Below are 266,448 nucleotides of genomic sequence, written 5' to 3'. Positions count from 1 at the left end.
TTTTGATGTTTATGATCCTGTATTTTATGACTCTGTGTGCTGTGTTTGAAAGTCTTGTCTGAGCTTTCTTCTGATGTGCCTCGTGGCAGTCCTCTTCTTCACTGGCAGTACAACTAGAACAACCATGTTCTAGTCTATATTTGCCTATGGCAAATATAATATCTTGAATGCATTTATAAAAATAACCGGTCTACTTATTTACCCCTATATTGTATTGTATTGTGTTTCAAACAGTTCATTTTGCTTTGTTTTGACCTTTCTCCACCTTTTTAACTTCATTTCTCTACCGAAACCTTCAATAAAGTATCAGTATTAAAGGGGGGTCATAAAAGAAAAAGTGCCACCCAAAAGTACATCAAAGGAAACCGTTGTGGCTGCATAAAGAGCTTACAGATGAGCTGAGAGTTAAGAAGGGCATGTATAAGAAATGGAAGAAAGGTGGGCAAAAAAGCGGGACCCCTGCCCCCCTCCCTCAGCAGACCCAAGACCGGTTCTCCTCCCTCCAAGAGAATAAACATAAGCCAGGCAGCCACTACATGGGCAAAACTCGTCCCTTTTGCCTGGGCACCTGGCTCCTGCAGCCCCAGAGAACAGCATGTACCCAGCCCCCTTCCGTACCTCCTTGGGGGGCTCCCTGAAAGAGCCCCCCCCCAGTGCTCATAATAGTTGGGAAACCCTCTTCCACCAGCCCTCTCCACCCATGCTACAATTCAGTACCCAGCAACCCTTTTCACAGGTGCTAATTGCTGGCATCCTGGCCCCAGAGTGCCAGGCAAGAGGCCACCTCAAAGACACAAGTTATGTCACAATCTGGGAGGGTTTTCCAGCAGTTTGCCCCATCCCTCCCCTGACCTCCACCTCACACCCATTAAGTAAAAACAAAAGGAAATATATACATGATCCCGTTTCTCAACCAAGTTGACCACAGTAGTACCTTGGTTTAAGAACAGCTTAGTTTATGAACAACTTGGAATAAGAACACTGCAAACCTGGAAGTAGGTGTTTTGGTTTATTTACACTCTCTGGATTTTGAGTACACTATTGATTTTATCAATAACCCATCACCTCCTGGCAAATAGAAGGGGAAGAAATGGAGGTAGTGAGAGATTTTACTTTCTAGGGCTCCATGATCCCTGCAGATGGTGACAGCAGCCACGAAATTAAAAGACGCCTGCTTCTTGGGAGAAGGGCAATGACAGGCCTAGACAGCATCTTGAGAAGTAGAGACACCACCTTGCCAACAAAGGTTCGTATAGTTAAAGCTATGGTTTTCCCAGTAGTGATGTATGGAAGTGAGAGCTGGACCATAAAGAAGGCTGATCGCCGAAGAATTGATGCTTTTGAATTATGGTGCTGGAGGAGACTCTTGAGAGTCCCATGGACTGCAAGAAGATCAAACCTCTCCATACTGAAGGAAATCAACCCTGAGGGCTCACTGGAAGGACAGATTGTGAAGCTGAGGCTCCAGTACTTTGGCCACCTCATGAGAAGAGAAGACTCCCTGGAGAAGACCCTGATGTTGGGAAAGATGGAGGGCACAAGGAGAAGGGGATGACAGAGGACGAGATGGTTGGATAGTGTTTTCGAGGCTACCAGCATGAGTTTGACCAAACTGCGGGAGGCAGTGGAGGACAGAGGTGCCTGGCGTTCTCTGGTCCATGGGGTCACGAAGAGTCGGACACGACTAAACGACTAAACAACAACAAATTGATTTTATATGACTTTCTAAAGTTTTCCCATTGAGCCAGCACATAGATACAGTGAATTGTTACATTTGGTAATGTGCAGCGGCGGCCCTTTTGAATAGCCATAGGAAAAAACTGTGTGATGAAGTGTTTTGTGGGGACATTTGCAGGAGTGATTGTAGTCAGGGGGTGTATGATGTCTGCTGGAGGGGCAACCCCCCCCCCACCTTTCTATAAATTCCAGTAATGCTACCAATTAAAAAACATGAAGTATTGGTCTATCAATGAATGTGGGGTGGGGGGCGTTTTTCCAAAATAAAGATATTGTCTTTAAATTTAAACTTGGATCAACTCAACTGAGCCATGTGCTGATGGGGCTGAGCATGTTTCCTGGAGGCTCTGCTTTGTCCTCCACGCGATGCTCTAGTGTGGGTGCACTTGGTTAGGCCAAAATCTCAAGGGGGAGAAAGCCTCTGCAAATTCCAACAGGCTCCGTGTGTATCCCGAGGCTTAACCCCCCCCACACACGTTTTACACTTTACGTGACTTGTTCTGATTGTTAAGTCTTTTTACTATGATTTTGCCAACAAAGGTCCGTATAGTTCAAGCTCTGGTTTTCCCAGTAGTGATGTATGGAAGTGAGAGCTGGACCATCAAGAAGGCTGATCACCGAAGAATGGATGCTTTTGAATTCTGGTGCTGGAGGAGACTCTTGAGAGTCCCATGGACTGCAAGAAGATCAAACCTCTCCATTCTGAAGGAAATCAGCCCTGAGTGCTCACTGGAAGGACAGATCCTGAAGCTGAGGCTCCAAGACTTTGGCCACCTCAGGAGAAGAGAAGACTCCCTGGAAAAGACCCTGATGTTGGGAAAGATGGAGGGCACAAGGAGAAGGGGACGACAGAGGATGAGATGGTGGGACAGTGTTCTCGAAGCTACTAGCATGAGGGAGGCAGTGGAAGACAGGAGGGCCTGGCGTGCTCTGGTCCAGGGGGTCACGAAGAGGCGGACACGACTCAACCCCCCTCCATCTCCCCGCGCAGCTCCGGACCCGCCATGCTTTCTTCTTTCTCGAAAGAGGAGGCAGCGGACTCCCGCGCGCACCTCTACCCGTTGTCTATGACACGCCCCCCACGTGATCCTTCGGCGCCTCCCTCCCTGCCAATAGGCGTGCGCGGTTTCGGAGGCGCCTGCCACGTCATCTCCGGGCGCCGGAAGTCCCTTTGGCGGCACGTGGAGTCGCTTTCGGCTCCGGTTCTCCGCGGGCGCTCGTGTCCCCTCGCCGCGCCGGAGGCGGCATGGCGGCCCTGTGGAGAGGCTACCAGAGACTGATGGCCCGGCACCCGTGGAAGGTGCAGATCGGCACCGCCGGTAAGAGGGAGGCCGCGCCCCTGCTCCGGATTCATCCCGGCGTGGCTGCGCCGGCGCTCCTTGGCTCTCCCTGGCCGGGGCGGGGAGGGCTCCGGGGCAGGAATCTCATTTCCAGGAAAGGGGAAGCAGGTGCCTTGGGATTTCAAGCGTCCTCTCCTCGTTGCATTTGTTCCCGCCTCAAAGAAGCCTGTGCATGTCTTCTTGTTGTTGTTTAGTCTATTCGTGCCCGCCTCTTCATTGACCCCCTGGACCAGAGCACGCCAGGCCCTCCTGTCTTCCACTGCCTCCCCCAGTTTGGTCAAACTCATGCTGGTAGCTTCCAGAGCACTGTCCCACCATCTCGTCCTCTGCCGTCCCCTTCTCCTTGTGCCCTCCATCTTTCCCAACATCAGGGTCTTTTCCAGGGAGTCTTCTCTTCTCATGAGGTGGCCAAAGTACTAGAGCCTCAGCTTCAGGATCTGTCCTTCCAGTGAGCACTCAGGGCTGATTTCCTCCAGAATGGAGAGGTTGGATCTTCTTGCAGGCCATGGGACTCTCAAGAGTCTCCTCCAGCACCAGAATTCAAAAGCATCAATTCTTCGGCGATCAGCCTTCTTAATGGTCCAGCTCTCACTTCCATACATCACTACTGGGAAAACCAGAGCTTTAACTATACGGACCTTTTACAGATAACTAAACCAGAGCTTTAACTATACGGACCTTTGTTGGCAAGATGATGTCTCTGCTTTTGAAGATGCTGTCTAGGTTTGTCATTGCTTTTCTCCCAAGAAGCAGGGGTCTTTTAATTTTGTGACTGCTGTCACCATCTGCAGTGATCATGGAGCCCAAGAAGGTAAAATCTCTCACTGCCTCCATTTCTTCCCCTTCTATTTGCCAGGAGGTGATGGGCCCAGTGGCCACGATCTTCGTTTTTCTTTTTTTCTTTTTTTTGATGTTGAGCTTCAGACCATATTTTGCACTCTCCTCTTTCACCCTCATTAAAAGGTTCTTTAATTCTTCCTCACTCTCTGCCATCAAGGTTGTGTCATCTGCATATCTGAGGTTATTGATATTTCTTCCGGCAATCTTAATTCCGGTTAGGGATTCATCCAGCCCAGTCTCCATCTTCACCACAACCCTGTGAGGTAGACTAGTCCCCCAGTGGCTGAGTGGGGGTCACAAGCCCGCTGTTTGACCCCCAGCTGGACTGCCTCCTGGAGAATGGGTGGTGCAGGGAGCTGTGCTGAAATGTTGGGGGGCCGCAGATGGCTCTGACTAGCCGGCCCCCTGCCTGAAGGACGTTGGGCTGCCCAACTCTTCCCAGGTGGGAGGACCCCACCCCCAGTCAGGAGCTAAAGAAGTGGGGTCCTTCAGTCCACCATCACAGGGGTCAGCAGCCAGAGACCAAGCCCAGATGGGAGCATCCTTGGGTCCTGCCCTGGGGTGCCTCACAGTCGGCTTATATCCTTCAAGTTCATCCGCAAGCAAATGCCTTTTGCACGCAGGCTCCGTGAAATAGGAATTCTGTTTCTCTTGAAATCAGACGGGTACCCACAGTGCCGACGTTTGGCCGCCTGATGAAAATGTTTTTGCTTTGCCAAGTGCTTTTAGATAATTCATTTGATTCCCTCTTGGTCATTGCTCTGCATTTTTATGGTTTTCAAAAATGATTTTAGTGTAGACTGCTAGATTTTATGAGTTTGCGGCTTATAAGTGCCCTTAAAAATCAAAAAGCGCTGTCCAAAAGCCAACGCCACCTGCAGGTCTTCATACCTGCCCCACAGCAAAGGTGGTGGAACGTTGTATGTGACTGTAAGTGTGACAAGCCTGCCTAGCTGTAGCTAGGGTGGGGGGAGGAACTTTGCCTTTACCTGAAGACCCAAGGAAGACCCGCCTGGCACCTTAGCAGGGCTGAGTCCCCTTGTGCAGCCAGGATAGCACCCTCTGCCTGGACTGGGGCCGGACCCTCCCTGCAGCAGCTGCCGCTCTGGATTCTGTGTCCCAAACAAGTTCTGAAGCAGCAGTCCTCCCCACCCCGGACTCCCCAGCTCCTGGCCACCAACCTGGATGGCTTTAAAAGAGGATGAGACAAATTCATGGGGGGTGGGGCTATGGAAGGATATTAGCCATGATGGCAGCAATGCTTCTGAATATCTGAATATTGCTGGGAACCGCAAGAAGGGAGAGTTGCTCTTGTGCTCAGATCCTGCTTGCAGGGTTCCCACAGGCATCTGACTCACCTCTGTGAGAACAGGATGCTGGGCTAGAGGGGCCACTGGCCTGATCCAGTTGCTGCTTATCGGGTTTTTCTTGTTGTTATTTAGTTGTTTAGTGGTGTCCGCCTCTTCGTGGCCCCCTGGACCAGAGCACACCAGGCACTCCTGTCTTCCACTGCCTCCCCCAGTATGGTCAGACTCATGTTTGTAGCTTCGAGAACACTGTCCAACCATGTCATCCTGTCGACCCCTTCTCCTTGTGCCCTCCATCTTTCCCAACATCAGGGTCTTTTCCAGGGAGTCTTCTCTTCTCTTGAGGTGGCCAAAGTCTTGGAGCCTCAGCTTCAGGATCTGTCCTTCCAGGGAGCACTCAGGGCTGATTTCCTTCAGAATGGAGAGGTTTGATCTTCTTGCAGTCCATGGGACTCTCCAGAGTCTCCTCCAGCACCAGAATTCAAAAGCATCCATTCTTTGGCAATTAGCCTTCTAGATGGTCCAGCTCTCACTTCCATACATCACTACTGGGAAAACCAGAGCTTTAACATAGCTTTTAATTGGGTTCTTAAGTTCTAACATTTTTGATATGGGTTGCCAGGCCTTGCAGGTGGGGAGAGTTGCTGCTCTCTTGCTTCTGCCCTTTTGGGGGGCTTCCCATTGGGGCACCTGGCTGGCGGCTGCAGGGTGGGGGGAACAGGATGCTGGACCAGGTGGAGCCTTGGCCTAGAAGAAGTCCCAGCAAAAGACGAGTGGATACAAAAGCTTATGGAATATGCAGACATGGCAAAACGTACTTGAAAAATAAGAAATCAAGATAGAAAACTTTTTGTAAAAGAATGGAAATGGTTTAGGGAATATTTACAAACTGTAAACAGATAGGAACATTTACAGGTTTATTGTAATAACCTGCAGTTTTATAAGAGTATATATTTAAAATACGTGAATAAATGAGCAAGTTAAGTTAATTTGGATGTGCGGAAGATGTTAAAAATAAATTTAAGGAGCCACAGAAAGAGGGGGAAGGAAGTCAAGTTTTGAAATGTTAAAATGATTGTAAAATTATTGAAATATATAAAAAAGAAAGTCTGAAATATAAAATGAAAGGGTGGGCCTTGGCCTAGATCCAGCAGGGCTTCTCTTAGCTCCTCCCCCTGCTTCACTTCTCCTGGGGGGGGGCCGTCCATCCTTCCACCAGGTGCCATGGAACTGCCCGCCTGCTGTGTGTGGTGGGGGCGGGGAGTGGCCACTGAGTGGCGCTGGCAGCCTCCCAAGGCTCCTTGCGGGTGAAGTCATCGCCCGGGGAGTCGTCAATCTCTGTGGTGCGGCTGGCAAAGAGCGACTCTCATCCCATTACACTTGGCCCGGCTGCCAGCTGCGTCATACAGGTGCCACCTCTCTCCTTCCCGCCAATCTGGGTGAGTGAATGAATGAATGAATGAATGGAGCTGGGAGGGAGCCTTTGGTGACAGAAGCTGTGAGTTTGTCAATGAGCAAGTGGAGAAGCGGAGCCAACACCACACTGTTTCTGACACGGCATCACAGACACAGGGGGGGGGGTCCCTGTCTCTCGGGGGCTGAATATCCCCCCCAAGGAAAGTCTGCACAGGCAAGGGCAGGGAGGGGGGAGGCATTAGATAGCAGGCATTGGGACTAGTTTGGGAAGGGGCCCTTGCATGAGAAGAGCCAAATGTCCTGTTCTCACAGTGACCAGCCAGGTGCCCCCAAATGAATGACAGCCCCCCCTTGCCCAGAGCATGACCTGAGCCCAACTCAGTTCTGTGTGCTGCTTCCTTTCAAACCTTCAGATTCACAGAAACTCGCCTCTTCTTCCTCCTCCTCCGCTGCAGATCTGGAACATCCCTGTTTCCTGGGGACTCTGGTGTTCTTCAGGAAGGGGGCGTTCTGTGACCCTCTGTGGGGGGCGTCTTCCAGTCATGGGGCTGGCGCATACTTTTGCAGGGCCCCAATTTCATGCTCAAGGCCGGAGTGAAATCTTGATGTTCATTCCGCTTTGCCATCTCGTTGGATTTCCCTTTCCCAACTCCTTTTCTTTTGCCTTCCTGCCAGGGGCTGTTAAATAGCTGGGGGGCAGAGCAGTCACTGAGACAGGGGGCACATTTGGCATTTCTGGCAGATTCTTAGAATGGTAGAATTGGAAGGGACCCCCAAAGCCCATCCAGTCTAACCCCCTTCAGTGCAGGAATCGCAGAGTCTGTGTAAAAACCTCCCAGGAAGGGGAGCCCCACCCTCCTTGGGACCTGGAGGTCAGAGCATGCAGAGGAAAGGGAGGCAGCTGTGCTGCTCTGGAGACCCTGGCTTGCAGGCTGTGGCTGAGCCCCCTCCCTCGCTTGGCCATGGCCCCCTTCCGTCTCCCCTCTCTGGGGGAAGAGAGGCAGCTTCTCTTCTTCTGGGCACAGGGCTGTGTCTTCTCCCTTTGCCAGCTCCCTGGATCCACTCCAAGGAGGGAGGCTTGACGTCAACAGATAGCTGGCAGGGACTTTTGGGGAGGCAGTGGCTCAGAGGCTCTGCCCCCTTGGCCAGAGACCAGAAAACGCCAGGCCTGGGCTGGGGAAGATGTGGCTTGGCAGAAATGGAGGCAGCCCTGCACCCCCTTTCCTTCTCCTTCCAACCCAGCAGTCTATAGTTTGCTTCTATTTTTGTTGTTTAGTCATTTAGTCGTGTCCAACTCTTTGTGACCCCCTGGACCAGAGCACGCCAGGCACTTCTGTCTTCTACTGCCTCCCGCAGGTTGTTCAAACTCATGCTAGTAGCTTCGAGAACACTGTCCCACCATCTCGTCCTCTGCCGTCCCCTTCTCCTTGTGCCCTCCATCTTTCCCAACATTAGGGTCTTTTCCAGGGAGTCTTCTCTTCTCCTGAGGTGGCCAAAGTCTTGGAGCCTCAGCTTCAGGATCTGTCCTTCCAGTGAGCACTCAGGGCTGATTTCCTTCAGAATGGAGAGGTTTGATCTTCTTGCAGTCCATGGGACTCTCCAGAGTCTCCTCCAGCACCAGAATTCAAAGGCATCCGTTCTTCGGCGATCAGCCTTCTTGATGGTCCAGCTCCCACTTCCATACGTCACTACTGGTTGCTTCTCTAGGCAGCATCATAAATTGTGGAGTTGGAAGGGACCCTGAGAGTCATCTAGTCCAACCCTCTGCAACACAGTGATCACAACTAAAACATCCCTGACTGATGACCACCCAAATTTTTATCTTTTTGTAAACCACTTTGAGGGACCCTCCCCCATCAAGCGGTGTATGAATTTTAGGAAAGAAATACATTGTTTTGTGTGTACATGAGGTTTTCCACGTGAGGAGCGTCCGCACAGCTGAGCCTGAAGAGTTTCCATCTGGCGAGAACTGCAGCCCCTGAGCCACGAGATCCCGTGCGGCTGGCTCAGCCGTAACGCCAAACATGGTTCGGCTCGGGGGGGGGGGTCATGCACGGCCCTCCCTCCTTTTCTGCCTGGAGCAAACGAGCTCAGAGCCGCCTTCAGGCTGGCAAACTGGGGTCTGAGCTGGCCTTGCCAACCAGGATCAAAACACTCAGGTTTAATTCCAGTTTTCAATCCGGATCTTCAAGGCAACCAGGAGCCAACTGTGCTTTGGCTCAAGCCAGGAGTGAGTCATTTGACTTGTCCTCTGGGGCTGGGCAGACATTGCACCCCACCCACGAGATGATGTTGCTTTTGCACAGGGACCCTGGTGGGCGTGGGAGATGTGATTTCCCAGCAGGCAGTGGAGAGGAGGGGGCTGGCTGGACACAGCAGCCGGCGGACCCTGAAGATGATGGCCATCGGTTTCTGCTTTGTGGTGAGCCTGGGCAAAGTGGGTGTGTGGGGGGGTGAGAACTGGGGGCACAGGAGCACCAAGCCAGAAGGGCCTCCGGGCTGGGAGACGTTCCTCTTGGCTCCTGGGGAGACTGCTTCCCCAAGGGGGCTGGGCCGGGGGGGCGCCTTGACCTGGCAGGCCTGGGTCTCCCTGGTCCTCTGTGGCTGTAGGGGGAGGCTCTGCCTCAGTTGCTGTGCTGTGACCCCGGACTGCCCCTCTCCCCTGCAGGGCCCGGTCATTGGAGGCTGGTACCACGTCCTTGACCGTCTGGTGCCCGGCACCACCAGGGTGGCTGCGTTCCAGAAGATGCTGCTGGATCAGGTCAGGGGCCTTTCTCCGTGGGGTCCCCAAGCCAACCGGCCGGCCAGGACTTTGCGGGCTCCTCTTCCACAGCTAAGGAATCCCTGGCAGGCGGGCATCCGACCTCAATTCAGAAACCTCCCCGGAAGGAGAGTCCACCACCTCACAGGGGTCTCTGTTCCACCGTCAAACAGCAAAGCTTTCCCTAGTGGTTCATCTCCTTTCTTGCATTTAAATCCGTTGCTTTGGGTCCTCCCCTCTGGAGGAGCAGCAGAAAGCAAGCTGGCGGCTTCTTTGGGCGTTCGAAGACAGCTGCCATATCTCCTCTCCCTGCTCCAGCCCCCAGGACGACTTGTTCTGATGCTTGGTTTGGCCCCTCTCTCCGTCAGCTGCACAGGGGCGGGTGGGGAGGGGGCCTCCTGGGGGGCCAGGGAGCTCTTCCTCCTTCCCAGCTCCTTGGTTGAGGTCTCCACCTTCTCCCCAGGGATCCCCTCACCTTCCTCCTCTCCCACAGGCCGGCTTTGCCCCCTGCTTCCTGGGCTCTTTCCTGGCTGTGGCAGGAGCGCTCAACGGCCTGTCCCTGGAGGAGAACTGGGACAAGATCAAGCGGGTGAGTTGGCCGCAGGGCAGCTGGCAGGGAAGGGGGGTGGCCATCTCTGGAGCGGCAGAGTTGCAAGGGACCCGCCGGTCATCTAACATGCCCTCCCCCACTGCAATGAAGAATCCATGATTTCCCCCCTTGATGCTGCCAGTATTGGGGCGTCCCTCTGCCTCTGTGCTTGTAGACAATTGCTCTGCCAGAGAGTTCTTCCTCGGAGGTTTCCATTCCGCCTTCGGAGAGGCGTTTTGGGACGTCTTCCATGGCTGGATCCAGGTCTGACAAAAGGAAGGACTTCTTGGCCCAAGAACACTTAGTTAAGCAGCGGAACTCCCTTCCACAAGGGGCAGCGATGGCCACCCATTTGGATGGCTCTTAGATAAGGGAAACTCCTCCAGGATAAAGCTGCTAGTCCTCATGGCCAAAGGAGAGGGAAGCTGACGCCCTGCTGTGCCCTTCCCCTGCTGGATGAGGCCAGTGGCCCTTCTGGGGCAGCCTCCTTTTCTCACAGTCGCCGGCCAGGTGCCCCCAAGGGAAGCCGCCAAGCAGGATCTGAGTGCGAGAGCCCTCGCCTGGTGGGGGGAGAGGGGCCACTGGACAAGGGGGCCGTCCCCTTTGCTCTGGCCCTGCTCCCCCTCCGATGTCCTGGCCTGCCACAGAGGCCCCTGCCCATCCCTCCAGCCCCTCTGCCCTTTGAGCTGCAGCATCTGCCCCCCCGGCTGCCATTCTGCCGCCTCCCGTCCTGCGAGGGCCCTGCGTGACCCCTGCCAATGTCTCTCGCGTCACCTGGACAGCCTGGTGCAGGGATCTGGCCCGCCTGACACACGCACAGCCCCCTCCCCGCCTCTTTCAAGAGCCTTTTCTTCCCATCTCATCTTACTGTGGACTGAAAGACTCGGCTGCTTTACTCACCAGAGATGAGTCACAGGAGGATAAATGTCACAGTGACCCCCCCCCTCCTGAGGAGCTGGATGTGCCACCAAGAGGGAGAGGGAGGGGGTGGAGAGAGCCAAGCAGGATCCTTGGGGGAGGGGGGCTAACGCACCAGCACCCCTCTGCCTTTTCCTGACCCCCACTTAGGAGTAGAAAATTGGGGGTCCCATGGGCCAGAAGTATAGAGGGGGGGCCATGGTGGGCTTCCCTGGACCAGAAGGGTTTCTGCTCCCCCAACCCCACCAGGACTTTTCCAGGACCGAGCCCCAGCTGGCTTCAGGCGCCCCAAGGGCAGGGGTGGGAGTGGCTGAGCCTTTGCAAAGGGGGACCCCCCCCCCGTGTCCCTCAGGGAGGTGGGCCGGTTGGAAGCGCCCTGAGACCTCCGAGTATAGGGCGGTTTATAAATTCAATTAATAATAATAATAAATGACCCCTCCATGGAGTGCTGTGAAGGTGACTTGGGAGGAGGGAAGTCTTGGAAGGAATGGGGGTTGTTTTCTAAGAGGGGGGGTGAGGTGAAGTATATGAAAGGAAGACCAACAACATTGTTATTGTTATTCTTTGTTAGATTTATATTCCACCCTTGATCACAAGATCTCAGGGCAGTTCACAGGATAAACTCAAAGGCCAAAGCGCAAGGAGGGCAGCCTGTTTCTGTCTGAGAGAGAGGAGTCTGGGATAAACTTCTGGAGACGCTCCCTGGCTCTGGGCCTCCCCAGAAGTCTCCCGGAGGTGCCTGGCATGGAGAAGTCCCTCTCGGCAGGGGTGGGGTTGACTGAGCCATGGCGGGGGGGCCTGCAAACCAGCCAGCACTCAACCCCCTCCTCTCTGTGTTGCAGGACTACACGGATGCCCTGATCACCAACTATTACGTGAGTCCTCCGGCTGCCCCCTGGCAGGACCTGCCTCCCTGTGCCGCCTGCCATCCGCCTCCCCCCCCCCAGCCCTGCCTGGCAAAGGGGGCTCCTTGGCTGCCCTTCCAGAGGCTCCACAGGATCGCCTGGTCAATCGGTCAGCAGCATCTCCCTGGCAGCTCCAAGCTCAGCACATCACAGAATTGTAGAGTTGGATGGGCCCCCAATTGTCACGCAGGAATCACAGCTCCCCTTCCCCTGGTGGCACTGAGAGGCTTGGGCCTGGGGGTTTGGGGAGGGGTCTTCCTGGGGCCCTGCGCTTGGCGGCCACGCTGCTTCCCCAGTGGCGCATCTCTCGCTCCCTCTCCCTTTCAGATCTGGCCGGCTGTGCAAGTGGCCAACTTCTACTTCGTCCCCCTGAACTACAGGTAAGACCTCCTTTTCCTGCTTGCAGGATCCGCCCCCCTTGGCAGAGTCGCTGCCCCTCAGCTCTTTCTCTGCCCCCCAGGCTGGCCGTGGTCCAGTGTGTTGCCATTGTCTGGAACGCCTATCTCTCCTGGAAGGCCAACCAGCTGTGACCGGTGGAGGAGACTCATCCTGACTCCAGCCCCTCTGCACCCGACTCTTGTCATCCACTATGGCCTGTCTGGCAATCTGGGCCCTGTGCACCCGCCTGCCCCACAACCAGGAGGCCAGGCTGCTCCATGCACCTCCTCCCCAATACTGCCCCCCCCAATGGCAGAGAGAAGCCCTGAGATATGGTTGGGCTCCAGGCCCCAGTTGCTCCCAGCGGCTGCCTGGCCCAGTTGTCAGGGTTGGTGGGAGCCACAGGTTCACCCCCAGTGGGCCGTATTGCCTGGAGCTCCTTACTGTGTCTGTTTTGGATGGTCTCTGGCAAGGGAAGCCCCCTCTGCCTCAGCACCCGGCTCCCAGACTGGCGAAAGCAGCCCCAGCCCCACATGAGGGTCGAGGCGTCATTCTGTGTCATTGGGAGGCCCCAGGGGTGCTGTGACCCCTGCGCCCCACTGGAAGCTCCTCACTTGCCTCCTTTGTTAGAGCACAGTGGGGAGAAACAGGCAGACTCTAGCCCTGGGGTCAGCAAACTTTCCGCAGGGGGCCGGTCCACTGTCCCTCAGACCTTGTGGGAGGCCGGAATGTACTTTGGGGGGGGGGAAACGAATTCCTATGCCCCACAAATAACCTAGAGATGCATTTTAAATAAAAGCACACATTCTACTCATGTAAAAACACCAGGCAGGCCCCACAAATCACCCAGAGATGCATTTTAAATAAAAGGACACATTCTACTCATGTAAAAACACACTGATTCCCAGACCGTCCGTGGGCCAGATTGAGAAGGCAATTGGGCTGGATCCGGCCCCCGGACCTTAGTTTGCCTACCCATGATCTTCTAGCCCATCTCTTGGCTCTTTCCCCTGGCAGAATGCATGGCAGCCACTTGTGTCAAGTGAGGGGACAGCCTGGGAGTGACCAGGCTTTTATCTGCACTCATCACTTTACATGACTTCCAAAAAGTATTCAGCAACTGTATGAAGGAGAAAGTTCTATTGGGGGCCATTTTGGGATGGCTGCATGGAGCTTCCATGTGCAGGGACAGTCTACCTCAATCCTGGTTGTTAGGGAAGGGAAGCAAGGGAGGGCATCTGGCTGACCACTGTGACAGACTGCAAGGGCCCCCTTTGTGGCTTTCCCTGACCTTCCTGTGAAGGAGGCTATTGAGCCGAATAAATCCATTGTGAAAAACAGCGTCTTCTGTCTTTGATGTGGGCACACGGACTCAGCTTGAGTCTCGGGGTGAAGGTCTCTCAAGCCCAGGAGGTGCGACTCAGCCTCTGGATGAAAAGGTGGACAAAGTGCGGGGCAGGATCTACAGGGAGGGTGTTTGTGTGGCCCCCAGAGGAAGTGAGGAGCAGGCAAAGGTGGCTTTGAAAGGGGAATAGGCAAAGGGGCGGAAATGTCTATCCGTGGCTAAATGGAGGGGTCTACCTTCGGGTGCGAGGGGGTGCTGGACATGACAGGTGCCCCTGCGCTAGTGCGCTTGCAAGCGCCTAAACCACTGCTGCCTTTCGGGGAAGGTGGAATGGGGCATCTGCAAAAGGACTCAAGGAGTCCGGCCCGGCGAAGGTGTCAGGGCGGCTCCGAGGGCCGAGCCTGCGCCGCCCGCTCCCTCGGCTCCTGCCTGCGATGGCGGGACGCGGCCTCCTCCCTCCGGGCCGGTCTTTCTCGCTCGCCTCCTGCCCGGCGCGTGTTTGCCGAGAGGCCAGGCAATTGCCGGCGGCTGTTTGCTTTGTCTCCCGGCGGCCGAGCGCGCCAGCTGAGCCCCGCGCCGTCTTCCCTCGCGAGCGAGGCAGCCTCAGCTCCAGGCGACGCAGAGGCCGGACCCCTTCCCCGGCCAGCGGGGCTTCAGGCGCAGGGCCGGCTCTCCACTCGGCTGGGCCATAAGGTGGGCGCGGGGGCGGGCAGTGCCATGGCCGAAAATAGACCTGTCGGTCAGCCCGAGCCTCCAGGCGCTCTCTGGCCCAGCAAGGCAGACGTAGTTGGGGAGGGACACCCCAAGAAGGACTGCAGCACCCCCTTCCAGCTCCGAGTCCCGCTGCGGCCCAAGCCTGCGCTGGCCCCATCCTTCCTTGGCCATGAGACCCCCAGACCCAGTTCTCTGAAGCGCAAGTGAGCTCCCCTCGGGCCTTTCCTCCCTGGAGAGCCACGCAGAGTCCCGCTTCCCATCGTGGCTCACGATTTGCAAAGGACCTGTCCTATAGGGGCACCCCCGCCTCAAAAGTCTGCCTTCCCCCATTCCAGAAGCGGGAGCCCTAATAATACTCAATTAAAAGGCACTTGGATGAGGTCAGGGGGGGCGGGGGGGTCCGGCTGCGAGGCGAGGAAGAGGCTGCCGCACTAAGAGGCTGGGGGAAGAAAGGCGCTCGCAGGCCTCGCGGTGAGCTTAGCCGGGCCGAGCCTTCCGTGGCAGCCTAGCGAGCCCTTCCCGAAACCCCGGACCCGGAAACCCCACGGGGAGGCAAAGGGCATTTCGGAGCGACCCCTCTGTCCCCAGACAGTCCGCTTCCACCGGCAGAGGCTCTCCAGGGTCTCCAAAGTCTTTGCCAGCCTCACCTGAGGACGCAAAGATTGAACCTGGGCCCTTCTGCACTCCGAGCATCTGCTTCTCCCCCCCCCCCCAGCCAAGGCCTTTCCCGGCCACTATGCGCACTCCTTCCGCTGTGGAGGTCGGGAAGCAGGACCCCTGCCTGACCCCCTCGCTTAACCCAGCCCCTGGCCTCGAGGGAGACCTCAATGGCTATAGGAATGATGGTTGGGGAGCCCGAGCGCACTGGGCGGAAGGGCTCGCGGGCGCCAGTTTGGGCAACATCCCCGCAAAGAGGAGTCGGGATAGCAGAGGACAACCGCTCGGGGCTGCGCTCTGGGGGAGCGAGGCGCGTCTCCAGACCCGGAGGCTGGATGGACAGAGGCAGGGAGAGCGGTCACGGTCGCGCCTGTTCAGCACCGCGGACAGCGGCTGCTCCCGGCCGAATTCGGCGGCTTAGAATTTTCGAATTGTAGAGTTGCCGGGACCTCAAAGGGTCATCTAGCCCAACCAGCTGAAGCCCCTGTTCCTGAGCCTGTGGCCATGTCTCTCCCCGGCGGACATGGAAGGCAGTCTGTGCCCTGTGAGGCGATTTCGCCTGAGGGGGGAGACGGAAGTTCTCCCAAACCACAGCTTCCTCCGCAGCAAGCGCTCATCTTGCCCCCTCCACCGTGACAGCGGCGGAAGGCCAGTGTCTTGGGTCCGCTCGGCTGCCGGCCTCTGCTTCCTGGCTCTGCCCTGCGGGGATTTGTCCGTCTAGCCTTGACCCCAGTTTTGACAGCCTCTCTTTGGGGTTTCCCGCAGCCCAGGTCTGGATCTCCTCTTGGTCTCTGAGTGCTTGAGCCTGAAGCAACAGTTCAGAATCTCACCCTCCTAAGGGCACCTAGTGAGGGAACGCGGAGATGCGACGAAATGGTCCTCCTCTTCAGCTATGTTGTTTTCTTTTAAAATTAATAACTAAAGTAAATTAGATATTGCATCGAGGGCAGAAACCCCCTCCAAGTGGCCAGCTGGGAATAAATCCCCCGGAACCCTCCCTTGAAGGCGCTGACTGCTAGGTGCTACTCCCCCTCCATCCTCGCGCGTGCCCCACCACCCTGCCCGAGGACCAGGTTCCTTAGGGAAAGGGCCTACGACTTCTGTGGCGTCTGAAGGTTCAGTGTGCCGCCTGCAGTTTCAGCTTTCTTACCCTTGTGTTCGGGGAGGCGCGGTGGACTAGAAACAAACCCCGCGGCCTTGATTCTGCTCCCCAGATGCTCCAGCCCGAACTCCATCCAGTCATCACCTTCCTGCATTCGACGGGGTTGGGCTAGATGACCCTCGGGGTCCCCTGCAACTATTCAGTTCTACGATTCTCCGAGTCACTTGTCAGTGATTCTTTAACTGATTCCTGCATAGCAGGGGGTAATAATAATAATAATAATAATAATAATAATAATAATAATAATAATAATAATTTATTATTTGTACCCCGCCCATCTGGCTGGGTTTCCCCAGCCACTCTGGGCGGCTTCCAACAAAGATGAAAGCTACACTAAAATGTCACATATTAAAAACTTCCCTGAACAGGGCTGCCAGGGTTGGACTAGATGACCCTCGGGGTCCCTTCCAACTCCAGAATTCATTCATTCTGTGGTTTTACTGGGGCGGGGGGAGTCTCGCTGTCCCGCACCCACAGCCCCTCCTCTCCAGTCTATCGCTCTCAGTCGGCGCAGCCCCTCCGACAGAGTCATGCAGCCCGGATAACCGGGGGGCGCGAGGCGGCCAAGCGGGGAGCGGGGGGGGCGAGTGCCGTGGAGTTCAGGACAGACGTCCAGAGGCGCAGCCTTGGGACTCAGCTGCAGAAGCGGCGAGAATCGCGGCGGGGGCGAGGGCGCCGCGCAGGGGGAGCCACGACTCCTTCTCCTCCGCCCGGTCCCAGGAGGGTCCTTCGGGGGCCGCCGCCGCCCGCTCCATCGGCAATCAGTCCATGTCCCGAGCTGACGTCAATGGATCTCCCGGCCTGCTCTATATAAAGATTCCTCCCGCGGCTCCGCGCACCCTTCTTCCCGGCTTGGCAAGGACACCGTGGGGAGAGAGTCCCCGGCGTCGCAGGGCGGAAAGAAGGAGAAAGAAAGAGAGAAGAAGAAGAGGAGGAGAGGAAGATCTCCTCACGCCAAGGCGGAGAAAAGCCTCTTTCCTGCGGAGGGAGCCTGGTCCGGGGCTGCCCCGTGTCGCCCCCTCTTGGCATCGGACACCCGGAGCGGCTGAGAGATGGCAGGTGAGGGACGTGGGTGGGGGCGCAGTCTTCTCTGCCCTAGAGTTTGCCCGGGGGACATGAGGGGGGAAGAGCTGGAGGAGGGACGGGGCGGCGGGGGCTGAAGAGCTGCTCTACAGGTGGGCGTCGGGGCTGCTTCAGCCTCTGCCTCGCGCGCTGCGACTGAGCCCTGCTGCTCTCCGGCCAGTCACTGCGAGAAGCGGCTGCGAGCCCCGACGGGCCTCCTTGGGCCTGATCCGGCGGCTCCGGGGCTCTCCTGATGTTCTGTTCCTCTCCCCCTCTAGGCCTGGACCGCCCCAGCATGAGGCGGGCACCGCTGCCCATCCTCGTGGCCTCGCTCCTGCTGGTGTCACACGCGGCTCTCGGAGTCAGGCCAGCGCCGGCCCTCGACGGCAGCGCCGAGCGCGGCTTGAGCCTGCGGCTGCGGCTGCTGCTCCTGCTCCGGGGGGAGGACCCTGCCGCCGCCTGGCCCTTTCCGCCCCCGCTGCCGGCTCCGGGGCCCGACGGGGTGGCCCTGCTGGTGCGCTCGCTGCCGCGCTGGGGCCCCGACGGGGAGCCGCTGCGCCGCCGCCTGGCCGAGCGCCTGAAGCGCCGCGACCCGCCGCTCTCCATCGACCTGACTTTCCACCTCCTCCGTCAGATGATGGAGATCTCCCGGGCGCAGAGCCAGCAAGCCCAGGCCGAGCAGAACCGCCTCCTCTTCGACTCGGTGGGCAAGTGAGACCCGGACAGGCCGGCCGGCCCCGGACCGTCTTCGGTCTCCTCCGCCCGGCCCGCCCGCAGAAGGAGGCCGCCCAGACCAGCCGCCCCGGGAGGAGAAGGCGCAGATGGGGCGCACTTGGTGCCATGAAGGGGGAGACGGAGCTTTTTATTCGGCGTGCTAGGGGAGGAGGAGAACGGGAGTGGAGGACGGAGGCTGGAGGGGGGATCCCTCCTCTGTGGACCGGGGGAGGGGAGGCTGCCCGGCGGGAGAAGCGCAGAAGTCCAGGAGACGCGCTGGGTGGAAGCGCAACCACTCGCCCCAAGGATCAGCCACTGAACTGCCCGGCGGGACACGCTCCCTTTATGCTCTTGCGGGGGGCGCTGGGAAGGGAGGGATTTTTTTTGCTGGGGGGAGAGAATCTCAGTGGGATGGAGGGGGAAGAGGCAGTTCTCTCCTCCCTTGAAGTTACACACACACACACACACCCCAACCACGCTAAGCAGCTCCAACCAAGAGAGGCTGGCGAACTTGAAGCGCTCTCATCCTGCTCCTTCTGTGTCTTCGGAAGCCAGTCCCACGGTCATCCCGCGGGACTTCCTTCCAAAGAAGCGTGTCACGGGGTGGGCAAGCGCAGCGGGAGGTGACGATAGAAGTTGCGGCTCTCCTCTCCTGAAATCCTGCTCCCCCCCCTAGCCCAACTCAAGGGGGGTTGTGTGGAGGAAGAGACGTTTTCCAACCTCTCAGGGATGTCCGTGCAGACGCGGCTCCCCCATCCTGGTCCTGGGACGGTGCAGGATTATCCCACCCAAATTGCGCCCTCTCCAAATGAAGACTTTGGCCGCGATCATCAGCACCGTGGACAGCGCCCCCCCCCCCCCCCGCCGCAAGAGCTGCATTGAGAGTCGGCAGGGAGCGTAAATGGAGAGGAGGAAATGGAGACACATCCCTTCTCGCCGCCACTTTGGTTATTACGCGGCAGTCATCACTCTTAAAATATATGGATTTATTATTTTCCACTATTTATTACTACTGTTGTTCTTGTTGTTGTTGACGGTATTAATATTAGTAGCTCCGAAGGGATCTCTTCGAACTGAGTGAACGGGCAATAAAATGGCAAACGCAATTCAATGCTAACAAGTGTCAAGATATGCAAGATTTGGGGGCGGGAATTCTTAATTTCACATACACTCTTGTGGGGTCTGAACTGGAGCTGAGGGGCGAGGAGCGACATGATCCGGGATCCGAGGAGGGGGAGGCTGAGTGAGGAGGGGACCACGCGCGGCAGGTGCGGGAAAGGCAGATTTCACGCGAGGGATCCTTAGGAAAGGTGTTGGAAATAAAACTGCCACTATCGTGATTATCTGGGACACAGGCGGCGCTGTGGGTTAAAGCCTCAGCGCCTAGGACTTGCTGATCGAAAGGTCGGCGGTTCGAATCCCTGCTGCGTGGTGCGCTCCCGCTGCTCGGTCCCAGCGCCTGCCAACCTAGCAGTTCGAAAGCACCTCCGGGTGCAAGTAGATAAATAGGGACCGCTTACCAGCGGGAAGGTAAACGGCGTTTCCGTGTGCGGCTCTGGCTCGCCAGAGCAGCGATGTCACGCTGGCCACGTGACCCGGAAGTGTCTCCGGACAGCGCTGGCCCCTGGCCTCTTGAGTGAGATGGGCGCACAACCCCAGAGTCTGGCAAGACTGGCCCGTACGGGCAGGGGTACCTTTACCTTTACCTTATCGTGATTATAGAAATGCAAATCGATGGTGCGACGACATTTAACTGTGTGCATTTCTGGCCGCCTCACCTCGAAAGAGATATTGCAGAGTTCAGAAAAGCGCAACCAAAACGGTCGGGGGCGGGGAGTGGCTGCTCCCCTGCGCAGAAAGCAGCATTTGGGACCTTTTAGTTTAGGGAAAAGGGAGGAAGAGGCGACGCAGTCCGTGCTTATTAAATGATGCATGGCGTGGGGAAGTTTTTCTCCTCTCAGAGCAAAAATGATTTTGTGGAGCTGGAAAAGGTTCGGGAAAAGTCCATCGAGGGGTTGGAGCGATTCGCTTATTTGGAAAAGTTTTCGGATCTTTTCAGCTTGGGGGGAAAGGGGGGGGTTCTGCCCTTGTTCCAGCCCCTCGCCCCTCCCCCCGGGGTCTCCGGGTGGTCCACGCTGTGGGCTCCTCTCCGCCTCCTCGGCAGCCCGGCTGGGGCGCTGGAGAAACGGGAGCGCCTGTCTCCGGATTCCCCGCTGCCCTCGCCCAGCCTCTTCCACTCGCCCCGTCTCAGTCCTCCTCTTCGCTCCTCGCGGCCAGAGACCCTGGGGACGGACTCTGCCGGAGGGCAGTTTTAAAGGGGCTCTTTAGCGGCGATTCCTGCATGGCAGCGGGGTTGGACTAGATGACCCCTGGGGCTACCTTCCAAGACTACAGTCCCAGGTGATCCTTGGACTCCCTCGCCCCCCCCATGCCACTTCCACTTTCTTCCGAAGGGGCTTCGCTGCCTCAGGCCGAGAAAGCGCCCCTTCCCACAAAAAGGAAAACGGGATCTGGAACCAGCGGCTTTAGCAAACGTGGCACAACTTTATTCTCTCGGCAGATTAAAAACTCGGCAAAGTGCAGGCGAAAGCGAGGAAGTCCTTTGGCGGGGGCGGCGGGGGGGGGGAGCGCTGCTGCTTGACTCCTCAGTGCTGACCTGCTTGAGGGGGAAAGAGTCACACTCAGCATTGGGGGAGGGGGTGCCTGGGAAGACAGAGGGCAGCCCCCCCCCGAATTTCTCTTTCACGTCCAGCTCGGAGCAGAAAAGCAAGGAGGCGTGGAGCCCTGTGCATTTGGGAGTCCTCAGGTTTTCTTTAAAAACCTCCGATTTTTAAACTTCTGGAGGCGGGGAGATGCCTTGGGGGGAAGCCAGACTGTGCCCCACTCAGTGTGGAGCCAATGGACTGCAGATGCTCAACGGAGCTCATGGCCAGGCTGATCCCCAAGGGGGGGGAGGAGCTGGAGCCACATCCATATTCCTGACTCCCCCCCCCCCCAGCCTCATTTGGGCTGAGGCAGGTGTGCTGGGGAAGTTTACTTACATTCAGTTCACAGTATGCTCCTGAAGGCAGAGAGTGTGGGTTCATCCCTTGTGGGAGCTGAGCCCACGTGCTGCTGGCTGAGGGCCAGCAGACAGCAAAACACACCAGGGTGGAATAAGGCGGAAAAGGGAAGATGTCTGCGTGACCAGCCCTTTTATGGGGTCTCCCAGGGTCAGATCCAGGACGCACTTACCATGAGAGGCACTCGCTGGCTTTGGCCTCAGCCGGGGCAGGTTCTCTCCATCTAGGCAGAGAAAAGAGAGACCCAAGAGCCCTGAAGCCCATGACGTTGCCAGGGGTGGACTAGATGACTCCGTGGATCCCATTCAATTCTACAACAACTCTCTGGTTCACACGTCAGGCTCTGCCAGTGGGGAGGGCCCGTGTCTGAGCCCAAGCTCAGAGAAAGAGAGGAAGCAGCTGCCTGGCGCAGAGTGAGGCCCTTGCTTGGTCCATTGAGCTTAGGGGACAGCGGCCCCCCAAGGTCTCTGAAGCCCCTGGGGCAGATGGGGGAGCATACCTGCAAGCAGGGCAGGTGCTCCACCACCAAGTATAATGGCCCTTCCCTCTATTATGGGATGTGACCTCTGGCCTATGCTGCTGCCTGCCTGGACCCTGCTGGAGTGAGAATGCTTCCGGCCAAAGCCGGCTGAGCAGTCCTGGCCTCCTCTTCTTTGTCTTCTTCACCTGCAGTGTGTGCATTTCAGGGGGTTGGCAGTGGTCAATTTGGGGTCTCCAATTTCAGCAGTGCCCGGTGTGGTGCTAAAATTTGGTGCCCCCCCCCCGCACTCTGTTCTACACTCTGCAAGCAAACCGGTCATGACACCCTAAAGCCACCTCTGGGGTTGGTCTAGATGGCCCTTGGGGTCCCTCCCAGCTCTACCATTCTATGATTCTACACAGAAGCTTCTACAACAGCAAAGGCAGTCAGTTTCACAGAGACCCATCACTGGAAGAGGGGCAGGAAGAGCTCTCCCACCACCACCGCCAGATTTGCATTCAGAACGGAAGAGAAACCGACCGGGTCAGGCAGCCATTGGCCCTTCCAGCCCAGCCTCCTCTCTCACGGGGGCCACCTGGGTGCAGAGGCCGTTCCACAGCTGCCTGAGCAGCGCAGTCATACTGGGTGCCGCACAGCAGGGGGCACCACAGCAATGCTGTAGAATGGAGAACAAGGAGGGGGCAATTCTAGGCTGCTGCTGACATTTGAGAGCCCAAAGTCTGCCAGTGCTGGATGCTCCATAAAGAAACCAGGAAGCAGGATCTGATCCCAAGAGCCCCCTTCCCTCCTGTGGCTTCCCTTGATAGCCCTCTCCTCCTCCTCCTCCTCCATGAATTTGATATTCTCCTGAGGAGGGGAGTTCCACAGTTTGACTCTTCACTGCGGGAAGAAGTTCTTTCTCTTATCCGTCATGCATCTTCCCACAGACCCATTCCTGGCTTCCTGAGTAAATTGCGGGTGTGAGATTGATGGACTCTTCCGGAACCCAGGTCTCGTTGACCCACCCAGAACTCACGGTGCCTGATGGCTGTGCCAACCCCCAGCCCCACCGCCAAGCAGCCCCACCACCAAGCATCCCCCTTGCCCCCTCTCCCTTCCAGTCCCAGCTCACCTTCCGTCCCCTCAGGGGCATCTGTCCCCTCCAGATGTTCTCCCTCTTCTGCCTCCAAGCCCCCCTCTGGGCCAAGCCCCTCCTGCTCCGCGTCCTCTCCAGCAGCATCTAAAAGCGGGGAGGAGAGAGAGGGACACTTTGTGAAGAAAGCCCTTCCTTCAGCTGGAAATGTTGTGGATAGTAGGAGAGGATATATGAACTGAATATTATCCTTCCGCGCTCATGCTAGTGAGCTGGTAGCAGAGCACATTCCCCTCTATATCGCAGGAAACTAGTTGGTAGATTCGTTAGAATCTCTTGAGTTAAGCAATCCAGTCTGACTTGTGCAGGTTGGGTTGTTCCTGGCAAATTCCCCTTTGTTCCCTCTTAAAAAGAATAAAGACACTTCTTTATAAGAAGTTTACTTACATTCAGTTCACAGTATAATCCTGAAGGCAGGCTTTAGCTTGCAGTTAGAGAAGAGTGTGTGGGTTCATCCCCATATGGGGGATGAGCCCACGTGCTGCTGGCTGAGGGCCAGCAGACAGCAAAAGGCATCAGGATGGAATAAGGCGGAAAAGGGAAGATGGCTGCGCGACCAGCCCTTTTATGGGGTCGCCCAGGGTCACACCCATCTACCTGGTCACATGCAGGGGGAGGATGCTCCAGACCAGGTGTGACAGGAAGCCCTCTTGGCTAGAGCAACATCCCCCTGTGGGTCCACTCTGGCCAAACAGGAAATGCTGTACTTGACTGCTTTCTGTGATGTCACATCCCACACTGTTGCCCACCCACCACCTCAGGAAAAGTTGCAGGATCTCATGGAGATGGGGAAGGGACATTTTCTCTCTTTGCATCAATCGTGCATAACTTTTTGTCAAAGGTTTTCTGGAAGCCCAAGTGTCTGCTGTGCTGGCAGGTGCAAGCAGGGTTCTAGGTGTCTTCTGTGCAGACACAGACACAATCGTACCTGCAACACGGGGGCTGGACTAGATGACCCTTGGAGTCTCTTCCGACTTTACAGTTCTAGGATTCTGTGAACGCTCTTCGGACTAAAACTGCCAGCTTTTCATCGCTGTCTGCCAGGATATTGGGGTTGGAGGAGCAGACAGGCTCAGTGGGGCTCCCTCTTCCTTGTGTCCCAGGTGATACCAGCTCCTTCCCTGACTGCGGCTCAGCCCAGCAGGCCAGCAGCGATCCTGAGCTCTGCCCAGGGAAGGAGATGGCCAGCCGGCGGCAGCCTCCCCTTCTTCCCATCCCCTTCTGGTCCAGGTGTGAGTCTCACCTGTCTGGAATTCAATTGTCCTCAGCATTTCCGCCACATGGTCGATGTTGACCGTGAAGTGGTCCATGCTTTCATAGCCAGGCTCAGGGTGGCTGCTCATAGAGACTTTGGACATGTCTGTGATTCTGTGGGGGAAAGGAGGAGAGAGGTGGGACAGAGCCCATTCACCAGGCAGACAGGCAGGCAGGCAGGCCAACTTTACACCTGTGTTGCAGCACAAAGTGTGTGAAGAAACGCGATATCCTTTCCCTTCCATAGCGTGGGAGATTAGCAGCCAAATTTAACAAAAGCATATTCTTGGGACTAACAACACTGGGCTGTCTTGCTGGTAGGTGGATACTCAGACCATAGAGATACGATTGGTAGAGAGGGCTCTGTGTGAGGTCATTTCCCCTGCATTCCTGGAGGACACTTCCTGTCCCTGCCCCTCTTCCTTTGACCGGCTTTGGATGCAGGTTATCCTGGACATGGAAGTATTTTGCCTGCAAAGCTTTGACTGCTGCCATTGTTGTGATCCAACGCATGAATATAAACTAAGTAAATATTATGTTTAAACTTACTTCCCTAGCTGTTGCCAGACTATTTGTGAAGGAGAGCCAGCTTATTCCATAGCTGGACTTGCATTAAGGCTGCCTCTGAACCCAGAGAGAGACCCAGCTGGTCGGGGGGGGGTGTGGAGTCGGGGGGGGGGGGGCCTCCCAGTTTGGAACCTCAAGGTCAAGAGGATCCAGGAGAGCCAATATGGGGCTGAGTCAGGGGGTGAAACTCTGGCGCCTGGGTGAGGGCTGCCCCCGACTGTTGGCTGGGCCCACCGTTGTGCCCCTGGTCTGTGGGGTGGTGCTGAGCCCCTCCCCCCCCTGGGAAAGATGCGAGAGGCTCTGCTCCTTGCTCCCCATCTCATGCTACTCACTTTTTGATCAGCTCCTTTGCCTGCTGTAGGAAAAGAAAGAGAGCGTTTCAGCACCAGCCCTGGCAGGTAGAACAACCCCCTTCACAAACCAAAAGGGGTCCATTGTTTCCCCCAGGGTTTGCACAGCCCCCCCACTATTTTCTTTGGGTCCCTGCCCCCCACCCACCCTGCCCACCCACCTCAAGCATCCTGCCCTGCCCAGTCCCCCCTCCCGCTCCTTCCACCCCACCTGATTGTACCTGGAGGTAGACAGCCATTTGGGGCTCCTCCATGGACTGGATGGCCGACTCCACCAGCTTGGAGGAGACCTCAAGGTGGTCCCCATACTGGCGGATCAGGCCCCGCACCCGCTGGAGCTTGTCGTCCTGCTCCCGTCCAATCTCCAGCAGAAGCTCCTTCTTGCGCTCTTCCAGGATGCTGTACAAGGAGTCAAAGCGCAGGCAGAGGTGCTGCTTCTGCCGCCGGGCGTTGTCCTGCCAGGGGAGGCGGGCAGCAGGTTAGCACGGTGTGATAGGGATTTTGAGGTCTTAGATATCTTAAATGCTCATAAGTGCACCAACCAAGCATGTACATAGATCAGCACAGGAAGACCGACCTGGAACCATTTTGATTCCCAAACTGAGCAAATGTTTTATCTGCGAGGTCAAAGTAAAATGGAAAAGCCTCCCCATTATATTTTCCTTAACAAATCCTGTCTTAAGGGTATGTCTGTGTATGAACAGGGTGAGCCTGTGACCTGGCTCAGGAACTAAGTATTTAACATTACAAAAGACTGGCCAGGCTCCTCAGGCAATCCAATCAAGTGACCATTCAACAGGTAACCTGGCTGGCAGGAGGTAAACAAACCACTCAGATTTCTGCTGTAAACCGCCTTTTCTGTGATGTAGGTATGATGTATCTGGGGTGGTGGTCTTGGGTTACACCCCTTTTGTGATGTATGTATGATGCATGGAGAGGTGGTCTTGAGCTCCAGGGCAGGGAATTTAAAATGTCTATATAAGGGCAGGCACACCCTGGTTCTGGGTTCCTCCTCCCTCCTGCATGTGGTGAGTGAGGACCCTGTTGCAACAGATCAGTAAAGATCAGGCTTACTAGCTGCTTGGCTTCTCAATATTCTCTGGTTGGCCTATGTTATTTTCACCTACCAATAGGGAACCTATGTAAGGACTCTATATGGGCTCTTGGATACCCCATGAGGAGAAAAGGGCAAATTTTGTTTACAACAACGGTGGGCTCCCAAACCTTTCTGGGCTTCTGCCCCTTTGGCTCCATAAACGCATGAACCCAGAGGCCCCCACCCCACCCTATAGAAAGGATCGTTCAACAGCAGCACAATAAAATTCAAAACAATGAATTGCACATTTATTCAAAATGCAATTTAAACTATTAAGCTTGATTAATATGCCAAATTGGATGAACGTGATCCAGTGACCCTGAAGCCAGAGATTAATCTGAACTTCCAGCACCCCACTGCATCTTAGCCCCCCCCCCCCGGTAGTCCCACTGCCCCCCCAGGCAACACTACCACCCACTTTAGAAACCACCAGCCTGCCAGGTTTTGAAAAGGCCTCTTTTCACCATCTGGGGAGGGCTCAGTTGGCCCCTTGGCAGGACTCACCCGGTTCCTTTATTTGTGAGTCACCTTTTGGCCCCAGAGGGGGGTCCAAAGGCAATTGCAACTTTGAAGGTTTAAGGCTATATAATGGCAGGTTTTTAAATCAGCTCAGAAATCTCCTGGGGCTTCAGAATTCCCTGCAAATTCTAGAGGGGGCCTCTTCTCCCCAGATTTCACTTGGGCAGGGGATCCACCAGAAGAGACGAGCCCCAACCGGGCGCCCACGGAGGCTCCTCCCCACTCACCTCAATGGTTTTGCAGATCTCCTCCATCTGGGTGATGATGGCCTGGATCCGGTCGTTCCCAGCCACCAGCATGGCGATGCCATCGCTCAGCTCCCCCTGCCCAGTCGGAAAGAGGGAGGAAGACTGTGGGATGTAATCCCCTGGGAGCAGTCAAATACAACATTCCTTGTTTTCCTAGAGTGGACATGCAAGGGGATGTTTGGTCCAGCCCATGGGTAGGCAAACTAAGGCCCAGGGGCCGGATCCAGCCCAATTGCCTTATAAATCCGGCCCATGGACGGTCCAGGAATCAGCGTGTTTTTACATGAGTAGAATGTGTCCCTTTATTTAAAATGCATCTCTGGGTTATTTGTGGGGCATAGGAATTCATTCATTATTTTTTTTCAAAATATAGTCCGGCCCCCCACAAGGTCTGAGGGACAGTGGACCGGCCCCCTGCTGAAAACGTTTGCTGACCCTTGGTCCAGCCAGTCAAAACTTCCTGTTCCTCCTGGGCTGGAGTATTCTTCCTTTGCATGTGACTAGAAGTGGGCGTGACCTTACCTGTCCAGGTAACAAAAGGACGAATCACACAGGACTCTCTCTCTCTTTCACTTCTTCATTCCAGTGCTTCTGCCATCCAGCAGAAGCACTGGGATTATTCCCCCATGTGGGGTAGATCCACATGTACATATTTGTAACTAAGTCTCCCTTCAGTAATCCAGCTGACAATAAGATTGTCATGTCTTTATTCTTTTAAGAGAACTTACCAGGACTTTACAATTCAATCTGAGACAGACTGAATTGTATACCAGTGAGAGGCGCACACGAGCCTGCAGCCAGCTATCTGCTGTGCATGTAAGAAAAGGGAATGTAACTCTGCTACATAAAGAAACTTGCTAGCAAAAGTTTGGAAGGATATAAATAAACAATATATCCTCTCCTGCCACCCTGAACATTCCCACAAAGACAACCTCAGCTGACCACTTCAGTGTCCTCGTCATGTTGCAAGATCCGTGAGGGGGCCCTCCAGGCTAATGGGGGGGCCTCTCCTGCACCCCCTCCCTTAGATGCCAGTGTGAAGTGGGTGAGCTGAGCAGAGTGGGGAGAAGGCTGGAAGTTGGAGACACAGAGACTCGCTTGTTCTGTGCTGAATCCAAAGCTGCGGCTAATGAGGAAGCAAGACCTGTCAGGGTGCTGATGCGGGGAGCCCCTCCATCCTGTGCTCATCCTTTGTAAAGGTAAAGGGGCCCCTGACCATTAGGTCCAGTCGTGGCTGACTCGGGTTGCGGCGCTCATCTCGCTTTACTGGCCGAAGGAGCTGGCGTACAGCAGGACTAAGCCGCTTCTGGCGAACCAGAGCAGCGCATGGAAATGCCGTTTACCTTCCCGCCGGAGCAGTACCTATTTATCTACTTGCACTTTGATGTGCTTTCGAACTGCTAGGTTGGCAGGAGCAGGGACCGAGCAACCGGAGCTCACCCCGTCGCAGGGATTTGAATCGCCAACCTTCTGATCAGCAAGTCCTAGGCTCTGTGGTTTAACCCACAGCGCCCCCCGCATCCCATCCTTTGTATATATGGGTAAATGAAACCCTAAAGGCACCACAGTCTCCGCTGACCTTCATTCCAAGGAAACAGAACCTGCGTCAGCAACTGGAGCCCCTGGAGTCTCTCGGAGGTGGTGGGGGACCACCGTGTCCAGGGCTCCAAAGCCAAAGGCAGCTCCTGCCCCCACCCCTGCCTGCCCAGGCCAGAGAGTGCCAGTGGGGCTGCAGGGAGAGGGCAGCCCCCCCCCCCCGCGCTGCCTCTGCTGCTTGGTACCTTCTGGCGCTTGTAGATGTTGGTCAGAGGGGCCACTTCGCAGTCCTTGTGGGCCCCAAAGACTTTGCACATGGAGCAGGTGGGGACCTCGCAGGTGAGGCAGTAGATGTTGATCTTCTCCTCCTCATGCTCCTCACACATCAGCTGCTGCTCCGCCTTGGCATGGAGGGGTCTGGGGGGGCACAGCAGGGAGAAGGAAAGGCTGGGTGAACCCCCCCGACATTGCCCCTCCTCCTCAACCCACCCCTCAGACGAATGTTCATGATTTGGCCAGGAAATGACCTTTTGTCATGGTCACCTCAAACCAGTGTAGAACTGGGACACCGCCTTCACCCGGGATGCAGCAGGCCAAAGTGCCTGACCCTCAGAGGCATTGTGGCACAGTGGTCAGAGTGTCAGACTGGGACCTGGGAAACCACGGTTTAAACATCTCCACTGGGCATGGCCTTCAGCCAGTCACTGCCTCTCTCCGCCTAACCCGCCTCACAGGGGCGTTGTGGGGGTTAAACGAGGAGAGGGAGATCCATGTTGCAGCACCTGGAGCTCCCTTGAGATAATAATAATAATAAAATTTTATTTATATCTCGCCCTCCCCAGCTGAAGCCGGGCTCAGAGTGGCTAACAACAGTAAAATAATACAGCATTCTAAAATCAATTCATTCTAAAATCAGTTCAAGTCAAATTGATGGCACCCATTGGGCTAGAGTTCTGTGAGGATTACCAAAGGAGGGAGTCAGGCTGTGCCCTGGCCAAGGTCTGGTGGAACAGCTCTGTCTTGCAGGCCCTGCGGAAAGACGTCAAGTTCCGCAAGGCACTAATCTCTTGGGACAGAGCGTTCCACCAGATCGGGGCCAAGGTCGAAAAGGCCCTGGCTCTAGTTGAGGCCAGCCTGACCTCCCTGTGGCCCGGGACCTCCAAGATGTTTTTGTCTGAAGACCGTAAGGTCCCATAGGTAAAGGTGAGGTAGAAATGCAGCCAACCAACTAATAAATAGAGGATTACATGGTTCAGTTTCTAGGCCGACCCAGGAAGAGGGAGCAGAAACACAGCAGAGCAGGCAGCCAACAAAAGCAGCTCAGGTTCTGCAGACCTGGCAAGGTTTGGGAATAGCAGAAAAGCTCTGGCTTGTGTGTATTTTGATAAGGGCTAATTCAAAAAGTGTCCTGCAGGTTGAAAGCTCATTTGCCCCTTTGCAGGAGGAGGGGAAGATGTGCTGGTTATTGGACCATAGATTGTATAGTATGAAGGGACCCCAAGGGTCCTCTAGTCCACCCCTGCGATGCAGGAATCCCAGAATCTGAGAGCTGCTCCCTCATCTGGCCGGAAGGGAAGCTTCAGGGTGGACATGCCTGTGAGCAGAGGTGGGGGCCCCTCGAAGGTCTGAGCGCCTCTCCCTGCCCGCTGCTTACCGAGAGGATTCCTGCTTGTAGATGTCAATGATGTTTTCCACGAGGAGGTTGCGCTGCAGCCCATAAACGCCATGCCGGTCCAGCACCACTTCATGCCGGCAGGATGGGCACCGGAACCGACCTCCTGAGGACACCGACGTGGAGCCGCGCGACTGCCAGAGAGGGTTGGAGGCCTGGGGGGGGAGGAAGGAGGGGTCACTGTGGGGGGCGGGAAATAGATCTGACCCACATGTGGGTAATGAAAAAAATAGTTGACAGGGTGCCTAGATTCAAAACGTGGGGCTTTGCACCCTCTCCAACAGGAGAGAGCCCTCAGCAAAGTTTAAAACAGTCCCAAAATTAAGCAGCAGTATAACGTGGGAATGTACCGTAGATTGGAAAACCCTTTTGAATATCCTGTTGTCAGGACTGCCTCCAGGTCCCAGCTCACAGAGGACCAACGCCCAGTTGATTTAATGTACAAAAGTCTTTATTGAAGCTTAGTTTCCATTTCAAACCCCAGAGCGTGCAATCCTACGTCTTCACTTCAGACCGGCGAAGTCCCCTCTGACTCACTACCCCTTCCGCACCAGTTTAAGATCCTAGCCCGGCTCCACCTCCTGCGCTGTTCCTTTCTTCGCTGGGTCCTTCTGCCCCCTGGGGTTTCCTCCTTCCTGGACTCTTCTGACGCTGACCCTCCTGAGTCTTGCCCTTCCTTCCGGCGGGCTTTAGGACCTGGCTCCTCATCCGGGCTACCTGCTGTGCCGCTCGCCTGTACATTTGAACTTGGCGCGCGCGCCCAGCCGGTAACCTTCCTCCTGACCGTTCCCCCGCTCTCCGATGTGGGCGTGGTCAACCCTGACTCATCTCCTCTCGCTGGTGGCGAGAACACTGTTCCCGATTCCTGGGATTCCTCCCCCCTACTGTGCTCTGGTGGGGAAGCTGGTCCTGATTTCCAGCTGCTGCTCAAGGAGTCCCCGCTGGCCCCTTGTTTCTGGGGCTTCCCCTTTGGCACCCCCCTCGCCCTGGCCACGGGCGCTCCCTTCTGCGAGTCTTCCGATTCGCTGGTGAGACTCGAGGAATCTCTCTGACCACTGTCACTGCCTACTCCCCCCTCGGATTCCTCCTCCTCGCTCTCCATTTGCTCCCCCTCCTGTGTCTCTGCTCCTGAACCCCTGACATCCATCCCCCCCTCGAAGCCCCCCCTTCCCCCTTCCCCTCTTCAGGTGCAGGTTCCGGTGGCTCCAGTGTTGTGGGGGTGAGTGCAGGATACAGTTCGTCCCCCGTGGCGTGCAGCCATCGGGATAAGTCCGGGAAGTCCTGTACGGGCTCATCGACGGCGATCTCCTCGGCTTCCATCTCCTGGGCGGCATGTTCGAACCCGGGATCTTCCCCCAACTCGCCCATGACCCCCTCATCCCCCGTCTCCTGGGGTGATGCTGCGTGCAGTGGCCCTCTCGGCATCCCTCTGCGCCACCCCACCTCAGGTTGATCCTCCCACCAATAGGAGCCCCCTGTGCCGAACCCTGAGAGTGATCCCTCTGGGGAGCTAGTCTCTGGCGCTTTGTCCTCAGCTGAAGAGAACCCCTGAAACGTGCTGGCTGAGAGTGTGGGAGTGAAAAGGTATTCGTCGAAATAATCTGCCGGCATGGGCCTGTGTGGGAAAAGTGCGTGGAACTCGTCCTTGAGGAAGTGCTCCTCCACTGCAAAGTACGGTACCCAGCTGTTGGCGCTGGCCGGGGTACCTTCCCTGGCGAGGAGATATTCAACCCCCTCTACCCCCCATCTGGAGTCCAAAATCTCTGTGACCTCGTTGAGCGGCTCCGCCCTCGGCGACCCCCCTACTGTGGGCGCTTCCCTGAGCGGGCTCGGAGCCATCCCTGGCGCCTGGAACCTGTGAGGCGCCTTGTAGGGCGTTAGCACTGATCTATGAAAGACCGGGTGCATTCTGGATCCCTCCGGGAGTGTCAACCGGAAGGCCACTGGGTTGATCTGTGCCTCGACTTGGTAAGGCCCTAGCTGCTTATGTCCGAGCTTCTTCTTGGCTAACGATCTGGCCGGGACTGCCTGGGCTGCCAACCAGACCCAGTCCCCCACCCGGATGTCCTCCCCAACTCTCCTGTGTCTGTCTGCCTGCACTTTGTAAGCTTGTTTTGCTAGCTCTAACTGCCTCCTGAGCTGCTCGTGGACCTCCTGTAACTCCGCTGCCACAGCGTCTGCTCCCTGCGGCTCCCCCTCCCTCACTTTCTCTAAACCCGGGAAGGTTCTGGGATGCCGCCCATTGTTGGCGAAAAACGGTGTCACCCCCGTGGACACGTGCTTCGTGTTGTTGTAGGCAAACTCGGCCAGCGGTAGATAGTCCACCCAGGTCGAGGGCTGCTGGTTCGCGTAGCATCTCAGGTACTGCTGCATGACGACGTTGACCCTCCCCGCTTGTCCGTTGGTCTGTGGGTATCTCGCCGACGACAGGTTGACTTTGACGTTCAGGATGCCCATCAGCTTCTGCCAGAAACTCGAAATGAACTGGCGCCCCCGGTCAGACAGGATGGACCGTGGCAGGCCGTGCACCTTGAACACGTGGTCTATGAACAGTTTGGCCGTCTGTTCTGCCGTGGCCACCTTCGCGCAAGGAATGAAGTGGGCCATCTTGGTGAACAGATCTACTACCACGAGTACTGCTGTCTTTCCCCTCGAACTGGGCAGATCAGTGACAAAGTCCAGAGCCACCCTCTCCCACGGTTCAAACGGTGTCTGCAGTGGTTCCAACAGTCCCGCCGGTGGCCTGTGTACCGGCTTGGCCCTTTGGCAGGTGTGGCACCTATTGACATAATCCGCGACCTCCCCTCTCATCTTGGGCCACCAAAAGTCTCTGGCTACTAATTCCACCGTCTTCTCTTTGCCGAAGTGCCCAGCGCTGGGTGCGTCGTGCAACTGTTGCAGTACTCTCGCTCGTAGGTCGTCCCCCGGCGCGTAGAGGGCCCCTTTGCGTATGAGCAGTCCGTCACGTACTTGGAACTCGTCGCCCCCCGCCGTGCTGCTGCGCACCTCCTCCATTTTGGCTTGAGCGAAGGGGTCCGTCTGCAGCGCGCGACGTACCGCTTCCAGGTCCACCGTGGCTGAGGCGCACGCCCATGCTTCTGGTGCGAAAATGTGCTTGGCCGCCGCCGGTGCCTCTTCCTCTAGATACTGCGGTTTCCTGGACAGTGCATCCGCCATGGTGTTGCTGTCTCCCGGGATGTATTCTATCCTGAAGTCGAAATCCGCAAAGAACTCCGCCCAGCGTATGTGCCTCTGGTTCAGGAACCTCACCGTGCGCCAGTACTCCAAGTTCTTGTGGTCCGTGCGGACCTGCACCGTGTGTTTGGCTCCGATGAGGAAATGCCGCCACGCCTTGAAGGCTGCATGAATGGCCAGCAACTCCCTGTCCCAGATGGTGTAGTTCTGTTCCGACTTGCTGAGCTTCCTGGAGTAGAAAGCGCACGGCCTCCAGTCCCCCTGGTGGTCTTGCTGCAACAGGACAGCCCCCACGGCTCTGTCTGAGGCGTCCGTCTCCACCCTCATGGGCCTGCTGGGGTTCACATGCAGTAGTTGTTCTTCAGACGCGAAGAGACGCTTGAGTTTCTGAAAGGACTGCTCTGCCTGCTCCGTCCAGATGAACTTCTTCTTCTTGGAGCTGAGGGTGTCGGTGATGGCCGCCGTCTGCATAGCGAAACCTTTGATGAACTTGCGATAAAAGTTGGCAAAGCCGACAAACCTCTGGACTTCCTTCCGATTGCGCGGGCTTTTCCAGTCCAGCACCGAATGGACCTTGGCGCTGTCCATGGCGAGTCCCTTGTCGGACAGCTTGTACCCCAGGAAATCCACCTCCGTCCTGTCGAACTGGCACTTCTCCAGTTTGGCGTAAAGCCTGTGGTCCCTCAGCCGCTGCAGGACTTCCTTGACATCGCCCTCGTGAGCCTCCTTCGACTCCGAGAAGATCAGGATGTCGTCCAGGAAGCAGACGCACTTCTTGTAGAGGAGACCCGCTAAGACGTGGTGCATGAAGGCTTGAAAACAGTGGGAGCCATTTTGTAATCCAAAAGGCATAACTCTATATTCATAGGTGCCCAGGGGCGTAAACATGGCCGTTTTCCACTCGTCGCCCTCCCTCACGCGTATGAGATTGTACGCTCCGCGTAGATCCAACTTGGTAAAGATGCGACCCTTCCTCACCGTCGCCAGCAGGTCGTCTATCTTGGGCATGGGAAAGGCTGAGGGCTTGGTTTTCGAGTTTAAGATTCTGAAATCAACTACCAACCTCTTCTGGGGCGTGTCCCGCTTCTTCACAAAAAACACGGGACTGCCCCCTACCGCTTTGGATTCTCGGATGAATCCCCGCTTCAAATTGTGATCTATGAACTCCCTGAGTTCCTGCAGTTCATCCTCAGACATGGAATATAGTTTCCCCATCGGCAGCGTCGCTCCCGGCAGGAGGTCAATTTTGCAGTCGTAGGGCCTGTGGGGAGGCAGCTTGTCCGCTTCCTTCTCGCAGAAAACCTCCAAAAACTCTTTGTACTTGTTGGGTACTGCTTGCAACATGCCTAAGTTCAGCTGTGGTCCATCCTCTTGTCCCTCCTCTTCCTGGTTAGCGAGGATGCAGTGCCGAGGGCCTTCTGGCGGTTCCGTCATTGCGAGAAGTGAGGCTACAGGGAACCAGACAGAGGGCCTTCTCGGTAGTGGCGCCCGCCCTGTGGAACGCCCTCCCATCAGATGTCAAAGAGATAAAGAATTACCTGACATTCAGAAAACATCTTAAGGCAGCCCTGTTCAGGGAAGTTTTTAATATGTAATGCTGTACTGTTTTTAACACTGATTGGGAGCCGCCCAGAGTGGCTGGGGAAACTCAGCCAGATGGGCGGGGTATAAATAATAAATTATTATTATTATTATTATTATTCTGCACAGTAAGAGGAGCTGAAGGTCAGTTGGCGCTGGTACCAAGCTAATGCCGGGCTGTGCCTGTCCAGCCAACTCATGCCCAACACTATGGGCGTGTCTGACAGGTGGGTGACATTGAAGCTGATGACTTCGCGGTGATTCCCAATTCGCATCACCATCGGAGGTGTCTGCTGCAGCACTTGCCCCCCCAGGAGCTCTCTGCTGTCCACCGTGACTACATTCAGGGGTGTCATGGCCGGTAGGAGCGCCACGTTGTGTTGCTTGAGAAATTCCAGTCCTATAAAGTCCGCGTTGCTCCCAGAGTCAATGGTAATCGGGACTTCCATGGTGAGCCCATGGGGAAGCTGGAGAGATGCGGTGAGTTGCACCACTGGTTTGGGTGGGAGGGGGTCTGTGGGCTGTAAGATCCCTGGGGACTGCTTCATTGACTTCTCTGGCTGGGCCCCAGTGCCTCCGATTCCAGCCAGACCATTCCGTTTCCCTGCTGCGTTGCATTCTGCTGAACAGATTCTGTTACTGTTGCTGAAGCTGCAGTGTGCTTGTGAATCCTCTAGGGACACTCTTTCGCCATGTGCTGAGCACTGTCGCAGATGTAACATTTCCTGTTCCCTCTAGGAGGCTTCGTTTTGACTGCTCCCGGTGGTAGGGCTCCGGCTGCTGACCGAGCCTTAGCACCACCTATCTCCATCGGCTCTTCTCCCCCTCCCAGCGGAGGCGTGGAATGAGCGCGCACCGTTTCCCTGGGAAAGGAAGGCGGTGCTCTTGCTGGCGTGCGTCCCCAATGCTCCAAGGGCGTCCTTCCAGGCGTACCCCAATCGTTAGCGCCCTCCGCACTACATCTTGGGTGGTTTGGGGCCTCTCCCCCCTTGCAATTTCGTCTTTCACAGCTCCGTTCAGCCCCTCCCAAAACAGGTCCCTGACGGCAGCTGACTCTTTCTCCCACCCTAATGCATTGACCAATGCAAAAAAACGGGAGTGATATTGCCTCACAGTGGCTTTGCCTTGTTTCAGCCCATGAATCTCTTCCCTGGCGATATCTACATCAATCTCTGACAAAAAACAAGCATCCCTTGACTGCTCCACAAAAGAGGTCCACTCTTCTCTGCCTACATAATGGACAAATAAACCTCACCTTAAATAGGAAACCTACTGCCTGCTCTGCCTGCTGACCTGCTTTTGGCTCCCACCCAAAGCACATCACAAAATCCATTGTCCACAGCCAAGCCCTCCCAGGGAACGGCATCTGTTCAGACTCATCAGAAGCTCACAATGAAAAAATGTATGCCAGGCATTCCTCAGACTGGAATACCCACCCGACAAAGTGGAGGGAACTCCAGAACGGGGGGTCCCAGGAAGGAAGAATCAGCTGCACCAAAGGAGAATGACAGGTCGCCACTTGCTCCCACTTCAAGAATCATAGAGTAGGAAGGGACCTCAAGGGTCATCCAGCCCAACCCCTGAGATGCAGGAATCTCAGCTGAAGCATCCATGACAGATGGCCCTCCAACCTCTGCTTAAAAACCGCCAAGGAAGGAGAGTCCACCACCTTCCAAGGGAGACCGTTCTACTGTTGGACAGCTCTTTCCATCAAGACGTTCTTCCAAATGTTTAGGTGGAATCTCCCTTCTTGTCATTTGAATCTATTGGCCTGGGTCCTCCTCTCTGGAGCAGCAGAAAAGAAGGTTGCTCCATGGGACTTCCAAAGGTCCCATTTAAAACCATCCTGGACGACAACAGACGCTCTCTTCTGACAGGCCTTGGGCTGCAGGACTCCACTTACATACAGACAATTCCTGCTAACAACAGGCCACACAACAGAGACCCAGACTCAGAGACCCCCTTTGTCCTCATCCTGGCAGGATTAGGTCCCATACTAGTATCTCCAGAGTAGAGACACTGTACAGGGCCTAATCCTGCCACCCACAGCATCTGGGATTCATGCTTTGCAATGCCTGCCTTCGCCTGCCAACAAGGCCCCTTCTGCACATTGCAAACCCAAAAGTATAAATGGATACAAATCCGTCATCAGAAATGGCAATATTAAAAGAACAGCAAGGGAACATTTTGACGGCCCAGGAGACTGGAGCTGACCTTACATGACCAGATCCTGGAACAAAAGAACTTCAGAAGGGAGGCTGCAACAGGAAACCACAGAATTGCAATTTATCAAGAGGCTAAAAGCCTCATGCATCGGATCGGGACACTGAAATTTATAAAATGATGCCTGGCCTGGAGAAGGAGGATGAAGAACAGTTTCCCTCCATCTCTCATCACACTAGGAGATGTGGACATCAAAGGAAGCCGAATATTGGAAGATTCAGAATGGATTAAAAAAGGGGTTTCTTCACTCCGCGTGTAGTTAAACTACGGAACTCCCTCCCACAAGAGACAGCCATGGACACCAACTTGAACTGGGCAGATTCATGGGGGAGGAGAGGCTCTCAATGGCTCCTGGCCAGGATGGGCTCTGCTTCCACAGAAATCCTAGTTGCTGGACACCACAAGTGGGGAGGGGGCTCCTGGGCTCAGATCCTGCCTGGTGGTTTCCCATTTGGGCATCTGTGAAAACAGGATGCTGAGCTACGTGGGCCTGATCCAGCAGCCAGGCTTTGAATAATGTCTGTGCTATTGATGACTTGTTCTTAGTTAACTTAATCTGCCCTGCATTTCATTTTCTTCTGACCTCATTACTTGCAGGAAGCAACGATGTCGATGTGTGAATGCCTGAACACACACATCAGAGCAGCTGAAGATGGAGGAAGCCGAATGCAGGTCGCATATATAGAATCATAGAACTGTAGAGTTGGGAGGGACCCCCAAGGGTCATCTAGTCCAGCCCCCCCAACGCAGGAATCACAGCTCAAGAATATCTGCTGGAGAGCCATCGGCCTTCCACACCTGGCTGCTCCTCCCCATCACCTCCATTTCCCCCTCCCTTCCTCATTAGGGGGCCAGGGATGGACCACGATGGAGACAGGAAGGAGTCACATCGTGCCTGAGGATCACCTGAGGGAAAAGGGAAGGTGGCTTGCTATGTAATTATTGCCATTTTATCCCACCTTTTTCTCCCAGGACCTCGAGGGGCTGTACATCGTTCTCCTTCCCATTTAATCTGCCCAACACCCTTTCCAGGTAGGTTAGGCCACGACTGACCACCCATTGAGCTTCATGGCCAGGGGGAGATTCGAACCTGAGTCTCTCCCAGGTCCGAGTCCGGCACTCTGACCACTGCACCGCCCTGCTTCTGTGCTGCTCTCCTGGTCACGTCTCCCTTCCCAGAGCTGTGTCCAGTACCTGAGCCCCCCACCCTCCTTAGCCCACTCATCCTCCTGCCCCCCCTGCTCTCTCCCCACACCTCAAAGTCTTCTTTGGGGCAGGCGGCTCCACTTTTGCTTGGCTCAAGTTGTTCTGAAATCCCTCAGGCAGATTCACAGCAAAGAGCAAAGGAGGAGAGTCTCTGGCCATGACGCCCTCCCTGCTGGATAACTCGGGGGTCCTCCAAGCCCACCCACTTCCACCCCAGAGCTGAGAGCTGAGAGCTGGCCGGGCAGGTGCGGAGACGCCGCTGGCCCTCACCTGGAAGATGTCATTGGCGCACTTGCGGCAGAGGTTGTGCTGGCAGGGCAGGATGACCACCGGCTTGGTGAACATCTCCAGGCAGATGGGGCAGATGAGCTGCTTCTCCAGGTTGTCCATGCTCTGCGAAGTCCCCAAGAGCGGCTTGAAGCCCACGGCAAAGTTCATCCCCGCAGCACTCCAAGGGGCTCGGTGGGCAACTGTGGACAGACACCCCGGGCCTCCCTCTTCCCTCGTCCTCTCCCTGCCCCCTATCTGCCCCTCGGCCTTGGACCCTTCCTCCCTTGGCCCCTGCCTGGCTCCCTCTCGCCTGGCCTGGCTGCCCTCGCTCCTGGAAGTCCTCTCTGCCTCCTTCTGGAGCTGCTTCTGGCCACCCGCCCCTGTCCTGGGCCTACCAGGCTATTTTTAGGGGGTCACGTGATCCCAATGGCATCCCAGCTGCCATTTTTGTCCCAGCAATTGGGTGGGGGTCAGAGAGGGGAGAAGCAACAGCAGCTGTCAGTGGCATCAGGTGACACTTAGTCACTCTTCCTCAACAGGGCAATGACATCTTTGGCCTGGGAAGGGGGGGGTGGCTAGAGGGGGTCTCCTCTGATAGGGGCCATGTTTTCCATCTCAGGGTTCAGCCCTGGAACCGCCCCTCCTTCCCTTTTCCACATTGTGTTGTAGCGAGAAAAGCAGGGGTTGCCTTCAGGAGACTGAAAGAGTGACATTTAGTGGAGTCCTTGTTTGTGTATCGGGCAAGATCCAAACTCTACTCTGCCTGCTTCTCTCAAGCAGAGCCAGATGATGAGCTTTTGTCATAAACTGCACAGGGTAACACACACACACACACACACACACACACACAAACTTCAATCCGCCACCCCAAAATCCCTTTGGATTTCAGCTCAGATTCTTTTGCACAAAACCTTTGAAAGCACCCAAGCAGCAAACGTCGGCAGAGAGTTTGTGGTGGAACTCGACCACTCAGGAATTCTGTGGGTATTCCATTCACATTTAAAAATGTTAGGAAGTCTGGAATGAACATATATATAGCCAGAATATAGTTTGTGGAGGAAGTCTGTGTAGTACCACTGAATCAGTTCTTGGTATGAGCTTTCGTGTGCATGCACACTTCTTCAGATACACTGAAACAGAAGTTTCCAGAAGTTTCCTTCTATATAGTGAGAAGGTGGGGAGGGGTATTACTCAGAAGGATCTGCCCATCACCCATTCCCACCACCCTTCTGAGTAATACCCCTCCCCACCTTCTCACTATATAGAAGGGTCTGGAAACCTCTGTTTCAGTGTATCTGAAGAAGTGTGCATGCACACGAAAGCTCATACCAAGAACTAACTTAGTTGGTCTTTAAGGTGCTACTGGAAGGAATTTTTTTTGTTTTGACTATGGCAGACCAACACGGCTACCTATCTGTAACTAGTACCACTGAGTTATTTTAAAAGTCTGAGGGCAGAGACATGGAGCCAGATTCCAGCAAGCTCTTTTGGAAGGAATTGGAAAGGGGCCAGCGTGGAGAAGTCCCTGTTCTTGTGCCTTGTGAGAGGAAGTGCGCAACTGGAAAGTCCAGCAAGATCTTCTCCTCCTCCGTTTTGAACTGGGGCCTGAATGCAGTGGGGGCTGGATATGGGCGAGTAAACTGAATTTCTGTAAAGTGGAGACTGTGTGGGTGAGGGGCTCCCAGGTCTGGTGTTGGAGAGTTTACCAGTTCTAAAAAGGGTTGCGCCCCCTCAGAGGGAACAGGAAGTAGTTTAGGGGTGTCCCTGGTTCCTTTTGTCCCTGGGTGCCCAGGGAACATCCCCAGTGAGAAGGGCTGAGGAGCAACAGGTTGGTATCCCCGGTATGTCCTTTCCTGTCTAGGAAATGCCATGATTCACAGCTGGACTACTACAATGCATGCAGTGTGGGGCTTCCCTTGGGGTTGGTTTGGAAGCTGCATCAGATGCAGAATGTGGCAGTCAGGTTATCATTATTATTAATAATTAAATTCATATGCCCTCCCTTCATCTGAAGATCACAGAGCTGCTCACAACAGGTTGCTGAGTGGAGCACCTGGGCTTGCAGGTATCCCTGAGGGATATCCCTGCTGAGGGAAGCGACACTGGCTGCCCATCAGCTACATGCTGCCAACATATAGATCAAGTACTGAACTTTCTGACAGTCAGAGCTGTTCAATAGTGGACCAGTCTCCCTCGGGAAGTTGTGGACTCTCCTTCCTTGGAGGTTTTCAAGCAGAGGCTGGCTGTTCACCTGCTTTAGCCGAGATTCCTGCATTGCCGGGGGTACGACTGGATGACCCCTGGGGTTCTTTCCAACTCTACAATTATATGATTCTATGAACTTGGGACCATCTGGGGAAATGTCACTCCTGGCATGGCTGGACTGTGACCTGAAAATGGGCATTTCCCACAATTGATCCTGCATTACGGAACACCCTTTCCCCTGCTGTAGGTGAAGCACCCTTTGCCAGTCACTTTGGGCATCTTGTGGAGGCAGGGATTCCCCCCCCCCAGCTTCCCCTGACCCATAAGATTGGACCCCTGTTATTAAGAGGTGGTTGGTTCTTCTCTTTTTTATCATATTTTTTCCTGATTTCATATATGCATATTGGGACAGCGCTCAAGACACCTTTTAATATTGAGTTTAGAAATACTTTAAAGCAAAGACGCACCAGAGGTGTGGGGCAAGGGGTGCCCCGTCAAGATCTTGTGGCTCTGATCAAAGGAAGATCAACGTTTTGCCCTGTGATCCTTCCCTGTCATGAACCCTCTCGCTTCCCTTCAGTGCCCCCCTCTTTCTGCTTCCACCCATAATGCTCAACAAGCCCCCCCCCCCATGACAGGGTTTTTGCAGCAGGCCCAGAGAGGGATGGACAGACAGACGCCTCTTAAAGCCGCTTCCACAAATTTAACAATGTGCTCAGCATTGTGTTGTGTGTGTATCCTCTCCAACTGGATTCTTGCCTCTCCATAAATAACACCATGAAAGTCATGCTGCCATCCTGCAAATATGTTTGGTCTCTTCACTGACCTGGGGGGGATTGGGGCTGTTTCTCCTCCAAGACAAGCCCCATCGTGGGTGAGCGGAGGGTCCTTCTCTTCCAGGCATCAGGACACCAGCTCAACTGCTATGCCGCCTCGGTTTAAGTTGGGAAGTGCTGCGCTTTTATTCCTCTCCCTGCCCCCCCCCCAACTTGCCTTTTCTCTCCCTCTTTGTCTTGCGCTCCTTAAGGCTGACTTGAAACTGGACCCCTGGAAGCCAGCCCCCCTCACTCCCCCAACTGCTCAGCTACACCATAATAGTCTCAAGGTGGGGGGAGGCAAAGGCGGGGGCATCACCTCTCCACAGCCACCAGCGTCAGCAAGGAATAAAGCATTTCCCAAGTTCTGCAATTGGGTATGATGAATTCGACGCGCAATTGAGAGATGGGCGACACCTGCCTTGGCAGCAGAACTTGTGAGGAGGAGCCCAAGGTCTCCAAGCGACCACAGGCTAAGCATGAGTCAGTGCTGGGATGCGGCAGCTCACTCAGCGGCTGGGATTGCAGGCTGCCTCAAGAGCACGCTGGGCTCAGGCGAGGCTCATCTGAAGGGGCAGCTCAGTGGGCCCGGATCCAGAATGAATGATCCAAAGGCGGGAAGGATAAAAACAACACCACATAGAGGTGGAGAATGAAGATCACCCCACACTTTGCAAAAGCTAACGGTTGCGTTCCATGTGATTCCTGCATTGCAGGGGGTTGGACTAGATGACCCTGGGGTCCCCTTCCAGCTCTGCAGTTCCCGGAGTCGCTGCCATGCAACTGACTGTCCTGTGAGCTGCAGCCAAGGAGTGTCACCGCCCACCGCCCTGAACCGCAGGGGAGAATCATCTCAATATGTAAGAAATAACTAAGCCTGCCTTTGCCATCCTGGCACCCTCCAGATTTTTTGAATTAAAACTCCCAGAAGCCCCTGCATCTCCCTGGGGTTGATGGGGGCTGTGATCCAAAACATCTGGAAGGAAAAGCCATTGCAGACCCGGCAGGAGGCGCCTCGCACAGACTCAGGCCACCGACTCTCCCGGGTGCTGGGTAGAAGGGGGTCTTTTCCCAGCTCGGCTGCCCGAGACCCTTTGATCCAGGAGGTCGTCTGCATGGGAAGCCTCACCCTGGAGCAATGGGATTCCTCCCATGTCTGGATCCCAACACTGAGATTTATCACCAGCTAAACATAGTGATACATTGATATATGACAATGTCTGAAGGATGAAGAAGAGGAGGAGGAGGAGGAGGAGGAGGAGTTTGGATTTGATATCCCGCTTTATCACTACCCGAAGGAGTCTCAAAGCGGCTCACATTCTCCTTTCCCTTCCTGCCCCACAACAAACACTGTGAGGTGAGTGGGGCTGAGAGACTTCAGAGAAGTGTGACTGGCCCAAGGTCACCCAGCAGCTGCAGGTGGAGGAGCGGAGACGCGAACCCGGTTCCCCAGATTAGACTACCGCTCTTCACCACTACACCACGCTGCAGCCATAGAGAGGTATTAGCTGCCTTCCGTTTTCCCGGCATCGTGACTTCTGCCAGTGCCTGCTCTTTGGGACTTGCTTGCTGCATCAGGCGGGAAGAGCTAACAGGGGCTGCAGAAATTGAGAGCAGCTCTGGCTGCCTTCAGTTTCTCCCACAGTGATTTTTGCATAGCACAGACACCATGATTTGCGATATATTACCAGGTCTGAAAGTATGAAACTGGTATCATGACAGGAGCTTCAAACTGGTTTGGGATGATACTGTATATCAATATATCATCTAGTCCTAATAAGAGTGCAAGAGGAGTCCTGGTGGACCAGGACACCGGAGGCCACTCTAGTCCAGCCTCCTGTACTCACAGTGGCTGACCAGAAGCCTTGAAGGAGAAACCCGCAAGCAGAATCCATGCAGAAGAGCAACTCTCCCCTCCTGAGGTTTCCAGCCACTGTGGCAGGGAGTTCCACAGGTTAACTGCATGTAGAAGGACTTTCTTTAATCCTTCCGCAACTCGGCTTCATTGGGTGCCCACGAGTTCCTACTGTTAGGATAATTTTTCTCTTGCCATTTTCTCCACGCTGCACAGAATGTTATAAACTGCGACTGAGTCACCTCTTCCTTACCTTTTCTCTAAGGTAAAAAGTCCAAAACACTGCAAACTTTCTACACAAGATATCCAGTGGCAAAACACAAAGGATCCCAGTCAGTGTAGAGCAAGAAACATGGAGGAGGGCTGGGATTCTGCGTATGTGTGAATGAGTGAAAGGCAGCCCCAAGGCTAGACTGCAGGCAGCGGCTTGCTCTGTATTGGTCGGTCCCAGGAGAAGCAGCTCCTGGCTCCCAAGGGGGCTAGGACACCTCCCCACCTGCTCCCTCTATATTTAGGCCATGAGGCCAGCCTTGGGCATCTGCTGGAGGGGCAGGCAGGGTCAAGTGAAAATGACAATGCAAGGCCCCCCCCATGCAGCTCACTTTGCTATTCCTCTGGGGGTTCCCTGCACTTTCTGGACCCTCAGGAAAGGCCGCTCCCCCCCACCCCACAAGAGGAGGGCTTGTGGCCAGCAAGGGGGGGGCTCCTTGCGATTCCCCCAACTGACGGCGGGGGGGGGGGCTCTTGTCCGCCTGGACAGCAGCTGGAGAACCTCTCCCCACAACCAGGCCAGAGACACTGGAGATTAAATACTGTGCATTTATGTGTTATTGATTTTAATAAAAAAGTATGGCTGCAGGGAAGGGTGGCCAGGGGCAAGAGGCCTCTCTGTGGTCCAGGGAAAGGCCTGCAGGCCGCTGTCACCACCAGCGACACCCTGCCACCCCTGCCGAGGATTCGAGGGCCATCCTCGCTTCTCCTTAAATCAAGGCTCCAAAAATACTTAACGGGTCGAATGCTCAGCCTTGGCAAGGACAGGGCTGCCAAGCCTCCCCCCTGACCTCCCCATGTCCCTGCCCCACAGGCGCCTCCCCTCTCCACCCCACTCCCACCCTTGCCACCCAGGTCCTCCTTGGATGGATGGGGGGGGAAACAGCTGGGTTTGGCAGGCTGGGGGAGAGAGGCGCCCCCAGGTGGGCAGTTGCTGCCCTGCGACCCCGCCTGTCCCCCAACCTCCTGCGGAAGTGAGCTCCATTGTTTAACTCTGTGGAGAAGGAGTTCCTTCTCTCTCTCCTGGATTTTCCGACTTCCTGGGCTTCTCGAGGAGCACTGCGCTCTGAGGGAGGACTTCCTGACGGCCACAGCTCCCTCAGGAGGCGGCAGGCTGTCCTTCCTGGGAGGTTTTCAAGCAGAGATCCGTCGGCGATGCTTCAGCTGGGATTCCTGCGTTGCGGGGGGAGAGGCTCGGTGACCCTGGGGGGGGCCCTTCAGTGAGACGCCCCAGAGGCGGACTGACAGCATAGAAACAGAAGCTTCTTCCTTCAGAAACATTTAATTGTGTCCGTAAACCCTAGAGAAGTTCCTTGTCACAGTGTGGAGAGAGGGGCCCTGCCCAAGAGGGGGCTGCCCCACAGCAGGGCCAGGGAGGGAGCTGGGGGGGGACCAGGCTCCCTCCGCACAGTGATTGAATCCACCCAGAGCATCTGCAGCTCAGGGCAGAGGGGGAGGGAGCCCCCCAACCCACCAGCCAGGGAGGGGGGCAGGGACTCGCTTGCATTGGCCCCACAAATGCACTTTGGCACCGATGCACAGGGCAGAAGGGGGGCAGGGCCGGCGAGCCCCACAACCCCCCCAGCCGTGCCCCCAGGGGCTGCCTGGCCTTGGGAAGCAGGAGCCTTTGGCCAAGGAGAGAGCCGGGGTCAGGAAGCGTCCGGAAAAAGCGGGTGGGCTGGCAGCGGGCAACATCTTCCGCCAGCCCTAAACCGGAAGGGGGCCACCTCTCTGGTCCCTGCCAGCTTCCTGCAAGGCTGGAAGTTGCTCTCCTCCTGCTCCTCCTCCTCCGCTGTGCCCTCAGCCGGTTCCCTGAGAAGACTCCCAATGACGGTGGGGCGGTCGGCCAGGCGTGTGGCCCCCCTGCATTTGGCAAGGACCCCCGGGGTGGGGACTGGGGGTCTCTCTGCCCCAGTGCAGCGGCAGGCCTGACTCAGCCATGTGGGCCTGAGGGTGGTCTCTGGAATGGCTGCAGAACAGGGGGGGCTGTGCTCTGACCGTCAGCTGAACTCTGCAGAGAAGAGAGAAGGGGGGGGGTGAGGGCCCCTGGCAGAATGACTGGAGGAGCAGCTTGGATCTCAGAACCTGCGGGGAGCCTGGAGGCTGGATCAGGCCAAAAGGGCCCCCTGAGTCCCCTGTTCTCACAGGGGCCCCATTGGGAAGCCCTAAAGCAGTATCCGGGCGCAAGAGAGACTCTCCTCTCCTGCAGTTTCCGGTAACTGGTGGCACAAGCATCGCTTCCTCCGTCTGAGGAGGCCGAACCAGAGAAGAGCCATCCTGGCCAGGAGCCCCCAAAGCCAGGCGTCGCCCCGAGTCCTCTCCTCTGCAAGCAAAGGGGGGGGAGCAGGAGAGAGAGAGGCCGGGGTGCCCTCTGATGCCCGCAGCCAGGGCTGGCATACCCCAGAGAGCCTGCCAACCCCCAAGAGCTCCCTCAGGACCTGAGCGGGGCCTTGTCTGGCACAGCAGCCCCTGCCAAGCAGCGGGCGAGAGACCACCCCTCCTGGTGGGGCAGGAAGGGGCTGCAAGCTCGGGATTCTTTAGCTGAGATTCCTGCATTGCATGACTTTGGGGGTCCCTATGAAGCTATGGAGCCCCTGCTGCAGATTCCCACCTGACCCACCCAGTTTGGCTGCGTCATTCGCCTGGATCTGTGCCAGGCATGCCAACCACGTGAGCTGGGCATTAAATGGCCAACTGAGACCCACCGACCCGCCTCGTCTCCCCATCCCACCCCTCTCAAAGCTGCTTCAAAGGCTTCACCCTCGGAGCCAGGCAAAGACAGGCCTCTTTCTGTGTGGGGCGTTTCTGCCCACAAGTCCTGGGAAGTAGCAGCTTCCGCAGGGATTGCAGGAAAAGCCACCTTCGGCCGTGGTTGCCGCCATTGCTGGGGGCTGGAATGGATGACCCTTGGGGTCCCTTTCCAACGTGACCCACCTCCCCTCCCAGGAAGTGCCTCCCCCTGCAGCTGCCCCCCCCCGGCAAGGGCGCCCGCTCTGCTTACGGGTCAGGGCTTGTGCGGCCGCTGTGTCTCGTCTGTGGTGTGCAAGGAGGCGCTTGCTGTGGGCTGCATGCGGATGGCCTCTCCGCCGCCTGCCGGGAAGGAAACAAGCACAGCTGCTGTCAAGAGACCCCCAAAGGCTGGCCCCGGAGCAGGCAATTCCCCCTCCCGGCCCTTGGCAGAGATGCAGACCCCACAGACTCCGCTCCATAAAATAAAACCACTCTGGGCGGTTCCCAACAGAACACCAAGAACAATTTTTAAAAAGCAGTAATATCAAACATTAAAAGCTTCCCTAAACAGGGCTGCCTTCAGATGTCTTCTAAAAGTCAGATAGTTGTTTTTCTCTTTGACATCTGATGAGAGGGTTTTCTACAGGGCAGGTGCCACCACCGAGAAGGCCCTCTGCCTGGTTCCCTGTAACTTGGCTTCTCGCAGGAAGGGAACTGCCAGAAGGCCCTTGGGAGATGGACTGTGGTGGAGACCCTGGGCTGAAAGATGGGGGTGGAGACGCTCCTTCAGGTGTACTGGGCTGAGGCCGTTTAGGGCTTTCAAGGTGAGCACCAACACTCACCTCAGAAACGTCCTGGGAGCCAATGTAGGTCCTTCAGGACCGGTGTTATATGGCCTCGGCAGCTGCTCCCAGTCACCAGTCTAGCTGCCGCATTCAGGATTAGTTGTAGTTTCAAAGGGTCCGCACCCAAAGCCAGCGAAAAAGAAAGCCCGCCCACTCCTTCAAAGTCATACCTTCGTTCTCGGCACGGATCTGGGCCTCCAGGTCTTCGGGGTTGACGTACTTGTAGGGCTCCTCCTCCTCTGGGGGGCGGCACTTCCCACAGCAGAAGCAACAGCAGCAGCAGCAGCAGCAACAGGTGATCAAACTGCAGCAGACCATCAGGGGCTGTGGAGAGGGGCAGAGCGGCCGGTCAGGAGCGCAGGGCAACCAGAACTTGCCCCGTGGCTTATTACTAAACAGCATGGCATCGATACAGTTGGCTCAACCATAATACAGCAGTACCTCGGGTTAAGAACTTAATTAGTTCTGGAGGCCCGTTCTTAACCTGAAACTATTCTCAACCTGAGGTACTACTTTAGCTAATGGGGCCTCCCGCTGCCGCCGCACAATTTCTGTACTCATCTAAAGCAAAATTCTTAACGTGAGGTAATATTTCTGGGTTAGCGGAGTCTGTAACCTGAAGCGTCTGTAACCCGAGGTACCACTGTATATAATCTATACCCCCCAGTGAACTTTCTGAACCCTGGCACAGACCCTTATCGTGAAAGTGTTCCAGACGGCTCCCACTCCCCAATTCCCTAACCTCAGAAGGTGGTGGATTCTCTTTCCATATTAGGAAAGAAACGACAAAGCAAAGGGAAACTGAGGATGAGATTGTGAGGGCAACGATGATTCACTGGGCATCAGATTTCAGGTACAATATAGAAATTTCAGCATGGGAAAAACTGGAAAAACGTGATAATTTTTTTGGCATGTTACACAATTAGGGAAAACATTCAAAAAATGATGCACATGACACCCATTAAAATGATATCTGATACCCAAAAAACTCACCAAAATGTATAAAAGAGGATCAAACTTGTGTTGGATATGATCAGATACAGAGAGCTGTTTAATTCACATGTGGCGGCAATGCAAATTCGCAAAAAAAAAAGGGGAAATGGTACAGTCAAACCTCGGTTTTCAAACATCTCGGCTGCTGAACATTTCGGAAGCCGAACACCGAAAACCCGGAAGTGAATGCTTCAGTTTTCGAACGGACCTTGGAAGTCGAACGGCTTCCGAGGCGCATTTCTCCATTTTTTCAATGGATTTTGTTGCCATCCCTTTGATCCTTGGTTTTCAAATGTTTCGGAACTTGAATGGACTTCCAGAACGGATTACAGTGGTACCTCGGGTTACATACGCTTTAGGTTACAGACTCCGCCAACCAAGAAATGGTACCTCGGGTTAAGAACTTTGCTTCAGGATGAGAACAGAAATCCTGCTCCGGCAGCACAATGGCAGCAGGAGGCACCATTAGTTAAAGGTTTAGCTTCAGGTTAGCTTCAGGTTAAGAACAGACCTCCAGAACGAATTAAGTTAACCCGCGGTACCACTGTACGTTCTAACACTGAGGTTCCACTGTATCTGACAAATTTTAAAAGATGCTTAAGTACACACACCCCCAACCCCAGAAGCATTCCTGTTAGCAATAGTAGGTCAGGAAATATCAGACAAAGTTCAAAACCTATTTCTATACTTGCGTATAGAAGCCACAAAAATACTGTATGCAAAAATGTGGGAAGAGAAAGCCTTCCTGACAAAGGACCAACGGCTGTTTAAGCTAATAGAATACGTTCAACTAGCAGGTATGATGCCCAAAATATGAAATACAGATTGAAAGATAGTAACAAGCAAGTGGGAACAATAGCAAGGGCGTTTAAAATGAAGTGGCATTAAGATTAATCCTACAAGCAGAGATGAATCTGTGATTAGGAGCAGGCTTAATAAAGGATCTAGTGATGGATGGAAGTGAGAGCTGGACCATCAAGAAGGCTGATGGCCGAAGAATGGATGCTTTTGAATTCTGGTGCTGGAGGAGACTCTGGAGAGTCCCATGGACTGCAAGAAGATCCAACCTCTCCATTCTGAAGGAAATCAGCCCTGAGTGCTCACTGGAAGGACAGATCCTGAAGCTGAGGCTCCAAGACTTTGGCCACCTCATGAGAAGAGAAGACTCCCTGGAAAAGACCCTGATGTGGGGAAAGATGGAGGGCGCAAGGAGAAGGGGACGGCGAAGAACGAGATGGTGGGACAGTGTTCTCGAAGCTACCAGCATGAGTTTGACCAAACTGGGGGAGGCAGTGGAAGACAGGTCAAGGGGGTCACGAAGAGGCGGACATGACTAAGCGACTAAACAACAACAACAAATAAAGGATCACGCAGGCCAGTGGGCATAAGGCCAACGGCAAGCACAAATTCATAATAAACGCACGTGCTAACTCCAGCAAAAGGTCCTAAACCTCTGGCTGGTGTGTGGGGGAATATATATGGGGGACACACACCCATACGGGTGCTCTTTCTCTCTCTCACACACACACACACACATTTGGCTGCATCTCCCAGGGGTGGGGGCATTTGGTCCCCCTCCCCAGACGACAGCCACCCACCTTGAACCACCATTTGGACATGAGGAAGTAGTACTTGACGCTCTCCTCCCCGAACTGCTCCGAGACGTAGAGCCCCATGGAGCCGTACTCGTCGTAGATCCGCCGCTTGTTCTCGTCACTGAGGGTGGTGTTGGCGTTGTTGATCTCCTTGAACTTCTCCGCGGCTTCGGGATTCTCCGGGTTCTTGTCCGGGTGGTACTTCAAAGCCAGTTTCCTGAAAGGGGAAGGCGGCAGGGTTGGGGGCAAGCAGAGCCCGAGGGGAAATCAAAAGCATTAACGGATGCAAATCCGTTCAAGAACGGGAATTCCGACTCCACACCAGGAAGAACCCAGATGTGGTTGGGGGCAGGAGGAGAGCAGAGTGGGAGCAGCCCCTGAAAGCCCACCTTCGGGCAGAGGAGAGAAGCCCACCTGTACGCCTTCTTGATGTCCTCAGAGGAAGCCCCTTTCTCCAGGCCCAGGATGCAGTACAAACTCTCTCCGGCCCGGGACATCTTCCGCTGCGGCCGCCCGGCGTCCGCCATCTTGCTCTAGATTGAGTAGCACACAAGAACTGGGTCAGGGATTGTGAGGGGCTGGACTAGATGGCCCTCGGGGGTCCCTTCTGACTCTACAAGCGAGGGGCTGGGCTTGGCCCCAGGTCTCAGGAGACCCCTGGCCAAGGCCAAACAAGCTCCAGAGATCACATTGGAGTGGGAGGCAGTGGAGCCCAAGTGACCTCCACAAACAGCATCACCTCGCTCTGGGTGGGGTGTGAGGAAGAGACCCTAACCCCCCCTCCCAGGATGCATGCCCAGCCAGGTCCCCCTCCAACTCTCAAGAGCGGGGGGAGGGTTCCTGCCCACTCCCCCCAAAAGAGCAGACCTCAGGCCCAGTCTGGGGTGAGGCATGAGGACAGACAGACAGAAAGCTGGCAAATGCCCTCTGCCTGGCACAGCCTTGGCTGCTCTGGAAAGGGACCCTGGCATGGAAAAGGGGCTGGGCAGGGTCGGGGGGGCACCCAGCCAGCAGATCAAACACTCTTCCGTTACAGGAGGATAAAAAAGGGAGTGTGGTGGTGTAAGATGATAAGCTTAAGATGATAAAATCAAGAACAGCTCAGTTGGCAGAACATCGGACTCTTGATCTAAAGGTCATGGGTTCGAGCCCCACATGGGGTGAAAAAACACCTGTGCTGGGGGGCGGGGTGGGCTAGATGACCCTTGGGATCCCTTCCAGCTCTATGCATCTATGGAAAAAAAACTAAGAAACCATTCTGTGTTTACATGTGCCTTTGTAATAATATGCAACTTCCAACCCCTGTTGGAGTATTTTCTGGCGGTGTAGTGGTTAGAGAGTTGGGCTGGGGAGGAGTGACTAGGGCCCAGGGCCCAACTCAGCCACAAAGCTCCCTGGGGGGCCAGTCTCCTTCTCTCTCCCAGTCTTGCCCACCTCACAGGGCTGTCGTGAAGACTGACCACGCCCCCCACCTTGAGCTCCTTGGAGAAAAAGGCGAAGAGAAGTGCCACAAACACAGACGACACATGCGGAAAACCTTCTTTCAGAAGAGGTTTAAAGTGTGGGTGGAGGGGGAGGAGAAGGGCAGCTCCCCCCATGCCAAGCCCCACAAGATGCTGATGGGCCCCTGCAGGGGGGGGAGAGGCAAAGGCTGAGCCGCCCAGATGGACACCAGCTGCCCCAGCCTGGCAACTGCCTGTTTCAGGAATTCTAAGGTCTTATATATATAAATTAAATGTTCAGAAATGTACAAGGCAAACACATACACATAAACCATGTGCCTGAAATAGTACAGGAGAGCAATTCTGGAGTCATTTTGACTCTCCCAAATTGACCGCAAGTATTTCTCTGCAAGGAGGAAGGAAATGGGGAAAGCTTTCTGATTGTCTCTGGGCTTTGGGCGTGCGCCTCTCTGCAGATACAGTCCGGCAAGCATCTGTGAAGCTGAGCACACTCTCCATATAGTTTCAGGAACTAAGTATTGCCGTCTCCAAGGAATGGCCAGGCGACCCAGAAAAGGCAACCAAGGAGGGCATTAGCAGGTATCCCGGCAGACCGGAGAGAAGCCACACACTCCAATTTCCATAGCTATCACCTTTTCCCTTTTCTTGCCAGGAATCCTATTCGGAATAAGGAAATTCCCCTTTAAAAAAGGGAAACGTTGACAGCTCTGCCAATTTCTGCCGGCGACCACCTCTTTCTGTGATGCCTGGGTGCTGTTTCGGGGGGGGGGGTCTCTGGCTCCAGGGTGGGCAATTCCCAATGTCTCTCTAAGGCCTGGCACGCCAATGTTCGGGGTTCCTCCTCCCTCCTGCTGCGTGGGGTGAGCTGGGGACCCTCTTGCAACAGATCAAGAAAGATCCGGCTTCCCAGCTGCTTTGCTTCTCAATCTTCTCCGCTTGGCCTCTGTTCTTGTTCTCCTCCCGACAGGGAAGCCCCATAAGGGCTCCATAGGGGCTTCCGGGTCTCCCCCCCCCCCGCCTCCTTCCCCTTCTCCCCGCCAGGCTAAGCCCGCCTGATCTGGCTTTGCGAGGCCGAAGGGCTGAGCCCGATTAGCCCGGAAGGAGGCCACGGGGAGGGGGGAGCGGGGAGGGGAGAGGGGACCCCCCAGCCCCCCGCCAGGCCAGGCCGCCCTCCAAGCGGGGAGGGAGAGACCCCGCCCGCCCGCTGCCCCTCCCCCGCCCGGGGGGGGAAATGTCTCGCCCCCCCGGGAAGCCTCCGCGTGACGCAATGCCCGGGGCGTGACGTCACGAGGAAGGCGCGCGAGGCGAGGCCCGGGGTCCCCCCCCCCGCCGCCCCCCCCCGGGCTCACCAGGCGGGTCTCCGGCGGCCTCTTCTTCCTCCCCCTCTTCCTCCGCTTCCCGGTCAGCGCCCGAGCGAGCAGGACCAGGCGCCCGCACTGCGCATGCACGGAAGCAGCCCGGGCCGCGAGCATGCGCCCTAAGAGGGAGGAGGCCGCCTGCCGCGCTTCCGGGTTCCTTGCAAGGGGCGGGGCCGGAGGGAGAGCGAGGCGCCCGAGGAAAGGGGAGGAGGAGGGAGGAGGAAGAGGAGGAGGAAGAAGAGCTCGCTCGGCTTAGGGAGGGGAGGGGGGAGGGGCGGGTCTCCTTTCCCCAGAAAACTCTTGATTCATGAAATTTATACACCGATTTTGTATTTTGGTTTACTCAAGTTTTTGGTAAGCCAAGAAATTCACAACCGCGCATCACTAACTCGAAGATTTGGCTGAGAAAACATACAAAAGTTGAAATACTAAAAGGGATTAAAGTACCTCATCTTCCTAAACACCTGGGTGGGCGGAGCCAAGCCAAAATGTTTTTAGCAGGTGCCGAAGAGAGGGCCGTGCAGGTGCTTGCTTGATCTCAGTAGGCAGAGAGTTCTTACAAATGCAGTATTCCGGGGCAGCTGCAGCAGTGCCAACTCCAAAGGGGAAATCCAGGAAAGCCAAAGACTGAGAGATTCAGGGCAAAAACAAGGAACTATGGAACTCCCTCCCACAAGCAGCAGTGATAACCAGCAACCTCAGAGAGTGGTGAGCTTCATTGGAAATGTTTAAGCAAGAGTTTGGAAGGACACCTGCCTGAGATTCTTTAGCTGTGATTCTTGCATTGCAAGGGGTTGGCGCAGATGACCCTAAGGCAGACAATTGTTACACTATTTGTTCTAATGGTTTTTGCTATACGTCAGTAGAACAGAAATAGAACATAGACTCCCCACTACTTAAAAATAGGGTTCAATTAAGTTTGTGGAGACGATATATTTTACAAGATTAGGATAAAGTATTTTCTGTATTTTATATTGTGATTTTGTGTTGTTAACCACCCTAAGATCTATGGGTATAGGAAGTCAAACAGCCTAGTTCTCAAACGTTTTTGCTCCTAAACGCCACAATCCTGGAAGTGTGTTCTGATTTGCGTTCTTTTGGAAGCCTAACATCCGACAGGGCTTCCAGTTGGCTGCGGGAGCTTCTTGCAGCCAATCGGAAGCTGCACTTTGGTTTCTGAATGTTTTGGACGTCAAACGGACTTCTGGGACAAGATTCCGTTCGACTTTGAAAATACGACTGTATAATAAAGCAATTTCTCAATGCCTTCGATTGTGAGTATAAAAATCCCAGGAATTAATGTTGGGTCTTTCCTTCCCCTCCAATCTATTATAGTTTTCCTTTTGTATCGGTATGATTGATGTTTTTTGCATTATGTCTTTTTAAAATCTGAGCACCTTGAACTGGGCCTTGAAATGAAACAGGTCCTGAGAGCTCTGCAGGGAACCCCAGGCAGGAATCTTCCGAGTTGTCTTCAAGGGCAGCCCCAACACACTGAAGTAGTCGCCTGGAGGTTTCCCTCCACCATTGCTGGACGTTCACTTCCACCCATTTGCCCAATCCTCCTTTAATGCAGGGGGGGGGCGGGGTGGAGCCTGAGGTTACTGGACTCCCATCAGACCGCCTGCTCAGTCCTCAGGGGCAGTGGGAGTCTAGCACCACCAGGGGGGTTTCCTGACTTCAATGGGGCACTGCATCATCCAAGTCCTTCACCAGAAAAGCTCTTCTCTTCCGTCAGGCTGGAGGCTGAGCTTCCTTATAATAAAAGGTATTTTCCCATTGCAGATTTTGGTACACAGGTGTCTGCCCACTTGTGTGCAGCTGCATCTATGAACATACCAGTGTACTGGAAGAAGCAAAGATCACGAGTGTCAAAGCAACGTTTCTTCAACATCAACTTTGTTGGACTGGTCACGTTGTGCGGATGCCTAATTATCGTCTTCCAAAGCAACAACTCTATTCTGAACTTAAAAATGGAAAGCGTAATGCTGGTGGTCAACAAAAGAGGTTTAAAGACTCTCTCAAGGGAAATCTTTAAAAAATGTAGTATAAACACCAACAATTGGGAAACAGTGGCCTGCGAGCGCTCCAGTTGGAGAACAGCCTTGACCAAAGGGGTCATGGGATTTGAAGATGCTCGAACTCAGGATGCAAGGGAGAAACGTGCTAAGAGGAAGGCACGCTTGGCAATCCCTCACCGTGACCAACTCCCGTCCGGAAACCAATGTCCCCACTGTGGAAGGATGTGTGGATCCAGAATTGGCCTCCACAGTCACTTACCGACTCATTGTTAAAATCATGTTTATGGAAGCCAATCTTACTCGACTACGAGGGATCGCCAAAGAAGAAGATATGCACAGCATTGGGAAATCACTAAATAATATAATCCATACCCAGAAATGGAGGGAGAGAGCTAGAAAGTCCTCTTGGCTCTTGAGGAGACCTTCCCCAGAGTCTGAAGGGGATTTCAGTGAGGGCAGAGAAGAGTCCCGCCAGCCCCAGAGCCTCAGTTTGAGTTATGGATAATTTTGGTACTGTATATCCTTGGAGACAGCGGCAGAGAGAGCATTTAAAGGGTGCTCCCCCCTTGTGCGATTTTTACACTTGTATTATTATATGGTATCGCATAATACTATACAGGAGTCGCCTGTTTTGTTACATGGGCTTCTAAATGGGAAGTCTGTCATTCAAGCTGAGAGTGGCACCTTGAACACGCTGTGCTGAAGGAAGTGACCCCCTCGCTATCTACCCAGCCGGGGCAAATCTGAACAAGCCAGAGCCCTCCACCCCCCCAGTGTGTCCCCCTCTACAGACCCCCCTTCCCCCAAGTGAAAAAGGGGAGGAGGAGCCACTCTTGGTCTTTATTATCACGTACAAAAGCAAAGGCGGCAGATTCGTACAGTACTTGGAGAAAGAGGTCCAGGAAGGCAGGCAGGCTGGCCTTAGGCGAAGGACGGGGGGAGAGGAGGACCCCCCCAGGCCTCTGGAGTGCAGGTCCACCTGCCTGCGGAGGCATGAGAAAGGGAGGGGGTGGCTGGCACCACGGCCCGCTGGCTCCGAGGGCAAGAGGCGGCCAGGGACGTTTCCTGCACAGCCCGGCTGGCCCTGAGCCCCAGCAGCACAGGGGGAGTCGCGGGGGGGGGTCCCAAGGACAGGACGTAGCAGGGGGGTCCCTTCGAGCTGGGAGCGTCCCTGCCAAGGAGCGCAGCAGACCTCACTGCAGCCACTTTAGCCCCGGGTGGGCCAGCAGCCAGAGCACTGGCGAGGAAGAAAGGACCCCAATAAATATGGAGATGGAGGGCAGTGGCGGCGGCAGCACTCTCCCCTCCCCGGGAGAAAGGCATGCAGTCACAGCAGCGCCCCCAAGGTCTGTCGAAAAGCGAGGCCAGCTCAGCAGTCCATGCAGTCTCCCTCGTACCAGGAGGGCTGGGCGCTGTCGGTGCCAAAGTATCTGTCGCCGAAGTTCCCTGAGGAAAGGCAAGCCGCAGGGGTCACAGAGGCAGGCGAGGGAGGAGAACGTCAGCAGAGGCTGCTGGATCAGGCCCAAGGGGGGCACCGAGTCCAGCCTCTTGTTCTCACCAAACACCCCCAAAGAACCCAGGAATCTAGATGTGGAGGTTCCATGAGAACGTAAGAAAAGTCTGCTGGGATCAGGCCAGTCCAACATCCTGTTCTTACAGCAGCCGACCAGACACCCGTTATGGGTGCAAACCAGCCAGCAAGATCCAAGCACAAGAGTTCTGTCCCCTCCCAGCCCACAAGGGATCTGGCAACGCCGCCCATCAGGGAACCGTAGAACTCCCTCCGGGAGCAGCGGCTCCTTTCTCCGACAGGGAACAGAGCCCCCCACCTTGAGCTGGTTCGGCCCCTCCACGGGAAGTGGGGGCCGCTCAGGAGCAGGCGATGCCCCTGCCCACCCCCAGCAGAGCTCTTGCTCACCAATGCCTGGAATGATGTGGAACTCCTCGCTGACCCTCTTGTCCACGGCTGTGGTGATGATGCGCACCCGGGGGAAGGCGTAGGCGACCGAGTGGACCCCCATCTCGGCCATCAGCAGGGAGAGCAGGAAGATCCGGTCCTCCTGGACGTCGTGGTCCTGAGGCAGAGAGACACCGAGATGAAAGGGAGCCCAGGGGTCCTCTAGACCTGCTGCCTCCAGTGCACAGATGGCTGACATCACTTGGAGGGCGGTGCCAGCAGCCAAGCGGGCCCCAGACTGCGTCTGGCACACACTGCTTTCCACAGGCACACCTCCAAACTCCCTCCTGCATGGCAGGGGGCTGGACTAGATGACTCAAGGGGGCCCCTGCCAACTCTGATTCTCTGCTGGCAATCATAACCCTCTTCCGGTCGCCTGCCTGCCCTCCCCCAACAACACAGGCAAACACCAAGGCCTGCTTGTTCCTGGGCCCTGAGCAGCCCCATGCAGGGGTCCCGACCCCACAAGCTCCCCCCTGCCCCCCACTCCCCTTCGCCAGGGTCTCCCCACACACCAGCAGCACTCGGATGGCCATCATGGCTGCTGCCCCCGTGGAGACCGTGCTGTCCATCAGGATGACGTAGTCCTCGCTGATCTCCTTGGGGAGCCGGAGGTAGTGCAGCTGAAAGAGAAGGGGGGTGGGGCGCAGGTCAGTCTTAGCCGTGGGGAGAGGCGGCCCCTGCCCTCCCGCCAGCCCCCTCCCCTTCGCTACCTCTGGCTCCCCCGTGTTGTGGTTGGTCTGGATGAGGATCTTGCCCAGACGAATGTCCTTGCAGACGGCCGTCAGAGCCTGCTCCATCGTCTCTCCCGCCCGCAGGATGGAGACGCCTGTGATCTGGGAGAGGAGGAAGCAGAGGGACTCGTCTCTGGCGGCCCTCAGGATTGCCCCTGCCCTACGTCCAATGGGGAGGAGCCCACAGCTCGGCAGCGCAAGAGCTCAGGCCAAAGACCCAGCAGCAGCAGCAGCAGCTCCTGCAGCTGGGCCCTGTGCATTGGCTGCCGGCCAGAGTCATCTCCCACCCAGCAGAGCCTGAGACCCTTCCGTGCGCGGAGCATGACTCACCCGCTGCCGATGGAACCGCTTCCCCTCGTAGACCGTCCCCTGTGGCGTCTCGACCGTCACCGGCTGCAAAAGGCCACGGAAGACAAGGGTGGGCGGGAGGCAGGAGAGCCCGGCAGGCTCTTGGGCTTTGCCTGCGAGGGGGAGCTGCCAGCCAGCCAGCCAGCCATCGCGCCCACCCTGGGAGTGGCTGTGCCGCCTCCAGGGGCTCCTGTGGCATGCTGAATCCCAGAACTGGAAGTGGACGGGTCCCCCAAGGGCCATGTAGTCCACCCCTGCCATGCAAGAATGGGAGCAGGAGGCGCACGCACCTTGAGGGGCAGGAAGGAGAGGGCATGCTCAATCAGCAGGCGCATGAGGCGCTTGGAGTAGAAGATGAACTCGTCCCGGGAGGTCTCCTTGTTCCTGAGGGGGAAAGCAGAGGTAGGGGCAGTGGGGGGAGAAGGCAGGATTGGCACAGCGTCAGAATCGGAGAAGTGTAAGCTTCCCTAAAAAGTGCCCGTCTTACGGGAGGATCTGCAGCCAAATCGCAAGTTGCGTGACAGCTAGATAGTCCCAGACAGGGGTCTCTATGGGGGCATCTCCTCTCAGCCTTTCTGGCAGGAAGGGGAACCATAAAAACAATCTCCACTTCTTCCTGTCACTACACACCCTTTTTCCTACCTGGGATGGAGAAAGACGTTTCTTTGCTCTCCTCCAGAAGGCAATCTCCAGTTGGATCTGGATATTTGTGGCGTCTAAGGATTATTGCCTGCCTGATTTTCGTCACTCTAATGTTGAACGCTGGCAAGACTATGACGTGAGTAAACCTTGTATTTTCTTACTTAGTCTGAGTGACTCCTTTTTGGGAGAAGATAACCCAAGTCTGCCTAAAACATCCTTGGATATCATAGTTGTTCTAAAAAGTTATGCAAGCGTGTCCTAATAGTTTTCAGAGGCGGATAGATAGCGCTTTTCAATTCTACTCTAATAGGTATTTGTGTTCTCACAAGTGAAAGGGTCATTACTTGATAAAAGATCCTCTTCTACTCATACACCCCACACATCCAACCTCTGCTTCAAAAACCCCATCAAAGGAGGAAGCGCCGATTCCCCCGCCCCCCAACCCAGCCCTCTCAGACCTTGCCACCCCCCAGTACCTGATGATGGTGTGCATCCCGCGGACCTGGGGTGTGCTGTCCAGGACACTGAGGGTCTTTGGCAAGGGCTGTCCCTGGTGGGCCGAGGCCAAGGCTGCTCTGTGCGGGAGGAGGAGGAGGTTGAGAGCTCACCAGCAAGGGGTCGGCTGGCCAGCTACAGGACAGGGGCAGCTGCTCCCCATGCAGTTCAGCCTCGCCTGGCTCACATCCCTCAATGCCCTGACCCGGGGGGAAAGTGGGGCCACCCCAAGGCGCCTCAAAGAACCCCCCCTTACTGGTCCCACGCTAGAGAATTATTGGATAATCCCCCTGCCACTGGAAGTCCAAGTTCCCAGCCCCTCCCCCCCATGCCAGCGCTAGAATTTCTCCAGGCGCATCTTGCACCTGGCTATTGGCTGCTTGCAACCGAGTGAAGATGCCCAGGATGCCGCCTGACATCACCACTGCCTGGAGGTGCCTGCCGGGGGAATCTTGGGTCTGCACTGTTTTCACACTCTAGCAGCACATCCTGCAGAATTCTACCAGCTATATTTTATCTGCACAATGAGAATGAATTTCAGGAACCAAAGACATATTGAAAAAGACAACTTTCAAGCCGCCTGGTCCCCAAATGGCAACTAGACATTCAGTTTTGGCAACCGCAACTTTAGTTTACGGAGCCTTTTGGCGCCAAGCAGGCAAAGGGGGCTGCCCTCGTCTCCCTGCAGGGAGGGGGCTCCTTGCCACACTGCACTACTCTGCTCCCGCTTGCCCCCCATCCCTGGGGTCCTCGCCCAGAAGAGTCAGGCGCACTTTGTCCTGCTTCCTCTCCACCAGCTCCGCTCTGCCCTGCCCCTCCTCTCCCCACACCCCGCCCCACTCAAAACCGAGCACAAGACACAGGGGAGGGGCAGGCGGCGCAGCGGGGAAGAGCCAAAGGAGACCAAGTGTCCTCACATATGCCAGCGCAGCTTCCTCTGGTGAAGACGCCCAGGCCCAGCAGGGAGGGAAGGAAGAAAGACAGACAGACAGACAGACAGACAGACAGGGTGTTAGGGAGGAGGGCAACGAGGGCAGCGGCTTCCTGCCAGGTGCAGGGGGTGGCAGGAGGGGGAGAGGAGGAGGAGTGCCCCACTGGACCCAGGCGGGCGAGGGGGCAGCCGACATCTCCCCCTGCCCCCCACTGCAGTAAGGCCCAGAGCAGCTCCTCCCCCTCTCTCCCCCCTCCAGCAGCCAGGAAGGACAAGGCAAGGCAGGGGAGAACGTTGTTCAGGCGGCTGCAGGTCGCTTTGGGCGAGATAAAGCGACTAACAAATTTAGCCAACAAACAGGTAATCGTACGTAGAATCTAGTCCAGTCCCCTGCAATGCAGGGTCCACACAGATGCTGCCACCAGGCAAGCAGGGAGGGGGTTGGCGAAGCAGAAGCGCCCCAAAGAGGGCTGGAGCTCCCCCAGTAATGCAGAGGGGAAGCCCATCAGCAGCCCCACCAAAGACAAGCAGGGGGAGAGGACTTGCCAGAGGTGGCAGCCCAACCCAGCATGCTCCCGAGGGAACCACCCAGAAAGGCCTGGCAGCACAACGCTGCCCCAGTAAGTGGTGGGTCTAGCCCCCTCCCCAGACAACCTGCACCCCCTCCTTGCCTTCTCCCCCCCCCCTGGCTGCAGGACCCAGCCCTCCCCCCTGCTCCCTCGCTGGCTGGCTTGCTGAGTGGCTGGGAAAGCACCAGGAAGGGTTTTTTGGGGGGGAGGCGGGGGTCCAAGCTCTGCTCCTTCAGGGCCGCCGTCATACCTGACCGTGATTTCGCGCTGAGCGGTGGCAGGAGTGGCCCACGGCGGGAGGCAGCAGAGTCATTACGGGGGGGGGGCGGGGGGAGGTGGAGAGAAACACAGAACAGCCGTCACTGCACACCCCCAGCTCTGCCCCCCCAGGCTTCCCACCTCCCAGGCCCAGTCACTGGGGGGCAGCCCAGTGCGGGACTGAGCCTTATTCAGGGGGCACCTGCCCAGGGTCCGGGGCCAGGCCGAGACCAGAGGGTCACCCAGTGAGGAGAGCAGGACAGACCAAGGTGCCAAGAAGCGGGTGATGAGCAGAAGGAAGAGTGACTGCACGGGGCTGTGGACCACCCTGCAGCAGTGGGGACAGGTCCCCATGCCCACCCATCCTGCCCCAAAGCCCCCCCCCCGACCTCCTCACCTTCTCCAGCTGGCTGTGCACATGCTGGACTATCAGATCCAGAGCCACAAAGTTCTCCCCACCTGGAGAAACAGCAAAGGGGAGGAGAGGAGCCTGTCAGAAAGACTTTGGCACACTTGCTCCAACAGGGCAGGGAGGGCAGAGTTGGTGCTCTGGCACTTCCTCCTCTGAGAAGCCGAACGCCAGGAGAGCCAAGGCAGATAAAAGAAAACGACTCCTTCCCACAGGGCAGAGTTAGGCTATGGAACTCCCTTCCACAGGAGGCAGCGATGGCCACCAAGCTAGACAGCTTTAAAAGAGGAGAGGCCCTGGGCACCAGCTTAGACCATGCTTCCAAGTGGTGTGAAGCAATGGAGAAATGGCTACAGGTTCATCTCTTGAGGGGAGAGAGGTCGGCTCCTTTGCCCACGTGGCATCTTGGCCCGGCCCCTTCTCCTTCCGGGATACCAGGACATCATGAGTTCCTGCTTCCACAATCCCAAGATGCTTTGCAGACGGGCTCCTAAATATTCTGAAATGCCTACAGTGACCTTCTGGCCCCTGCTGGCCGCACCAGAAGGTCCTGCCCAGTACACAAACCTGTTTGGTTCAGAGATTAGATCAATCCTTGACGAAGCTCCCAGAGATTTTTCAGGTCTCCTATGATTGGGGGCGGGGGGGGGGAATGGTTTTGTAAAGTATTGCGGTGCCCAACTGGCAGATACTTTATATAATGCAGTTGAGAGCTCTCTCCTTTACAGCATAGTTATCTCCCCACTGCAGGTACAGAGAGTGGCCCAGGGGCTCATCCCGCCCGGCATTTGTTCTCCCAGGGGCCAGACATGGGCCTTTGAGATGCCCACACGCAGGAGATGGGAGTGACCGCCCCCTCAACAGGATCTCCAGCCAAGGTGTATTCAGGGGCAGGGGGTCTCTGTTCCACAGCCAACTCATCTAGGTGCCACGGAGAGCCTGCCCTGCCCCCCATGCCTTTGCCTGATCCTCATTTAGAGCCACCCCAGTTGGAGGCCTCCCTCAACACGCCTTGCAGAAACCTAGCAGAGGCTTAATTCTGAATGCCACCTTCAAGGTCTGAGCGGTAGCAGCTGCAAACTGGGATTGGTGACTCCCGTGCAAAGAACCAAGAGTGGGAAGGAGTGCAGCAGCCAGCCTGAGCACAGAGGGAGGGGGTCCAGGGGAGAAAGATCCTGCCCACCCAGCACCTCCCCCCTTTCCAGAGGAATCTCCCAGCGTCCCCCAACACCCTCCCGGGACACAGGGAACAAAGCCGCCTCCTGCGCAGACCCCGTGGGCCTCCCCTCCTCACCTCGCGGCACCACAATGTCCGCCGCCTGCATGGTGGGCTCAATGTACTGCTCAAAGGCTGGCTTCACAAACTTGCTGTACTGCTTGATGACGCCGGCCACTTCTCGCCCGCGCTCCATGATGTCCCTCTTCAGGCGCCGCACCAGCCGAATGTCCGAGTCGGTGTCCACAAACACCTTCATGTCCAGGAGCTGCAGGAGTCATGAGGAAGAGGGCGGGAGGCTCAGGCCTCTGTGGGGAGGCCTCCCCCTCTGACCAGCCCAAATGTGGGTCCTGGGGAGGCAGCCTCCTGCATGGGGCTCCCACAAACGAGACTCGTTTGGGATACAGGGCCTGTAAGGTAGCCCCTGCCTGGAACACCCCCTCTTTCCATACCTGTAGGAGCTCCTTATTGGCAAAGGCCAGGATCCCTTCAAACACAATCACATTGGCCCCATAGATGGTTTTCTGCAGAGGGAGGAGGAAGGATGCATCAGACCAACCGGGGAGCACCCAGCACCCATAAGAACCTCAGAAGAGCCTGCTGGATCAGACCAAATGGGGGCCCATCAAGCAGCCCATGGCCCTCCCCTCTGTGAATTTGTCCCACCCTCTTTTTCAAGCCACCCAGAAGATGGTCAGCTAGCTTCTTGCAGGCTAGAAGGCAACCTCTCCCGCCCAAGAGAGCCCAGACTCAGTCCCACCAGCCTGCCTCCTGGGCCGAGCCGTCCCACATACATCTGGGTCCCAGAGGTGCAAAGAGCCCCCACAGGGAAAGTCGCACATGGGAGTGTGCACATTCCCTCACCCCTACAGACACAAAAAGAGTTGCCGCACCATCCTTGGGGAGATATTCATTGAAAGGGGTGGGCAGCCTCTGCTACTGATTTCAAAACAAAAGCGGCTCCGCATCCTTGACAGATCCGTCCTCTGATCTCAAACCCCCATCGCTCACCCACCCCCAGAAGATATCCCTACAACACCAACAGACAAGGCCTGTTCTGTGTTCTCTTCAGGGATCTCAGGGTGCTGAGCATTTACCCTCCCGCTGAGAACTCAAGAATATGCTGTCCATCCAACAAAAAAAAGCAACATTCTGCCCACCGGAATCTCCTCTTCTACCAGTTTAACACACACCCCTCCAGCTCCAGCCAGGATCTACGGACACCCACACTCTTTGGAAAGGACTACAATGAACTATAATTCACCCACAGCCACTTTGATTTTATCATTGTATTTTGACTTTAGTCATGTGCCACCTTGGAAGGATTTGTATCCTCAAAGACAGGAAATAAATAAATTACCATAGATCAGTGAAAGAAGAGAGGGGCAATGCCAGGATGACACTCACACATAGAGGAGTCTTCCCGGAGGCTGTAGCCCAGAAGAAGAGCTCCCTTCCTCACCCTGAGTGGGCTTCAGAAGCAACACAAAGTCTGGGAATTCAGAGCAGCGTTTTGTAGCTGGGCCCAAGCAGGGCTGCAGCAGTGGCCTGTTGTCTCTTTCACAGGCTGACAGAGGCAACAGCACACAGACACAGATGGGGGACATAGCTGTAAGGAATCAGAGCACCTTGGCGGCGCCCCAGGGACACCACCCACCTGCAGAGCTGTCTTTTGGTTCAAAACAGCCCTGACTGCAGAAACGCTGCTTCTGCTCCCTGCTTCCCCTTGCAAATTGACTTCAGATTCAGGTAAACGCAAGCAAACTGCGCCACTCCTTGCAGCTGTGGAATACAGCGCATCCCTTTGTGGCTCCCGCCCAGCCTCACGGACAGCTCCTTGGGCTTTGAGGGAATGACGCAGCAAAGACTGAGGGAGGGGGTCTCAGTTCCCTCTTCCCAGTCTCGCCCCACCTACCCACTCCTTGCTCCGGCTGTGCGTGGTGAAGTCATAGACGGGCACTTTGACACTCTTGCCCTCCTTGAGCTTCCGTAAGACGCTGATCAGCAGGTCAAAGTCAAAGGCATCGGGGTGGTCAAAGTTGTACTCGTTGCAGGCAGCCAGCTGCTGGTGGTCCTTGTTCAGCACCTGGGAGAGCGCAGGGGGAGGGAGGGCGGATCAGAGAGGCAGAGGGGACCCCCCCATCAGATCTGGGCAGGAGACCCCACCCACCTTGTAGAAGCTGTCCATGGAGAGCAGCACCACCCAAGGCACATCCAGGGCTTCGATGATCTTGTTGGCCACCGTGGTCTTGCCCGAGGCACTTCCACCACACAAGCCTGAGAGAGAGAGGGAGGACCGTGAGATACCTGGACCCTTCAGTCGAGGGGCCCAGCTGCAGAGGGCAAGCCAAGAGGCTGCGGTGGGAAGCAAGGTCCAGGCCGGCCTTGCAGGGAGGGGAGGGAAAATGATCCAAGGCCAGCTCTTCTGCGGCACAAGAGCCACATCTCAGCCCAAGGCAAGAGGGAGAGAGCTGCACCCACAGAATCACAGAACTGTAGTGCTAGAAGGACCCCCAAGGGTCATCTAGCCCAACCCTCTGCAATGCAGGAGGCACCTTTCCCACCCAAGGAAAGGGCGCTCTGAAGTCGCCTGTGCCACTGTCAGGACGCAATCGGGTGACTCAGCAGGGAGGGGGGACCCCGGAAAAGAGCTCCCCCCACCTTGTAGGCAAATGCAGGAAGCGCTGGGTGGGGTCCCCCATCCCTCCAGCCTCTCCCCCGCCTGCCCCGGGCTGCAGCCCCCCTCCTTGTCCTCAGGCGGCCCCAAGCCCCCCTCCCCCTGCGGAAGGCGCCCCCGCAACAGACGGCGCCCCCAAGCCCAGCAGGTGCTGCAATTGCGAGGGCGGCCCGAAGAGCAGACGGCCCGCTCGGGCTTGGCAGCCCCTCCCGCCGCCTCCGTGGGCGCCGGGCGCCTGGGTCCCTCCCCCGCTCACCGATGACGAAGGCCTCCTTGAAGGGGGTGCCGGTCTCGTTGTACCAGGGCGGGCGGCCGGCCGTGTAGATGGTGCGCTTGCTGGTCCGCAGCAGCGGCGGCTCCGTCTTGGACTGGCTCGTGGTCCGTTTCCGCGGCGAGAGCGACGGCGTCAGCGGCGGGCGGCACCCCAGGCTGTCCAGGGCGGGGGCTCCGCTGCGCCGGGAAGGAGAAGAAGGGCGCCTCTGAGCACGGGCAGCGCGCCCTGGGCCCGCCGCCCCCCGCCCGCCCGTCCCCGCCCTGGGCCCGCCGCCCCCCCCGTCCCCGCCCCGCCCCGGGCCCCGCCGCCCTCCGCCCGCCCCGGGCCCCTCGCCCGCCTCACCTGCTGCCTCGCCGCCCGCCCGCCCGAGCCGCCTCCTCAGCCGCCATCTTGGCCGCCTGGCGCCGCTCTGCCAGCGCCGGCAGCCGCAAAGCCTGCCGGGAGGCGCGCAGGGCGACGTAGCGAACGTCATCGGCGGCGCCCGCTCTTCCTCCCTCCGCGAAACTACCATTCCCGTCAGGCACCGGGAGAGAACAGAGGCGAGAAAAGGGAGAGCGGCCCTCGCGCGGGCGAATGGGGCAATTCCGGGCTCCCGTCGGAGTGTCGGGCTGGAGAGGGGAGTGTGGCCTAATGGTTAGACTGCCGGTATTGGGTCTGGGGGAGATCAGGGTTCGAAGCCCCGCTCACTGAGAGAGAGATCTGGCCATTGAAACTGGGCAAGCGGATTATTACTTTTGTTGGTTATCATGGAATGCGTGCTATACCGCCAGGGCGGCATAGAAAATTAATAATAATAATAATAATAATAATAATAATAATAATAATAATAATAATAATAATAATAACAACAACAACAACAACAACAACAATAATTCTTCACAGGGACGTTGTAGGGATTAATCGAGGAGAGGGGGAACCGTGTGACCACCTCCAGCTCCAAGGACATAAAAGGAATGAATGAATGAATGAAGCTGCCGAGAGAGGAGACCCTCCCGGCGATTCCCAACCCAGGGCAGGAAAACCGGTCTCCTGCTTACACACCCCCCCCCGCCCCAAAAAAGTGCTCGGCGCTGGGCGAGGCTCCTTCTTCAAGGCGCGTCCAGGAAGCCTGCCTTGCATTTGACTTCTTTGTTCCTTGTAGGGCGACGCTGCTTCCCGCCGTGGAAGGAAGGCTGTCTCCGCTTCGCAGCAAGGCCTTCTTGGCGGTGGCCCCTCTCCGCTGCTCGCTCACTTCCTTGTATCTCCCGCACGACCTTCTCGTTCTGCCGGGCGCTGACGCAGAGCGATCCCGTGCTCCAAGGCTGGGAGGGGGGGCGCATCTGGCGGCCCTCTCGGGTGTGCTATGCCAGAGGGCCCGCCACACCCAGGGATCTCCTTAAACCCTCATTTGTGATCCTTATAATATAGCATATATCTCTCATGTATAGTTGCTGTTGTTGTTATTATTATTATTATTTAGATGTCTTCTTGGCATTACTTGTGGAAATGAGCGACTCGCAGATACCACAGAAAGACTAAAACCAATTAAAACAAAACCGCATCTAGATAAATAAAAGGAGGTATCGTCATGTATCCACGTATATTGATGCATTTGGTATGTATCATGTAGCATAACTTCATTCTACGATCATTTCTTTTCGGTCTGTTTCGGTTTTTCTCTCTGGAAGCGTGCAGCATATTTAATTAAATTTCTTATCATAATGTTTCACCTTTGATCAGATGGTTTGTAATTGGATACTTTTTGGTGGGGGAAGAAGCTGCCTTTTGCACCAGACATCCCCCCTGGACGGGGGCAGAGACCCCCCTTTCTCTTTTTGGCCCTTCCTCTCTCTCCCTTCCTCTTTCGCGAGGGGGCGCGTTCTTCGTGGCTGAAGGAGGCCTTAGCCTCACCTACCTCGCAAGGTTGTTGGGAAGGAAAAATATACATACAGGTAAGTATATAATGAAATGATTACTAGTGCCCTTTTCTTGGTCTGCATTTTGGTTTTACCCGTTGGCGCAGCGGAGGAGGGACATTACAGGCTGGGAAAAATGACAGGTTGAGGGTATGAGGCTGGGAAATCTTGTCCCAGGACAGCCCTGTAAGGTAGTCCGCTGACAGGATTGCAGTTCGGCGGTGGCTTTAGACTCTCGCGTCACGAAGAAAGCCGCCCGAAACACGGCTCCCTTTGCAGCGCACGGGCGTCTCCTTAAAGTGCCCCCCCCGGCAAGCTCAGGGGAGAGCTCCTCCTCGCGCGGGCCAGGAATGGGTTAAGTCGCAGGAACAAGCGAGCAGAAATAAATGGAGAATGCGACGGAGAAAGGGCAACGCTGTAGGAACCTGCGCATTTTAACGTTGCTGAAACCACCAGATTGTTCAGGGTCCTGAAATAAAGAGCTCCGAAAAGACCTTTCCAAACTGAGCGAACGGGCGTTAAAAAGTCCAAAGCAATTCAGTATAAACAAGTGTAAAGTGATGCATGTCGGAGTAAAAAAAAAAGTATTAATTAAATGTAATATGCTTAATTTCACCTCTACAGAGTCTGACCTGGCCGTGGGTGGAGAGGAAAGACACTTGCTTAGCAGCTGTGAAAAAGGCCCGCGCGGAAAGGAACTGGAAATCAGATATTGTGCTAACAATGCCCTTTATACCAGTCTGCGATGTGGACACGCTGGGGTGCTGTGGGCGGTTCTGGTCGCCTCACTTCAAAGAGGATATCGGAGACCAGGAAGACTCAGAAAAGAGCGATCAAAATGTTCGAGGGGATCATGGAGAGATTCGCCGCGTTTGGGACTTTTTAGCTTAGGGAAAAGGGGAGTCAGAGGCGACCTGATAGGAGCTTATCAGATCCTGCAGTGTGAGAAAGCGCGTAGCCAGGATTTTTCTTAGGGGGAGCAGAACCGGCTTGATTGGTCAGTTAGTTAAGTATTTCTATTGTTTTACTTGATTGGGGGGCAGATGCCCCCATGTCGGTGGGTTTGGATCTTCGAGAGCGGGCGTCCGGCCAGGGACTCAAAGACCGGAGACTCGCGACTGGGACGACAGAATCACTCGATAGAGATATCTAGATATAATCGAATTTTATTGTTTTTCGGCATCAATGAAAAACTCCACAGACACATTGGATCCCTGGATTTTTTTTAACAGACGACGCTTCAGCCAAATCGTAATGGTTACTTCCCATATGGAAATATTCATACTAAACTCCGAAGAAAAAGGCGGAGCAGCAGCCAGGGAACTTCGGGAAGAATCTGGGCAGCCGGAGAGTCCCCTCGCTTTCGGGGTTCCTGCGCCAGATGCAGGCGGGTCCTCTTCCTCGGCCCACCGAGAAGCATTTCTCCCCGTCTCCTCGCATTTTGAAATCACTCTTATTTATTTCCTAAGATTTATATACCGCTTGACTGTTTAAAGAGCAGGCCGCAGAGCCTTTTGCAAAAACTATGCGCATTGACCCCGTTGCCTACAGAGTAGCGAAAGGGCTTGAAGGTGAGGAGGTTTTTGTGAGATAAAGGGGGGGGGTAGATTCTGAAGGGCACCAGGGACCAGCTTCCCATCCGTTGCGCCAAATTCCTCACCTTCGCAGGTGAACCTCAAGCGTCTTATCCGAGAGTCCACAATCGAGACGGGGGAGAGTGTAACTGGGAGCAGCGCCAAGCAAGCTCCACACGGCCGCTCGGAGTCTCGCTCCACGGGTGTGGCACTGGCACCTCCACAAAAAATAATATTGAACACCAACTGGTGTTTTCATTTGCGACAAGGACAGCTTCTGGTGGCAGAGCGGGCTCTTGTTTTTAAAACATTACGGCTTCAGAAGACAAAGGCAAGGGCCGCCCTCCGCCTCTCTCTGCCCACCGGCGGCGACCCGTCCTTCCTGCCCTGCTCCTCCTCCGGAATGCAGGAGTGCCAGGTCTCCCCGACGGAGGGGCGGAGAGAGAGACCCCCGCCAGGGCCTTGGCACCGGTTCGCAGCCCCCCCTCTTTCCTTTGCGTCCTGCGGGGCGCCGCAGCGACTTTCCCCGCACCGAACTGGAAAGGAGGCTCGGAGTCCGCGGCGCCGTCTAGCAGCGCCGGGAACCCGCCTCTCGGAGCTTTTCCCCGCGGCCTTTCTTCTCCAGGAAGGCGTCCAGCCGGCCAACGGCGCCGGTAAAAACGTCCCGCGGCGCATAGGCCTCCTTTGGGGTCGCCACTTTGGAGCAAAACGCACACGGGCCCCATAAAGGAAGGCCGGGAAGGGGGCGCCTCGTTCGCCCCTCCTTGGGCCAAACCCCAGCGCCGGTTCCAAGAAAAAATCCAGCCGCCCTCTTAGAAAAGTCCGTCTCCTCGCCCGGTGCCCCGAGCCCCACGGAAAGAGGTCGAGAGGCGTCCTCATTTCTGCGGAGCCGCAAGATGGACGGGTTGATTTGGGGGGCAGCCGCAGTGCCCCCCCCCGCCCGGGCTCTAGACTGCAGGTTTCTTTAGCCCCCTCCCGGTGAGGGGCGTCAGGTGTGCAGGCATCCAAAGGACGCGCCTCCCCTGCGGTCTCCCGTCCCTTCCGCCCTCCGGCTTCCCTGACGCCTCACAGAGAAAAACAAAGAAACGAAATCGGGCCGCGCAGAGGGTTTGGCCCGGGAGAAATGGAATCGGACGGGCGATCGCATTTTTCTAACCTCGGAGCCGCCTCGGGAGGAGCGGGGCGAGGCTGGAAGAGGGCAGAGCAAGCTCCGTTTCCTGGGCGGGAAGAAGCGCGCCGGGGATCGAGCGACAACGAGCCAAGCAGTGCCTGGATCGAGGCAGCCGCCGCCTCCTTGTAGGGTAAGACAGGAAGAAAGTGGGGGAGCCTGATGGGCACCGCCGCTCCACGGGCTGAGACTTTCTGTTGGGGGGTCATTGTGCGGGGGGGGGGCTGCCGGGCCCCGGATTGGGGGACCGAGTTAGGCCCAAATCCGGCTGCCTCTCCCCCCTGCGCTGGAGGGAGCAATCCCGCCTGCCACACAATGGATCTGCTCTCCTGAGATCCCTTCTCCGGCAGAAGATCTCCAATGGTCCCTGCCTGTCCCCTTGGAAGGAGAGACCCTTTTCTTTGGCCCCCCATCATCACCTCCATCACTGTTTCATTGGATAGCCATCAATATCGATCCTGCGAGGCGAAGAAAGCGCTCCGACTCAGCCCCGCGGCGCCTCCCGCGCGCCCGTCCAGGCGGAACCGGCTCGCTCCCTGCGCGGCGTCTCTCGCCGGTCTCTTCGCGCAGCTCCGCCCCGCCGACGGACGGGGGCTGCGGTCCGGCCCCGTTCTTCTTGGCTGGGCCGGGGAGACATCGCCAGCGAAGCGCCTTTCCTGGCCTCCCAGCCCGGAGCCGAGCTGCGGGCCACCCCCTCGGCCTGGGGAGCTCTCCCCGGGTTTGACGCCCAGCCCCAACGGAGCGCCGAGCCAGAGGACCGCCAAGGCGCCTTCCCACCTCCGGGGGTCCAGGCGAAGCAGCAGGGAGCAGCATCTCCTGCGCTCGGCGCTGCGCCTGCCTCCTTCCCGGGCGCCACGACGGCGCGGCAGTGAAGAGGCAAGGCAGGGGCGTCTGAAGGCGCATCTTCCGCGGCCCGCAGGGGGCGGGGCCTGTGGCTAGGGGCGGGGCCTTCCTCCGCCCGCCCGCCCGCCCACCGGGGGTTGCCTCTGCCTGGACCTCTCGACGGCGCCGGCAGCGGCGGCTGCAGCAACAGGACGCGGAGTCTCCTGAGAGCACATGGAGAGTGCCCGGCGCGCCTCTGCCTGAGGCCGAGGCCCAGAGCGCGGCAGCCAGGGGGTTTCCCCTTTTCTGGACGCGATGGAGCCCCCCTCGGGTGAGGGCAGGGACCCCTCGGAGAGCGCTCGCCTGGTGGGCAGCCGCAGTAGCAGCAGCTCCAGCAGCGTCCGCCTCAAGAGGTAAGGGGGTCCCCACGCGCAGAAGCCCCTTCCTCTCCTCCACCGGGATCCTCCGGAGACTCCACCAGGCGCTCCCCTGACCCAATTGAAGACCCCTCTGAGATGGCCCCCGGCTGCCTTTTTCCGCACAAGCGGCCTGAGGTTTTTAATCTTACACGCTCCTGCCCAGCGAAGTGGCGTTTGGTCGCCCGCACTCCCCAGACAGCCAGGGACGCCCGCCGCCTCTTCCCCCTCCCTGCCCGGTCCCCGGGCCCCCACCCGGCAGGTTCCCCGCCTTGCCTCCCCCCAGCACACCTCCCCCGCTCGGGAATCCCCGCATTTTCTGGGGAACTTCGTGTGTTCGTTGCGAGGGGGTCGGCTAGAGGGGGTCCCCTTGTGCCGCTCCTCCATCTCCTCCTTCCAGGGCATCCTTGGATTCCTGCCCCCCCCCCGACGGCTCATGGGGAATTCCACGGCAGTGGGACGTGAGCGGCGGGAGGGGGAGGCGCAAAAGTGGCGGGGGGAGCGGGAATCGTGGAGGTGGGGGCGTCTCCTTCCCAGTTCCTTGCGGGGCATCTTTCGCTTATGCCTTAGCTCTGCTGCCGGTGTCGAGCGTTTCAGTTGTTACTGGGGGGGGGAGAGGTGGGGGTCCCTCTCGCCGGAGGTGGGGGCTCCTTGCTCCCGGAGAGCCCACAGGAGCCTTTCCTTGCGGCGTCTGCATTGACACCCCTCCCTCACTCGTCACGTCTGGGCTGCTGCACCAAAGGCAGGGAGTCTCTCAATAGAGTTAGCAGCCGGAGAACCCCTCTCTGCCCCCCCCCCAAGACCCACGTCGGGGTCGCCTTGCCTGCGCAGCATGCTGGAAACCTCGCAGCTCCAGGGCCCGCTCGGGGGGCAACCTGTCAGCCAAACCTCACTGCCCCAGGGGGAGAAACAGATTCTCCAAGCCTCGGTGAGGAGGCCCGTCGGCCTTTCGCCTGTCCGAGAGGGCGCCTCATGGACGGGCCGGCGGTCAGCCGCTAGTGATGGCGTTGCATCTTGGGGGGAGCAGGACAGCTGGGGCTGGAAAGAGCCCCCGAGGGGGGTGGGGGATGCCTGGCCCTCGCTGCCAACCCACGAGGCGCTTCCTGTGCCGTCGAGCCTGCCTCCTTGGCACGTGCCAGCTTGTTTTCTGTGCCCCATCTGCCTCCAGAAGGCTCTGCCGGGTGCCAGGGAGGGACAGCTGAGCGGTGGGCTGGCGAAATCTGCGCTGGGGGAGCGTGGCTGCCTCGTTTTCCGGGACTTGCATTTGAGGGGCTGGGGGGCGCACACATGGAGGACAGGCTCCCCATCCCTGTGCAGACAGCCCCTAACCCAGCTCCCCCCCCCGTCCTCCAGAGCAGCCTGGCCAAGGAAAGGCGCCTTGAAGGTCACTGAGGTCAACGGCAAGGACAGGTGCCTGGAGGCTGAGATGCTGCCTGGGGGCGGGGGGGGCCGCCGGCCCTGGAATCCAGCCCAGCCTGTCTGGAGCCCTGGAAGCGTTGCGGCAACGGGGGAGCAACCCCTGACGAATGCCTGCCTGTCACGGTTTCAGCCAACACGCTCGGAGCTGCTATTTTGTGTGGGAATGCTGACATTCTGCTCTGCGAGGTTGGCTGCCTGGGGAAGGGCTGGGGCGCAGGACTCACCTTGCACTGGGGGCTGCCGTGGGTCTGCATGGGGAAGAACAGTTCGAGAGGGGACCTGCCCTGCTTCCAAGACTGCCCTTTAACTTGTGCTGACCTCCCATCAGGAGCTAGACCGATACTCCTCAGGTCTCCGGCCTCGTGTTCTCCTTCTCCATCCTGGGAGGAGACCTCTAGGGTGGACCTCTCAGCCTCTGAGATGCAAGTGGGAGCCGGGCTCATTGCTACTCCTTAGTTAAAATGAGAGTTTTTCCTGTCAAGTTAGTATTTCCCACCATCAATCGAGAGTTCTTGTGTCCCTAAACTCATTTCCTCAGTGTGAGTAAATCCAGGGGAAAGTGTGAAGTATCCTCCAACAGGGAAACTGAGTAAGAGGAGGGGGTGGGGTGGGGTGACATAGCTGAACAGGACGGAGGCAAGTAAAACCTTTCCACCTTCTCTCCTCTCCCTCCCTGATCTCTCTGGGTATCCCGAGCCTTTCTCTCTTTTGTGGGCGGCTGGGGCCAATGCTTGGAGCGCGCAGGGGATGGATTCTGTTCTTAAAGATGAAATAACCACACAAACAGAAGAACAAGCAGCAGGGCTTCCGCCGGATCTCACCAAGCTATTGGTTGAAAGTGACAAGAAGCTGATAGAGGTGATCCAGTTGACAAAGCGCACGTGGGATCTCAACACTAGACCTCGCCCATGACTCCTGAGTAAGCTCAGCAGTCAGGGAGTAAGAGGATATTTCTCGTGTAGATCAGGATTCAGAAGCAGGAAGCAGAGAGGAGGAACAATGGAGGGATGGGGAAAGTGGAGTCGTCCCGGATCCTCTTGGGACCTGGGCATGTTCCCTTCGCTGAGGATACCAAATTTCTCCGGATCCTGAAAACCAAAAGAGATTGTGAAGAGCTCTAACAGGATTTCTCCCAACAAAGCGAGTGGGCGTTAAAATGCCAAATGCATTTCAGTGGAAACAAGTGTTAAATGATGTACGTCAAGACAAATACAGTAAATGATGATGGTTTCACGCTCACACACACATTTGGGGGTCCTCGGAGAGCTCAGTGGAGCTGTCAGCCCCAGGTGCTGAAAAAGGCAAGTGGGAAGACTGGGGTCCTGCTCTGGCTGCCTCCCCTCGAAAAGGATATTGCAGAGTTGGAAAAGGCCCAGAAGAGGGGCAGCCCCAATTGTCCAGGGTCTGGAGCGAGGAGAAGTTGCGGGTTGGACTTGGAGGCGACGATGCTTCTGAACACCCGCTGCTGCTTCACCAGGACGCGAGAGCGCTGCTTTTGGGCCCGGGTGATACTTGCGGGTTTCCCATCCTCCCCTTCTTACCTGGGGGGCACTGTGAGAAGAGGGTACTGGGGTTCATGGGCCGTTGGTCTGATCCAGGCTCTTTTTATGCCCCCCCCCCAATTTCTGGCCTTCGGAGGGCGCGCTTCCGTGCCCTAGGCTTCCTTTCGTCGCCTGCGCCTCCTTCGCTTTTCCTGGCTGGGGCAACCCCAACTTCGAGTGGGATGGGGGGCACCGCTCTCTCGCTCCCCATCGCTGTTTCCTCTCCAGGCCTCGACGGGATCCCCGCCCGTTCTCCCTTCCTGTTCCTCCCACAGCCTCGAGGGTTTCGCCACGGACTTCTTGCGCCTCCCGGCCGAGGGAGAGAACCCCACCCCCGCCACCGGGCGCGGCGAGGCTTCCTCCCTCCCAGACCGGCTGCGATGTCCTGGGGGTTGCCCCGGGAGAGCAGCGGGGCGGCCCCGCCAATGGCTCCAGCCCCGGCTCTGGAGCTCCTGTCTCAGCCCAGGGTCGCCGTCGAGTCGGTCTGAATTCAGCAAGGGGGCCTCTGAGCCGCAGAAAGGAAAACACGCGCGTTCACACAAACTCGAAACACGGACACGCATGTTCTTGACGGGGGTCTCTTGCTCCAGCTTGTGCGTATAGACGAGAAGGAAAAGCCCCCCTCCAATGTCTGGACTGCATGAGCTACGCTCCCTGGATCGGGGCCCTGCTCAGACGAGGCACAGCGCCCCTCGACGGCTCCTTTCTCTCTCTCCACCGCCTGCGGGAGCCAGTCTTTGCGGGGGGAGGCGGGAGAAGCAGAAAGGATTTTGCGGGGGCAAGTGATGGAGAGAAGAGCAGCAGCAGCCGTCCGTGGGTGGGAGGGGGCGGAGGGGACCACGTGATACTGCTCTGCAGGGGGGGGGGGGGAGCCGCTTGGGAGGCTCCCAGGCGTGAGATAATAGAGGAGAGAAAGGCCTGCAAACGGGGGGGAGGCGGGGGCGGGACGGACAAGAATGGAGGATAAGGATAATTCTTCCTGAGTTTTTCACGGCAGCCATTCCATACCCATAACATTTATCCGATGAAAATAGGGACACCTATTATTAATAATAATAATAATAATACCCTGCCCATCTGACTGGGTTGCCCCAGCCATTCTGGGTGGATTCCAACATATGTAAAAACATAATAAAGCATTAAACATTTTAAAAGAAAACTTTATAGTTCCTTCTCTCCTTGGCTTTGGGGCAGCAGAACTCCATATCCTCCACATTTCTGTGATGGAAATAGGGATGTCGTAAGGAAAAGTAAGACATTACAGAATCAAATCAGAAACCGGGACAGCTTGTGTAAATCTAGGACTGTTCCTGGGAAACAGGGACGAGCAAAGGGAACTCCCTTGATGCAGCAGACAGAAAGTCATCAGGTGCAGTGGGAGAAATGGACGCTGTACCAGTCACGTTTGTGTCTGGCGTGCGCGCACCCACTGAACTGAACGCCCCCGGCCTGAACCCCACTGGGGGGCCCTTGAGGTATTTCAAAGGACGACTCAAGTGCAGGTTTCTATGCCATCCAGAAAAGGGGGAGATTCTCCGCCAGCCATGGCTTCTCTACACTGAGACCTGTTGCTAACAGATCAGCATTTCTGACCTTCCTCTTTTTAGTCTCCTTATTTGAAGAAAAGCAGGTTTTCATAAGGATATGGCCCAGCCGATTCTCTCCCATTCCAGGATTCTGCCCTCTGGCTTTCTGGGCTGCCTCCTTCCTGCCAGCCCGGCTCCTGGGCCCAGCTGCCTCCCCAAATGGGTCCTTCTGGCAGCAAGGCAGCCACCGTGGCCAAACCTGTCCAGGGGCATCACAGTTCTCCAGTTCCTGCCAGGCGGAAGATGATTAAATCTCCCCGCAGCCCCAGGAGACGAGCCACAGTCACGGAGCCAGCTTGGCTATTAATTCCCTCCCCAGCGAGGCTCTTGGGAGCACTTGACACGCATCTATCTGATCAGGCCAGGCACTGACAAAAGACCTCGCCTTGCTCCAAAGGGGTGTGAGGGGCAGGGCAGGGGAGCCCAAACCCACAAGAGGAGCATTCTTCTGCAAGAAAGCGCCCTTCATTCAGGGCTTGGTATTGACCTGTGTGGCTTCCCGGTGCAGCCTGGAATGCGCCCCCTGCCCAGGATCCCCTGGGTGGATTACAACAGAGACCTTGACAGATCAAGAGGCATTTGCTCCCTTAGGAAAGTCAGGAGACCAGCACTGGCATTTGAGTGTCTCTTTTACACCCCTTTCCTAGTGACTCTGCATTGCAATGCAGGAATTACAGCTAGAGAGTCTCAGGCAGATGCCCCTTCAAGGAAGGAGAGTCCTCCACTTTCTGATATCATTGTTGTTGTTGTTTAGTCTTTTAGTTGGGTCCGACTCTTCGTGACCCCCTGGACCAGAGCACGCCACGCCCTCCTGTCTTCCACTGCCTCCTGCAGTTTAGTCAAATTCATGCAGGTAGCTTCGAGAACACTGTCCTACCATCTCATCCTCTGTCATCCCCTTCTCCTTGTGTCCTCCATCTTCCCCAACATCAGGGTCTTTTCCAGGGAGTCTTCTCTTCTCATGAGGTGGCCAAAGTCTTGGAGCCTCAGCTTCAGGATTTGTCCTTCCAGTGAGCACTCAGGGCTGATTTCCTTCAGAATGGAGAGTTTGGATCTTCTTGCAGTTCATGGGACTCTGAAGAGTCTCCTCCAGCACCAGAATTCAAAAGCATCCATTCTTCGGTGATCAGCCTTCTTGATGGTCCAGCTCTCACTTCCATACATCACTACTGGGAAAACCAGAGCTTTATCATAGGATATTATAGGAATAGAATTGTATAGTTTGACAGGTCATCTAGTCCAATCAGTTGCAATGCAAGAATCGCAGCAAAAGACTCCCTGACTGGCAGCCAAGAAGGGAGAGTCCACCGCCTTCCAAGCCCTGGTCAAACAGCTCTGACTATTAGAAATTCCTTCCTACTGTTGGAAATGGCTCTCTTGAAACTGGAATCCCTTGATATGGGTTGTCCCTTCCAGAGCAGGAGAAAACCAGCTTGCTCCATCTTCAGATATCTCAGCCTCCTCTTTCCCCAGCTAAAACTACACTGCTATTCATTTTTATCCTGAATCTGCAAAATTACTTCTAACTCCTTCGCTTTAGTTTGTGGGTAGACACCCAGTCTGTGATTTGTTCTGGTTCGTGTCGGGTGTTTGTTCCCGTTTGTTTCATATTTTATTGGGTTGTATGCTTTACATAAAAATGAAATATGTTAAATGGGGGGGGTGACTCTACAAGGCAGCTGTGGGTGGCATGAGGAAGGAGGCGGCTAATTCTCTGCGTGTGTATTCTGTGGGGGTTGAGCAGGACTGAGGGGCTGCCCCTCCCTCATGTTCCGGCCTTCTCTCAGTCTGTTTGCAGGCACCCAGGATGCCTTCCCCAGCCTCCCCCTGGAGAACGGGCATGCGGAAGTGCCCGGGGGCCTGGAGATGGAGCGCCGCCTGGCCCCCCACTGCCACCTGGGGCCCTGCTCCCCCAGCCAGAGCCAGCTGAAGCTCCAGGCTCAGAGGAAGCTCAGCATCGCCTGCGGGGTCTGCTTCCTCTTCATGATTGGAGAGGTCATAGGTCAGTGGGGCTGGGGAGTGGTTCTGAGAGGGAGGTTCATGGACCACCAAGCCAGTGGAGGCACCTCCATTGACCCGGGAGAGATTCAGAGCCGCAGAAAAGCTCTCTGGGATGCCCTGGGGGTTCTCTTCCTTCTTCAAGGAACAAGGACGACACGCCTGTTGGGTGGGAGTGCAGGTGGCCACCTGCTTTTCTCCTTCCAGGTGGATGGGGTCACCTGACACCCAGGGAGCCTCCTCTGGGATATTATTGCAGTCAAGCCAACAAGTCATGTTTTGCCAGACGGGCACGTGAAGGGGCTGAGGCTCACAGAGCTTTCCCCCTAAAATTTGCTAGCGAGAGCTCTGTGAGATCACTTCCTTTGTCTGTCTTGGCCTACTTCTTTCCTGCCTGGGAAGCCCTCTCTTTCTTCAAGCTGACCACCCACGCACCATTTTTGAATTTACTTTTATACTTTTGTAACTTAGATAGTAGTTATAAACCTGCCTTCATTTTGCTACTGTAATGGCTGCCTCAAGACTTAGATTATGTAAGTAAATACTACTTTTACTTCTTCACAAAACAATGTTGGTGTGCTTGTTGTTTTGCAGGGGGTAAGACCAGGAAAATCCAGCCTGTCTTAAAGCATCCTGGATTATTGTTTCTAGAAGGTTAAATCAAACATGCCTTAGCTTTCATGTTTAAAGCTGCAAAGGGTGGTACTCTGCTGATCTCACTCATGTGAGCAAAGAAGAAAAATAACTAACTACCCTCTCCTAGTGCCTGAATCCATTCCTACACTTTGTGGCTGAGAGAGGATGTTTCAATTTTCATTTGATTCACATTTATTTTATCTGTTTTGCAGTTCTTTGCTGACTTTCCGAGGTCTCTTTCAAGGTGTTCATTAAGATAATGAACAGGAATCAGTTGACAGCAAAGCGATTGACACAGCAAAAAACCCCTCAAAGGGCAGAGGAGATAAATCAGGGCAGCAGCACTAGACTCAGCTCCTCCTTACAAAGACCCAGGAAGTCTGCCTGAGAGGGGCTGAGAGGGTATCCTGGTTAGAGCCAGGGCCTCCCCCCCCCCAGTCCTTCACCCCTCCCTCCACAACACAGCTCTGCTTGCCTTTCAGGTGGGTACTTGGCTCACAGCCTGGCCATCATGACAGACGCAGCCCACCTGCTGACAGACATGGGCAGCATGGGCGTCAGCCTCTTCTCCCTCTGGGTCTCCACGCGCCCGGCCACCAAGATCATGAGCTTCGGCTGGCACCGCTCAGGTACCTTCAGATCCTCTCACGGGGTCCCTACCTCATCAGTCCTGCAAGGCCATGAGGGGGCTCTCCCAAGGGGCAGCCGGGGGTCACTGCTGCTGCTTCTGCCTCACCCGCTTCACCCATTGCCCCTTCGCCAAGAGGCCAGCTGGTGGCTCTCAGCAACTGCACTGCGTCCCCCAAAAAGCAGGAAAGCCTTCATCAGGCAGAGCGGAAAGGAAGCCTTTGAAGGGCCTGCCAAGCCGACTGGCCTCTGGGTGCCCCATTTGGGGTGTGGCAGCAGCAGCAGCAGCAGCGGCAGCAGCAGCAGCAGCAGCGAGATGCTTCTCCCATTACAGTACAAAGGCTGCTGGTGGGGGGAGGGGTGACTGCCTCCCTCCTTCCCTTCTTGCTTCCCTCTGAAGTGGTGGCAGAATAGAGCCAGGCAGCCAAGGAGCCAGAGAGGCTCACAAATTGTTCCCTGAAAAAGGCAGAAGGCAAATGGGTGGGGGGAAGACTGAAGGAGGATGAAAGAGAAGAAGAAATGGATTCAAATGGCCTCTTCAGCACTTGAAAGAGATCAAAAGGCTTTTTTGATGGCTTTTGACTGTTGTATTCTTTTATTGTTGTTAGCCACCCTGAGCCTGACTTCGGCTGGGGAGGGCGGGATATAAATAACATTTATTATTATTTATTATTCCCCACAAAGTGAAAGACCCCCAGACTCTCCCAGGGGCCTTCCTTGTTGCCAGGGCTTGACTTGGCTGCCCCATAGCCTTTCTGCGCCTCTGATCCTGCTTGGGGGGGGTCCATTTCCCCTCCTGCCCCCCCCATCTTCTTCCTCCCTGCTGCTCATTTGGGGGGAGCCGAAAGAACTCCCTGCAGGAGTCAATCCTGTCCTATTGCAGCTGCAGGGAACCCTCCAGGCGTTCTCACACTACGAATCCCACCCACCTCTGGCTACCAGCCCTGCTTGCTGGGGCTGATGGGAGTTGTAGTTCAGGACCACTTGTTGGGCCAAACGTCCCCCACCCTGCTCTTTATTCGACAGACCTTGGAGGAGTGTTTCAGCTTCCCGCCAACCTTGTGAGGTAGGCTAGGGTGAGAATGGGAGGGGGGCTAAGTCATGAACCTGAGCGGAGATTTGGCAGCAGCAGGTCTCCCTGGCCCAAGGCCAGCCTTCTAGTCTTCTCAGGACAGGGCAAAGGACTCCTCTGCGAACTGGCCTTGGGGACAAGCAGGCACGTCCAAGAGACTCAGGAACATCTCCCAACCTTCTGATCCGGGTTCAGGTTCCAGGCAGCCTCAGGGAAAAGGCCCAGAGCTGGCCTTGGTGCTCCCCAACTTGGAGGGAGGGCACAGGGCTACTTTGGCTAGGCGCCCCTGACCGGTATCTCCCTCTCTCCCCCCCAACTTGCCCCCCAGAGACGCTGGGCGCCTTGGCCTCGGTCCTCTCCATCTGGATCGTCACGGGAGTGCTGGTCTACCTGGCCTCAGCCCGCATCATCAGCAATGACTACGAGATCGAAGCCTCCGCCATGCTGGGCACCTCGGCCTGCGCTGTGGGCGTGAACATCATGTGAGGCCTGGCGCGGGGCATTGAGGGAGGCGGAGGACGGATTCTCAGGCACAACACACTCCCATTATCAGGGGCTGCCTCTGGTCAGTTCATTGAATTCTAGCCCAAGCCCACACCATGCAGGAATCACAGCCAAGGAATCCCTGCCAGGTAGCCAGCCAACCGCTGCCCAAAAATGGTAGAGTTGGAAGGAACCCCAGGGTCATCTAGTCCAACCCCCTGCAATGCAGGAATCTCTGCTAAAGCATCCATGACAGATGGCCTCCAACCTCTGCTTCAAAACCTCCAAGGAAGGAGAGTCCCCCATCTCCTGAGGGAGACTGATCCACTGTGGAACAGCTCTTACTATTAGAAAGTTCTTCCTGATGTTGAGTCGGAATCTCCATCCTTGTCACTTGAAGCCATGGGTTCGAGTCCTCCCCTCCGGAGCAGGGGGAAACACGCTTGCTCCGTCGTCCACATGGCAGCCCTTAAGATCTTTGTAGAAGGCAGGATTCTGGCCACAAGCAGGGCCCAAGAGCTGTGGTGGGCAAGAGGCTTCTGAGGTGGGTGGCAGACCCTCCAACATTTCTCTGATAAAAATAGGGACGTCCCATTCCATAATAATCATTTTAGTATTTGTACGCCACACATCTTACAGTCAGACCTCGGGTTGAAGTAGCTTCAGGTTGAGCGTTTTTGGGTTGCGCTCCGTGGCGACCCAGGAGTAACAGAGTGCATTACTTCTGGGTTTCGCCGCTCACGCATGTGCAGATGCTCAAAATGACATCACTCGCATGTGCGGAAGCAGTGAATCGCGACCCGTGCACGTGCGGACGCGGGTTGTGTTCGCTTCAGGATGCGCATGGGGCTCCAGAACAGATACCGTTCACACCCAGAGGTACCACTGTAGAACATTAACGATTAAAAATACCCTTCTTTATACAGGATTGCCTTCAGACGGCTTGGGGGTCGGATAACTCCAGAACCCCCAGCATTTCTCCAATGGAAATAGGGAAAAGTGAGACATTCCAGGATCAAATCAGAAACCAGGACGGCTTCTCTAAATCTGGGATGTCCCTGGAAAACACTTGGAGGGTCTGGGGTGGTACCCCAATGGTTGCCTTGCCCTGGGAGGGGAAGGGTGTGTCCCCACCCCCAAAGCCCTGGCTCATAGCTCTTGCCACCCCTCTCTCCAGCATGGCCTACCTTCTGCACCAGTCGGGCTCCCCCCACAGCCACGGGGTGAGCACGGGGGGCTACGAGCGGATTGGGGAGAGCCCCTGCGGTGCGCCTGCGGTGCACACCCACAGCAACACCAGCGTCCGAGCCGCCTTTGTGCACGTGGTGGGGGACCTGCTCCAGAGCATCGGGGTCTTCGTGGCTGCAACCGTCATCTACTTCAAGGTAGGGGGACCAGGCATCCTGCTCTGGATAGGAACCCAGAACCTCCCTCCCTGAAGCACTGCCTGTTTCCATGGAACCATAGAATGGTACAGTTGGAAGGGACCCCCAACAGTCATCTAGGAGTCACAGCTAAAGAGATTTCCCTTTTTTTACATTGACCAGCACCCACTGCAATTAAGAGGGACAGTGCATCAAATACAAACGATGCAGTAGATCAGTTTAAATTGCCAAATTAAAAAAGCAGCACCAATTAAGAATCAGAGCACCATGGGGGTTCTTATTTAAATATTTCCTGGTCCTGGCAAACGGTGGTGGAGCCAGCCCTTCACGTGCACCCTGTCAACTCCCCAGGAGGCCTGTCTGCAGCCCAAGAGGTCCTCTTCCCCCAGAATGTCCAGGCAAACTGGCTTCCCTGCAGCTTCCATTCTCTGGGTCCAGTTCCCCCTGCTGGAACCACAGAGAGCGAGGCAGCTGCATCTCTGACACCAGAGATCTTGGAAGGCTACTCCCCCTCCCCTTATTAGACTTAATTAATTAACAAAATTTACATACCAAAGCAACAATTGGGTTGGATCCAAAGTAGCGCTGAGGAGTGTGTCACATCCATGCAAGGATTTCTGCCTGGGGAATGGGGCTGCCCCCTAAATCTGTCCTAGGGGTCCTCTGTCCTCTGTGTCAGTGCAGGGATCTTGTCTGTGTCTATCCCTGCCTCTCCTCTGCTTTGCAGCCCCAGTACAAGATTGCAGACCCCATCAGCACTTTCCTCTTCTCGGTCTTTGTGGTGGGCTCCACTGTGACCATCCTCCGCGACGTCTTCCGGGTGCTCATGGAAGGTGAGTTCCAACCCAGACCCTCTTGGGTCAAATGAGGCCACCTTGTTAACTAGAATCATAGAATCCTAGAGTTGGAAGAGACCACAAGGGCCATGGAGTCCAACCCCCTGCCAAGCAGGAAACACCATCAGAGCACTCCTGACATATGGTTGTCAAGCCTCTGCTTAAAGACCTCCAAAGAAGGAGACTCCACCACACTCCTTGGCAGCAAATTCCACTGTCAAACAGCTCTTACTGTCAGGAAGTTCTTCGAATGTTTAGGTGGAATCTTCTTTCTTGTAGTTTGGATCCAATGCTCCGTGTCCGCTTCTCTGGAGCAGCAGAAAACAACCTTTCTCCCTCCTCTATGTGACATCCTTTTATATATTTGAACATGGCTATCATATCACCCCTTAACCTCCTCTTCTCCAGGCTAAACATGCCCAGCTCCCTTAGCCGTTCCTCATAAGGCATCGTTTCCAGGCCTTTGACCATTTGGGTTGCCCTCCTCTGGACACGTTCCAGTTTGTCAGTGTACTTCTTGAACTGTGGTGCCCAGAACTGGACACAGTACTCCAGGTGAGGTCTGACCAGAGCAGAATACAGTGGCACTATTACTTCCCTTGATCTAGATGCTATACTCCTATTGATGCAGCCCAGAATTGCATTGGCTTTTTTAGCTGCCGCGTCACACTGTTGGCTCATGTCAAGTTTGTGGTCAACCAAGACTCCTAGATCCTTTTCACATGTAGTGCTCTCAAGCCAGGTGTCACCCATATTGTATTTGTGCCTCTCATTTTTTTTGCCCAAGTGCAATACTTTACATTTCTCCCTGTTAAAATTCATCTTGTTTGTTTTGGCCCAGTTCTCTAATCTGTCAAGGTCGTTTTGAAGTGTGATCCTGTCCTCTGGGGTGTTAGCCACCCCTCCCAGTTTGGTGTCATCTGCAAATTTGATCAGGATGCCCTTGAGTCCATCATCCAAGTCGTTGATAAAGATGTTGAATAAGACCGGGCCCAAGACAGAACCCTGTGGCACCCCACTAGTCACTCTTCTCCAGGATGAAGAGGAACCATTGATGAGCACCCTTTGGGTTCGGTCAGTCAGCCAGTTACAAATCCACTGAGTGGTAGCATAGTCAAGTCCACATTTTACCAGCTTCTTTACAAGAATATCATGGGGCACCTTGTCAAATGCCTTGCTGAAATCAAGGTAGGCTACATCCACTGCGTTCCCTTCATCTACCAGGCTTGTAATTCTGTCAAAAAACGAGATCAGGTTAGTCTGACATGACTTATTTTTCAGAAATCCATGCTGACTATTGGTGATTCACAGTATTCCTTTCTAGGTGCTCACAGACTGTTTGCTTAATGATCTGCTCCAGAATCTTCCCTGGTATTGATGTCAGACTGACTGGGCGGTAATTATTTGGGTCCTCTCTTTTCCCCTTTTTGAAAATAGGGACAACATTTGCCCTCCTCCAGTCTGCCGGGACTTCGCCTGTTCTCCAGGAATTCTCAAAGATGACTGCCAGTGGTTCTGAGATCACATCTGCCAGTTCTTTTAATACTCTTGGATGCAGTTCATCTGGCCCTGGAGACTTGAATACATCTAAACTAGCCAAGTATTCTTGTACTATCTCCTTAGTTATTCTGGGCTGTGTTTCCTCTGCTGAATCATTTGCTCCAAATTCTTCAGGTCGGGCATTGTTTTCTTTATCGGAGAAGACTGAGGCAAATAAGGCATTGAGGAATTCAGCCCTTTCTGTGTCCCCTGTTTGCATTTCACCATCTTCTCCTCTGAGTGACCCCACGGTTTCTTTGTTCTTCCTTTTGCTACGAACATACCCATAAAAGCCTTTTTTGTTGCTTTTAACCTCTCTAGCAAGCCTGAGTTCATTCTGTGCTTTAGCTTTTCTGCCTTTCTGTCTACACGTGCTGGCTATTTGTTTGAATTCCTCTTTGGTGGTTTCCCCCCTTTTCCATTTTTTGTACACATCCTTTTTTAATCTTAACTCAGTTAAAAGTTCTTTAGATAGCCACCCTGGCTTCTTTAGGCACCTTCCATGTTTCCGTCTCATTGGTATTGCCTGAAGTTGTGCTTTTACTATCTCCCTCTTAACAAACTCCCAGCCATCATGAACTCCCTTTCTTTTTAGTATTACTGCCCATGGGATCTCACCCAGCACTTCCCTAAGTTTTATGAAGTCAGCTTTCTTAAAGTCAAGAAATTGAGTCCTAGTATGCTTGGCTGCTCCTTTCCGCTGTATAGTAAACTTCAGAAGAGCATGATCACTCGTGCCTAATGATCCTTCCACTTCTACCCCACTGACCAGGTCATTAACATTGGTTAGGACCAGATCTAAAATGGCTGTTCCCCTTGTTGCTTCTCCCACTTTCTGGACAATGAAGTTGTCTGCAAGGCCAGTGAGGAATCTGTTTGACCTTATGCTCTTGGCTGAGTTTGACATCCAACAAATATCCGGGTAATTGAAGTCCCCCATTACTACTATCTCCCTTCCTTTTGCATGCTTGGCCATCTGTTTCAGGAAGGCATCATCTATGCCCTCCGTTTGGGGATCTATAATAAACTCCCACAATGAGGTAACTGTTATTCTTCTCTCCCTTATTTTTGACCCAAATGCTATCACTTTGGCTTTGAGGTTCTAAATCTTGGATCTCTTCACAGGTATACACATCCCTGACATATAACGCCACTCCTCCTCCTTTCTTGTCTGGTCTGTTTCTCTGATTGTATCCCTCCATTATTACATTCCAATCGTGGGACTTATCCCACCAGGTTTCAGTGATGCCTATTATGTCATATTTAGTTTGCTGTACCAAGAGCTCAAGCTCATCTTGTTTATTTCCCATGCTTTGCACATTAGTGTACAGACATTGAAGTCCATTAATCATTCCCCCGTGTCTCTTATTTAAGGATTTTTTCCTCCCACCACTAGGTCTGCGTGCTGTTTGCTCCATTTGGTCTATGACATTTGGATGATCATCTTCATCAATTGATAGACTCCTACCTTCAGGAGCACTGTCTCCCTCCCCCACCTTAGTCAGTATAAAGCCCTCCTGATGAGGTTTCTGAGATTTTTGGCAAAAACATTCCTCCCAACCGTTGTGAGGTGCAGCCCATCGCTTGCCAGAAGTCCATCTTCAAGAAACTGCAGTCCGTGATCTAAGAATCCAAACCGTTCCTGTTTACACCATTTGCGAAGCCAGCTGTTCACTTCCACTATTTTTCCCTCTCTCCCTGGGCCACGTTGTTCAACTGGGAGGACAGATGAGATGACAATTTGTGCATTTAATTGCTTCAATTTCCTGCCCAGAGTCTCGTAGTCTCTTTTGATCTTCTGGAGGCTATTGCTTGCAGTGTCATTGGTTCCCACATGAACCAAGAGGAAGGGGTATTTGTCAGTGGGTTTTATGATTCCTTGCAGTCGTTCAGTTACATCTTGGATCTTAGATGTAAGGCTAAGGGAAGTCTGAGGCGTAGAGAAAGCAAATGGCAGAGGTGCAGAGGCTTGTGGGATTCGATCAGAAATTATTGTCAATGAATGAAACCCAGTCAACGCAATGCTTTCATTGCAGACACAATGGCGTGCTCCGTATTTCATAATTCCTCATAGCAATCCCACCTGACCCCCACACTCTGGATATTTGCACCCCTACACCTGCCTTGTCTGCCAGTGTCCGCATGGCATAGCATGGGTTGCCAGAGCCCAGGGTCTTGCGTTGCCTGGAGAGCTCACTTTCTGGTTCGCATGGAGAAGCCGTTTTCATCAGAGTCCACTTGTGGAAGCACATGGCTGTTTGAAGGCTATACCGCTTGTTGAAATTTTGCACACCCTAACAATTTTTTGCCCGGGGCAACTGCCCCTGTGACCCCACACCCCGCTACACTACTGAGCAACCATCTCCAGCAGGAGGTGCCCCTCCCTTGCTCTGCTCCAGGGAGACGGCACCGCCATCTGCTCCTCCAAGGGTGGGAGCTGGGGGTTTGGAGGGACCCCAGCCAAGTCTGATACCACCCTGCCTCCCTCTCTTCCAGGGTCTCCGCGGGGTGTGGAGTTCAAAGCCGTGAAGGAAGTGCTGCTGTCCATCAAGGGCGTGAAGGGGGCTCACAACCTCCACCTCTGGGCCTTGACCCTCAGCCATCACGTGGTGGCTGTGCACCTGGCAATTGGTGAGCAACCCCCACCCCACCCTGGCTCTGAGTGCCTGGGACCCCCTGAGGAAATCCAGCAGCCCCTGAGAGGGCCAAAGCCCCAGGCGATGGGGGGGGGGACCACATTTCGGGACGCTACCCTGAGTTTAAAATGCCTCAAAAGCAAAACACATCTATCCAGGACAAAAATCAATTTGTATCTCTGGGGGGAAATGCCTGTTTTCAGGTCACCCCCCCCCTATGATATTCTGTAGTTTCCCTTGATGGGCATCTGGTTGGCCACTGTGAGAACAGGAGGTTGGGCCACCGGCCTGATCCAGCAAGCTCTTCTTTCGTTCTCATGGAGCCTCCATGTGCAGAGGCAGTCTATCTTGATTCCCAGGATCATAGAGGCATTTGGCCGCTGTGAGAACAGGATGCTGGGCTAGATGATCCTGCAAACACCAAGCCTCTCCTTGGGTGTGCAGGGCAGGCAGAGGCTGGTGCCGCCTTTGCCCAGCTGACCCCTTTCTGGGTCTCTTCCCTTGCAGACTCTGGTGCCGACACAGAGGCGGTGCTGCAAGAGGCCACAGCCGCCCTGCAGAGCAAGTTTGGCTTCGTCTCCTGCACCATCCAGGTGGAGCGCTACCTGGATGACATGGCCAGCTGCCGCCAGTGCCAGGACCCACAGGACTGAGCCCAGCGCTGCCCCCTTGGTGCCCTCCAACTGCCAACCTCAGCCGGGAGGCGCTGGGAACCCCAGGGTGTGTGTGTCTCCTCTGCCCACCTCCACCGCCAGGGCCACCTCAGCTGCCCGGCCAGAGAGGAGAGGAGGCTGAGCCCCTGCGCATCCTGTTCTTCTTCGTGTCACATTCCAGGCAGGCACGGGGGCCCCTCTGCTACTGCCCACCCCATTGCCTGCCGCAGTGTCTTTGGTGTGCAATGCAACCCAGCCCCCCCCCCCGGCGAGGCCTGCCATTAGTCGGTGTTTGCACGAGTGTGTTCCCTTTCCGGCAAGCTCCCTGCCGTGGAGTCGAGTCTGCAAGACATCCTATGAGTTTAAACAGCTGTACAGAATTGGGAGGGTTCCCCCCCCCCCGGGTCATCCAGTCCAGCCCCCTGCAGTGCAGGAATCCCAACTGAAGCAGCCATGACAGACGAGGGCAAATCCTTCCCCCGCTTGGCCAGGCCGAAAGCAAAGTGGTCCTGCCAGGAGGTCAAAAAGGACGCCATGGCACCAGTGGGGACCAAGCCATGGAGGGGGGAGCCCTGGGGGGCGGAAACCAGTTCCCCAGCCCTCCTGATCAGGAATGCCTCCACTGCCTGCCAGACGCTTTGGGCGAGGGGCCCACGTGGAGAGGCCAGCCCCTCAGCCGGGCGACAACTAGGAAGCGCTGCTGCTGGGAGATCTCGCCCATGGAGGGGGCCAGCCCCGCCCTCCCCACACGCACGTGTCCTTGTGCCTGTGACCTTGTGGAGTTCACGTCTGTGTGTGTGTGTTTCGACCGTGTCGAGTGTCCAAGTGTTGTCTTAACTGAGTGCCCAGAGATTCCAATAAAGTCAGCTGCCTCAGCCCAAGCTGCCAGTCTGTCTGCCAGTCCTTGGGGCAGAGGAGGAAGGAGGTGGGGTGGGGAGCTGTGTCTGTGCCCCCTACATCCAGGTGGAAGGGATCCCCAAGGGTCCTCTAGTCCAGCCCCCTGCAACACAGGAATGCCAGCTCAGGAACCCCTGGAGGGGGGTTCGCCACCTTCTCCCCCAGCTCGGCACTGACCAGCGCAGATGCCAAGCCAGATTCCTGGCAGGAGAAGCAGCAGCTGCCGTGGGATTTGGAGAGGGGAGTCCTCAGAAGAAAGAGCCGGCCTTTGAAACAAAACAAGTCACTTTAATAAGAACAACAGTTAAAGACAAGGAATGAGCTCAATGTGAGCAAGGCTGCTGTGCCCCCCCCCCAAGAGGCTGGCGGGAGCAAAATGCTCAAAATGCATCTAGCAGGGAGCTGGTCTGGGCCCCACGTGCCAAGCCAACCCCAGCCAGCCCATGTTGGGGGGGGGCAAAGGGTTGTTCCACTGGGCCAGCCAAAGGGAGGCAGAAACCCCCTCCCCGCCCTGGAGCTGTGGGTCACACATAGGGCAGGCTGGGAGAGACCCCTCACCCACCCCAGAGGCAAAAGCACACAGTCATGGAGAGATGTCCAGTTTGGGGGCAGGGGCTGCTTCTCGCTCCCAGCCCCACTCAAGGGGAAAGGAGATACCCACAAGCCCCCTGGGGGTCTGGCCCCTCCTTGGGCTCCTCTGTAGCCGTGACCGTCCTCACAATGCAGCCAGGATCCAGCCAGTCCGTCAGTGCCCTGCAAGATGCCCTCTTGGCTCTGGGCGCCTCGAACGAGATCCCCGCCTCTTCCTCCTCCTCCACCTCGATTTCTGCCGGTGCTGGGGGGGGGGTTGCTCAGCTGACGGCGGGATGTGCCCCCGGGGGCTCTGCTGCAGGGCTGCCCGCCTGCTCCTCCGTGTCGAACATGGCGCTGAACTGGGCCTGGCACTCGTGGAGGAGCTTGCGGCTGGGGGGGGAGGCCAGGGCCTGGAGGCAGTGCAGGCGCACCAGGCCGGACTGGCCCCCCGACAGCAGCCAGGTGTGGCAGGCCAGGTTGGGGCTGAAGCGCACCTGCGGGAGAGGAAGGGCGTCAGACGGGGAAGCGCGAGGGGGGACGGACCCTGCCCCCCCCTTCAGGAGGGAGAGACTCACTCCCTGGCTGATCCAGGGGGCTGAGAGACCAAGAGCCTGAGCGGCCAGGCCATGAGCTCTGGGAGGACTGAGGAAAGCAGCCAAGGGAAAACTCTCCTCTCTCTCCCCCCACGCGAGAACTTGCAGGTGCGCCATCACAATAATTTTATTATTATTTACACCCGGCCCACCTGGCTGGGTTTCCCCATGAAGAAAGTTGGAGAATACAAAACAGGTAAAAGAAAGAACTTCTTCACACAGTGCAGTTAAACTGCGGAACTCCCTGCCACAGGAGGCAGCAACGGCCGCCATTCATGGAGGAGGGGGCTCTGGGGGGCTCCTGGCCAGGATGGCTCTGCTCTGCCTCTAGGGCTGGAGGCAGCAAGACTCCCCAATCCCCGTGGCTGGAACCCCCAAGACAGGAGAGCGCTCTCTTGCCTGGACCCTGCCTTTGGGCTTCCCCCAGGCCTTGGGCTGGGCTGGGAGGACAGGATACTGTGCTAGCTGGGCCCCCCCGGTGGCCGGTTCTTCTGATGCTGCTATGGGACCCCGCAAGCCAGAGACAGTACAGTGGTGCCCCGCAAGACAAATGCCTCGCAAGACGGAAAACCCGCTAGACGAAAGGGTTTTCCGTTTTGGAGGTGCTTCGCAAAACGAATTTCCTATGGGCTTGCTTCGCAAGACGAAAATGTATTGCGAGTTCCTGCGGGGTTTTTTCCCTCCCCCCCTTTTCCCCAAGCCGCTAAGCCGCTTAACAGCTGATCCGCTAAGCCTGCTAAGCCGCTAATAGCGCTAATCCGCTAATGGGCTTACTTCGCAAGACGAAAAAAACCGCAAGACGATTCTTTTCGTCTTGTGAGGCACCACTGTGCATGACACTTCCAAATGTCTGTTGTTGGAAACAAGCCAGAGTTGCTCTTGTGCCAGATTCTGCTTGCGGGTTTCCCTTGGGGGCACGGTGAGAACAGGAAGCTGGATTCACAGGGCGCCCAACGGCCTGATCCCACTACAGTGGTACCTTGGGTTATGTACTTAATTCATTCCGGAGGTCCGTTCTTAACCTGAAACTGTTCTTAACCTGAAGCACCACTTTAGCTAATGCCGCCTCCTGCTGCCGCCACGCCGCCGGAGCATGATTTCTGTTCTTATCCTGAAGCAAAGTTCTTAACCCGAGGTACTATTTCTGGGTTAGCAGAGTCTGTAACCTGAAGCCTCTGTAACCCGAGGTACCACTGTAATCCACTCTGGAGTTCACAGGGGGAGAGCCCACCCCCCGCTCACCTTGTGCACGGCCTCCAGCTGCAGGCGCCCCAGTCCGTCCCCCTCCTTCTCCTCTTCCACCGGGAGGGGCTTCTTTCTCCCTTTCCGCCTGAAGATGTTCTTGAAGCTCCTCTGGAGAGGGAAGGGGGGGCTGAGAGAGTTGGGGGGGCCAGGCCAAGGAGGGGGGGGGGGCTGCAGCTACATCCCATGGGGGCCTCCTGCTGACAGCCGGCGATTGATGGGCTTGGGAAGGAGCCTTATCAGCCAGGAACAGACCACAGAACAGCAGCGCACTGGGGAGCAGTGATAGGAATTCTGGACACTTGGGGGGGGGCAGGGGGAGGGGACACCCAGCGACCCCCCAGCACACCCAGGTTGCCCCTCCAGGAAGACATGAGGGGTTCAAGCAGCCCCCTGCCTCCCCTTCCTTGCCCCCCGTTTCCTCCCAGGCCTCACCAGGTCTGTGTCTCGAAAGAGGATGTAGTTCTGGGCCACGGACTCCTGGTAGGTCCTCCCCTCCGCGGGGGCCATGAGCCTTCCGCCGGGGGCTCCTGTCGACGCCTCCGGGTTGTGGAGGCCGCAGGGGAGCAGGCTGGCCTTGTAGACGGGCTGCGGAAGATGAGGGGGAGGAGAGGGCATGGGGCACTGCCAGGCTCCAGAATCTGCCCCCCACCCCAAAGGAGCCCCCTTTCCTGAAGAGGCTGAAGGAGAAAGAAGACCACTCTGCTGTCTGGAGGGGACGGAGCAAAGTGCTTCATGAAATCACCACTGGAAGGGACCTCAAGGGCCATCTAGCCTAGCGCCCTGCAATGCTGGAAGCTTTTGCTCCATGTGGGGCTTGGACCCACGGCCAAGACTGAGAGTCTCCTGGTCTAGCAACTGAGGAGCCCTGCCCCAAACCCGTCTGAGGGGAAAGGGACGCCATGAAGGCTTGGAGCCCCTTTGGACCTCAGCCCTTCTCTCAGAGGGCACAGAAGTCCACCACTGCCATCAAGAGGGAGACCCTGTGACGCACAGAGAGGAGACTTTTCAGAGCTCAAGAGGGGGGCATTGGGGCTGAAAGCACCCACCTGCCCAGAGGGACTCCAGCCCCTGGATGCAGCCTGGACTATTCTGTGGCTACATCCATGAGGCTGCAGCTTCCTCCATCCCCAGGGACCTCCACCCCAGATCTAGAGGATGGACGGGTGGGACAGGCCTGCCGGACCAAAGGCTAAGCTTATGAGTCCCTTGCCGACCCCCCTCCCTCCCGCTCAGCGGCAGAGACACCTACAAATCGGCGCTCCGACGGACGCTTGACGTTGTGCGGGTTGACGGACAGGTCAGGCATCATGGCCGCCACCAGCTCCCCTGTGACGTCTCCGGCAGCCACTGTGTTGAGCCAGTCGGATCCAGAGATGCTCTGGAAGAGGGAGGGAGGGACGTCACCTGGGCCCACCCCCTTCTTCATTCCCCCCTCCCAAGAAATAAGAGGGCCCCCAGCGCCCCGAGGCTGCCCCATTGTTGCTCTCCAACGCACGAGGCAGAGGCTCCGCTTACCCACACGGTGCCCTTCCGAGGGGCCACAAAGTAGGCCCGGAAGCCCAGGTAGCCGGCGTCCAGGTAGTGGATCCCACACAGGCCGTACCTGCAATGCAAGGGGGGCGGGTGAAGAGCGAGGCAGCGCCCGCGAGCAGGAGCAGTGGCCGGGAAGCAGACCATTCCCTGCCAAACAGGCCTCATTGTCAGAAAGGTCTTCTTAATTCCTGCCCCCTCCCCGCCGCCAGCCTGACGCCTGCTGGGGTTGGGCTGTCCTGGGGGAGCAGGTCACAGAAAGGCACAGCGGCCAAGAAGATTCTCTGGATTTGAGCTGCCACAGCCCTCTCCCCCCCCTTGAGGATTGGGGAAGCCGTCCTGGCCAACAGCCCTCCCCTCTCCGCCCCCAACTCACGAGGCATAGCAGTTGTCCTGGGCCACCGTGATGCCGCTGTAGGGCAGCAGCCAGGCGATCTCCGTGCTCAGAAAGCGCTTGATGCTCTGGAGCGGCTCGTACAGCCGCCGCAAGTCCCAGTACTTGATCTTGCGGTCGTTCCCGGCCGTCACCATGAAGTTGCTGGAGCAAGCAAAGGGGAGGCGGCTCAGCGATGGAGGTCCTGGCAAGGCCCAACCGCTGGGCTTGGTCCCTTTGGGGGTCTCCCCCCAGGCAGCCAGGGGAAGGAGGCTGGGGGAAGTCCCCCCCCCCCGCTAAGCCCGGCCCCCACCTGTTGGCTTTGCACCACTGGATGTTGCGCACGGCGTGGTCGTGGGCCAGGAAGCAGTGGAAGGGGTAGAGCTTGAGGGAGCCGTCCGGCTGACGCACTCGCTGGAGCAGGGAGCGGCTGGCCAGGTTCCAGAGGGCCACTGTGCCTGGAAGAAGGGGAGGGGGCAAGCAGAGGAGAGGAGGCTGAAAGCAAGAAGCAGAACTCCAGCATCCCCGACAGGCAGCCAGAGGAGGCGGAGGGTGCATCACCTTCCGAAGAGGAGGCTGGGATTGGGAGCCTGTGCCGGTGGGGGGGGGGGACACATGCATCCCCCCTCAGAGCCTCCTTGGCACTTGGGAGTTTCAGCTGCAGAGCTGTCTCCTCTCACCATCATAGAATCCAGCCGCCAGGCGTTGGTGAGGCTTCGCTGGCATCCAGGCCAAGCTGAGGCACTGTCCGCATTGGGAGGGGCTCCCGGCCTGGATGGCCCCCACCTGCAGGGAGGCCACGCACTGGACCTGCAGGGATGGAGGAGGAGGAGCAGTTGGGGGGCAGGCCAGAGAAGGAGCCCCGCAGAAACTCAGGGGTCGGGGGCCACCTTGGCATGCTCAAGATTCCAGGACTGACCCCCCGACCCCAATCCAAAGGGGGCTTCAGCCTTTCCACAGCTGCAGCTGGACCAATGAGCAAGCTCAGGGAGCCCCCCTTTGTCCCTGCCCCTCAGAACATGGGCAGCTTGGAGGGCTCAGGATGCGGCTCCAAGAGATCCTCCGTGGGGCTGGCAGGACGTACCTTGCAGATGGTGTGCCGGGGGGAGGACCCACCTAGGAGGAGGAAGGAGAGATGCTGTGAGGCCAGGAGCAGCCTCCGTGGGGTGAGAGAAAGCACACACCCCCACCTCAGCCAAGCCAGGTTGCCCCCTCCTACCTGACGCAAGCCCCCCCCCAGCAGGAACAAACGGTGCTCTAGACCCATCTGCAGGCAGCACCCTCATTCCGCGACTCAGGCTGGCTGTAGCCCCTGCCTTGTAAAAGAGACCTTTTCTAAAAGGCACCTGCAGAGAAACTGCCCCCTAGCTTTTAGGGTGGCAGCGGAGCAGTTGCTTCCGAAGGATTGCCTCCGTGTCAGAGGGATCTCCGAGACGCAGGCCAGGGGGAAGAGGGCTCTGGGGCTGGGGCAGCAGCCGCCTTCGCCAAGGTCCTCCTTGGATCAGGAGATGGAGATGAAGGGGGGGGGCGCGCGAAGCTGGCTGGCTGCACCTCCGCCAGGGAGCCAGCTGTCAGGCAGAGATGCCCTGGAAGGCACTGCCAGGCAGAGGCCTGAGCAGTGGAGTCTCATGGAGGGCGTGTCTGGAGAGGGAGGTGGGACTCAGCCTCCTTTATCCCCACCAAGGAGGCAGGGCTGAGCACCCCCAAGGCCGCCCGCCTGCAGCCTCGTCCATCACTCCTGCAGACAGATATCATTACAAGGCTCATTAGCTGATACGGCTGGCTGAGCACTCAGGCCGCTGCTCGCCCCCCCCCAGCCCCACCAGGGAGGGGCCAGCTGCCTCTGCCAGAAGGTTTTGGGTGAGCGACTCTCTTCCACCACCCAGAAAACAGCCCTGAGCTGGCAAAACCCCAGGCGAGGCAGAGAAAGAAAGAGAGAGAGATGCTCCTTTCCAGCCCCCAAGGGAACCACACTGGCACAGCCCTGGCGCCCAGCCCTCCCCGTGACCCAGGGGAGGAGGGGTCCCTTCACGGCTCCTCCTACCTGTTACCTGGGCTCTCCGGGAGCCACGCAGGTCCTCTGCGTGAGGCAGGCTGTACAGCAGCACCTTGCCGTCAGAGAAGGCCACGGCCAGCAGCCCCAGGCGGCTCATCTGGGAGGGCGACTGTGGGGGACAGGAGAGAGAGCTGGGAAACGCCACGCTGTGGGGCCCAGCAAGCGACTGGCTCTGCCAGCCTCCCCCCCCCCCGGCAGCCTCTGTGCTCTCTCTCAAGTGCATTGGGAAGCGGGTGTACCTTGTGGTGGGTGGCGGGGGGCTCCCAGGCACCGCTGGGGCAGAACTTCATATCCCAGATGCAGCCGTGGTCGGTGGCAATGCCATAGGCCAGTCCTGGCTTGGTGGCTGACCTGGGAAGGGGAGAGAAGGCGGAGGAGGCGGTCATAGCACAGGTGCAGCCTGGCCATTCAGATCCCAGCACAGCAGCGTGGCCACATCTTGGAGAGGGATCGCAGAAGGGACCCCAGGGGTCATCTGGCCCAACCCCCTGCAGCGAAGGAGGGACAGCTAAAGCGTCTCTGGCAGGCGGCCATCCAACCTCTGCTGAGCAAGAGGGAGCCCAGTCCACTGCTGAACAGCTCAGACTGGCAGGAAGGCCTTCCTGAGGTTTCCTCGGAATCTCCTTCCTTGGAACTTGAATCCTCCCCTCCAGAGCAGCAGCAAACACGTTGGCCCTGTCTTCCTTGTGGCAGCTCCTCCCCCCCCCCACTTGTGGCCTCTTTCATGCCAGGGGCCCAGAGAGGCCCAGCTCACAGGTGCCAGCCTCTCTGGTCCGGCGGCAGAGAAAGCCCCTCCTAGCCTGCCCTCCCGCCTTGCCCAGGGGTCCCTGGAGATCAGGACATGTCCCTGCTGAGCTCCACTGGGTGGCCACCAGGGGAAGGCAGGGCCAAGGAGCGCTGAGGGGGCCTGGGAGCTCCCCACTCACCCTGCCTCCTGCTGGAGGGGCCCCAGCTCCCAGAGCTGGAGCAGCGCTGGCCCCGTGTGGGTCCCTGCCAAGCTGTGCCGGTCGTCCATGCCGGGATTGCAGTAGATGGCTGCGTACTGGGAGGCCAGGGCGCCTTCTGGGGTGGGGCACCACTCCATGGCCCAGATGGGACCCCCCACAAAGAAGGTGACGTCCAGGCGCTCCTCATGGGGCTGCAAGGCGTTGAACCTGCCGGAGGGGAAAGAGGAGGGGCGTCTTGCCAAGGGGCTCCTTCAAACAGGGCAGATGAAACTCCGTCCTGAAGGAGGGCAGGGCTGGCCACCAAGAGGATTAGGCAAACTCACGGAGGAGGAGAGGGCTCTCAGTGCTACTTCTCTGCCTCCAGAGTCAGGCTTTGGAAGCCCCAGGACGGGTGATTTGCTCCTGTGCTCAGAACCTGCTGGCTGTTTCCCACAGGCAACTGAGAGCAGGGAGCTGGACTCCTGGGGCCTTGGCCCGAGCCCACAGGTGGTTCGTGGGCTCTTCCAAGTACTGCAAGATGGCTGAAAGGCGGGAGGGACGTTTACATGAAGTGACCGGCACCTGTTGATCCGGTAGAGGACGCTGCTTTCTTCGTGGAGGCCTTCGCGCTTGATGCAGAAGAGCGGGGACTTGGTCTCGCTGGGGAGGTATTCCTCAGCTTCGCTTTGGAAGAGGAAGGAGGAAAGAGGGGAAACTCACTCCAAGGATCTCCTTGACACACACACACACACACACACACTCTGACCCCTTTGGGCTCTCACAAGAGGCTGGGCTGCACAGGCAAAGTACCCTCTTTCCTGGTGGAGATTTGGGGCTCCTCCTGCTGGTGGTGGCAGTGGCAAAGGGCCCCGAGGGCATGGCACGCGGGGCACCCTCTCCCTGCTCTCTCCCCAGCATGCACTCCCTCCCCCCATTATTGCAACCGCCAACCTGGGTCCAGATGTTCTTCAGGGTTACTGGCAACTGCCCCCCCCCTTTGTCAGGAGGCCACTCACCTCTCAGAGAGGAAGACCCACTTCCGGGCAGAGGGCACCCACTCTGGAAACTCCCAGTGGGAGTAGAGCTGCTCACGCCTGCAATCAAACACAGCCACATGGTGTCAGAGAGAACTGCAGCAGGAACGGGACCGGCCCAGAGGGCGACAGCATCACCAGGGCATCCCTGCAACCTCAGCAGGAACAAACCCAGGCAGTCCTCTGTAGTGATCAGGTGGGATTGCTACGAGGAATTATAAAAAATATGGAGCAAGCCATTTGTGTCAGCAATGAAAGCACTGCGTTGACTGGGTTTGAGCCATTTTGATATCATTTCTGATCAATCCACGCCTCTGCGTCTCTGTCCAATTTCTCTGCCTCAGAGACACGTATCAGCATTCTAAACACAGGCCAGTTGCTTCACCAGGCATCCTGGGCCATAAAGATAGTAGGTAACTTCTTTGATGTACTTTTCATTGGTTTTGTTAATCTTAGGTCCAGGAAATTGAGTTTCATCCAGGGGGTGATAAAGATACCTATCTTTCCTTGCCATCCTTCCCCTCATGTTTACTGCTTGTTTAGACCTCTGGGGTTGCTGAATGCATTCCTCTAATCCTCTTTTATTTACCCCAGAATGTATGGATGCTCAAATTAGCTCTTCGTAGTTTTAACTTTAACTTTGTCCCCACGTGGGTTTTTTTTTGAAATGCTCAGAGGAAATCTGATTGGTTCTTATGGACACTATGTAAAAAGTTCTTTTGTGAATAAAACGACCTGGGCCGGAGGGTGGACGGATTATTATTATTGGCACCCCTCCCATAGTCTTGCTGGTCAAGCCTCATGTGTATTTTATTAATCAGAGTACAATCCTTCCTTGCTTTTGGGACACAACAGTCCTCGCTCTCCGAGGCCCCAGCTGGAGTCCCTGGAACCCGCACCAGCCTGAATGTTTAGCTCTGTCCCGGCGGCAGCAGCAGCAGCAGCACAACTGCAAGGCAGGGACCCTCCCCTTTCCTCCCCCTCCTCATTCCTGTGCTTCAGTTCCCCCACCAGCAAGGCAAAGTGGGGCAGCCAGCCCCAGACTTACACGCGGTGGGTGACGGAGAGCGCCTTCCAGATGGGGGCCATGATGGAGTTGTGTAGGCCGTTGGACGCAAACCCTCGGCAGTGGCTCTTGGGCCTCTGGGGAGAAGGAGGCGGGGGTCAGAGACAGAGGCCCACGGAGCCCACCCTCCCAAGCCGACAGCCCCAGAGAAGGGCTGGGCTTGCTCTTCATTCAGAGGCCTCTGAGCAGACCACCAAGATAGTCACCGCTCCTCCACGCAGGCCGGGCTCCAGGTCAGAGTCGGAGACCTCGCTGAGCCGCAGGTCGCTGTCCTCCTCCTCCTCTTCCTCCTCCTCCTGCAAGAGCCCGTCCTCCGAGGGGTTGAAATCCGCATCCTCCTCGCTCTCCCGTTTCTGGCTCTGGGGCTTCCGGCCTCGACGCTTCCGGCTGGGCTCCTCCGGCCGCGGGGCGTTCTCCAAGGGCTCGCTGCAAGCGGGCGGCTGGTACACAGAGGTCAACTCTTCGGCCAGCTCCTGCAGGTAGAGAAGGGCTCTGCGGGCCGAAGGGGAGGGAGCAGGGACAAATGGTCACAAGACCCCCCAGATCTTCAGGGCAAGAGCCAGAACTGAAGAAGGGGGGGGAACGGGGGGGGAGCTGCGGCAGGCGCCAAACACAGCCCGCCTGGGTCCAGCCCCTCCCCGTCCTCTGGGCCAAATGGCTGCTTGCAGAAGTCCTGCAGCTGCAAGTTCCACACAAATTCTGGAAGCTCCCATGAGAGGCAGTGAGGACTAGCGACTTGGAAGGTTTTAAAAGAGGATTAGACAAATTCACAGAGAATAAGTGGCTCCCAGCCAGGATGGCTGTGCTTCTGACTCCCAGCTGCCTGAAACTGCAGCCACCTTGCACTGGGGTCCTGCTTGCTTGCATCCCATAATGGGCATCTGCTTGGCCACTGTCAGAAGGGGATGCTGGGCCAGGAAGGCCATTGGCCTGATCCACCATGGCTCTTCCCACGTTCTTATATTCTTAAGTGTCTTTGTCCAGTTATTGTGACACAGACTCTGCAGAGCGCCAGCACCAGCACCAGCTCCCTCCTCTCTCTGCATCTTTCTGCACAACTTTGCCTTGCATGCAGATATCTGCAGTCAGTCAATTTGTTGACTAGGATTTCTTTAATCTTTTCCCAGTTGGTTTTTGCTTTAGGAACTTGATTCAAAACACGAACAACTGGAGGACAGCTTCCACTGAAAGCCCAGCAGAAAACAGGCCCCACTCCATGAGGTCACAGGTGGGGGGGGCAGCGTGTTCTGCCTGCATCCAGGTGAGGCCCCTGTGGAGTCCTGTTTCCCACTTCCTGAAAACCTCTTAGGACGTCCTGACCTGCTCAGAAGGAGAGGTGCCTGGATCAGCCTAAAGGTTCCTTTAGTCTAGGATCCTGTTCTCAGGGGGGGCAACCTCATGCTCCACAGATAAGCCCACCAGCATGACTGGAGCAGGGGAGCCCCCTGCCTACCTGTGACTCCCAGAATCTGGGATTCAGACGCTGCTGCTTCCGAAAGGGGAGGCGGAACACAGCCATGGTAGCTAGTAGCCGCTCACAGCCTTCTCCTCCCCCAACTGGGATGGCTTTAAAAGAGGATTAAACCCATTTATAGAGGAGAATGAATCCATGATTCCATGCATGGTTAACAATGGCTACTAGTCACGGTGGCTCAGCTCTGCCTCCAGTTGGAAGCAGCAAAGCCTCTGAAGTCCAGGGGCTGGAAACTGCTGAAGAGGAGACTGGGGCTCTTGTGCTCAACTCCTGTTTGCATCTGGTCAGCCACTGTGAGAACAGGATGCTGGACTGCCTTCCGGTTGGTCACTCAGTTATGGCAGTCGGGAGCTCTTTCGGCTGAAAGAGCCCCAGCGCTTTAAAGTAGGGGGACACCACGAGAGCATTGTGGTTCCCCCAAAACCCCCTCAGATTGGGCGTTCTGAGGACCTGGAGATCTGGCGGGTGCCTTTTCGTGACTCCCCCATTCCTCGGTAAGCGTGTAAGAGCCCCGAGAGCGAGTGGGTTGGAGACGCGGCACAGCGGAAACGATTGCTTCCTTCAAAGTGCGAAGCTCCAAGACTGGCGGTCGTGAGTGGCCAATTCCTTCTTGAAAAAAATGGCTTAAAATTTGGAACTGTAAGTAAAAACAAAGTACTAATTCGAAAAAAATCAGCAGGAAAAAAGGGATTTAAAAACAGAGGTTGGTCCCTTTTGTTGGAGGAACTTAGAATCGGTGTGCAAAGACAGAAGCCTTAAAGGAAAAAAGACCTTTGAAACTCATTGTATTCTGCAGCCGTCTGGTTATACTTTAAAGTGGCCAAAAGTGTCTTTTCCCTTTAGGACTGACTACAAATATTTATAAAAAAGAAAAAAGGGGAACTTGGGGGGGGGGGATTTCTCTCTTCTCAGCCTGTTTTTAAAGAACAGGGAGGCTGCTGTCTGGCTGACCCCTGTGGGACTGGGGGAGGGAATCTGTTTTTCTCTCTCACTACACCAGGCTGTGGGACCGACCTTGAAATTCCTAAGCCATTATGTGTGCAGACAAAACAAGACATGGCTCTAAAAATCAACCCTTTGAGGAATCGGTAACGACAATACTGAATGATATTAGGGATGGTTTAAATCGTAATACAGCAAGCATAGAAAAGTTGGACAAAAGGTTTGAAGCTATAAACTAATTGGAAAAGCTTGCAAACACCAGATAGGCTTAGAATTTAAATATGCAATGTGATGAATTAATATGTTTAATACTGAATTAGAAAGAAAGATGTTAAGTGATTAAGTTAATTTTATAAGAATACTGGTCTTGGAAATATACACTGATATACACTGAAATTCAACCAGGGGGATACGAGGAAGTCACTTAAAAATGTTAATAAGATTAGTCTTAATAAGGTTATGATTTATGTTTGTTGGTTTATTTGTGTGTTTAAAATTTTGTGAAAAATCAATTTAAAAAATTGGGGGGGGGGGGGAAGAGACCAGGATACTGGACTAGATCGGCCGCTGGCTTAATCCAGCAGTTTTTTCTTCTGCCCTTATAGAACCTCCAGGTCCAGAGGCAGTCTATCTAGATTCCTTGGGGCATTTGGCCACCTTAAGTACAGGATGCAACAAGCCTGATCAAGCAGTCTCTCTTTACATTCAATCCCCTTTTAAAGCCTTCCAAGCTGGTGGCCGTCGCTGCCTCCTTCCCCCCTGGGCCTAAGAAGGCAGCGAGACTCCTGCTCAGTAGTCAAAGGACTACCAGCGAGTTCCTCCCCCTGCCCGTCCATGCCTCTCGCTTACACTTTTGCCGCCCTCCGCTTTGGGCGCCCCCCGGGCGTCGTCTCCAGACAGTCCAGCCCTCCATCACCGGCCAGCAGCTTCTGTTGGCAGAGGGGTTCGGGCGCCTGACCCTCCAGGCCCTGCGACAGCTTCCTCAGGAGCAGCTCAGCCTTGGACTTGCGCCCCCGCTTCTTCGGCACTTTCACAGGCAGGGGCGGGCCGTTCTCCGAAGGCCCGGGGGCCTCGGGGGGTCCCTGGGGCTCCTGGCGGGCAGGGCCTCTGCAGGCGGCGCCTCTCTTCTTGCGGGGCCTGCGACCACGCGGGCGCTTCTGGGCGGACGGGAGAGCGGCCGGCTGCTCTTTGGCAGGAACCAAGGCTGCCTCTGGGGAAGCGCAGAGTCCATCTGCTTGGAAAAGGAAGGGCCAGGTTAGGTAAGCAGCCGCTGCCCTGCCAGGCAGAAGAGGGCTCCCAGCTCCTGCCTCCCCTTCCCCACAAGTGAAGCCTGCCAGGTCTGAGGACGTGGAGCCAGGGATGGACTTATTTTTATATGAAGGGCCGCACATGGCCTCTTTCTCCACAGGGGTCATTTTGTCAGGACTGCAGCACACAGGTAGAGAAGGATTAACTTCTCCGCACACATGGCAACCCTAGCAAAAAAGACCTCATTAGCACTGTAATTAGGGTTAACAAAAAGTCTTCCTAGTCAAGCCGATGGGAGCTCCTCCTCTCGCAAAAAACCATCATTGCTGCACTTTTATTTATTGATTTCATTTATACCCCAGCTTTTCCTCCTAGGGGCTTAAGGTCATGGGGATGGTTCTCCACTCATTTTATTCACACAACAACCTTGTGAGGTAGGTGAGGCCGAGGGGCAGTGAAAGGCTCTCAAGGTTACCCAGTAAGCTTCACAGCTGAGCGTGGATTCAACCCCTGGTCTCCCAAGATCTGGTCCAATGCTCCAACCATTGCACCACACTGTGACCGTGGCAGTGACCACAGAGTATGATTGTGGTTGTGTCCTTAACTGTGGAGTCCAGCAGCTGCTCATCCAGCACACCTGGGACCTCAGGGTCTTCCTCAGCACTCCTCCCAGTCCCTGCAGAGTTACAGGTTCTACCCAAATCCTCCCACAATCTCATCAGCCTCCTTCCTACAGAACCATTTCTGCAGAGATTTCAGGTGCTGTGAGGCTGCCACAACTCCCTCCTTCCCACAACTCCCCAAAGGCATCACCCTCCCTAAGATAAAGGCAGGACCTGCCCCTTCATCCCCCCCCACTTGAACCCCCTCCTTCTGCACCAGATTATCTCCCTGCATGGCAGAATGGAAGCAGACAACCCCCCCCCCCATTCCCTGGGCTCGTTCAGTAAGGAGGACCTGCTTGCCCAAGGGGCCTGTGCCTAATTTTGCAGCTCCTTCAGCAAGCCCTGGCCCTCCTCCCAGGCAGATCCCAGAGGGTCCCCAAAGCCTGGATTAAGCAAAATAAGCCCTGCTTAGGGCATCAAGGGAAGGTCACAGGTTGGCTGGTCACAGATCACTCTGCTGAGAGTTCGTTTTCTCAGTTTCATTTCAAAAATAATTTTTTATTTTACGGTTAATTACTGTTTATATTTTGAATTCAACACATATGGGGGCATCAAAATCTTCTAAGTGCTTAGGGCCTCTAAAGGTCTTAATCCGGTCCTGCATGACACTCAGAAGCGGTTGGGGTTGGGGAGTCCCCTTCTGCAAGCCTCCTTCTGCATGTGGTTTACAGGATCCAGCCACTGGCCCCCAGAGACGTACCAAGGGCTTCCCGAGCGCCTGTCTCCTCTGCTTGCCCCTTCAGCTGTGTAGAAGGCAGCTTGCCTTTGGTCTCTAGGCCGCTCTTCTTGCAGGGGGGGCTCTGGGGCTTGGGCCATTCTTCCTGCGGGCAGCTTTCCGTAGGGGGGCCTATTGCCTCGCTCAGACACGCTGCTCCCGCCGAGGCCAGCGCTTCTGGGGCAGGATAGTTCTGCCCACCCCAGCAAGGGTCTCTACGGCAAGGCTCCATGCAAAGGATACGGCTGGCACATCCATCTGCTTGGTCTGCGGCTTCCCTGGCTATCCCCATGGCACAGCTTGGCGTGGGGCAAGGTTCCATGAAGGCACCACAGTGACTCAGGCAGGTGCGACTCCCATCTTGCACTGGGACCTGCCTGTGAAAGAGAGAGGCAAAGGAACAAGGAAAGCTGTGGGGAGGACAGTCATCTCAGATCAAATAAGCAGATGAAAGAAACGGCGCTCTTCTAATTATTTTATTGCATTTAGATCCCATGTTTTTCTCCAAGGAGCTCACATAAATGTCATTGGGGTTAAATTATTCTACTTATTTTGAACACACTTTGGGGGGCTGCCTTTTGCCAAGAACATGTTCACACATCAGAGTTTTATGCAAGAGGTTACTACTACAGTCATACCTCGGGTTGATGTAGCGTCGGGTTAAGCATTTTCGCGCTGCCCTCTGCGGCGACCCAGAAATAACAGAGTGAGTTACTTCCGGGTTTTGCTGCTCGCGCATGCGCAAACGCTCAAAATGACATCACGGGCATGAGTGGAAGCACTGTGACAAGCGTTCACGGGTTGCGTTCGCTTCAGGATGCGAACAAGGCTCTGGAACGGATCCCGTTCGCATCCAGAGGTACCACTGTATAATCAACCATACAGCACCAAGATGGTAATTTTCCAGTATTAGAAAAACTGTGGAAATGTAACGTGAGCCAAATAACTAGTATAAACCTAACGTTTTATTACAGCTACCTTAGGTTTCATAAAATGATCTTTGAAATTCCCCCATGTGTAAACCACCCTGAGATCTTCAAAAGATGGGCGGTATACAATTTTAAGAAATAAAATGAATAAATAAATGAATATTAGTTTCACAACCAACCTGTGAGGTGGGTTAGGCTGAGACAGTGAATGACCCAAGCTCACCCAGTGAGCTTCCTTGTTGTGGGAATTTGAACTCTGGTCTCTTGGGTTGGCTGAGCAGAAAGGGGGGTGGCTTTGGGTGTGAGCAGAAAGGGGGCTCTGTGTGCCTTTTGCTTCAGCAGCAGGAAACCTTCTGCATTCAGGGAGGCTCCTGACACCACTTGGACCCCTCAGGGGGCCCAGCAGCCAGCTCATCCCTAAGGGGTTGGAGCATCTATGGGGCTCAGGTGAAGCTCAACTGTAAAAATAAATGTCGCAAACCCGGGAAGGATTCAATAATAATAATAATAATAATAATTTATTATTTGTACCCCGCCCATCTGGCTGGGCTTCACCAGCCACTCTGGGCAGCTTCCAAAAGAATATTTAAATACTGTGATACATCAAACATTAAAAGCTTCCCTAAACAGGGCTGCCTGTTCAAAGCTCAAGAGACCAGGGGAAATCCCTCCACCAGCTATGTTAGATAGCAAAATAGGGCAGGCTGTTGCACATGCACTCTTAACATATCCTGCTTTTATTTTATTCTACCAGATGCGGATTGACTCATTCGTCTGAGATACCTGAATGGTTTTTGTTACCTTAATTAGCCCTTAAAGTGGGCAATCGATCAAGTGACACAGATTAATCTGGAGAGTTTAATGCCCTGCTGGACAGCCTGGATAGCTCAGCTGGGGAGAGGCTGGTGCTGATAACGCCAAGGCTGCAGGGTCGATCTCTGCAAGGGACAGCGGCCTAATTCTGCACCGCAGGGGGCTGGACTAGATGATCCTCCGGCTCCCTCCCAAGGACTGGCCAAGGATCAGCTTCGGCGCCCAGAGTGGGATCCCTGAGCTGGACTTGCTGCCTGGCCAGGGCCGCTCCCCCCCCCCCCGCCAGAGACCTGCCTCGGGGGCCGCATCTCGGGGCCCCGCCCCCCCTCGCCGGGCAGGCCAGACCCCCGAGCGGGAGACCCTCCGGCGGGGGCGGGGCCAAGCGCTCTTTCCGCTCCGCCCTTGGCCCTGGCCACTCCGGCCCGCGCCTCACCTCTCGCTCGCGAAGCCGGTCTCCGGCCGAAGCAGCGGCAGCGGCGGCTCTAGCAGCCAAGATGGCGGCCGCCACGGGCGCACTACGATGACCGCACGCCCCTGACGTCACTTCCGTCCCGCCACGCGGAAGCTCTCCCGGCGGCGTTGGCGGCTCTTCCCCGCCTCGTTCATCCGCTCGCCGCGGGCGCCGCCTTCGCCTTCGCGTCCCGCCGCCCCTTCGCCCGCAGCTGCGACGGGCGGAACCACGCGAGCCCCGCCCCCTCCGCGGGTGCCGCTGACGTCACTTCCTCCGCGCGCCTCGCTGGGACAGGGCCTGCAGCGCCCCCTGGCGGGCGAGGCGCCGCTTCTTTGTTCCTCCCGCGGCGGGTCGAGGGGCGTGGGAACGCGGAGACACGCGTCGGATCCGCGAGAGGCCCCAAGGGCAACGCAACCGAAGCAGCCGGCGAGGCGCCTTCGCCAAGCGAGCTGTGGGTCTCTCGGGCCCGTTGGTTGGGGCCACAGTCCGCCCAGCTTCTAAGGGGCTGCAAGGAGCCCTTTGGCTTAAGGCCGTGGCTCCCGACACCCCCAATCGTAGGGCGGAAGCGTCGGAAGGGACCCCGAGGTTCATCCAGTCCAACCCCCTGCAAGGCAGAATCTCAGCTGAAGCCTCCATGACAGACCAGGAAGGCTCCTTCACACTCTCTTTTGCTGGTCCAGGAGGAACAGGAGATAACAGGCTTTTGGTGGTCTTCACCTGACCCCCCCCCCCTAATCTGACACAAGCCTGGACAAAAGTTTAGCAGGAATAAGAAGCCCAGAGAAAAGGGGACATTTGGATAGGCCCTTCGTGACCAGCTGACAATACTTTGCTTTAAATGTAATAGGGCTGCTGGGGTTTTTGTCCTGTGTTTTCATGTTTACTCTGATTTTTCTGTAAAGTGGGCAAAGAAATCAGTGAGCATCCTTGGGCCACAGGAATCAACCAGGACCTGAACAGAATCAGGCTCTGCTGTGACTGGCACTTCCTTTAATGCTGTGAACCGCCCTGTGATCTTCGGATGAAGGGCACTATAGAAATTCAATAAATAATAATACTTACTTTAAAAGATTTCTAAGCACCTTGGGGCCTATCGGGAGGGTTTGCCCCTCTATTGTCAAAGCAAGATGGAAATGTGGGGATGCAGTGCCAGGCTGATGGGGCTGGATCTACAGAGCTGGCTTGTCCAACCGATGAGGGAGAAAGGGTGTCTTTCTGTTCAGAGGGAACCAGAAAAGCCCCTTCACGCATCCCAGCCCAGAGTTTGGGCTCCACGTCGATCCCCCACTTTGAGACACATCCATGGCAACAAGCCCTTTCGGGAAGGTCTTCCAGTGGTCCTGTTCTGTCCATGCGCTCAGGCACACACACAGCGGAGGCAGGGAGCAGGGCACACACAGGTTTATTGCCCTCAGCCCATTGGCATTACTGCTCCACATTCTTGACCCGCAGCACAACCGGGACGGAGGTGCAAGGGATCATCCCCAAGTCCGTAATGACCAGGTCCACCAGCTCCAGGGGGGTCACGTCGTAGACCAGGTTGAGGAGGCGCAGAGACTTGCTCTCCTGCCAGCCGGCCAGCAGGGTCCTCCCTGGCTTCCCACCAATCAGGTCGTCGGGGTCATCTGCAAGTGGCACAGCGGGGTCAGTGAGATGATGCCATTCCCCACCCCCAGGCAAGAGGAGGCTTAGGGTTCTCCCTCCCTCCCAAGGCCATGCTCTGGGGCAGCCCCAATAAGGGGGCTTGAGTGCAAGGGCCTGGGCTCTGCTTGGCATGTAGAAGGAGCTCAGCAGCATCTCCTTGCCCATCTTTGAGGACAAGGTGGCTTCCTGAGCTCAGAGGCAGGAGATCAGGCAACAGTCCTGGGCAGCCTCAAGAAAGCAGCCCCGCTCCAGGCTAGAGGGGCTTCCCGGGGCCCTACAGGCTTCCCCCACTCCGCTTGCTGCCATGGCAGACAGTTGCCCCTGCTAGCTGAGGGAGGGAGTGCCCTGTACGTACCCCAGGACCCTCTCAACTTACAGAGGGAGGGAAATGGGTGTTCTCATGGCATTATGATTGAGATTGAGGTTGAATCCTGACAAGACACAAGTACTGTTTCTGACAAGACACAAGTACAGGTGCGCAGCCTGGGAGTCATTTTGGACCCACAGCTGTCCATGGAGGCGCAGGTCAATTCTGTGTCCAGGGCAGCTGTCTCCCAGCTCCATCTGGGATGCAGGATGAGACCCTCCCTGCTCGACGACTGTCTCGCCAGAGTGGTGCATGCTCTGGTTATCTCCCACTTGGACTACTGCCATGCGCTCTACGTGGGGCTCCCTTTGAAGGTGACCCGGAAACTACAACTAATCCAGAATGCAATAGCTAGACTGGTGACTGGGAGCAGCTGCCGAGACTGTATAACACTGGTCTTCAAAGACCTACATTGGCTCCCAGTACGTTTCCGAGCACAATTCAAAGTGTTGGTGCTGACCTTTAAAGCGCTAAACAGACTTAGTCTTAGTTTTGTTGGAAGCCGCCCAGAGTGGTTGGGGAAGCCCAGACAGATGGGCGGGGTATTATTATTATTATCCTAATCAAAAAGTGCCAGCTGGGCATATCCCTGCTGCTCCCTCTCTTGTTAGCGACCTCCCCGACTCCCCACCCCCCAAGGGACCTGCAGCGTACCAAGCTCGTTGGAGACGAAGGAGTCGGTCTGGACTCTCTCGCAGAACTTGTAGGTCTCACAGCAGACCAGGACCGGCACGTTGTGGGCCTTTGAAAGCAGCGCGATCTGCGAGGTGCCCATGCGCGACATCACGGAGCCGTTGGCCAACAGCGCATGCGCGCCCAGAAGCACTTTGGACACCTGCCAGGGGAGGAAGCGGAGCTGGGGATCTCGGCACTCTTTCACGCCCAGCGAGGGTGCCGGGGGGAAGCCCCCACCCAGACTCGGCCAGGGCAGAGGCACAAAGCCTTTGCGGAGTCCATCTGCCAGCAGAAAGAGCCTCCCTGCTCCCCTGCCACCTCCTCACCTCAGGCAAGACGTAGGAGACGGCGTTGATGAGGACGTAGCTGCAGCAGATGCCCTGCTTGACCAGTCGGCGCAGCGTCTCCTGCCCCTCCAGCCGCGGGCGGCTGTCCACCACCACCACGCGGAAGGCACGGCCTGCAGAGCGGCACTGGGTGTGGCCGTCGCAGAGGATGCGCGTCACCAGGGAGGAGCTGCCAGGCAAACAGGGGCAAGGGGTGAGGAGGGGCCTTCCTGCTCCTGCCACCTCCCACCCTCCGCTGCTCTCACAACCCATCTCACGGGCAGGGCTGTCTCAGCGTCTCACGGGCTCTCGGTTGCCCCCAAACTCACGGTGCAGCCTGCCGCAGCAGAGCCCACCACAGCGCTCCGACCGACGGATGGTCTCTTCCCCGGACTCAGCTCTCGGGCCCCAGGGCCTAACGCCCCTGAGAGCCTGGCGCCCGGGTGTCCCGCACCCCTAGCACCTATGGGTAAGACGGCCCTGCTCGTGGGGCACAGGTCAGCCCAGCCAGGGGCAGGAGCTGCAGGCCGGGCTCCAACAGGCCTCCCGGGAGCCAGCCCCCTCCAACACCTGGGCTCCCCAGCCGACAAGACCCTTGCCGCCTACAGCAGGGTGCCCACCCCGGACCCTCGACTCCATACCATCCATAGATGAGGATGACGTCCCCGTCGTTGATCTTCTCTAAGGCAGACTTGGAAATGGCCTCGGCCGCCAAGACGATCTTCTCCCGCTCATACCTGTCAATGGCCTTTTGGAGGTCCCGCTTGGCCTGTCGTGGGAGGGGGGCCTGATCACCCCACGCTCTCTCGCCCATCTCCGTGAGGGGAGGAGCCCCCGCCTGCCCCCCTGGAGGACACCAAGAAGCCCTCTGCTTCCCAAGCTGGTCCAGTGACAGGGCTACCACCCCAAGGATGAACCCAGAGAGGTCTGGCAGCTTGTGGTGGGCTCCGCTGCCACTCAAACCCGCCAGGGAGCGTGGCAGAGAGACGGTGCCCCTCTTGCGCCTGCCATGGACCCCATGGCAAGCCCAGGCCCCTTCCCCCCCAGGCGCTGCTGGACTCACCTCCTCCTCGCGCATGGAGGCGGGCAGCGCAGAGATCTCCTTCTTGAGGAATTTGATGGCGTTGCCCATGCTGGCGGAAAGGGGCCGGCACTGGTTCAGGAAGCTGCAGGAGGAAAGGAGCGCTCAGCCCAGCCTCATGGCCCCCCCATGGCTGCCTGCCCTCCTGCCTCTCTTTCCCCAAGGGGGCCAGCCCCTCCCTGTCACCTGATGTAGGGCTTCAGCTTGTTCACCAGGTCCCGCGAGAGCTCCTCGTTGGCTGGGGTGGTGTAGTCCCCGATCACCTGCCGGGACAACAAGAGGGGCAGCGACCGTGAGATAGCGAGGTTACCCAGCGCCCTGATTCTGCCAGGGGCCAGCCAGACGCCTCTCCTGGGAGACCCACTGACCTCTGCAGGGGCACAGGAGACCCAGGCCACCCATAGACCTCTCCTAATCCCACCCAGCCCTTCCAAAGCCCCCAAGGCTAGTTGCCAATGCTGCTTCCATAGGTTAATTCTGCCTTGTCTGGACGACTCTGATCTTGAGCACCAATATTAGGAAAACTGGAGGGGCAGGGAGATATAAATTTAATAATAATATTTTTGTTGTTGTTGGAGGGAGTGGTGGATTATTGGTTTGTTTGGGGTTTTTCTGTATTTTTATCTTGTATTTTTTTGCTGTGAACTGCCTTGAAGAGGCAGTATACAAATTTGATATACATATATTAATAATAACAATAACGAGAAGGAAAACTCAGATCCTAAACCTCTACTTGTGGGACATATTTGGGGGAAGAAAAGGCTCGGGAGTAAAAAGGTAAAGGACCCCTGGACGATGAAGTCCAGTCAAAGGTGACTATGGGGTTATGTCGCTCATCTCGCTTTCCAGCCAAGGGAGTCGGCATTTGTTCAGACAGCTTTCTAGATCATGTGGCCAGCAGGACCAAACCGCTTCTGACGCAACAGGACACTGTGATGGAAACCAGATTGCACATAAACACCATTTACCTTCCCGCCACAGTGGTACCTATTTATCTACTTGCACTGGTGTGCTATCAAACTGCTAGGTTGGCAGGAGCTGGGACAGAGCAATGGGAGCTCCCTATTCCACAGGGATTCAAACTGCCGACCTTCCGACTGGCAAGCCCAAGAGGCTCCGTGGTTTAGACCACAGCGCCACCCGCATCCCGTCAGGAGAAAACCCAAGCGGAGTCCCCAAGATGGTTGGATGGCACTCGGCACACCTCCTTCCCGCAACTCCTGCAGCCAAGCTGGTGCCAAATGTCTTGCTCTGCTTTCCTTTGGACCCCATCAGCGAGATCAAGGGGGGTCTTGTTCTATGCGCAGCCCTGGACCTCCAGACACGCTGCCCAGGTTTGCATCCCGGGGAGGTCACTTTACTGCCTCCAATGCAGCAGTTTGACTTCACCCCCGGAGGCACACTCCATTGTCTCTGGAGACAGACGGAGGCCAACAGCAGGAATAAAATTCCCGCACTGCCATGTTGCAGATGGGGTCCCCCTGGAGCCTGGCTTTGCTTCCCCCCACCCAGACAGGAGCCACGGCGCCAACTTAGGCTGCGCCTGTTTTCTGGAAAGGCCAGCTCCTCTCTTGAGACTGCTGGCACACCCTCTGCTTGGGGCTGCCCTTGAAGAGCCTCCGGAAATGTCAGTGACGCCAGGATGCTGCCACTGCCTGGGCTGCTCACCCGGGAGATGCGAGTGCGATGCCAGCCCTGACTGGCAGCCAGGCAGGGTGTGGGTGTGAAGTCAGGCTCCTCTGCTGCATTGCGCCTCCCTTGGCGCTTCCTTGCAGCAAACCACCTTTGCGCAACCCCACCCACCTGTTTGAAGACCCTCAAGAGGGCGATGCAGCGGGCGTTGGAGCCATTGATGGTGCCCTGAGAGTACTGGAGGCCGAGGCGCACCACCGCCGGGTGGATGGCGGAGGCTGGGATGCTGCAGGGAGCACAGGAACACACAAAGGCATCGTGAGTCATTTCACACAGGCGCCACACCTTTCTAGGACATGACAGAACAGGTTTGCTTTCCACTCTTGCCCTCCCTTCAGAGGACTTTGACGACCCAACTCCATGCCCCTTGCGACTCTGCACTCGGCCCCACTTTCCTTTCTCCCCACACTTTGGCTTGTGAGGGCTTCCCGTCTGACGGCAGCCTTATTTAGGAAAGTTTTATTCTTCAAGTTTTATTCTCTTTTTAAGGTTTTGTTGAAAGCCGCCCAGAGTGGCTGAGAAGACCCAGCCAGATGGGCAGGGTAGAAATATTTATTATTATTATTATTATTATTATTATTATTATTATTAAAGCACCCACTAAAGAACAGGCCTTTTCTGTGGTGGGATGCTCTCCCCAGCGAGGCTCTTCTGGCACCATCATTGCATCCTGCGAACCATCCTGAAATCTTAGGATGAAGGGTAGTATATAGTATATAAATCTTAAGAACAACAACATCTTTAGGCGTGAGGTGAAAACATATCTCTTTACCCAGGCCTCTGGCCATTAAATAACTTATATTTGTTAAAGCCCCCCCCCTGTTGTTGTTGTTATTATTATTTTTGTTTTGCTGTGCATTCTGTTATTATTATTATGCTGCATATAAATAACGTTCTAAATGTTGCACACCACTCTGGGATCTTTGGAGAGTGATATATAAACTGAAATAACAGCAGCAGCAACAATAATAAAGGAACTGGAGTAAAACACATGTGGTTTGTGTGCTCACTGCCAAACTGGTACTTTTCCCGCTTCACAGATTCATTTCTAAAAAGCCATACAAAACCTCAACACATTTTTTGAAGGGGAAAGGTTGCGGGTTGTGAAGCAGCGATGCTATTGCTGTCCCCCCCCCCTTTTCAGATACCACAAAAAAGAAAAGTAGAGGTGATAAAATGAAATGCCTTTTTGGTAGTTCTCTCATTGCAAAAAGTGAATTTAGAGGGAACCAGGAGTTGTGCCTGCCCAGTGGAAGGCCCTCCTGGCAGATGCCAAAGAATTAAACAACTATATAACTTTTTGTAGACTTCTGAAGGCAGTCCTCTGATGGGAAGCTTTTAATGTTTGGTGGTGGTTGATTTTCGCCCCTTTATTTTTTCGTTGGAAGCCACCCAGAGTTACTGGCGCAACCCAGTCAGATGGCTGGGGTACAAATAATAAAGAATTATTAGTAGTACCCTCGTTATTCCTGTGTTTCCATGGGGAGACTGGCTGGGTGCCCCATTGCTGAGGATGGCATCTGAGGGCAGGCAGCCTGATGGGGCAGGACGGGGCAGAGGCATCTGAGACACTGGGCATTTATATGGGAATTGAATGACATCTTCTACTTCTAATTATATACCCTGGGAAATAAATAATATTAAGAAGTGCCAATGCAGTAGGAACGCCCCTCTGCCACAAGGTCCCCCCTGGGAGAGGCTCCTTCTTGCCCCAGCCCCTGGGCTCAGCCCCACGGCGGCTGTAAGGGGCGAGGCTGAGCTGGATGGAGCAGCCCCAACTTCCTCCTCCCTTTTCCCATCATCCATCTAAAAACAGCCCCATCACAAAATCTGCAAAAGCCAGCGAGAAGCAGCATAAAACGAATGGGGCAGCCCCACAGCCCGGATGGGGGAAACGGAGCCCTCCAAGGAAGCATGAGCATGGAGCTCCCGGGGTCGGAACGTGACGGACGGGCGCCAGGAGGGCACCAGGGTGGATTTGATTTAAATCAAAACAATTTAAATCACTAGTCAGTAAGACTTAAATCACTTTTTTACAGAAAGATTCATTCCTGCTGGTATCATCTTAATATTTACAACTAGAAGAAGGTTTCATTTTTGGAATAATAAATTTTCAGTGTAGTTATCAAAAATTACTGATTAGGTTATACTATTAGAAACACATAGACAGATAATTATGAAATTATTGTGAGGCTTAATAAGTTAACTGTTTATATTTGGAAAACTTTTCTGCTGTACTTTATTGGAAGGAGAAAAATAATGATTTCCTTAATAACAATTTAAACAATTTATTTACTAAAATAAGAACATTATAGCATGTATCTATGTTTGTTAACTGATGTGGTTAAACATTTTTTTTTATTATTAAAAAACCTTAGACTGAGTTTTCGCACACATGAAAAGCTTAAAACAAACCCTTACTTCCTGATGAATAGCCTTTGGACTATAATGTAACTTAAATCCAAAACTATCTTTAGTAAGATTTTTTCCTCCAAAATCATTTTTTTAAAAAAATCAATTTAAATTAAAAAATCTGATTTAAATAAAATAAAATCATTTTTTAAATAAAAAACCACGGATTTTTATCCACCCTGGAGGGCACCCACCTCATCTGCTGCGTCAGCAGCTTCTTGCGACTGTACTGGTGGAGGTGGGAGAAGAGGCTGACTTTGGCCCCGTAATCCGGCCTCAGAGGCACCTGCAGCAAGGAAGAGGAAGAAGTATAAAAGGGGGGCTGAGGGCAGGAGTCAAGACCCTCTGCACCCCTGCAAGCGGCAGCCGTGCCCCACCGCCCTTTGCCCTCCGTGCCCCTGGGGAAACCTTCTGCAATTGTTGCTGTCTCCCTTTCCTGTGCCCCATCGGTGGAACCAGCTGCCAAAGGGAAGGGGGAGATGGATTCCCCCCCCGCCCCAGATCTCCCTTCCTGAGCCACAAGAGCCCCCTCCACCTCCGCCACGTGGGCCTGCCTTCCAGGGCCCCCCACATCTCAACATAACTATTACGTTTTCATAAAATGGATGCACTAACTACAAAGAGCATTGCTGACTAACCAGCCAGGTGTGCTTTTAAGTGTGCTTGCAGGAGGGGTGGGGGGGGAGTGGAGCGGAGGTTGTTTTTATTATGTCTCTTGTGTTTTTATCTTGTATTTTTATGGGGCAAGCTGCCCTGAGATCTAGGATGAAGAGCTACGTACGAATTTAATAAATATCAAGAAATAATAAATAATAGCTTCTTGATTTCCTTGTGCTACCTTTTTGGAAACCATTTTAAAGATTTTCTTACACAACAGCACTTTAAAACATACAACAAGGTAAAACGCTAAAAGGTTAAAACTTAAGTCACTTCCTAAGCATCTAGACAGGCACCCCCAAACTCGGGCCTCTAGAAGTTTTGGAACTACAACTCCCATCATCCCTAGCTAGCAGGACCAGTGGTCAGGGATGATGGGAATTGCAGTCCCAAAACATCTGGAGGGCCAAGTTTGGGGATGCCTGGTCTAGACAAACTCCAATAGAATGTTTGTAGCAGGTACAGTGAGGGCGCCTGCTTGAGATCAAGAGGCGGGGAGTTCCAGAGGGCAGGTGCTGCCAGATTAACCCGTGAAGTTCTTACAAATGCGCAAAACTTGTGGGGTGTTACGGGGGCATAAAAGAGGTGGAAGGAAAGGGGGGAGGCAGCCGCGGTCCCCCCTCCCCCCTCGCCTACCTGCTGTCGCTCCAGCTTCTTGGCCAGCTTCTTCTGCGCCGCCGCATCATCCACCTGCACGTGCTCCGGGAGCCGCTTGACCCCTGCGGAGAAGGCCGGGGAGGCGGTGAGGCCGGACAGCGGCCGCTTTCCCCGGGCGCCCTCCCCGTCGGGGCGCCGCCTTACCTGGCTGGGTCTCGCCGGGCGGCGGGCGCGCCTTGGGCACCGGCGGGGCGGCGCCGGCGGGGGGCCCCGCTTCGCCCTTGCGCGCCTGCTTGAGCGCCCGCTCCGCCTCCTGCTTGGCCCGCCGCTCCGCGCGCAGCTCCGCCTTGCTCTTGCCCGCCGACGGCGCGGGAGGCTCCGCTCCTGCGGGAGAGAGGAGGGGGAGGCGGCGGAGGGTCAGCGGAGAGCAGCCAGCCGGGGAAGAGCCAGCCCGCCACCCGGTGCCCGCCTTCCGGTGCCCCGACCTGGCGCTAGAGGCGGCGGCGCGGGCTCCGCGACGGGGAGGGGGCCTCGGGGACCCTCCGCCGCCGCCGCCTCCTGCTGCTGCTGCTGCCCGGCCTCGTCCTTCCCGGCGTCGCGGCGCTGCTGCTTCTTCTTCTTCTGCAGCTTCTTCTCCCGCCGCTGCTGCAGCTTCTCCTCGGCGCTCGGAAGCCCCGACGGCGCCTGCAGGGGACGCGAGAGCAGAGCCCCGCGGGGCGTCAAAGACTGGCAGCCGGCCCCGACGGCGCCCTCCCCCCGGACCCCGGCGGCGCCCCTACCTGCCCGGGCCGCTCGCCGGCCTCGCCGCCGCCGCTGCTGCGCTCCGCCATCGCCGGCTCCTCTCTCCGACGCCACCGGATGCTGCAGCGCCCCCTCCGAGCCGGACGAGAAGCGGAGGGGGAGGAGCCAGGCCCGAAGCCCCGCCCCCTCGGTGCCGCTCGCCTCCCCCGGGGCGGCGGGGCTGAGATGCCCCCCTTGCCGCGGCTGCTTAGGCAGCCTCAGGGAGCGGGATGCCGTCGCGGGCGGGGCCTCCTCCCCCGGCCGAGACGGAGCGGACGGGCTCCCGAGCCCTCCGGGGCTGCTCGCGGTAGGGGCGGCTCCCTCCACCTCCCCCCGGAGGGCTAGGAGTCCCCCGACGGCCCCGTCCAGCTGCCCTTCGCCCCCGGGGCTTGGAGGGGCGGCGCTGGGCTTGCTGGCGCCCCTCGTGGCCGCCGCCCGGTCTGCGGCGAGCCCGAGGGGGAGGAGCCGCCCCGCCAGGCCGCCCCTCCCCGTCCCGCGCCCCGCCCCGACGGGGCCCGCCTCTCCTTGCGCAAGATGGCGGCGGCAGCGGCGGCGGCTGTCGGGGCGGCGGAGCTGGGCCCGCGCCCGGGCCGGAGGTAGCGGAGGGCGAGGCGAAGCGAGCGGCCATGCACTTCTCCATCCCCGAGACCGAGAGCCGCGCCGCGGACGGCGCCAACGCCGCCTACGTGGTGCGTGGCTGGACGGGGGGGGGAGGAGGAGGAGGACGCCCCCCGGGAGGGAGGGAAACGCCGACGCCCCCCGGAGAGGAAGCCCCGCTCTGCCCGTCCCCCCCAGCCGCTCGCGGGAGCCGCCGGCCTGCAGAGGGCCGCGGGTGGGTGGGGTGTCCGCCTGGGCCGCGACGGGGCGGCCTCCGCTGCCGGGCTGGCCGGCTGCCCTCTTCTCTTTCCCGGGGAAGGAGCGGGACGAGGGCTCCGCGGGCTCCGGCTGCCCCCCCCCCCAAAGAGCCAGGCCAGAGGGCCTTAGTGGGGCGCAGCGCTCGGGGCCTCCCGTCCTGCGCCACTTACCGGGCAGAGTCACACCAGTGCCGCCCCCCCCCCGTCGATTTCCAAGCGAGAAGGGAGAGGTCCCATCGGCAGCCAGCCTGGGGGTGTGCCAGCTGCGCCAAGCGGCCACTTGGGCACCCAGTCCTCCCCTTCTGCTCCTGCTGGGGGGCCACGGACTTTCCTGCTCCGGCCCCCCAAAGCCTCCTTCTGGAGGAGAAGGTGGGAGGAGCGGGTTCAGGCCCCCCTGCCGTGCTTGCTGCCCCTTCGATTGCTCTGCCCCCCCCCCCGTGAGTGCCCTTGGGGTGCGACCCGCCTGGCCCCTGACCCGCCCCCTTCTCTCCCCTGGCAGGCCTACAACATCCATGTCAACGGCGTCTTGCACTGCCAGGTCCGCTACAGCCAGCTGCTGGGCCTGCATGAACAGGTAGGGGGCGCATTGCGGGGGGCTGGGCTGGATGACCCTCGGGGGTCCCTTCCAGTGGATTGCATGCTTGGCCGATGGGGGTTGGCGGAGTGCTTCCCCCCAGTGTTTGGGGCGGGGGGGTCTGGCCCCCTTGTTCCGGAGCCAGGCTGGGCACAGAAACGCTCTCCCTCCTTGCAGCTCCGGAAGGAGTATGGGGCCAACGTGGTGCCCGCCTTCCCCCCCAAGAAGATCTTCACCCTCACCCCCGTGGAGGTGGAGCAGCGGCGGGAGCAGCTAGAGAAATACATGCAGGCAGGTGAGTCCCTGGGAAGGTGGGCTTGAGGGTCTGGGGGGGCTAGCAAGGAGCCCCCCCCGGCTGACAGCTGCCCTTCTCTCGTCCTTCTGCCCCCCCCCCAGTGCGCCAGGACCCCTTGCTGGGAGGCAGCGAGATCTTCAACAGCTTCCTGCGCAAGGCTCAGCAGGTGAGCCAGGACAGGTGAGTTGGGGGGGCGGTGGGCGAAGGGCCAGGCACTGACCCTCTTTGTGCCCCCCCAGGAAACGCAGCAGATCCCCACAGAGGAGGTGCAGCTGGAGGTGCTGCTGTCCAACGGACAGACCGTCAAGGTCAAGCTCCTCACCTCGGACCAGACGGAGGACGTCCTGGAGGTGAGGCCTTTTTTGGGGGGGGGGCAGAGGGTTTATTAACAAAACCAAGAGGACGTTAAGGATGGCGCTTAGCAAGACGCACCAAAGTTAAAACGTGAAAGCAGATTGTAATTGAACGCCTTGAATGTGTTTTCTGCCTTTCTTAAGATGGCAGGTCTTTTTCCCAGGGGAGGGAGGGAGGGAAAGAGGGAGGAAGCAGCTGCTTTTGGTGACCCCCCCCAATTGCTCCCCATTGTCCGCAGGCCGTGGCCTCCAAGCTGGACCTGCCAGAGGACCTGATAGGCTACTTCCACCTCTTCCTGGTGCGAGAAGCCAAGGACGGGGCCTTTTCCTGTGAGTGGCCCCCCTGCTGTTATGTGCGCCTTGCTTGGCAGGATCGGGGAGGGAAAGGAGGGGGAATTGGGGGGGTGCGGGAAGGGGGGGAGCTGGTCTGGGTGCTGCAGCTCTGTGTTGGCTTTCTTCCCAGTCATCCGGAAGCTGCAGGAGTTTGAGCTGCCCTACGTGTCCGTCACCAGCCTCCGCAACCCTGAGTACAAGATCCTTTTGCGCAAGAGGTGAGGGGGCAGCAGCTGCCATGGGGGGGGACCCCAGGCGCCAGACCCCCAGCCAGCACAGGCCCTCTAACGGCACCTGCTCCCTTTTCCCCGCAGCTACTGGGACTCCGCCTACGACGATGACGTGATGGAGCAGCGGGTGGGGCTGAACCTGCTCTATGCCCAGGTGAGCACCGGGACCCTGACTGGGCTACGGGGTTGGACTAGATGACCCTTGGTGTCCCCTCCAACTCTGTACAGCCCCAAGATCCCTCTCCTTTCCCCTTCCAGACGGTGGCCGACATTGAGAGGGGCTGGATCCTGGCAAACAAAGAGCAGCATCGCCAGCTGAAGTCCCTGCAGGAGAAAGTCTCCAAGAAGGAGGTTGGTTGGGACCCTGCGTGGGTTGGGCGTTGCTAGCCCCCAGCTCCTCTGTTTGGGGGGCTCCAACGCTGCCTAGGATTCCTGGGTTTGGGGGGGTGGACTGGAGGACCCTTTAGTACCCCCTCAAACGCTGAGATTCCCACTCTTTTTTTCCTTGGCGCAGTTCATCCGCCTGGCGCAGACGCTCAAGTATTACGGCTATCTCAAGTTTGACCCCTGCGTGACGGACTTCCCCGAGAAGGGCTGCCATGTCATTGTGGGCGCCGGGAACAGCGAGCTGAACTTCCAGGTCAAGCTGCCCAGCGACCAGATCAAGGAGGGCAGCTTCAAAGTGACGCGCATGCGCTGCTGGAGGGTCACGTCCTCAGTGAGTGATGCGCGGAGCCCCTTTCATGCACCCGTCTGGCCAGTTGGCTGCCTCTTGGCCCTCTTTCTCCCCTGGCAATTTGTGGGTGTGTCTCTCCCCCCCCCCCCCGCAAGTGCAGAAAGGCTTCACACCCCCACACCTCCTTTCCAGGTCCCCGTGCATAACGGGACGTCCGGCCCAGCAGGCAGCAAGTCGGAGGTGAAGCTGGAGTTGGCTTTTGAGTACCTGATGAGCAAGGACCGCCTGCAATGGGTCACCATCACCAGCCCCCAGGTAGGCCCAGCAGCGAGGGGGGCGGGTTTGGCCCTGGGGGGCAGCCGCCTCTGCCCGCACTGAGACCCCCTTGCCCTGCCCCATACCCGCTTCAGCACTCGAGAGCATGCCTGCCCAATAACACACTCCAAACACTTCTTGAGAAATGCAAACCGGATTTTATTCTAGTCTGGCTCACAGCCCCAAAATTATGGCGCAAGAGGCTGGACTTCCTGCCTGAGGTCAGCAAAACCGGGGCTCTTGCTGGGGGGCGGGGGCAGCGTGGCACACGGGACTAATGTCACAAGGTCTCCCCCCCCCTTGCAGGCGATAATGCTGAGCATCTGCTTGCAGTCAATGGTGGATGAGCTAATGGTGAAAAAGTCCGGGGGCAGCATCCGCAAGGTGAGGCTTTGGGCCCCCAGCAGACCTTGGGGGCAGGGTGGGGGGCGGAAACAAAGCCACCCTGTTTTTGAGGTCCACAAGACCAACCTACTTTTCGGTCTTTCGCCAGATGTTTCGCCGGCGAGCCAATGGAGCCCTGCAGCGCTCCGACAGCCAGCAAGCCGTGAAGTCCCCCCCTCTCCTGGTAAGCAGCCCCTAACCCCACCAGACCCCTGCCCCAGCCTGCCCCCCCCCCCGGGGGGGGGCTTGGTCTCCTCTGACATGTCTGCCTGTCCCAGCAGGATTCGCCCGACAGCAGCCGGGACTCCCTCACGAAGGTTGCGGTGAGTAGCTCTTTTCCCTTTGCTCCCCTCCCACGTCCCCCGACTTGTGGAAGGGGCCCCCAGGGGACAGGGGCAGCCTGTTCTCACTCCCCCCTTCCTCCCCCAGAGCAAGCTCAGCTCGGTCAGCCTGAGGGCCATCAGCCATTCCAGCTCCGCCACCGACATCGGGGCGAACGATTTCCACGGCAACTACGCCTTCGAGGGCATCGGCGACGAGGACCTGTGAGCGGCCTGCCCCCCCCGCCTCCATGTGGAATGTACGACCCCCCGGGTTGACCTGGATGTGCCTCGACCCCAGCCGGCTCCTCGCCCCCCACCTCGGCTCCCCCCGGGCCCCGGGACGGGCAGCGGGTGGGGTTGCCGGCTGGCGGCTTCAGCTCCATACGCGCCAAATTAGGGTAGAGTGGACATTTTGCCCAGCGATCCGACGCAGCTCTGGCGCTGGCCAATAGACTTCTGTGTAACTGCTAGGCTTGTAATCTCGTTTAATCTCCCTGCTGTTTACAGATGAACACGAACGAATGTTTGTGGCAATGATTAAATAGATCATGATTGGGAAGTCCTGTCTGCCTCTCCTCCTGCCTTCTCCTGCTTTACGCAACACAAAGGAATACAGAGAAAGGAGGAAAGAGCTCACACAGCTCTCTGCGATTCTATAGAACTTTGCAAAGACCAGATGTAAGAATTGGGCATTTATATTCCACCAAGTGTCTGTTTCTTTAAATAACAGCCTTTCCTTAAAATATGCAGTACCAAAATCATGTCCAGGTGCGATATAGGATGTCCCAAAACCCAAGTCCCGCCCAATATCCCTCCTTTCAATAAAGAGAAAATAATAGCTACCTTTGTTTCTAAAGGATAATCCACATCCCTGGGAGTGTTATAGCGTTCTTCTCAATCGCTCCAACCGCAGTGGCACTTGGTGGAATATAAATGCCCAAGTTTTACGTTTGGTCTTTGCCAAGTTCTATAGAACTGCAGAGAGTTGTGTGAGCCGCGTTTCTCCTGCTTTAGAGAGAATGGGTAACTACCCCTTCTGTGCTATTTATGGGGGGGGGACTCCCCAAACCACCTACTTCCTGGGGGGGAGGGGGAAGCCATCTCCCAGCACTGCCGGTTGCCGCGTGTGAGTTTCGGTTCTGCTGCTCTCCCCCAGCCAAAATAAAGCAAGATAAGAAAACAGTTTAATGCATTAATACACAATATAAATTACACAGACTCAAGCAGCAACCACAGTTAAAAGGGGCTGGGGAGGAGGCACAGAGAGGACAGGAAAGCACCAAGAACCGCCCTCAGTCAGAGGGTTTCTTTTTTTGGGGGGGGGGAGAGGAGTGTTCTGCTGCCCCACAGATACAATCTTTCCCAGGTGACGTGAAAAGGGCCCAATCCTCGGGAGCAGGCCGTGCCCAGCTGCGTTTTGGCCAAGGAGGTCCCAGTGCTCCGCTGCCGGCACGAACTGCACTGCCCCCCCCCCAGGGTCCCTACAGCTGCTTCCCCCAGTCCTGGGCGTGGGGGCTTGTTTGGCAAGTGGAAGAGGCCCCCTCTTTCTCCTCCTGCCATCCGAGCCTATTCCTATGCAGAGACACCCGGGAGGAGGCGGGTGCCTTGGTGTGGCGGGTGCCTGCGGTCTCCCCCCGCGGGCCCTCAAGGCAGGCTGCTGTCCAGGCTGGGGCCCCCCTCCTCCTCGGGCAGGCCCTGGCCGTGCACCTTCTGGTGGCGCTTGTAGTTGTCCCAGTGGCCGGTGGTGTAGGGGCAGATGCGGCACTGGAAGGGCTTCTCTCCCGTGTGCCTCAGCATGTGGCGCTTGAGGTTCATGCTCTGGTTGCAGGAGTAGGAGCAGAGGCGGCAGCGGAAGGGCTTGTCCCCCGAGTGGATGCGGCCGTGGCGCTTGAGGTTGGCCAGGTTGCCGCAGGCGTAGGGGCACAGCGGGCACTTGTAGGGCTTCTCTCCCGTGTGCACCCGCTGGTGGCGCTTGAGGTTGTCGAGGTGTGCCGAGGCGTAGGGACACAGGGCGCAGGCAAAGGGCTTCTCCCCACTGTGTGTCTTCATGTGCCGTGCCAGGTGGTTGGGGTAGGTGGTGACGAAGGGGCACAGCTGGCATGAGAAGCCCTTGGGCGACGACTGCTCCGCCCCCAGCACGGCCAGGCTGCAGCGCCCGCACACCGGCTCGCCCAGGCCCTCATCCGCCTCCAGGACCAGTCCGCACGCCCGGCACGTGAAGGGGAAGAGCAGCTCCGGGAGGACGGCCGCAGAGTCCTCGGGCCTCAGGAATGGGGAGCCCGGGGCCAAGAGCGGAGGCTCTGTGGAGGAGAAAGAACAGTGAGGGGGGCAAAGGGGGCTGGGGGAGGGAATTCCTGCAGCCTGGGACACGTGACCCACGTTCTGCGCTCCTGCACGCAGCGTCCACCTAAGAGCCCCCCTTTCCTCTTATCTGCTCCAGAGCTGGCTCCCACACTGCTGGACTCTGCCGACCCCGTAGAGGTTAGGCTGAAGATCCCTTCCAATGAGGAGGCCGCCATCTTGGGAAGCAGAAAAAAGGATTTGTGGGTTTATTCATTTAGCTAGGAGGGGTCTGAGGAGAGTGTTCCCCACTACCTTGCTGGGAATGGCTTAAAATCAGTCGCAAGGGACTTCCAGGGTCCCCTGGTCCAATCCCTTACGTAGGAACTGCTGCTGCTGCTGCTGCTGCTGAGGAATCGCAGGCAGATGGCCAAGCAATCTCTGGTGAAAGACCTGCAAGCCCTGAAGAAGAGTCCTGCACCATAGGAGGGAGCCCATTCCGCTCTCAAACAGCCCTCACCTCCAGAAAGTTCTTCCTAATGTTAAGTCAGAATCTGCTCCCTTGTCATTAAGGCTTCAGATCCTGCCCCCTGGAGCAGCAGAAAATAACCTGGCTCCATCTTCCAGGGGACAGCATTTCCAGGCTTCTCATGGTCATCTGTCAGGAATGCTTTAGGTGAGATTCCTGCACTAGATGACCCTCAGCTCCCCCTTCCAACTCTACATTGCTAGGATTGATAAAAACATAAGAAAAGCCTGCTCATCAGGCCAGTGAGCCCCTCTAGTCCAGCCTCCTGTACTCGCAGTGGCCAAGAGCCTTCTCCCCTCCTGGGGTCAAACTCTGGCTCTCTTCTCCAGGCTACACAGACCCAACTCCCACAACCATTCCTTGTAAGGAGGGATTTCCAGACTCCTTGCTCATCCTGGTCTCCCTTCCAGCTTGTCAATATCCTTTCATTCCAAAGCTAAACAGCTCTTACTGTCTGAAAGTTATTCCCAACATTCAGTCAGCATCTCCTTTCTTTGATTCAAAGAACTAGGAAGGAGATACCCATTAAACATTAGGAAGAGATTCCTGACAGCTGTCTACCAGCTCCATCTGGTACATAGACTGAGACCCTCCCTGCCCACAGACTGTCTTGCCAGAGCGGTGCATGCTCTGTTATCTCCTGCTTGGACTACTGCAATGCGCTCTAGGTGGGACTCAGAAGCTAAAACTAATCCAGAATGCGGCAGCAAGACTGGTGACTGGGAGCAGCCGCCAGGACCATACAACACCAGTGCTAAAGTATCTACATTGGCTCTTGGTACAAGCACAATTCCAAGTGTTGATGCTGACCTTTGAAGCCCAAAACGGCCTCAGCCCATTATACCTGAAGGAGCCTCTCCACCCCCATCATTCAGCCTGGACACTGAGGTCCAGCGCCGAGGACCTTCTGGCGGTTCCCTCATTGTGGAAGCCAAGTTACAGGGAACCAGGCAGAGTGCCATCTCAGTGGTGGTGCCCGCCCTGTGGAACGCCCTTCCATCAGATGTCAAGGAAATAATCAACCATCTGACTTTTAGAAGGCATCTGAAGGCAGCCCTGTTGAGGGAAGCTTTTCATGTTTGATGTCTTATCGTGTTTTTAATATTCTGTTGGGAGCAGCCCAGAGTGGCAGGGGAAACCCAGCCAAAGGGGCAGGGTAAAAACAATAACATCATTATTATGTATTATTACTATTGACAGTAAGAGCTGTTTGGCAGTGGAACCAGTTCATTAATAAGGGTGTGGACTCTCCTTCACTGGAGATTGCTAAGCAGCTGTTGGGCGGCTATCGGTCAGGAAGTCTTTCTGCTTGGCAAGGGGTTGGACCCCCACCCCCGGCCTGCCCCACATACCTGTCTCCTGCTCCGCAGCCGCTGGCCCCTCCATCTCCGCCTCCGACTCCCCCTGCGCCCCGGGGCTGTGGCGCCGCAGGGGGTTGCCCCGGGTGCATCGGCAGGTGCAGGAGCCGCAGCGCAGCGGGTGCTCCTGGCCGTGGACCCGCTGGTGCCTCTTGAGGTTGCCGAGGCTGCTGCAGGCGAAGGGGCAGGTGGGGCAGCGGTAGGGCTTCTCTCCCGTGTGGGTGCGCAGGTGGCGCGTCAGGTTGACCAGCTGGGCCGAAGCGTAGGGGCAGTGCGGGCAGCGGTAGGGCTTCTCCCCGTTGTGGGTCTTCATGTGGCGCTTGAGGTGGCTGGAGTAGTGCGAGGCAAAGGGGCACAGCTGGCAGGAGAAGACCACCCGCCCCTTGGCGGAACCTTCCTCCTCCTCCTCCTCCTCCTCCTCCAGCTCTTCTTCCTCTGGCGGGCAGCAGGCGGCAGAGGCAGGGGCAGGCAGGCCGCAGTGCTGGCAAGCCTGGCCGGGCCCCTCACCATTGTCCTGGGCCTGGCACAGCGGCGGGAACTCCTCATCGCTCAGCACGTAGGACGAGAGTCCGGGCGTCCCCCCAAGGGAGTCTGCGGCACACAAGGAGGGGGCATCAGGGGGGCAGCGGGGGGCATCCTCACCTCGGCCCGTCCCTTTCCTGCTGGCACAACAGGGGGTTACCACGGTGGCGGGAGCGGGGAGCGATCCCTGGGGGAGCCCTTCCTCGGCGCGCAGCCCCCCGCCCATGCGCCCCCCCTCCCGGCCCGCCGCCCGCTTCCCCCGCACCTTCCGAGTCCTTCTCGAAGGCGAGGCCGGCGGCGCCGCTCTCCTCCTCGTCGTCCTCGTCCTCCAGCTCCAGCTCGTGCTCCGAGAGGAAGGCGCCCGGCGGAGCCAGGCCCTCCTCGCCCGGAGGATCGACCGCCGCGCCCGCCGCGTCCACTGCAAGAGAGCGAGACGGGAGGAGGGCCGACGGGGCGCCCCGGTCAGACACGGGCGCGACGGTCCCGGGAGCCCCGCCCCAACCCGGAAAAGGACCCCCCCGCCGCCGCCGCCGCCCGGTGCGGAGGAGGAAGAGGCTCCCTTGACCCGCCCGGACGGGGCCCGCCTCCCCCCCCCCGATCCCGGCCCGGCTGACCTTTGACGGGCTGCGGGTGGCGCTGCTTCCGGCGGGGCATCTTGCCGGGCCCAGGCGGCGGCGGGGCTGGCGGGGCGGCGTCGGGCGGCTCCAGCCCTGGGCGCCTCCCGCTCGCCGGGCCGCTCGGCGCCGCTGCTCCGGGGCCGCCCCGCCTCTTCCTCCGCGACGCCCCGCCTCTCGCCGCCGCCGCCGCCGCCGCTCCGCCTCCTCCCGCCCATCCGCGGGGCGGGCGGCCACAGACGCGCGCGCTTCCGGTTCCGCTCCCGGCCGCGCGGCATGACGGGAGGCGGAGTCGCTGCCCTCGCGAGAGCAGGACCGGGAGCGGCGGCGAGAGCGCAGACTCAGCGCAAAGGGCAGAGGCGTCTGGAGGCGCCGGCTTCCGGGCTCCGCCTTGACAGCCGCTCCTCCTCTCTGCCCGACGGCGAAGGCGGAAGATGCTCCGCCATGAAGCTCCAGAGTCCAGCCTGATCGGCCTCGGAGAGAGAGAGAGAACCACGTGGCGGGGGAGGAAGGGGGGGATCAGCAGTGGGTCAGCTTCCATGTGCCCGAGGGGATCGGCTGTCTGGCGCCTGGTCCTCCCCAACAGGGGAAGCAGCCACGGAATTCCCCCTCCTGCCCCCGTTTCTATGCCCGCTGAACAGAGGGCCGCCTCCTCGGGGAGAGCTCTTCCCTCCCCGGGCGGGTCACATGTTTTAGCTTAAACCAAAAAAAAAATTTCCTTCCAGTAGCACCTTAAAGACCAACTAAGTTAGTTCTTGGTATGAGCTTTCGTGTGCATGCACACTTCTTCAGATACCTTAAGGTGCTACTGGAAGGAGAAAAAAAATTTGTTTTGACTATGGCAGACCAACACGGCTACCTATCTGTAACATGTTTTAGCTTGGAACTCTACGCGCAAGGGCCGTCTGGGGCTGCATTCCTGATGGGTCAGCCTGGTCTTTGGGGCTCCAAGGGCTGGCAGGGCATTTACAGTTCAAAAAGCGGCAACCGCCGCTTCGCCGAAGAAGAAGCCCCAGGTGGACGGCAGCTCCACGAGAGCCTCTGCCAAGGAGAGACCGAAGCGGAGGAGCCGGAGAGCCCCGTCTATGCTCTTATCACTCTTTCCTCTTCTGTCTCTAGGGATGCTCCTCCACTCGCGCCTGCGCAGGAATCCGGAAGCGAGGGAGGCGGGGCTGAAGCCACCATGGACCCGCCCTCGGTGACGTCGGAGTCCTGGGGGCCCCAAAGAAGCGGGGCTCCTGCTGCCCCATTGATGGGGTGGGAAAAGGGGTCTGCAGGTTGGGCTTTGCGTGCCCCCCCAGCAGCCCGCCTCCTCCTGCGCAGCCCCTTGGATGCCCAGAGCGCAGAAGTCAAGACGAGAATCGCCCAGCTCAGTCTCGGGTCTTCTCTCCCAGGGCGGAAGGGAGAATTCCCCCGAGGGAGAAATGGGTCTCCGTCCTGAAACAAGGCGAGCTGTCAAGCCCTGGCTCGCTCTCTTTCTGACCCAGGTCTGCTTTCGGGAGGGTGCGGAGAATCACGGGCAATGCTCTGGCCCCGCAGAACTGGCCATCTTACGCGGGTGTAACATCAGCAGAGAAAACACATACCATTTGCACTTCAAGCCAAAACATATTTATTCAGAAGTAAGCCCATTCAGATCAGTGGGACTTCCTCCCTAGTAAGTGTGCATAAGATTGCAGTCTGTAGGTGGGATCCTGCACGCTCCCAGCACAGCAGTGGAATGGAAGCCAAAAGTAACCCCGGGAACTCAGCACCCGCAAGCCGCCCGCAGTTTGAAACCCCTTTGGAGCCCCCTCCCACATGCCGGTGAGAAAGCACAAAGGGAAGGAGCGGCAGATGGTGGAGCCGAGTCCGCAGAGAGGCTGCCGACCATAGGCGCCGACTCCATGGGGCCTGAGGGGGCCCGAGCCCCCTCAAAAATTCGTTTGGGGGGGCTCTGCCCCCCCAATAATTTAAGAAAATTATTACCGTATTTTTCCCTCAAAAAGAGGAAGCGGCTGCTTTCCTGCATTCTGCCTCAGGGTCTTACTGCCCACCCTCCTCTGTTTCCTTGCTGTGTTTGCTCAAACGGAACAAAGAGCAGGGAAAGCCGCTCCCCTCCAGGCAAGCAGAGTGTCGTCTCTGTGCTCCAGGAGGGGGAGAGAGAGAGAGAGAGCGCCAGCACTCGGGAGCTGGCTGGCTTGGGTGGGTAGGTGAGGGAAAACTTTTGCCTTCTTAGCCAGCTGCTTCTCTGCACAGCCCTCTCGTGCTCCTTGTCCGTTCTGTTTTTCCTTCCCTCCCCACTTAAAATGTGGTTTAAAAGCATGGATCCACATGGATCCTCAGGATCTTTGCATTGGGTCACCCCAAATTCACCATCAGATCACATAGCATGTCCATGGCTACAGCCTGCCCCCCAAAAATCACGCACCCACTGTTGCCTGGGGCTGCAGTGGTGCAAAAATGTGGTTTAAAAGCATGGATCCACATGGATCCTCAGGATCTTTGCATTGGGTCACCCCAAATTCACCATCAGATCACATAGCATGTCCATGGCTACAGCCTGCCCCCCAAAAATCACACACCCACTGTTGCCTGGGGCTGCAATGGTGCAAAAACGTGGTTACAAAACATGGATCCACAGGGATCCTCAGGATCTTTGCATTGGGTCACCCCAAATTCACCATCAGATCACATAGCATGTCCATGGCTACAGCCTGCCCCCCAAAAATCACGCACCCACTGTTGCCTGGGGCTGCAATGGTGCAAAAACGTGGTTACAAAACATGGATCCACAGGGATCCTCAGGATTTTTGCATTGGGTCACCCCAAATTCACCATCAGATCACATGTCTGTGGCCACAGCATGAAGCACAAAAATGATACATCATTAATATTCGCCGCCCACGGCGGCAGCCAACCTCACAGGTTCACTTAAGGTCGGGGCAGCCCGGGGCTCGCCCCTTTCGTTCCCCCAGCAGCAGCGGTTTGGAGGTCTTGGGCCCCCCAATATTTTTTATAAGTCGGTATGGGCCCCCCCAATATTTTTTATAAGTCGGCGCCACTGCTGCCGACAGAGGGGCCCCGCGAGCATCCCTGGACCAAGACGGGGCAAGGCATGGAGAGGAACAGCGGCAAGCCAAAAAGGAAACTGCCCACCTCCGGAGCCTCAGCCAGGCATCTTCTGCCCAAAATAGACAAATTGGGCACGCCATAGTTTTGAGAAGCAGTGTCATAACAATTGTGGGCTCCCTTCCTCAAACCCTCCAATCTTCCAGGGTACCTATGGGACTACATTTAGCCCCCAAACACGTCTGCTTTATATTAAGTAGCCCACAATTAAAAACAGCTTTGGGGGAAACGAGCATTGCCAGGTGTGTCGGAGGATCTGCAGCCAAATCACAGATTGCATGATGGCTAGATAGTCACATATCCTCTAAACTTTTGTGGCGGTAAGGGAAACAATATAAAAATAATCTCTCCTTCTTCCTGTCACTACACGCCCTTTTTCCTATCTGTGATGGGGAAAGATGTTTCTTTGCTCTTCTTCAGAAAACGATCTCCACTGGACAATGGGAATTTGTAATGCTTAAGGATTCCTGCCTGCCTGGTTCTCATCACTTCATATGTTGAATCCTTGCAAGACTTTGATGTGAGTAAGACAGTGATCCCTCCCTGCTGTCCAAGGGTGGAGGAAGGGCTCTTGGTCCTGTCCTCTGCAGGTGGAGCCTGGTGGGCAGGGAGGAGGAACAGCAGCAGCAGCTGCACCCCAGGGAACCTTTGGGGATGAAAGGGGGCCCCAGAAGAATGGGGTCTTCACCCACGCCCCTCTTGGAGGCTGCTTTGCTTCAGAGGTGATGCCCCGTCACACACTGATTACTGCACCCCGGGTCTCGCCACTGATTCTTAAGGGAGTTTCTTACATCAACCTTGGGGGAGAGAGAGGAATGCAGGCAGAGTGCCCTGCTCTTGCAGCAGAGATCTCACGTTGCATGATCAAAAGGTAAAACAAAACATGTGAACCCCTTGTGTGGGGTGGCAATAGCTCCCCCTCGCTCCATTTCCCATTGTGTGGGGGCGGCCCAGGGGGCCCTTGGTATCCCCTTGCCTTGCATTATATACAGAAGCACAAAGGCTCCATGTCCAGTTAGGGTCCTCCTGCGACCAGTGCTGGAGCCACAGTGGAAGACGAACTGGGCGGGGCCCGGCAAAGAAAGTCTTTCAGGGCGGAGGAAGAGGCATCCCGGTTGTCCGTCTGGATGGGACTCAAAGGCTTGAAAATAAACCGGTTTTCTGCTGCCACACATGCCCAGCTCCCCCCAAAACCGACTCCAGCTGAATACATAAAATAGCTAGAGGCAGAGGGGGCGGGCGGGCAGGGAAGCCAGTTTTGGCTGACCATGAGGGGGACCTGCCCAGTGGTCAGAGCTGTGGGACAGAGCTTGCCTGAGGGCTCTCCTTGGTTGCTGCCGCTTCAGGAGGGGCTGCAGCAGGGAGTCGCGTCCCAGGGCTGCTGGCGATGCCTCTTGCATGGAGAATGGTGCTCCCCTAAAAGCCCTTTTCACTAAGGACCCCAAGTCCTGGGTGTGGGGCCCTGAGTCCTCTCCCCGCCTCTGGAAGAGCCCGAGGAGGCCTGCAGGTGGATGCGGCAATCCCCGCCACCCCCAGTGCTCCGTTTCCAGCAGGGGACAGACAAGCAGCTCGGAAGCAGGCCAGGGAAACCTCGGCGCTGCCATCTTCCCAGCAGCTCCTCCGGGGTGGACAGCTCCTTTCCGTGGGGGCGCCATCCGGCTCCCGTGGGAAGGGCGCGCTGGCGGGGAGGCCTCGCGAGGCTCCTCTCACCGGCCTTCCGTGGGGGCCTTTTCAGGCCGGCAGCACCTCGCTCTTCTGCGCTCGCGTCCTTGTGGCCAAGTGGCGTCTCCCGGTGCAGCCGTCACTGCGGGGCTTTCTCGGGGGGGGGCACCTTCCCAGGATGCTGTGCGGCGGCGCTGGAGCTGCGGGGATGCTCAGCTGAGCGCCGAGCAGACCGAGGCCGGTAAGGCGGCGGCGGCGGCGACCCCGGAGCCCTGCCGGTTCCGCGGACCCAAGGCCAGGGGGAAGCCCGACCTGCCAGAGCGGGGTCCCCTCCTCCCCGGGAGACCTTGGCACGGCCGCCGCCGTCCTAGCCGAGCGGTTTGGCGCAGCGGATGCGCGGGGCGCTGGGGCTCTGCTTGCGCTTGCTGCCTTCCACCCGCCGGGCGCTGCAGGCGAGGAGCCGGCCCCAATGAGGGCGCTGGCGGGGATGGGGAAGAGCCGGGCCCCGGGGCTCCCCTCCGCCGCCCGGACAGCCCGCGGGCCTGAGTCTCTGGGGCAGCAGCAGCCTCGCCCGGCAGCAGCAGCATGAAGCGGCCGCCGGCGGGGCCTCCCTCCCGGGGCGCCTCGGGCCTCTTGGGAGGGCAGCTGGCAGGGACGCCGGAGCCGGAGGATGCGCTGAGCGCGGGCGAAGAGGCGTCCGCGGGGGCCCCGTCCATCCCAGCGCCGCCTGCGGAGGACGAGGCGTCGGGGGGCTTGCGCGAGTGCCCTTTGTGCCTGCTGCCCCAGCCCGCCGCGGCCTTCCCGGAGCTCTCGTCGTGCGCGCACCTGTCCTGCCTCACCTGCCTGCAGCAGTACCTGCGCATCGAGATCAGCGAGAGCCGCGTGCAGGTGGCCTGTCCGCACTGCCCGGCCCCGCTCCAGCCCGCCGAGGTGCACCAGCTGCTGCGCCCGGAGCCCGCCTTGCGCGACAAGTACGAGGAGTACCTGCTCCGCCGCCTGCTCGTCGCCGACCCGGGAACGCGCTGGTGCCCAGCCCCGGACTGCAGGTGCGCCCAAGGGCCGGGCCGGGCCGGGGCGGCGAGGGTGGCGGTGGGATAAAGGCCCGATGGCTCCTGGAAAGGACCCGCTTGGCGCGCCCAAGGGCCCGGTGGCCAATCCCCGACGGCCCTGGGAGACCCTCCCCTGCCTGACCCCCCCCCCCGGAGAGAGGGGGAGATGGTGGGGCCGCCAGAGCTGCCTCGCCAGAAGCGGCTGCTGAGGAGGTTGCAGTTGTGCGCTTGCCTCCCACCAGAGGGCGCTCAAGGCCGCTCGGCTGGGTCTTCCCAGGGAGACCCCCAGAAAGAGCAGGGTCCAATCCTTGCGTCCAGTCCTTGACCCCTGGATGCTGGGAAGGCGCCCCTGTACCTGTGGCCCCTCTGTCCAGACTGTTGCGCACAGCCCGCCCGCGCCCCCCAAGTCGGCTCACTTTGTTTCCCCGCCTGGGGTGCAGCGACACCCCCTCCATAGGCGGGCGGGACTTGGTTTTAGGGAGATCAGAACTTTTTTTAGAGGGGGCAGAACAAACGTGATTGCTCAGTTAGTTAAGTATGTCTCTTGTTTTCCTTGATATGGGGAGAAGCTGCTCCCCTTGGCTACGCCCATGCCCAAGCCTCCTTCAGCACCCCTGGGCCCGGGGGTGGGGTGAGGAGGAGCTGTGCTTCCTGCCGGGGAGGCCGCTGGGGGCCCGGACTCCGCCGAAAGGCAGCTCAGTCTGTTCCCAGGATGGAACTGCGAAGCTGAAAACAGAAAAGTTATCCCGCTCTCTCCCCGCGCAGTACATCACACATTTCCCGTCGATTAAGATGAAACACGTGTAGTTCTGAATTGGATTGTGGAAGTATTCAGATCTAAAGGTCTCGGGAAGGAAGACAGTCCAGGCACATCAGAAGCGCAGCTGGCCGCGAGCCCCCCCCCCCCGGGTCGGCCAGGAGCCTCTGGTGCCTGGAGGCCAGAGACCAGAGTCTGGTTATTCCCGGCTGCAGAATCGGGGCCCCCAGACTGCAGCAGGCAGCGGCTCCGGGTTAGGTGAGAGCCCGGTCTCAGTAAGGGGCAAATGTCCCACTGGCCCACTGGGCGGGAAGGACCAGGAAGGGCGAGGCCAGCCTCCCATTCTGAGCCCCGCTCTCCCCCCGGCTCCCAGCAGTGGCGGACTTGGGGGCGCGCCTGTCGGGCTCCCCTTTCTCTCACAGCGCCTCTGCTTGCAGCTACGCGGTCATCGCCTACGGCTGCGCCGAGTGTCCGCGCCTGGTCTGCGCCCGCCCGGACTGCCGCACCGAGTTCTGCTTCCACTGCCGGCAGCCCTGGCACCCCGACGCCTCGTGCGAGCAGGCCTGGCGAGAATGGAGCCAGCAAGCGCCCCTGGGCGCCATGGAGCTCTCCCTGCAGCTGATCCGGAAGGAGGAAGCCGGGGCGGCGGCGCCGGGGACCGCGCAGGGTGAGTGCAGCCCCCTTCTCGAGGAGGGAGGGGGGCGCCGGCAGGCCGAAACCCCCAGCAGCCCCCCACAGTGGGAAGGGCAGGGGGCTTCAGGGGGCCCTCTCCCCGCCTCGACGCCCCTCTCTCCGGGCCTGGCCCCCGACTCTCTCTCTCCCCTCGGCCCCCGGGCCGGAGAAGGTCCCGGCCCCGACCTGCCGCCTCTCTCCCCGCAGACAAGGACGCCATCAAGGTCTGCCCGCGCTGCGGGGCGCTCATCATGAAGGTGGACGACGGCAGCTGCAACCGCATGAACTGCACCATCTGCGGCTGCCTCTTCTGCTGGCTCTGCCTGCGCGAGATCACCGACGTCCACTTCCTCAGGTGCGACTGGGGGGCGGGGGGCGGCCGAAGGAAAGGGCAGAAGAACCAGGCTTGGCCCCCTCCGAGCCTGCAGAAGCCGCCTAAGGCTGCCGTCCTCTTCACCCCGCTTGCCCGGAGGAAGCCCCGACGAAGCGGACGCAGAAGGGAGGAAGGGAGCTGGGCTGGGTTTGCACGCGCCTCCCGGGGCGTTTGTAGTGAAGCGGTTTGGTCCTGCTGGTCCAGGACCGGGGAAAACTGTCTGCGGACAAAGACCGGCTCCCTGGGCCTGAAAGCGGAAATGAGCGCCGCACCCCAGAGCCGAATTTGACTGGACTTAACCGTCCAGGGGTCCTTTACCTTTTTTCATTTTTTATACAGTGAAACATTCCCTCCCTCTCTCCTGCAAAAATGACAGGACGGAATGCAACCTAAACCCAAAGAAAATAATTAGCTCGGCGGGCAACAGTTTCCCAGCCGAGCAGGGTTGCTTTGGATGCGACGCCAGCATCGCACCGGGTTGGACTGGATGACCCCGGGGAGCCCTTTAGAATTCGACAGCTCCGTGGTTCTATGAAACGCGGCCACGGGTGACCACGAAGCCAAGTCCCGCCGCCGGAGCAAAAGATGTTCTGGAGGGGCGGGAGGATTATCAGGAGGGAGGGAGGCGAAAATAAGGCAGGTGGATGGGTGCCTGTCAATCACATGGCAGTCATTAGGATGTCACGTGATGGGCCGGTGAGTTGGGCTGCCCCACCTGTCAAAGATCCTTGACCCTCCAATCTTCAAAATCCACAGACTCTCAGAAGTGTCGAGTTGGACGGAGCCCCCGAAAGGGAAATGGGGATCTGGTGGTGGGGCCCCCTGGAAGAGGCCCTGCGACACCCCCTTGCTGACTCCCCCCTTGTCTCCTCCTTCTCCCCAGTCCTTCCGGCTGCACCTTTTGGGGGAAGAAGCGCTGGTCGCGCACGCGGAAGGTCCTGTGCCAGCTGGCGATGGTGCTGGGCGCCCCGATGGTGATTTCGCTGGTGGCGGGGATCGCCGTGCCCGTCATCACGCTGGGCATCCCCATCTACATGGGCAGGAAGGTAGGGGGCCGCGGCTCCCCGGAGGTTGGGCGAGGGTCCCGTCCTGCTGCGCCGGCCTGAAGGGGCCCAGAGCGAGGAGACCCACTGCCTCTCCGCCGCCTCCTCTCTCCCCAGGTGCTGAGCCACGGGCGCAAGAGCAAGCTCTCCGGCTGCCAGCAGTGCCTGTCGGTCGCCAGCAGCATCCTGCTCTCGCTCTTCGTGTCGCCCGTCATCACCGCCGTCACTGTGGGTAAGGGCCCCCAGGGGGCGCGGAGGGCGCTGCCGCTCAGTGGGCAGAGCACCCGCCTCGCAACCAGAAGGTCCCGGAGGGGTCTGTCTCCAGGAAGGGCTGAGAATCCCCCAGCCAGACCCCTGGAGAGCAGTTGCTGCCGCCAGTCAGCTTACAGGGAGCTATGGAATGCAGCTGCTCTTCTTCTTGTGAGACCCATCAGGACTAGCATCTGACTTCATTTTCATAGCGGAGCTGCCTCGCACGCAGACGGTCCCGGGTCCAGGAAGGGCTGGGAGAGGCGCCTTGCCTGGAGCTCGACGGAGGCGGCTTTCTCTGCTGGGCCGCGCCTCACGCCAGCCTCTCTGCCCGCAGGCGTCGGGGTGCCCCTGATGCTCACCTACGTCTACGGGGTCGTGGTGCTCTCGCTGTGCCGAAACCGCTGGGGCTGCGGAGGCGCCCGCAGGAAGGCCGGGGAGCTCAGCGCCGTCGAGCTGGAGAACCTCGCCAAACGTACGTGAGTCCTGGGCGCCTGGCCCGGAAGCCCCTCTCCCTCGCCAAGGCTCCGTCCTAACCGGCTGGGCGGAGAGCTCTCAATCGGTAGGGACTGCGGTATAGAAGGGGCTTTTGGGGCAGAGACCCTCTGCCGGTCATCCTTGTCTCCGGGCGGGCGTTTGCCTGCAGGTGCCAACCGGACTAGGAACATTTTCCTTTGGTTGTGCATTTATCTGCTGCTTTTGCCGTAGTGCCGTTATTAAAGCCAGCCGGAGAACTTTGGATTTAAGTTGCCATATAAATTAGCCGACCGTCACCTCCCAGCAAATCCTCTCTCCCTCCCTCTGCCTGTTGCAGTGAACGAGCTGCTGGCCGCGCTGCCCACGCCGATGGGGGCTGAGGGAGGGGGCTCTGCCGCCGCCGCCGCCGCCGCCGCCGCCATGGCTGCCCCCTTCCTGCCCAGCCGGAGCAGCGGGCAGCTGGAGGAGCCCTGCCCGAAGGGCCCGGAGAGCCCGTGGAACGAAGAAGCAGCTCAGGCCACTTCCCGCAGGTCAGTCCAGGGGGCGGGGCAGTGCGGTCTAGTGGCTAGAGCGCCGGGCCCAAGCTACCTGACAGGGTTGTTCTGGATATAAAATGCGGCGGGAGAACCATCTAAGCCACCTTGAGCGCCATAGAGGGGAAACGTGGGCTAGAAGGGTCATTATTATAAAATTATGCCCCCGGCTTTTTTTAGGCCACTAGTACCGCCAGGGACCCAGGTCTCTGCCCCGCGCAGGGACGGGCAGAACAGGCTGGAGGTGGCGGTGGAGGTGGAGACGGAGCCTCCGGCCGCCCACCAGCACAGCCTCTGCAGCGCCGCGTCGGGCCAAAGCTTCTCCACGGATTCGCTCACCTACACCAGCGACGGCTGCAGTTTGGCCGGAGTGACGACGGAGTGACGCCGCTTCCCCGGAGAGCGAGGCTCGCGCCCAGGTCGCCGCCTGCTGCTGCTACCAAGGCGGACTCGCCCGCCGCCCCCACCGGACGGGCCAGCGCAGATGCCCCCCATTCACCCCCCTGCCTGCCTGCGCACCTTCTGCCCCTGTGCCCCCCCTCCCCCACCCGTCAACGACTTCAGGCTCTGGACTTTGAGGCAATAAATTTGCAGCTGACAGAGAAGCCGGCCTCTTCTTTCCTCCCCAAGGGGCGAAGGAGCAGCGCCTCCTCTCTCCAGGCGCCCCCCTCCCCTCGAGGACCCTGCAGAGCACAGCTGGGGGGGGGGGAGCTGGTCAGTCAGGGTGGAGAGCCGTGAAAAGGAGAATGGTGATAATGAGAATAATACTGACACCCCGCTCATCTGGCTGGGTTTCTCCAGCCACATCTTGAGCAAGAAAGAGGATTTGGAGCTGACTCTGCAGGAGGAGGAATGATGATAGGATTGTAGCGTTGGAAAGGACCCAAGAGGCAGGGATGGTTCAGAGGCGACTGGGCCGTGTATTGTGGGCAGAGCAGAACTCCTGCCAGAGAGAAAGGAGAGCAGGCGCTGCGTTTAGATGGCTTAGCCTTAGACGGCTTTGAAAGAGGATTAGACCAATTAATGGAGGAGGGAAGGCTCTCCGTGGCTCCTAGCCAGCATGGCTCTGCCCTGCCTCAGGGTTGGAGGCAGCAGTGCTTTGGAATCCCTTTTTGGAAACCCCAGGAGGGGAGACGGGGCTGGTGCTCAGGTCCTGCTTGCCCCTGGTTGGTCTCTGTGAGAACGGGAGGCGGCACTTGATGCCTGGTACTATGCCAACTGACAGCAGCTCTCCAGAATTGTAGACATTCTATGATATTTCTGGAGACCCCAAGCAGGGATTGAGCCTGGGACCTCCAGCTACAGCCCTCCTGCCTAGGCAGCCAGGGAGCAGTGGGGCAGCCCCGTTTCATCATCCAGACGCAGGGTGAATGGGGCTGCAGAAGACCAGGCCAAGGCCTGCACGGCCTTCATGCCAGGCCAGATCCACACCCCCCTCCTCCATCCCTGTTGGGCCGGGCCAGGCAGGCACCTCAAAAGCTCAGGATGTACCTGCCACAAGACCCCACTGCAAAGGAGAGGGCCTTGGTGATCAGCTGGAGGGCAGGGGGAGAGGATCCAGCCTTCTTGCTACCTCACTCACAGCCCTGGGATCACCTGGTGGTTCACACAGCCCCCAGCCGTCTCTCTGTCCCTGGTGAGAGCCGAGTGCCCCCCTTGGTTGAATAGCCACCAGGCAAGCAAGTGCAGCATCTGGGAGCCCCTTTTGCAAGCAGCCCAACTGGGAAAGCTCTTTCCGGAAGGTTTTTCAGCAGAGGTTGGGTGACCATCAGCTGTGACCCCTGCATTGCAGGGGGCTGGACTGTATCTCCCTGGGGGTCCGTTCTACCTCTAGAATTCAATGATTATAAGCTGTTTCACGGCGGGGGAAGGAGAAAAGTGTCTGGAATGAACCAAGCCGTTAATCACAGATGTGTATAGCTGGATGGGATCCCCAAGGCTCACCTAGTCCAGCCCCCTGCAATGCAGGAATCTCAACTAAAGCATCCAGGACAGGTGTCCATCCAACCTCCTTCTCAGGAAGGAGAATCCACACCTCCCGAGGGAGACCATTCCACTGTTGAACATCTCTTACTGTCAGAAAGATTTTCTGTATGCCGTGTCTGAATCTCCTTTCCTGAAACTTGAAGCCATGGTTTCGAGTCCTACCCCCAGAGCAGGAGAAAACAAGCTTGAGGCATCTTCCATATGACAGCCCTTGAGATGGTGGCTCTCATATCGCCTCTCAGTCTCCTCTTTTCCAGGCAAAACATTTCCAGTTCATTTCCTCATAAGGCTTGGTTTCCAGAACCTTGATCAGAACTGCCCTGAGACCCGCAGGTGGTATATAAACTCAATAAATCATCATCATCATCATCTTGGTCACTCTCCTCTGCACATGTTCCAGCTTGTTAACATCCACCTTAAATTGTGGTGCCCAGAACTGAACACAGTATTCCAAGTGTGGTCTGACCAAGGCGAAATGGAGTGGGACCATGACTTCCCTTGATCTGGACACTGGACTCTGTGGCTGCAGCCTCGTATAGCATTAGCCTTTTTTGCTGCTGTATCACACTATTGCCTCAGGCCAAGCTTGTGGTCCACCAAGACTCCAAAAGCCTTTTCCCATGTAAGCCAGGTATCCTCCACCCTATATTTATGTATCTGGTTCTTCCTGCCTGAGTGCAGAACCCAAAATTTGTCCCTATTGAAATTCATTTTGTTAATTTGAGCCCAGTTACCCAATTTGCTAAGGTCGTTTTGAATTCTGATTCTGTCTTCTGCAGCACTAGCTACCCCTCCCAGTTCGGTGACACCTGCTAATTTGATGAGCATCCCCTCAAGAGAGAGCAAGCAAGGAGCAGGGAGGGAACACGGACTCCTTCTGTCGCATGGAAGGATCAGTTCCTTGTACCCCACAAAAGGACACGACAGCCACTCTTCAGTTTTTGGGATTTTAGTTTGAAAAATCTCAGTTGAAAGATCGTGAGGCTTGGCGGCCAACATGGGAAGGGGGGGGGCGCCAATCCCACAAATAAAAAAAACCCGAGAGGCCTTAAATAGGGGGCAGCTGAGAAACCTCGACAATGAAAAACTGCTTCCCTCCAACAGAAACATCACAGGCACGGAAATGGCAACAACCACTTGGAGAGACGCTGCGGGGGGATGGGGGGAGTGGGGGGCCACCTTTGGGGCCCTGGACCTCCCCCGCCATTCCCTCTTCGGAATGGTTGCCAAGAACAGCAAGTGGGACTCCCGGGAACCCCCTCCTCCAAATGACACAGACAAACTGGGCCTCCCTAAGGCTAAAAAAGGCCTAACTCTGGCACCAAGAGTTCAGCATCGCTTAGAAAACAAGAGTCCAGGGCGAGCTCAGGCGATTCCCAGCCCAACGCGGGCGCTGCTAGTCCTGCCTGGCCTTTTTGCTGCAGCTCTCTTCCGTGGGGGGCGAGGGGGCTGCCTCTGCCGCCTCCGCCGCCCCTGTGCTGCCACTGCCGCTCTCCTCCTCCTCCTCCTTCTCCAGTTTCCGTTTGCCACCCTCGGCCGGGGGCCCCGGGGTGGGGCGAGGCTTGAAGGAGATGATGATGCAGGTCATGTTGTCACAGCCGGTCCCGTCACCAGACGTGTCCGGAGCCAGGCAGCGGTCCAGGAGCTGGCAGAGAGAGAGAGGGGGGAGGCCCAGCGTCACCTCAATGTGCCAGCCGTGTCTCGCAGGGCCTGGCCAGGAGCAGCAGCTGTGTCAAGGATGCTCAAGGCAGCCAGCTGGCATTGGGTGTGCGGCTGGCAGGAGATGTGTAGGCAGCCTGGTGCTGGGCACAAGGGCACCTCTCCTCAAATGGGTGGAGGAGGTAGGTCCCTCTTTGGGCAGAGAGCGAGACAGAGAGAAGGAAAGGCACACACAGCAGCCCTGGAGGTAGGCAGGCATGCAGGCACCCCCAGCTGGGCCCAGAAGTCCCAAAACCTGGTTTAGGCCCATGCAGAGGTGCACTGGACGCCAGCCAGGGATGTGCCAGGCATACGCTGCCATGCCAAGAACACCCCATGCCTCTTAGCCAACTGCAGACTTAATGGGCAAAACGACCATGTCTGTCTGTATGCATTGCAGGTTGGGAAATGGCATCATGGTGGGGTGTCTCATGGAAAAGACCCCCGCTCTGGGCCTCAGACAAGCTTGGCTGCAGGCCTGGTCTCCTTTTCCAGAGCCCCCTCACACAGCCAGCTGGGTGGGATTTCCTGCTTGCTGGCACTACCGGAGCTCAGCCCCTGCCAAGGGCCCTGCGTTTGGGTTGAGCTGCCCAAACCCAGAATTCTGGCTTCCTGCTGTGGTCCTTTTGTAGTGATACAAATTCAATACATAATAATTTTTGCACCTCTGCCTCTTAAAAGTGCCTGAGCCCAACAGCATGGAAGGAGGAGCTGAACTAGCTTGCAAGGCCTGCCACTCACCTCTTCTACTATGGACGAAAGGGATCGGAGTTCTCCATTCTCCTGCTTCTGGGTGATCTTGGACTGGACAAAGTCCACCACCTCCTGGCTGCTCATGACATTCCTGGGCAGAGGCGGACGCAAAGAGAAGGGAGGTCAGCAGGCGCAGGAGGAAGGCCAGGCTGCTCTCGGACCAATGCAGCCCACTCCGGGGATCCCACCTGAGCCGCCCCCAGTCAGCTGAGAGAGGAAGCCCAGCAGCTGCAAGAAGGGCAGCAGCTCTTGCCCCCCCTCGGACACCTACCAGATGCCGTCGCAGGCAATGACCATGAAGTCGTGGTCCTCGTTGATTGTCAGCACCTTGATATCCGGCAGCGCAGAGATCATCTGCTCCTCCGGGGGAAGGTTCTTGTTGCGCTTGTAGAAGTGGTCGCCTGCAGAGGAGAGAAATAGGTGAGGGGGCTCAGAGGTAGGGGAGGGGAGCCTTTGGGCTGGTCTTTCTCCTTCCGCAAGAACTCTCCAAGGGCAACAGGGGCCCAGCAGCGGAACAGGCTCCCTCCCAGAACAGGTGGTGAACTCGCTTTTCTTGGAGGTTTTTAAGGAGAGGAAGGGTTGCCACCTGCCATGGATGCTTTCGCTGAGATTCCTGCATTGCAGGGGGTTGGACCGGATGGCCTTTGGGGGTCCCTTCCAACTCTTAGATTCTATTATTCTAAGTAGTGGGGGTGGGGGAAACAGGCCCTCTTCCTCCCATTCAAACCTTGACCTCGCCTGCCCCTCAGAGCAAAGGGCTCCACAATGGAGGTATGGGCCTTCCAGGTCAGGGGAAGGAGGGTCGCTGGGCTCTCCCTAGCAGGGAAGGGGCAGAGAGGAAGGCCTGGCAGCCTGCTGAACCGCTCACCAATGGCTCTGGAGAGGTTCAGGCCCCCATTCACCCGGCCGTCCATGGTCACTTTCCCACCAGCGTTCTTTATCCTGGCCAGCTCCACCTCGTCCTCCGGCTTGTGGTCATAGGACATGTCCACGGCTTTGCCGCCCTCCGACACGACGCAGCGAGAGTCTCCGGCGTTGGCCACAATCAGCTGCTTGCCCCGGATAAGCGCCACCACCGCCGTCGTGCCGCTGTCGGAGCCGGGCTGCAGACCAAGAGGGCAGGGCTCAGCAAGCGCCAGGCAGGCCTGGCCTGAGGCCCCCAAGGCCCCTCTGGGCTAGCGAGGGTGAGGGAGACTCAGAGCCCAACTCTTCCTCCTCAGAGACCCCTCCTCCCGCCCAGGCACTGACTGACCTTCTCCTTGCCCTCCATGCCTGGGAGCATCATGTCTTCGTCCTCATCCTCCTCCGCTTCCTCGGTGTCGTCTTCATCCTCGTTTTCTGCCTCCTCGCTGCTGTAACCATCCTCATCCTCACTGCATTCCTGGTTGAAACACGAACCCACCCACCCCCAAGAAAAGAAGTGAGCACTCTTGGAATCTCTTATATATAATCTAATAAGGTAAAGATAAAGGAGCCCTGGACAATGAAGTCCAGTCAAAGGCGATGATGGGTGTGGCACTCATCTTGCTTCAGGCTGAGGGAGCTCGCGTTGGTCCGCAGACAGCTTTCCAGGTCATGTGGCCAGCATGACTAAACTGCTTCTGGCGTAGTGGGACCCCGTGATGGAAACCAGAGCGCACAGAAAGGCCCTAGCAGTACCTATTTATCTACTGGCACTGGTGTGCTTTCAAACTGCTGGGTTGGCAGGAGCTGGGACAGAGCAACGGGAGCTCACCCCATTGCATGGGTTCAAACTGCCAACATTCCAATCGGCAAGCCCAAAAGGCTCAGTGGTTTATATAGTCTGATAACCAAATGGCAACTAAAGCCTGGGTTATGGTCACCACAGTAGAACGTGTTGGCATTTAAAAAATAATAATAATGAGGTTTTTAAAAGTAGTCGTACGGAATCTGTTCCAGAAGTCCGTTCGACATTCGAAAACCAAATCACAGCTTCTGATTGGCTGCAGGAATCTCCTGCAGCCAATTAGAAGCCGTGGAAGCCCCGTCGGACGTTAGGGTTCCAAAAGAACGTTCGCAAACCGGAACAATCACTTCCGGGTTTGCGGCATTTGAGAGCCAAAACGTCTGAGTTCCAGGACATTCAAGATTCAAGATACGACTGTGTTATTATTCATGAGTCTTGTGTTCCCTTCCAACTCTACAATTCTATGATTTCATTTCTATACTGCTTTATGCTTGAAAGAACCAATTGTAAAGCGGTTTACAACACATTAAAACATCAAATAAAACAATCCAGAATAAGACCAGCCTGGCATCCAGAGAGCTCCGTGTGGTCACAATTGGCTCTGTGTCAGTCGCAAAACGTGGCTGCCTGATTTCTGAGGCTGAAGCTGAGTGCAGCAAAGGGGCCTGCGGGACAATGACGCCTGGTTTTCCCACCAGCCCAGACATGGGAAGACCATGGGGCTCAAGTGGCCAACCCACCCACCCACGTTGGGTACCTCGCTGTCATCCTCTTCCTCTTCCTCCTCCTCCTCTTCTTCTTCCTCCTCTTCCTCCTCCTCACTGTCCTCAAAGAACTTGGACTTAGCCCCCCGCTGGGCCTTGCTTGCGGAGGAGCAGGACGGTTCTGCTTCACCGGTGCTGGAGGCGGCCCCTCCCTCAGCAGCCTTTTTCTGGGAAGGAGCGGCAGCATCCCCCCCGCCAGCCGCGTCTGGGCCAGGGCAGGCGCTGGAGGGCTTGGGGCATGCCTGGCCGTTGGCTGCCTCCTCCTCCTCCTCCTCCTGGCGGTGCCTCAGGAGCTCCTCTGTGTCCACCTCCCCATTCAGGCTCCGCCCTTTCTGCGCCTCTTCCTGCGCTGGGTCTTTGCTGGGGGTCCCCAACTTGCCCTTGACGCAGTTTTGGCCATAACGCGTGAGCAGCTCCTCAATGGTCATGGTGGCCTCCTCGTGCAGCAAGGCAGCCTCCTCGTTGTCCACTGAACGGGGACAGAGAGAAAGGAAATGGGGGGGGGGTAAGGGTCACTGTTCCCAGGCCCAGTAGTGCCAATCAGGAGGAAAATGGCTTCCAGGCCCAGGGCAGGATCAAGTCAAGCTTCTCTGCTACTGCAAGGACTTCCTCTCCATATGTTGCCTCTAAAATTCCTGTTCTAGGTTCTCATTTTGAGAAGAACATGCAGGGAGAGAAGACTTTTGTTGTGCAAGCAGAAATCCACTCTGCTGGATCCTGCCCATGCAACCTACACTAGAAACAAGGAAAAAAGGATCTGTTCTCCCAGCCAATCCATCACAGAGTCCCTTGGAACCCCATAACACCCCCGCCCCACCTTCACCTGGCTGCTCTGAACATACAGAGCTTCTCATACCCCTCAAGCCCACTCCCTACAACAGACCAGCACTGCTTTGCCCTTGACTGGGCAGCTGCAGCCTCTCAAGGAAGCCAAATCAGGCTAGTAGCCCCAGCCAAGTCTCCCCCTTCTTGTGGTGCAATCCTAATCTCACTGTGTGCAAGACAATGTTTGCCTCTCTGCCTCTCCCAGTGGAGAAACGTCTCTTCGGGACAAAGCTAAGAGAATCCTTTGCCCCCCACCCTCTGGTTCTGATTCAGTTCTCTCCCCGGGGACACTCCTGTCTGGGCAATGAACTGCCTCTGTTGCTCACCATCATCTTCATCAGCCACCTTTTCCTCCTTCTCATCCCCATCATCTCGGGGTCGACCTGCCATCAGCGACAGTTCCTTGATCACCTCCTCAGTTGTCAGCTTAGCATCGATGGCCAGAAAGGCATCCTCAAGAGCCTACAGCAGCACAGAAAGGGCGTCAGTCCCAGCGGTGCTCTCGAACCCCTGCAAGTGGGGCAACCGACACTGCACCAGAACCAAGCAAAACAGGAGGGCCTTCTGTCCTTTGCCTGAGTCTCTTGGTAATAAGGAGTCCTGCGAACAGACTTGGTTCAGCTCAGAACAACGGCCAGTTCAAGTTCCAGCCTTTGCTCTAATTGTGGGCAGGGAGGCTGAACCCGGCTTGGGAGCTTCCTAAAGCCATCAAGCTAGCCAGTCAGGAGACAAGAGACAATTGGGCAAAGCAATTCTGCCATTCTCTGGAGGCCTGTTACACATAACCAAGCAACCCCTGAAGGTCTCAGAAATGAAACACCCTAAGAATTCTTCTTTAACAGTTACTTGACCACATAACATCATATTCAGGGAAATAAAGATGTGAAAATCAAGGGCCTTCTGAGAAATGATTGATGGAGTTGGGGATGTTTAGCCTGCAGAAGAGGAAATGCAAAGGTAACTTGGGAGCCACTTTAAACACCAGAAGGGCTGTCCCGTGAGAGATGGAGCAAGCTTGTTTTCTGCTGCTGCTCCAGAGAGCAGGATCCAAGCCAAGGGATTCAAATGACAAGGAAGGAGATTCTGTCCAAACCTTAGGAAGATTTTTCTGCTGTTGGGAGCAGCCAAGGGTGGCTGGGAAAAACCAGCCAGATGGGCAGGGTATAAATAATAATAATAATAATAATAATAATAAGCGTAAGAAATGTTTGATTGCGGAACAGAATCTGCCGGAAGGAGGCAGACTCTCCTTCATTGGAGATTTTCAAAGGAAGGTTGGATGGCCACATCTTTCGTTGTGATTCCTGCATTGTTGGGGGTTGGACTGGATGGGGGTCCCTTCCAATTCTACAATTCCAAGAAGGATCGCAGTCCCCAAATGGCCATGCCACCCTGTGGAAATGGGGCCAGTGCGAGGCCCCATTTAGCTTCAGAGTCGCAAGAAAGCGCTGTGCTAACATCCCTTTGCAACATTTCCCTGGGGCTCAGCTTTGGGCGCTAAGCTCCCCACCCTGCACAGGTTGTGGCTGGAACCTGGCAAGAAGGCCTGTGCCCCACGTGCTGCGAAGGGCTTCCTGTTTTGGCCCTGAGCTCTGAAGCCTGGTGAGGGGGAAGCGGCTGCTTGGAGAAAGGCCCTTTGCCCCTTACCTTTTGCAGCTTGCCCTCTTTGTATGCTTTCTGGTCCTTGATGATTTCTGGGAGGTACTTGGCACAGTACAGAGCGACCTCTTCCCCTGGAGCAAAGGAGAGGGTTAGGGTTAGGGTCAGAGGATCGGACCAGACGGCCCTTGGGATCAAGGCAGAGGGAGGGGCGCCAGGAGAGTCCCGGGGGAGGAGGACCCCGCCCCCTGCCGCCGCCTCGGGGCTCCGTCCGGCCCCCGAGCCCAGGGGCCGCGCTCACCTCCATGGCCGTCGTAGACGGAGAACATCGCGGTCTCGCCGTCCAGGTCCGGGATGCAGTTGTGGGCGTCCTGAAAGAGAAGCGGCCGTGAGGGGAGGCGCTGCCCGGGGTCTCTGGCCCGCTCCCTCCGCGCCCCTCCGCCCCCGGTCCCGCCCCCTCGCGCACCTCCATGGAGACCCGCCAGCCCTGCATGGCGCTGAAGCCGAAGCGCAGCGGGCGAGGCCCGTCCCCGGCGCCGTCCCCGGAGCTCTTGGCGGTGCTGGGCTGCGACAGGTAGGCCCCCATGGCTTCGGGCAGGCGCGGGCCCCGCCGGGCCGGAGAAGGAAGGGAGGCCGGGCGGGCGCCGAAAGGAACCGAGCGAGGGAAGGAGACCGGCAGGCGGAACCGGAAGCGGGCACCAGAGAGTCGCTGCCGCCGCCGCCGCCGCGCGGAACAACGAGCGCCGGAAGCTGAGGCGACAGAGCCGCCGCCGGAAGTGAGGGAGCGGAAAGCGCTCAGGGAGCGCAGCGAGGTCCGCGGGCAGAGCGGCGGCCGCGGGGGATGATGGGAAGCGGTGGCACCACCAAGTCCGCAGGAGCGGCTGGTTGCCAGGCAACGGCGGTGAGGAAGGAGGGAGCCGGGCTCTTCCTTCGGCGTCCCGCTATCCCTCCCCGGACTCGTCCGCTCCCCTTCCCAGCCCAGAGCGCAGGGGCGCCAGGAGAAGGGCGAGCCAAGGCCGGACGAGATGCTCGACAGATTCCCAAAGACGCCTCGGAAAAGGCTGCCTCTTGCGCATATTTGCAGAACGCAGGAGGAGCCGATTGAAATGGAAAAAGGGATGGGAAATGATGCAGAATCTCTAGAGCAGCGTTTCCCAAACTGGGGTCTGCAGGTGTTTTTCGGAGCACAATCCCCACCAGCTAGCGAGGATGAGAGTTGTATTCCAAAAAGATCTGGAGACCCAAGTTTGGGAAACCTGCCTAGAGAACAAAAAACTGGCAGGACCGAGAGATTAAGCTGTGGCAAAAGTAGAAGGAGCAACTGAAGTGGAAGAACCACTGAGTGATAAAGCTGGGATTCTGGAAAACAAAAAGCTATAAATGAAGAGATATCTGGATAATCTGACATCAATGGAACTAAGAAAAGGCTTCTATCTATGATTTGAAGTGATCCCAGGAGATAAAGCTATTAAATCTCTGGCATTGTTTTTTGGAAAAGACTGGAAGAAACGCAAAATGGAAACAGAAATAGAAGAGTCAATACTAGATAAGGTGGAAAACATGGCAAATACAAAGTGAAAGAGACAGAACTGGGTGCGGACCAATGGATATGCAGTAATGTATTAAATTATATTCACAGTGGAGATGCTGATATCTGCAGAGGGAAAGATTTATCATTATTTTATATAGAGTCATGGTTGGTGAAATTGTTGGACAAAGTTGATTAATGTTTGAGACAAACTCTTGCTGACATTTATCAATATCCTTAACTGGGAACCCCTTTTGGACTTTTTGTGTAAAAAGGAAAACACATCTGGGTTTGAAGACTGGAAAAATACTGGTTTATGGAAAGTAAAGTAGTTGGATGTTGTCATGAAATGAATGTTTTGAATTTTTGTTATGTAACAGACAGGAGAATCAGAAGCCCTTTTTCTTTTGTTTTATTCTTCCCCCCTCTTATTTTTTTCTTTCTCCCCCCTTTCTGCTGTTGTATCAAAAAAGCTTTAATAAAAAAAATGTATGCAGCATTACCTTTTTCTGGCTCCTATCGAGGGAACTCCTTGCCACCAGCAGTGTCAGTCACTGTGTGGAAGAAGCTCTCTAGCCAGCAACAGCCAAAAAGGAAATGTCTGAGGCCCACCAGCTGCCTGGCCAGGTTTCCAGGCCTCCTCCTCTCTGGCTTTGTGGCCTTAGCATCCAATGGGGGCTCAAAAAGTAGAGACATGCAGGACTCCAGCAGCAGCTCCTCCTCTACAGGTTTTTCTCTTCTCCACACAGCAGCACACTTGCTGCCCCCCCCCCTTGCTGCCAGGGCTACGAGGGGAGGATAGAATTTGACCCTCAGTGCAGAAGGGCTCATAGAGATGGAAGATCCTGAGGCTCATCTAGTCCAACCCCCTGCAATGCAGGAATCTCAGCTGAAGAATCCCTGACAATGACCATCTGACCTCCATTTAAAAACCGCAAAGGAAGAAGAGTCCACCAGGGAGGGCTCCACTGCCTGCTGGGGGTCCTCCCCCCCCCGCTCCTCCAGCCTTGCCCTGCCCAAGTACTTCTTTGAAGAGGCATGAGGCGCAAGCTGCTCCCTGCAGCTCTCTGTATTCAAAGGGGGCCTTGAAAGAAGAGCACCCCCTCTGCAGGCAGGAGCTGACTCCCCTTGGGCGGCTGGTCCCCTCCCCAAAGACCAGAGACAATGAGGACACTGTGGCTTATTTACAAAACAGTTTATTAAAAATAGGAACAGAAACAAACACTTGGAGCAGCCTCAGCTCTGGAGATGGGAATGGGTGCCCGTCACTGAGCAACCGGCCCCAGCCCTGTTGGGGAGGGGGGAGGGAGGGGAACCCAGCTCTTGGGGGGGGGTGTCTGGCCAGCTGCTGGCTGCCTCTTGCACCTGCGACATTCATGCACTGTGCCCACCTGCCCACCCACTTTCTCCAGGGCTCAGGAGGAGGTGCCTCTGCTGCACAACCCAGGGCAAGAAGGGCAGCCAAGCAAGGGGGAGAAAAGGAGCTGCCCAGAGGAGGGTGAGGCTGCCAGGGAAGGGGGTGACTGTGGGCTGGAAAGCATGTGAGAGAGGGGCAGGGGGGCAGGGGGAGAAGCCACTCTCACTCTTCTTCCCCCCTCCCTCCCTCCCTCCCACCCCCTTAAATAACAAGACAGACATCTCTGTGCTGTGCAAAAAAAACACCTCTGTACAATTCAAGCAAAACAAAACTCCATGCGTGAGCCGGGGGGAGAGGGAGGCCACTGGCCCCGGGGGGGAAATAATACTGACAAGGCACACAGCCCCCCTTCCCCGCCTTGCCCCCTCTCCCCATGGTGGCAGCGATTGTCTGCGGGGCTCCTGGCGGCTGTGGCACATGCAGGAGGCACAGCCAAGCTGGTTCTGTGCAGGCGGCAGCAGCAGCGGCCTGGCGGGGGGAGGGGGCCCTTTGCGGAGGCAGCGCCCGGGCACTGCTGGCATGGGGGCAACCCTTAGGAGGAGACGGTGACGGCCGCCAGCGCTCCGTTCCGCGAGTAGAAGAACTTGCTGAAGGCCTCTTCAAGTAAACAGCTCAGCCGGCTCTGATCAGCCTGCAAGGGGCAGAGGGAAGGAGAGGCCAGTGAGAGCCCCACTCACGGGCTGAGCCCACCCACCCAGCCTGCCAGTGGGCAGGATCCTACCTCACTGATGAATCCCAGCTGGACCAGTTCGGCCGCCAGCTCCTGGATATTGTCACCTGGGAGAGGGGGAGAAGAAGAAGCAGCCAAAAGTCAGGAGGAGGAGGAGGGCTTCCCTTGCCCAGCAATGCCCAGCCAGGAGGGAGGGAGGGCGGGACTTACTGGGCAGCAGGTCACAGCTCAGGTGTCGGTTCAGCTTGTCTTCCAGCCTCAGCAGCAGTGTCAACTGGGCAGAGAGAAGCCAAAGTCAGTTCCTGGCCCCTGGGCTCTGGCGTGCAGCCACCCCAGGCCCCTTCAAGTAGGGCAGCATGGTGGAAGAGACCCCCCCCCCACCCCAGGTTGGTACATACATGGTGCTTCACCCCTTCCTCGACTGACTCGATGTTGCATTGCATCAGGACCACCTGCGGGAGGCAAGGGGAGGCAGTGAGTGGGGTGGGAGGCCCTGGCTGTGTCTGCTGGCCAGGCTCCAGGACCTGAGTGGAGCAGGACAGCAACTCACCTTGCGGGTTTCCACTTCCGCAGGCTCTGGCGTGGGCGTCTTGACCGATGGGGGCGCAATGGGAGACGTCACCACCTCCTGCTGCGGCTGATGAGGGCGGGGCAGGCCGAAGGCCGTGAGGGGGTAGATGCCGTTCCTAGAGGGGGAGAGGGGTCAGGCTCTGTTCCCCAGGTGGGCAGCAAAGTTGCAGGCCTTCCACTTGGTGGAAGAGAAGGGAAGGAGGCAAGGGTCCAGGCTGGTCAGCCCCGGAGAGGCTCCCTGGCACACAAGAAGGTGGTGGAAGAAAATTCTCACCTCACATCCTCCAGAAACTTGTCTAGCTCCAGGGCTGGGGACTGGGAGAAGCTGTGCGGTGGGGAAAGCACAGAGTTAGATAAAGGGGGATCTCAATGCGGAATGCAAAATCTTTGCTGCCTGCTCCCCTCCCTGGCCTCCTTGGGGAGGGGCCAGAGGGACACCCACTGCTTGCCCTCCCCCTCCCCACATTCCCAGCCCCTCAGAGAAGCCTCACATCATGCGGACGCCCTCGCGGTCGGCATGGTTGATCTCGGCCAACACTGCACTCATGTCCAAGTTCTTGGTCATTTCTTCAAGGGCGTTCTCTGGGATCATGTCTGTCAGGAGGCAAAGGAGTCTTTCAGGAACGTTGCGGGGGGTTGGGCTAGATGACCCTCAGGGTCCCTTCCCCATCTACAATTCAAACATCCCCTCACCCTCTGCAAGGAAGGCAAAGGACACTCCTTGCTCCCTATAAAGGGCGGGTGGTGGGTTAACAGAGGACAGGAAGCACAGATGGTTCTCGCAGTTGATGGAAGGCAGGAGAGGGGCTGTCCAAGGGTCTGTATGGGAGTCAATTCTATGACTTGGACTAGAAATGATCTCAGCCATCAAAAGTGGCCAAATTTGCAAATTATTCAGCACAAAGGAAGCCCAAGTGGTTTGCAAAGAGCCCTCCAAAGATCTCTCCAAACTGGTTGAAAGAAGTGCAGTGGAAGTCAGAATGAAGCAAGTGGCCTGTGGGGCAGAAACATCCACACTTCCCAGATGCCCCATGGGACCCGAACAGACAGGGTCTGGCCAATGGGAGAGGCCTTTGGGCTGCAGCGGAAAACACGCTCAGTGAGTGATGGCAGGAAGAAAAAGGCCATGCCTAGTGTGTTATGAGAGCAACTGAATTTCGAGGCATTTTCGTATTGCCAACATCCTAGCACCTGTCCATAAAGGCAGGAGAGGGGCGTGGAAAAAGCCAACCAAGATACTGGGAACCTTCTCTAAAAATGGAATGTGAAAATAATTGGGCCTTTTCAGTTTAGGGGAAATGAGGAGGAGGAGGAGCACTAGGAAGAGAAGCAACCAGAGTGGGGTGAGGGACGAATGGATCCTAGGGGAAGTTATTTCCTCTGTGGCAACCCAAGCCCCTTTCTGAAACTGCAGGTTCTGCCATAAAGTGGTCCAGGGACTTCAGAGGGGGGGGGGGTTAGGGGCCGCCACCCCTCCCCAAGCAGAATGCGGCACCACAAGATGTAAATCACAGCACCAACTGAGGGCCAGGCTGATGCATGGAAGGAGGGGACCCACCCAGGGCCATCAGTCAGAGCAGCTCAAAGGGCCCTTGGGGCTGAGAAAGCCCCAGACCCCAGCAGCCTTCCACCCTGCTCTCCAGGAGGACTGTAGCCAGGAGCTGGGAAGGCACAGAGGGCCAAAGGTTCAAGGCTCTGCTCAGTGCCCGTGGCTGCTTCCGCTCTCTGCCTCCGGAGGAAGGGATTAGGCCTCCCCAGCCACGTCCCTGAGCCCCCCCCCCCCAGCCTCCACTCACGCTGATGGCCCACAATGCAGTGGGCTGCCAGGAGCTTCAGAGAGGGCACTTCAAAGAGGGCTTGGTGGAAGAGGAGCTCGCGGGCCGTGGGTCTCTTGCTGGGCTGCAGCTCCAGGCACTTTTGGATGAACTCCTGGAAGGGGGGAAAGGAAGGAGAAGACGTGAAGGCCGAGACTTGTGCCCGTCCCAGGAGGGAGGGAGGGAGGAGGGGAGGGGCGCCTCACCCGCTGCAAGGGATCCTCCAGCAACTGGATGGCATTGTTGATCGCTTCCTGGGGCACATAAGAGGATTCGCCATTGCCCTGGATCTCCAGCACCGCCATCTGCAGGGACAGCAGAAGCACAGCTCAGTGGGGGGCTGAGCCCCACAGTTGGCATGCTGCGATCCCGGAGGAACCAAAGGGCTCCACCAGCCGCCATCACACACAACGAGGGAGAGAAAGGGGACTGGCTCCCTCCTTTCCAAATGGATCTCTCTCTCCTCTGTTCCTGGAGTTTTCAGCAATCACAGAGACCAAATGACACCCCACCCCCACGACACAAGGAGATGCACTGTGCACTCCTAACCCTGTCGAGATAAAACCAGGATGCCGAAGAAGCCGCCCCTTCCCATAAGGATTCGAGGTTGGGGGGGGAAGCAGCTATGCCCCCCAACCCTCCCTCTTCCCAGCTCTCCTTGCCTTACCTCCAGCGCACACATCCCAAAGGAGTAGATATCCACCGCGGTCGTCACATGTGCAACTTCTGGAACACAAAACAAGGAATCAGGACCCCCCTGGCTGGCTGGCAATGGCCATTCAGAGCCACTCAGTCATCGGGCTTGGGAAGTTGGGGGGTACCAGTTGTTATTGGCCCATAACCTGTTAAGACTTGGACCCACCATTTGTAGCTAATACTACGCCCCACTTTGACCAGGGCAAACAGCAGAGTATGCACAGCTCCAGAATCCAGGAGAGTCTTCTAGCAGAGTATCAAGAGTTTTCCTGTTTTCCAGTAGCCAGCCTTTCCCAGAGCTCCCAGTTAAGAAACCTCCTTTCCCACTCAGTTCTTATTGTCTCATGGCACAAGACAAGCATAAACTCCTCAGCTACATGAACCTTTAAGAGAGGCTGGTACATGAGCTAACCTACTAGAATACCATTCTTCTGTCTTAGAAGGAGAAATCCGCCAGCACTTGACCCTGCTAGCTCACCTTGCTGTGCCGAACCACACAGCATGTAACCTGCAGCTTCTCCACCAACACCTCGCACTGAGCAAAAGTTCTCCTTGGGGAAGAGCTCACACTCCTGGCAACGCTCCGGAATGCAACCTCAGCTTTAGAGCCACTTCTGCAGCGTTTCTCAACCGTGGGTCTCCAGCTGTTGTTGAACTACAACTCCCAGTGTCCCTAGTTAGCAGGACCAGTGGTCAGGGATGATGGGAGCTGTAGTCCAACAACATTCTTTTACACGAAGGGGGGCAGATACATCCCAGCAGCCCTTGAAGTTTTTCAAGCAAAACCTCTGGCGCAGTTACTGTACGGGGCACAAATCTGGACGGGGAACCACTGCTCCAGTCTTGAAACTGTCCAGTCTAAATTTCTAAGGCAGATATTCGGCGTCCCCTCCTGTGTTCCAAACGCAGCATTACGACTCGAGGCCTGCCTTCCATCTGTGGAAACTCGGACCTGGCAGAGAACATTCAACTATTGGCTTCGTCTTAATCTGAATCCACCTGGTCTACTGCCTCTAGTAATGCAAGACCCTCACAAAAGCAAGTGGTTCAAAACTGTGCATCAAAAACTCCTTACATGCGGTCTGCATCCACAGTCCCTACTATCAATGGGCCTCATTAAAGCAAAGAGTCTAATAGGCCAGCGCCTGAAAGACATTGAACGACAAAACAACCTGACTATCTTAAAGAAACTGTGCCCATGGTATACCTACTTTCCCCCTTCTCATTTTGACTCTCCAGCTTCATATTTGTCTAAACTAACCATCCCAAAATACAGACGTGCCTTTACATTGGCTAGATGGGATGTTCTTCCCTCTGCTGTACTCGAAGGTCGTTACCAAAAGACTCCATTTGAAAAACGACTCTGCCCATGTGGAGATGGTAACACGGAAACAGTGTCCCACGTCCTTCTATCTTGCCCCCTTTACAAAGACCTAAGGAATGAGATTATTACTCCACTCATTCTCTCCAACCCCGGCCGTTCACCAGACATTACACTGTATTTTCTATTATCTGATACGGATAGTCAGATAACAGAGAAGGTCGCGAGGTACATCGAGAGAGCTGCGAAATTGAGGGCCACCATCTGAGTGACAGACTTGTTCATCTGACGGACCTCCTTTTGCCTGTTCTTTTCTTCCTTTTATCCCTATTTTCACTTTTAACTCTTGTATAGCTGTGGCCTGTTGGCTTTGCTAATAAAGTTTTGATTGATTGAACATGAACATGGCTGAGAAGCACTGCCTTAGCGAAAGGAAGGGTGGATGAGTCATGCTCCGGGCATTTAGCCTTGGACTGGTATCTAAGCCACCCAGTGCAGCTGGTGTGCGAACTCTGAACAGAAACCAAACATGGAGGGGGGGGCCTCAAGACATGGAAACTTGGTGTAATTTGGAAAATTACACCAACCCTGATGAGCCACTTCAGCCCTCCCCCCCCCCAACAATGAACGGCTGCTCTCCTGCCTTTCTTACCGCCATACTCCGGGGCAAAGAAGTGCAGGTTCTTCTGCTCCTCACGACACGTCTTCACATGGTTGTTGATGGTGTCTGGGGCCACTGGAAGAGGGGGGGAAACAGCAAGGAATCAGGGGCTGAGCCTCCTCCTCCCTCCCAAATTGCTCTCATGGGGCGGGCAGAGGGCATTCGGGCACAGCTGCTGCCACCCCAGTCCAGTCCCAGTGCAAGACAAGGGCAGGCGCAGCTCAGAAGCAAAGGGGGGGAGGCAGCTCCCCATGCTCCTCCAGATCTTCCATCTTTCCTGGATGAGCTCCAAGCCCAGCAGCCAAAGCAACCCCACCAGGGAAAGCAGGTGAGCCCCATGGGAGCCGGGGGGGGCATGGGCAAGGCAGCACTGCTGGAGGAAGAAGGCAGAGGAAGTCCTTTCTGCTGCTCCTAGGTCTCCACTGCAGAGAAGCGTCAGCTGGACCAGCACTAAGGCAGGCACAAGGGGCTGCAGACTAAGGAGGGGGGATCCTGAGCAGCAGCAGCAGCTCCACAAACACCCACACTGACCCACCCACAGACACCTGAATGACAGGGAAGGGTACAGACAAGACAGTCCTCACCCCCCCCCCTCTCTCTCTCTCTCTCACACACACACACACACACACTGGCCGGCTCCAGGCCTTTTCCTGAAAGCCCAGCAATGGAGAGGGGGATTCCCACTTGATCAGGTTTGCACCAGCCTCTGTCTCCCCACCAAAGAGGGCTGCCTCCCCTCCAGTGCTGCCCCATCCATTCACTCAAGAGGCGCCACCCAAGAGCAAAGATCCCAATGGCCCAGTCACCTTAGAAATGCCAAGGGGAGGGGGAAGTGGCCCTGGAGCCAAGGGTGCCACAGACCCAGGCCCCAAAGCAGGGATCAACACAGAGGGCGGGACTTGGTGGGCACCCTGAGGATAGCAGCGATGAGAAGGAGATAGATGCTGGGGCAGAAGCTTCCTCCTCCTAGGCACCCAAAGCCCGACGCAGTACCAGCCACTTTCTAACACAACTACTGCTGCTGCCTTAGAAGGGAAGATTATACCAGCTATGGCCTGCGGCAAAGCACCCCTAAAATCCAGCTTGTGACCTGGTAGCCTGCACATGAGAAGGAAGCTCAATTTTGGCCTGGAAAGGCAGAGAAAGGCTTCATGACAAGAATGCTCAGTTCAGGCAAGCTGGAGCTCCATTAGCTGCTGCCACCACCTCCTTTGCTGCAAAGCTCTCCCGTCCTCCAAAAGTGCCCCAGACTCCCTTCTGGAAGCAGTAAACCATCATAGGACCACCTCAACGCAACTCAAATTACCAACCTAGTGGTTTCAGTGGCCAGAGGCGCCTGCTAGAAGAGCCCCAAATTCTCTCTCTCTCACACACACACACATCCCGCAATTCAGATGTGGTTTTAAAGGTCATTTCCCAGACACTGAAGCCAAACACTTCCTGACTGGAACCCTTTAACGTTTTCTTTAAGCTTGAATCACTGCCAGGAAGGCAGGATTCATGTTCTCTGCTTTCAATGTTCAAGACCGACTTCAGCTTAAAATGGTGCTTTTCACCCTAGCAGACAGAATGGACCTTCCCCTCTCAGCCACTGCCCCAGCCTCCCACCTGCTGGTTTTTTATATATAATTGTCTTTTACTTAAAACTTCGCTCCAAAGCTCCACAAAACCACTCCCCAGTCCTGCTGCTTCCCCTGTCCCCCCAGGGACCCCCAAAGCCAAATCTCCCACTCCACTTCTGACCCATGGAACGATATCCTGGCCTCTCCTCCTTGGGTTTCCACCAGGTGTTAGAACTGTGGTGTCTGTAAGGGGTTTGGACTTCCTGGTTAGTTTTAATTTCAGCCTCTACACAGGGGGCCAGACATGTACACAAGGGTTTGGACCAGGATCTGCAAACTTTTTCTGCAGGGGGCTGGTCCACTGTCCCTCAGACCTTGTGGGGGCTGGACTATATTTGGAGGAGGGGAATGAACGAATTCCTATGCCCCACAAATAACCCAGAGATGCACTTTCTGTGGGCTGGATTTAGAAGGCGATTGGGCCAGATCCGGCCCCCGAGCCTTAGTTTGCCTACCCATGGTTTGGACGCTCCCAGTTTCTCAACCAGAAAAAGCTCAGGCACACTTGTCCTGACCAGAATAAATGCAAGGTACCTATATTTTTATTTCAGAAATATGCCACCAAATATAATTGTATGTGCTAATCCCATCTGTCTGCAGAGTTCTGTACACAGAATTCTAGTCACAGAAAGGTGTTTTTATCCCTCATGCCAAAAATGGGAAACTTGCTGAAAGGCTTCCTTCTGCTGGGTGGGGTGGGGGGGGGAAATGCTTTTCAGGAACAAAGTCTGGCATTCAAGTTGCAGCACCTGCGGTTGAAGCTCTCAGGCAGGCAGGCAAACGAAGCGAGGCGGAGCTGCTGGCATCAGGCAAGAGAGACAAGGCCACACGGCTCTCGACTCGGAAGAGGGCAGCTTCTGTCCTTCCTCTTGCGGAGAACGGCAGGGCCTTCAGCTTCCTGGAGTGCTGGGCTCACTTTTGCCCAGGCAAGCCTTTGCCAACACAGCTGGCAGCTATCTTCCTGCTGCCCACCGTCTTTGGGATCCAGCTCAAAGCACTTCACTTTCTTAAAGCAGTCAAATAAGCTTGGGCTTCCCTTCCCTGAAAGTGTTCTCTCTCTGTGGCAGATGAAGACCCAGCCCCCTACCACCACCTTGGCTCCTCCGGAAAGTGTCTTCTGGGGAAGGCTGGCCCACCAGGAACGGGGGGGCGCAATGCATAGCAGGCGCCCCCAGCCCCAAAGAGGTCCCTCCGATGTAGCTGCTGTGACTTTGCCAGACTTAGTGCTTCAAGTGTCCAAATCAAATGCACTGTCCAGTGGTACGCCCAGGAAGCAAGCGGGCTTGTTTTGCAGACTTCCTTCATCCCCAGCCCATGAAAACCTCGCCAAGATACACAGCCACGCCCGAGACTCACTGAGCACACCACCCGAACTCACCCACCCCAGAAACTGGGGCCCTGAGAAAAGCTGAGCTCTGCTCCTGGCCCAGGCTCCCTTCCACAGAAGACATGCCACCTGCATGCAGCCCAAGCAGTGCCAGCGCCCTGGCCGCCCTCCTCCTCCTCGCGTTACCTGCCGCCTCTGCGCCACGAGCGCCACCTCTCCTCTCGGCCCTGCTCCCGTCCAGCTTCCACCTGCTCCGCTCCACTGAGCTCGCCTGGACCAAGGTGCCCAAGGATTTCTTGCCTGCCCAAAGCGAAGGGCTCTTTCAGTCCTTGGCCATGCCGGGGGGGGGGGGGAGGACACCCCAGGGCCCCCGTCTCACCGCGCGCAGGGCACAGCTCATCTTGCGCCAGGCATTGGCCTTCTCCGCCAGCCCTGTGTCTTCTCCTGGCTGGCAGTGGAAGCAAGAGAAGGCCCTTCCCAAGGCAGACCTCCCTACCACTAAGGCAGGAGGCACAGGCAGCTCCCCAAAGGCTCCCCCCGCAAAAGAGGGGGCGGCAGCAGAGCAGCTGCAGGGCCTGAGCACTTCCAAGGCTCCGCCAGGGTCTCCCAGGCACCTCCAGGCCCCTGCGCAGGCGACACCAGGCACACAGCTCCCAAGACTCAGGCTCCACCACAAGCGTCCGACCCATTGCCAAGCAGCCGGCCGCAGGGAGCTGGAGGAGGAGGCAGCGAAGCCACGAGCAAACAGCAAGCAGGACCCCCCCCCCCGGGCCACGAGCGGAGGAGGAGGAGGCTGCAAGGGCGACAGCAGCTTCTCCACAGGCACAAGCAGCCCAGGACACATGCGGGAGGCAGCCATGCAGCAGAAAGGCAGCCCCCCCCCACGAGGAGCCCCAACAGGTGGCAGGACTGGGGTGGAGCTACATAGAGCCCAGGTGCTAGCCTTCACCGGGAGGAAAACGAGCGTCATATATGCCAATATACAAAGTGATGCTCTCATATCTATATCTCTATAGATAGGTGCTCCAAAGGTCACAGTCACATCACAGAGCAGAGAGATTTGCTCACCATTAGCAAAAATCCTATGAAAGACTGTTGGCGAGAGAGAGAGAAAGAGGCAGCCCATAAAAGCAGGAAGTAAAACCAGACATGGCGGGGGCCGAGGGGTCAGCCCTTCACCTCAGCAGCCACAGCGCCCACGGCCACCACAACCGGGCAGGGAGAGGCGGTCCTTGCCTGCCCAGCCACAGCGGAAGGCGATGGAGGGTGGGGGGCTCCTGGGACAAGGCCCTTCCCTGCTCCTGCCAGGACAGAGCTCAGCCCCCAAGAAGCTGCCCATTGGCCACCCCCAGCAGGGCATCAGGAAAAGGCGCTGACCAGGCCAGCACGGCCAGGAGCTGCTTCTGGCTCAGCCAGCACTTGGGCCCAGGAGCAGACCAGAGACTCCCTGCCAAGGGAGTGGGGTGGGGAAGGGGCGGGCTTCTCTTGAAGTCCCTCCCCAGGGCATGCAATTTAGTAGTACAGGATCCTTGCTGCCTTCCCATCTCCCTTGCCCCCAGGTCAGCTCCAAGCACCCCCCCCCCCGATTTCCAGTGGGTCATGGGGAAACAGAGGCCTGAAGTCCTCTCTCCAAGGCAACTCCTCTTCCACAGCTGCCAGAGGAAGGGAGGCCATGAGTGCTTGGCGACCCCCAGCCAAGCCAAGCCCAGAGGCCTCTCCAGTCCAGGAGCCCAGCAGCCTCCCCTCTTTTCACTAGCCCCCCTGACCTCCCCCCCCCAGCTTCAGGGCCTCCTCTGCACACCTCACAGGCAGCCTCAGGTGGGGCTGAGCAGTGGGAACCTCCTGGACAAAACTGCCAGCCACCGGGGCTGCAAGAAGCTCCCCCCACCCCTGAATCATCAATGGGGCTGGGAGGGGAGATGGAGGGAAGAGAAAACAGGCAGGGAAAGAGGCAGAAAAGGGCTCTGGGTTTTTCCAAAGATTTTTTGGCTTTGGGGGGTGGGAATCTTAACAGATTTTGGGGGGAGGCATGAAGGGAGAGAGAAATGTCTCTGAAGAAGGTGCATGCGGAGGACAGAGGGGGGATCCTAAGGTCAGGGTTCAGGTGCTGGGACCACGACCACAACCAAGCCTCCATCCACTTGCTCCCAGACTTAGGGCAGGAGGTGGCAAAGCCAGGCAGAGCCTCCCAAGCAGCACTGCAGGCCCTGAAGCTCTTCCCAGCCCAAGGGAAGGGGAAATGGCGGGGCAAAGTACTGGCCCACCTCCTGATTCCCTCCCCAGCTTCAGCTGACCAAACCCATAAGACAACCACCCGTTCAATTCCTCACTAAGTACAAAAATGGCTCATCAAGAGGTTGTGGGAAGGTGGCAGCCAGGAAGCCAGAGGTGGCGAGTGGAAGGAGGGGGAAGCTCTCCCTCTGCCGTCCGTGCCCAGCCCAGCGTGCCAATGCCCAGGTGCAGGGGGGACCCAAAGGAGCCACCCAGTAGAGGATGGGGCAGGCGGAGGCCTCCGAGTTTGCTTCTGGGCCAGATCCACACAACAGGTGCCAGTCACACCACAGCCGCGCTTCCTTCTCTTCCCTCTTCTCAAAGGAGCCTCGGAGGGGAGAGCCAAGGGCCTTTGCTGGCCTCCCACACCAGCTACTAAGATCCCGACAGACAACGGCAGAGCAGGGCTCCAGCCCCTGCACCCATCCACCCAAAGGCGCTGCTGACAGGCGCAAATGGTGCTGTGGAGCTTTCCTAAATCACAGCACTGCTGCCCCTTGCCATGTTCTGGGGAGCAAGAGAGTTTGAAGAGCAGGTGCTTCACCCCCTTGACTCAGCTGCTGCAGGAACACCAGTGAGACGAGCTCCGCCAGAGATGTCAGGCAGAGGCGGCATTGGTCCCTGTGTGGAGGCAGGCTGGAAGCTTTGCCATGATCCGGAGCCACAGGGCAGGTGGCAGCCTGGTCCTCCTGCATCTTGGCCCAACTGCAGAGCCCCCTGTCTTGTGCCCCGGGGGGGGGGGATTCTGAGCATTGTGCAAGGTTGCCAGCCGCCACCACCTCTTCCAGCCTGAGTGAGTTCCCTGTCCAAGCAGCTCAGGGGCCTCATCCATGCTCTCTTTCACCCACAAAGCATGCCAGGAAAGGCTCTTCTCTTGGAAGCAGTGAGGGTTTCTTCCACTAGAGATGGCCAGAAGATGTCACTGGCCCATAGCTCCTTATGGGTGCTCTTGTCTGGATGAAATTTCGTAGACCCAAACTTGTACAAAGCAAAAAAGAGGATGGTAGTATTGTGAGCTCTTTGCCCTGTGGTGGTCTTTGCAATTCTTGAAAAATTGAACACACATTATTTTCTTGAAAGGGGGGGGGGGCTCTGCTCAAAACTTGGCCAAGACTCCAGAAGGTTCTGAAGTCTGTTCTACGCTGGGGCAGAATCCTGAGACGAGTGGCTCCAAGCGATGGCCCTGCAGGCGCAGCAGCAGCAGTAAAAGATCCAGCAGCAGGGAAGACTGGGCATCCCTTGGCACCTTGGCACCCCCACAAAACTCTCTGCCCACCACTCAGCAAAAGGCATCCCAAGCGCAGAGCAAGCAGGCCGGTCAATCTTGCAGTTTGCGTCAGAAGAGTCTTTGTTCCACCCAGGAGGGCTGGTCTTCCTCAGCCTTGGCAAAAGCATCACTGGAGGCAGGTCTCTGGGCCCTTCCCTGCCTCGCAACATATGGAACTCACTGTGACAAGGGGAGGGACATGAGTCTAGGCGGAACCCTCGCAGGGAAACCAGGGAGGCCACCTTTGTTTATTTTAGAAAGGTCTATGCTGCCCTTCAGCAAAAATTCCCAGGGGACAGGCCCTTCCAAGTCCAGAAGAGAATCTCCACCCTCAGAGGCAGTTTACCAGACAAGGCCTCTGCACTCAGCCGGGTGACATTTTGGCTGCCCCTGAACTGCAGGCACCTTTGAAGGGCTTTGTTCTCAAAGGAGTTTTAGGACTTGAAACCACAGAGGCCAGCAGTCCATTGCCATGCACCACACACACACACACACACACACACACACACACACACTGCCCCCCAACACTTGCATCCCTTGGCAGCTCTACACTGTGATGGGTTTCCTAAATTGCAGTCGCCAGCCAAGTCCCAGCCCTTGTCTTCTGCCAGGAAAGTCAACCTAACTGCCCTTGGCAACAAGAGGGTTCTGGCTAGTCTGTCCCAGGAGCTCTCCAGAGAATCCAGAAATTTCCCAGAAGTGGGAGAGCCCCAGAAAAAGCCCAAGGGGAACTCTCCCATTTCCTCCTCAGAGCTCTTGGGGGCTGGGGATATCCAAAAGGCAGCTCGGCAAAGCACTCCAGCTGCCCTTCCCTTTCCTCAAAGCCCCGGCTGGCTGCCTGGCCAAGCGTCCGGCTGGCAGGGAAGCAGCAAAAAGAGGAAGGAGGGTTTCTCCCTGAGGGACAAAGGCCACCTGGAAGCAGTTTCCTGCCCCATGCCCTGGAGGGACGCAGGCACCCATGGTCTGGGCAGCCTATCCAGGCACAGAGCATGGGGTGGGAGGAAGCTGGGGGCCGGGAAGCCTGAGAAGGTGGCGGCAGCAGGAGCTGCTCAGGGCCACACATGTCCAGGTGGCAGAGTTCTCCAGGAGGTTTCCAGAAGTCAGCAATGAAGGCTACAGAGAGAGGCACCAGCTGAGGCTCAGAATCCCAGGTGAGCAGGGCAGCAGGAGCCCACCAAGCTCCCTCCCTTTCCAGTGACTCTGGCTTGCGGCTCCGGAGGAGAGGCTTACCTGACCCGATCTTGATCAGCCCATTGTGCTGGATGAAGATGGTGTCACAAGTCAAGTTTCCGTGAATGATGGGAGGATCGCAGGAGTGAAGGTAACTGGAATGGCAACACAAGGAATGGTGGGCCCAAGAGGCTGGCACCAGCACTCACCGCCCCCAACAACAGGCCACTTTCACAGGGGCAAAACCAAGGCCTTGGGCCTGAGGCTGCCAGGGACTCCCCAAGAGAGCAACAGCCATCACTCTCTTACCTTCAGTCAGCTTGGGAAGGAGGGGAGGCAGGCTGGCAAAGCGGCCAGCCAAGTCCTGCCACAACTGCTAGAGGGAGCCAGAAGCAACCGCTCTCCACCCTGGCCTCGGAAGAACCAAAGGGGGCATGAGCAGCCAGGCTCCCAAAGCCTTTGAGGGAATCAGAGCATGTACCTGAGAGCAGACAGGATCTGGGTGCACCAGCGCTTCCAGGCCTAAAGACAGATAAAAGGAAGAGGCTCTAAGCAACACCCACAACAGGTAGCTTGACTGCAACAGGCAAATACTTTCCTTATTTCCTTGCTTCCTTCCATGCCACTCAGAAGGAACAGGCCAGACACTTCCTGGTTCCTCCCCAGCCTCCTGTCTTTCTGGGGCTCAGGGTTGGCCAAAGGAAGCTGCTTCTCTGTGCTCAGAGGCAGGACGGCCCCAGCAGGAGGCCTGGGACCCAGGAGCAGAGGGAGGAGGGAGGAGAAAGAAAGAAGTGAGGGTCACCTTTTCATTCATGGTCTTGTGGTTCTTCTTCGTCTTCTTCAGAAACTGCTTCAGGCTGCCAGAGGACATGTACTCAGTGATGAAGATCACCTGGGAAGGAGAAGGAAGTCATCAACTGCTGCTGCTTTTCCACAAGCCCATCAGGAAGACGTTGGGGGGGCACCCCACTTACCCTGGCCTTGTTCTCCTTCACATCTGCCCAGTACTTGTGGAACTTCACAATGTTCAGGTGTTCTAGCTGGATCAGGTTGTCAAAGACAGCTTTGACCTTCTCCTGGAGGGACAAAGCAGAGGAATGCCAGAGCCCAGGAAGAGGAGAGCCCTTGGCTTACCCCAGCCTCACAGCCGTGGAGAGACAGATGCAGCGCTGGGAGAGAACCCCCAAGGGCTGGCCAGGCAGCAGCCAGCCCCCCCCCCCCGGGAGGCTAGCCAGTCTTCCCACAGGGTTCTGCACTGCTGGGATTTATGCCGCTACCTCCCAGGCGTCCTGAGCATGATGCCCACCTGCTCCCCATCCTTCCCATCCCAGGCTCACCAACCTCCTGAAGCTTGAAATTCTTGCGCTCCGAGAACTGGACCTCATTCCAAACCACTTCCACCCCTTCTTCTGTGTCCATTGCCAGGTAAGCACTGTCAATCCCAGGAACATTGCGCTGATTCACCTGCATGGAGAGGGGGGGGGGAATAAAAGCAGTGATTCCGGGAGCTGTGGAGACGAGGTGCTGGTGCCTGCAGAGACCCCCAGGCCTGAGTCAGGAGCAGCCCAGAAAGATTTGCTCCCAGACCTCTTCCTGGCAAGTCAGTCTTGCTGCTCTGAAAATCGCAGCAGAGATTCATGTCACAAAGAGTCAAAAAGCTCTCGTGCCCTAAATGACAGCAGCTGAGAAAGCCAGTCCTGGAACCAATTGGAGGGGGTGGAAGCTTTATCCTGAGTGATGCCCAGGATCTGGGGCAAGATCTCAATCTCATTGACATTTATCATTTTCCAGACATAACTAGAAGGTTGCCAAGTCAGCCCAAGACAGGGGGGGAAACCTAAAAATGTGGGGATCAGTTAAGAACTGAGACGATGAAGTTTCCCCAAGGTGCTCAGTGGCTATTTAACACCATGAAGCTCAGCTAGAATGTAGACCACTGATTAGGAAATGCCCCCCCCCCCAGTCCAGCAGAGAGATTTAATGACAGAGGGTGCCTTCATTCAGAGAAGAGAAATCTTCTCCAAAGCAGAATAGAAAGGAGTAAGGACTCTGGAAAATAAGAAAGTGAATGGCATAATGCTAAAGGGGGTTCCTCCATTGCAAGGAGTTGGACTAGATGACCCTTGGGGTCCCTTCCAATGCTACAGTTCTATGATTCTACAAAAACCATGGCTGACTAAATATCCAGACCAAGATAATCAGGGTCTGGAAGCAAAGCCTTATGAGGAATGGTTGTGGGAACTGGGTATATTTACCTTGGAAAGAGGAGACTGAGAGGAGAGACGAAAGCCATATTCAGCTATCTGAAGGGCTGTCACATGGAAGAGGGAAGGAGATTGTTTTCTCCTGCTCTGGAGGGAAGGACTTGAAGCAGTGGATTCAAGTTTCAAGAAAGGAGATGCCACCTAAACACCAGGAAGAGCTTTCTGACAGGAGAGATGGGTCTTGTGCTCAGGCCCTGCTTGCAGGGTCCCCATAGGAGGGGGGTTGTTGTTTTATTTTATTTTTATTACTTTATTTCATTTCATTATTTATATGCCACTCATCTGACTGGGTTGCCCACTCTGGCTGGCTCTCAACAGAATATTAAAAACACAATAAAACATCAAACAGTAAACGCTTCCCTGTCATCCTATTCCATATCAAAGATTTATGTTCCAACACTAGAATACAGGAAAAGACTTTTGGTACTCTTCACAATATGCTTGGAATTTCACCACCATGAGCAATTATGGGTCATTTATGGAGACTGCCTCCCTCATCACTGACTCTCTGGAGGAAATTAAAAACATTCCTGCTTCCCCAAGCATTTGGTGGCTGAAATGCTGTTCCTGGGAGGGAATTCTTTTAATTGTTTTAAATTAAATTAAATTAAATTAAATGATATTGCTATTGATGTGTTTGCCACCCTGGGCAACTTTGAGAGAAAGAGTGGGATGTAAGTTGAATTGATGCCAATGCTGATGATAAAATAATGGCAAAAACCTGGAAAATTCAGAATAATTTTAAACAGTACTGAGCCCAGTGCAGATCCTTGGGGACCACAAAGCCTGCAATGCCTCAATTAACCGTAACTCTGATAACAACCCCCTCCCATGGGTCCCCGGTTGTGATTTCATGATGCCAGAGGTTTTGTCTCCCTGCTACACTTAAAAAAAACACCTACCAAGTTAAGATACTATGATAACAGAAAGTTTGTGGGCACTTGTTCCCCCAGAGGGTTGGGCCAATATGGCCCTCCAGCCAAAAAAGGTAGATCTACACATTTGAAGAGAAACAAATCAAGAAGACGGGAAGGCAAGACTTTGTGGGCCAGGATTCCTCCTCCTCCTCTTGCCCCCCCTCTGCAGAAGGCAGAACTGCCTCTGGCTGCCAGGGGGTGGGGGCACCCCAAGGCTTGGCTGGACCCACACCTGGAACAAGCTGGGCCTGGCTGGTGGTTTGCCTAATACTCCTCCTCCTATAGCCAGTGTGCAGACAGGCAGCCTGGAGCCTTGCGCAGAGACCGTTTCCCTGGGTGGGCTTTCCCCATCCATCACCAGAGTGAGGCAGTGGCAGGAGACACCTCCTTCCTGATGTTGCAGAAGAGGGCAGGAATCTTTCCTCTGGTCCTTCCACTCAGGAGGCCAGAGCCCCTCCTGCCCCTGGGCCCATGTTGCCTCCTTTTCAGGCCTGCTTCCCTTGCCCCTGCCCAGCCAGCCAGCCTGGCTTCCTCCCTGCCCCAGCTTGCAACAGAAATGACACAGCAGCCTGCCTTGCATCAGGGCCACATTCCTCCCCAGGGCCCAGCCCTCTTCTGGGGCACAGCCACTTCCTCAGTCCTCACCAGGTCAAGCCACAGTGAGTCAGCCAAAGTGAGTTGACACAGAATACGAAAGGGCTGGTAGGCAGGCTCCTCACCATCTGCCCAGAGATGTCTAGCAACACCCCCCCCAGCCCAGCCAAGGAGGGAGGGGCAGAGGAACAATGAATGAGAACAGCTGCAAGAAGAGGGAGGGCCAAACTGCAGCCAAGCAAAAAAGGCCCCCAGACTCAGGGCTGCTGGCAGGCAGATCTATTGGGGGAAAGGGAGGGGAGGAGCTCCCAGGCCGCTTTGCACCCCAAAAAGGCTCATCAGACAAGGCTTCCAGGAGAGTCTGCCCAGAATTCCTTCCCACCTTGTCCTCCCTCCAAGGTGCCTCTTCTCCTGACACACACACTTCCCCCACCCAAGGCCAATCTCAAAGTCACACCCCTTGAAAGCCAAACAAGGCCTCCTGTGTTGGTCTCAGCCTCTCAAACTGCTCGCCCTGCTCTTCGCTTCCAGCTTTGGGACCAACTCTGACAGAGTCAGAGTCAGGCTAGCGATGACCAGTCTTTCTGGAGATGCCCTGGGTCACATTTTAGTGCAAAAGGCCTGGCCATTTTGAACTGCTCCCGGGGAGGGGAGGCTTTTCCATCAAAGGCTCCAGACCACAAGACAGCCAGGATAGCCCCAGGAATGCCCTGTGCAAAGCGGGCATGGCAGCTGCCCCCCAAGACCAGCAGTCAGTCAGCCTTGACTGGTCAAACCAGTCATCATCCTGCCACTCTCAGCCTCAGCCAGCTGGCACCAAAAGATGAACTGTGCGCTCAACCTCCTCCCAAGCCCCCCCGCCCCCATCTTCCAAAGGACCATTCAGCCTCTGGGTGAGCAACAAGTCCCTTCCAAGCAAGGAACATCTTCTGGCACCCAGGGGCCTGGGGAGAGAACCCTCTCCTGGAACATGAGCCAAGGAAGCAGGAGGCAGCCGTAGCTTTCAAGCCTTTTAATTCCTGAAAGGGCATGGAAGCCGAGTGTGGAACCACATCCTGAATCTGCAAAACCCCTTTGCCCCCACAAGTCAGGGCTCCCAAAGCTTCTAGATGCAGCTGGTGCCATTTCTACCAATGCCTACTAAAGCCATCACCCAAACAGGAGTTTCCGGTATGTTCTGGCATTGCTCTGGTTAGGGAAAGGACAGCTCAGAGGCAACCTATGGAAATGGGATAAAGTCCCGCAAGACAACAGTGCCATGTTCCTTGAAGAGAGAAGTACTGGATGGGTGGCTGAATTAAATGCGCACACACTGAGCACCACCTGGCCGTACCCAGCTTCAGGGGAAGAGAGACAAGAGCTCTGTATAAGGTAAAGGTAGAGGAACCCTGGATGGTTAAGTCCAGTCAAAGGTGACTATGGGGTGCGGCACTCATCTCTGCTTTCAGGCTGAGGGAACCGGCCTTTGTCCACAGACAGCTTTCCGGGTCATGTGGCCAGCAGGACCAAACCGCTTCTGGTGCAATGGGACACCATGATGGAAACCAGAGCACACCAAAACGCCATTTACCTTCCCACTACAGCCGTACCTATTTATTTCCTTGCGTGGTATGCCTTTGAACCGCTAGGTTGGCAGGAGCTGGGACAAAGAGACAGGCGCTCACCCCGTCGCACGGATTTCAACTGCCAACCTTCTGATTGGCAAGCCCAAGAGGCTCAGTGGTTTAGACCACAGCTGTGTACAAGGCTGTCTTAGAACATTGGTCAGGAAGTTGAGGGACTGCAGAATATAGCATCAGAATTGTTAAATGGGATGATGAATGGAGAATATCACCAGGAGCTACGTACCTACAAATACTGGTTCTAATCTGAGCACATTTGAAGGTGTTGCTTTTAGCTTATAAATGTTCTAACAGTTTTGAACCATGACACCTACAGCAGGGCTGGGGAACCCGTGGCCTTCCAGGTGTTGTGGGACAGATGGCAGGAGGGGAGAGTTCCACAGTAGCTGGAGAGCAACTCCCCGTCCCTTAACCTGGCTGGCTGGCGCTAAGGGGAGTTGTAGCCCCTAATCTTTCCTACATAAACCTGCCTGACCAGTAGGTTGGGTCTCAGAGCCACCACTTCTCTCGGAATTCTTTTTCCCAGAAAGGATTGCCTGCGGTAGTCTTTATTCTTGCTTTGGCGCCAGGTGAAAACTTGGATTGGCCCAGACCTTGAAATTCTGTTTATTTTAAGCTCTAGCTTGAGTTTCAGCTGGCCAGATCTGGAGCGGCTAATTTTTATTGAGCTCTTTTATTCATAAGCAACTCTGATTTAGATCTGTACATAATGCTGAGATTGGCATTCAGTTTCTAATACCAAATACGTAATGCTTCCTTATGCACTTACATTCATAATCTTACGTAAGATTTACTTGTCGTGTCACTTGCCCATCTCTACTGTAGTTATATCCCACCTGGGGGAAAAGCCCACAGCCACCTTGAAAGAAAGCAGGAGAACGCTGAACCGGGTATAAAATAAAGGATGTTGCATCAATAGAGAACACAGGCTGAAATAGAAGACAGACTCAACTCCAGAGACCCTTCATCTGCCAACAGTCTGACACGCCCCCCCAGGAAGCAGCACAAACATGAAGCAGGCAAGGAACCTTGGACAAAAGACTCTTATAAAATTCCAATATTTTGTCGCTTGCTAAAAATATTGATTTGGTAGTTATAATTTTATGGTGTTTTAATTATTTCATCCTACACTGCTATGATACGATTATGAACTGGTGGTTTTTAAATATTCTTACAAATCAGCCAATATTATCAGAGTTGGAATGGACCCTGAAGGCCATCTTGCGCAACCCCCTGCTCACTGCATCCCTGGTGGAAGGTGGTCCAGATGCCTCCAGCCCCCCCCCCCCCACGGCACCTCTGTTCCACTGCCAAGCAGCTCCTCCACTTGGGAACTTTTCTACTAATGTTGAAATAAAAATCTGTTTCCCTCCTGCAGTTCCCATGCATTGCTTCTTGTCCTGCCCTCCAGAGCAACAGAGCAGGGGTCTGCTCCATCTTCTGCCTAACAGAAGATCACCACCACCATCCCTTTATCCCCTAAGCATATGCAGCTCTTTCCACTGCCCCCCCCCCCCGTAATGTTCGTAACACCACCAACTATGTTCTACCTCCCCCCCTCAGGTCCTGCTCTTGGGCATCCCACTGGGGCATCTGGTTGGCCCTTGGGGGGGGACGACAGGATGCTGGACTGGATGAGCTGCTGGTTTGTTCCAGGTCCTTTTATGATGATCAGTTAAGACACCTAGATCCTCTCTATGTTCAGCAGGAAATTTCATAAATCACTCAGAAGCCATGATATATAAATCAGCAATAATACCATCCTTTCTTTGTGCTACAAACACAGATGCCAGACTTAGAGAATCAAAGAGCAGAGAAACTGCTCTGCACCCCTGCAAGTCCACAACTACTGAAAACCTGGGAAGCCTGGAGACCCAGGGCAAAGAACAATAGAATAATCGTGGAGTGGGGAGGGAGCCTGAGGGTCATCTAGTCCGACCCCCACAATGCAGGAATCTCAACCAAACCACCCCTGACAGGTGGCCACCCAAGCTCTGCTTAAGAGCCTCCGAGGAAGGAGAGTCCCCCGCCTCTCTCCCCAAGAGGGAAGGCTCCACTGCCCTGTCAAAGAGCAGCTGAACCGCAAAATGTGAGGCTGGGCAAGGAGCAGGTCTCCAGCTCAGCTCCCAGCATCTCCAGGGCGGGCTGGGAAAGATCCCTGTCCTTGCGGCTTCCGGGAGCCCCGCTGGCAGGCCCGGCAGCTGCGCCTCCCGGGGTCCCGTTTCTGCGGCTCCCTGAAGCCGACGGGGCAAGGGCAGCAGGGGCCGCTTCCTCCTCGCGGGGCCTTCCCGGGGCCGCGCTGGGGAGCCTCCCGGGGAGAAGACCCGCCTCACCTCCTCGCGGCGCTTCTGCCACCTCCCGCACGGCGACTCCTCCAGGATCTCCGACTCGTCCTCGCTCTCCTCCTCTTCCTCCTCTTCCTGCGCCGCCGAGGCCGCCGAGGCCGCCAGCGGAGGGGACAGCGAGGTCATCCCGGGCCCCGCCGCTCCAGACGCCTCGGCCTTCGGGTCGGAGCCGCCGCCGCCGCCTCCGCCTCCGCTGTTGTGTCCGGCCTGCTTGGCTTCGCCTTCGGACATGGCCGGGAACCGAGAGGGGGACCTGCCTGCACCGGAGGGAGGGGGGGCGGGAGGGAAATGAGGCGCCGCTGGGAGCCGGAGGGGCGGGGCCAGGCCTGCGCGGGCGGGGCGGGAGTAGGGCGGGACCCCCTCCCGGGGCTGACGGCGCGCCCCCCGCCCCCCCGCCCCCCCGGGCCCACTCACCGGGCGCGCGCCGGTCTCCAGCGAGGGCCAACGGGCAGCAGACGGAGCCGCGCGCCGCCTCACGCGCTGCGGACGGACCTGGCGACGCCAGTCGAGGCGGGCCGGGACCCGACGTCGACCAATGAACGGGCAGGCCGAGCCCCGGAGCGCCTTCGGATTGGCCCGCGCCTCTCGGCCTGCGCCCTGTCCGTCGGACGGGACGTCGACGCTGACGGGGAGGGCGGGTCCTCGGCGGGCCGCGGAGCGGAGTGCGCGTGCGCCCGCAGGGGAGGGCGGGGCAGGGAGCGCGCGTGCGCAGTGCGGACACCCCGGGAAGAGCGTCCGGCCCGTCGGCTTCCACGGGAGGCGCCCGCGGGCCGCTCAGGGCGGGGCGGGATGAGGCCTGTCACCTGTCCATCCCACGGCGGAAAGGGGCTTGGAGGGCTCCTGCTAAGCTGCAGCGGCGCGGGAAAGGCTTTCCTAGGCGAGGATCCCGCGACTCAAGCTAATAATCATAATAATAATAATATAAAAACTATATATTGCCCTATGCCCACGGGTCTCAGGGTGCTTTATCTATTTTTAGGATCTGTGGGATTAGCAGAAAGGACTCAGCCAGGTATTGGGAAAGGTTTTATCAAGAACATCTTGCTCTCCATACTATTTCAGCTCAGGTTTTACTTGTAAAAGTGATATTTCATCAATAAATTGATGGATCCCTGGATAAAACGGAGCTAAGTGAAAGCATCTGCTATAAATAGGCACATCTGGCTACTTTGTTACCATTTTAACTGAGATGTTGCCATGGTCATTTGCAGAAGGGTTCCTACTACGTTACTATCCCTGTGCATTGATAGTGATATGTCATTATATTTCCATAAGAGTTGGAATCAAATAAAAAACCCATGGCAGATGACCACCCAACCTCTACTTAACAACCTCCAAGCAAGGAGAATCAGCCACCCTCAGAGGCAGATTTGAAGATTACTGACATAACCTCTCAATCTTCTCCAGGCTCACAAATCAATTGTTTCTTTACCTGTTCTAGGACCCTTCCTGGTATCAAGCTGACTGGTCGGTAGTTGCCTGGATCTTCTCCCCCTTTTTGAAGACGGGGAGAACATGTGCCCCCTCCAGGGACCTCACCTGTTCTCCAAGGTTCTGAGGCAGATGCTCTGAGATTACACCTGCAAGTTTCTTCAGCACCCTTGGCTGCTGCTCACCAGGCCCTGGAGGTTGCAATTCATTTGAAGTCTCCAGGTGTTCCCTTTCCCCCTCTTTTCCTATCTTGCGCTGCAGCTCCCTCTTTGCATCGTTTACAGTGGTACCTCGGGTTACAGACGCTTCAGGTTACAGACTCCGCTAACCTGGAAATACCACTTCGGTTTAAGAACTTGGCTTCAGGATGAGAACAGAAATTGCGCAGCGGCAGCGGGAGGCCCCATTAGCTAAAGTGGTACCTCAGGCTAAGAACAGTTTCAGGTTGAGAACGGACCTCCAGAATGAATTAAATTATTAACCCGAGGTACCACTGTATTCTGGGACGCAGGTGGCGCTGTGGGTAAAACCTCAGCGCCTAGGACTTGCCGATCCGAATCCCCGCGGTGGGGTGCGCTCCTGTTGCTCGGTCCCAGCACCTGCCAACCTAGCAGTTCGAAAGCACCCCCGGGTGCAAGTAGATAAATAGGGACCGCTTACTAGCGGGAAGGTAAATGGTGTTTCCGTGTGCTGCACTGGCTCGCCAGATGCAGCTTGTCACGCTGGCCACGTGACCTGGAAGTGTCCTCGGACAGCGCTGGCCCCCGGCCTCTTAAGCGAGATGGGCGCGCAACCCCAGAGTTGGACACGATTGGCCCGTACGGGCAGGGGTACCTTTACCTTTACCTTTTTACCACTGTATTCTGTTATCACCAGGTTGGGCATCAGTTTTCTTTTGGGTGAAGGTGCTGAGCAGTTCCGCCTTCCCTCGATCACCCAAAAACCTTTATCCTCTTTTAATAAAAAGGTGGACACTGGGTGATAGAAGCTAGCTGGCCCCTGTCATCCTGGGCAGAACTGTTGGTGCTGTGCATTTCTTCCTTAAATCAGGTAGAAGGGAAGGAAATTCAGTGGTTATTTAATTTAAGTTACTAAGGAGTAGACCTTATGCAAATCCAGAGTGGAGTCGCTAAGACGGTTGAATAGCATCTTGTATGCCTCTTTCCTGCAACTCCTGCAGCCAAGCTGGTGTCAGACAAATGCAGGAGAGAACCTGTTTCAGACCAGAAACTGCATTCTGTCATTGACAGCCTGGGGGGGGGGCTAAAGGCCAAGGTGGGGAGGGCAATGGATGTGGCTTTTGTATACCTGGCTGCCTTTCAGCTTTTCAAGTCAGAGGATTCTGCAGACATCCTTCTCTAGCCAGCAAGCAAGAGACATTATTCAAGGGTGATGTCGGTTCTCTCACTGGTCCCTGCAATGTCCCAGAGGCCCCACTGGCCTCTGCTGGAAGTTAGGCATTTGGGGTCCCCTCTCCCTGCAGTGCAAAGGAATCCTCCCTCTTTTTTATATAGACAGTCTTAGCCAATCATACAATTATCTGCATTGTTCTTTTATCATTTTATTTTATGTTCCATGTTCTAACATCACAATAATAATAACAGTAGTAAAGTGCCCTGATGTTTTATGATCTAGCAGTTCAGAAATACTTTTATAAATGAACAAGAATTGCAGCTCAAGGACCCATTCCAGCCAGGGGGAAGCAGGGGCGGTGGGCCATGCGGAGAGAGGGATGCAGCAGCAGCAGCCAGTCTGGCACAGGAAGAGGCCTGGGGGCCATATTTGCTCCCCAGCCCGGCCGAGGACACCCCCGCTCTGCTCTAAGGCACAGCAGACCCAAGAGGTCAGTAGCGGCCTCTGGGGCAGAGAGTCGGCCTTTGAAGCCACGCTGGCCGCTTCCAGCCCCCGCCTGGTTGCAGCTCTGGGGCGCCACAGCGGCCGCCTTGCAAGCAGAAGAGCAGATGTGCAGTGGCCGCCTCTCGGCGCCAGGGGTCGGTTCTGTTCTTGAGCAGGTCGCTGCTTCTCAGGTGCTTCCTCGTCGACCCACCTGCCCGTTCCCGCTGCTGCTGATAAACAACTGGGAGGAAAGGAAGGCTTTTTCTGTGCCACCTGCCGCTTCCCTGGCAGGCCAGGTGTGCGGGACCTTTGGCTCTCCAGGTGTCGCTGAACCACAACTCCCATCAGGCCCAGCACGCTGGCTCCGTGGCCGGGATGGCAGGAGCCGGAGCAGAGCCGCACCTGGCGGGCCAAAGGTCCCGCGCACCTGCGGGAGGAGCCGGAAGCGCAGCGCTGCGGGGCCCGCCGGGTCTCTCCGGGGCTGAGCGAGAAGCGGGATGGGTGAGCGCTGGGCCTCGCAGTCCCCTCTTCCCCCCCCCCCCGCGGCCGCCCCTCTCTGCTCCCCCCGGCAAGCAAAAGCGAATACACGCCAAGTCCCGCCCCCGAAAAGAGGAGCTTCAGCTCTGAGGTGGCTGCAGCATCACCCCATATCCGCCGCAGGGGCCCCTTGAGGAAGCCGTGCGCCTTTGCGCCTGGTGGCTGGGGCGCGGGGGTCCCGCGCAGCCCAGGGGGACTCGGATCCCGAGCTGCGCCCCCGCTGCGCTCCTCCTCCTCCTCCTCCTCACGTCTCTTTCTACCCCCCCATCCCCTCCGCAGATGCGGGACCCCGCGCGCGGCGCCTGGTGCGCAGCGGCATCTCGCTGGTGGTGCTGGGCCACCTGAACCTGGTGCTGGGCGCCATCGTGCACGGCTCCGTCCTGCGCCACGTGGCGCGCCCGGAGCGCACCATCACCTCCGAGTACGCGGTGGCCAACGTGATCGCGGTGGTCTCGGGGCTGCTGGTGAGTGAGGGGCGGCGGGGCGGGCTGGGGGCGCAGGCGAGCTCCTTTGGGGCAGGAGCAGCCGAGAGCCACCGCGCGTTCCCCGTGTCTCCCGCAGAGCATCGCCGCCGGCGTCGTGGCCGTCCTGGTGTCGCGGAGCCGCTCCCCGCCTTGGCTGGTGAGTGCGCCCTGGAGGAGGAGGAGAAGGGGCCAGGCGCCGCCGGAGCACCCAAGGGCGCCGCGTGGCTCCTTTCCCGGTGTGGGCTGGGCTCGGGGCCCCCAGGGCTCGCTCACCTGTTGCCTCCCTCCGCCTCCCTTCTCAGCGCTGGGTGCTGCTGGCCGCGGCCCTGGTCAACGCGCTGGTGTCGGGCGCCTGCTGCGCGGGGCTGCTGCTCGCCGTCTCGCTCACCGTGGCCAACGGAGGCCGCTTCCTGCTCGCCGGCTGCAACCGCTCGGCTCTGGCGACTGACGCCCGCACCGTGAGGACCGACGAGTGTCCCTTCGACACCACCCGCATCTTTGTGAGTTGCTGGTATCTTGGTATTTATTTGCATCCCGTAATTCCCCCTAACAGAGATTCAAGGTGGCTTATAGCTAAAAACACCGGGGGGAGCGGTAATTAAAAAGCAATTAACAGTAATTGGCATTAACAGAATAGAGATATCAAAACTTGTAAAAAGTATTAAGAAAATTTCAGTTGTACAAAATAAAGTGAAAAAGGAGAAAAATAAAAAATAAAAGGAATATATGTGCATGTTACACTTCCATGTATAACGTACTGTTATTGCCCTAATACATATATGATTGTGGATAACCTGCTATATTATGTATAAATTCATTCTAAATGTCAATATCCAAAGTCTGCATCTCTCCACAATCTGTTCATCTTTTGCAAGGACTGCCATGTCTTCATTCCTTGAATTCAAGAGGACCAGATCTTTATTCTTCATGTTCATCCATACCAGTCTTTTGGTCATAGGGTTTTAATTGTTTTTTTGTCAACTTCCATACAGTGGGTATATATTGCAAAAGAATATATACTTCTGAAAATTTCATTTTTTTCCCTGCACAGTCATATTGATACAGTCCAGCACTTTCTCCCAAAACTTAGGGAGTAAGAACAAATGTTTCAAAGAAGCGCTGTCTTTATACATCTTCAACAAAAAGCTGCATTAGACAGTCCTTTTGTATACATATTGTATGGAGTTCAATATTATTTTCTGTTGTATAAGTCGTAATTCAAGATCCATCGTTATCTTTGCTACAGAAACTGAAATAGTTTCCCACTATCAAACAGTATAGGAGCATCCAATTCTTTCTTCCAATCGTTTCTTAAAGTCTGCATCTCGAATTAGTAAATAACAAATATCTATAGAAAGTAATTGTACGTTTTCAGTTTCAAAAGCTTTGACCAATTCTTCTGATGAGATCTTGGCCGCTCCCCAGCTGACCTTCTCTGCCTGCCTCTTCCCTCCCTAGGACACGGCCCTGGCCCTCTGGCTCCCTTCCTTGGTGATGGCAGCGGTGGAGGCTGGCTTGTCCGCCTGGTGCTGCGTGGCGTCTTTCTCTCTCTCGGGCCAGGGCCCCTCCTCCTACAAAGTGGCACTGGTAAGAGGGCACCTTTCTCCCTCCCCCACATCCTCCCCACCCTGGCACTTGCACAGCGACCCCTGGGGGCCACCCAGTGCTCCCTGCTTTGCCCCAGACCCCTGGGCAGTTGAAAAGCTTCTCTTTGGGCTCCTTTTCCAGCTTCAGGAGGCGGCCGCAGGAAAGGAGGCGGCAGAGGAAAGCTCCGGAAGAGACCCTCATCACCAGCTCCTGGTTGACATGCAAGAAGAGGAGTGCAGCCTTTAGTGGGGTGGGGTGGGGAGAAAGAGCCTGCCCCACTTTTGCTGCAAGAGGCCCATGACAATGGGCTGTGCTGGGACGGCCAGACACAGAATGATAGAGTTGGAAGGGTCCCCGAGGGTTGTCTGGTCCAACACTGCAGGAATCTCAGCTGAAGAATTCCTGACGGATGGCTATCCAACCTCTGCTTAAAGCTTCCAAGGAAGGAGAGTCCACCACCTTCAAATGTAGCCCATTCTCCACTGTCAAACAGCTCTTACCATCAAAATGTTCTTCCTGATGTTTAGTCATTATCTCCTTTCTTGTAACTGGAAGCCATGGGTTCAGGAGAAAAGCAGCTTGCTCCATCCTCTGTGTGACAGCCGTTCAGATATCTGAAGATGGCTCTCATATCTCCTCTCAGTCTCCTCTTCCAGGCTAAACATCCCCAGTTCCTTCCACCATTCCTCATCAGGGTTGGTTTCTTGATCATCTTGGTCGCCGCCCCCTGCACACAATCCAGCTTGTCATTATCCTTAAATTGCGGTGCCCAGAACTGGACACAAGACTCCAGGTGGGGTCTGACCAAGGCAGAGGAGAGCGCTACTTTACTAGCCAGGAAAGAATCTTCTCCTGGCTCAACTGGCACCCCTTTGCAAGGGGGGGGGGGAAGAGATGCTTCTTCCATACTAATTCCCTGCTCCTCATATTGCAATACTTCCTGTGGCTGGGACTCCTCAGTGCAGCTGTGTGCTCCTTGGGAGTAGCTGCAGAGCGACTCTGTGACCCAGCCTGGCGCTGTGAAGAGCAGCACTTGCACCTACTTTGCCATCAAAACTGCCCCCCAATGCCCAGAGGGAGAAGGGGCATGTTGCAGCCGTCACTCCAAGGAGAGCAGCACAGAGATGGGCGTCAGACTAGAGAGAATTGGTTTGTGTCCCTTTGCTCTGGGGCTGGCTGGCGGCCTCAAACCCCATTGCCCAGCAGAACGTGGCTTCCCACACACCAGGAGGCCCTTTGACCAGAGCTGGGCCCCTCCGGCCCCCACCCAGCCAGTTGTACTGGACTTTGAGAACTCAGAGTCCAAGTGCTGTGGCAGAATTAAACTGTACAGACTCAGAGTGGACAGTCCTTTCCGTCACATGACCCCCCCCGGGACCCTCGCTTGGGGCTCTGGCAGTGCCATATGCTCCCCGGCTGCTCACCCTGCCAGGCCCCCAGAGGGCCCCTATCTGTACCTGGAGCACCCACATGAGAGGTGCCACCTTCCTTTTAGGGCTGCTCAGCTCTGAGTGCTGCTTGCGCCACAAGCCCCAGACCAGAGGCAGCTCACATGGACACCCCCTTCCAACCTTGCCGGGGGGGGGGGGAGTGTCACATGTCAGCCATGGATGGGGCACCAAAAGCATGATTCTCCAGACCAGCTGAATACCAGCTGCTGGGAAGTGCCAGGGGGCAGAAGGCTTGCAGACTTCCCTTGCGACCTCAGGTTGGCCACTGCAACTGGGCCCAGCGCTTCTTATCTGAGAAGAACACCCCATCTGTGCCAGAGACAGGGTCACCCTCCTTGTATACCAACACGCACACAGATGGAGAAGATGGTCCCTTTGGCGAGGGAGGGAGCGGTTTCAATCCTGAGTGTGGTGTTGGGGTGGACAAAGGGGTTTCAACATCCCTGCCCAGCCCAGCCCCAGGAGCAGCAGGAATGTGACTCTCTCTAGGTAACAGACAGAGTGACCCCTCCGTGTTTTTCCTCTGAGAGTTGCTTTGGCTGCTTCCAGTTCTTCCCTTCAGCTGGTTAGAAAGATGGCAAGAGAGATGTAGAAACGATAACATTTAATTAGAAAGGAGGAAGGCTCCAGGGTCAGGTCCTGGGTGCGTCACTGGAAGGAGAAGTTGGTGCCGGGCAGCCCCCCGCACCACTGGTTGATGAACTTGAGCACGTCCTGGCAGGAGGGGTTGTGGGACATCTGCAGGAGAGGGCGGGAAAGTCAGGGCAGGGTAGGGACCAGGCCAGACTCTGGATCCCCCCCACCACCACACTACTCTCCCTCTCACCTTGACCGCCATCAAGAACTTGTTCCAGCTCTCCTTGTTGGCCTCTTTGCCAGGGCGCTTGAATTCCACCTTGTTCCGCAGCACAGGGTAGCCTGGCAAGGGGCACGGAGATGAGACCAGTTGGAGGCGCCATGACAGGGCACAGCTCTCCCCCAACAAAGGCAGCTCCCTTGGGAGCTCCGCTGGGGCAGGGACAGCTGCTGCCCCTGGGCTCTGCGCATGGAGACGGTGAGGACCCCCTCTCTGGCTCAGGCTAGGAGGCCTCCCCAAGAGACTCGCAGAAGACCAGCAACCTAATCTGCAGGTTGCCATCCTGATCTGATTTGAGGATGTATTTTAATTGATTGCCTGATTTTATGTTAATGTGTTTTACATTTGACGTTAGCCCCTCTAAGCCTGGCTTCGGCTGGGGAGGGCGGGATATAAATAAAATTTATTATTATTATTATTATTATTATTATTATTATTATTATTATTATTATTATTAACCCTTGACTGAGGCTCAAGGAAACACTTGCAAGCAGCTAATCTCTCAGTGCATTGAAGGCAGGCAGAGATGATTTGGGTATAAAATAATGTATGGCATGGGGACAGAGGAAAGTTTTTCTCCCTCTCTCACAACACCAGAAATTGTGGATGCCCAGTGAAGCTGAATATTGTTAGATTCAGGACGGGGAGCATAGTTAAAGTGTGGAACTCCCTCCTGCAGGAGGCAGCCGCGGCCACTAAGCTGAACGGCTCTGAAAGAGGACGGGGCAAATCCACGGAGGAGAAAAAGGCTCTCCAAGGCCCCCAGCCACAATGGCTCTGCTCTGCCTCCACAGCTGGAGACGGGGAGGCTTCTGAATCCCAGTTTCTGCAAACCGCAGGAGGGGAGAGTGCTGCTCTGGTGCTTGAATCTGTTTGGCTCCTGTGAGAAGAGGATGCTGGACTAAGTGGGTCCTGGGCCTGATTCAGCTCCTCTGATGTTCTTTCAGGATGGGGGCACAGCAGTGGCCACCCCCAGCCAGCCAGCCAGCCAGTCACCTGGGACGCACGGAGCAGGGCTGGGTGGCCCCCAGGGTCCCCTGCGAGGGTCCTGTTCCCCCTCACCTGTGATCAGGCAGGGCAGGGAGCGCATGCCGGTGCTGGCTGCCACCAGAGAGGCCTCGTAGGTGTCGCGCTCGTCGCGGGGCAGGACCTGCTCCAGCCGCTGGTCCATGGAGACGGTCAGGACCCAGTCGCGGGTCTCCTCACGCTGCTCCTCCTGCCATGGGGGGGGGAGTGTAGGGGCCTCTCAGATGCAGGCAGGCCGCAGGGCAGGGTGGGGTGCAGGGCTGCCTTCCCCTCTGTGTCCCCCCCAGGGAGCACCTTCCCTCCCTCCCTCCCTCCCTCCATCCGGCTGTCGCTGGGCACCCACCGAGACGTGCTGCTTGGCAGGCAGTGGCACCTCAAAGGGGATGTCTGTGTTCTGGAAGTCGGAGTGGTCCAGGGCGTCCAGAGAGCCCTCCTCAATCGCCTGGGAAGCAGACACAGGAAGGCCTTTTTCTTACCAAGGCTGTCCCCCCCCCCCAGCCCCTTCCCAGCCGCCTCCGAAGGAAACACTCACGTCCGTCAGGTCCAGAAAGTGATTCAGGAAGATGAAGGCCATGTTCTCCCACCCAACGCCCTGCAGGGAGACAGGGGCGGCGTGAGAGGCTGCTCTGGCTGCCCCTCCTGCCCCTGATGCCGCCAGCTGAGGGATGCCAGCCTGGAGGGCAGGGAGGGCGGAGGGATATTGGGGGCAGCCCAAAGCACTCTTGCCCGCTCCTCCCCATCCCTTGCCTGGCAGCCGGATCAGAGGCTCCTGGGCCAGGCAGACCAAGGTGGGGGAAGGAGCCACCTCGGAACAGCAGTGCTTGGGCAGCCGCCCAAACCCCGAGATGGAGCAGGGGCTAAGAATGGGGGTGCCGGGGGCAGGCGGGGGTCCTCATCCTGTCGCAGCACACAAATTCTTTCCACCTGCTGGGGGGGGGGATAGGTGAGGGTGGAGGAGTTGAATGGAGCTGCAGCTGCTCCAGGGTCCTTTCCGGCTGGGGTGGTGCCACTGGGCCCTGGAGGCTGCTCTGGAGGGAGGGCTTTGGGCACAGGGGACCAGGAGAGGCTGGCTCCGATGGCTGCTGTGTGGCTCAGAGGGTGGAAGGAAAGGCCAGTGGGAGGAAACAGCCTCTTGGGTCCCCAACTGGGCTCTTGGCGCCCCTCAGGGGAAGATGGGTGGGGCTGACTGGACAAAGCCCCACCCCCAGCCTCTTTCCCCGCTGGACCCAGGCGCCCCCTGCCCCGCCTCTTGCCTTGGCTGCCGACCCGGCTTCATAGAAGGCCTTGTCTGCGGGGATGAGCTCCGTGTGGCGCAAGAGGGCAATGGAGAGCTTGGCTGCCACAGTGTCCTGGAGGCAAAGGGACAGTCGTCACCCTCCCTCCCCATCGCTCGGATCCCACCCCACTGGCCTCCCACCTTGGAGGAAGGTCCCCCGGACCCAACTGGCTGCCTCTGGCCCTCGGGAGCAAAGGATTCTGGGCCGGAGAGAGCTGCGGCGCAGGATGTGAACCTCCTTTCATGGGAGGAGAAGCAGCTGACAGTCTGGCTCTTTCCTCTCTTCCTCTGGGGAAGGAGGAAGCGTGGATGGGAGAAAACCAGAGCTGAGGGCAAGACCTTCTCCCCTTCTCCCCGCTCTTTGGGCCTCTGTTGTTCTCTCACCAGCTGCTTGATGCTCTGGGCTGCTGACCGCGTGGCATAGTAGTGCGCCACCACCAGCATGGTCTCAAACTCCTCGTGCGCCGGCGTGTTTGCTTCGCTGGACTTCACAATATTCTCACACTGTGGGGAGAAGGGACCACTGGGCTTGGCACACGAGGCAGGGCAGTCGGGGGGGGGGGAGGACCCCTTTGCTCCGTCAATGGGAGGGCCAAGAAATGCAAGCAGCAACTGCAACTGCTGTATTCACAGAATCATGGAATTGCAGGGTTGGGAGGGACCACAAGGGTCATCTAGTCCATCCCCTGCCGTGCAAGAATCTTTTGCCCAAAGTGGGGGCATTGCAGGGGGCTGGGCTAGATGACCCTCGGGGGTCCCTCTCCAACTCCTTATTTCCATTACTCTGGTCCAGGATTTTCTGCCTCAGGGCAGAACATGTTTGGTGGGAACCTGGATGCTCCCTGCCTACAGAGAGAAGCAAACCCACAGCAGGGGAGGAACCTCCATCTGGCAGGCCTACAGAGGTCCCCATTTGGCCCGGAAGGCGGTTCACCCCAAAGATGCAGTGGAGAACCTTAAACTGGGGGGGACCCAGGATCTGCCCCCCAGCCCCAGCCAGATCCCAGCCCATCCTGCGGCACTTTTGCAGCCGCTGCCGCCGCTCTCACCAGGTTGAAGAGGACGTCTCGCAGGTCGGCCCAGCTGTGATAGGCCTCTGCGCAGTTCATGCCAGGCATGTTCACCATCTCCACAAAAAGCCGCTTGTAAATGTTGAAGTTCTGAGGGGAAAGGAAGGAGCGAGAGGGGCAGCGGGGGCAGCTCAACTGAGACGGGACCCTGACCTGCTGGAGGGTCTCTGCTCTGGGTCCTGGGTGGGGCTGCCCCCTTGCCCGCCCCACTGCTGCAGGACCCACCTGTCATTTTGATCTCTTTTGTTGACCATGGCAGCCTGGGCTGGCACAGCCAAGCTCCCCTTTGCCCTACCCGAGAGGAGAAGCCAGGAGGAGGATGCAAGGCCCCTCTGCCCTGCCCTGGCGTGGCTTGGGCAGCTTCCTTTTGCCTGTGCCTCTGGCGACTCAAGCCTGTCAGGGGCACAGGCCAAGGGCTGCCCGGCCAGGCTTCCCATAGGCAGAGCCCACCGGGGGTCTCCACTTACCTGGGCATTGGAGGGAGCGCCGTGCTGGACGTAGAGGCTCAGAGCTTTGTCCCAGCATCCTTCGCGGATGAGGTGGGTGGCATAGAGGGCCACGTACTTGTGCAGCACCTTGTAGTTCTGCAAGGGGGAGAGGGGGACGCACGGTGGGCTCCGAGGGGCAGAGGCCAGGCCCCTTCTTTGCTGGTGGGGCCCATGCTCAGCATTTCCCCTTTCCTGGGGGTGGGGAGAAGGGGAAGACTGGCCAAGCCCTCCCCGCAAGTGACCCAGGCTCCCAAGTCGGAGGCCAGAGGTTGTGCCTCCCGCAGCCCAGAGGAGGGAGCCTACTCCCAGCCCCTTGATTGTGGGCCTTTGCCCCACATCCCAGCACCTTGCCTGCCCCACAATAGCGGGTGGAGACACCGGCCAGTAATGCTGGGTGGGAGCTCTTGGCTGCAGGAGAAGCAGAGGCAGGTTTGCTGCTGAAGGCAAGTGCCCCCCCCCCATCCACCCCTCTGGGTCCCTGCCCCATACCTGCTTGGCTGCTGTCTCCAGGCACTTCTCCCACTGCTCCCTCTCCACGTACATGTCGAGGGCAGCCATGACATCAACTCCCACCAACTGCCGGAGGGGAAAGGAAGCGCTGACCAGATGGGCCAAACCAGCCTGGGCCTTGGTGGGTGGGCAGCCTCCCCAAAGCCAACCCAGAGGCACAAAGACCCCCCAAAAGGCCCTGACCCTGGGCTTGGCTGCTTAACCACGCAGCTCTTCCCATGGCAGGTCTCAAAACCCACCACCAGGGGCATGTGGGGCAGGTTGGGGGTCAGTTCCTTAGGAGGCCCTTGGAGAAAGCTCTCAGCCATTTGCAGCCTGAATGTGTGGGATGCAGAGCCCCCCAGGGAACAAGAGGGGCTGGCTGTGCGTTTGCAATCACACCCCCCCCAATCTCACCGAGTCCACCTTGCCCTGGTCCTTGAGATACTCCTTGTAGTGTTGATCCACGTACTCCTCATACCTGCCGCAGGGAAAGGGGCTGTCACTTGCAGCCGGGCAGAGAAGGGCCCTTGCAGCTACCTGTGGCCCAACCCAGCCTCTGGGCCCCTAAGTAAAGGGCTGGGCCCTCTGGAGCAGGCAGGAACCCATCCAGACACCCCCCAGCTCTTAGAAGCACGGAGGGGAAGCAAGGGGGTCTGCTGGGCACCCCACCCCATGCGCAGCTCTTCAACGGCTCAGGACTATAAACCCAGACCCTGCGACTGTCACCCAAGCCCTTCTTCCTCATGAGAGGTCCAGAGGGTGGCAACATGAGAAGAGCGTTTTCTGTGGTGGCTCCACAATTGTGGGATGCACTCCCCAGGGAGCCTCACTGGGTACCTTCACTACAGATCTTCAGGAGCCAGGCAAAAGCGATCCTCTTCTCCAAGCCCTTTGGCCTTAAGCTATCTGTGGGCTCTCGCAGGGGGCTTCTTACATATTATTTCAAAGGGGTGTGGGCGTTGTTTTCATTTAAATGTATTTATGTGGGATTTTGTTCTCTGCAAGTCACTTTGAGTTGTCTTTGGCAAGAAAAAGCAACCAATTAATAATAGTACAGTGGTATCTTGGGTTAAGAACTTAATCCGTTCTGAACTTAATCCGTTCTTAATCCGTGTTTCCTGCTTGGCAGGGGGTTGGACTCGATGGCCTTTGTGGTCTCTTCCAACTCTATGATTCTATGATTGAAGGTCCGTTCTTAACCTAAAACTGTTCTTAACCTGAACACTTTAGCTAATGGGGCCTCCTGCTGCCGCCGTGCCACCGGAGCACAATTTCTGTTCTCATCCTGAAGCAAAGTTCTTAACCTGAGGTACTATTTCTGGGTTAGCGGAGTCTGTAACCTGAAGCGTCTGTAACCCGAGGTACCACTGTGGTGGTGGTAGTAGTAGTAGTAGTAGTAGTAAATTAAATGCTATACTGCCCTCAGGGTGGTTTACAATAATAAAAACACAAAAATACGTAACATAGTAAACAGTGCAACACCCCCCAGTTCATATGGCGATAGGCGAATATTTCATAAATAATAACAGCAATAGGTCAGACACCCTGAGCTGGAGGACGCTGAGGGCTACCTCAGTGGCCCTGGCTGGCCTAGAGGGAAGGGGGTTTCCTGGGGGATCCCCCCCCCAGCCTACCTGGGGTCCAGCTCCTTGGCCACCCGCTTGGCTTTGTTCCACTCCTCTCCCTCCATGAAGGCATCTATGGCTTCCTTGATGAGGTCCAGGTTGAGGTAGAGCTCGGCTGCCTGGGAGGGCAGAGGTGGGGGGGTCAGCCGGGGCCAGGAGTCTGGAGGCCCCCCCTATGGTTCATCCCAGGCCAGCCCCCTCCCCCAAGAGATGCCCCTGCAAATCCTGGACCTTCCTTACCACGTTGAACTTGCCAATGCTGACCAGCTGGGGCCCCACCAGCCGCATGACCTCGATGCTCCGCGGCTGGCCAAGGAACTTGATGGAGAGCTCAGCCGCCTGCAAGGGGGGGGGGGGAGGAGGCACAATCACAGACCTGTGGGGTTGAGAGGAGCCCCCAGGATCATCTAGTCCAACCCGCTGCACCACAGGGATCTCAGTGACAGCATCTCGGACAGGCAGGTGTCCAATCTCTGCTAAAGGTCTCTGGCGAAGGAGAGGACACCGTTTCCCAGGTGAGTTGGGCACAGCCCTCTGGCTCCAGAGGCCCCCATGGGGCCTGGCAGGGGACGGATCCTGCAGCGAGAGCAACACGCACCTTCATCCAGCACTTCTCCATCAGGGGGTTGTTTCCGGGGTCCCGCACCTTCAGGTAGCAATCCACGGCCCGGGCAAACTCGCCCGCCTGCTCCCACTCTCTCGCCTGCTCCAGGATCCCCTCCACGCCCCTGCCGGCCAACAGCACCCAAATCAACGCCCGAGGACGGGGGAGAGGAGGAGAAGAGCTCGGGGTCCCTGCAACCCGCCACCCCAAAAGAGCAGACTTGTGGAGGGCGGATCTTCACTGACTTCAGGAACCTTCACCCTGGACAGGTTCAAGGGGTTTCAGGGCAGGCTCTCTGCCGTGCCCTCCTCGGCTCCCTTCTTAATCTTGCCGTGTTGGAGGCTTGACATTTTTGTACGCCGCCTTGAGTCACACAGATGTCTTAGGTGGAAACAAGAACTCCCAGAACTGTCAAGTTGGAAGGGTCCCCCAAGGGTCATCTAGTCCAGCCCCCGGAAACGCAGGGCCTGCAACTCATCACAGGCGTTGGGGGCCACTGCGGTATCCTGAATCAGGCAGCCTCAGTGGTGGAGGAGGGGGCCGTGCAGTTGCTGGACCCCAGAGCAGCAACTGGGTGCAGGCCTTTAGCTGAGATTCCTGCCCTGCCGGGGGCTGGGGGTCCCTTCCAACTATGATTCTAGGCCCCTGGGAACAGCTGGGCAGACAGGTCACGTGCCCCCTTCCCCGCGCCCCCGGCTTGGCTTGCCTGGGCCCCTTCTTGGCCACCTCCTGCTCATACTCCTCCTGCAGCGCCTCCAGGTCTCCCGGCAGGAACTCCTTGCAGACACGCAGAGCGTCACTCCACATGGCAGCCTCCTGGAGAGAGAGCCAGGGCAGGGTCACAGGATCCCCTCCGGCCTCAGCGTCTGGGGAGGAGGGAGACACCAGGCGCCACCTCGGAAGGCAGCTGCCCCAGAGCAATGGTGCCCTGCGAGAAAGGACCTCTGCCAGGGCCCAGAGCCTGGCGCATGCACCCTCCCCGCCCTCCTCAGCCCGCTACCTTGTAGTGCTTCACGGCCAGGTCCAGGCGCTGAGCCCGCAGCAGCAGTGCCTCGGCCTTCTGGAACTCCTTCTGCTTGAAGGCGGCGTCTGCCTGGCCCACCAGCACAAGGACCACGCTGTCCGGGTCGTGCGCCTCGGCCACTCGCTGAGCGGCCGCCCAGTTCTGGGCATGGGCGTACCTGGGGGAGCACAGAGGGTCAGGGCAGGAAGGAGAGGCGGCCGGGAGAGGAGCCACAGAGGGCATCCTCCAGGTGGCCGAGCCAGGCGTCTTGGGGGACGGGGGCGGCACTCACATCAGAACGGCCTCCTTGGGCTTCCCGGCCTTCACAAACTGGACTTCAGCCTCCTCAAACTTGCCCTACATGCAGAGGGGGGGGGATTAGCCTCTCTCTCTGCCCAAGAGAGCAGTTTCCCCACCCGCCTTCCAGGCATGGTCTCCTCCTACCTCATCCTCCAGGAAGGAGCCATATTTGAAGTGGATCTCTGGCAGCTTCTGCTTCAGGGAGAGCCTGGCCAGCTCAAAGGCAAAGTCAAACATGCTAAGGAGGAGCAAGGAGAAGATAAGGGGCTGGGCAGTGGCGCCACCACCCACAGGCCCCTGCTGGGAGGCAGCCCCAGGGAGGACAGGGTCATGGAGCCCCTGGTGGGTGTTGGAAGGACCCTGCCCTACCCAGCCACACCTGCTGCAGCAAAGCTAACTATGAGGGGCATTGGGCAGAAGACGGCACTGAAGCCCTTCTGCCTTAGAATCGCAGGGCTGGAAGGGACCCCTGAGGGTCATCAGCCCAACCCCCAAGGCGGGACTTGCAGCTGAGGCCATTCACTCACTTGTTGTCGGCTGCGTGGTCAATGGCCATTTCCAGGAGCCCAAACTTGTTGAGGAGCTTCACGGCGGCCTCCCCGCCAAGGCTCTTCGCCCACAAGAAGGCCACGTGCTTGTGGGAGTTTGCCCCACCGTGAGCCTTGGCCACCTGTCTCGGACCAGGGCAGAAAGGAGGCCACGGGTCAGCAAGCTTCCTGCCCCCCAACTCACTGGCCAAGGCAGGATGGAAGGCCTCCCACCCACCTCTCTCTGTGGGGTTTGCAGCCAAATCACAACTGTGTTTTGCTAGACAAGCAGAGGGCGAGAGCACAGAGAGTTCTGAAACTCCCCAGAAAGGACCCTCTGTGTGACCCACTTTCCTTGCCTTCTCTGGGCAGGAATTCTGTAACCAATGAGATAATCCTTTAACTTCCTTCCGCCTCTCAGGAGACTGTCTTTTCACCACACTTCCAAGCTAAGCAAACGTGCTTTGCTGCAGCTCTTTTTTTCTGCATACTGCTTTGCTGCATTTGCTGCCTGCACTGAGTAAGTAAACCTTTTTGTTTGTTTGTTTGTTTGTTTATCTTGCTAAAAACAAATGGCTCATTCTCTGCAACAGGGGTGAAGAGATAGAGTCAGCAGACCACAAATAAAGGGGATAAAAAGGTGCAATTGCCTAATTCCTAAGCTTCAGCAAACTGCAAAACCTTTAAGTGTTTTACTCTGCTAAAATGCTTCACAGCCCATTGACTTTTTGTATTTCTCCCACACACATAGGAGGGTTTAATCTACGAATTAACCCTCAATCCTTCAGTTATGCTGTGAACCACCCTGAGGTCTACAGGCATAGGGCAGTAAACACAATTAATAAATAATAGTAATAAATAAATCCCCCCAGGAGTAAGCCTGTACAGGGCATGGGGGGGGACACGGGAACCAACTTTCCTCCAACACCCCCTTTGGACAGGCTAGAGCAGAGCTAGCCAGACTTTTCATGTTGGTGGCGCACTTCCTAGACACGCATCATTTTGCAACACAGCAATTCAGTTTTCCTAGCAAACTGGAGGTTAACCTCTCCCCTTTCCAGCCCCAGGAGGTGAGCAGGGAGCTTTCGCATGACACATCTACATACTGCTGCCACTGGCGTAGCTCACCCTACTGCCACCTGGGATGGACGGGCACAGGCACGGCTGGGTGAGGGCACCCAGGGGGCGGCACGGAGGGAGCACAGCTGGGGAGAGGGGAGCAGGAAAGGAATGCTGCCCCCACTGCTGCTTCTCCCCTCCATTGCTTCCACCCTTCGGCAAGCCGGGCCTGGGAGTGCTCAGCCTGGTGGTGCTGAGCCATTGTGCAACACACAGCCCGGGGGGGGGGGCGGAGATAGGCAGCCGCTTCCTCTCCCCTCCGCTGCTTCCACACAGACACACCCGCCAGGCATGACCCTGGAGTGGAACTGCCAGGCTGTCATATGAGGCTGGGAGAGCAGTGCCAGAGCCACCTCCTCCCCAGGCCTCCATCGTGGCCCGGCCCCGGCCAAGCCCTCTCTCTCTTCTGCCCTCTCGCCTAGCCCAGAGGTGGAACGCGGTGCAAGGACAGGCTGAGAGGAAGAGCCGCCGCCACCACCAGCAGCTCAGAGGGCAGCTGGGCGCAGCTTGGCCTTGCCTCCCTGGAGCTGTGCCACCCTCCCCTCACGTGCTGCCTAGTGCGCCCCCCCCCCGCCCCCAGTTAGCTCCGCTGGTGAGTGCAGCAGACACTCCGTTTGGACCGCTCTGGGTCAGAGCGATGGCTCAGCCCCTTGCCCCCGTGGAGCAGTGCATGCTGGGAGCTGCCCTTGCTTACCCGATAGGCTTCGTCCCACATGCTGTTGACGCGGTACATGTTGACGCTCGCCTTCCAGTCCTTGGCCTCCAGGTAGTGATATTCCGCCTCCTGCAGGCGCCCCTCAGCTTCCAGCTCCTGGGGCACAAATAAGCCAGTGACGCCCCTTGAGACTGGCTCCTCCTTGCCCCCCTCGCTGTCTTCTACCTACCTTGCCCAGGTGGAGGTGAGTGTCGCTGAGCAGGTCCTTGTGGTACTTGCCCAGCAAGCGGATCATCTCATCGTACATCTTGCACTTCTTGTACATGGTGATAGCCAGGTCCGGCTCGTCCACCGTGATGAAGAGCCTGGGGAGGGCAGAGCTGGGCACTGAGGGCGAGGCCCCCCAGGAGGAGGAGGGTGTGGGCCCCCCACCCCAGCAAGGAGCCTGCGCAGCACCCACCTCTCGGCCTCCTTGTACTTGCCCTGACGCTCCATCTCCTGGGCCTGCGTGATGTACAGCACAGAGACGTCCTCCGGCCGCATGCACTTGGACGCCAGCTGCAAGGAGAGTCGGGGCTGGGAGCAGGCGCCAGAAGGAAGGAGGGACCCCCGCCTCCCCCCACCCGCAGGAGAGAAGAGCACCCCCAAGAATGCCCGCCACTGGGGCAAACAGGGCCAGCCAGCCCAAATGCCACCCCTTCCTTCTCCTTCTGCTTCCCAGAGACCAGAATAGAGGGAGACCCTGCAAGGTCTCTCAGTGCTTTCGTTGTGATTTCTGCCCCGCAGGGGGCTGGACTAGATGACTCTGGGGGTCCCTTCCAACTCTACCAGTCTATGATTCCAGAGGGCCTCATAGCTGCAGCTCAAGGAACAGCCAAAGGACACCATCTGTGACTCCTGCACTGCCTGCCATGAAGGCCGGGCTGTGGATCTGTGGGTTTTGATGGCCATCTGCAGCCGGAGCCTCCGAGTGGGATGAGTCCCCTGAGCGCAAACCCTCACCTTGTGCGCCTGCTCCCAGCGTCCCGCCTGCGTGTACATGTCAATGGCCTCCTTGCTGTGGTCTCCCTTGACGTACAGATCCTCCGCTATCTGGAGGAGGAGGAGGAAGAAGGAGGTTCCTGTCAGGCTCCTGCCCACCGGACAACTGCTGGTGCTCGGGGCGCTAGGGAGGAGGCTCTCACCTCATACTCCTGCAGAGCGGCATAGTGCTGGGCGACGCGGAGGTAATACTTGCTGGCCGTCTTCTTGTCCTGCGTCTCCAGGATGTAGATGGCCTTCTTCCACTGCCGTGCCCCAATGGCTGCCTCAATGGCCTTGATGGCGCACCTGCACCGTGGAACCGAGGAATTGGAAGGGCCCCCCAGTCCACGCCCTCCCTGCAAGAGGCCAGGCTTCTCCCCAGGGCAGGAGAGAGGAGCCCAGGCCAGGCCCTGCCAGCTGCAAGGGGGAGGCTGCAGGGCGGGCAGGCAGAGTGCCCCCACCCCAGCTGCCTTTGTACCTGGCCTCAATGTAGTGGTTGATGGCAGCATCCAGCTGCTTCTGCTGCACCAGGTGGTCCCCCCAGGCCTCCTCCAGCTTCACCACCTCGGCGGGGAAGACGGAGCGCGCCAACTCCACGGCTGCAGGGAGGGGGAGACGGAGACATGGGCAGGCAGCCTGGGGCCAGGATGGGGCCTGGCCCAGGACTAGCACTCCAGGGAGCAGAGAGGCAGCCAGCCTGGGCAAGAGGGGCCCCAGCTGCAAATCACAGGCCAGACCCAGCAGCCTCCACCGCTGTTCCTCCTCGGGATCAAGGGAGGGGGGGCTGTGCCCAAAGACTCTGTTGGCTTCTTTTGCCTTGTTCAGGGGAAAGGGTGTTGGTCAACTTTAAATAAACATATGAAATGCCCGCCCACCCACTGGAGCTGGCCAGGGGAGGCCCCGCAATACCTTTCAGGAAGGAACTGCCCTTGCGGTAGCACTCCAGGGCCCTCTGGGGGTTCCGGATCTTCTCAAAGAGCTCCCCAGCCTGAGACGGGGGGGGGCAGAGGGAACAACAGGTGGGGCTTTTAGAAAGGTGAGCAAGCAAGGGGCTGGGGTGGTGCGCATGCCCTGTACCCAGGGGCGAGGCTGGGGCCAGCCAGGGCAGGACGCTCCGCATGCCTTCTGAGGAGTCTGCCTGCCTCCTCCCCTCGCTGCCTTACAACTAAGGAGGCGGCGGCAGACAGACCATTTGGGGCAGCGGCAAGCCTGCCGGCACCCAAGCCACTGCGTCACTCCCAGGAGAGACACGTGGCTCGGGTGCACTGCAGGCCCCGCGGTGAATGCTGCCCAGTATTTTGTCACCCCCCTCAGTGGTGACACCCGGGGCACCTGCCCGCACCGCACCCCCCTTCCTCCGCCCCTACAAGAAGGGCTCCGGGGTGGAGCAGGGAGTGAGTCTGCAGGCGCCCGCATCTCCCCTCCATGCAGCTTCCCTCAGCCCTCACCTGCTCAAAGAGGTCCCCTCGGATGAGGGCCGTGGCGATGCGGTTGACCAGGTCGGTGTTGCCCAGCAGCTCCTCGCGGCCCGTGGCCAGACGCGCCGCCTTGGCCGGCAGCCCTGCTTTCAGGTAGAGCCCGATGGCCGCTTGCAGGTCCCCCTGGCCCTCCTGCACCTCCGCCGCCCGCTCCTCCTGCTGGGTCTGCAGCAGCCACTCATAGTAGCCCTGGCGCAGCTTCTCCAGCGCAGGGTGGCCCTGTGGGCAGAGGGAAGGAGGGTGGCAGCACACAAGGGGCCTGGCTGTGACGGCTCCCCAGTGGCCCCCTCCCCAAACACCTGCCCCCCTACCTTGGCCTCGGCCACCGAGATGCACTCGTCCCACATGTGGAGCTCCTGATACATCTCCATGGCTTCCTCCACAGCGTTCTGGAGAGGAGAGGAGACAGCCCAGCGTGAGGGGGGCATGGGGGACTCTGGAGCTGCCCACAAACGCCCCCTGCCCACTTCTGGGCTCACCTGCTCCAGGAAGATCATCTCCGCCAGCTTGTAGTTCTTCTCCAGCATGGCCAGGCGGACACGCACCTGGTAATAGTCTGTGCCGTCCCCTCCCTAGAAGAAAGCGGGCAGCTCTCAGCCAGGTGGGATGCCAGGACAGGGGGAGGGGCTTCTGCCGTGGGCAAGAAGGGCAGGGCAAGGGCAGCACAGGGACCTCCTGGCAGGGAAAGGGGCTGCGGGGGCTGCGGGACGGAGGCGAGGCTGGGGAGGAGCAGGTCAGGAGCACAGAGGGGGCGCAAAGGGGCAGGCCCCCCCCTGCCCCGGGACCCACTCACATATTCCTTGGCCACTTGGTCAGCAATCTCGTTGGTCTCGTGGAGGAAGCGGGCCTTGGAGACGTGGCCCAGAGCAGCAAAACACCTGGGGGGCGGGGGCAGAGAGAGATGCTGTCATGGGGGTCATGTGACAGTTTCTGCAGCCTGAATCTCTTGCAGAAGCAGCAATGGGGAAGGGTGTGGGGCGGGGTCCGCTCGCCCATCCTTGCCCCACACAGAAACACGAATGAGTGGATGACATGGGCAGAGGTGCAGCTCCCTTTGGAGGTCAGGATGAGCAGAGTCCCAGGACGCCTGGTTGGCATGTAGAACTAAGCAAGGCCGTTTTCTGCTGCAAGGGGGCAGAGAGCCGTGAGGAATCCCCCGACCAGCCCACAGGCTGCTGCCTCACTGCCCTTGGGCTGCCAGCTGCTCTCTGGGGCCAGCCTGGCCTCTTCCCCCTCCCCACAGACCTTTCTGCAATGTGCAGCTGCTTGGCCTCCAGAGCCAGGCGGCTCAGCGTCTTCCACATGGCCTCCGTCTCGGCAGACATCTCCAGCGTCTCCAGGAAGGCAACAGCCCTGGGAGTGGAAGGCAGAAGGGGGTGAAGGGAGGGGGGAGCCCAGCTGGACAAAGGAACTTCCTCCCCCCCCCCCATGAATTCATTATGAAAGCTTTTTAAAAAGTTCATAAAGCTTTTTTGAATCATGCAGTAAGGGAAGCGGTGTATGAAGTATGGGGGAAATGTAAAATTTTATGAGAACAAAAAGCACCCTGGTGGCTAAAACCCACAGGGGGAAATATCCTTAAAAAAGCAAATATGAGAAAAGACTGTGTATCTTAGAAAGAATTATTAATAGCAATAGATCATGAGTTGAAATTAAAGACGTTTGAAGATATAAGAGGATTATTAACTGATTGTTTACAATACCATCAACTTAATGATATATTTAAGATGATCCTAGATAAAGGTTTTCTATACTATATGTGGTCATATAGTGAGGTAATACTCCGCAATTCTTCATCATCATCATCACCATCATAACAACAACAACAAAACAACAACAACAACAAAACAACAACAAAACAACAACAACAAAACAACAACAATAATAATAATAATAATAATTTTATGATTCCTACCCCACCCATCTGGCTGGATTTCTGGCTTACAGGAGTCTATTCCTTGGTCTCCACCCCTTCTGTTTCTTCCCATATTGCTCCACCTCTGCCAAGGCCTTGCCAGGGACTGTTCCCTGGCCGGTTCCAGCTTCCTGCTGGTGACGCAGGCCCCCCCCCCCGGACTCCTCTCCCAGCCGCCCACCTGTGGTAATCGCCGTCGTCGATGGCGGTGCCAAACTCGATCAGCCCTTCGTCCAGGGTGTAGGACACGGTGTTGACCCCCTCGGTCACGATCACCTCCGTCTTGCCGTTGCTCCTCTCCAGGTCCACGATGTCACCCTGCCGGGAGCCAAGCCCCAGGCTTTAAGCCCTGCCTTCTGCCCCACCCGGGGCCCTCTCAGCCCTTCGGGACAGAAGCTGCCTCACCTTCATGGGGAACATGGTCACTCGCTCGGGGGTGTCGATGTTGTACCACACGCAGAGGCTGTTCCGGTTCTGGGCCACCACGACATCGCTCCCGGGGACCCACTGCACGTAGGAGCAGTAGCTCAGGATGGTGGTCTTGGTGGCGCTCTCAATGTCGTAGAGATGCAGCTGGGGGGGCGGGGGAGAAGAGGCAAGGGATCAGCGGGGGTGGGGAGGGAGGCAAGTCCGCCGGCCTTCTATGCCTTCAGCCCCCCCTCCACCCCTGGCCTCCCGCTCACTTTCATCTTCTTGTCCCGGAAGAGCAACTTGTGCCCGGTCTCATTCAGCTCCAGCCAGTCAATCTTGCTGTCGTGGCTGACGGTGCCAATATTGTAGCTGCCCACGAGGTCCACTGAGAGGAGGCAGAGAAAAGGCAGGTGGCTCAGGAGAGGCGCCTGGGGCAGCCTGAAGCACTGCCAGGGGGGTGGGGAGTTTTGGGAAGGGGGTCCTCGCTCACCTGTTGCTATTGTTTTGATGTCCACCAGGTAAGCCAGACGCTTGTTTTCCTCCATTCCCTGCTGCCTCCTTTCATTGATGCGGACACTGGGAGAGAGAGAGAAAGGAATTAATACATGGGGGGGCACTGCTCCCTCTTCTTCTTCCCCATGGGAGAAAGAGGGCCTCCTCGCTCACCTGATGAGATGGGGGTTCATAAACTCAGTGCGCACAGAACCCAGGATCTCATTGCTCCCGTACTCCACCAGGGTCAGCTCCCCTGCGTTGAATATCATGCAGACCTAGGGAAAAGGAGAGGTTGGGAGAAGGAAGAAAGGAGCCACCCCTGCCCCTCAAAAGAGGCCCTGCGGTGCAGGGACAAACCCCCAGAGCAACCCACGGGGCTACCCTCCCCCAATACTGTTGCTCTCCTTGCAGACCAGCCAGAACCTTCATCCTTGGAAGGAAGGAAAAGACTTCTTCTTGTACTACTGCAGGCCCTGCCAACTTACATTCTCATTGTCGAAGAAAAACTTCTCATTCCCGCCAGATCCCTGCCAGGCGACCTGAGAGAGACAGGGGGAGAGGGCAGGTGCCCATGAGCTCCAGGCCGGCCACACCACCTCTCAGCAAGGCTGCCCCATCCCCCAGCCCACTCCCCGCCAAACAGACCCAGAGACCCCCACTGCCCTCCCACCAAGCTGTGCATCAGCCAAGCCGCCCCACTTGTCTGCAGTCCTCTGGGCTCTCTGGGAGCACGCTGGTGCTCTCTTGCGTCAGGAGCCCATTGGGAGCCTGCCAAATTCTTCCCCACAGGCGCAGGATGCTCACCTCGCTGAGCTTGGTGGAGCTGAGGTCCCCCAGGAGCAGCGTGTCGGAGGTGTGAGCCACAAGGTAGCGCTCCTTCCCCAGGATCTTCACCTCGTCAATCTCATAGCCATAGTGGGATTTCAACACCACCCGCATCCCGGTGGAGAGGTTCTTCACAATCACCTAGGAGAGGGGGATGGGTGACACAACTCAGATCCTCTCCTTCCTCCCCGGCACACAGGAGGGCAACTTGCAGCGGAAGGAGATGGCCGGTCCCTTCCCCGCTCTGCAGCCCATAGGAAAGCAAGGCTGGCTGACAGGAGGGGCAGAGCAGCTCTGGGGCCAGGAGGGGGCAGCCTCCTTCCAAGGAGACAGCTGCTTCCACAAGTTTCCTGTTTCTATTATTTCATATTTTAAAAGATGCTGATGGAAGAAATTGCATTTCATGTTTGCATACATGGTTGTTTCCTTAAAGAAAATGTATGTTCCAAAATATTTGGTTGAGGACCTTCAAGGATAAACAAGTAGAAAAGGTGGGATTTAATAATAATGATAATGATAATATTAATAATCATAATAATTTTATTATTTATACCCCACTCCTCTGGCTGGGTTTCCCCAGCCACTCTGGGCAGCTTCCAACATATATAAAAACATGGTAAAAACATCAATCCTTAAAAGCTTCCCTAAAAAGGGCTGCTTTTAGATAGTTCTTTATTTCCTTGGCACCACAGGAAGGGCACCACTACTGAAAAGGCTTTCTGCCTGGTTCCCTGTAACTTTGCTTCTTGCAGTGAGGAAACCAGCAGAAGACCCTCGGGGCTGAGCGATGGGGGTGGAGACGCTCCTTCAGGTATACTGGACGGAGGCCGTTTAGGGCTTTAAATTTGAGTCATATGGCAAAACACCAAACACCCTGGTGGTGGCAGGAGCTTCTGTGGGCTCCAGCCTGGAAAAGCAGAAGGGACTGGAAGTGAGGCTCTTCACTTGCCCCAGTGAGCGAGAGGCAGAATGGCCAAATGAAGCCTAAGGGGCTACAATCCATTCAGAAAGATTTACTTTAACTACATCAGCAGAAGACTAGTGAGTGCATTTTAGTTTATGAAAGACAGAATCAATATATCAAAGAGGAAAACTAAGTGCTCATAATACGTAATTGCATCTTGAGAGGAGATTCTAAGAAATGATTAAGTAGCTATTACATGCCAGGTTCACAACATACAAGATTATAATGAATCCTACAATGGCCCAGCTAAACTCTGCCAGCCCTCTCATTAATAAGCTGACTCCATGATCCCAGCTGCCCTAATTAGTTTAATTAGCTGCCTTTGAGTTTAAGAGAAGAACATAGCTACCAATCAAATCCCAGGGAAAAGGCTCCCGGGGTCTTTGCCACAGGATCCAGAAAAATCCAAACACAATATTAGTCGAGGCAAAAGGCAAAGAAAGTAATCACACTTCAAAACGACCTTGACAGATTAGAGAACTGGGCCAATACAAACAAGATGAATTTTAACAGGGAGAAATGTAAGGTATTGCACTTGGGCAAAAAAAATGAGAGGCACAAATACAAGATGGGTGACACCTGGCTTGAGAGCAGTACATGTGAAAAGGATCTAGGAGTCTTGGTGGACCACAAACTTGACATGAGCCAACAGTGTGACGCGGCAGCTAAAAAAGCCAATGCAATTCTGGGCTGCATCAATAGGAGTATAGCATCTAGATCAAGGGAAGTAATAGTGCCACTGTATTCTGCTCTGGTCAGACCTCACCTGGAGTACTGTGTCCAGTTCTGGGCACCACAGTTCAAGAAGGACACTGACAAACTGGAACGTGTCCAGAGGAGGGCAACCAAAATGGTCAAAGGCCTGGAAACGATGCCTTATGAGGAACGTCTAAGGGAGCTGGGCATGTTTAGCCTGGAGAAGAGGAGGTTAAGGGGTGATATGATAGCCATGTTCAAATATATAAAAGGATGTCACATAGAGGAGGGAGAAAGGTTGTTTTCTGCTGCTCCAGAAAAGCGGACACGGAGCAATGGATTCAAACCACAAGAAAGAAGATTCCAGCTAAACATTAGGAAGAACTTCCTGACAGTAAGAGCTGTTCGACAGTGGAATTTGCTGCCAAGGAGTGTGGTGGAGTCTCCTTCTTTGGAGGTCTTTAAGCAGAGGCTTGACAACCATATGTCAGGAGTGCTCTGATGGTGTTTCCTGCTTGGCAGGGGGTTGGACTCCATGGCCCTTGTGGTCTCTTCCAACTCTATGATTCTAATGTTTTAGAATGAAAATAGTGAAGCCTGAACCAACTGAAATTTGATGAGAGAAAAGGACAAATAGGAATGCAGAAAATCTGGGGTGACAAAGGAGGATCAGGGGAAAAACTGCACTCAGTGCTACAACCTGAGACTTCCTCAGAAAGGGGTGGCTTTGAACAAAGCTGGATGGGCATCTTTCAGAGATTTGGAGCCCAGCTGGCCCTTTCTTGGAGTTCTTGCTTTGATCTTGCTCCTCCATCCGTTTGGGAAATGGCTCTTACTCATTTTGAGTCAACCTTCTTGGGCCTGAATATTTGGCTCATGAACAGTTTTGGATGGACACAGCTTTTATTTTCCCCAAAATTGGCTTGGACCACACTATTTAATACATTTTTTTGGAACAGAGTGTAGCCTCTGCAGTTTGCTCATCACTCTTTCAGCCCCTTAGCAAATCAAGGACCTTGCTTGCATCTTGATCTGCAGCAAAGCTGACCTTTGCTTAGAGAACATTTTCTTACACCTATCCTGAGTAAGAGCAGCAAGGAGTAAACGGAGCAGGACAGGCCTTCCTCTGGGCAACCTGCCCTCCCTCCAGCAGCCCCCTCCCCCTTCTTCCACCCCACAGTCCATGGCCAGAGCCCACCACTGCAGCCATAAGTCACTACCCTACGGCCGCAACACATACCTGGCTAGGCCCCACGTAGGTCATCTCAAACTTGTTCTTGTAAATGCTCCTGCGCAGGCAGCAGTCAAACTGCTCCACTCCGCCACAGAGGGTGCCCTGCAGGAACAAAAGCCTTTTCAGCCCACAACCCCTCAGACCCTTCCTGCCTGCCAACCCGAGACGCCCTGCAGGGAAGCTGCATCAAGCGGGCATGATCCGGCAGAGAAGGCGGCCTGCCCCACTCACCGCGCAGAGCCGCGAGCCGTCCCGCTTCCAGGCCAAGGCGGTGATGGTGTAGAGGTGAGGGATCTCCTTGGGCTTGGCTTCCTCCCAGGCACTCCGACGGGGGCTCCAGTTCAGCACCCTCAGCCTGGGGAAATCAAGGGGACAGGCAGTGAGGGTCCGAGGGGGAACAGGCCTGCCCCCCAGCACAGTGCCCCCCCGTCCCAGCCCTTTGGCTCAGCCGCACCTGTCAAAGCTGCCGATGACCACGGACTGGCCCCCTGGGCTAGCTGCCGCCACCGTGAACTCCTTCTCGGAAGAGTCCCGGCTGTAGTCGAAGGTCTGGATGACGTGGCCCTCCTTCCCGTAGGCCACCATCTTTTTGTCGCAGCCGGCGGCCACAATGCTGTTTGAGGCCCAGGCCATGGCGTAGGGGGGGCAGGGGTGGATCACCAGCTTGCCCTGTCCAGGCACCAGGAGCAAGAAACAGGGAGCAATGAAAAGCCGGAGGGAGAAAAAGATCTGCTCCCCGTGGTGCTAAAGCCAGCTGAGACCCCTGGGCAGCGGTAAACTCTCTGCTCTCCCCACCTAGCTCAGCCAGGGGGTGGGGTTGCAACACCTTTTGCTTCTCTGAATGCCAGAGGAGGCCTGCACTGCACCACTAGGGGCAGGTGGGAAACCAGGAGGGCAGGGCTTTAGTGTGATAGTAGGCGTAGCTGGAGGATGGGGGGGGCAGCCTTGCTGGGACTAATCTCCCCCCACTTCATTTAAAGCGCTTGGCACAAGCAAAGAGCACACAAGGGCTTTGAAGCAAGTGTGAGAGAGAGACCCCCATGAGCTCCCTGCTGAAAGCAGCCCCTCCCCCCACCTCGGCAAAACGGCTGCTTGGGAATAATTCTCCCCTCTCAACAACACCTCCCCAAGCCGAAGGTGCTCCCTGGGGCCCTTCCATGCCTCAGAGGCAGCCAGTGTGACCAGTCTCCTTAACTGGAGGTTTTTAAGCAGAGGTTGGGTGCATTTTGTGCATTGCAGGAGGGTGGCCTAGATGACCCTTGGGGTTCCTCTCCCTCTATAATTCTATGACTCCCCCTGCCCTGGTCTCCGCGCAGGCTTGGCCTAGGTGGGGGGGGAGGGGCTCCTGAGATAAGAGAGCCTGCCTGCACCTGTGACTCCCCAGAGCCTTCATCGTCAAAGAAGTAGCGCACGATGGTTCCGTCTGCGTGTCCAGAGAGGATTCCCTTCCCTGAGATGCTGTGCGGCAGCAGAAGGAAGACAAAAGGAGGTCACCAGGGAGCCCCAGTGGGAACTTGCCCTCAGTTCAGAGAGACTTGAGGGGGGTTCAGAGCTGCCCCGTGGGGCTTCCTCACCCTCCCACACTCACTTGGAGGCCAAGGAGACGACGTAGGACTCTGTCCCATAAATGGTGGATGATTTGTTGGTCTTGGTGTTGGCCAGGCGAACCTGCCAGAGAGAAAAGTCTGGTCAGCCTTTGAGGTGCAAGGGAGCAAAGCGAGAGGAGAGGCACCTCCAAAACCCCCCACTCCCTCCAGGGCAACTAGCCAGGGAGAAGACGGAGCCCCAGGAGGCGTCAGGGCCAGATGGAGGGTCTCCTCTGCAGGAGGCTCCAGAGGGGCTCTTTCCCACTCCAAGAGCCAGGCCACTCCTACCTTGCCCTCAACAAGCCCAAAGACGATGGTGTTTTCCTCCGGCCACAGCAAGCAAGTGACAGCGCTCTGGTGGGGAACAGGGCGAAAAGAAGGGGGTCAGGAGGAGGAAAGCAGGCAGGGCGGAGGCCCAGCTCCACCTCTGAGGGGCAGCTCAAGGAGGAGGAGCTGCAAAGAGGCACCTGACTCCTCTGAAGAAGGTGTCTGGAAGAGGAGGCTTCTCTCACAGAGCCCATTTGATGCTGCCCCCTCCCCTCCAGCCCACAAGAGAGTGGGGGTCCTGCCCAGCAGAAAAAAGGAGGACAGGAGAGAAGAGAGGAGAGACTTTGTCTCTGAATCACGTTGGGACCAAGACTGGTTCTCTGCACTTGGCCTTGGCTTGTCTGGACTGAGCTTTATCTGCAACTCTGTTGGTGAGTTCTTGGGTGAAAGGCTCATGTTTTCTGTAACTGGGAACCATCCTGCAGCCACTGGCCACATCCCTTGGAGTTTGATAACTCCCAACTGCCCAGTAATGAAAACCTGGAGATGAGGAGGCCCCAACAGCAGCCTTGAGGGTCTCCGCAGGCACATGGAGACTGGGGGCTGGGTCTTACCGTCTGAATGAATTTGTTGCAGATCACCTTCTTGTCCCCCCTGAAGAAGAGCAAACAGAAAGAGAGTCATCCTCAAAGACCACTGTGGTTCCAGGAAACATGTCATAGGGCTGCTAAGGCATCCCACTGGACAGATAATGCAGAGCATCTAGCAGTAAAGACCACTGCGCCCCCTCAGCTCTGCCCCAGAGAGGAAAGCCAGCCTCCATCAGCAACAGCCACCTGGGCTATGAGTGCAAGCAGCTGTCCTTGCAGCGGGAAGGACCCTACAGAAAAGGCCACTGTGAGAGAGAATACGGGACTCTTCCATCCTCTTGGGATGGAAAGGGAGTGGGAAGAAGTGGGGAAAGGGGCCACCCCAGATTGGTCTCCCCACACCATACAAAGACTCTTACCATTCCTCCCCAATCTTGTAGACGAAAATTATGTTGTCCGTCTGCCCAACAGCAATCTTTGTGGAATCTGGGGAGAATGCCATGCCTTTCACCACATAGCTCTTCCTGCCATACTAGGGGAAGAGAGGCACAGGGATAAAGGCGGGAGTGAGGACCCATTCTGAGATTCCACAGGCTCACTTGCCATCGCCACAGTGAGCAGTTGTGTGCATTTGGTTTAAGCTGCTTTGCAAGTTTACTTACTACTGCCTTCAACTGTCACTGAATTGTCCCTGGGTTTGGGAGGGCTTTGGGGGATCATTCTGCCCCCTCCAGCAGAGGGTCAGGGCAGCCAAGAGCACACACGTGTGGCAAGCTAGGAGTTCAGGAGCTGCTCTTGACCTGACGGCTGGGAGGCCTCAACACCTTCATCCCATAGTTTTGTGTTGCCCAATGACAGTTTTGCCTTTTGACTGGCTCCAGGTAGAGGAAGACCCAGTGGCTCCAGTGCCATTAAACACTTTTCTCCTGATGTTGCTTATCAGCTGAATTACTGCCACTTGGGTGAGTATTTGTGTGAATGCGTGAGTGTTTGAACCTCTTGGTACCAATGTATTAATGTATACTTGACTATATGAAATAAATGTTATATGAGAAGTATATAAACCCAGATCTGGTCTCTGACGTGTCTTACTGAAAATCCTATAGCATGCGGGATATCACTTGTCTCTCTGGATTTCAAAAGAACCAAGTTACCACAGTTTGGTGACACTAGAAGCATTTTTTAAAATTCTGTTTCTGTCCTACCTCCCAAAGGAGCCCAGAGCTGGCCACCAAGGCTGCTTGTCTCTCCCCCACCCCCTGGGGCTCAAGACTGAACCCACAGGCTCTGCAGCAGCCCCTTCTTGAGGCCAAGAAGGGAGCAGCCCTTGCCCTCCAGGTGTTGTTGGACTCCAAACTGCCACCAGCCTGAGGTGGGGGGCACAGCCAGTGGGGGGGACGGACGGACATTGTAGTTCAGCCATATCTGGAGGGGGGCCCACCCTGGCTTAGGGCAAGTCGCCTGCTCTGTGGGTCTCTTTCCCTGAGGGGCTTGAGGCGGGACCTGTTCCCCGGAGGCTCTGGGGGTCACCCCCTTCAACAACGACCGGGGCTGAGAAAAGGGCTCAGCTGCCGAGCCATGTCTCCCGGGGGCTCCGATGGCGGCTCCCCTTGGGACTGAGCAGGGCCCGCAGCCTGAGTCGCGGGGGGGAGCGCTGGCTGAGCTACCTTGGGGTCGGTGGGCTTGGTGGAGAACTTGTCCCGCCGCTCGCCGTGCTCGTCGTAGAGGAGGACCACGCGGTCCACGGTGCAGACGGCGAACTTGGCGTTGTTGGGGGCCCAGGCCATGCACGTGACCTTGGCGGCCCCATCCTGGCAGGAGGAGGAGGAGGAGGAAGGTGTCGAGGCTCAGCGACGCCACGGCAGGCGCCACCCCCAAGAGGGCCCCGCACGGCGGGTCCGGGACTCTGCGCCCCCCCCCCCCGCCCCGCGACCCCCTTCCCCGCCTGGCCCGGCCCTCTCTGGGCCGCCCCCCCCCCCGGAGGCTGATGCTGGCGGGGCGGGCGTCTCCCACCTGCGGGGTGAGCAGGGTCCGGACGTGGCGCAGCTGCATCGCCTTCCCGTCCCCGCAGGCCGCGCGGCGTCTCCGCCCGTTGCCCCAGCAACCGCCCCGGGAAGCGGCCGCCTCTGATGACGTCGCCGGCGCCGCGCGGCGTGGCAGGAGGAAGGGCGCGCCGCGGCCCAGAGATCAACTAAAGGGCAGAGTGGCGCCCGCCCCCATCCGGATGGGGATTTCCGGGCTCGTGCAGGAGGAGCTGCTTGGGGCGGGCGGAGTTCTCCTCCGAGTCCTCTCGGCATCTCTCCCTTCCTCCATCTCTCTCCCCGTTCCTGTCTCTGTGGGTGAGGGTGCTGGCCGCGCATGCGCCCTGGCCCAGCCGAGGAGGCGGCGGCGGCGGCGTCGCGGAGCCCCTCCCTCCCTCCCTCCCTCCCTCCCTCTGTCCGTCCGCCCCGTCCGGTCCCTTCCCGATGGAGGCGCTGCGGGCGGCGGGCCGGGCCGTGCTGCGGAGCCCCAGCCTCGCCCGACACCGCCTGGGCGTCGCCCGCCTCCGCCGCCACCGTGAGTCCCTCCCCCGCCGCGGAGCCCCACGTGGGACTGGGAGGGGGCGCGGGGGGGTCTCGGGGCTGCCTCCTCCGCCCTGCGCGTCCCCGGTGGCCTGACGGGGCCCCGCGCCCCTTCCCTCCTTCCCTGCCTGCCTGCAGAGCTGCCGGAGTCGTGGTCCGACATGCGGGAGCCGCTGCTGGAGGGGATGGGCTTCGCCCTCAAGTACCTGGGCATGACGCTGGTGGAGAAGCCCAAGGGGGAGGACATGGCCAGCGCCGCCATCCACCGGATCCTCGCCACGGTAGGGGGCCAAGGGAGAGCCGAGGCTCGCAGCAGGCGGGGGTGGCCACCAGCCGGGCGGCTTTTGGACTGCGGCTCCCACCATCCCAGACCACTGACCCTGCTAGCTAGGGAGGATGGGAGTTGTAGTCTCAAGACAGCTGGAGACCATCGCGGTCCACGTTTCCCTTTTTCTAAGGGAAATTCCCTTAGTCCGAATAGGATTCCTCGCAAGAAAAGGGAAAAGTTGACAGCTATGCTGGAGACCCAAGTGTGAGAGACCCTGGGTTAAGAGGGGGAGAGGGCTGGCCATGGCCACTGCTCTGCCAAGAGCAATCAAGGCGGCAGGATTCCAGTTGCTGGAAATCCTGCTCTTGGGTCTCCCTTTGAGGCCTCTGGTTTCTCGTGGTTTCTACTTTCAACTGAGCCTCGATGTGATCAAGAGCAACCAGGGAATCTGGGACAAGATTGGAGGAATCACGTGCCTGTTTGGTGCCAGAGAAAACTGTCAACAGATCAAGCTCCTTTTAAGGGCAGACCTACATAAAGAACGTTGCAGCTAATATGTTTGGAAGTAGCTCAGAAGGAATGTTGCAGCTGAGGAATCTGTGAAAGCTGGCTGCTTGCTGAGGGTCTCGCTGAAGGTCTTGTTCCCCTCAGACAGACTCACTGCTGATGCCACGGGGGCTGGTTTCAGGAGCCACTGGCTACTTGGCGAAGATCAGATTTCCCGACCTAAGAAAATAAGCTACTGTAGAGCCAGAATAAAGGGCAGCCCAAATGGTGCAGGGATTGGAAGAAACCTTACTGCATCTGGGGCTTCCTGATTTGGAGAAAAGGGTTTTCTCCTGACATGCTGTCTCCAGGTGTGATGATGAGCACCAGCCTAGATCTATCTTTGAAAGGGGATTGGACAAATCTACGGATAAGGAGATGGAGATGCCTCCCAGTAGGAATTCTCTGTCTGCAAAAAATAGAATGTTTCCTGAGTTCTTTCTGTGCTCCAGCCTGCCTCTTTTACAGAATGGGTGCAGGGTGAAGGGGGAGAGCTTCTTGGAAGTCTGCTAGGAGCTGAGGGCTGGGCTAGGGGGTCTTCTGTGATTATCCAGGAGACCTCCTTCCCCATCTCTACCTTCACTCCTCAGGCTCGGGTGGGGCCCAAGAAATTCCGGAAGGTGATCTTGACTGTCTCCCCACGAGGCCTCTCTCTGCAAGACGCTGAGACCAAGGAGACCATTGAGACCATCTCCATCTACAGGTGTGTGAGGATGCTTCTCCAAGGTAGGGCTGCTGGAGGCCAGGGAGCTGCCTGGCTGAGCCCCTCTCTGCACGGCTGCCTGGCTGAGGACTTGCCCGCTGGCATAAAAAGCAAGCAGACAGGCACCCAGTTGGGCACTGGGGAAGCCAAGTGAGGGGCAGCCCGCAGGCGTCTCCTTTGGAACAAAGACCTGCTGTCCTGGGGGACGTGGTTTGCTGGGGAGCCCCATCATGGTCGCTCCGGGGGGGGGGGGGCTGCTCCCCGGTTCCAGCTTCTGCTGCCTGCAGGACAGGAACATTTTCTGCTCTTCCGGTTTCCGTAATCCACTGCTGGGGCAAAATGCTCTCATTGTGCTGCGTCTCTGCCTTAGTCCTGCATGCCCAGTAACGTGGCCATCTCCCACGGCCCCTGCCCCGTCCTGAGGCCCTCCTGCTCTTGCCCTGCCAGGGGTGCTTGGTGTGGGGACGCTGAGCGCTGCCTCCTCTCCCGCCCTCTTTCAGGATTTCCTATTGCACCACAGACAAGCTGCAGAACAAAGTCTTTGCCTACGTGGCGCAGAACCCCCAGAGCGGTGCCCTCGAGTGCCACGCCTTTCTGTCGCCCAAGAAAAAGATTGTAAGTGTTGCGTTCGCCCCCTGGGGAGGGCTGGGTCCTGTGCTTCTCTTTGGGGGTGGGGCTTGCTCGCTGCTTGGCCCCTCTGCCCCTGCGTGCCCTGCAGAGGGGTTCCCCACCTCCCTCCCGGGGCCCTTTGCAGGGTGCTGCCTCGCCAGCTGCCCCGGTCGCCTTCTCTTGCCTCGTGTCGCCCATGCAGGCCCAGGCTGTGACTCTGACCGTGGCTCAGGCCTTCCAGGTGGCCCTGGATCTCTGGGAGGCTGCGCAGGCAGGTATGGATGGTGGCCGTGCCCCTTGCCATCGCTATGCCAAACCCGTGACCTGCTCCCGTCTGGCTTCCTTGGTGGCTCTCTTGCCACCCCCCGGTGCACCCTTCTTTTCCAAGGTTGGGGGTGGTGAGGATGGTGGGGGGCACAGGAGGGGGTGTTCATGTCAAGGATGTGAAGTGCCAGCAAGTGGGAAAGGGAGGGGGCGCTGTTGGGGGTTTCAGCCTCTGGGCATTTTTTCTCCACCAGGCTCCAGGGAAGGGGAGGGGGAGAAGAAGCCCTCCCTGAGTCCGCTGTGCCCCCCTGTGGAAAGCACCCGCCCGCCTGGCAGGTCACCCCTTGGCAGCCCCCCCTTCAAGACCAACTTTGAGGTACGGTATTGGGAGTGACCTGCTGCCCCACGGCCAGGCCCCCTTGGCTCTCAGGGCCAAGAGGCTCCCTCCCTCACCAGCCCCACCCTTTGTATGTCAGCGGGGGCTGCCTGCTCTCTCTCTCTTGAGGGGCCTGGCAGCCACCTGGCTTTCTCTGGCCCTAGGAGGAAGAAGAGGAGGACGAGGAGGAGGAGGAGGAAGATCTCAACGAAGCCTTCTCTGGGTAGGGGCCTGGTGGCTGCGTCAAGGTCCCCTGCTTGTTGGGGGGCAAGGCAGTCAGAGGTGTGGGATTTCTGTTTCTGGGGGGACACATTGAAGGGCTGCGGCAGGGCTTGTGGAGTAGGAAATGGTCTGGCTGGGGGGCTCTCCTTGCTGCTGCTGCTCTGATCTTTGTCTCTTCTCTGCCCCAAGCCGCGTAGAGGAGAGGGGCCGCCCCACCACAGGTAACCATTGACCCCCCCCCAGCATGGCCCTGCCCTCAACCTTTGCTTGGGATGAAGGGGTGGGGGAATGCCTTGGAAGGCTTTTCACTTCCCTTCTTCCAGGGGAGCTGGGGGTACCCCTGCATTTTCACATGGACTCTTCCGTTTGTAGGTTTCTCATCTCCCTCTCTGTCTTTTTCCTTCCTCTTGAGTGGCTCCTCTTGATGCCCTTGTGTGTTTCAGGTGTTGGGGGGCTTGCGTTTGGGGGCTCCCCAGTTGCCCGCTTCCAGTCAGTGGCGGCCTGGGGCTGCAGCCCCCCCAGCAGCTGCCTGCCTCCGGGGACATTTTTCTGAGCTGCTTCTCCTCATCTTTCTCCTGCCACTCACCGTGTCTTCGCTGCTCATCTCCAGCACAGCCTCTGCTGCCTCTTGTCTGTCACCCACAAGGACCAGCTGCCCCACCCCTGGGAACCTGGTCTAGCCTGCCTTGGACCCTCAGCAGCAACCCAGGCCAGCCCCTCACCCTGCTGGAACCCCAACAGCACCCTGTGGGGCATTCAGCAGGGATCCTCAGCCCCAGGACCTCTTCTGCGGGGGGGGGGGAGCATGAGTCTTGGGGGTGGGTACACCAGGCCTCCTCATGGTGCTCTTGAGGCCTGAACATTGGGGGGGGGGCAGCATTCAGTTTCCCATCAGTCCTCACCCACCCCATATTGAGGAGGGCTGTGTTGAGTGTAGATAAATCCTTCCCTCTGCTGCCCCCCCACCGTCCAGCTCTGGTGGGAAGGCAGCCCCCTCCCCTCCCCACCAGCTGCTCATCACTGCCAAATCACAGCTTTGTAGCAAAAAGACTAGTTTTTAATGTCCTTTTCTAAAGGGAAATAAACCATTTCTACTGTTGTTGTACTTGGGTGTCTTTCCTTGCAGAGGCCTCAGCCCACGGGGGAAAGGGGGCAGCGAGTGGGGGAGCCCGACTGGCACACAGGGGGTGGGGGGCATAGCACCGTCCATCTCCTTCCTGGGCTGGGATTCCTGGCCCACCTTCCTGGGACTCACCAGTCTGGCACCACCTGGAAGCCACTTCCAGAGCTCTTCGGGTGAGCTATGCCAGGCAGGCCCTTCCCAAGGGGGGAGAAGCAAGCCAAGTGGGCCTGGGGGCAGCCCTTCTGTGGGGCGGCAAGGTGGGCAAGCAGGGGATTCCACAGCCCCCCACCATTGCTCTTTGCTGTGCAAGGGGGCGGGAGTCTGCGAGGGTCTTCACTTGTTAAAGTAGGTTCTCTGGCGGGGGGGGGGTGAGTGGAGCAGCAGGGTGGCAGAAGAGGGTCTCTTGCTGCCCAGCTGGGGAGGCGGAGAGCTGCCTGTCCTGAGGGAAGGGTGGGATGGGTGGCTTGACCTCCAGGCAAAGGGCCCTGAGCTGCTCTCAGCCCCACAGCTGGAGGGAAATAGGCAAATGGGGCTGCAAGCTCTTCTCTCTCTGCCAGGACCGAAAGGCCATCTGCCACTCCCAACGCAGCGCTCTGAGCTGAGCCTTCAGGCCAGAAGCCTGGATTCCTGGAAGGCGGTGCTGGGTGCTTGGGGGGGGGGGAGGCTCCTCCTGGATGTGGCATGGGGGAGGTGGTGGGTGGCAGTTCTCCAGCTGCCAGGAGGGAAGGGACCCCTCCTGATCTTGCTGAGAAGGAAGAAGGTGGAGGTGGGCTGGGGTGGCTTGGCTGGAGGTGGAGGGCAAAGGCAGTTGGCACACAGCTGGTACCTCCCCAAGAGGAAGCCAAGGGCAGCTGGCAGGAACCCTATAACTGAGGTGGGAGGGGGCAGGTGGGAAGAGGTGGGGGCTGAAGGCAACTCGATGGGGGCGACAAAGTCTGCCCAGCATGGTCTTCTGGGTGGTGGCCCCGCTCAGGGCCCAGTCCAGAGTTTCCATGGTGAAGCTGCAGGGGGGGCTGGGCGAGGTCGCGCCTTCAGCTCCCGCAACGAGGCTCTTCGGATTGTAGCGGTGGGTGGCGCTGCTGCTGCGCTCTCCCTTGGCCCCAGAGAGAAGGGTTGGGCGAGAGGGTGAGCCCGGCGTTCCGCATGCACTTTGGCCCCGGCGGGCTCCATGCAGGTCTGCTCCTCCTGGGGCGAGAAGAAGGAGGAACTCTTTGCATGCAGGGAAGCAGGAGGCTGCGACGGCGGTGGCAGGCGGAGGCCACTGAGGTCCCCGCGAGTTTCAGCTACACCTCGATGATGTTGACAGAGGGCGATTTCATCTTCTGAAAAAGGGAGAGAGAGGGTCGTGGGAGCGAGCAGGACCCCCAGAGCTATTGGGGGCCCCGACGCCTCCCACTTCCTCTTGACCAGGCTGTGCCCCTCCCCCGCAGCTGAACTGCGGCGCCCCCTTTGCAGCATCGCCCCCATTGCCCTGGAGAGCGCCCGGCACCTTCGCTCCTTCGAAAAATGCGCGTCCAAAGTCCCCACCTGTCATTTCCCCTTGCAAGATGGCAACCCGCCCTGGGTGGGTTCGGTTCCGGCGCCCTTTCTCCCCCTTCAGGCCGGCTGCTGCCGACGAAGAGCGCTCGGAGTGACCCAACTCGGCCAAAGCCGGCTTCCCCGGAGCCCCGACGGCTCCCGGCGCCGCGCTTTTGCTGCAGCCGCGCAACCAGCATCCGGAGGAGAAGGAGGCGGTGGCGGCACAGACCCGCTCCAGCCGCCGAGAGCCCCGAGGACCGGGCAGCAGCTCCGGCCCCGCTGTGTCGGGCTGGGCTGCCCGCCGTCGAGCTCCGCCCTGGCCCTCCTCCCCGGCGATGGTGGGCTGAGCCAAGCTCCCGCTTCTCCCCTTCCGACACGGCCCCCGCCCGCTCCCTTACTGGACGCCCCCCACCTTGCTGCGGAGGAGGCCGCCGGTGGGCCGCTCGGGCGTGCTGTGCTCCGAGGCCGGCTTGCTCTTCTCCTTGTTGTTGTTGGAGTCGTTGTCCTTGATGATGTCGTATTGCTTGCAGAAGAGGGCGATCACCGCTGCGGAAGCAAGGAGGGAGGAAGGTGACGAGGGGCCTCCGTCGTGCAAGCCCCCGCCTTTTGACATGCTGGAGTCAGTGGCTGGTTGCTTCCCAGATCTTTTATTTGCGCAAAAGTTCAACACAGCTCAGTCAGAAAAGGGAATTCGCGTTCATTCGGCCCTGCGCCCCGAAATAAGCATTTCTACCCAATCTCCCGCGCATCGCCTTGATCCGGGGACTCTTCAGATTCACGGCGATTTTATCCTCTCAGAGCTGTTGCTTCTGCACAATGCTCGTCAAAACCCAAACCCAGATGCCAACTGCCCATCCGGAACTTGGGGTGCGCCCCCACCATAAGCACCCGACCGGGAATCACAAGCGGAGAGGAGGAAAGGGCTGCGCTTTGCTCAGGTCCTGTTTGCAAACTGGGTAGCCACTTTTTGAGGTGCCCCCGCTCGCTTGGGCCTGATCCTGCTGCTGCTGCTCTTCTGACGGAGCCGCGTTCAACGGGATGCTTCATTTGGACGCGCAAGGCTGTCAGGCGTGGCCCCTCTGTGCAAACATCGGTAGCCAAAAGATGCAGCAAAGAAGAAGGAACTTTGGCTGTGCACCCAGAGACAAACTCCGGGCCAGCGCTAGTGGGATACTCTCACACCCGTAAGGGACCTAAGCAGAGCGTGCTGGACCAGACCCAAGAGAGCTTCTCACCTGCCCACATGAACAGCACAGCCACGATGATGACGATCTCGCCCGTCTGCAGCTGCCGCTCCTTGTCCAGCCCCTCCATGGTGATGTCTCCTGCGGAGAGAGAGAGAGCTGTGCTTCGGGAGGGACGCCCCGTCGGGCGAGGCAAGGGGCTCTTTTCAGAGCCGGGGAAGAGCAAGGAGGGGAGAGCAGCTGCAGGCTGGGTAGGGTCTCGCCGGCCCCTCCGCCTGGGCTGCCCACAGGTCACTGAGGGGCCCCACCCGCCCAAGGACGGAGGCACCACGGAGCTTCCTGGCCCCCGGAGGAGGCCCGGGACTGACTGGGGGGAGACAGGCGGCGCTAGAGGGGGACAGGGGCGCCCAGCCGGTCAGCGAGGCTCCGGAGGGCGGGGGTGGGAGAGGGGAAGGTCCCCGCGGGCGCCTCGCCTACCCTGGCTGGAGCTGTTGGACGGCAGGCGGTCGCTCTGCTTGAGGGTGCGGAAGTGGACCCTCTTGCTGGCCTGGCTCTCGCCGTGCAGGCCGATGCTCTGCACCTGGATGACATAGTCGGCATCCTCGGCCAGGTCCCAGAGCACGCACGCGCGCGTCGTCGTGTTCACCTCCCGGATGAAGCGCTGCATCTGCCCGTCCTGCCGCTGCCGGAAAGGGGGGGGGAGGCCGTCAGAGCGGGTGAGGGCAGAGAGAGGGAGGGAAGAGAACATAGCCCCCCTTGGCTGACAAAGGGGTTGGAGAAGCAAGGGGGCGGTGGGGCTGCGGGACAGAGGACTGCCTCACCTGTTGCAAGATGGCGTAGCCGATGACGACGTCCCCTTCCGGGACATCCCAGGAGACCATCGCGGAGTTGGCCTTGAGCTGGGTGACGGTGACGTTGACGGGCGACGGGGGCCGATCTGTGAGGCAAGCAGGGATGGAGGGGTCACTGGTGGCTGGGCAGGACTGGACTGGATGACCCCAGGGGTCCCTTCCATCTCCGCCTCGGGTTTCTCCTCCCTCCTGGGGGCTGGCACAAGCTGGTGCTGCTGCGGGGAGGACTCTCTCTAGGGAGCAGCGGCCTTTCCAGGGGATTTAGCACCCCTAGAGACGGAGGGGAGCAGGGCCTGGAAGGCAGCGTCAGCGTCCTGGATGCTGTTATACTGAAGGTGTCATTTTAGGGCTAAGTTATCATCTTGCAATGCAGTGCTTTCGTGCAAGCTGCTTTGAGCATTAGTTTTTAAAAAACCAAATAGAACTTAATCTGAAAACTAAAGCCATTTTCCCTCTAAAAGTGAACTCCGGTGGTGAGTACAGATAGAAGCGAGACCCAGACAGAGCCGATTAAGGGTTATGAGCCCAGGACGCTTCATTTGTGTTGAAAGATGGACTGAACACCATGATGGAAGGGGCTCCCTAGGCCCGAGATTCTGACTGCAAGCTGAAGAATAAAACCTGGAAACTGGTGGTGGAACGACAGGAATATTCCTTTGAGGAGGATAATACTGGGTCAGTGAGTTCCAAAGATCAATTAAGAATTGTCTGGAAAATATTGTTTCAGCATATTTTCTTTTCTTAATTTTTGCTCCATGTTCACTGTGCCCTCCTATTCATCTTTTACTCGGAAGGGCGAAAGGTTGTTGCCTCTCCAAGGGGAGACCGGGAGAGTGGCTCAACGGAGGGGGAGAGCCTTGCAGGGAGCCTTGACACAAGAAAAGACCCTCCATCCCGCAGAAACACCTGCTCCTTCCAGGGCTTCTCCTCCTCCGAGAGTTTCCACATTTGGACTCTGCAGTTCGCCTTCTCTTCCAGCCGACCTCCCCGCCAGTGTCGCCTCCCGCCCGCTCAGCTGTCGCAGCTGCGCTCTCCCGTTTCCTCAGAGTCCTGGCAAAACCGCGCGCCCTGGACTCCGCTTGGTCCCCTGGCTGTGCCCCCCCTTCAGCCACAGAGGCCCCCTTTCTTTGGGGGAAAGAGGCAGCAGGTTGCCTCCTGCCCTGGCTGGGCTGCGCTTTCCTGCCCTCGGCCACAGGGCCGCTCCCTACCTCCAGCTACCTCTCCAGAGGAGACCCGGGGTGGAGAGTGAGGGGAGGCAATGAACCCTCCAAGGATCCCCTTCTGCTCCTGCGCCATTTCTGCAGTTGTATTTTAAGCCATTCATCTGAGAAACTTCTGTTTTGAGGGCACCAGGCAAGAAGCAGGAGGGCCATCTATTTGACCAGTAAACGAATAAACGTATTTCTTGGAACTCTGCGGGCTTGACTGCCAATAGGTCCCCCTCGCCATACCTGCCTGCTTTCAGACTCCCCGGGATTGGCAGCTCCTGACAACCACCTACTTTCCTTGCAAGCTGCACTTACGACTCCTAGGGGCCTCGGCTCAAAGTCAGCTATTATGCATTAAAAAGACGGACCCCGCCAAGCAGGGGAGTCTGGGGGGCGGAAGCCGGCGTGTGGAGAGAGGTCAAAAGGTGTTCTCCTCCAAGCGAGGGAGAGTCGGGCCCCTCGTCTTGGGCAGCTGGAAGTAAAGCAACAGCCGCCGGTTTGGGGCCGGATTCCGGGCAAAGCAGGCCAGACTTAGGGGATCGTGACCGCGCGTGGGGTGTCTCATGGGTCAAGTGCGGTTTGGGGGCGTCGGGCGTCAGAATGGGCCAGAGTCACTTTCTCCTCGTGGGTCAAGGGCAGCGGAGTGGCCGCAGGGAGCCAGGAGGTGCCCCCTGCCAAGAGACCTTTGCCACCTCCAGAGAAGGCGGAGGCCGGGGACGTGGGCAGAGGCTCCTTCTCACCCAGGCGAGGCCAGCTGGCAGCCGCGGCCTTCCCTGGAGCCAGGCTTTTACTCTAATGAAATTGGCCGGGGTTCCGCTCGCGGCGCTTCGAGAGGGGCCCGAGCCTGCCTTGGCCGCGGCGCTGCTGCCCCGATCCGGCTGCTTCCGCGGGTAAAGGGCGGCCAGTGACGCAGCCGGGCAGGGCAGGGCAGAGCTGGGGCCAAAGAGACCCCCGCCTTGTCCGCCCACCCCCTCCCTCGCCCCCCGACGGCCCTCGTCGGGGTGCGGAGCAGCCCGGCTTCAGCACCAAGGCCAGCGGCCCGAGAGACGGCCAGCCGGGCCTGCGCTTGTGGGGAGAGCGCGCTGGTCTCGGGCGCCGATCCTGACCCTCGGGGGCTTTTTCTCTCCCGCCTCCCGCCCCGCCCGGAGCCCCGGCACTTACTTGCGCGCACGAGGCACAGGTCGCAGCTGACCAGCACCAGCACGGCCGCCGGGCTGAGGTACGCGGGGAGGGAAGCCATGGCCGCGGACGGGCGCAGCACTTGCTCATGGAGCCCGGCGAGGCTCCGGGCGCTCAGGGGGCGGCCAGCGCGGGCCCCCCCGCAGTCTCCGCCGCAGCGGCTCCCGCCGGACGGGTCAGTGCCAGCGCCGCGCTCCCGGCTGCGGAGCCTCCTGCTCTTCTGCCGCCTCGCGGCTCCATCCAGGCGGGCCGAGGCGTCCGCAGAGCCCAGCGGAGGAGCCCTGCCCAGCGGCCGAGGCCCGGTTCCGCTGCGGAGACTGCTCGGGCGGCGGCGGCGGCGGCAGCAGGAGAGGCAACGCGGTCCCTGCAGCAGCAGCACCAGCCGCGCTCCGTCGTGGAGCCAGTCTGCCCGCCCAGCGCCGCCCAGTTGGCGCCGCCTCCGCCTGCCTCCCCGCGAGGGCAGCAGAGTGGCCACTGGCCGGAGCCCGGGAATTCGGGCCACAAGGAGCCCCCGCCGACGTCACGCCCGGGCCAGGGTCGAGGGGGCGCTCTTTGGCCGGGTTCCGACCTGGGGGGGAGGCGCAGAGTAAGGAAGAGACGCGCAAGAAGAACCACAGTTGCACGTGGGGAAAGCACTCCGGGATTATCGGTGGGGCAGGGAGGTTTGCAGGGGGTTGGACTCGATGACCCTTGGAGCCCCTTCCCGCTCTGCCCTTTTGTGATTCTATGATGTCATTCAGCCCCAAGAAGGGCGGGATCAGACCCTCCCCCTTGCGATTTGCATACGAGAAACGTCGCTGCCGTGGGGCAAGGCGTGTGCTGGGGGGGGGGGAGTACATTTGCCAGGTCCTTCCGCCCCCGCCCAGGACCCTCCGGGCTGCCTCTCCTCACCGGCTCCCCTGACATACTTTCTCGGCCCTTGACGCGGCAGCTGTTCAAGCCGCGCTGCGGGCGCACCTGCCTTGGGCCTCTCACAGCCCAGTTGATCCTTGGCCGGCCATTAGGGCTAAGCAGCTGATCATTCCCCAGAGGAGCCGCAGGAAGCATTGCCACCCCAAATATCGGTTTGGGGCGCTGGCCGCCTGGCTCCTCCTCATGGGAACTCTGCTGGACCAGGCCAAGGGGGAGCCATAGATTCATCATCACTACCACCATCAATTAAATGTGAGCCGCCCTCCAACTATAGACCTCAGGGCAGTTCACAGCATCCTTTTCCCACAGTGGCCAACACAGGAGCCAACTCCCAGGGGCTGTGGGGTCTTTGGCCCCAAAAATAAAATATTTGAGGGGGCTGCTCCCTCAGCTGATGGGCATTGGCATTCAAATGTGGTGCCTGCAGCCTTCTTAAACAATCCAAATGTAAAATCAGCAGCCACTAGGCCCTTGACCATCTTCGAAAACCTCCTGAGAGCAGAGGGACACAGTAAAGGGATGGGATCCACAACATACAAAATATGGCTCCAAAATCCCACAAACCCCCTTGACACAATCAGAGAACAATGGGAAGATGACATAGACTATGAAATTAAGCCCACCCAATGTACTAGAATGTGGCCTAAACCTCCTTTTAGGTCACTATCAGCCAAAAGAAGGGAACTCACTCTGAAACTCACCTGCAGGTGGTACTTAACACCCTGGAAACTGGCACTGAAATGCCCTGGATTTTAATGTTTGGAGTTTTATTCTGTTTTTAATGTTCTGTTGAAAGCCGCCCAGAGTTGCTGGGGAAACCCAGCCCGATGGGCGGGGTAGAAATAATAATTATTATTTATTATTATTGGAGAAGCTACTGCACCTCCACAGGCACATACCTCCACATGTGGTGGGAATAACCTAAAATCCAACCCTTCTGGATAGCAGTTCTACAAGAGATATGCAAAAAAACTAACAGGTATTATAACTCACCCCAGAATTGGGCATACTGAACATCTTCCAAGATTGAAATGACCACTCACATTATGGAGAGCTTATGACCTACCTACTCTCAACAGCCAGGAGCCTCCTAGCCAGACACTGGAGGGACCTGTCAGGAATAAACATGGACCAAAGGTATCAAATTGTATGGGAAATGGTCTTGCTAGAAAAGATAACCAATAAACTGAAACTGGAGGGACGCAGGTGGCGCTGTGAGTAAAAGCCTCAGCGCCTAGGGCTTGTTGATCGAAAGGTCAGCGGTTCGAATCCCTGCGGCGGGGTACGCTCCCGTCGTTCAGTCCCAGCGCCTGCCAACCTAGCAGTTCGAAAGCACCCCCGGGTGCAAGTAGATAAATAGGGACCGCTTACTAGCGGGAAGGTAAACGGCGTTTCTGTGTGCAGCTCTGGCTCGCCAAATGCAGCTTTGTCACGCTGGCCACGTGACCTGGAAGTGTCTCCGGACAGCGCTGGCCCCCGGCCTCTTGAGTGAGATGGGCGCACAACCCTAGAGTCTGGCAAGACTGGCCCGTACGGGCAGGGGTACCTTTACCTTTACCTTTAAACTGAAACTGACCTGGGGACAAATAGAAGAGGACGCCTTCACCCCAGCATGGCTCATCTTTATCACATACACAGCCCAACAAGACAACAAGAAGAATCCACTGACAGCATAGGAATCAATCCGGCTTACCTGACCCAACAAGCGCCCCCCCAAACAAGCCCCACTGCAAACAACCACAGACAACCAACCCCACCCTGCCCCCCAACACCTCTCACCACCAAGGAAATGTAATAAACAAATGGAAAGAGAACCTACCCAGTTGACGCTGACACAAAACCCCACACTTACACTATATAAATGAATGTACCATATAAGCCTCCCCACCCCGCCCTCCGCCCTCTTCCTCCCCAACCTTGTTCTATCTTCAACACTCAGGTCTTCCCACAAATGTAACCGATCTGGAAGAAAGACTGCACAACCTGGAAAAAAGAGACAAGGCATGTACTTTTGTAAACCAAGAACATCTTTAATGAAAAGAAAAATGTCGTGCCTGCACCGCATCACGTGCTCAGTTATGCGGGACGCGGCTTACCTGCCCCCCCCGCCAATATTTATTCAAGTGCCCCCCCGTGGCCCATCGGGGCCCCAAAGGGCGCTCGGCCGGGAGGTCTGGAGCCCCGGAGCCTCGCGGCCTCGAACTGGAGGGAGCGGGCGGGCGGCGAGGCGGCGAGGGGGGCGCTGCTCTTGGACGAGGGCAGGTCCCCTCCCGGAACGGGCGCCATTTGGGGAGAGGCGCGGAGGCCCCAAGGCGCCATCTTAGCAGAGGCACGGTGCGCGGGAAACGCGTCGAAGAGAGGGCGGGTAAGGCGCTGCCGCCGCCATCTTGGGCGAGGGCACGGGGTCCTGCCGGAATGGGCGCCATCTTAGGAGAGGCAGGGAGGCCGAGGCGGCGGCTGTCTCTGCTCCGCAAGTGCTGCCTCCCGGGCGCGGCTGAGCTGCCTCCTCACTCCGGTTCCGGGATGGGAGCCACCGTGGCCTAGATATAGGCGGCTAAGTCGCCGTCTTGGGCCTCCTCAGTGGCCAGAGCGGCCCAGGTAGACTGCCTCTGAACCTGGAGGCTCCACGGAAGCAGCGCCGCCTGCAGCTTCGCCCGCCGCTCCAGGGCGGGGCGGGGCCTGTCGAGCTCGCAGAAAACTACAACTCCCGTAGCCTGGGCGCCCCCAAAGGATTCTGGGAGAAGACCCTGATTCCCCTGGCAGATCCCTTAAGGCAACCTGGGAACTGTAGTTTCCTATGTGGGCAGAGAATATTCCTGCAGCCTTTCCCAAGGGGACTCTAGGAGTTGTACTTCTGAGAGGGTCTCCGAGACACCCTGAGCAAGCTGCAGTTCCCATTGAGGGTTGGGATACCCTGCGCAGAACTACGAATCCCAAAACAGGTCTAAAAGCCCATTCCTCTTCCTAGATAACTCTGGGAACTGTAGCTCGGTGGGGGAAACAGCCCTTGGAGTCCTAAATAAACTAAAGTTCCCACGATTTCTGCCAAATGATCCTGGGAATTGTAGTTCAGGGAAGGGAACTGGCAGCTTCCAAACAACTCCTGGCGCCCTGAACAAACTACAGTTCCCAGGACTCTCCCAGAGCATCCTGGTAGCCCACTCTGGTAAGTGCAGTTCCTCTTGGGGTAAATCACAAACCCCCAGCACCCTGAATATGCATCATTCTGCGTTTCCCTTTGGACTTGTCACTAGATGGAGCCAGAGGAGGGACAGAGGACTGGGCCCCTCTTCTACAGTTTTGTTTTCTTTCCCTGCAGGCCTCCCAGCTGTCTGGATTTCTTCCGCCACCACCCTCATAAAAAAAACATGGATTTTTAAAAGATGCATGAAATAAAGAGTAATATATTTATGTGGTCCATGAAATCAATTTGGAACTACAGACTTTGTGTGGGCACAAACAAGATCTCCATCTCATCCATTCAGACATTACGTTTTCCCCTCCCTGTGTGTGCAGGCAGATGTGAAATGACTCCCAGCTCAGTTTTTTTAAAAATGTGTCATAAATTCAGCCCCAAGAGAGGCATTCAACCAAATCTCTATACTTTTAAAAGAAGTGGACAACAATAATTTTGTGACTAAGAAAAATGATCTGTTTCCTTTTTGTCCTCCTGGAACAACTCAGCCAAGCCACTTCTCAGAGGGACTCATTACCATCTCTCACCTGTGTCAGGAAGGAGGTGGAGACAATAAATAAGCTCCTGGGGATCCATTAAATTAAATCCACCAAATGCAGAAGTTACCACAAAGAAATACACAAGCATGATTTATTTGAATGCAGCATAGAAGGAAACAGAAACTGGTTACAGGTCAAATAAGAATTTAATGTGTAAAAAATTCTCTTTATTTAATAAATTGTCCTAGCTAAAGAGCAGCTACTAATATTACAGTTGACATAGTTCTAGAATCAAAACAGCCAGCCTTCTGTACTGCTCTGCAAAAACAACTTATAAACATATTTTGCCAGGGAGGTGAACGGATGGGGGGGGGGGGATGACCACAGCATGTAGAACTTGCACTACATTTAACTGTACTTACAAAGTCAAATTTGCAATCTTTCTTATTCTGAAACGCTCAGGATCGCATACAACATGATATTAATAACAAAATTATACATGCACATATACATTTAAAAAAAATAAAATTCAACATTTTGAGCACAGCAATTTAAGTTTGCTTTCCTTTTGTTACCAGAAAGGCCAAAGCAGCGCAGCCTGTCTTCTTATAAGGCTGTTCTCAAGGACTTAGCATCTGCTGGTTGCAGTGCATAGTGAATCGAAACCACAAAGGGGCCGGCTGATGAAAAAGATGTTGACAATCTAAGAAGACCTGAATATATCCACCTGCTTCTGTGCCAAACTCACTGGCAGGGGCTCCCCACTTGGGTGGCATACTGTGTGAGGCGAAGCAGGTATAATAATAATAATAATAATAATAATAATAATAATAATAATAATAATAATAATAATTCATTTATACCCCACCCATCTGGCTGGGTTTCCCCAGCCACTCTGGACGGCTTCCAACAAAATATTAAAAATACAATAACACACAAGACATAAAAAAACTTCCCTAAACAGGACTGCCTTCAGATGTCTTCTAAAACTCAGATAGTTGTTTATTTCCTGAGGAAAGGGCCTCTTCTGTGGTGTGGAGTGTTTCTGCTCATGGAGCTCTCTCCCTTGGAAGGCTTGCTTGGCTCCTAATCTGGAATCTCTTCAGTGCCAGGAAAAGACTCATATTTTAAAGTCCTAAGTATATTTTAACTACATCTTTCTTGATGGCTGTTTTACAGTCAATTTGCGTTTCCTTGTCTTGCATTGATTTTATTGTTGATTGTATTTCATTATGAGCTATCCCGAGCATCATTAAGAATGGCATACTAAAATACAACAACCAAAAGCCAAATTTTGCAGTGTCTCTCCAACTTCAAAAAGGAGACTATAGGCGAAATCCAACATCTCGGGATAAAAATCAATAGAGTTGAAAAGAGAAAGAGAGACCACAGCAAAGGGAAGGCCAAAAATAATCAACTGGTGGGACTAATCCCTCCAATTGAAACAAATTGTAACTTGTTTTGAATATACAGTGGTACCTCGGGTTAAGTACTTAATTCGTTCCGGAGGTCCATTCTTAACCTGAAGCACCACTTTAGCTAATGGGGCCTCCTGCTGCTGCCGTGCCGCCAGAGCACGATTTCTCTTCTCATCCTGAAGCAAAGTTCTTAACCTGAAGCACTATTTCTGGGTTAGTGGAGTCTGTAACCTGAAGCATATGTAACCTGAAGCGTATGTAACCTGAAGCATATGTAACCCGGGGTAACACTGTATTCTCATGCAAGAGTGACTTACAGTGTAGCTAAGCTATATAAAGGAGATGGGGAAAGTTGCTTTTGTCCTTGTTACCTAGAAGCACAGGCACAGCTTAGCAGGGGGCCGTGCCCCTCTTGTGGTGGCAGAGTGGCACCTGACCTGCTCCCAATTCCATCTCTGGCATCTCCAGGAAGAACTGCCTGCCAGTCAGAGTTGACAGTGATTAGCTTGAAGGACTCAGCACAGGGCAAATTCCTGTTTTTCTGTGTAATCACATGCTGGGCAGCACTCCAAATTGCAATGACCCTTGTTGGCTAGGAAAAATGCAATTCCACCCCCAACAGGTGCTTTGGGGGGTCTGAGAAATGATGCCTTGATCCCTTTCAGCAAGGGTGCATGCACTATAAACTAAAGTGGCAGAGAAGAAAGTTCTTCAGAACAACAACAAAAGAGATACAGCTGTCCTAAGTCAGTCTAGGTGATTTTCCCTGCAGTTGGAGAGTGGGGCAGCCAGGCCTTGAATGCAGGCAGGAAGGAGCCCGGGCCAGAGAGCTCAAAACATTCCCGTGTCTCTAGGAGATGAAGACAGGAGAAGGACTTTAAATAATGAGGACAAGGAAACCTTTGGCAAGCTCACTTAGCGAAAAGCACTCCGTATTAGGCACAAAGAAGGAAGGATGCGGAAACAGTGATGGATCTGCAAGGCTGCTCAGAACCAGGTTTGAAGGCCAGCTCAGTGGCAATGCAGGGCAAAGGGGGGGGGCACCGTGGGAAAGGAGCGACATGGAGCAAAAGAGAATAAAAGCAGCCGAATTTCTGTTGTTTGGGGCGGCCTCTTTGGAGCAGGAGCCCAGAGGAGACGCCCCTCAATGCACTGCTGACTCCGCTCTAGTAAAACGAAGTCGCACCCTCGTGGTGCCTGTTGTCCAGCCTCTCTCTCTTGGGGATAAAGGGTCCCGCCAAAGAAGATTCGGGGAGTTCCCCCTCATTTGTCTAACAATTCCCACGCGAGGCTTCACTACCAACTCCTACAACTTGCTGCCCGGGCCGCGTGCCTTTTTATTTTCTTTTAAACAACAGCATTCTCCTATTTTATATCAGCCAGTTTCTTTCAAGCAGCTGAATTTGCTAATGTCTGGGGATAAATCTCCCCAGACAACCAGGGCCTTTGGATGAGGGCAGGGGAGATTCTCACCCCCCTTCAAATTCAGAACAGTTTCCAAGCGACTAAGAGAAGAGAGAGTCTGGCTGCTGCGCAAGGAATCTGCTCCCGCGTTGCTCTCACCTAAAAAGAATGCAACAATTAACTTTAAAAAGCTCGAACAACGTTACAGCTCATGTACAAAAATGCACCCAGCTTCCAACCAGCAGCCCGGCGGCCACGCGCTCCGCCCTGGAGTCAAAGGGCGCCGCCTCGCCCTCGCATCTCTAGCCCTGTCGCCGTGGGCGCGGCCTGGGGGGGGGAGGGAGGCGTCCGAGGGGCGGGGACAAGACGCCTCCGCCTCCTCCCCCAGCCGAGGAGCCCCGGGAGCCCCGGGGGAGCGGGAGACCCTCCGCCGCCTGGCCGGCCCGACCTGCCGCAGAGGCTCTCCAGAGACTCTAATGTGGAACGTCGAGGATAATTAGAAATACAAAGCAGAAAATTTCCTTCCAGTAGCACCTTAAAGACCAACTAAGTTAGTTCTTGGTATGAGCTTTCATGTGCATGCACACTTCTGAAGAATGCATATTCAGGGGGCGGAGGGGCGGAGGGCAGGGAAGGCGGACACACTCAAGGAAATCTGTCCTTTAGAGGCAAGACTGGAGGGGGACACGAAACAGGGGCCCGGAGGAAGAATTCGGCTGGTCGAGGGCGGGGCGGGGCCGCCGCTGCTCGGCCTGCCCCCCCCAGCCCCGTCCCTCCCTGGGCTTGACCAAAGGTGCCTCCGCGCCGCCATCGCCCACTTCCGACGGCAGAGCAGCCCCCGCGGCGGAGAGCGAGCGAGCGACCCCGCTAGCAGCGCCCGCCCGCTCTCCGAGGGCCTTCGGCCACCCTCCGCCCCGCCGAGAAGGTAGGGGACCGAGCCAGACCCGCTCCGGGGGCAGAGGCGGGCGGCCGGGCGAGAGGGGCGCCGGCGTCGGGCGCGGGCTTGGCGCGGTCTCCTGAGCAGAGCAGCCCCGGGCAGCGGCGGAGAGAAGCGGCCTGGGCTCGGGAAGCGCGGACTAGTGGGGGCGCCGACGGGGCGGGGAGACTCGAGCGCCGCCGAGAGCGGCTGGCGGGGGGCGGGCGGGGCGCCTTCAACTGCTTGCGATTCTTTATTAACTTTCAATTGCGCCCTTCGGGAAGATCACAGGTCAGTTTGCAGGGGGTTGGCCTAGAATGACCCTGGGGGATCCCTTCCAACTCTAATGTGCTTCTATATAAGCACAACATAGTATAATGTAGTAATAAAAATAATAAATACCACCCCCCCACACATTTAAAAGACCAGAGGTTATTCAGCAGCCTGCATGGCAAGGTGTGGCTAGATGCCCCTGGGGGGTCCCGTCCAACTCTCCCATTCCATGAGTCTGGCATTTCCATCAGGTGCCTAATGGTGTTTCTCTGGCTTCAGGTTTCACAGCACAGCTCAGTGTCAGGAAGGGGGGGCAGACACAGCCCACTTGTTTACCCTTTGGTCACCCCCATGCAAGGGGGCACAGTGAGGGGGGGAGCTCCAGCACAGGCCCCTCTTGCCCTGGCAGGCCCAGCCTGGCACCCTCTTCCCTGTCTGCTCTTTGGCACCCTGCAGCCCTCTGGAGACTGAGTGGGATTGGCTGGAAGGAGCTGTCGCAGTTTGGCCCCTGCCAGGCCCCAGCCATCCAGATCCGGCTTCTGGGGACTTTTGCCCCTTGGGCTTTTCAAGCGGATCGGCTCCATTCCATTGCTCCTTCCCAAGCAGCTTGGACAGCACCCAGTCCAGGCAGTGGCAGCGTTTCCTTGGCAGAGGTCATTGCATTCCCCTTGCTTTTCCTCAGTTAGGCTTTGACCACTTACTCCTGACGAAGTCTTCTGTGCCAGGGGAGGCAAACGAGGCGCTTGCTTGGCTGTCCCCTCACGCTTCCCCAGCTGCCTGCCAACTCCACACAGAGTTGAGTTGGAAGGGATCCCAAGGGTCATCTAGTCCAAGCCCAGCAGCGAAGGAATCTCAGCTAACACCCTCCCATCCAAAGACAAGGAAATGAACAGCTATCTGACTGTTAGAGGACATCTGAAGGCAGCCCTGTATCAGGAGGTTTTTAACCTTTGAGGTTTACTGTAAGCCACTCAGAGTGTCTGGGGAAACCCAGCCAGATGGGTGGGGTGTAAATAAAATAATAAATAAATAAATAACGCAAGCAAGCAAGCATCCATGACAGATGGTCACCTATCCTCTGCTTAGAAACCTCCAAGGAAGGAGAGTCCACAACCTCTTGTGAGAGTCTCTTCCACTGTTGAGCAGCTCTTACTGCCAGAAAATTCTTCCTGATGTTTAGCTGGAATCTCCTTCTTGTAACTTGAAGTCATTGGATCAGGTCCTCCAGAGCAGGAGAAAACAGGCTTTCCCCCTCTTCGGCTACTGGATCCCTGCCAAGCACAGGATGGGGCCTCTTGGGCAGCAAGCGGCTGCTTAGGACTGTATCTTGGCTTTCTTATCAAATGCAGGCAAGCTGCTGCTGCTTCTTCTTCTTGAGTTAAAAGCATCATACTTTTTTTAAACAAAATTATTTGGTTTTTCAAATTACAGTTTTACCATCAGATATCCAAGATACAACATACAGACAAGATCCCAGAGAATCTCCTGGGCTCCCCTCCTCCCCTTTGTGGGTCCGATTGTTAATCATTTCCTCCTGCATCTTTTATAATAATCCAAATCTTTTACATCTCCATTATATCCAAAATTCACCATTAAACTACAAGTGTAGTCAAATGCAGGCAAGCTTCTAGTCCTCATAGAAGTTGACCTGCATTGGACATGGCAGTGTGCAGGACGCAAAGCACTGGCCTTTTTCTCGTGGCACTTTGTCTCTACAAAATACTCCACCAAAGCTCAGACGCTACAGTTGATGGCCTGAGGGGGCACCTGGCCTTCTCTTGGGGGTCCTTCCCTGGGAACACTGTAGTGAATGGAGAGGAGCCGCTCTCCCCTTCTTGCTGTGGGGCCAACCAAGTGCAGGTTTCATCTCCCCTTCTCTCCCTCTCCTCCTCCAGCAAGATGGCGTCACAGAAGCTGCAGGTGGCCGTGGTTGGGGCTGGGGCTGCTGGTCTGTGCGTCGCCCGCCACATCCTTGCCTCGCCCAAGACGTTTGCTCCTCCCGTGGTGTTCGAAGCCTCTGGCTGCCTGGGAGGCACCTGGGTTTACTTGGAGGAAGAGGCCGAGGGGCAGCCCACTCACTCCAGCATGTACCGGGACCTCAGGTAGCCACCTGGGGATGTGCCCCCCCTTTCACCCCCATGTGTGTGTCTTGGGTCCCTGGGGGGCAGGGGAGCTCATCCTGCGGCTGCATCCTGTTCCCTCTCCCAGGACCAACCTGCCCAAGGAGGTGATGGCCTTTCCTGACTTCCCCTTTGACCCGGCGCTGCCTTCCTTCCTCCACCACTCGGATGTGCTGGCCTACCTGGAAAGCTACGCGGAGCATTTTGGGGTCTACGACCACATCCAGGTGAGACTCAGGTGGGGTGGCGGCGAAATTGGAGGGGAGGTGAGAGACCTCCCCACCATGAGCCTTGCCTCACCACAAGGCAAGGACAGGGGGTCTTCGCTGCACATTACCCAAACCTCATTCATTTAGGTTCAGAACTCCATTCACAAAGTGCCTGTCTAATCATAAACTCCAGATCCCTGATAGCAGCCCCTAATGCTTAGGGGCAGGCCTAGATCTCAGGTTCTACCTGAGACGCCACCTTTTCTGTGACATATCTATGATGTCTGGATGGTGTAGGTCAGAGGGAGGCCACAGCAGCAAGGACTCGGGATCTCTTTTTGGTCCAACATAAAGAGTACCCCTGAGCATGTGGCATTTCTCTGGCCACTAAGAACCTAAGAAGAGCCCACAGGATCAGGCCAATGGCCCATCTCATCCCGCATCCTGTTCTCACAATGCCTGAACAGGAACCGAGCACAAGAGCTTGGAATAGGCAGTCCCCATACATCTGGGGCAGGGACTCTCAGGCAGGCCATGCCCCACCATCTTGTGTCAGAAATGAAGGGCTGCCTGGCATCTCCAGGGGTTTAGTGGGAGCCTCTCCAGGCTCATTCCAGAGCTGTGGCTTCTCTGCCCCCCAGAGGCCTTTCCCTGCCCACTGCTGGGTCTCCGCTGGCCCCCTCCCTGCCTGAGGGCCTTCTTCTCCCTCCTGCAGTTCCAGAGCAAGGTGAGCCACGTCCAGCCTGTGTCCAGCAGCGAGGGCCAGCCAGGGGGCTGGGAGGTCACAGCCACACAGCAGGGGCCAGAGACAACCCAGAAAGTCACAAAGCACTTTGATGCCGTCATGGTCTGCACTGGGTGAGTTCAGCAATGAAAGTCAAAATCCCTTATGCCCTGTGCCCGGCGGGAGGGGGGGAGCATGACTTGGTAGCAGGAGCTGCAGAAATCATTGAAAGGAAAGTGTGAGTTAGCTGCACCCTGAGGCTTCACAGAATGATCTTCACCCGTGTCCTGCATCAGTCAGGCCTCCTACGCTCTCTGCCCTTTATGGGTGTAGACAAGCTGGGATGGGGTCAGAAGGGACAAGAAAGTGGGTCCGAGGAGGGGAGGTGAAAGGGGTTGGGTGTGCTTTGCCTGGAATGGAAAAGACCAAGGGAACATGTTCACACAGGAGGGCTAGAGGGTTGCTTGGGGGGGGGGAGGCGTGGCAAAACGCCTTGATGGTAAGAGTCCTAGGACAACCAGTTACTGAGATGGGGATGCCCTCACTGGAGGTCTTGTGTGTGTGCAGTCATAGAATCACAGAATGGTAAAGTTGGAAGGGATCCCAAGGGTCATCTAGTCCAGTCCCATGCAATGCAGGAATCTCATTGGCTGATGTCAAGTGCCCAAGGTGGCTTGAACTGGCTGGGCTGGGGGGAGGCCCAGGGACCATTTTCAGGATCCCCCCCTCCCCATTTTATCAGGAAGAGGCAATCATGTTCTCTTAGTCTCTGGGAACCAATCAGGGCAGAGGTGGGGGCAGGGGCGGGACCTGGCTGGTCATGTGTCCTGACAATCCTGTTTTTGCAGCCATTATGCCAACCCATTCATCCCTCCCATTCCTGGCCTGGACAGCTTTCAAGGTAAGGACCAAGGAGGAGCTCTGAGGCAGCAGCCTGGCCAGGCTAAAGGGGGCTCTTCCGATGTAACCCCCCCATCCCATTTCCCACAGTGGCCAGCCAGGGCCAAGCAGGTAGACTGCTGCGGAAGCTGAAGGCTCTGTACAGCTGACACGACTGAGAGCCAGTGGTGGGCAGGTCCTCTTTAAAGCTGAGGGCAGGTCTTCTTGTTGCCAGTTCTGCAAATTTGCCTTGTGTGGATAAGCCGTTCCTTTTGTCTGTCCAGAGTCTCCTTCTGGTGGTCACATTTTATTATTATTATTATTATTATTATTATTATTATTATTAATTTATTATTTATACCCCGCCCATCTGGCTGGGTTTCCCCAGCCACTCTGGGCAGCTTTCAACAAAACACTAAAATACAATAACCTATTAAACATTAAAAGCTTCACTAAACAGGGCTGCCTTCAGATGTCTTCTAAAAGTTTGGTAGTTATTTTTCTCTTTGACATCTGGTGGGAGGGCGTTCCACAGGGCGGGCGCCACCACCGAGAAGGCCCTCCTCTCCTCTCAGAGAGGTTCTGAGGGTGACAACAAGAGAAAGGCCCTTTTCTGGAGTGCCTCTCCCCAGGGAGGCTTGCCGGGCACCATCATGACATGCCTTCAGGCACCAGGCAAAAACATTCCTCTTTATCCCGATCTATAGCCATTAAAAAATCCAGGGCCTGTTGCTGTTATTCGAATTTGTATTCTTATTCATTAAATTTGTATACCCCCCTGTACTCCTCAGGGCGGTTACAACATAAAATCGCAATATGAAAACACAAAATACACAATAAAAACAAAAGCCAAAGCAACCCTATAACCGCTCCCCCTGTTAAAGGTGGGGGAACTCTTAGTGCAGTTATCTTATTGTTGTGCTGCCTATTAGTAGCCTTTCTGTTCTCTTCTTCTTATGAGGCTTCCTAAAACCTATTCTTAATGTTGCACTCCGCCCTGGGCTCTGTCCATAAACGGTGGGCTATACTAATTTGGGGTTGCGGAGCAGGTGGGGAGACCCTGGCCAGGGGAGGGCAGGGGGCTGGAGCACCCGAGGAGCTGTGGGCTGCCCTGCGGGCGAGAGAAGGCTGCCCGCGGGCAGGGGGAGCCATGCCCTTCCCGCAGCACCCACCCCTGCCTGCCTTTTGCTCTCCTCTCCAGGCCGCCTCCTGCACAGCCACTCCTACCGGCGACCGGAGCCCTTTGCCGGGCAGAGGGTGGTGCTGGTGGGCGCCGGCCCCTCTGGAGTCGACCTGGCGTTGCAGCTGGCCCCTCTGGCGGCGCTGGTGGTGCTGAGCCACCAGGGCCCCCCGGTCCGCGGGCTGCCCCGGGACGTGCTGCAGGTTCCCCCTCTGGCTCGGGTGTCGGCGGAGACGGTGGTGCCCAGGGACGGCTCTGCGCTGCCGGCCGACGCCTTGATACTCTGCACGGGCTACCAATACCGCTTCCCCTTCCTGGATCTGGCACAGCTGGGCTTGCGGGAGACAGAGTATGGGGTGGGGCCCCTGTACCGGCACCTGCTGGCCCCCCGGCACCCGTCGCTGTTCCTGGTCGGCGTCTGCCAGCGGATCTGCCCCTTCCCGCACTTCCACTGCCAGGCGCTCTTCGCCCTGGCGGTGCTGAAGGGCGGCTGCCTGCTGCCTTCCGCCGCCGAGATGGAGGCCGATGCCCAAGCGCAGCTGGACCGGCACCTGCGCCAGGGGGGTCTGGCACGGCACTTCCTGCACCTCCGGGCCCAGCAGTGGAGCTACGCGGAGGAGCTGGCCCACCTCGCAGGGTTTCCCCCACTGCCCCCGGCGGTGCGCGAGATCTATGAAGCGACGCATGCCAGCCGTGCCCAGGATGTGAGCACGTACCGCGGAAGGAACTACCGGCTGTTGGGCCCAGATGCCTGGGAAGTCATGCCAGGAGAGACCGGGGATGCAGAAGGAGGGCCCCTCCTTTGAAAGCCGATCAGCCAGGGGCCATCAGCGCCACCATCTTGTGGCCAGGGAGTTCCACAGATTAGCCAGAGCATTAGACGACTATGCTGCTGGCCAGTTCCGCCGGGAGACCCACCCCCAAATTAGGGTGTTTGGGGAAATGGAGGGAAATGTCGCTTGGCTAATGGGTGGGCAGCCTCTTTGGGGGGGGGCTTGCCAAGGAGGGTGGTGGCAGCCTTGCGAGGGAGGCTGGGCCCAGAGCACAGGAGCCTTGCGCATCCTGGGAGGGGGTCATGGCCGCCCACTTGCCTTCTCCTTTCTGAGGGGTGAATGGGGAGCCCTGGCTGCCAGTGCCCTGGGAAGGCGAATCACAAGCTGTTTGCCATGTTAATTCTGAAGAAGCAGAAGAATAAAAGGACTGTCAGGTGCTCTGTCTGCAACTGAATTTATTTCTCTTTTAACCCCAAGGTGGTTTGGGGCAGAGATGGGCTGCTCTTTGGGCTGGGAAGGGACAAGTCATGTCAGGATTTTCAGGGTGTGGGATCAAGACCGCCCTCACCCACTGGAGGAGGCCAACAGGAGGGGGAGCCGGAGCCAATGCCAGGCAGAGCCACCTCCTCCTGCCCCCCCCCCCCGCTGAGATCTACAGCCCAGACAGAGGAGGAGGAAGCTGACAGGCAGCGCCACCCTCTGGCCTGGTTGCTGGGAAGGCAGACAGAGGTTGGTGCGTGACAGGAGAGAACCAGCAGCAAATCACAGGAAGCAAGCGGTGAACTCTTTATTAGAAAAAGCAGGATCCGCACAGGAGCGTCAAGGCTAAGGAGCGCAGCAACTCTTCTCTGGCAGTTCTTGCCCCCATGAAGCTGTTGTGGAGACTGAAGGGACCAGCTCTGCTATTGGTAAGGCTCACTGCTACCTGCATTGCAGGGGGCTGGACTAGATGTCTCCTGGGGCCCTTCCAGCTCTACAGCTCAAGGATTCTGTACCCTTCCCAACCCCCCTGGGGGAGCCTTTCCTCCTGGCATGAGCGGCCTCGATGCTTCTGGCACCACCTTCCTTGAGCAGCAGGGCAGGACCAGACACCCACAACTGTGCCAGTCAAGCCGCAACCTCACAAATGCTTGTGCTGCCGTTTCCCTCTGCCCCTTCCAAGGGTAGCATCTCCTCACCCGGGGGCAGCCCAAGGAGACCCTGGGCCCTCAAGGGCTGGCCCAGGTTCCTCGTGCCCCTGGCGTTGTTGCTGTGGGAGCTGTGTTGTTGCTGTGGGTTGCTGTGGGAGCCCCAGCCTCTGAGCAGGTAATCCAATGGCACCAGGTGCTGGAAGGTCTCTGTGGCAAAGTAATAGGCCAGGGGATCCAGGGCGGCGTTTGCACAGGCCAGGAGCAGGGCGCACTGGTAGGCCATGTCCAAGCACTCCCCCTGCAGCTGTGGTGCCTGGTACAGAAGAACCGCCATGTGGTAGGGCAAGAAGCAGCCCAGGAAGATGCCCACGTTGGTCACCACCATGTGACGGATCTTTGTGCCGTTGACCAACTCCATCTGAACGGCCCCGCTGTGGTGCACGGCACGCAGGAGCTGGCAGGAGCAGGTCACCATGATGGCCAGCGGCAGGGCGAAGGCGAGCGCCATGGCGGTGGGGACCCCGCGGGCCGTGATGTAGTGGGGGCGTTCGTCGAAGCAGAGCATGCGCTGCCCCTTCTTCCTCTGTGTGACGTAGGTGGGGATGGTCCCTGCGATGCTCAAGGCCCACACCCCTGCGCAGATGTACCTGGCCTGCTGGCGCACGGCTTGGGCCCTTGGGCTGAGCGGGAAGCAGACGGCCAGGCAGCGGTCCCAGCTGAGGCAGGTCAGCAGGAAGATGCTGCAGTACATGTTGACCAGGAGCAGCGTGCCCACCACTTCGCACAGCAGCTGAGGCAGCTGAGGCCGCCAGCCGTAGAAGTGCACCCTCAGCGGCAGCGAGGCCAGAAGCAGCAGGTCGCAGGCCACCAGGTTCTTCATGTAGGTGGTGGTGATGGAGCGCCCAGCGCGGCCCAAAACAAAGATGCACAGCGCTGCAATGTTCAGAGGGAGGCCGACCGCAAAGATAAGGGCGTACATGCCAGCAAAGGCCTGGTCGGTTGGACGGGTGCAGTTGGTGCAATTTGGGCTCATCGCTGCCAGTCTCCGGTGGGGCTGGGGCTCGCTCTGGAGGGCTGCAGGAAGCCTGAGGGCCGCAGTTGCTGACCTGCACCAGCCTTCTAGCACCCGCTCCCTGGAGAAAGGAGACAAGGAGTTTTGAGTCTTGCTAAGTTGCGACCCTCCAACTTTTTATTGGCTGTCTGTTGCTTGTTCATTTAGAATCATAGAATGGTAGAGTTGGAAGGGACCCCAAGGGACAGCTAGTCCACCCCTGCAATGCAGGAATCTCAGTTCAAGAACCCCTGGCAGATGGAGGAGGAGATGGACAAGCCGGAGGGTGGGCAGAAAAGGGTAGCCAAGGTAGCAAAGGGTATGGAAACCAAGTCTGATGAGAGACAGTTAAGGAAGTTGGGGGTGTTGAAGCTGGAGAAGAGGAGGGTGACATGATGACAATCTTCAAATATTTGAAGGGCCATCACCTGGAAGATGGATCAAACTTCTTTTCTGCTGGTGGAGTCTCCTTAATCGGAAGTTTTTCTACAAAGGTCAGATGGTCACCTTTCAGAGATTCTTTAGTAGTGATTCTTGCATGGGCGGGGGTTGGATTAGAAGCCTTTAAGGGCTCCCAATTCTATGATTCTAAGAGAATGTAGTCACTTCCACCCAAGGTGACTGCGACTTCCAAAAATCAAAGAATTTTCTGAGTACCTTACATTCCTGGCAGAGTTTGAGTTCCAACAGATATCAGGGGAGCTGATCTCCCTCTTATTTGTGAATATTTAGTCATCTGCTCTGGGAAGGCCTCATCCAAGTCTTCAGTCCGGCTTGGAGGTCTATAGCAGACTCCCACAGTGATGTCACTGCTGTTTTCCTATCCTATAACATTTACCCAAACACTCTTAACCTGCCTTCCATGCTCCAAGTCCAACTTCTATACTTCATTCATGAGTCTCATCCTACCAGTTTTCAATAATGCCTATTAGGTCATATTTTCCATCCCATATCAAGAGCTCAAGTTCCTTTTGTTTATTTCACATGTTCTGTGTATTAGTATAGAGACAACTGAAGCTGGAGAAACAGTAGAGCTGGGACCCCAAGGGTCCTCTAGTTCAACTCCTCCCTCATAGGAACAGGAATCTCAACTAAAGTACAATGACTCATTCCTCAGCTGCTTCCTTCTGTCCCCCCCCCCCCGCCCAGCTTCCTGTGTATCAGTAAAGTAATCATACTCATTACTTGGTGTCTCCTTATCCTTGGAAATATTTATATTGATTCTGTGACCTAGAGTAACTGAGAGAGGCAGGAAGTTTGGTAGATAAGGCCTTTGGAGACAAGAGAGCTGTCTCATGCTCTCAGAATGATGGCTCCCCTGCTATCATGGAGAATGATGGTCTGGGCATTGCTCATCTGCTATCTAGCTAGCCTGGTCTGTAGTGTTGGGGGTGTGCATGTTGGCTCCAAGGACATGGGGAAGTTGAATTGTGAGGAAAACTTCAGGTTGCCAGGTATGCTGTCGAGAAATCACCAAGGTAGCTTTCTCTGAAATGCTACCAGATCCATGTGCAGAGTCGGCCAGCCAGGCACAGCTGTGAAGTCTGATTGTGGGGGTGAGACAGTGGTGTCAGGAGCAGGGGGTTCAATTTGTTGGGTGCTGGGGGGCATTTTGGGATGAGCCTGGGCAAAGGATGGGTTCCTCTTCAACACAAATGGGAATACTGGCACATTAAATCTGAAAGATGGCAGAGCTGCTTTTAAACAGATGGTGGGGTGCAGGAAGTGGCTGATAGGACTTGTGGAGGGTGGTGTTCACAAGAAACCTTTCCCCTGAGGGAAGGATGAAAGTGAAAAACAAAAGGGACCTGTCCACCTGTTTCCCAGGGCCATCTCCTTCTACGAACACATTGAAAGACTTTGTTGCTGTTGGTCTTTATGGCTTTACCAATGTGAGCCTCAGAATTCCTTTTTTTAATTATTATTATTTTTCGGATCCCTTATTGGCCGCTTGCGTCCCCCCCCCAAGTTTTGTGTCGCTTTTGGTTCCCTTGATGTGGGTGGCGCTCTGGTTTTCTTAAGAATGTCTTCTTGCCTCTCACAGTTTATCTGATTCTGCTTGCTAACCACAAAGGCATCCTCTTGGCCCTTGCACTGTCTTGCCTGACCTGCTGAGCTTTTTCAACTCCCAAGCCTCTCCTCCTCCTCCTCCTCCTCCTCCTCCTCCTCCTCCTCTTTTATTTCCAAGAACTTTGAGGAGCTTGACCTTCTGGACTTTGCCCCTCAGCTTCCTTTTTGCCAGTCAGGGCGCCTCTCTCAAAGCCTAACGGGACTGTGCTGGGCTCTCTTGCCAAGTCTCCATTGAGCTCTATATTGCTTTGGTGCACAGTGGTCCCTACAGCAGCAGCAGCAGCAGCAACAGTTTATTATTTATACCCTGCCCATCTGGCAGGGCTTCTCCAGCCACTCTGGGCGGCTCCCAACAAAATATTAAAAACACAATAAAACATCTAACATAAAAAACTTCCCTCAACAGGGCTGCCTTCAGATGTCTTCTAAAAGTCAGATAGTTGTTTATTTCCTTGACATCTGATGGGAGGCTGTTCCACAGGGCGGGTGCCACTACCAAGAAGGCCCTCTGCCTGGTTCCCTGTAACTTCATTTCAGACACTCACACAGGACATTCACTGCCTCCACTGGTTCTGATTTAAAAGAGAGGTAGAGCTGGGTTTCATCCACATACTGATGAACACCCAGCCAAACTGGATCAACGACACTTAACATTTCACACCAGATCCTGGGTGCCACCGCCTCTGCTTGGCTCCAGCTGTTCTAGGACACAGTCCCTGAGGGTACCTAGAAATTGTATCTCTCTGTCGGGCTGGAACACTCCTGTTCCCAGCCTCTCTCTTAGGATATAATGACTTTAAACAACTTGGGACCAGTTTACCTACAAGATGGCCTTACCGTGCATGTTCAGTTGGTGGAAATGGCACTTTTTCATGTGCCACATCATACCTGCGCTGTGTCAGTAAGAACCTGAACTTTTAGTGTAGCAGCACCGACACTTTGGAACTCCCCAAGATGTTCCAAAACAGTGTACCCAGATGTTTAGAAAGTCTGCAGGAGTTTTAATTTGTTTTAGTCTATTTTATTGTGTTTTTTAACTTTATATATTACGTTTGTAGGGTTTTTTTAGTGATTTTTAATCATTTTATATTTTTCGTAAATCTCTTTGAGGGTTTTTCCTACAATCGAGTGGGTGCATATTTTATTAAAATAAGTCAGTGATGTCTTTCTAACAGTTTCTAAATTCTGCATTGTTTTTGGTAAAATGATGGGCTGGCCCTACATGTACACCAAGAGGGTCAGCCATGAGAACCACTGGCCTTTGTCTGGAGGAGAAGGACAGGGCAGCCTCAGGTTTCCTGAAGGCCGTCTGGAGGAAGCAGCCATTGTCCAGCCTGTGCTTGTGTGGCTGCCCCATCTCCCCCATCCTCTCAGCTCCTGCCTTGGGCCAGCCGGCCAGCGCCAAGGGCGAGGGAGCTGAGAGGCAGCCAGGCTCCTGCCTCTGCCTGCTGAGCCTGGGCAGCGCCTCCCTCTTTCACACCAGCACCACCTGCTAGACAGGCGAAGGGGCTCTTCCTCCCCCCACCCCCTTCCCCACAAAACTTACTTCACATCTCAGAGGAGCCCGTTGCAGAGGGGAGAAGCGGCTTCACGGAGCAAGAGCCACCACCTGCTTGCCCATCTTCAGCAGATCTCCTCTGGCTTCCTGCTTCTCAAAATGTCAAGGTTGAAGCACACACACACACACACCCCGCCACCCGCTGGGCAGAAACCACATCCCTGGGAAGTCGGTTGCCTCAGAGGAGCACTTTCAGATCATTTTCCGTTAGCTGTGCCTGGGCGCCGGGGGTGCGCAGGGAGGGAGCAGAGACCACAAAGAACTCACAAACTCATGGAACCGCAAAGGAAGCCATGAGTGGCCTCCTGGAGGGCCTGTGGCTAAGACCAGCTCTCGGGACAAGTCAGAGCCCCACATGCAAGCAGTGGGGGCTACAGGAGGTTTGTCGTTCAAGACGCATATGGCTGACACAAGTTGGGCAGGAACCAGGGACAGGATGTTACCTTTAAATGCTGAGGGATTGTTTCAATATTAAATTCAGCAGTTGCTGTGAAAGAGAAAAGGGTGTCTGCACAGAAGTCCCAAAGCCAGCAACTGGGAATATGAATTTCAGTTTAGGGTTTCTCCTCTGTGGGAGGACAGTCGACTCTCTTGGCAGCTGAAATGATGCTCCCAGACTGGAATGCTTACATCTACTTGCCAGAAACCGGCCAGGGAGTGACTTGTGGCCACATCTATGCCTCCCTCCTGCCCAAATAGTTGTGGACTCTCTTTGCAGACAGACTATCAGGTAAACACCCTAGAAATTTGAATAAATAGTGGCATGAAGATGCCCCCTTTTATTTTTTTAAAGCATATCTGCTTAGCCCCACCCCATAAACAGCATGCACCACCCTGGGTTGTCTGTCCTGACGTGATGAAATTTTGGGAGGCAGCCGATATACATGTCCAGGGTTGTAAGGAGTTAACATGCTGCCAGCAGTCACACCTGGTCACACCCTGAACTAATCTTCAGGGTGGCAGGGGTGGGGAATATCAGTAGCGGAAGCACAGGCAAGAATGTCAGAGAATCATAGAATTGTAGAGTTGGAAGGGACCCCAAGGGTCATCAAGTCCAATCCTCTACAATGCAGCATCCATGACAGATGGCCATCCAACATCTGCTTAAAAACCTCCCAGGAAGCAGAGACCGTTTCACTGCCAAAGGGCTCATTGTCTTCCTCCTGGTGTTTAGTTGAAATCTCCTTTCTTGTAACTTGAAGCCATGGGGTTGAGTCCTGCCCTTCAAAGCAGGAGAAAACAAGCTTGTTCCATCTTCCAGGTGACAGCCCTTGAGATATTGGAAGATGGCTCTCCATGGGGCGCAGGTGTCTAAACCACTGAGCCTCTGGGTCTTGCCAATTGTAAGGTTGGCAGTTAGAATCTGCACAATGGGGTGAACTCCCCTTGCTCTGTCCCAGCTCCTGCCAACCTAGCAGTATGAAAGCATACCAGCATGAGTAGATAAATAGGTACCGCTGTGGCGGGAAGGTAAACGGCATTTCTGTGTGCTCTGCTTTCCATCACGGTGTCCCATTGCGCCAGAAGCGGTTTGGTCCTGCTGGCCACCTGACCCGGAAAGCTGTCTATGGACAAAGGCCGGTTCCCTCGGCCTGAAAGCAGACATGAGTGCTGCACCCCATAGTCGAATTTGACTGGATTTAACTGTCCAGGGGTCCTTTACCTTTACCTTTCTTTACCCTATCTCCTCTCAGTCTCCTCTTTCCCAGGCCAAACATACCCAACTCCTTCAATAGAGACAAGTTTTCCTTCCTGGTTCACAATACTAGAGTGCATAGTAATTGGGTGAGGCTGAATGCTGGAAGATTCAGGGTGGACAAAGAGAGGCATTTCTTCACACAGCACAAGAGGTTGTGACGGCCACCAACTTCTGTGGCTTTGCAAAGGATGAGGCGACCAGGAGCTACCAGCCACGATGGCTCCGCATTATCTCCGGTCTCAGAGGTTGCTGCAGATTGCAAGTGTGGAGAGTTGCTGCTGCACTCAGGTCCTGCTTGTACCGTATTCAGAGGAATCCCACCTGCAGCTGTGGAAGCAGAAGGCAGCCATTGTGGCTGGTAGCCATGGATCAGCAAAAAAGTGCCACGAAACAGCACAGAAGTCTATACGAAGAAGGATTTCAGCTTCTCAGGGAACAGTCAGAAGGGTATTGACAGAGGGGTAATGTGAGATGCCTTCTCACTTGTGCTCCATGCGAATTTGGTGCCTTTTTCCTCCTGGGGGGCAGTTTGGTTTTTTTGGTCTCAGGCTTGGGGCTGGATGCCTTGCAAAAACCTCTCTTCCAGAAGCTTCTACCAAGCTTGTCTGTTGCATACCTGCAACCATTCTGGAGGACAGTGACAGACCTACAATTGTGGGACCCGAAGCTTGAACTGTTATGGGGGGGGCTTGACCATCAGCAATGAGTTCTGGGTCACCCCTGTGACCACCTTCAAGAGGGTCATTCATAACAGATCACAACAGTTTTGTTTTTAAAAAAATATCTGATATGGATTAAAATGGCTGTCCTGGATTTTCTCACCTGTCCAAGTCACTGGGGTGAATAAAAATGTCTGATGCCTTATAATTATTGGGCCCCACATTGGGTGAAATATTCCTTTCTTGGAGGGGGTTGAACTAGATAACCCTCAGGTGCCTTCCAATTTTATGAATTAATGATTCTATATGTTTATGGGGGGGTGAAAAGGAGAGAAATGTTCTATACAGTACATGCATGAAGCATCACTGAACGATGAAATAAAACCTAGAAAAGACCACAGTCAATATAATATTCCATCATAGACACCTATGAGAATACATACTACATGAAGCACGTTTTATAAAATACTCTTTATTCCAGTCTTGCAGGGGGTTGGACTAGATGACCCTCGTGGTCCCTTCCAATTCTAAGATTCTATGATTCTTTTTTCCTGGTTTTTCAAGCAACATATTCACATCCTGAGAGTTTCCAAGCTATATCATTTTCTGGAGACAAGACGGAGTGCTCTACAGCAGAATGGCCAACTTGCAGCACTGACTCTTCAACTTTGGGATTGTCAAAGAAAGACCACCCAGAATTAATCAGTTTGAGTCATGTGACTCAAAGGGGGTTGACTGGACCCCATTTTTTAAAGCAACGTGAACCAAAGTCGCTTCTGGGGCTCCTCTGGGATTCAGCTTCAGTTTCATATTTTTCAAGGAAGATCCACCTCCGTCTACGCCCTGCAAGGGGGACCTTTGTGCCCTCCACCCACTGTGGGGGCCCTTGAGATGCCTGTGGGGAGCACCCCCACCTGGGCCATGGCTTGGTCTGGCTGCGCCCTTCAGACCCCAGTTCCTGTCTCCTTCTCTCCCCCCCATCTCCCCCCCCAGGGGCTGCAGGCCGCTAAGCAGCAGGGGTGTCCCGGGCCCCTCATGGCATGCCTCCCTGGCCAGGCTGCTACTCCTCCAGGGTGCAATTCAGGGCCCGGAAGCCAGGCAGCATCACCCGCCCCAGCCGGGCCAAGTCAGCCGGCGAGCCTTGGTTCATGCGGCGAACCAGGTCCTTCTCGAAGAGCAGCGGGTGGTAGGCACCCAGTGTGCAGGCTTCATCCACAAAGTCCTGGTAGTAGTGGCACCGTGAAGACTGGCGCTGCGAGGGCAGGAACTCGTAGACATGGACCAGGTCACAGAGCGACAGCATCAGCACCGTCCCTGGAAGAGGGAGAGATGGAGGTGGGGCCGCTGCAAAGAAGGACCTGCAGGGCGGCAGAGGAGGGGGCCAGGAGGAAACACTATTTCACCAGGGCTGGAAAGTTGGTGCTTGATGAATCCCCCTGAGAATGTGGAAAGTGCCTCGCACCTCATGCCCAGGGGTAACATCAGCCGCCCCCGCCCCCAACCAGTGAGAGGAAGGAAAGCGGAGCTCTGAGTAAAAAGGGAGGAAGAGGAAGGGTGCCTCTTGGCCTGGGAGACACGAGGGAGGGGAGTGCCTTCCTTACCAAGCAGCCCTGAGGAGGGTGGGTTCCGCTGTACTGCCTCAGGTGCCCCTTCCTGCACCAGCCCCCAAAGCTGCCACTGCACCCGCGGGTGCAGCAGGTGGAAGAGCTGCTGGGGCCTCTGGGAGCGCATCGCTCGGAAGGGTCTGAAGATGGGGTAGTCGGGGGCCTCGAACCACTGCCGGGAGAGGGAGAAAGGGGAGTGTGGAGCAGAGCAGAGCTTCACTTCACCCCACCCCACCATCTTTGGTGCAAAGGTCTCTGGCTCTTTCCTCCTAGCTATGGCATTTCCTCCTAGCTATGGCATTCATCCTTCAAGCCAGAGGGAAAATGCAGGGAGTTCCCCTGACAGCCGGCCGGAGGTGCCAGAGCAGCCCATCAAGTCCTGGGAGTGTAATTCACAGAGGATGCCCCTGCCCTCCCCTGGCACCCGCGGATCTCATCCTGCCCCAAGCACAAGGCAGAGAGAGGGTCTCACCTCCTGCAGGTCCCCTGGGAAAGGGGCTGGGTCCCATGCAACCAAGGCTCCCTGCGCATAGAGTTGGTCATCCAGAAAATGCTGCTCAGGAGAAGCCATCAGCTGTGGGGTAGAGGGGGCGGATCGGGTCAGAACGGGCCTGACTCCAGGCTCCCAGAAAGTTGTTCAGATGCAAGAAGAGGCAGAGAGGGGAGGGCAGGGAGAGGTCCCCAGGGTTGCTGGCCCTTACGTGCAGCTTTCTTGCCCAGAGCCCACAAATACCTGCCCAGGGATCACTGAAGCCTAGAGGGGAAGGGCAGGCTGGCAGGCAGCGGGCAGCCCCACCTTTCTCTGCACTTTCAGAGAGGCCATCCGTCCCTCTTCTATCCTCTTGTTGCTCCCCTGAGAGAAATTATTCCTTCTGCTCTGAGCTGCTTGGCACCTACTGCTGCTCATATTGCACCCGAGTGTGTGCTCACGCGCACCCACCCTCCCACCCACCCACCCACCTTCCACCTGCAGAGGAGCAGCATGGGGGTGACTTCTGTGGGCAAGGCCCCTTGATGCCACGTCGAAAGCCCTGGCAGTGCACAGGTGCCCCTCAGCCAGAGCACAAACTCACACTGGAGCTGGCGAAGGCAGTAACTTCAGCACCATCACTCTTGGGTAACATTGAGACAACAGCTCTTGATCCTACTGTGTTTACCAGTGCCGCCAGCGTCCTGTGCTGTCAACAACTGTTCCTTGCGAACGGTTCCCTGACCCAGGGCAGGTGTTCACTGCCGAGATGAGCGCATTATTCACCAATCTGCTGGTAAGCGGCTGAAGGTGTGTCTTTTTATGGAAGCTCTGATGATCACTGGCTGTGATTTTTGCATCTCACGGCCATTCAACTCTCACCTGAAGACACAGGCCTGAGTTCACAAAAGTTCATCTCATAATTAATAACATCTGCTAGTTTTGAAGGTGCCTCAAGCCTCTTGACGCCAGTGGGCTTCAGCACACCCTAGAGCTGGCGGGAGGGGATTGTGGCTACAGAGCAGTCCAAAGCTCATAACCCCACACACTGCAGCCCCACTAGGCTGCCCCCAATTGGCTCTTCCCTTTATCTGGCCCAAACCCATATCCACACCCTGCTGTCCTCTCCCAGCCCCCCCTTTCATTGCCCACCTGGGAATTCACAAGGCGGATGGTAGTTTTGGTGCCCACGTCCTGCTCATAGCCAGTAGTTGGGGCTCCGTTGAAACGAAGAACAGCATCATGGGAGTCTAAGAGGAGGAGGAGGAGGAAAATGAGGGCCAGGGGGAGGGAGATCAGGCAGACCCCTACCCAACCAGGGCCCTTCTTAGACCTGCAGCTCCCTTCCTGGGGAGAGGGGCAGCCAGCCATGCTGGGGGGGGGGGCTGCTCAAGACGTGTCCCAGGGCAGCTGCATCATCAGGGGAATGAGGTGGCCCATTTCAAGCAGACTCCCATGAAGACCAGATAATTACCCATTATTTCAGTATTGTTATTATTTTATCACCGTGTAACTGTAAAGTATTGTTAGGAGTTTCCTCCTGAGACTTTGCCAACAGAAATGCTCTGCTAACATTTCTAGGATGTGAAATGAGCTCCTTCTGTGAGAACTCAGATGGAATTGTACACAAAAGGCACAACCAGGACTCCGCTGCAAGGCCCAAGGGGAGCTGAGAACCTCCTCCTGCCGCTGCCACTCTGCTGCTAAACTACTGGAGATGGAGAGGAGAGAGCCAGGTATGCGAGGTAGGATATGAAGGGAACAACCCCTAGCAATGGCTAGTAGCCACAAGGGCTCTGCTTTGTCAGGACTGAATCCCAGCCGGACTCAGGAGGAGAGACTCAGGGATCCTGTTCTCAGATCCTGTTTGTGAGCTTCCCATAACAGGCACCTGGTTGGCCACTGTGAACAGGATGCAGGCCTAGATGGGCCACTGACCTGATCCTGCACACTCTTCTTTTGCTCTGAAACCCAACTATAGCTGGGTGACTCCCATAAACAGGAGAGGCAGGTTGCTTCATGCTCCCGAGTGCCAGGACGCATGGCGCCCTCTCCTGAAGGGCAAGGCATCCCCTCACCCCCTGGAAGCTGTGCCAGAGCCACCCGCCGGGATGCTCCCCCCCCCCAACCAGCACTCACCAATCTCCTTGCCCAGTCCGGAGCCCAACATGGAGCCAGCAGAGCTGACGACGGCACACTTCCCCAGGGGGCCCAGCTCCTGCCTCAGGCTCCTGCGGGGCAGCAGCCCCCTCCACTCTGGGTCTGCAAAGGGCCCCTCGTCCCCCAGGAGCGTGGTCACTGTCACGCGGCTCTGGAGCTGGCACAAGAGCTCTGTCCCAGTGGCATGGGGGTTCCCTCGGTGCTGCGCGGCCCCCGGAGGCACCCGGTACTTATTCATGGCTTGGTAGTTCTGGAAGACTTGCTGAAGGCGGGGGCCCAGCACCCCCGAAGAGAGCTTCTTCTGCCATGCAGCCCAGGGCAGGGGCTGCAACTGGACAGTTGTCCTGGAGCCCTGCCAAGACCTCCCCAGCCCCTCTGCAAGGCGATGCCAGAATCTCCACAGGCCAGAGAGGAAGACGTGCCACAACGGAGCCTGCTGGGCAAGGTTGGCAGGCCCAGCACCCAGGAGCCGCTGAAGAGTCCGGTTGCTTCTGGAGTGCAGCTGGAGGCTCCGGGAGACACCAGCATCTGCAGAGGTTGGGGGTCTTCCTGCCCCATGGTGAGCCAAGCGCAGCACGAGCCCAGACTGCAGGCAGAGCAAGGAGAGTGTGGCCAGGCACAGCAGAGCAAAGCTCAGCCAGGCACAGCCCCATCCCCATCGCCAGGGGGGGCGCAGGCAGCACCAGGGGTCCATGGGCCTGTGGAGAGATGGGCACAGCAAGGTGAGACACCTGGGGGTGCCATGGCTCAGTCCTTTGGCCACAGGGTCAGCTACGTGGCTGGAGTAGCCAAGTGCTTGTCAGGGCCGAAGGGCAGCCTGGTTGGAGCAGTTCAAGGCAGACTGGCACCCCCTCTCTCCCCCCACGCCAGCAAGCAGTTTCCTGCCTCTAGAATGAAGGTCCCATGTAACTGCTCTCTTCATCCTACAGGCATGTCAAACTGCTTTAAAAGTTACCAGAATTGCCATTGCCACCATTCTCTTGTGGCAATGAGTTCCACAAGTACACACTGTGCAAAGGAACATTTGATTTTATTTGGCCTGAATGTATGGCTAATACATTTCCCTGGGTGACCAAGAGTTCCTCTCTTTCTCTCTCTCTCCACACCCTCCACCATTTCATGAACTTCTCCCTGCATTTTAAATCCCATTTCCCCCCCAACCCAAAGAGCCCTAAACGGTGTAAGCTGTCCTCGCAGCGGAGGTCCTGGATCGTTTTCCAGCTCCTTTCTGAGGGGCATCGACCAGACCTTCCCCGCTTGCTTCTGCTCCAGAGACTTGGGTAGGGGGTGTGCCCTCAACTCTGAAGAAGCCCTTATCTATTTCCCATCTATAAAATGAACAAAGCCTCGAGCCCGCTAAGGCCTCGGCCGTCTGGCCAGACCCGGCGCGGCTTCTGCAAAGGGAGATTCTGCAGCAGCCGCTTCGGGGGGGAAGGGCAAGAAAGTGGGGCAGTGCCCCACGCCCGCGGCCCCGCTGCCAGCTTGGAGTCCCGACTCCCGGCAACCCCTTCCTCTGCCCAAGGCTCTGGAGGCAAGCGAACGGGCGGAAGCCCGAGGGCAGAGCGGAGCCGGAGGAAAAAGCCCCCGAAGGCGCCCGACCCGGGCAGGATCGCCCTGTCCTCTGCGCGCCGCTGCGCACCTGGCGCCGCCGGTCTCCAGCTTAGGGACCTCCCGGCTAGAGACGCGCGGCAGGAACAACAACCAGGCTGCGCCGCCCGCGAGGCTGGGCGGTGGGCAGCTCCCCCCCCTCGCAACACCCCCCCCCCCACCCGGGGCGCGGGCCAGAGGGCTGAGCTTCCCCAAGTGGAGGGGGACCCCGCCGCTCACCTTCTCCGCCGCCGCATCGCCGGCTCCGGGCACCAGCTGCAGCGGTGGGCGGGGCAATGCATCCCCGGCGGAGCCCACGCGCTGCCCCCCCCCCCCCCCGAGGCCGGGAGCCCGCCGCCGCCTCCTTTCCAAGCCGCGTTGCTGCGCTGGGCAGGGGCGGCGGTCTTTGCCCCCACCGTCAGGTTTCCAAAGGGGAAAGAGCATCTCTTAGAAGCCCCATTCCCGGCATCTTCGCACTCCCGCCTCAGCGCCGCTGGCAGGATCCCCGGGGACGGGCTCTACGGGGAGCTGCCTTCCAGCACCAGGCCTGGCGGCCGACCAACTCTGCATTGCAAAGATGTCCGCGTGTCGTGAGGGCTGCCCACACCAACCCCGCCATGTGGGAATCCCTTGCAGACAGGTCGTGCATCCCTAGCAGCGACCAGAGGAGGAATGACCGCCGGGAGGAGCGCAGAGAGAAGAACCGCCGGCCGGGCCACGACGGGGCGCCGCTTCTGCAACGGCTGGCCGGCTCCCTCCTGCGCCCTTCGATCCGTGCATTTCCAAGGTGCCCTTATGTACGGGCACCCTATTCTTCTCACAGCGTCCATTGCCCACTGTGTCATTACAGCTTAAGCGTTGTCTGGATCAGGCCCAACTATTCCAGTCTTCTCACTAGGCGCTCCGGAAAGGGAAGAAGCCCCCCAAGCAGGACCTGAGAGCAGCAGCATTTTTGCCTCGGACCCTGAGGGCAGAGCATAGCCATTGAACCGGGTCCGCCAAGAAATTTGTGGACTCTTTTAAAGCCATCCAAGTTGGACGAACCTCCCAACCTGTCCTGACTCTCCCAGCATTCTGCTTTGCTGGATGTCCACGGGTTCCAGCATTGCAGGGGGTGGGCTAGATGATCCCTGGGATCCCTTCCAACCCTGCAGGGGTCCTTTTCCTTTTTTGTTGCATGGCAAAATTTGCACCATCCACCCAATTGCCTGCTTGTGATTGCAATCTGGCTTGCAGAAGAATGAATTTTGACTGGGAAAACTACTGCTCATCTCGACAAGGGAAGTGTCCTGTGAAAGGGAGCAGAGAGGCAACACTCCTCTGGGGGTCAGGGACAGAGCTCCCTTTGAAGTCAAGGAAACAGGAACTAGTAAAAGCCACTTTGGCACCAACACTGCTGCGGGACTTGGAAGCTGATTTGCATGTGGTTGCCCACAAGTGGGGAAAGACGCTTCCCTGCCAGTAGAAAAAGAGGCAAGAGCCAGTCCGCCATAGAAGAGGTGGCAGATTGCCTCTCTTTAAACTCCCCCAGACCCAGGAACAAAGAACTGAGAAGCACCTCCTAGGAGAGAGGAAGGGGCAGGAATCCTGTGTGATGGGGAGACCCTCAAGAGGCACTTACTCCCCTGGGAAAGCAGACACAGTCTTCAGCAGACCACGCCTGGTTGCAAGTCACTTGGGGAGCGGAGGGCCAAAAGCTGCTTTGTGCTCTGCTCTGGTCAGCAGTGGCCAGGCCAGCCATTTTCAGCAGGGGAGAAGGCATTCACCTCGCTTAGAAGCCCAGGCAGCAACTTTTCTGCCGGAAAGGTCCTGCTCAGTTTAAGCTTCAAAAGAGATTTGTAAAGTGGTTTAATATGCAGAGTGCTTTTAGCTTAGGTTTTACAACCTGGAATGCACGTTTAAAAAAATGAACATTAGGACTGAGTAGAAAGTCACACACTTGCAGCCTCCCTTGAATCTGCCCGTCTGATCCTGGTCACTGTTCCCCTCGTCTAATCTACAGCCCTCTGTTAGGTTTCCATAGCAGTCTGATGCAGCCCCATAAAGCAAGTTTTTTTAATCTAACTGGCTGCAGCACAAGCCCCCCAGGAGTACAAAAATAAAGCAAGCTTGGGTACCAGTGCAAGGGGAGCTCCAACAGCAGCCGTGCAAGCAGACAGGACAGGCAAACCTCTCTGTCTTGCTCTTATGGTAAATGCATTAACAATGGTTAGCCAAGAGATGAGTGCCAGGACCATCCAACCACCTGCAAAGTCGACTGCCTGCCTCTTGTGGTGGGTCTGTGCTGAGTGCAACATCCTCCTGGGTCTCCATTGAGGCCAAGGGAAATGACTGGAAGATGCTCAGAGTCATTTCAGGCAAGGAGGTCTTAAGGAGCAGGATTGTTCCAAGCAGTTTTTATTTCCCACCCCTTTCCTAAAGATCCCTGGGAGGGGGGATCTGCCTTTTCACAGCTGCCACATAAGGGGGGAATGTTACCTCTTCCCCAGTCAGTCATCACCAGCTCAGACTCCACCAGCACAGATGTAATGGTAGGAAATTTTGGCCCCCCATCACTGTACGCTAAACCATGGGCACCACTTTCTTGCCCATCCTCGCTTCGGAGGTTCCTTGGCAGCCCTTGCTTTCCCTCTTCTTGGGCTTCTGCCAGCCAGAAGAACTTGCTGCTTCACCTCCAACTCCTGCTCCCTTCTTGGAACAGGTGAAAGGAGGACCAGACCCAACCCAGGCAGACCCCCTTTCTGCCTTTTTCTCCTTTGAGGGAGCCCAGCCACCTCTTCCCCGACCCTCTCAAGATGATCAGGGAAATTGGTCCACCACCCAAGGTTCCCATGCCATTCTGAGAGGCCCCGCCTGCCTCCCCATTGGCATAGGTGGCCAGGGAAGGGGGGGGCCCACCCAGCACACATACGCCCCCCAGCACACATAATCCCCGCAGGAAGAGGCAGAAGCAGCAATTCATAACAAAATATACATTATCTCATGATAACTTACAAACTGAACACATATAATATTACAGTGAAATTCGCTGGGTGACAATGGGAAGATGGGTCACTTCCAATGCATGCTCTTCCACAATGGGTTGACCCTGCCTCCCCTGGCCAAGGCGGTCTCTGCTGGAGCCTCACCCCCAAACAAAATGGGATCCCAGCCACTGCCATCAATTCCAAGGACTCGGTGTTAACGGCAGAAGTCCGCAGCCAGCCTTGCTCAGCTCCACCAGCCCAGAAGGCAGCACAGGAAGGGCGGCCTGAGAAGCCTCCTGTGTGGGCACCAAGGAGCCAGTCTCTCTCACAGGGGCCCAACTTCCTTCAGCTCCAGGCCCCCCTTGGGTTCTCCTCTCGCCTCCCCTAATGGCCGCTTCTGGCTGCGTAGCGCTGCTTTGCCTCCTGCAAGAAGTTCTGGAAGGCGGGTTCTTCGCAGCGTTCCTCTGTCACTAGGGCAGGGGACAAAAAAAGCCCCTGGGTGAAGTGGGTCCCAGAACACCACCAAGGGGGAAGACCATCCCGGAGGGAACATCCCCGGCCAACCACAATGGACTTCAAGCGAGCTTGCTACACAAAGTCCCTCTGAGATCAAGGCCAGGGCTGCACCAACAAACCAGCCATCCTGAAACGGACTACAGGCATTTTGGAGGATGCCCCTCCCCCCGGCTCTTGATTTGCCTTTTCCTCCCCCCAAACCAGTGACCTTTCCCAGTCTCCAGAGCCCGCCTTACCTTCGTGGTCAATGTCATCAGTGTCACTCTCTTGGCCTTCCTCCAGCTCCTCTTCCCCCTCCAACGTTCCTCGGGTCAGAATCAGTGCCGAGGGACCCGCTGCGGATTCTGCTATGGAGCCTGGAGACAAAAGCCAAGTGGCTGCCAAGCCTGTCCTGGCCCCAGACTGTGCCCCCCTCCCGCCTGCCAGGGGCCCACCTCTGCCGCGCCTGCCCCCACCACAAGGCAATGGGCAAAGCTCTGTGCCAGGAAGACTCCCATCCTGCGTGCTCAAGAGGGGCTGCGCAGCCATGGCAGGCAGGCGGAAGTCACAGGCGTAAACAGGGAGAGGCTGGCTGGGAATCCGGGGAGGAGGAGACAGCAGCAGTCTAATCCAACAGGTGCAGCATGGGGCTCCCCAGCTGATCAGCTGAGGAAAGCAGTCAGCCAGGGTACAGACCCTGCCAGCAGCCTCCTCCCTGCTTGAAGGCAAGAGCCAGTGTGTCCCCCAGTTGTGGCCCCCAAGCAGCCTCTCTAGCCTTCAGGGCCAGCCTCCCCGCAAGGCCTCTGCAGCCCCACCCCCTTGGCCTTGACTCACTTGAGGCTGCCGCACTGCTCTCCATCGCAAGGGGGCCCAGGTCCCTCTGCAGACGCTGCAGCTGCTCCTGCTGCCGCTGACTCTCCACCTGCTCCTGCAAGCAAGGAAAGGGAAGCAAGCAATTCCTGCTGGTCCTCCAGCACATGTGGGTCCCTGCCTGCCTGCCTTCTGCAGCAGAGCTCCAGTTGGCACCCGTGGGGCTCCAGCCTGCCGCCTCCCAGCATGCCCTGGTGGTGCCCAGAGTGCACCTGCGCAGCTCCTAAAGCAACTGCTGCCACCACCCACAGCAAAGCTGGTGAGAAGTCAGAGCCCTGCAAGGCCAACAGCAGCTCTGAGTTCTTCAGGTCAGAAGCTGTCTATAAACAGAGACAATAGCAGCCACAGGGATCATGAGCGTGTCCTTCAGAGCCGAAAGAGAGTGGAAGGAGAAACTGCTCAGGACTCCGGTTTCTAGAAAGATGTACATTTATGTGCACACATGTACAGAAGGCAGCACACTAAACCCTGAGCGCCAATGGCTGCTTTGAGTTCTTCTGGCAAGGGAGCAGAAGCCTCCTCTGGCCACTTGGCTCCCTGACCTCCTCTCCTCCCTCCATCTGGTAAGATGGAAGTGCCCCCCCTTGAGGCCAAAGGAGGACTTACACAAGCAGAAGGAGTTTCTCCACCCACATTGTCCAGCCTGGACACTGAGGTCCTTCTCAGTCATGGCACCCACCCTGTGGAATGCCCTCCCGCCAGATGTCAAGGAGATGAAGAACTACGCAACTTTAGAAGACATCTAAAGGCAGCCTTGTATTGGGAAGTTTTTAACGTTTGAGGTTTTGTTGTGTTTTTAATATTTTGATGGGAACCGCCCAGAGAGGCTGGGGCAACCCAGTCAGATGGGTGGGGAGCCTTTCTGACTGACTGGGGGCAGGGGAAGCACCAACAGAGGGCAGAGCAACAACACGCCAAGTGCATCTGGAGACAGACTCACCATTTTCTTCCTTAGGCGCTCATACTCTGGGCGGTATTCTCTGGAGGGAGAAGAGAAATGGGTTTCAGCTGTTTATTCTTGGGCACCACAGCCTCACTCCCAGGCAACCATTGTAGAGACCAGGAGGGCCCCTTACAGCAAGGACCACAGCCCCGACCTCCAGACCCAAGGGCAGGGCTGGACCGGGCAGGGGAAGAGACTTCCCCCGGGGCTTCATGTCTCCCCATAGAGCAGCAGAGGGGATCCTGCCCCCTCAAAAGGCCCCCTGTTCTGGTCACCCTATGCTGCATCCAGAGGGATCCCCAAATGGATTTGCAGGAAGCCTTGGAGTTAATGCAAACTCATCTGGGCCATTGTTCTGGGATGCAGCACAGCAGGATGGTAGAAGCCTCACAAGTCAAGAGAGTTTTTGGGAGGTGGCCTGACAGAGAAGGGGAGAGAAAGGCTTTCATCCCTCTCTTGTAATGCTGCAACTTGGGAGCATCCAATGAAGCTGCAAGTCAGAAGACTCAGGACACACAGGAGGAAGGACTTCCTGACCCAGCATGCAGTTCAACTCTGGAACTCCCTCCTGCAGGAGGCAGTGATGGCCCCCAATTTGAATGGCTTTAGAAGAGAATGAGGACAATGCATCTTCTCCTTCCACAGGCAGAGGGAGGATGCCTGAGGAAAGCAGGTGTGCCGAGGGCTCCTGTTGGCCTCCGGATCAGCTTCCAGGCGTCTGGTTGGCCACTGTGAGAACTGGACACTGGACTAGGTGGGCCCCCTTACACAAGGGGACTCTCTCACCTCTCATACTCATCGACAGCCTTGGAGAGGAGTTCAAAAAATTCATCCAGCCCTGTCCCCTGGACAGCAGAAACACCAACCACCTGCAAGGGAAAGGATTTGTGCGGAGCGTGGGAATTGAGTGCAGGAGAGGGGCTTGCAAACACCTTCCTCTGCTCCAGTGGAGCACCAGAACATTGCCCAGCCCCCCTCCCCGAGGGACAGGAGCGATGGGCACAAGCTCCTTTTCCAGAAGAGGTGGCACAAGGCCATCTAGCGGGGGGGGGGCACACCTTAACTCTCAGGCCTCCCTGGACCAAGTCCTTCAAGCATCCACAATAGCCTGTCCAGATGCAACAGCACAGGGTATCTGGGATACTCAGGGTTTGGGGGGCGGGTTGCAGAGGAAGGTACCCCTCCCTCCTTGGAGCTGCTTCCCTGAAAGTTGGACAGAGTGAAGGTGGGAAACAAATGCCAACTTCATGCAATGTCAGGAGCGTGCCTGCAAAGAGGTCTCATTCACCATCCACCCCCAGATGGGGGTGGGGGAGAACCGTGCCCACCTTGAGCGAGTGGTAGAACTCGTCCAGCACCAGGCTGAGGGAGCGAGTCAAGTTGCTGACATAGGTGGTCTCCTGGCTGAGGGCGTCCTGGAAGGCTTCAAAGTCTTGCATCCACTCCACAGCAAAGCTGTGGTCGATGATGTCCGTCTGCGTCAGGAAGGCAGAGTGAGGGAGGGTGGCAGGGGGCACAGGTGGGCAGCTGCTCCGCAATGCCACCTCTGGGGCAAGGACCACAGGCCCCACACCATGATGGCTGCTTCTCTTCAGCCATGGCAGGCCAGGCCAAGAGGCAGCGGCAGCTCCACCTGCCTCCCCCACCATGAGACAAGGACCAGCTAAACAAGTGAAGGCTGTGGTCACACCCAGAGTGCAAGCTCCACCCTGGAAAGACGCAACTGAGCAGCAAAGTTTCATCAGCAAAAGGGACAGCAGCCCTTCAAGGCACCTGAAGAGCCTTCCATGCCTGCTCGCCCACCCCTGATCCTAGCAACCTTCCATTCTTTATGGGGGTCAAGCTGCCTTCCTTCCTCTCTGGAAGTGGCAGGCTCTGCTCCAAGAAAGCATCTTTCTGCTGGCTGAACATTCCTTTTGTCACCCTCTTCTTTGCCGCCCTCACCCAAACACTGCCAAAACAGCTTCTGCTCTCAGATTCAAGTACTTCTGTGCAGCTGTTTGCATTATCTGCATTTCTGTTCGACTGATCACTTTAGGACAGGAGTGGCCACTACAGCACACAATGCTCATCCCCTACCAGGAGTCCTTCATTTTGTCATGTAGGCCATGGCTGAAGAAGCCAAACCACTGCAAATAACATCTGCGGGACCAGCTTCCAACATCCCACTGTCTACCCGTGCTCTGATCTTCTCTCTCTCGCACTGGAATCGTTTGCAACTCTGCCTTTTGTAAGGCTTCCTGCAGAAACTCCCACCCAACTCAGCTCTTTTCCCTGTCAGTGTATTGGGCCATGGAATTCTCCTGACTAGCATTTCTCTGAGCATATTAAAATCAACTTCCTTAAATGCGGTAAATCTCTTTAGCTACACCCCCTTAAGCTTTCCGTAGGAGCCTGAATTCCAGCACACCCTGCATGACCACTGCCTGCCGTCATTCCTGCCCCAAGTTCCCACTGCTTTAAAGCCACTGAACAATTTTTCCCTATGTCGCTGTTGTTTAGTCATTTAGTTGTGTCCGACTCTTCGTGACCCCATGGACCAGAGCATGCCAGGCACTTCTGTCTTCCACTGATTCCCCCCCCCCATAGGCTGGACTAATGCCAAGGTCAGTCAATCTCCTCATCTCTTCCTCCACCTTTTGAAAACACAAGTTGTCCACAAGGCAGGCCAGGATTTGGGTGGGGGAATCCATGCTCTGTGGAGTACGTCTCCCAAAAGATCCCAGGGTGTGCTGAAGTTCCCCAAAACTACCAGTTCCTGCTTCCCTGAAGCATATGTAACTTGTTTCAGGAAAGCATCATTCAGATGGTCTTCTTGGTTCAAGTCTTAGACTGGATCAGGCCATTCCACTCACCTTGTTCATGGCCACGATAAAAGGGAGCTTCGTCTTGTACAGGATACTAAGAAGAAAACAACAACAGCGTGATCAGGGATGCAGAGATTGCCACTTTCGATCTGGGGTTGCCACAAAGACATTTCGCTTAGAAACTCATGACTGAAAGAGCAGGCAGTTTGTGTGCTTTCCTAGAGAAGGCCTAAGAGCAGCAGAGGCAGCTTCTTGCTCAAGGTTCAAGGAAGAAGCCAAGAAGCCACCAGAAGAGGGGCTAACAATTCCACCTCCCAGGAACGAGGGAGTCGTCTCTGAGCTTTCTTAGCAGCTACTGAGAGAGCAACCCTGTTCCCAAACAAAGAACAATCAGAGAGATGCTCTCCGATAATGGGTAAGCCATTATTAATTGCATAACAGATAAATAACACTACGGAGAGAATCCTCCTCTTACCTGCAGGCGTAAAGCATGTTAGACATGAACGTGACAGGGCTGGTGCTGCGTGACGTGTCCATCACATAAACTACCACGGATGGGAAGGAGGAAGCCTAAATGGGTACATCAAAGGGGGGGAGCATTAGCCCAACAGGGCAACCCGCTCCCAGACACCTCCTGCAAAGGAGGCCAGCTGAGCAGAAGGTACTCACCAGAGCTTCAGTGATGATGGTGCCGGAAGCAGACCAGGTGAACACCTCAATCTGCCCAGGAGTGTCAATCAGGACGTACCTGCAAGGGGAAGAATTTGTTCTCTCTCACACACAAGCAACGTTCAAATCACTTTCTCCAAAACAAGCTCACCCACTTATCAGCTAACACCTGGAAGATGGGGTTTAATCGTGCATTGGTTGAAACAATCCTGTTCTCATCAGGGAACAGGATCCCACAGCCCAGGCAGCAAAATTTAATCTTCACTCATCAGCTCCTGAGTGAAGATTAAAGATCAGAGTGAGATCAGCACAAAATTGGAGTCTTAAGAGGAATGGGGGAGAACACTCACAAAGTCTTCTGCAAGTCTCTTCTCTTTTAAACTCCCGATTTTTTTCTTTAATTGCTTTGGAATTATTTTCACTTCTAAGATTAATTATGGTTTGCCTTGAATGCCTCCCACTAAGTCAGAAAAGTGGAATGACCATCTTGAATACATGCACAATAATGTGACGCAGTTCACCCCTTTGTTCTGCTGAAGGTGAGGCTGCGTACGCCTCAAGAGAAACTTCCATCACCCCCCTCCCCAGGTGACAGCAGGCTTCCCACTGACTCACTGAGATGCTGCCTGTCGTTTCTCAATGAACTTCATCACCTAGTCAGAAAGAGAAAGATGATTTATAGGTAGAAACAGAGAATTAGAGTTTTCAGTTAAGTTCAAAAAACCATGATATCATCAGCATCAGAAGTACAGAATTACCATTAAGTGATTAAATTGTTAACTGGGATATAAACAACAACAACAACTACAAATTTATCAACAACAACAAATTTATTTGTACCCCACCTTCCCCGGCTGGAGCTGGGCAGTTATATCATAAAACTAAGACAGTATACAAAGAACATAAGAACAAGCAATATAATACACCTTAAAATACACCTTAAAATTAGTTCAGATACAAATTTGCTCTGAGTCTTAGTATTGATAATAATATGCGGCCCTCTGATGTGGTCCAGAATGTCAAATGCTCATCATTGCTGGCAAATTCTCCAAGAGACGATGTTTGGCACCTACAAACTCAAACTAAATGCAGTACCATTCAGTGAAATTCACCAGAAATTACGTACCTGGTCAAATCTTGTCGCAAAAAGGTTCAGAGAAGTCACAATACCGCCGTTGGGGCCCAGCCCATACCTGGTGCACATTCAGGAAAGGTTGGTAGAAATCTGAAAGTCACCTCTAACAGCGTATTCCCTTCCCCTTCCTCTACCCCAGATAGAGACTCAGGCCATTTAAAGCAAAGGTGTCACATAAAACCACATTTGTAGAGATCGCCAACGTCAGCAGCAACAGCTCAAGAGACACACTGGCAATTTCACCAGATGCACAAACATCATGCCCAGCCTTAGTACACCCTTTCAACATTGGTTTTCTCCACCCATTGCAGTGTGCAAAGTCCAGCAATCGCCCTCCATCCCAGGGGTAGACAACCTAGGGCCCGGGGGCCGGATGTGGCCCAATCACCTTATCAATCCGGCCCACGGACGGTCCAGGAATCGGCGTGTTTTTACATGAGTAGAATGTGTCCTTTTATTTAAAATGTCTCTCTGGGTTATTTGTGGGGCATAGGAATTCATTCATTTTCCCCATTCAAAATATAGTACGCCCCCCACAAGGTCTGAGGGACAGTGGACCGGCCCCCTGTGTCTCCCAGTCCCCCACTTTGCCCCCTGCCCGGGCAAGGATACTGCTTCATGACCTCCTTGTACTTCACGGTGTCTCGTATGTCTTTGGGAAAAAGGAGAGGGAGAGAAATGAAACCCCCCGACCCGGCAGAGGCCAGTCCCGCCACCGCCCCCAGCATAGTTGTCAAGTGTCCCTTATTTGAAGGGACAGTCCCTTATTCCAGCGCCATGTCCTGCTGCTGTCCCTTATTGAGAGATGTCCCTTAAATTTCAAAGGAAGCAGCTCCTCTCCCTCCCTGTCGGCCAGGGAGGAGGGAGGCTCCAACTGTGTTGCTTGGCTGTGTTGCTCACCCAATAAGAAGTCTAAGAACGACTGGGGGGTGGAGATCGCATGCCTTGTGTGTGGCTAGCTAATGCAAGCTGAGGCGTTTTTTGAATGCTGGATGCCATTTTGTTGCACGTGCTGCTGCAACCTTTGCAGTGCAAAGCCAGACCGGGGAGCCATCTTAAGTTGAGACTGCATAGGCCTTGTGGTGAATGTGATACAGATTCTATTCAGTTGAACCTCTGGTTACAAAGTTGGTTGGACAGTGTTCTCGAAGCTACCAGCATGAGTTTGACCAGACTGCAGGAGGACAGGAAGACTGGAGTGCCTGGCACAGGTGAGGCTGCTGGCCCCTTATTTTCAAATGACAGCTCTGCCCTTCCCGGCCCCGCCACTCACCGATGTTGGCCGGAAAGGGCAGCTCGTGCACGGCGGGGTCCAGGTTGATGACGTAGGGCGGGCAGCCCCGGCTGTGCAGGTGGGCCGTCAGCCGCTGCGGGAGGAGAGAAGCGCCGTCAAGCCCGAGGGGAGCCCCGTCCTCCCGCCCTCCCTCCCTCCCTCCCGCCAGGCTCGCTCCCGGAGCGCCGCTCACTTGCACCAGCGCCGTCTTGCCCGAGCCGGCCATGCCCAGCACCAGCACGCAGACCGGCGGGGGCCCCTCGGCCGAGCTCGCCGCCGCAGCCGCCGCCATGTCGCCTCGCGGTCGCCAGCCCGCTTCCGCTTCCGGCCAGGGGCGGGTCTTCCTGCCAGGGGCGGAGCAAGAGGCCCCGCCGGGGCGCCCATAGGGCCTCTCTTGGCCACAGAGCTAGGAATGGTAGAGCAGTCCTCAGGTCGGGGCAGCGGGACCTCTCGTTCCAAGTGGGCTGCGTTTGCTCCCCTCTTCCCTTTTCGTCTCTCTACATTCTTTTCTCTGCTGTTTTGACCATAGAGGTGCCATAGAGAGGCAGAGCGGCCGTCCCCGCTCCACAGTCATAGAGCGCAAAGCGAGTCCTCCCGGCCGGCGGTAACGACGTCACGAGGGGACGGCGAGGAGGGGCCGTTCCCCGGTGAGGCGCCTGGTCCCCGCCTCCTCCGTAACCTTGGCAACGCGGGGCGGGGCGGGGCGGGAGCAGCAGCTCCTCCCCCGCTGAACTCCCGGAGGGGAGGGGCAGAACGACGGAGGCCCGGCGGTCGCGAAAGCGTCCTTAACCCTTCCTGTGCCTCGGGCGGCGCCAGGAGCCTCGCCGAGGCCGGTCTCGGAGGGGGCAGGGGAGCGCCGAGGCCTCGTCCCGGGGAAGAAGGAGCCCCGCCAGCCCCGCGCCGCTGCCTCTCTCCTCGCCGCCGGAAGCTCAGAGCCGAGATCGGAGGAGCCGCTCGCCTAGCATGGATCCACTCCCAGCCCCGTCCCCTGGCTGGAGATGAAGGGGGCGAAGCCCCTTGCCCGGGAGGAGGGGGCGAGGGAAGGTGAGGAGGGGGCGCGTGGTGCCCGGGGATTGTCCCTCTCTCGCGGCCGCACTCCGGAGCCTGGCCCCTTCCTCCTCCGGAGAAGCCCAGGGAGCCGGGTCTGGGGGAGGCATAGTTTGAGTGAGAGAATGGAGGAGGTGGAAGGGACTGCCAAGGGTCATGCAGGCCAAGCCCCTGCCATGCAGACATCAGCCTGCCATAAGCTCAGAGTGCACCGGGTGACGCTCAGGTACAACCTCAGCCCCCTTCTCTATAAGCCTGAAAGCGTCTCAAATCAGCACCCTTGCCTCCAACGGGGAGCTCATCTTGCTTTACTGGCCGAGGGAGCCAACGTTTGTCCGCAGACAGTTTTCCCAGGTCATGTGGCCAGCATGACTAAGCCGCTTCTGGCGAAACCAGAGCAGCTAATGGAAACGCTGTTTACCTTCCCGTCGGAGTGGTTCCTATTCATCTACTTGCACTTTGACCTGCTTTTGAACTGCTAGGTTGGCAGGAGATGGGACAGAGCAATGGGAGCTCATCCCTTTGCGGGGATTCGAACCAATGACCTTCTGATCAGCAAGCCCTAGGCTCAGTGGTTTAGATCACAGCGCCACCCGCGTCCCTTATTCTTCGATAGGAGCTATTAATTTGCATGTCGCTCCAGGACACAAAGGCAGAGAGCATAAGGAATCACAGGATGCAGCTTCTCACTGCCAATCCCAGGCCTGTCAGGTCCATTCAGAGGCTGCTCATGGGAAATGCTGACTTCAAATGAATTGGGTCCCATCTAAAGATAGGAAGTTTGGTTAAAAAGGCTTCTGCTGGCTGAGTCTCTTAATGACCCTTTTCCGATAACCTTTCATGATAACCTTGAAATCCTCTTGGGAGCCTAGGAAGCTGCCTTTCACTGAGCCAAACCATCAGGTCCTTCTAGCTCAGCACTGCCTGCACTGCGGTGGCTTCTCCAGGGTTTGGGATCCTCTTCCTGGAGATCTCACTGGGGACTGAACCTGTGAACTCCTGCCCTCAATAGTGCTGGTCTCTCAAGAACTAGAATCTCCTGGTACTTTTTATGTGATTTGGCATTCCTTTATGAGATATACAGCAGAACTACTCCTACTACATGCCTATTTTCTACTTTTGTTTTCACCTTTTGATTTTCAACTGTTATAATTGTTCTCTCTCTTCTACAATAACAATAACTAAAGAAGTGTGCATGCACACAAAAGCTCATACCAATAACTAACTTAGTTGGTCTCTAAGGTGCTACTGGAAGGAATTATTTTTATTTTGTTTCAATAACAATAACATTTATACCCCACCCATCTGGCTGGGTTTCCCCAGCCACTCTGGGTGGCTCCCAACAGAATATTAAAAACACGATAAAGCATCAAACATTAAAAACTTCCCTAAACAGGTCTGCCTTCAGATGTCTTCTAAAAGTCTATGCATTCTATACAACAGGGACGTACAACTTCCAAGAGGCTGCGATCTGCTCACAGATCGACCAGTAGATCGCAATCGACTTGTTGTACATGCTTGCTATACATTATAGAATGAAATAATAATACAGTCCTGTACAGTCCTATTATCGTACAGTCAACGAACAGTCCTGTTAATGAACTATTCAAGCAACAAACTCCACAAAACCGGAAGTAGGTGTTCCGGTTAGCGAACGTTGCCCCGGAAGCCGAACAGTGGAAGGGCACCGGTGGTGGGTGGTCTCAGTAGGGAAAGCGCACCTCAGTTCAAGAGCGCTTTTGGCTTAAGAACGGACTTCTGGAATGAATTAAGTTCATAGACCGAGGTACCACCGTACTAACCCCCCCCCAAAAAACACACTTGTCTCAGGCCCTCTTCTCCTCTTAGCTGGGGATTCCCTTTCCAAGGCAAAGCACAAGCAGGAAGACAAAGATGCAGGCGATGACAAGGATCTCCCCAAAAAGAAGCAGAAATCTGGTGAGTGGATTCTACTTTGGTTCCTTTCTCTGGGCCCCTGCACGCTCCTGGTTCTCCTGCAAGGAGCGGGGCTGGAGACCCCCCTGCCCACCCACTCAGCTCAGTTCCTCCTGATGTGAGGGGGCTGCCCATCCCTGTCCCTTTGCACTCTACACTTTGAGCTTTGCTGCTCCCAAGTGATGGGAGCCCCTTGTGATCTATTCATTTTCCTGTGTTGGAGGTTGAGCCCATATTGGGGCGGTCACTTCCCTTGGCCTCCATCTCTCCCCAAGGTTGTTGGTGGGGTGTTCTGGGTTGTGGTGGAGGGTAGATGGTCCAGGCTGCAGAGGCAAACCTTCACTGCTGTTTTTCCTTGTCCCAGGGAAATGGCAGCAGATGGAGAGACAGCCTCATCTCAAGCCCAAAAGTGGCCATAGAAAAAGAGACACACCGGTATATGCAGCAGGTAAAACAGGACCCCGACATCGCAGCTCCTTGGTGAGGACAGAAGCCAAGAAACCAGGGCCATCGTCCTCTGGACCCCAAGACCTCTGGCAAAGGGACAGGGCCTCTTGTCTGCCCTCTCTGTGAGCAGCCAAGAATGGCGCATAGCTGAAGAAGCAGGCAGAAGAGGTTGTTGGGGTGCATTACTGGGGGGGGGGTGCAGAAAGCTAGTAAGCGTGACTGTGTCCCTAAACATAGAAAGAAGAGCCCTGCAGCAGGTGGGCCAGCCCAAGATGCCCCAGTGGGATGCCCACAGGCCAGGTGAGAGGGCTGCCCCACTCAGGACCAGCTAGGAACCTTAAGATGCTGAGTCAGCACCTCCTTCTGCTCCCCCAGGCAGCCTGGAAGAGCACTGGCAGCTGGAGATCCTGAGCAGAGGCCGCGCCACTTGTCCCACCTGCAGGGCTGTTGTGAGGAAGACGGTGGAAGGACTGAAGAAGCACATGAGCAACTGCCAGCATGTGAGCAGACGGGGGGATGGGACCTTATCCTTTTCCTAGGCAGTCCCTGGGGATCCTTCCAACCCTGCAACTCCCTCTCAAGCCATGGGGCGTAACAGTGTCATAAGAAACCTGCTACATCAGGCCAAGGGAGGCCCACCTCGTCCTGCTTCCTGTCTCCCACATCAGCCAGCCAGTCACTCCTGGAAAACCCCCAGCAGCAGCTCCCCCCACCCTAACCCCCAGCCTGCCAGCAGCTCTTGCTCACCCTGGAGTTCAAGGGGATCCTGCCAGCCCCTCTTCTCCCCGGCAGCCCTTTGGGGTCTCCCATGGCATTGCTTGCATGGTGCTGCCCAAACAAGAGTCGTTGTTCTTGGCCTTTGAGACTGAGGGTTCAGTGAAGCAGCTTCTGCTCTGCATGTCTGCATGAGGGGAAAGCCCCAAGGGAGCACGCAGGGCCCCCAAATTACTTATTTGTTTTGTAAAATTTATATACGGCTTGTTTGTAAGACAAATCTCAAAGCAGTTTACAAAAAAGGAACAGTAAAATTCTGGGATGGGCGGTGGGGACGGACGGACGGACACTTCAGGCCCCAAACTCCAGGAGCAAGGACTAATGGGAGATGTTCCCACAGCCCGTGCTGGTGGCTACTGCTGACATGTGCAATGCCTTGTGGTCTTCCTAGGAGATGCTCACATGCCACCACTGTGGGAAGCAGCTGTGGTCTCTGGCAGGAATGAAGTACCACATCATGGCAGACCACAACAGCCTGGTAAGTAGATGCTGCGCGCCCACAAGAACGCGTCTGGCTCCCCGGATGCCTCAGGCAGATGCTTCAGTCCCTGGAAGCCCAGCCTGCTGCCGGCCTGTATATCCACCCCCCTGGGCCTTGTTCAGGGCCCTCTGGGGAGCCTCTGGCCTGACCCAGCCTGCCTTGACTCCCGACACGGCGACAGTTCAGCCCCAGCAGGTCTTCCTGGGCCTTTGGCCTCGGGTCACCTGCAAGCACAGAATCATAGAGCTGGAAGAGATACCCAAGGGTCATCTAGTCCAACCCCTGCAGCACAGGAATCACAACTGCATCATTCCGGACAGGGGGCCACCTCTGATGGAAAATCTCCAAGGAGGGAGAGTCCACCGTCTTCCCAGGGAGCCCATTTCACTCTCAAACGGCTCTTGCATCCAGAAAGTTCTTCCTGGGCTTTAGTGGGAATCTCCTTTCTTGCAATCTGAATGCCTCGCTTTGGAGCGTCCCTCTGGCCAGCCTTTCCCTTTCCTCTCACGCAGCCGGTGGGGACAGAGGCGGCGGCCTGCGATCTGGGCGAGAGAGGGCGTTTGCGGAGGGTGCTGAAGCAGATGGGGAAGCTCAAGTGCCCAAGGCAGGTGAGATGGAGCAGCCTCTGGCCTTCCGGGGAACCAGAGCGGCCTGGGCCAGGCTGGAGCAGGGGCCTTGGACCGCCTCAGGCTCCTCTCGGTGAATGCAGGGCTGACTCGCCCTGCTGGTGGTGGAGGGGAGACGCAGAAGCTCCCCCCCCCCAGTTGGCTCCCCTCCTTCCTGGTAGCCTGCGCTCCTCTCTGCCCCCCTCTCCTCCCCCAGGGCTGCACAGGCAGCTTTACCAGCGTCCTGGGCTTCCTCTACCACACGCGGAAGTGCGGGAAGGAGGCTGCCGAGCTGGAGCAGATGGCTCTGAAGTGCCAGCACTGCGGCAAAGCCTACCGCTCCAAGGCGGGCCTCGCTTACCACCTGAAGATGGAGCATGGCCCGGTGAGTTGCCAGTGAGGAGCAAAGGGGGCGGGACTCTGCAGAGGAAGCCCCTGTTCCTGACTGACAGGCAGGTGGAAGAGGGGGCGGGGCAACACCCAGAGAAGCCACTGCAGGCCCCCTCCTGCTCTTACGGGGCCAGGTATTGTCACCTGCAGAGAGCCTTTGCTACCCCTTTCTGGCAGTGGCAGGCGTGGGCCAGAACATAAGAACTAAGAGGAGCTTCTAGATCAGGCCAATGGCCCACCCAGTCCAGCCTCCTGTTCTCACAGTGGCCAACCAGATGCCTGTGGGAAACCAGCAAGCAGGATCTGAGCCCAAGAGCCCTGAGCCGCTCCTGCTGCGCTTTCTGGCCACTGGCATTGCTGCCTCTTGACTGGAGGTTAGCCGTCAAAAGCCCAGCCCTCCGTAAATCTGTCCATTCCTCTTTTAAAGCCACCCACGTTGGTGGCCATTGCTGCCTCCTGTGGGAGGGAGTTCCACAGTTTGCACTTTTACTTTTACTGTCCTTTTAGTCTTCGGCTTCATGGAATGTCCACAAACTCCAGCATTGTGAGAGAGGGAGAAAAAAACATTTCTCTATCCACTTTCTCCAGGCTTTGCATAATTTTCCAAACTCGTTCCATGTCCCTCTTCCTCGCCTTTTCTCTAAACTGAAAAGTCCCAATTGCTGCAGCCTTTCCTCCTTTTGGTGGCCCTTTCTGAGCATCACTCCCTGTGTCCGTCCTGTCAGATCTCCTTGCTGGGCCAGGACATCCAGCCGGCCCCCCAGGAGGAGGTGGCAAGCGCAGAGCCCAGCAGTGGAGGCCGCCGTGCTCTGAGGAAGTCTGCCCAGGCAGCCGCCCACCACCTGCAGGAGGCCCTGGCCAAGGAGGCCCTGGCCAAGGAGTGGCCCAGGCGGAAGGTCTGGCAGGACCTGGTTCCCGAGGACCGGAAGGTGCGGCCGTTTCCTCAGAATCCATTTGGCCCTGGGAGCAAGAAGAGGCCTGGTTGACCTCAAGGTTTCTCAGGGGCCAGGATGCAGCAAGGGAGCACTTTCTCCCGAGGAGCAGGGTCTTTTGCAATGGGGGGGCCCACATTGTAGAAGCCCCCGCCTCAGGAGGCCTACCCAGCCTGCTCTCTTGCAACTTGCAGAGGAAATGCCCAAAGCTTTTGGTCAGGTTGATTTTTTTTGTTACTATTGTTGTCATCTATCCATCTCGAGAGAGAATGGAGTGCACTTCCAGGGGTGAAGTCAAACTACTGCATTAGCAGCAGTGAAGAGATCTCCTCGGGGTGCAATCCTGGGCAGTGTGTCTGGAGGTCTGGGCTGCTCAGACAACAAGACCCCCCCCCCAGCCTCGCTGACGGGGTCCAAAGGAAAGCAGAACAAGACGCCCAGCAGTAGCTTGGCTTGTTACTATGGGGCTGAGATCTTGTAGTAACAGCTATTTTAAGGCTTGACATTTTGTCTAACACTGGAATGGAGTTGAAGTCTTTTCAAAGTACAGGTGCAAATGGCTGCACTTCCCCCAGGGGCCAGGAACCCGAGAAGCCGAAGAGGCTGGCTGGGCTCTCCAGGAAGGGGGTGTCCCTGGGGCTCAGGAGTCAGGGTGCTTTGCCCCTGGTTAGCTGGGTGCCCCAGTCGGCTAGGGCATGGGGGTGCCCGCTGTGGGAGTAGCTGAAGGCAGCAGCCCCTGCTCCTCACTCTGCCCTCCGGCTCTGCTCTCTTCTCTTCCTCAGCTGAAATACACCCGCCCAGGACTGCCTGCTGTCAGCCAGGAGGTTCTGAGCAAGTGGAGGGCAGAGATCAAGGCGTGTCGACGGGTCCGCTGCCCAAACCAGGTAACGGGATGGCTGGGCAAAGCTTGGGGAATGCCACCAACTCTCCTGACTGGACAAGGCCAGCAGAGCTCCTTTCACCTTACCCCCAAACACTTGCAGCGGAGGCTTTGGGGGGCTCTTCCTTGGTGTTCAGCTTCCCATGGAATAATCTGGAGGCCCCTCCCTCTGCCCTTTGGCATCACAGAGGTACAGAGTGGGGAGGGCCCCCAAGTATCTGAGAGGAGACTAAGCGCTGTTGCTGCCAGGAGCCTCTGATTTCCCCTCCTGCTTTCAGTCCCCTCCATCTCTGGGGCGTTCCTGGGTGGGAGGGCCACTGACCGCCCTTTCCTGACTCTCGCCTTCCACCACAGGGCTGTGAGTGTGTCTACAGCAGCATCTCGGGCCTGAAGTCCCACCTGGGCAGCTGCACCTTGGTATGTGCCAGCCTCTCCTTAGGGCTGCAGGATGTGTGTGTTTGGGGGGCTTCTGCTGCTGCCTGCCACTGCCAAACCTCCCCTGGAGGCAGACATGGATTCACCATCACCATCTCTGTGCCCCAACTGGCAGATCCCTCCCTCCACAGGGACGAGACACTTGCGCTTAAAATCGGGGGGGGGGGGAGACCCTCCTCCTCCTCCTCCTCCTCCTCCCCCCTCCCCCCCCCCCGCTGTCTTCCTCAAGTTCTTGCTGCCAGAGATTCTAGGGCACATTTCCGTCTCACTGCAGGGGGAGTTTGTGGCTGGGAGATACCGGTGCCTGCTGTGTGAGAAGGAGTTTGTGTCCGAGAGCGGAGTCAAGTACCACATCAACACGGTGCATGCGCAGGTGAGGAGCAAGGGGGCTGCGGGAGTGCGCATGGACCCAATCCAATGCCACAGACCCTTCCGCTGCGCCCGCGCCCTCACCGGGGTCTGTGGCCATTGGCCTGGCTGAGCTTCTGCTGGCGCTCCCCCTTCCTCTCGCTCCCACCCCCTGCCTCTCCCCACCCCCAGGACTGGTTTGCTGTTGGCACACACACCGCCAAGAGCTTCAAGAAGCTGCTGAAGCAGCAGCCGGAGGAGGCGGAGCAGAAGAGAGTGCCCAGGAAGCCTCCGCCCAGCGGGAGCCGCAAGAAGAGGCCACAGACTGCTGCCTTCCCCAAGAAGGCCACACCCAGGCAGGAGGCAGCGGGGGAGCCGGGGCAGCAGCACCCTCTCAAGGCCAGCTGCCCCCAGCAGGCAGGAAGTGGGAACTGTGAGGAGGAGGAGGAGGATGGCCCTCCCCCTCTGAAGCTCAGCCACAGGAGAGGGAGGGAGTAGCGTCCCCCTCCGGTCTCTCAGGGTGGCGGGGATTCATAGAAAGGAAGGGGATCCTCTGGCCACACCCCTCCTTGCATCCTGCCCTCTAGCCCCCCTCAGGCGGCCTTGGCTGCTCAAGTGACTGACTGGGGAAGGAGCCCCACTCCTCTCCCCAATGCTCAGCAGGGTTTACTTCTGAGGAGGCACATCAAGGACTCTGGTCCTCCCCAGGTGAGGCTACACTCTCCAGGTGAGGAGCCACCAGAGGTGGGGCTTCTTTCCTGGCCTCCGTCGGGCAGGGGGTGAGCTGTGCCCCAACCCCCGGGAGTAAACTGGGCACTGCAGACGGAGCGTTGCTGAAAATATTACGATAGCCAAACATTCACACATTCCAAGGTAACTTTTACATTAAATTAGTTATCAAAAACCAAAATTAGCTACATGAAATTACTAAAATTGTGAATAAAAGTTTTATATAATCCTCTGGGTAATTTGGATTTGTTTAATAACATAAATCAGAACAGCATATTGAATTGTAAGAAGTTTGCTGGTTTTCCTGGGTAGTATTACACCCAGGTGTAACAATACATGAATTCCAGATTGTATGTCACATCTTATAGATAGATTTGTACATAAGATTGATGGATTTTCTTCTGTACCCATTTCTGAGTGTTGAGTTTTCAAAAACTGTGGGTGCCCCTCCTGTGTCTTCCGGCGCATCAAGGCCCCCTGGAGCCTCCCACGAGAGGCGCCCTTCTGTCCTGCTGTTCCTGAGGACCCTCAGTCAGGAGAGGCAGTCCTGGGAAGGTGGCTGCACCCACCGGGTGCCAGGCTGACCTCACAATGTGTTGCTGTAGCAACAAGATAAACGGAACTGCAGGAGGAGGAGGAGGAGGTGGTGTCACTTGGTCCAAGCTGCATTGCCTGGGAGAGTAGCTGGTGCGTTGGGGACAACCGCTGCTGGCCTGGCTCTCTGAGCACCAGCCTTTCAGAGGGGTGGGAAGGGGTCCATAGGGCAGGCCTCCTTTCAGTGCCTCTGGAGCCAAACCAGCAACTCCCTGCAATAGAGGCATCTCCTGTGCCAAACCAAGAGAGGTGTTGACCCTTTGCTTTCCTCCGTTGCCTGTCTTGAAGGCAGCTGTGTGGAGCTGGCTGATCTTGACTGACCCAGGCCTGGCCAGGAGTCTGTGGCCCTGAGAGCGCGGCCAGGGCGAGGGGGCTAGGATGCAGTCACTGGAGACTGGTCCCGAGGACTGGCAAGCCACCGAGCTGGCCAACCTCTGCCCACCCCCTCTAAGCCGGGGCAGCGGGACAGTGGTGGAGTCCCCGTTGCTGGACCCTCTGCTGCTCAGCCAGGAGGTGCGAGAGCAGCTGACAGCTCACCTCCAACGGAAGCGGCTGCAGCTGCTGTGGGGCTTGCCTGGCCTGGTGCACAGCTCGCTGGAGAGGTCTGTGCCGGCCCTGCCGGGCTTCCTGGCATGCACAGCCCCGCAGGCAGCCACCGACCACCAGAGGCCCCTTTTCAAGGTGGAGAGGCGGCAGTGTCTGGAGCACCACCTGAGGGAGAAAGCGGTGCATCGCAAGTGGGGCCTCCCCAAGAGGGTCTGCAAAGCCCTCTGCTGGCCACTGCCCCCTCCCGGGACACCTCTGGCCCAGGCAGCCCCACAGCATGAGAGGCCCTCTTCGAAAGGGAGCAGCTCTCCCAAGCAACACAGTGTTGTGGCAGCACTGGCTTGTTCTGCCATGACCATGGCAGCCAGAGGCGGCAGAAGCCGGTGGGGCCCAGAAGCGACACAGGAGCCTTTGCCACTGGCCTCAGGACTGGCACGCCTGCCTGGGAAGCAGTGGGAAGGTCTTCCAGGGACTGAGAAACGGGAGCTGGGTGGGGATGGCCCCTGGAACAGCCTGGCCACCTTGGAGCTCCTCCAGGTCCATCTGCCCTCAGCCACAGCCCACCCGGACAGGGCTCGGAGCCTGCCTGGGGAGGTGTGTGCTAGCGTGGAGCTCCAGCGCTGCAAGAGGCAGCAGCCAAGCTGGGGCTGGGCACCCCTTGCCCAAGGATGTCCTCCTGCAGAGAAGCGTCTTCTTGCCGCAGCCGCCCAAGGGAAGATGAAGCCTGAGGAAGGGCTCTGGGTCCCACTTCAGCCGGCCGGAGATTCCCCTCAGACTGCCTGGGCCATGACAGATACCCAAAGAGAGCTGCCTCCACCAACCAGCAAACGGGATGCCGCCCGGCTGGATCTGGTCCTTTGGGATCTGACCCCAGCCTTGGTTTCCATCGCAGGTGGGGGGGAGCAGGCCCCGGAGTGCCGCCAAGAGAGCCCCCCTCTGACTGAGCGGCCTTGTGCTCACTCCGCCTTCTGCTGCCGCCACCACCATCACCACCAGGAGGCTGCCTTGAAGCCCTGTCCCACGAGCCTCCTGGGGAAAGCTATGCCTCACACCCCTGAGGGGTTGGGTGGGCAAACTAGTTCACCACGAGCAACAGACCTTTCCACAACCAGTCCCAGAGCAAATCCAGGATGTGAAAGATTTCTTACGACTGACAAAAAGCAGTACTTCGAATTTCACCTGCGCGAGAAGCTTCTGCATCAGCGGTGGGGGGTGCCCAGGAGGGTGAAGGAGTCTGTGGCCAGGTCGGCTCTCCTGCAAAGCACCATCAGGTGAGCCCCCCCCCCGACCTGCCCCATGTGACGCTGCCAAGATGCAGGAGCCCAGCTGGCTGCAAGGAGCCTCGTTGTTCCTCGATGCTGCAAGGAGAGGTCCAGAACTCCATCCACACCCGAGACACAGACGTCAGATGAGGAGCTCAAGCTGTTGTGTGAGCAGCCTGGCTAGAAGATGGCAGTGCAAGACAGGCATGCTCATCATACTGGGCTTGGATGAGTCCTCAGCGCCACTGCTTTGGACTGGAGTGCAGATACTTTGAGCAGGAAATAAATATATTGTTTCTGATGGGAGTTTAATTGAGGATTAAATCCATAAATTAAAATCAAAACCTCCTATTCCACATGTGGGGGAGCAATATGAGAGCAAACATGCTGTGAAGCCCCTTTAGCAGAGTAAAAATAGGCACTTTTGCAGCTTACTGGAATCTAGGAATTAGGCAATTACGTCTCTTTATCCCTGTTAATTTGTGGTCTGCTGACCTTTCCCCTCTCCATCCCCTTTGCTAAGAATGAACCACACATTTTAGTAAGATAAACAAAAGGTTTACTGACATTTCAATGCAGGCAACAAATATATCAAAGTAATATGCTGGTACATATTACATATCTTTGTTACAAAATACAAAATTAGTTTCTAAAACGGAGTCTGAGCTCTGAGCAGAGCCTAGGAATATACTAGGGTTGCCATATTTCAACAAGTAAAAAGCCGGACACAATTTTTTGTTTTGCAAAATCCCCCCCATCATTTCCGACATGGGTTGTCATACACCCAGGTTTTCTGCACATTTTTGGAAATTCTGCCTGGACACTATTTCTGTTGGACAAATCCCAGATATGTCTGGGAAAACCCAGATGTATGGCAGCCCTATACGTCTGTTCACATCACTGGCTTGACAGAAGAGAGGGTGAGAGAGCTCAGGCAGGAAGAAATTACATAATAAAGCGAGATGAGCGCCGCAACCCCAGAGTCGGTCACGACTTGGCCTAATGGTCGAGGGTCCCTTTACCTTTACTTTATATCCTTTGTTAGACATTCCCGTCAAAGCGTTAAAGAAGTGACTGCATCTTCTTTGGCGATCCCTTGTAGCCGAGTAAGATTGTCTTCCATAAACACAGATTTAACAATGAGTCCATAAGTGACTTTGGAGGCCAATTCTGGATCCACATGTCCTTCCACAGTGGGGACATTGGTTTCCAGGCAGGAGTTGATCATGGTGTGGATTTGCCAAGCGTGCCTTCCTCTTAGCATGTTTCTCCCTTGGATCCTGAGTCTGAGTGTCTTCAAAGCCCATGACACCTTTGGTGATGACTGTTCTCCAACTGGAGCGTTCGCAGGCCAGTGTTTCCCAGTTGTTAGTGTTTATGCTACATTCTTTAAACCTCTTTTGTTGACCACCAGCATTATGCTTTCCGCTTTTTAGTCTTATACAGCCCCTCATGTGCCTGTCTGGCCATCATACCTTTGTCATTTTGATCGGAAACCACAGGGGGTTAATGTGTCCGAGTCACAGCTTGTCACTTAAAACACAGCCCATCCTGCACCTTCCCGTCACAAGCTGTGTGTCTCGGAAATGGGGGCTGCCTTTAGTTGATGACACTTAAGGACTGATAAGGACAAAATTTTGGGGTACGGTACTTAACTGTTTCCCAGCTTCGGTAGGGTCTAGCCCTGCGGGTTCAGAATTGGTCAGGTTCAAGCAAGAGATCACAGCCAGGCAAATTGAAACAAAACAGAAGCTAGGAAACCTGATCGTCTATTGTTGTAACAAGGTTTCAACTCCCAAACAAAACAAAGTCCAGAACAAAGGGCAAATGGCCTCTTTTGTCACAGAAAAGGCATGGTGTCAGATAGAAATTTGAGAACCAGGCATGCCCCTGTCTATCCTGCATAGTTCAAGTACCCGCACCCCATAAGTCAATGAAAGTATTTACATATCCCTTTGTCAGGAAGGCATCTCTTGGCATTTTTATTTATTCCTGAGTCTCATTTCCCTCTGACCATTACTAGTCTGGTCCCTTTGTCAGGGCTGTTAACACCTGGTTTGGCAGTTGGAGGGGTATCCTAAGTATGTGTTGTTACATCTTGAGAATTATGGAGTCCCTGTTCCATGCCATGGTCCCCTCCCCTCCATCCTGGGATCACAATTTTTATCACCTTTTTGAACTAAATGAAACCATCTATTTGACTAATTTTGGTGAATTTCTATGCTTCAGAAAATGGGGTTTCCTTGCCTTATTATGACATTGGGAACCCAGTATAACAGAGGGAAATGTGCATAAGGCAGTGGTCGTGTGTGCATGTATTGCTCAGTAGCAGGGCAAGCTCCTGTGTCCTGGAACTCTGATGTGTCAAGTCCTTACGCGTAGCATGCCAATGCTTCTGAGGAGTTGGTTGGGTGCCCCTCCTTTGTCCATAACAGTGGCTGAGCAGCTGCTTTGCATGCATAATGTGACATGACCCAGCCAGAGGCCTCCTGAAATAAAAATATCTCCAGGTAGAAATCCTACATTGCCAAGGTAGGAGTGAATGTAGGGAGATCCTGCACCTGGGCGCTATCTGGGCCCAGCTAAGCCATGACCCTGATCCTTACCATTGCTGAACCACAGCCAAAGATCTGCCCGCACCCCCAACACACGTCCTGGTTTTCTTAGCCTGAGTTGTGAGGCTCCCTTCAGTAGGGCCACTGAGATGGCTTCCCTCATCTGTCCCTGCAGAATGAGAGTTTGCCTCCCATCCTGTTTAATTAACAGTTTTTCTATCTCAACTCACCACACCTCTACAAACCAATTTGTAAAGCAGCAACCTAATAAAATTGCAAACCGCGAAAAGAATAAGATATTAAACCACATTAAGTAATATTACAACAACAGCAGTTAAGCAAAACTGATTAAAATGGGTTCAGTGCAGTGCATTAGTTGAACTATGGAACTCCCTCCCACAGGAGGCAGCGATGGCCACCAGATGGGATGACTTCAAAAGAGGACTCGACAAACTCATGGAGAGGGCTAGCGATGGCTACTAGCCTGGAGGCTATACTCTGTGGCCACAGTCCATGCTGCTGGATTCCAGATGCTGGCAGCCACAGGAGAGAGCGCTCTTTCGCTCGGATCCTGCTTGCAGGTTTCCCACAGGCATCTGGTTGGCCCCCGTGAGAACAGGAGGCTGGACTAGCTGAGCCACTGGCCCGATCCACCAGGCTCCTCCTAGGCTCGTCTTAAGGTTCTCTCCGCCAGGACCCTGGTCAGCGTCTCAGCAGTTGCGCGTCTGGAGGCAGCTCGTCTGCCCTGCGCTGCGGAGAAGGGGCGCCCGCCCTCCTGCGTCTCCGCGCGTCCCCGCTGCCGGTCGCTCTCCTCCTTGGGGGCCGCCGCGGCGCAGGAGGGCCAAATCCCGCAGCGAGTCATGCTGCCGCCGCAAGCGCTGCACGCGTTCCTCCAGCCGGTCCTTGTGCGCCTGCAGCGCCCGCGCCCTCGCCACCAGCCGCGCCAGCTCCTGCCTCAGCTCCCGGTTCTGCCGCTGCGCCTCCCGGCTGTGCTCCCGCAGGCACCGCGCGGCCACCTGGTGCGCTTCTCCGGCCACGCGCGCCGCCCGCTCCCGCGCCTCGCGCTCCTGCGCCGCCTTGGCTTGCGCGAAGCGCGCCGCCGCCTCCTGCCGCCGCTGCACGTGCTCCTTGAGGGCCGCCGCCTGCGCGCGCTGCAGCTCCCGCACTCGGCCGGCCTGCTCCTGCTGCAGCGCGCGCACCCCGCGCAGCTCCTCCAGCTCGGCGCCTAGCCGCGCCAGCTCGGCCTCCTGGCGGAGCAGCTCCGCGCGCAGCCCTGCCTCCTGCTCCGCGGAGCGGGCCAGGAGCTCCCGGTGCTCGTGCTGGATGTGCGCCAGGAGCTGCCGGCTCTCGTCGCCCAGCAACACGGCCGCCCCCTCCCGCCGCTGCGCCCGCTTGGCCACGTAGTCCAGGAACTCCCGGCTCTCGGCGCGCAGCTCCTGCGCCTCCCGCTCCAGGAGCTCGTGCTGCGCCCGCAGCTGCGCCCGCCGCCCGCGCAGCCGCTCCAGCTCCCAGCAGACGCGCTCCAGCTCCTCTTGCAGCGGCGAAGCGCCTTCCTGCGACGGGCTACCCCCGGAGTCCTCGGCGCCGCTCCCGGGGGCTGCACGTCCTGTCCCAGCTGGCTGCGCCTGTGGCAGCGTCTTCCCCCGGCGCTTGCGAGGCATCCTGAGCACTGGAGGAGGAAGGAGAAGAAGGGCGCTGGAAGTCGTCCAAGAGCGGAGCGGCTGCCCGACTAACGCAGGGCCCTGGGGGAGCGGAGTAGGATCCGCCGCTCCCGTGCTCCGTGCGCAGAGCCCCCCTGCTGTTGAGCCGTTGAAGCGGGGAGCATTGGCAGTTCAGAGGAATCAAGAGGGGCCGGGAAGCTGCCAACGCCCCCCCTTCGAGGGCAGAGGAAAATGTTCCCCTGCTAAGTTAGGAACCGAAAGTTTGAGCGGCTCTTGGCCACGCTCCGGGTGGAATTGGGGGTGCAGGAGGGCTCTCCCGGGCGCAGGGGAGTCGAAAAGGGGCGGTCCCCGGGCAAGAAGGGGTTCTACCTGCTGGCTGCGCTGGAGGGTCCTTCGCGGCGCACGAAAAAGCAGAGCCAGGAGGCGGAGGAGAGGCCCCTCGATGTGTTGTCGGTCGCCTGGCGACCGGGCGAGGAGGGGCAGCGGGCGGGGCTCCTTCCAGCTGCCCGAGAGCCTCTCAAGACGACGGGCCCAAGAGGCTCCGGAACGAATTAAGTTCCTCCAGGATGAATTGCACTACAGTGGTACCTCAGGTTAAGAACTTAATTCGTTCTGGAGGTCTGTTCTTAACCTGAAACTGTTCTTAACCTGAAGCACCACTTTAGCTAATGGGGCCTCCCACTATTGCTGCACCGCCGCTGCATGATTTTTGTTCTCATCCTAAAGCAACGTTCTTAACCTGAGGTACTATTTCTGGGTTAGTAGAGTCTGTAACCTGAAGCGTATGTAACCTGAGGTACCACTGTAATGGCATTTTATGAAGATAGTTCAGAAACT

The 266,448-nt window shown here is 56.7% G+C and overlaps 23 protein-coding genes across 39 annotated transcripts; 9 read left to right on the top strand and 14 right to left on the bottom strand.

Annotated features, from left to right (window-relative positions):
* The first annotated feature begins 2,909 nt into the window (after positions 1–2,909).
* MPV17 (mitochondrial inner membrane protein MPV17) lies at positions 2,910–12,929 on the top strand. The gene is made up of 7 exons (XM_081905273.1): positions 2,910–3,056; positions 8,947–9,062; positions 9,309–9,401; positions 9,895–9,990; positions 11,751–11,783; positions 12,141–12,193; positions 12,274–12,929. The coding sequence occupies exons 1-7, from the start codon at positions 2,984–2,986 to the stop codon at positions 12,341–12,343; spliced, it is 534 nt and encodes a 177-aa protein (XP_081761399.1). The 5' UTR covers positions 2,910–2,983; the 3' UTR covers positions 12,344–12,929.
* Positions 12,930–17,058: 4,129 nt separating this feature from the next.
* UCN (urocortin) lies at positions 17,059–18,028 on the top strand. The gene is made up of 2 exons (XM_081904533.1): positions 17,059–17,128; positions 17,410–18,028. Exons 1-2 carry the CDS (start codon positions 17,122–17,124, stop codon positions 17,844–17,846), a joined length of 444 nt encoding a protein of 147 aa, XP_081760659.1. The 5' UTR covers positions 17,059–17,121; the 3' UTR covers positions 17,847–18,028.
* A 2,341-nt stretch (positions 18,029–20,369) lies between these two features.
* Positions 20,370–38,495, bottom strand: TRIM54 (tripartite motif containing 54). 2 transcript variants are annotated; one of them, XM_081904269.1, is made up of 10 exons: positions 38,238–38,495; positions 29,745–29,917; positions 28,336–28,507; positions 26,534–26,629; positions 24,913–25,146; positions 24,674–24,696; positions 23,764–23,888; positions 22,500–22,607; positions 21,080–21,130; positions 20,370–20,504 (listed from the first exon to the last, which is right to left on the bottom strand). In XM_081904269.1, exons 1-10 carry the CDS (start codon positions 38,403–38,405, stop codon positions 20,491–20,493), a joined length of 1,164 nt encoding a protein of 387 aa, XP_081760395.1. In that variant the 5' UTR covers positions 38,406–38,495; the 3' UTR covers positions 20,370–20,490. The 2 variants fall into 2 exon arrangements, with proteins under 2 accessions (XP_081760395.1, XP_081760396.1); XM_081904270.1 differs by having other exon boundaries at positions 20,370–20,501.
* A 6,150-nt stretch (positions 38,496–44,645) lies between these two features.
* Positions 44,646–52,480, bottom strand: DNAJC5G (DnaJ heat shock protein family (Hsp40) member C5 gamma; the record flags this gene model as incomplete). Its single annotated transcript, XM_081904461.1, has 6 exons — positions 44,646–45,393; positions 46,384–46,472; positions 47,128–47,281; positions 49,549–49,762; positions 49,960–50,078; positions 52,358–52,480. 5 exons carry the CDS (start codon positions 52,478–52,480, stop codon positions 46,387–46,389), a joined length of 696 nt encoding a protein of 231 aa, XP_081760587.1. The 3' UTR covers positions 44,646–45,393; positions 46,384–46,386.
* A 2,728-nt stretch (positions 52,481–55,208) lies between these two features.
* Positions 55,209–65,314, bottom strand: LOC309365730 (uridine-cytidine kinase-like 1). Its single transcript, XM_081904119.1, has 15 exons — positions 65,240–65,314; positions 64,880–65,073; positions 64,117–64,223; positions 63,862–64,032; positions 62,399–62,470; positions 62,025–62,214; positions 60,719–60,780; positions 60,314–60,330; positions 58,545–58,643; positions 57,717–57,810; positions 57,409–57,471; positions 57,058–57,180; positions 56,860–56,967; positions 56,306–56,462; positions 55,209–55,833 (listed from the first exon to the last, which is right to left on the bottom strand). Exons 1-15 carry the CDS (start codon positions 65,284–65,286, stop codon positions 55,757–55,759), a joined length of 1,581 nt encoding a protein of 526 aa, XP_081760245.1. The 5' UTR covers positions 65,287–65,314; the 3' UTR covers positions 55,209–55,756.
* Positions 65,315–70,488: 5,174 nt separating this feature from the next.
* On the top strand, positions 70,489–87,245 carry SLC30A3 (solute carrier family 30 member 3). Its single transcript, XM_081904257.1, has 8 exons — positions 70,489–70,769; positions 77,106–77,320; positions 78,435–78,581; positions 79,980–80,133; positions 81,312–81,519; positions 82,247–82,352; positions 86,391–86,525; positions 87,038–87,245. Exons 1-8 carry the CDS (start codon positions 70,672–70,674, stop codon positions 87,181–87,183), a joined length of 1,209 nt encoding a protein of 402 aa, XP_081760383.1. The 5' UTR covers positions 70,489–70,671; the 3' UTR covers positions 87,184–87,245.
* Positions 87,246–88,347: 1,102 nt separating this feature from the next.
* Positions 88,348–104,700, bottom strand: GTF3C2 (general transcription factor IIIC subunit 2). 3 transcript variants are annotated; one of them, XR_014166238.1, is made up of 20 exons: positions 104,696–104,700; positions 102,506–102,897; positions 100,742–101,126; positions 97,683–97,968; positions 97,459–97,553; positions 96,393–96,470; positions 95,959–96,060; positions 95,377–95,604; positions 94,690–94,801; positions 94,439–94,559; positions 93,479–93,510; positions 93,075–93,204; positions 92,708–92,852; positions 92,398–92,559; positions 92,007–92,094; positions 91,741–91,869; positions 90,924–91,076; positions 90,489–90,599; positions 88,791–89,147; positions 88,348–88,756 (listed from the first exon to the last, which is right to left on the bottom strand). XR_014166238.1 is itself a non-coding variant. In XM_081903825.1 (19 exons), the coding sequence occupies exons 2-19, from the start codon at positions 102,840–102,842 to the stop codon at positions 88,932–88,934; spliced, it is 2,910 nt and encodes a 969-aa protein (XP_081759951.1). In that variant the 5' UTR covers positions 102,843–102,897; positions 104,696–104,700; the 3' UTR covers positions 88,348–88,931. The 3 variants fall into 3 exon arrangements, 2 of the variants coding, with proteins under 2 accessions (XP_081759951.1, XP_081759952.1); XM_081903825.1 differs by having other exon boundaries at positions 88,348–89,147; XM_081903826.1 differs by having other exon boundaries at positions 88,348–89,147; positions 100,742–101,123.
* Positions 104,701–106,098: 1,398 nt separating this feature from the next.
* Positions 106,099–115,103, bottom strand: EIF2B4 (eukaryotic translation initiation factor 2B subunit delta). The gene is made up of 12 exons (XM_081904116.1): positions 114,944–115,103; positions 114,650–114,848; positions 114,369–114,548; positions 114,204–114,286; positions 113,105–113,196; positions 110,610–110,724; positions 108,993–109,069; positions 108,789–108,891; positions 108,367–108,494; positions 107,726–107,915; positions 107,379–107,559; positions 106,099–106,338 (listed from the first exon to the last, which is right to left on the bottom strand). The coding sequence occupies exons 1-12, from the start codon at positions 114,992–114,994 to the stop codon at positions 106,139–106,141; spliced, it is 1,599 nt and encodes a 532-aa protein (XP_081760242.1). The 5' UTR covers positions 114,995–115,103; the 3' UTR covers positions 106,099–106,138.
* Positions 115,104–115,470: 367 nt separating this feature from the next.
* Positions 115,471–119,840, top strand: SNX17 (sorting nexin 17). Of its 2 annotated transcripts, none has more exons than XM_081904191.1 (15): positions 115,471–115,633; positions 116,298–116,372; positions 116,550–116,667; positions 116,769–116,833; positions 116,907–117,017; positions 117,260–117,350; positions 117,484–117,571; positions 117,668–117,737; positions 117,842–117,934; positions 118,098–118,301; positions 118,452–118,574; positions 118,881–118,958; positions 119,068–119,142; positions 119,237–119,281; positions 119,388–119,840. In XM_081904191.1, the coding sequence occupies exons 1-15, from the start codon at positions 115,571–115,573 to the stop codon at positions 119,505–119,507; spliced, it is 1,419 nt and encodes a 472-aa protein (XP_081760317.1). In that variant the 5' UTR covers positions 115,471–115,570; the 3' UTR covers positions 119,508–119,840. The 2 variants fall into 2 exon arrangements, with proteins under 2 accessions (XP_081760317.1, XP_081760318.1); XM_081904192.1 differs by having other exon boundaries at positions 115,473–115,633; positions 119,240–119,281.
* Positions 119,841–120,443: 603 nt separating this feature from the next.
* ZNF513 (zinc finger protein 513) lies at positions 120,444–124,862 on the bottom strand (the record flags this gene model as incomplete). Of its 2 annotated transcripts, none has more annotated exons than XM_081904087.1 (4): positions 120,444–121,581; positions 123,443–124,107; positions 124,236–124,388; positions 124,585–124,862. In XM_081904087.1, the coding sequence occupies 4 exons, from the start codon at positions 124,860–124,862 to the stop codon at positions 120,926–120,928; spliced, it is 1,752 nt and encodes a 583-aa protein (XP_081760213.1). In that variant the 3' UTR covers positions 120,444–120,925. The 2 variants fall into 2 exon arrangements, with proteins under 2 accessions (XP_081760213.1, XP_081760214.1); XM_081904088.1 differs by having other exon boundaries at positions 123,443–124,039; positions 124,585–124,734.
* Positions 124,863–129,942: 5,080 nt separating this feature from the next.
* LOC309366282 (E3 ubiquitin-protein ligase RNF19B-like) lies at positions 129,943–135,060 on the top strand (the record flags this gene model as incomplete). Its single annotated transcript, XM_081904731.1, has 8 exons — positions 129,943–130,403; positions 131,601–131,830; positions 132,043–132,190; positions 133,092–133,254; positions 133,369–133,483; positions 133,838–133,975; positions 134,315–134,507; positions 134,733–135,060. 8 exons carry the CDS (start codon positions 129,943–129,945, stop codon positions 134,893–134,895), a joined length of 1,611 nt encoding a protein of 536 aa, XP_081760857.1. The 3' UTR covers positions 134,896–135,060.
* A 2,369-nt stretch (positions 135,061–137,429) lies between these two features.
* PPM1G (protein phosphatase, Mg2+/Mn2+ dependent 1G) lies at positions 137,430–144,602 on the bottom strand. The gene is made up of 10 exons (XM_081905497.1): positions 144,310–144,602; positions 144,145–144,214; positions 143,892–143,977; positions 142,571–142,706; positions 141,413–141,888; positions 140,200–140,328; positions 139,816–140,050; positions 139,219–139,348; positions 138,936–139,038; positions 137,430–138,141 (listed from the first exon to the last, which is right to left on the bottom strand). The coding sequence occupies exons 1-10, from the start codon at positions 144,427–144,429 to the stop codon at positions 137,893–137,895; spliced, it is 1,734 nt and encodes a 577-aa protein (XP_081761623.1). The 5' UTR covers positions 144,430–144,602; the 3' UTR covers positions 137,430–137,892.
* A 1,949-nt stretch (positions 144,603–146,551) lies between these two features.
* Positions 146,552–168,163, bottom strand: NRBP1 (nuclear receptor binding protein 1). 4 transcript variants are annotated; one of them, XM_081904072.1, is made up of 19 exons: positions 167,908–168,163; positions 161,519–161,641; positions 161,152–161,253; positions 160,980–161,069; positions 160,659–160,699; positions 160,238–160,332; positions 156,538–156,561; positions 155,656–155,769; positions 152,512–152,595; positions 150,510–150,568; positions 150,049–150,147; positions 149,825–149,957; positions 148,520–148,622; positions 148,303–148,353; positions 148,009–148,144; positions 147,857–147,910; positions 147,669–147,732; positions 147,510–147,565; positions 146,552–147,419 (listed from the first exon to the last, which is right to left on the bottom strand). In XM_081904072.1, exons 1-19 carry the CDS (start codon positions 168,148–168,150, stop codon positions 147,321–147,323), a joined length of 1,770 nt encoding a protein of 589 aa, XP_081760198.1. In that variant the 5' UTR covers positions 168,151–168,163; the 3' UTR covers positions 146,552–147,320. The 4 variants fall into 4 exon arrangements, with proteins under 4 accessions (XP_081760198.1, XP_081760200.1, XP_081760199.1 ...); XM_081904074.1 differs by lacking the exon at positions 155,656–155,769; XM_081904073.1 differs by lacking the exon at positions 156,538–156,561.
* Positions 168,164–171,410: 3,247 nt separating this feature from the next.
* On the top strand, positions 171,411–175,114 carry KRTCAP3 (keratinocyte associated protein 3). The gene is made up of 6 exons (XM_081904463.1): positions 171,411–171,687; positions 172,003–172,187; positions 172,285–172,344; positions 172,490–172,687; positions 173,646–173,774; positions 173,916–175,114. The coding sequence occupies exons 1-6, from the start codon at positions 171,684–171,686 to the stop codon at positions 174,018–174,020; spliced, it is 681 nt and encodes a 226-aa protein (XP_081760589.1). The 5' UTR covers positions 171,411–171,683; the 3' UTR covers positions 174,021–175,114.
* Positions 175,115–175,812: 698 nt separating this feature from the next.
* Positions 175,813–199,914, bottom strand: IFT172 (intraflagellar transport 172). The gene is made up of 48 exons (XM_081903654.1): positions 199,764–199,914; positions 199,418–199,561; positions 198,170–198,282; positions 197,775–197,814; positions 197,182–197,247; positions 196,896–196,975; positions 196,678–196,765; positions 195,762–195,976; positions 195,539–195,662; positions 195,314–195,409; positions 192,393–192,554; positions 192,074–192,127; positions 191,760–191,863; positions 191,584–191,669; positions 191,366–191,478; positions 191,088–191,255; positions 190,864–191,000; positions 190,013–190,120; positions 189,561–189,645; positions 189,247–189,339; positions 189,079–189,156; positions 188,738–188,986; positions 188,199–188,277; positions 187,768–187,888; positions 187,451–187,595; positions 187,269–187,358; positions 186,727–186,824; positions 186,496–186,631; positions 186,306–186,422; positions 184,493–184,635; positions 184,110–184,203; positions 183,958–184,022; positions 183,663–183,843; positions 183,369–183,478; positions 182,657–182,786; positions 182,299–182,397; positions 182,068–182,177; positions 180,848–180,911; positions 180,431–180,517; positions 179,921–180,037; positions 179,433–179,543; positions 178,768–178,887; positions 178,361–178,456; positions 177,640–177,699; positions 177,451–177,549; positions 177,144–177,297; positions 176,052–176,143; positions 175,813–175,963 (listed from the first exon to the last, which is right to left on the bottom strand). Exons 1-48 carry the CDS (start codon positions 199,800–199,802, stop codon positions 175,874–175,876), a joined length of 5,250 nt encoding a protein of 1,749 aa, XP_081759780.1. The 5' UTR covers positions 199,803–199,914; the 3' UTR covers positions 175,813–175,873.
* A 237-nt stretch (positions 199,915–200,151) lies between these two features.
* On the top strand, positions 200,152–204,404 carry LOC309365799 (low density lipoprotein receptor adapter protein 1-like). Of its 2 annotated transcripts, XM_081904291.1 has the most exons (9): positions 200,153–200,306; positions 200,450–200,592; positions 201,716–201,828; positions 202,329–202,443; positions 202,640–202,712; positions 202,956–203,077; positions 203,242–203,300; positions 203,489–203,520; positions 203,743–203,995. In XM_081904291.1, the coding sequence occupies exons 1-9, from the start codon at positions 200,216–200,218 to the stop codon at positions 203,850–203,852; spliced, it is 858 nt and encodes a 285-aa protein (XP_081760417.1). In that variant the 5' UTR covers positions 200,153–200,215; the 3' UTR covers positions 203,853–203,995. The 2 variants fall into 2 exon arrangements, with proteins under 2 accessions (XP_081760416.1, XP_081760417.1); XM_081904290.1 differs by lacking the exon at positions 203,489–203,520 and having other exon boundaries at positions 200,152–200,306; positions 203,743–204,404.
* Positions 204,405–204,465: 61 nt separating this feature from the next.
* FNDC4 (fibronectin type III domain containing 4) lies at positions 204,466–211,607 on the bottom strand. 2 transcript variants are annotated; one of them, XM_081904397.1, is made up of 6 exons: positions 211,271–211,607; positions 207,946–208,061; positions 207,602–207,806; positions 207,176–207,265; positions 206,353–206,486; positions 204,466–205,744 (listed from the first exon to the last, which is right to left on the bottom strand). In XM_081904397.1, the coding sequence occupies exons 1-6, from the start codon at positions 211,515–211,517 to the stop codon at positions 205,706–205,708; spliced, it is 831 nt and encodes a 276-aa protein (XP_081760523.1). In that variant the 5' UTR covers positions 211,518–211,607; the 3' UTR covers positions 204,466–205,705. The 2 variants fall into 2 exon arrangements, with proteins under 2 accessions (XP_081760523.1, XP_081760524.1); XM_081904398.1 differs by lacking the exon at positions 211,271–211,607 and adding an exon at positions 210,345–210,735.
* Positions 211,608–218,446: 6,839 nt separating this feature from the next.
* LOC309365766 (uncharacterized protein) lies at positions 218,447–225,282 on the top strand. Its single transcript, XM_081904221.1, has 6 exons — positions 218,447–218,696; positions 220,856–221,062; positions 221,169–221,307; positions 222,005–222,147; positions 222,862–222,914; positions 224,094–225,282. Exons 2-6 carry the CDS (start codon positions 220,860–220,862, stop codon positions 224,876–224,878), a joined length of 1,323 nt encoding a protein of 440 aa, XP_081760347.1. The 5' UTR covers positions 218,447–218,696; positions 220,856–220,859; the 3' UTR covers positions 224,879–225,282.
* Positions 225,283–225,618: 336 nt separating this feature from the next.
* Positions 225,619–233,569, bottom strand: LOC309365809 (lysophosphatidic acid receptor 6-like). Of its 2 annotated transcripts, XM_081904306.1 has the most exons (3): positions 233,235–233,251; positions 230,643–232,323; positions 225,619–227,108 (listed from the first exon to the last, which is right to left on the bottom strand). In XM_081904306.1, exon 3 carries the CDS (start codon positions 227,006–227,008, stop codon positions 225,953–225,955), a length of 1,056 nt encoding a protein of 351 aa, XP_081760432.1. In that variant the 5' UTR covers positions 227,009–227,108; positions 230,643–232,323; positions 233,235–233,251; the 3' UTR covers positions 225,619–225,952. The 2 variants fall into 2 exon arrangements, with proteins under 2 accessions (XP_081760432.1, XP_081760431.1); XM_081904305.1 differs by having other exon boundaries at positions 230,643–233,569.
* Positions 233,570–233,709: 140 nt separating this feature from the next.
* LOC309365754 (beta-galactoside alpha-2,6-sialyltransferase 1-like) lies at positions 233,710–239,159 on the bottom strand. The gene is made up of 6 exons (XM_081904193.1): positions 239,073–239,159; positions 237,225–237,943; positions 236,238–236,335; positions 235,089–235,190; positions 234,614–234,788; positions 233,710–234,326 (listed from the first exon to the last, which is right to left on the bottom strand). The coding sequence occupies exons 1-6, from the start codon at positions 239,132–239,134 to the stop codon at positions 234,073–234,075; spliced, it is 1,410 nt and encodes a 469-aa protein (XP_081760319.1). The 5' UTR covers positions 239,135–239,159; the 3' UTR covers positions 233,710–234,072.
* Positions 239,160–241,789: 2,630 nt separating this feature from the next.
* GPN1 (GPN-loop GTPase 1) lies at positions 241,790–250,317 on the bottom strand. Its single transcript, XM_081905028.1, has 14 exons — positions 250,184–250,317; positions 249,991–250,084; positions 249,330–249,369; positions 248,709–248,775; positions 248,198–248,235; positions 247,583–247,661; positions 247,389–247,483; positions 246,962–247,007; positions 245,435–245,581; positions 244,893–244,975; positions 244,104–244,143; positions 243,128–243,221; positions 242,551–242,670; positions 241,790–242,268 (listed from the first exon to the last, which is right to left on the bottom strand). Exons 1-14 carry the CDS (start codon positions 250,280–250,282, stop codon positions 242,183–242,185), a joined length of 1,128 nt encoding a protein of 375 aa, XP_081761154.1. The 5' UTR covers positions 250,283–250,317; the 3' UTR covers positions 241,790–242,182.
* Positions 250,318–250,957: 640 nt separating this feature from the next.
* On the top strand, positions 250,958–259,222 carry ZNF512 (zinc finger protein 512). Of its 6 annotated transcripts, none has more exons than XM_081905023.1 (12): positions 250,960–251,034; positions 252,886–252,975; positions 253,337–253,420; positions 253,795–253,919; positions 254,585–254,671; positions 255,187–255,282; positions 255,497–255,664; positions 256,395–256,598; positions 257,384–257,485; positions 257,836–257,898; positions 258,191–258,289; positions 258,457–259,222. In XM_081905023.1, the coding sequence occupies exons 1-12, from the start codon at positions 250,989–250,991 to the stop codon at positions 258,760–258,762; spliced, it is 1,470 nt and encodes a 489-aa protein (XP_081761149.1). In that variant the 5' UTR covers positions 250,960–250,988; the 3' UTR covers positions 258,763–259,222. The 6 variants fall into 6 exon arrangements, with proteins under 6 accessions (XP_081761151.1, XP_081761149.1, XP_081761150.1 ...); XM_081905022.1 differs by lacking the exon at positions 250,960–251,034 and adding an exon at positions 251,168–252,547; XM_081905025.1 differs by lacking the exon at positions 253,337–253,420 and having other exon boundaries at positions 250,958–251,034.
* A 2,709-nt stretch (positions 259,223–261,931) lies between these two features.
* On the bottom strand, positions 261,932–266,134 carry CCDC121 (coiled-coil domain containing 121). Its single transcript, XM_081905029.1, has 2 exons — positions 265,981–266,134; positions 261,932–265,612 (listed from the first exon to the last, which is right to left on the bottom strand). The coding sequence occupies exon 2, from the start codon at positions 265,609–265,611 to the stop codon at positions 264,661–264,663; it is 951 nt and encodes a 316-aa protein (XP_081761155.1). The 5' UTR covers position 265,612; positions 265,981–266,134; the 3' UTR covers positions 261,932–264,660.
* Between the last annotated feature and the right edge of the window lie 314 nt (positions 266,135–266,448).

The sequence above is a fragment of the Podarcis melisellensis genome (assembly GCF_964234715.1).
Source record: "Podarcis melisellensis genome assembly, chromosome: 3".
NCBI classification, from domain to species: Eukaryota; Metazoa; Chordata; class Lepidosauria; order Squamata; family Lacertidae; genus Podarcis; species Podarcis melisellensis.
This window is presented reverse-complemented; position numbering and strand designations above follow the sequence as displayed.

Excerpts from the sequence above, each read along its gene's own strand:
- EIF2B4 (XM_081904116.1), bottom strand. The coding sequence starts at position 114,994 with ATGGCGGAGCGCAGCAGCGGCGGCGGCGAGGCCGGCGAGCGGCCCGGG. Across the intron at positions 110,725-113,104 it reads CTGCTGACGCAGCAGATGAG|CATCCCAGCCTCCGCCATCC; the intron begins GTGGGTGCCCTC and ends TGCTCCCTGCAG. Across the intron at positions 107,916-108,366 it reads GTCATCCTCATCTATGGATG|CTCCTCCCTGGTGACGCGCA; the intron begins GTATGGAGTCGA and ends TTTGCCTGGCAG.
- LOC309365799 (XM_081904290.1), top strand. The coding sequence starts at position 200,216 with ATGGAGGCGCTGCGGGCGGCGGGCCGGGCCGTGCTGCGGAGCCCCAGC. Across the intron at positions 202,444-202,639 it reads TGTCGCCCAAGAAAAAGATT|GCCCAGGCTGTGACTCTGAC; the intron begins GTAAGTGTTGCG and ends TCGCCCATGCAG. Across the intron at positions 203,078-203,241 it reads CCTTCAAGACCAACTTTGAG|GAGGAAGAAGAGGAGGACGA; the intron begins GTACGGTATTGG and ends CTCTGGCCCTAG.
- IFT172 (XM_081903654.1), bottom strand. The coding sequence starts at position 199,802 with ATGCAGCTGCGCCACGTCCGGACCCTGCTCACCCCGCAG. Across the intron at positions 195,663-195,761 it reads GTCATCGGCAGCTTTGACAG|GCTGAGGGTGCTGAACTGGA; the intron begins GTGCGGCTGAGC and ends TGATTTCCCCAG. Across the intron at positions 178,457-178,767 it reads CCCAGAGCATCAAGCAGCTG|GACACTGTGGCAGCCAAGCT; the intron begins GTGAGAGAACAA and ends CTTTGCCTCCAG.
- PPM1G (XM_081905497.1), bottom strand. The coding sequence starts at position 144,429 with ATGGGGGCCTACCTGTCGCAGCCCAGCACCGCCAAGAGCTCCGGGGAC. Across the intron at positions 143,978-144,144 it reads CGTCTACGACGGCCATGGAG|GGGAAGAGGTCGCTCTGTAC; the intron begins GTGAGCGCGGCC and ends CCTTTGCTCCAG. Across the intron at positions 142,707-143,891 it reads AAGAGGGCAAGCTGCAAAAG|GCTCTTGAGGATGCCTTTCT; the intron begins GTAAGGGGCAAA and ends GTGCTGCTGTAG.
- SNX17 (XM_081904191.1), top strand. The coding sequence starts at position 115,571 with ATGCACTTCTCCATCCCCGAGACCGAGAGCCGCGCCGCGGACGGCGCC. Across the intron at positions 116,834-116,906 it reads TCCTGCGCAAGGCTCAGCAG|GAAACGCAGCAGATCCCCAC; the intron begins GTGAGCCAGGAC and ends GTGCCCCCCCAG. Across the intron at positions 117,351-117,483 it reads CAAGGACGGGGCCTTTTCCT|TCATCCGGAAGCTGCAGGAG; the intron begins GTGAGTGGCCCC and ends CTTTCTTCCCAG.
- FNDC4 (XM_081904397.1), bottom strand. The coding sequence starts at position 211,517 with ATGGTGGTAGTGATGATGAATCTATGGCTCCCCCTTGGCCTGGTCCAG. Across the intron at positions 208,062-211,270 it reads CCGCGTCAAGGGCCGAGAAA|ATCGGCCCCCGTCGCCCGTC; the intron begins GTATGTCAGGGG and ends CTTGCCTCACAG. Across the intron at positions 206,487-207,175 it reads TGTGCTGTTCATGTGGGCAG|CGGTGATCGCCCTCTTCTGC; the intron begins GTGAGAAGCTCT and ends TTGCTTCCGCAG.
- KRTCAP3 (XM_081904463.1), top strand. Across the intron at positions 172,188-172,284 it reads CGGTGGTCTCGGGGCTGCTG|AGCATCGCCGCCGGCGTCGT; the intron begins GTGAGTGAGGGG and ends TGTCTCCCGCAG. Across the intron at positions 172,688-173,645 it reads TCGACACCACCCGCATCTTT|GACACGGCCCTGGCCCTCTG; the intron begins GTGAGTTGCTGG and ends TTCCCTCCCTAG.
- GPN1 (XM_081905028.1), bottom strand. The coding sequence starts at position 250,282 with ATGGCGGCGGCTGCGGCGGCGAGCTCGGCCGAGGGGCCCCCGCCGGTC. Across the intron at positions 247,008-247,388 it reads AACATGCTTTACGCCTGCAG|TATCCTGTACAAGACGAAGC; the intron begins GTAAGAGGAGGA and ends TTTTCTTCTTAG. Across the intron at positions 243,222-244,103 it reads AGCGCCTAAGGAAGAAAATG|GAGCAGGTGGAGAGTCAGCG; the intron begins GTGAGTCTGTCT and ends CCTTGCTTGCAG.
- LOC309365809 (XM_081904305.1), bottom strand. The coding sequence starts at position 227,008 with ATGAGCCCAAATTGCACCAACTGCACCCGTCCAACCGACCAGGCCTTT.
- CCDC121 (XM_081905029.1), bottom strand. The coding sequence starts at position 265,611 with ATGCCTCGCAAGCGCCGGGGGAAGACGCTGCCACAGGCGCAGCCAGCT.
- LOC309365766 (XM_081904221.1), top strand. The coding sequence starts at position 220,860 with ATGGCGTCACAGAAGCTGCAGGTGGCCGTGGTTGGGGCTGGGGCTGCT. Across the intron at positions 221,308-222,004 it reads GGGTCTACGACCACATCCAG|TTCCAGAGCAAGGTGAGCCA; the intron begins GTGAGACTCAGG and ends TCCCTCCTGCAG. Across the intron at positions 222,915-224,093 it reads TGGCCTGGACAGCTTTCAAG|GCCGCCTCCTGCACAGCCAC; the intron begins GTAAGGACCAAG and ends TCTCCTCTCCAG.
- TRIM54 (XM_081904269.1), bottom strand. The coding sequence starts at position 38,405 with ATGAACTTTGCCGTGGGCTTCAAGCCGCTCTTGGGGACTTCGCAGAGC. Across the intron at positions 28,508-29,744 it reads TACAAGCAGGAATCCTCTCG|ACCCCTCCATGCCAAGGCGG; the intron begins GTAAGCAGCGGG and ends GTGCCCCCCCAG. Across the intron at positions 22,608-23,763 it reads GACAATTGAATTCCAGACAG|ATGCTGCTGGAGAGGACGCG; the intron begins GTGAGACTCACA and ends CCCCGCTTTTAG.
- NRBP1 (XM_081904072.1), bottom strand. The coding sequence starts at position 168,150 with ATGTCCGAAGGCGAAGCCAAGCAGGCCGGACACAACAGCGGAGGCGGA. Across the intron at positions 161,254-161,518 it reads AGAATTTCAAGCTTCAGGAG|GAGAAGGTCAAAGCTGTCTT; the intron begins GTTGGTGAGCCT and ends TTGTCCCTCCAG. Across the intron at positions 147,911-148,008 it reads CGGAAGTGGAAACCCGCAAG|GTGGTCCTGATGCAATGCAA; the intron begins GTGAGTTGCTGT and ends TGCCTCCCGCAG.
- GTF3C2 (XM_081903825.1), bottom strand. The coding sequence starts at position 102,842 with ATGGAACCTTGCCCCACGCCAAGCTGTGCCATGGGGATAGCCAGGGAA. Across the intron at positions 94,560-94,689 it reads CCCCCGCCACCCACCACAAG|TCGCCCTCCCAGATGAGCCG; the intron begins GTACACCCGCTT and ends TGTCCCCCACAG. Across the intron at positions 93,205-93,478 it reads CCCGGCACACCATCTGCAAG|GTCCAGTGCGTGGCCTCCCT; the intron begins GTACGTCCTGCC and ends CCATCCCTGCAG.
- LOC309365754 (XM_081904193.1), bottom strand. The coding sequence starts at position 239,134 with ATGCATTGCCCCGCCCACCGCTGCAGCTGGTGCCCGGAGCCGGCGATG. Across the intron at positions 236,336-237,224 it reads CGGACTGGGCAAGGAGATTG|ACTCCCATGATGCTGTTCTT; the intron begins GTGAGTGCTGGT and ends TCCTCCTCTTAG. Across the intron at positions 234,789-235,088 it reads TCCCAGGGGACCTGCAGGAG|TGGTTCGAGGCCCCCGACTA; the intron begins GTGAGACCCTCT and ends CTCTCCCGGCAG.
- LOC309365730 (XM_081904119.1), bottom strand. The coding sequence starts at position 65,286 with ATGGCGGCTGAGGAGGCGGCTCGGGCGGGCGGGCGGCGAGGCAGCAG. Across the intron at positions 56,968-57,057 it reads ACAACACGGGGGAGCCAGAG|CTGCACTACCTCCGGCTCCC; the intron begins GTAGCGAAGGGG and ends CTTCTCTTTCAG. Across the intron at positions 56,463-56,859 it reads TGGCCATCCGAGTGCTGCTG|GACCACGACGTCCAGGAGGA; the intron begins GTGTGTGGGGAG and ends TCTCTGCCTCAG.
- SLC30A3 (XM_081904257.1), top strand. The coding sequence starts at position 70,672 with ATGGAGCCCCCCTCGGGTGAGGGCAGGGACCCCTCGGAGAGCGCTCGC. Across the intron at positions 82,353-86,390 it reads CTTCCGGGTGCTCATGGAAG|GGTCTCCGCGGGGTGTGGAG; the intron begins GTGAGTTCCAAC and ends CCTCTCTTCCAG. Across the intron at positions 86,526-87,037 it reads GGCTGTGCACCTGGCAATTG|ACTCTGGTGCCGACACAGAG; the intron begins GTGAGCAACCCC and ends CTTCCCTTGCAG.
- ZNF512 (XM_081905022.1), top strand. The coding sequence starts at position 252,463 with ATGCATTCTATACAACAGGGACGTACAACTTCCAAGAGGCTGCGATCT. Across the intron at positions 253,920-254,584 it reads ACATGAGCAACTGCCAGCAT|GAGATGCTCACATGCCACCA; the intron begins GTGAGCAGACGG and ends TGGTCTTCCTAG. Across the intron at positions 254,672-255,186 it reads TGGCAGACCACAACAGCCTG|CCGGTGGGGACAGAGGCGGC; the intron begins GTAAGTAGATGC and ends CCTCTCACGCAG.
- MPV17 (XM_081905273.1), top strand. The coding sequence starts at position 2,984 with ATGGCGGCCCTGTGGAGAGGCTACCAGAGACTGATGGCCCGGCACCCG. Across the intron at positions 3,057-8,946 it reads GGTGCAGATCGGCACCGCCG|GGACCCTGGTGGGCGTGGGA; the intron begins GTAAGAGGGAGG and ends GCTTTTGCACAG. Across the intron at positions 11,784-12,140 it reads CCCTGATCACCAACTATTAC|ATCTGGCCGGCTGTGCAAGT; the intron begins GTGAGTCCTCCG and ends TCTCCCTTTCAG.